The 288,358-nt window shown below is 44.0% G+C and overlaps 5 protein-coding genes and 1 long non-coding RNA gene across 11 annotated transcripts; 2 read left to right on the forward strand and 4 right to left on the reverse strand.

Moving 5' to 3' along the window:
- Window positions 1-2,220: 2,220 nt before the first annotated feature.
- Window positions 2,221-12,563, reverse strand: LOC115458315 (dnaJ homolog subfamily C member 18-like). The gene is made up of 2 exons (XM_030188197.1): window positions 12,363-12,563; window positions 2,221-6,210 (listed from the first exon to the last, which is right to left on the reverse strand). The coding sequence occupies exon 2, from the start codon at window positions 6,032-6,034 to the stop codon at window positions 4,934-4,936; it is 1,101 nt and encodes a 366-aa protein (XP_030044057.1). The 5' UTR covers window positions 6,035-6,210; window positions 12,363-12,563; the 3' UTR covers window positions 2,221-4,933.
- Window positions 12,564-21,279: 8,716 nt separating this feature from the next.
- Window positions 21,280-72,149, reverse strand: GLTPD2 (glycolipid transfer protein domain containing 2). 6 transcript variants are annotated; one of them, XM_030187928.1, is made up of 6 exons: window positions 71,941-72,149; window positions 67,119-67,348; window positions 64,314-64,614; window positions 61,590-61,684; window positions 59,376-59,548; window positions 21,280-22,761 (listed from the first exon to the last, which is right to left on the reverse strand). In XM_030187928.1, exons 3-6 carry the CDS (start codon window positions 64,408-64,410, stop codon window positions 22,236-22,238), a joined length of 891 nt encoding a protein of 296 aa, XP_030043788.1. In that variant the 5' UTR covers window positions 64,411-64,614; window positions 67,119-67,348; window positions 71,941-72,149; the 3' UTR covers window positions 21,280-22,235. The 6 variants fall into 6 exon arrangements, with proteins under 6 accessions (XP_030043788.1, XP_030043790.1, XP_030043787.1 ...); XM_030187930.1 differs by lacking the exon at window positions 67,119-67,348 and having other exon boundaries at window positions 61,590-61,681; XM_030187927.1 differs by lacking the exon at window positions 67,119-67,348.
- Window positions 69,990-179,000, forward strand: LOC115458148 (transmembrane protease serine 9-like). The gene is made up of 5 exons (XM_030188001.1): window positions 69,990-70,068; window positions 71,035-71,245; window positions 110,686-110,945; window positions 132,618-132,757; window positions 177,915-179,000. The coding sequence occupies exons 1-5, from the start codon at window positions 69,996-69,998 to the stop codon at window positions 178,998-179,000; spliced, it is 1,770 nt and encodes a 589-aa protein (XP_030043861.1). The 5' UTR covers window positions 69,990-69,995.
- Window positions 179,001-215,052: 36,052 nt separating this feature from the next.
- Window positions 215,053-232,809, forward strand: LOC115458226. Its single transcript, XR_003940032.1, has 3 exons — window positions 215,053-215,511; window positions 219,995-219,999; window positions 232,799-232,809. It is a non-coding gene; the product is annotated as an uncharacterized LOC115458226 (long non-coding RNA).
- On the reverse strand, window positions 219,099-262,807 carry TM4SF5 (transmembrane 4 L six family member 5). The gene is made up of 5 exons (XM_030188085.1): window positions 262,210-262,807; window positions 253,516-253,596; window positions 252,786-252,925; window positions 233,855-234,047; window positions 219,099-219,829 (listed from the first exon to the last, which is right to left on the reverse strand). Exons 1-5 carry the CDS (start codon window positions 262,378-262,380, stop codon window positions 219,815-219,817), a joined length of 600 nt encoding a protein of 199 aa, XP_030043945.1. The 5' UTR covers window positions 262,381-262,807; the 3' UTR covers window positions 219,099-219,814.
- A 19,492-nt stretch (window positions 262,808-282,299) lies between these two features.
- LOC115458149 (olfactory receptor 1019-like) lies at window positions 282,300-283,301 on the reverse strand. Its single transcript, XM_030188002.1, has one exon. The coding sequence runs from the start codon at window positions 283,299-283,301 to the stop codon at window positions 282,300-282,302; it is 1,002 nt and encodes a 333-aa protein (XP_030043862.1).
- Between the last annotated feature and the right edge of the window lie 5,057 nt (window positions 283,302-288,358).

Consider the following 288,358-nt stretch of genomic DNA (forward strand, 5'->3'; position numbering starts at 1 on the left):
CTCCGAGCTGTAACGAACTGGTGTCCCAGTGAGTAGCTGCAATGAACGTTTAAAGAAACGTCGAATTAAACGCCTTTAAAGACGTTTAAAAATATTTTTTTTTTTTTTTTTAAACGGAGCCAGCGGGAGGGGGGAGAAAAAAAGGGACCTGGCACCACCAGGTTTGCACTTGCTCAAAAGAGCCCTCAACCCCAGGCCTCAACAAAACCTAAGGATTAGGCTTGGAGGCCTAGCCAGAGCTGCTGCTGTGTGTGACCACCACCTGCTGAGATAGAGAACATACTGGGGGGTTTCCGGCAGCACATGACCACATATAGGGAGGCAAAAGTTTGCTCTCTATCTCCACCTGCTGGTAGATGGACACAACCCACCAGTCTATGGATTGATCAGCTTGATGATATGGAACTAAAGTTAAAACTCTATACTGGAGTTTCCTGTGACTAATCAGTTCTGCTCTACACTGATGCTATGGTAAACTTTTAAACTACTAGCCTATAAAACTGTAATAGAGACTAAATGCTAAACAAAGAAAACTCTAAATTCCTTAAACTGCCTTTGCTAAATAAGTAGAGTAACTTAAAAATAGACACTGAGATAACCTATTACCTTTCCCAAGTTTAAAAGCAATTTCCCATTCCCCTGATTTAATATCTCCAATAAATCGTATATATTACATTCCAAAAAAGACTAATACAGAATTGGATTTGGAGCCACAATTACATAAAAAGGATGGACAAAATTTAAATTTGACAGATATTCTAGAGACATCAATAACGGAGGACTCCGAAAGGTTGACTTTGTTTCCTTTATTTTTGAGCAAGACCTAGAAGCGGTCAAACGCTTATTCTTCAGAAATTCACAATCTTTGTTTTATGGGGCAAAGATCTGGATGTATTTAGATGTTACCAGACAAACACAGGATAGAAGAGCTTTTCTAGCCATTAGAAAAGAGGCCCTAGTAATAGGAGCTTCCTTTTACCTCAATTATCCCTGTAAATGTGTAATAAAATACTTATACCCTCATGATCAAAAGCAAACGCCGGCGCTAGAGGCTGTTAGAACCCATACTAGCACCGGCGTTTGCTACTGCCCCATGATTAGAGCCCTCAAGCACGTGAAACAATGCGCTTGAGGGCTCTTACCGCAAGTAGCATGCAAATGCATGCTAAACGGGGCTTAACGCATTCATCCCCAATGATCAGCGACCAGCGCACCAAAGATTAGGTCGCTGGCCGCGACAAACCCTACGCCAGCTGGAGCTGGTGTTAGGGTTTGCAGATCATTGGGGAGGAATGCTGAGGGCAGGCCCCCATTCCCCCCAATGACGCAAAGCACTCCCCCAACGACAGGGGACTGGAGGTCCGGCAGACCTCCGGTCCCCCCCCCCCCGATGATCCCCCCCCCCCAGGTTCAGGGAGGGCTGGAGATCCGGTGGGTCTCCAGCCCCCCCAAACCCCCAGAAAAAGACTCCCTGGTGGTCCAGTGGCCGCCGGTCAACCCCCTCCCTCCCAGCGAGCGACAGGGGTGGGCAGACCTCCAGCCCACCCCAACTCCCCGAGTTGTCTGCCGCCGAATCCCTGATAAAAATAACCCTGAACCCCCTCCCGGACCCCCCCTACCTTAGTTAGAGGAGGGATGCAGCCTGCCTCCCTCCTTTTCCTTCGACGCCGCAAAATGGCGGTGCCCAGCCCCGCCCAGTGCATCCTGGGATGCGCTGGGCGGGGCTACACACCATACATGAGATGCACTGGATGGGGCTGGGCGCCGCCATTTTGCGTCATCGAAGGAAAAGGAGGGAGGCAGGCTGCGTCCCTCCTCCAACTAAGGTAGGGGAGCCGGGAGGGGGTTCGGGGTTATTTTTACCAGGAATTTGGCAGCAGACAACTCTGGGAGTTGGGGTGGGCTGGAGGTCCGCCCACCCCTGTTGCTCGCTGGGAGGGAGGGGGGGGTTTACTGGCGGCCACCGGACCACCAGGGGGTCTTTTTCTGGGGGTTTGGGGGGGGGCACCAGAGGTCCGCCGGACCTCCAGCCCCCGTTGCTCGGGGCAGGGGTAGTCAGAGCCTGGTGGTCCCATGGACCTCCAAGCCCCTGTGTTTGACAGGTTTGGGATTTTGACAGCCCAGACCTGTTAAAGAAGTGCGAGATAATTGCGCTGCTTAAATTTGCATCATCTCTGATCATCGGTGCGGTAAAGCCCTGCGCTGTTCCAGCGCTAGTTTAAAGCGCTGTATGGAACAGCGCGGGGCTTTTGATCATCTGCCTATCAGGGCTGAAATATATCTTCTTCAAACTAGAACAATTAAGAGTTTTTGTTAATTTAAAAAAGTTGGGAATAGCTTGATATCTGAGACTGAGTTTTTGATTTGTAAGAAGGTCTGTTGTTAAGCATGTTAAACTATATTTACTTTATTTTTTTTTCTTAATGTTTTCTCCTGAACAACTGTAAACTCCTCCTAAAGATTTTGTGGTCTAAGAAGACATGAAAAAGTATTTTCTTGTATAATTTGATTTGCCTTTTTGAAATATGCCTAGTCTGTTTTTCCTGTCAAGTATTTCACTTGTAAAATGTAAACTGTAAATTTATAAATAAAGAATTAAAAAAAAAAAAAAAAAAGCAATTTCCCAGCAAATAACTTACCAATGAAGATTTGTCCTTTTCTGGAAGTCCTCACTTCTGGACAACTTTATTGCCTGCCTCTGCTGAAGAAATACCTGTTTGACTTGAAGTATAGCAGTAAAACAAAAACAAGTGGTTCTGAATACATCTAGCATGTGGTTTCAGTTAATCAAGAAGAGTAACAGCCTTTTCTGGCCTGCTGGAGAAGTTTTCAGTCCCGGCTCACGCTCTAGAAAACAATTATGTACCTGGCCCTCTCTCATGCTCTGAAGAGGGCACTAGGTGGCCCCATAGAGTGACCCTAAAAGGCCAGAGCTTATATTAATTTTCTGGCTGTCTCAAAATTAAAAGGAGATTAACCAAGTGCACTCTGAAAAATAATTTTAGAGAAAAGAATGAACTTAAACACTTTAAACAGCTACAAAGACTGACTCTGGGTACAGTGCAAACTTTTCACTTGCATTTACAACTTTTCATAACATTATTTGAGAATCACTAGAATAAGATAAAATAGTCCTTAAAACTGTAGTTTAAATAACTAAAACATGGATTTCCCATTCAATTATTTAAGTTTCCATTGAAGACAGATATATTCAGAAGAGTCGCAACAGACATACCCTGAACTGGTCAGAGGTAAGTGCTGGGAAGTATGATGTCCGTTCCAAATACGGTTCCTCACAGATTACACTGTATAGTTCACTGAAGCATTTCTGACACAAACTTGAAAACAGTATTTTGAACCTTGTTGTACAGCAAGTGCTTGCTAAGCTAGACTACAGAATTTCTGTGTAGGATATATACACCCTCATTCAAAAAGTGCCTCTACAGATACCAAAATGCACTAGGAAAGAATTATAAATACAGGACTACTCTAAAATGTCTGTTTACAGAAACCAGGGCCTATGGCAATGCCAACTGGACTATAAGCACTTTTCACAGATTCAGTCTGATAGAAATTGTTTTCATGCATTAGTAGGTTTTCTCAGAAGAAATTACACACATTCAGGAGAGTTTCACTGCAAAATAACCCAGAAACCTGAAAGGCTAGCCCAACAGCTGTGTGGCAGAGCAACCAAGTAAAAATAAAATCTGGATTCAATTTCAGGCTCTGTTTATGCTTTCCAAGCGAGCTAGGAGTGCTGCATAATCAGTGCTCACAGGATTCAATGATAGAGGAAACCCAGCAATTGTACAATGATAACTACCGAGTGGCCATATTCCAAGTGTATATGCACCGGGTTCTGGAGGTAGCTGCAGGCCATGGATGTTGGCTGAAAGATTCCCATTGCAGTGGCTGTGTTGGGTGGGATCAGAAAGAGGCCACAAACAACAACAAAAAACACATGAGCCCTTTTCTGCATCTCAGGGACCTTGTGAATGAAGGCTCATAGACTATTGTAGCCTGGGTGTAAAAGCTGGTTATGAGTGATTTAGAAGACCAAACAAAAGAGAAGAAAAATGGCAGCCCTCTGTAGGTTAAAGAAATTATTACTGTCTCATCTGCTGTACAGCACTGAGACTGTGCCCAAGAGAGCATTAAAACCCCATATGACAGCAAATCTGTTCACGCTAAAATCTGGTAGTGATGTACCACAACATTTCTCAAGGGGGGGTTCATAAAATATTATTCCATCTGGATAACAGTTTGAGGTTTCTGCAAGCTTTTATCCTTGTGGGTGAGGGGAACACTTTCTCTAGATTTTTCCTGAAATTTGATTTTTCTTAAATATATTTTAAATGCAGTAATACAGATCTGAGGACTATCTGAGCTGCTATACTTAGTGAGAAGATTACATTAAGTGGCACGAGATGATCAAGCTACTTTGTCAACAGTGCATCTTGCCTGATGCTGTGTGTGCATGTATGAAGGCTTCATAATAATCAAAAAGGAGGAAACCAGCCCACATGACAAAGACCTTCATCAGCGCCGTTGTAAGAAGTTGGATGTGCCTTCCTCAATATATGTGAGAAGAACATTGAAAGCTCAGCTTTATAAGTACCTGCCTCCTCTAGTACCCCATTACAGATGACAATCAAAACATATGGCCTGTTCTTAAAGCAGCTCAAGGCATGGAAATTCTTTCAGCTTGCTTCCTTTTCCTTCTCTTTGCATTGAATAAAACATTATCTTCAACATATCCCAAAGAATAACAGAAAGATCTGTCAAAGCCCAGATGGATAAGATATGGTTTCAATATTTGATCAAATATATTAACTTTTTAGCTTCCCAAGACCTCCAGATACCAAGAAGGGGGAGGCAGGAGGCGTTATTTATAAACACATTATATACAAGCGAACAGAGTGGGGGGCGGGAGTCATATACCCTCTTGAAGACCAATGAGCTTTGAGAGCTGACGACAGCTGTCCAGCTGGAGAGATTCTGCCTTTTGCTTCAGCCAGTCATCCCGGTACAGCTGGGCAAGATTGGTGAGCTCTGACTTCTGCTGTTTCTCCTTCCAGCAGTTTGCTTGGATAAAATGCATAAAGTCCCTTTCAACTAATTTTTCCAGGTCCTGAAGAGATGCACCCTGGTAGGCCTTCTCAAAGTTCTTGCTCACAAAATAGGGTACTTTCAGATTCTGGGTCTCCTGCCTGACCACATGACCCAAAGAGGGCTTATGGAGAAGACTGTAAGGTGGGCTGAGGGTCATTATCTGAACCAGCACAGACACCACTACCAGCAGAAGCACTGGCAGCAGCTGAAGAACAGCTGAATAAGTATTCCGAGACGTGGTCTCCTCTTCCTTCTCTGATTTCCGTGGTCGTTCATTCTGGTGCCGTTGGCGGTACGGAGGTGCGTGGGAAAAGCCATCGGAGAACATATGTACATTTCCCGTGGGGAACCGGCCACTAAAAAGCATGTCAAAGAGCTCCTCTGGCATCACATCAGCCTCAAAATTCTTGTGGCAGCAGCTGTGCCATGCATGGGTGTTTGGCGGCTGTGGCACCTCCACCCCACACTCATCATACCGTTGCCGGTTCTCAGGGTCACTCAACACTGCAAAAGCATTGGCAATGGCTTTGAAGACCTCTGTAGCACCAGGGGTGCTATTTTTGTCTGGATGGTACCTCAGCGCCAATCTTCGGTATGCTCGTTTGAGATCATTTTCATCACAATCCCTAGAGATTCCTAGGATCTGATAATAATCACGGCATTCCTGAATGCGTGCCATCTCATCTGATCGCTGTTCAGCATGGCTGGGTATCTCCTCATTACCACAGCCATTACCACTGTAGCTGAATGGACTTTTAAATAGATAGTAGACCCTGTGGATTGCCTCAATCAAGGCCTCAGCACTCTCAGTGGGGTGGACTGTCTGAGCCTGGTACAAACAATTCAGGGCCTCTTCTGGCCTCCTGAACTGCAGGTGAACCCTGGCTGCTCTCAATAGCTTCTCAGCTCGCCGTTTCTCCATCTGAAGGTTCTAGCAGTTCAATTCACGCAGTACACAAAGAACCATGGAAGGGTGCCTGGATGCTAGAAATACCCAAAAGGTACAGCCTCTCTATGTCTGGCATGTCTGTATAAATCTGTAGAGCATAATCAAATTTTGTTTGCAGAGCCTTCTAAGTTTAGTGTGCCGGTTCAATCCTGAAAGAAAAAAAAAAAAAAAAAAAAGACACAAAATTACCAAAAAGCATTCCTACATACAATAAGGTACATAGAAAGCAGACTGACTGGTTGGGAAAGTAAGCATTACTACACAAGAAGCATTCTGTGTTCTAATTCCCAGACATTTCCTATCATGTTTTTTAACAAGCATCTATCTAGCTTGCAAATTTTATTTACTAGATATAATAACTGTTTTTGAGTGGGGGAAAAACACCGGCTGCTATTGCCTCATGAATATTTAAAGCTTTTCCTAACACTTTCAAGTCCACAAGCAACATTGACGGTAGCAGCCACGGTGAAATTTAAACTTACTTGTTAATTTAATTTCCTTTAGTCCTGCCAGACCAACCCAGACATGTGGAACAGACGGATAGAAAAAAAAAAAGGCTTAGAGCTGACTTCACTCCCCTTAAAAGGGGCTGGTACTGCCTTCAGCTTCTCATTGTCCTATGACAAAGCTAAAACAATGGAAGGCAATTGTTATGTTCTGTGTTTCCAATTCATTACCAAAGCCAACCCTGATGCAGCCAAAATCTTCACTTCATGGTCATGGACTATGTCAACTATCTTCAGAATAGACAACAATGTACTAACTGTTTTAAAAAATCTGTCAGATTTAGAGTACTATCACCATGGCTTCCCTGGGTGGATTCTGGCCTGGCCACACTAAAAGAAGGAAAATTAACAGGTAAGTTTAAATTTTATCTGCCTTATTATCCATACCAAATAAGAATATTCAGTATGTAGCTTTTTGTTTAATTTTCTTTTTATTTGCAATTCATATGTGCCCCATCTGAAAAAAGTCTTGTTACAGAAAAACAGTGGGAAAAGAAAAGAAAAAAAGAATCCATAGAAATCATTTAGCAATTTTAAGGAAAAGCAAAATCTCCACAGCCTCAGTCTACAAGCATAAAGGGGAGGAAGAATTCAATTCAAGGCAAAATTGTAAAATATCCTATTACAACAAAATCATATTAAAATAGGACTGTTACTAAGCTATAAGAACAATAACGTTTAAGAGGTGGATGTTCCAGTAACAGTAGGAAATGGGAAAGGTTGTAACCACTGGCCAAGAAGTTGAATGGACCAGCTCATAAAGGGGCCCTTTTTCTAAGCTGCAATAGGAACTAGTGCATGCCTACCGTGTGGCAAAAAGAATTTCCATGGGATGTGCCCATCAGTGCTCGCTAATCCCATGATGAAAAATATTTTTAATACGATTCATAACAGACCTCACAACGCACCTGAACTACATGTTACAACACGGACTCTTCCCAAAAGATAAAGGAAACATTCTACTTACCCCAATACCTAAGGATTCAAAGAAAAAAACAAGTGACATAACCAACTACCGCCCGGTAGCATCTATCCCTCTGGCAAACAAACTAATGGGAAGTATGATAACCAAGCAGCTTACCGACTACTTAAATAAATTCTCAATACTACAGGATTTCGATCCAACCACAGTACCGAAACAGTACTTATCACTCTTCTAACCAAATTCAAACAAGCAATTGCAACTGGCAACAGTGTACTTCTCCTACAATTTGACATGTCCAGTGCGTTCGACATGGTAACAGCGACAAAGAGAGTCCAAATCGCCCGTAAAAAACACAACAAAAACGGAAGATGTACAGAAAGACCAAACTAAAATCACAAATGTAAAAAAGCCAATATCATTTATTAAGACCCTACACGGTCCGTGTTTCGGCATGGTAAGCCATAAAATACTATTAAACATCCTAGAATACTTCGGGATTGGAGGAAACGTACTTAGTTGGTTCAAAGGCTTCCTAACCGCAAGAACATACCAAGTGATATCAAATTCAAATATATCAGCGCCATGGAAACCAGAATGGGGAGCACCCCAAGGATCACTGCTTTCACCGACCTTTTTCAACCTAATGATGACACCTCTGGCCAAATCGCTATCCAACCAAGGCCTTAATCCCTACATCTACACTGATGATGTCACGATCTACACCCCGTTCAAACATGATCCAACGGAAATCACAACTGAAATAAAACACAGCCTCCAAATCATGAATTCATGGGCGGATGCTTTTCAATTAAAACTCAACGCAGAAAAACACAATGTCTCATCCTCTCATCACAACACAACACGAGTAAACCCGCCACTATAAACACCCCAAACTATACCCTTCCTGTTTCAGATAGCCTGAAAATACTCGGATTTACAATTGACCGAAATCTCACACTAGAAAGCCATGCAAAAAATACAATAAAGAAAATGTTCCATTCAATGTGGAAACTCAAAAGAGTAAAACCTTTCTTCCCAAGGGAAATATTTCGCAGCCTGGTACAATCAATGGTGCTAAGTCACCTAGATTACTGCAATGCAATCTATGCCAAATCATTAAGAAACTCCAAACTGCCCAAAACACAGCAGCCAGACTCATATGTGGAAAAACGAAATACGAAAGCGCCAAACCCCTAAGAGAAAAACTACACTGGCTCCCACTTAAAGAATGTATTACATTCAAAATCTGCAGTCTGGTTCATAAAATCATTTACGGTGAGGCCCCGGTCTATATGTCAGACCTCATAGACTTACCACCCAGGAACACTAAAAGATCAGCACGCACATTCCTGAACCTTCACTATCCCAGCTGCAAAGGACTAAAATATAAATTAACATATGCATCCAGCTTCTCCTACATAAGCACGCAGCTATGGAATGCATTACCACTCGCCGTGAAAACAATGTGTGACCTAACTAACTTTCGGAGATCACTGAAGACCAACCTGTTCAATAAGGCATACCACAATGATCCATCCTAAATACCAGACAACGAAACTCAAACCAGAACTGGATAAAACCTAACTCTCTATACTCGACTACCAAGGTTACTCTACCACGAATGAACTTTAACGCAATACCACTATCTCTCATTCTGAATATGAACTCTTTATACTTGTCTGCTTAATCTACTCTGTCAATCATGAACTTTACTGCAATATCACTTTGTATCTCTCATTCCGGAAATGGCGATCGCCATTACGGAACAATATAAGCCACATTGAGCCTGCAAATAGGTGGGAAAATGTGGGATACAAATGCAATACATAAATAGGCGTGACTATGGGTGGAGAGTAGGCATTCCCTGCGCTAATCAGGTAACGTGGACACACTGGCCCATGCTACCAGATTACCGCGAAAGCCCTTAGCGCCAACAAAGCAGGGAGGATATTGCATACCCTGGTGGGCAGATCCTGGCTACAGGATTACTTCCCTACTTCACCAGGGTGAGGCTCTCCTTTTAGGAGACCTCCTTCCTCCAAAGAAGCACAGGATCTGCTAGGTTGTAAGTAGGACTTCTCTACAACATCCCTGTAAGTCTCCTTTATGTACAGTACCTCTCTGTCTTCCACTCTAGCCTTATGAGAACAGACTCGTTCTCTGAGAGATAGAAGCTGTTTGCATCAAGCACACACATTTAACCTCTCACCAAATGGGAGATAACAAGCTAATACAAACAGGTCTAGTATCGTGAAGCCTAGGACCATTCTTGAGATGGACATGGAAATGTGAGATTTGGACACCAACAGAGATCTTGAACCCATGAGGTGCTGTAGTCACTGGTGTTGTCCTCCCTGGTTTTCTCAACACATTTTATTAGGGCTCACCACCTTACATTTTATTTATTTGGATTTATGTATCACCTTTTTGAAGAAATTCACCCAAGGCAGTGACCTTTCTCCAGTCCTCCCTAACACACCCACCCACCCACCCATTATCCACATTTCTCCAGTCTCCCCATGGCACGCGTGCACACACACACCCACCATCCACCTTTCTCCAGTCCCCCTTGGCACACAAACACCCATCATCCACCATTTTCCAGTCCCCCCATGGCACAAACACCCAACAGCCACCTTTCTAGAGTCCCACAAGGCACACATACCCACCTACCCACCCATCAAGCCACTTTCTCCAATCTCCCCAAAGGAACATCCACCCTCCCACCCATCTTTTTCCAATCTCCCTATAACACACATACCCAACCATCATCCACCTTTTCCAGTTCCCCCCATGTAACACATATCTACCCATCATCCCCATTCTCCAGTCCCCCCCAAGTCACACACTCCCACCCATCATCCACCATTCTCCAGTCCCCCAAGCCACATCTACCCACCCATTAGCCACCTTTCTCGCGTCCCCCCACGGCACACCCATCCACCCATGAATCAACCACTTTTCTCAAGTCGCCCATGGCACACCCACCCATCATCTAACTTTCTCCAGTCCACCTATGGCACACTCACCCACCCATTATCCACCTTTCTCCAGGATCCGAATGGCACACACATCCAGCAACACCTCATCCACTTTTCTCCATTCCTGCCATAGCACACCCATCTACCCAATCACTCATCTACCTTTCTCCAGTCCCCCCCCCCCCCCACTGGAACCCCCCCCCCCCCCCATCACCCACCTTCTCCAGTCCCCCATAAAGCACACACAATCTACCTTTCTCCAGTCACCTATGGTACACCCACCCACCCATCTTCCACCTTTCTCCCATCCCCCCAAGGCACAAACACCCTCATCAGCCACCTTTCTCTAGTCTACCATGGCATACACTGACACCCATCAACAACCTTTCTCCCTCCCCATAGGGCTCACACACACCCCCATCCACCTTTCTCCCTCCCCATAGGGCTCACACACACACCCCCATCCACCTTTCTCCCTCCCCATAGGGCTCACACACACACCCTCATCCACCTTTCTCCCTCCCCATAGGGCTCACATACACACCCCCATCCACCTTTCTCCCTCCCCATAAGGCTCACACCCACCCATCCACCTTTCTCCCTCCCACCCATCCACCTTTCTCCCTCCCCATAGGGCTCACACACTACTCCTAATAGCATTTATATAGCACACACCCCTATCCACCTTTCTCCCTCCCCATAGGGCTCACACACACCCCCATCCACCTTTCTCCCTCCCCATAGGGCTCACACACACACCCATCCACCTTTCTTCCTCCCCATAGGGCTCACACACACACCCATCCACCTTTCTCCCTCCCCATAGGGCTCACACACACACCCATCCACCTTTCTCCCTCTCTTCAGTGCACACACACCTCCCATCCACCTTTCTCCCTCTCTTCAGTGCACACACACCTCCCATCCACTTTTCTCCCTTCCTATTGTGTGCGCACACATCTCCCATCCCACCTTTCTCTCTTCCCTTGGCACGCACACATCCCTCATGGCATACACACACACCGTCCCCCTTTCTCCAGCCCCCTCCCCTCAGCGTGCACATCCCTCTTTCTCCAGCCCCCTCCCCTCGGCGTGCACATCCCACACACACAACCCTGTACCTTTCTCCAGCTCCCCATGGCACACCCCACCTCATTTACCTGCCCTCCACTTCCCTCCCATGGCACATACCTCATCCAACTTTTTTCAATCAATCTCCCCTTTTCCCATGGTGCAGCAAGAGAAGTTGGGCCTAACTCTTCCCATTAGTCATGGGAGCCTCCATAGAACTGAACAGCTTAAAGAAACAGTCAGTCAGGATTAAGGTGGCAGGAGGAAGCAGCCCAATGTGCAGCCGTGCTTCACCTTCTCTTGCGTACTGCAAGGAGGAAAGCAGCAAGGGCCTCTGAGCCATACTGAATTGCTGAGGGTTAACAGCTGCCTAAACAGGATTCTGCATGGGCAATACAGAATTTAGCACAATTTTGCATTGTGCAGTTGTACAAAGTTCCCCAGGAGTAACTATGTGTATTTTTATTACACACAAAAATGAGGGCAATTTCTAAAAGCTTTTTACCTAGGCAGATGGGCTATTTGAGTTTGTGTGGGTGTCAGGATGCACTTTTTTGCTTTGTACTTCTTATTCTCCCCTCCCCCACCTCCGAAGCTGCTGCCCTAGGCGCCTGCCTAGTCTTGCCTAATGGCGGGGCTAGTTTTGCTTACAGCCTGTGGAGCCACAAAATCCCAGGCACGCATCATGTGCTGCTTCCTGGCTACTAAAAAAAGCAAAGAGCTGAAACTTTCATCTCTCTCAAGCTTCCCTTTCCCGACAGAATTTCTTTCTTTCACCGGCTGGTGTGATCTTTTGCAGAAGGAGCTGCCTTCCTTACTTTTCTTGAGACAGCCGGAGCCAGGAACCTGTTTTCTTTGCCGAAAAGACACAGCTTATTCTGACTCCTTTTTCTCTGGTTTCCAATCTCCACCTCCACGATACAGTGTCGCTTTATAAAGACATCTATCAACATAAAATACGCTGATACCAGTCCAGAATAAGACTTCGAACACTTAGAGGCTATTGGGGCACTGTCTAGAATGAGTGTTGGAACACAGAGAGGCTATTAGAGCATCAGAGTGAGGCTTGAATCACACAGAAGAAGCTATTGGAGTACCAGAGTGAAACTTGGAACACACAGAAGCGATTGGAGCATCAGAGTGAGGCTTGAAACACACAGAGGCGATTGGAGCACTAGAGTGAAGCTTGGAACACACAGAGGCTATTGCAGCACCAGAGGGAGGCTTGGAACACCGGCGATTGGTGCACCAGAGTGAAGCTAGGAACACACAGAGGCGATTGGAGCATCAGAGTGAAGCTAGGAACACACAGAGGCTATTGGAGCACCAGAGGAAGGCTTAGCATGATCATTGGCTGAATAGTGAATATATACTGCCCCAAACAAGTACACACTGCAAGAAAGTAGGCCAAAACCTCCAAAGCACAACACAAAAAAAAAAAAGGTTATTCTATAACTAGGCATCTGTGCTTTATTTATTTACTATTTTAAAATTAAGATTTAAATGCCACTTAAAAAAAATCATCCAAGCCAGCGTACAGCAAGAATACTTTGAACCAAAGAGGTTTAATAGACAGGAGTGGAAGTGAGCCAATCTAGTCTACTGTAAGCAAGGAAGCCAATTAGGTTAATATCTGTTTTCACTCCCCCGCACAGCCGTCATCTCTAGTACACTCAAAAAGCTAGCAAACCTTTGAGCTGCTGCATTCACGTTGTTGTTGTTGTTTATTGTTGGTCCATCTGTAACAACTCTAAAGCTGTTTCAGTTGGAAAGGCAGTGCCCTAAAAGGTGGAGGGCAAAAGATTTTTTTTAAACTTATTGGACAGCTTTTTAATTTATTTGAAAGCTTCCCATATGTAGATATAAATATCATGAAATAACAATTGAATATCACTAAAACAGCTTTAAAAATTATTATAGATGGTAGAGGAGTGTGGTAGCCGTGCTAGTCCCCACCAGTACTGGCCTTCCGACAGCCACCCAATTTAAAACACAAGCTAATCAGAAGTAAACTTCCTTCACAGACTGAAAAGGAACAGAAGGGCACACTTCCCTGTAATTTATCCAGTTGCAAACTATGCCAAAATATTTCACAGGACCCCAAAGTCATCCACAAAGGAAAGATATTCAACATAAAGGGATCTTTCACTTGCTCATCTTCCAATGTGGTATATATCATTCAGTGTAAAAAATGTAACGAAGGATGCTATATTGGAGAAACAGGCCAGATTCTTAAGACAAGATTCAATTTACATAGACATCATATGAACAATACTGGTGCCAGCAGGGTTCCCACGCCTGTTGGTCAATATTTTACAGGACCAGGACACTGTACCAGTGATTTCACAGTGAGAATCCTCAAAGGTAACTTTAAAACCATACAAGAACGTAAGACCTTTGAAGTCAGAATGATTGAATATTTTAACACCCAACAGAAAGGACTTAACAGGGATCTGGGGTTCCTAGCCCATTATAAACCATAAAGCTGTATGTCTCTGTTGATCACCCTCCCCTCACCTATCCACACCCACCCTGTTAGAATATCAATGATATGCTTTGATGTCCCCATGCATACTTCCTACCCACCCCCCTCCTCCCACCCTGTCAGACTGTCATAGTAATGCTTGAATGTTTTCACTTATAAACACTTAACAGCTAGCACATTTGCTTATTTCCGATCTGAGGAAGAAGGGCAACCTTCGAAAGCTAATCAAGAAATGTATTAAGTTATATCCAATAAAAAAGGTATCATCTTATTTTCTTTTCCATGTTTTATTTTGTTTGATTTCTATTGATAACCTTATAGATGGTAGAAACAACAATTTTAAACGCTGTATTTTGTGCTTATTTTTCTATACTAAAATCTAAGGGGGTCCTTTTACCAAGCTGCAGGAAAAAGGGTGCTGCGCTAGCAGCGGGGGCCGTTTTTCCTGCGCGCCAGAGGCTTTTTTACCGCAACAGGTAGAAAGACCATAGACATACATGGCCATGCAGTAAGAGAACTCTTACTGCATGGCCTTGCAGCAGGGAGCCCTAGGGCTCATGTACTAACCTGGCGGTAACTGGGCATTGCACACCGCTGCCCGATTACCACTGGGTTACCACCATGCAAGCCATTTCTGGGATTTTTCTTTTTTCCCCCGGAAATGGCTCGCGCTCGGGGCAGGACTACTATCGGTGGCTGCGTTGGGCTGGCGGAAGTCCTGGAAGAATGAGCAGTAAGCTTACCACCACTGTATAAAAGGACCTCTAAATAAATAAATACACTGTATACAATACAGATGGCCAAATTTCAGTGAGGATATCCTGTTTTCTGATGGGTTCATCTAAACTGTTGTAATCTGCCTTGGGAAGCCTCGTATTATAAAGATGATGAAATGTATTGAAATTAAATGGAAATAAAATTAAACTCTCCTTTCATTGAGGCACATGGATTCACATCTTCATCTGTTTGTAGAAGTTTACCATTTAGATACACAAATGGATTATTCTGTTTTGAACATGTTTCAGGGGCAAGTGGTTTTATAAACCAAAATAATAATAAATATTTTCTTTCATGCAGATCTCTTTTGTTTAAACATAACTATGGGTCCTGTTTACTAAACAGCGTTATAGGTGCATTAACATTTTTAACGCGTGCTAACCATGTATGTGCGTTAAGCATGTATGTGCCTACAATATCCCTATAGGCGCTGACCTCATTCAGACTTCATAGAGGAAGGTCCCCCTAAGGGAGACCAGGAATGGCTCTTTAAGCTGGCTGGCTTTGTGACCATTTCGCCTTGGGTACCACTGTGAGGAATGGAGGAAGAGCCAATTCTTCATCCTGTTAGAATGAGAAGTCAGGGTGCCTCTCAGAAGGGAGCAGCCATGGCTTTCAGTCCAACCTCCTGGAACCACAACCTGGCCATGGGGAGTAAATCTGACCTCATTTGGACCACCATTGGGAAGATCAACCTCAGGGAGCATAGGGATGACTATCCAAAAGCAGGCAGGCTTTTGGAACCTTTTCCCCCAGGACCACCCTGAGATGAGGAGGAAGCGATGCCTCTCCACACTGTGAAAAATAGAACTCAGCGTGCCCCCTCCTGGAACCTGCAGGGATTGAATCTGACCTCATTCTGACTTCCATAAGGAAGGTCCCCCTCAGGGAGCCAAGGGATGGCTCACTGAGCAGTCAGGCTTTCAGGACTTCTCACCCATAGTAATGTGAGTGATTAACAGGCAGGGCTCAAATCCGATCTCATTCAGACTTCCAGAGCGGTCACCCTCTGGTGGCCATCGGAGGTATCTCACCTAGCAAAAACTATCAAATGTTAAGAGCCTTCTGAAGCAGGATGCGAGCCTTTTCCCCAGGGACCGCTGTGAGATGTGGATAAAGAGCAGCCTTTCCATCCCATGAAAATGAAAAGTCAGTCCAGCCTCCTGGAGCTGCAGCCCAGCTGCATTTTTTGAATCTGACCTCATTCTGGTTTCCTTAGGAAGGTCCCCCTCAGAGAGCCCAGGGATGACTTGTTTTTCAATACGACCTCCTGGAACCACTGCCCTTCCACAAGGAGCAAATCTGACCTCTTTCAGACTTCCTTACTACTACTACTTAACATTTCTAGAGTGCTACTAGGGTTACGCAGCGCTGTACAGTTTAACAAAGAAGGACAGTCCCTGCTCGAAGGAGCTTACAATCTAAAGGACGAAATGTCAAGTTGGGGCAGTCAAGATTTCCTGAATAGAGGTGTAGTGGTTAGGTGCCGAAGGCGACATTGAAGAGGTGGGCTTTGAGCAAGGATTTGAAGATGGTCAGGGAGGGGGCCTGGCGTATGGGCTCAGGGAGTTTATTCCAAGCATGGGGTGAGGCGAGGCAGAAAGGGCGGAGCCTGGAGTTGGCGGTGGTGGAGAAGGGTACTGAGAGGAGGGATTTGTCTTGAGAGTGGAGGTTACGGGTAGGAACGTAAGGGGAGATGAAAATAGAGAGGTAAGGAGGGGCTGCAGATCGAGTGCATTTGTAGGTTCTTCCTTGGGGAAGAACTCCCTCAGGGAGCCCAGGGATAGCTCTTCAACAGCGGGCAGTGTTTGGGACCGTTTCCCCATGGGTACCGCCATGTACACCTTACGCTTCCATGAGATGTGATGAGTGAGTGATCTCCACAGCCCTGATTATTAAGCTCTCACTGACAGGCCTGCACCATTCTGAGTATTAAGCCCCCTCCCCACACCACCTCTTCAAACTGCCAACTATTAAGCACCGCACCGTGCATCTCACAACACCCTCTGACTTCAGCCAGCTCAGCCCTGCGAGGTGTTCAGCCATCTGGTCGCCCTAACCTCAGAAGGGCAATCTGGTGCTCTTTTTGCCACAGGCAGGAAGAGGGCCATCTGGTGCCTTGAGATGAGGGGCAAGAAGCACCTCTCCACCTCACTGAAAGGTTGGGGTGCCCTCAGGAAGGAGTACAGGGCTTTCGCTACAACCTGAGGGAACCGTCCAATCCATGGGAACCGAATTCAACCTCATTCAGACTTCCATGGGGCAGGTCCCCCTCAAGGCACATGGGGATGGCTCTCGAACCCCTGCCCAGCCAGAGGGAGCAAATCTGAACTCATTAGGACTTCAAGAGCGGGCACCCTCTGGTGGCCATCGGCGGTATCACACCTGTCTAAAACTAGCTGAAACATTAAGAGCCTTCTGAAGCAGGGTCGGGACCTTTTTCTCCAGGACCGCCCTGAGATGTGAATGAAGAGCAGCCTTTCCACCCCATCAAAATGAAAAGTCAGTCCGACCTCCTGGAACCGCAGCCCAGCTGCAGGGATTGAAGCTGATCTCATTCTGACTTCCATAGGGAAGGTCCCCCTCAGGGAGCCCAGGGATGGCTCTCTAGGAGCAGTCAGGTTTTCAAGACCTCTCTCCTCCAGTAACCCAAGCAATTAACAGGCAGGGCTGTTCTCTCTCCCACCCCAGAGCACCCTCAGGTGGCCAGCTTGTGGTGTGTGAAGAGCAGCCTCTCTGGCTTGTTGAAATTAAAAGAGTGCACTCCTCTGAAGGGGAAAAACTAATTTTTCAGTCCAACCTCCTGGAACCACTGCCCAGACACAGGGAGCAAATCTGACCTCATTCAGACTTCTTAGGGGAAGGTCCCCCTCAGGGGGAGAGGGATGACTCTCCAAAACTGGTCAGGCTTTTGGGACCTTTTCCCCAGGACCACTGTGAGATGAGGAGGAAGCGATGCCTCACCACCCTGTGAAAAAGAGAAGTCAGGGTGCCCCCTCAAAAGGGAGCAGCCGTGGCTTTCAGTTATAAGTACATAAATATTGCCACACTGGGACAGACCAAAGGTCCATCAAGCCCAGCATCCTGTTTCCAACAGTGGCCAATCCAGGTCACAAATACCTGGAAACACCCGAAAAAGTTTAATACATTTTATGCTGCTTATCCCAGAAATAAGCAGTGGATTTTCCCCAAGTCAATTTACTAATGGTCTATGGACTTTTCCTTTAGGAAGCTGCCCATACCTTTTTTAAACCCTGCTGCTAACCACCTTTACTACATTCTCTGGCAACGAATTCCTGAGTTTAATTACATGTTGAGTGAAGAAAACGTTTCTCCGATTCGTATTAAATTTATTGCTTTGTAGATTCATCGCATGCCCCCTAGTCCTAGTATTTTTGGAAAGAGTAAACAAATGGTCCGACCTCCTCGAACCACTGCCCAGCCTCCGGGAGCAATTCTGACCTCATTCAGACTTCCTTAGGGAAGGTCTCTCTCAGGGAGCACAGGGATGGCTCTCTGAGAGCAGGCATGCTTTCGGGACCTTTTCCCCAGGGATTGCTGTGAGATGTGGTTGAACAAAAAGCCAGGGTCCCCACTCAGAATGGGGCATGCAGGGCTTCCGGCCCTACCTCCAGGAACCTAGGCCCAGCTGCAGGGAGCAAGTCCGACCTCATTCGCACTTCCTTGGTGAGGAAAGGGTAAAGAGGTTAGGGCTTTTCAGCTTGGGAAAGAGACGGCTGAGGGGGATATGATCGAGGTCTACAAAATCCTGAGTGGTGTGGAACGGGTGGTGGTGAATTGATTTTTCACTCATTGAAAAAGAGCAAGGAGCAGGGAACAATCAATGAAATTGCATGGAAATACTTAAAAAAAAATAGTAGTAAATATTTTTTTCATTCAAAGAATATTTAAGCTCTGGAACCTGTTGCCATAGGAGGTGGTTATGGTGATTAGCAATCTGGGTTTAAAAAAGGTTTGGAAAAGTTCCTGGAGGAAAAGTCCATAGTCTGTTATTGAGATGGACATGAGAGTAGCCACTGATGGTAGCATGGAATGTTGCTACTAATTGGGTTTCTGCCAGGTACTTGTGACCTGAATTGGCCACTGCTGAAAACAGGATACTAGCCTAGATGAACTATTGGTCTTACCCAGTATGGCTATTCTTATGTTCTTATCCAAACCTGTAGCACCCAAAACAATGGGAAATATTTGTATCTTTCTGCCACACTGTCTTAGTTTCAGACTGCATTTCTTGGTACTTGAGGATCTTCCCTCTCTCCGTGTGATTTGAGAAAGGTCCACAAAATTCTATGTCGCTTCCTGTGGAGAAATAAAAAAACCTAGGGCTACTCTCCAGCAATTGGCTATGCCAATGGGGAAAGGAGGCTTGGCCCGTCCTGATCTTAGACATTATAATGTGGCATGCAAAATGAGACATTTGGCGGATTGGATCAAGGGAACACAATATTTTACCCCCTTGGCCCTTCAACAACGGTTAGTGCCACCAATCCATCTTTTTGTCTTATTTACATTTGTCTAAACTACATACAGTGATAGTCACGAAGCAGCACCCCATCTTAAGTTCTATATGGCAGGGCTGGCAATGGATCTGCAAACAGTTGCATATGTCATCCTGTGTTACAGTTTTGCTACCATTATGGGGCAAAAGGGAATTTGTTAAAGATGCTTTTACATTGTATCTTAAGTGATGGGCAGGGATGGGGTTAATTTATGTAAAGGATTTGGTAATGGCTGAGGGCAAGATGAAATCCTTTGAAATATTATGAGATGAGGTCTTATTAAGGTCAGGAGAATGGTTGGCTTATCAACAGGTCAGTTGCTATGTACATGCATTGGATTCAGTTGCTTTGAATGAGGATTCAGCTGACTTTATTTCAGAGACATTAATTTTAGCCCAGATGGGAAAACAAAAGAAAAGCAGTCTTCATTAACTCTTTAAAACTCCCAGGTATCAAACAGCGTTGCACAACATGGCCATGTTTCTTTTCCCTATCAAGCACCTAAGTCCTGGTGTTCTTTACTCACCTCTCTCATCAAACTTCCAGAAATGTTATGCTTAATTTTATTTAGTTTTTTATATTTTTTTTGTAGCCTGCTGTGAACCAAATTGTTGGGAGTTGACGGATTTCAGGAACCATATCACATCACATCACAAATGGCTGCCTCAGGAGCAAGAAATGCTAAACCAATACAAAACAATTATTAATAAGACATAACATAAAAGTCTTTGACATTCAGGAGGGGAGTTAACTCCTTTTTACATAAAGCACTGCTGTTGGCGAAAAAATGAATCTTGGTTTGTTGGAGAAATGCTACAGGTCCTTCCGTGACTGCTTGGAAAAATGAACTCTATCAGCTTTTGAAAATGGAAAGCCTGAATGTCTGGAGGGGCTGGCCCTATCAGTGGAGACTGTTTCTACAGACTGGTTCCCTGTTTGGGATAGGCTTTCTCTCAAAGCTCGTAGTTATTTTATGAACATGATCAAAGTGCCTGGGGTTAACCGGAAAGGTGTGTGTGTGTGTGGGGGTGTTGAACCTTTTCATTTTAGTCTGGAATTGCTGCGAATATCAACACTGGTATCTCAGATGTTTTATTCATACCTGATATGGGCGGAGTGGGCGGGTAGGTTGGATGTGATTTGTTCTGGGGATGGGAGAGGGGAGGAGAAAAACTTGTATATGTATCCAATTGGCTACTTTGATTATTATGTTTTATTGTATTGTACTATCTTGTGGTTCAGTTTTTTAAAATGGTTTAAAAATTTAACACACGAGCCTATAATGCCACCCATTTTTTAGGTCATATGGACTCACACAGTATCCGTGTGCTAACCATTTTATTTATTTATTTAGAATTTCTATTCCACATAATCCTGCATTAGTGCACTGCAGTGTAGATGCCAGGGGCATAGCTACGTGGGGCCAAGGGGGCCTGGGCCCCTGTAGATTTGGTCCTGGTCCCCCCTGTCAATGACCCTCTCGACCCCCCTCCCGCCGCCAACCCTCCCCTGCCATTGCCGTGGGCTACCTTTGCTGGCAGGGGACCCCAACCTCCGCCAGCCGAGGTTCTCTTGCTTCCTGCGCAAGGCTTCATTCTGTTTCTGATGTCCTGCACGTTGTACTTGCAGGACTTCAGACTCACAGAAACAGGACATCAGAAACAGAACGAAGCCTTGCATGGGAAGCAAGAGGACCTCGGCTGGCGGGGGTTGGGGTCCCTGGCCAGCAAAGGTAGGCGACGGCGGCGGCACTGGGGGAGGGTTGGCGGCGGGAGGGGGGTTGAGAGGGTTGTCGGCAGAGGGAGGGGCAAAGTTGGAAGTGGTGGCGGCGGTGGGGGTCGGCAATGGCAGGGGGGCTGGCGGTGCTGGGGGGGGGGGCTAAAATGTGCCCCCTCACCTGGGCTCTGGACCCCCCTCCTGCCGAAGTCTGGCTACACCTCTGGTAGATGCACTAATTGGTTAGCAAAGGAATTCCCATTCTCTGCCCATGACACCTCCCTAAAAAAAATTAGAAAAATTATGTAGCACACACAGATTTCAATGTTACTGCAGGATGCCTAAGCAAGTTCCATGAATCCTTTGAGAGTTATGCTCATAAATTGGCCTCTTTGAAAATTTACTAGGGCTGAGTACATACATTTTACTCTTAAATTTGGGTGCATAAAAAAGTGGGTGGCAACAGGGGTGGATTTAGGGCAGGAAAAGAAGCTAGGAAATTAGCACTGATTTTCAAGACTAGGCTTGTAGGAGTGTTTCCTGGATTACCTTTGTGGGCCTGAGGCCTATCTTATGCTCCAAACCATGTATATATATATGGGAATTGCACTTGGGAATTGCACTAGCGATTCCCAGCGCGGCAAATGAGAAGAAGCTCATAGGAACTGAATGGGCTTCCTCTCATTTGCCATGCTGGGAATTGCTAACATGGTTTAGTACAAGAGGCCCTAAGTACAATATTCAACACTTAACTGGCTCTGGCAAACTGCATAAAGATAGGACTGACTTTTGTACAGTCCTATTTATGCAGTTACCTTGACCAGTTAAGTGTTAAATATCGGCACTTAATTAGCCAAATGCTGACTCTGCTCCAGAACGCATCCAAAATAGCTGGTTTCATATTGGATGCTAACTGGTCATATTCAGTGGCACTATCCGGTTAAGTGCTGTTGACTGCTAGCCCCAAACAACCAATTAACTGTCTAGCTAAATCTCTTTGAATATTGACCCCTAGATATCAAAATATTTTGAAATTTGTAAAAGATTTTTCTTTATTGGTTTTCTCCTTGTCTGTTGCCTCTGTTAATTCTAGGTACTGGGTTATGTGGGCTGTTCCATGGCAATTCTCCAGCCACTATTATATGCAAGTCCTGACCCTCCTCCCCACTGTCATCAATACACCTTATTGCTCATCAGGGTAGCTCCAACATTCCATGGGCCTCATACACCCTCTGTGTGAGGTCATACACTCTGATAATAGACTTGGCTGTGGTGCTCAGTACAAACTGTGCTTCCTCTTCTTTGTGTACACACAGAATCTGGAGGAGCTCTCTCCGTGGTGGCATGGCCAGGAAAGCCAGTGCTGCTGCTTGCCTCACAAACCAGCTGTGGTGATGGGCCAAGGTCTCTTCATATGCCAATGCACACAGCTTTCCAGTGTTGTCCTGGCTTGTGCTGATGCTTAGCTTATAGAGGAACATCTCCAACCACTTCAAGGCTCGATGGAGGCGCAGGAGAGTGCGGCAGCCGGAGGGTACCTGGTCTCGTGGCAGCTCCTTGAAGTTCACCAGGCCATGGTCAAGCTCATGCTTGATCATGGACTGCAGCGTATGATACTCAGCACCACTGCTACCTGCCAAGTACACATTCATGATGTTAATCTTGGTTGTGGTCTCCTGCGAGATGAAGCCAAATACCATGCCAAGTGAATCCATGAATCTGTTGAGGGATGGGACAGGAGGGGAAGACAAGAAGAAGGGATAAAGAAATTACAATAAAATAATAATAATACACCAGTTGATATTCGAAGCGATTTGAGCAGCCAGGAGAGGCTCCTGGTTACTTAGATCGCTTTTGCGCGGCTGTGTGTTGATATTCAGAGTCCTCTAACTGGTTAGTGCCACTGAATATCAGCACTGATGGCTAAACTGAAAGCCAGCTATTTTGTGGATGGTCTGGGAGTGGAGCAGCCCTTATGCAGTTATGTGCCTATATTCAGTACTTAACTACCTAAGTTAAGCGGAATAAAACACAGTCCTGTTTTTATGTAGTGTTGCTTTGGCAGTTAAGTGCTGAATATCACATTTAAATGCATAACAGATAGTTGGCCACATAAACCTAGATATTCAATGCCAGTACCCAGATATGGCCCAGCACTGAGTATCTGAGGATAATGCTGTCGGCAGGCTAAATAAATGATCAACGCCAGTTGAATATGTATCCCATGGTTATTTAGAGGGGAAGCTATTAGCATGGGCTAACATTTAGATGCAGCAGTAAAACTACTGTTAACCTGAATTATTAGTAAATTGGGGTCCTGTTTACTAAGCAGCTCTAAGGGCGCATTACCATTTTTAGTGCACGCTAAACTCTAAGTCGCTCATAGGAACATGTGGAGGGGCATAATCGAACAAAAATGTCTATCCCTATGGGCGTTTATCTCTGAGAACGGGTCCGTGAAGGGGCGGACCGAACCGTATTTTCGCAAAAAATAGATGTCCATGTTTTATTCGACAATTTGTGAGCTGGGCGTTTTTGTTTTTCAGCGATAATGGAAAATGAAAGCGCCTAGCTCAAAAATGAATAAATCCAAGGCATTTGTTCGTGGGAGGGGCCACGATTCGTAGTGCACTGGTCCCCCTCACATGCCAGGACACCAACCGGGCACCCTAGGGGGCACTTTAAAAAAAAAAAAAAGTTAAAGATCTCCCAGGTGCATAGCACCCTTCCCTTGTGTATTGAGCCCCCCAAATCCCCCTCAAAACCCACTGCCCACAAGTCTACACCATTACTATAGCCCTAAGGGGTGAAGGGGGGCACCTACATGTTGGTACAGTGGGTTTGGGGGGTTGGACAACTAAGCATTAAGCAGCACAATTGTAACAGGTAGGGGGGGGATGGGCCTGGGTCCACCTGCCTGAAGTCCACTGCACCCCCTAACAACTGCTCCAGGGACCTGCATACTGCTGCCAGGGAGGTGGGTATGACATTTGAGGGTGAAAATAAAAAGTTGTGAAACATCATTTTTTGTGGTGGGAGGGAGTTAGTGACCACCGGGGGAGTCAGGGGAGGTCATCCCCGATTCCCTCCAGTGGTAATCTGGTCATTTAGGGCACTTTTGGGGGCCTTATTCGTGAAAAAACAGGGTCCAGGAAAAGTGCCCTAAATTCTAGCTACAAACGCACACTTTTTTTCCATTATCGTCGAAAGGCGCCCATCTCTGTTCGGTTGATAACCATGCCCCAGTCCCGCCTTCACCACGCCTCCGATACGCCCCCGTCAACTTTGTACGCTTCCGCGATGGAGTGCAGTTGAAAACGTCCAAGTTCGGCTTTCGATTATACCGCGTTATTCGTTTTTGTGAGATAAACGTCCATCTCCCGATTTAGGTCGGAACTTGGGTGTTTTTCTCGTTCGATTATAAGCAGGATTGGCGACTCTAGTGTTTAGCACGCTCTAAAAATGCTAGTGTGGCTTAGTAAACAGGGCCCTAGGTCTCATTGCATTAAAGGGACCTGTACTAAAATAGCTCAAGTTGTGGTACAATAACGGTAGCCCAAATTGATAACTTTCCCTCTTAATGTTAAAATAAAGAAAACTTGTAAAACGTAGTTGTCTAACTTAAGGGCATGTAGGAGCAAAGCTACTGACGCACTACTGTAGCACTATGCCTAGCCATCAATGGGACTATATGGACCTACATGACATACATGGTCCTATATATCTAGCATTAAGAACCTGATTATGATGTTACAAACTCAGACAGTCTCTAAGACATTGTGGAGACATCCTGTTTCACAGAAGAATAACAACCTTTGTTTACTGTACTTGGCAACTGCTGATAAGGTCATGATGTTCCAGGACAAGTAAGCAGTTATCAGCATTGGTGCAGGTTATTATCAGAATGGATGTCAATGAAGCTAGCTGTTACCAGAATTGACATCAATGCAGGACACTTGGAGCTACTTGTTTATTCTTCAAGGAGAACATATGTAAGTGAGAGCAATAAGGCTCCCAATTTCTCCATAAAAGGCAGCTCTTGCCAAGATTAGCTGCCTTGTGCCAACATCACATCCAAGGGGCAAGACTCTGCATTGGACCAGACCGACATCTGAAGAATCTGCTGTCCTCTGAAGGACTATATCAGGTTGTATATGTGGCAAGCATCTCCTGGGGTTACAGTGACTCTTAAGAGTCTAGCTAGGGATTTAAATACCTTTTACTCTAAGCTGTCGCTGCAGTAGGATTGTCTTTGTATTTATTCCTGTTTATGCCGTGTCATTTGCTGCTACTGTAAATAAATAAGACCCCATTTTTAAATCTAGGTGTGGAGTTAGTTTCTTTTATTATTTTGACGCAGTGGGCTTGGATCTAAGGATAAGGGGTGATACCTTTACTTTTGACACTTCCCTAACCAATGCTAGTCTGGTTGGGACCCATTTTTGTTATAACTTACACTGTCAGGTATACCCACAACACCCCAATAAGAGTGTTATCTGTTTTGTGTCCACAGGGGCGTAGATACGGGTGGGCCTGGGTTGAAATCTCGGCTCAGGCCCACCCAGTTTCTCCTGATCCTCCAATCAACACAGTCTTAGGATGCAGTGGGAGTGTACAGCCTTTCAGGAAATTGCCACAGCTCCATCTTCATTGGCTCAGCTCATAGCCACACATGCAGTAGGCAGTTGACAGCAAAAAAAAAAAAACAGGAGATCTCCTCTCCAGTTCTCCTACCTGTGGCCGGTAACCAGCTTAAGTTTTAGTTCGGGTTGGGAAGTCAGCCCCTCGAGTGCTGCACCACCACTGCTGCCACTGAGTGCTCTGGTTCTCTCAACCCAACGCCGACCATCAGTCAGGATGCCTGCCTTGCCTTACCCCCCCCCCCCCCCCCGTGCTCTGCAAGCTGGCGCCACAAGTAAATGAGGAGGAGACCCAGCCGTGCTGCAGCACTGGTGGCAGAAAGTTTCTTATGGCGCCGGCCTACGGGGTGTGGTGTGGGAGGTAAGGCAAGGCAGGCATCCTGAGATGAGAGAGAGAGAGACTTAGCTCACAGCAAACAACCAATAGAAACAAGAACACAAGTAGCCAATCACAGGACACTGCAGCTGTATACAGGGGGAGGGGATGCTGACCCTTGATTTGCTGTCTTGACTTCCAATTTGCAGACTTTCTCGTCCTTGAAACTTGGAAAGGTTCTAGTGATACACTCCAAAGGCAGGAGTGTATCACTGTTGCGCTGTGATTGGCTATCTTTAAGTAATACATTGTCACCCACTTGTAAATTAGGCTGATTATCCTGCCACTTACTTAGGTATTGCAGAATAGGAAGGTATTCCTTCTTCCAACGTTCCCAAAAGGCGTTGGAAAGGTATTAAACCTGTTTCCATTGATGTTTGTAGGTGTTACTACCATTGAAATCGCCAGGTGGAGTGGGAATAGTATCATTTTTTTGTGTTAGAAGCATAGCTGGAGTTAAAATCATCGGCAACTCTGGATCTGAGGATACTGGTACCAATGGTCTGGCATTCATGATAGCAGTAACTTCTGCAAAAAAGGTGGTCAGCACTTCATGTGTTAACCGAAGGTGATCAATTTCCATGAGCATGGAATCAAGGATACGATGAGCTACCCCAATCATTCGCTCCCATGCTCTTCCCAAATTCGAAGGGGGGGGGGGGGATTGAAGATCCCAGTACACTTCTGGTCACATAGGTACCTTTCAATGGCAGGATGAGCCAGTCTATTTGATGTAATGTGCAGTTCTCCGCAAGCACCCACAAAGTTGTTTACACAATCGGAACGGACCTGCTTAACTGGATTCCTGATGGATAAGAATCTTCGTAAAGCATTAATGAAACTGGAAGTGTCCATTGATTTGATGACTTCATTGTAGACTGCTCAGATGATCATGCATGTGAAAAGTATGGCCCAACATTTACTTGTGGATGCTCCACCTCATGTGTGTCATGTCACAATTTACCAGGGTCCAAAGACGTCTAGAACCACATAGGTGAATGGTGGTTAGGTACTCAGCCAGGCTGCCGGTAAATCTGCCATTCTTTGTTCTTGATGTTTGCTCTGTAGTTTACGACATTTGACACATTGATGTAATACCTAGAGGTAATGCTACATTTCGCTCTCACAATCCATAATCCTGCAGCTCTGATAGCCCCTTCTGTGAAATGTCGTCCTTGATATTTAATGTGCTCATGATAATGACATACAAGCAAGGTTGATATATGGTGCCAACCTGGGATAATCAAGGGATTCTTCTCACCCTTCTTTAGTTCTGTTTCGGTGACATGGCCACCGACTCTCAGAAGTTCATCCTTGTCAATGAAGGGGTTCTATTTTAGAAGTGGGCTAGCTCTTTGAAGGTTCATGCATTTATTGATGCATCTTTGTTGTATGCTTCTCATTATATGCAATGCAGGATGGCATTCTCTGCTCAGATAATTTCATTTACTCAGAGAGGCTTTGTACAGATGTGCTAGCAGTGACAGGTGCTGAGTTCTTTCTCAGATGACTGAAGAAATGATGCCATATGAACAAGATGTGCAATAGCTCTTCTGAGCATTGTTCATGTCGAGAAAACAAGAGAAATGCCAAGCTCCTACGTTGCTTTCAGGCACAATGTTAGTAGCAAGAATAGTCATCTCTGGGTGGATCTCCATGTCAGAGTCAGGATCTATAAATTCAAAGGGTTTCACCACTTTGGGAGATGTGTGGTCAGGTTTTAGAACAAAGTCTGGTCCTAACAACCATGTAGTTTCTGCTAGATGAGATGCTGGCACAGCTCTGGTGGTGCAATCTGCTGGGTTTTGATCAGTGGGCACATAATGCCACTGTTCTGGTCATGTTATGGGCGTCCTAAATGGCAACGGAGCCACTCAGCTGCTGGACCCACCCCACCCATAACTCTCAAGAACTCTCTGTCCTCCATTGGCAGAGTTGGATTATCATCATCCTTAGTGACTTGGAACACCGAGTTCCCCAGATGTTCTCCTAAATCTGGCAGAGAGGTGTCCTGACAACTGGTTCTGCTGGGGTTTGATTCTTCCCAGTTGTAAACCTCTTTCACATACTGATGGTTGTGACAAGGTTTAAACAAGGTGGTGTGCTCATTTTCTAAGATGCATGTTTTGCAGACATCTACACTTGGTCTCCTCAGTCTGTTGAGGCAGACATCACCTACCATCACCCACCTCAGGGTGAGTTGGTAGGCATATGGTGTGTCAGGTGGTTTTTCACGTATGTCACATACTCTGATTAGTGGTAGTATGTCTCTTCCCAACCAGAGTAAGATCTTGGCATTTGAGTCCAAAGGTTGCAGATACTCCACTATAGGCTGGAGATGACAATGGTGTCGCACAACCTCTGGTGTGGGAATTTTCTCCCTATTATCAGGTATTTGATTACATTCAATTGATGCTACCATCTATTGCCTCTCTCATGTATCCACTTGCTCTTCCCCCCACTCTCTTACTCATCCCTGTGCAGGTCTTGAGGTGGTAGGGATAGTGAGCTCTCTGGATATCAAATAGGTCAAAGAACTCTGTCCTTGCCAGGGACTGGTTAGTTTGAACATCTACGATAATGTACATCTTCACTGCATTGTCTGGTTGCTCTTTTGAGTATACTTTATGATAGTCCATAAAGGCCTCCTCGCCGTGCCTTGACTATACAAAGCTGGGGTTCCTATAGTAGTAGGCTTATTCTTCTCAGGGTGCAAGGTGCTGACATGCAGGACATGTTTTCCCAGTTGTCTACTCTTCAATCCCAACGGCAAGTTCCTGCTGCACCGTCCAGATCAGTTTTACCCACTCCTGGATGCCTCTTCGCTGGGGGCAGGGGCCATTCTGTCTCAAACCTCAGACTCTGGCAAGTGTCATCCCTGTTTTTGTCACGTCCCTCACCTGTTCTGGGATGCACCCGCTGGCGTGGAGTCGACCGCTGGGGTAGCGGTCGGGTGTTGCGGTCCGTGCGCCGTGGAAGGGCATCTGGTGGTGCTGATGAGATTTGCTGTCTGTCGGCTCTGACGTGGCTGGGGTCGCACGAAATGCGCAGGGTCGGGCTCTACGCGGCCTTGTTCTTCCGGCTTCACCTGGAGGTTTCCGCCTCCTTGTTCTGTAGGGATTGGCTGGCTTTGGGGAGACTCCTCCTGTCTTGGGACCTGTGGTCTATCAAGAGCTCTGCCTTCCAGCTGTTGCGAATCTGCCTCTGAGGACCAGACTATTTCTTGAGAGTTTTCCAGCAGTCTCTTGCTTCGGCTTCAAGTAGCGTGACGGCTCTGTTCGTGTTGTGCTTTTGCTTGCCGCCTGCCTTTGAACCTTTGCCTGGACCTGGACTATGCTTTTGCTTGCCGCCTGCCTTCAGACCTCGCCTGGACCCGACTACTGCTTGGTTTTCTACTGGTTCTGTGAGTGTTCCTGGTCCTGTCTTCTGTGCCAGGTTGCTGACTGCTGTCACCCAGGAGGGGAGTTCTGTTTCCAGGCCCGGATTTTACCTCAGGTAAGATCAGGGTTGTCTGGCCACTAAACTTGCTTGGCCCAGGACTCACTTTCTTACGAGGGAGTAGGACAGAAAGCCGAAGCCATGAGTTTGCCGGACAAACCTGACATGTCGGACTTAGCACAGGTCCTTCAGCAACAGCAGACTCAGCTTAATAGACTGTCTGGTGTCCTTCAGGATATGTGTTCTCAGATGTCATCCCTTCAGACCCAGCGGTCTCCTGCCGTCAGGGGTCCCACAGCCACTCCCACTGCCTCGGCTCTACGTCTCCCTGAGCTTCCTCGGTTTGATGGCATTCCCTCAGCCTGCCGGGGCTTCCTGAACCAATGTCAGTTGCTCTTTGAAATGCAACCTGCTTCATTCCCATCTGACAGCGTAAAGATGACATATTATATATTACTCTCCAGACCAGCCTTAGCGTGGGCCTCACCTCTGTGGGAGCAACGGGATCCACTGCTATCTGATCTGGGTGAATTCCTTCGTCGGTTCCAGATGGTCTTTGATGTTCCCGGGCGTCCCTCTTCTGCTGCAGGAGAACTGCATATCCAACAGGGCAACAATACAGTAGGAGCCTATGCGGTATGGTTTCGTACCCTAGCCACAGAACTGAGATGGAATCAAGAGGCTCTTACGGCCATTTTGAGTGGGCGAATTAAGGATGAGTTGGCTGGTCGAGAGATTCCTACCACCTTGGATGCCCTCATAACCCTTTGTATTCGAATTGATGTTCGGTTCCAGGAGAGAGCTCAAGAACAATCTACTTCATGACCTCCCCGGAGATCTTCTGCACGGAGATCACAGAGCGATCCTCCACAAGGAGCAGCAAGTTCAGCTTCTGAGGGGCCTGAGGAACCTATGGTAATAGGATGACATCATCTCTCGGCTGTGGAAAGGGCTCATCGGCGGAGCAATAGACTTTGTCTATATTGTGGGAAACCTGGACACTTTGTGAAGGGATGTCCTAACAAGCCGGGAAACGCCTAGACCCGAACCTTGTGGAAGGGGTGGTTCTGGGTCAATCATCTCCCCTTCCGGACAATTTAATGTCGGTACCTGTAATTTTGCAATGGCGCAAATTCAGGGTGGATACTTTAGTCCTGCTGGACTCTGGAGCGGGAGGAATTTTTATTGATGCTGCTCTTCTTAAAAGACTAGGAGGTCCCACGGTGCCCTGTGAGCCTGCTCTACAGGTGACTTTGATTCATGGTTCAGCTCTTTCTCAGCCTATTACTCAGTTCACTCCACCCTTACAAATGCAAGCAGGTCTCCTACATCATGAACACATTCAATTTCTGATTCTTTCGCAAGCCATTCACCCTGTTATTTTGGGGCTGCTCTGGTTAAGTCTCCACACGCCCAGTATCGACTGGCCTACTGGTGAGATCAGCCAGTGGGGTGCCCGCTGTTTCCACACCTGCCTTACCTCAGTGAAACCACCTCAGAGGAGCATTTCAGCATCACCCGGAACCCTCCATCCCTACGAGGCCTGTCTTCCAGTTGAGTACCACGATTTCCAAGATGTTTTTGATGCCTGGGAGGCCGATTCCCTCCCTCCCCATTGCCCTTTTGATCATCCAATTGACCTGCTTCCAGAGACGATACCCCCCAGAGGTCCACTGTACACTCTGTCCTGAGACAAATCTCACGCAATGCGTACTTATATTCAAGAGAATCTGCAGAAGGGATTTATTCGACCTTCCTCTTCTCCTGCTAGAGCTGGGTTTTTTTTTTGTTTTTAAGAAAGACGGGTCCTTACGTCCCTGCATTGATTATCGAGGGCTGAATAACATCACTATCAAGAACCGATACCCTTTATCCCTAATTTCTGAATTGTTTGACCACCTTCAGGGGGCCGTTATTTTCACCAAATTAGATCTGCGGGACGCTTACAATTTAATTCGGATCCGGGAGGGGAACGAGTGGAAGACTGCTTTTAACACTCATGAGGGACTTTGAGTACCATGTCATGCCCTTTGGACTTTCCAATGCTCCTGCGGTCTTTCAGAATTTCATTAATTTCATTTTTCAGGATCTTTTATATTCATCTGTCATTGTCTACCTGGATGATATTCTAGTCCTCTCTTCCTCTGTTCAGGATCACCCCGAGTATGTGCACACTGTTCTCCAGCGGCTTCGGGACAATCGCCTTTTGCCAAGTTGGAGAAGTGTGCCTTCCATCAGACAGTGATTCCTTTTCTGGGACATATCTCTGCTGTTGGCCTCCAGATGGATCCAGCTAAGCTCCAGGCTATCAAGGATTGGCCCGTTCCTCATGGACTCTGAGCTCTGCAGCGCTTCTTGGGTTTTGCCAATTACTACCGGCAGTTTATACCGAACTATTTCTTGATAACTGCTCCACTCACTGTTCCGACTAAGAAAGGGGCGGATGTCCAGCACTGGTCCTCGGCTGCTCTCAACGCCTTCTCCTCATTGAAGAACGCCTTTTTGTCGGCACCAGTGCTCTGTAGCCTGAACATTGCCAAACCTTTTTTTGTGGAGGTGGATGCTTCTTCTCTGGGGGCTGGGGTGGTGTTGTCTCAGACCGCTTCCTCTGGTAAGCAGCATCCCTGTTTTTTTTTCTCTAAGCGGTTTTCCCCTGCGGAGCGCAATTATACTATTGGGGACAGAGAATTATTGGCACTGAAGCTGGCGTTCCAGGAATAGCGCTGTCTTCTGGAGGGGGCCGTCCACCCGATTACAGTGATTATGGACCATAAGAATCTCCTCTACTTGCAAAATGCTAAATGGCTGAATCCACGACAGGCCTGGTGGTCTCTCTTTTTTGCTCGTTTTGATTTTCATCTAGTTTTTCAGCCTGCGGAGCGGAATGTCCAAGCTGATGCTCTTTCCCGAGCCTTCGATGTGCCGGAGGATTCTGATGAAGTCTGTCCTATGCTTAATCCGGCTTATCTTCCCTCTACCGTGGTGGCCTCTACTTCCCTGAAGACCTCCATTCCAGCCTGGTCTTGTAAGAAGGTCCTTCACTGGGGACATTCATCTGCCTTTGCTGGCCATGGTGGGTTCCACAAGACATATCATCTTATTTTCCATTATTTCTGGTGGCCCCACATAGCACGGGATATTCTCCATTTTGTGTCTACTTGTCCCACCTATGCCCGGAATAAATCTCCTCCAGGTAAACCTTGGGGCAGCCTCCAACCCTTGCCTGTTCCGCACCACCCCTGGCAGGAGGTCTCTATGGACTTTATTATGGATCTCCCTCCCTCCCTCCCTCCCATGGCAACACGGTTATATGGGTGGTTGTGGACCGTTTTTCTCGTATGGCGCATTTTATTCCTATGAGAGCTCTACTTTCTGCTGCTACGCTTGCTTCTAGTTTCATCCAACACATTTTTCGTCTGCATGGGCTTCCTCAATGCTTCATCAGCGACCGGGGATCTCAGTTCACTTCCCGGTTTTGGAGGTCTTTGTGTTCCGTGTTTGGTGTCACCGCGCATTTCTCTTCTGCCTACCATCCCCAGACTAACGGGATGGCAGAAAGGACTAATCAGACTCTCAAGACCTTTCTCCGGGCCTTCACTAACCATCGCCAGGATGATTGGGCTACATTGCTTCCATGGGCCAAGTTCACCTATAATAACAAGTCTCCATTCTGCATCTCACACTTCCCCTTTTTTCACTATGGACGCCACCCTGGTCTTCCGCCTCCGCTCCCTCTGGATCCCACTCCTCCCCAGCTTCGCTCTACCCTCACGACTATTTGGGAGACGTAGAGTACGTTCCAGCAGCATCTGCACCATGCCGCAGCTCAGTATAAACATTTTGCTGACCAACATAGACATCCCGCTCCAGACTTCCAGCCCGGTCAACGAGTGTGGCTGAGCACCAAGTAGCTGAGACTCCGTCTTCCCTTTCTGAAGTTTGCTCCTTGCTTCATTGGCCTGTTTCCTATACAAGAGCGTGTAGGGATGGTTTCCTATTGTCTCCGACTTCTTCCTACCCTCAGAATTCATAATGCTTTCCATGTCTCACTGCTCAAACCTTTCCTGACATCCAGATGGCATCCACAACCTCAGAGAATTGTTGTTCCAGACTCTGATCCTGATCCTGAGTTCGAGGTGGAGGAAATCTTGGATTCTAAATACCACAGAGGACTTTTTTTACTTACTTTCTTGGAAACATTTTGGTCCTGAGGACAATTCTTGGGAACCGGCGGTAACATTCATGCACCGTAACTGGTTCAGGAATTCCATACTTCTAACCCATCCAAGCCCCGCCCGAGATGGAGGGGGGGGGGCTTTCCGGGGGGGTACTGTCACATCCCTCACCTGTTCTGGGATGCACCCGCCGGCGCGGAGTCGACCGCTGGGGTAGCGGTCGGGTGTTGCGGTCTGCGCGCTGTAGAAGGGCGTCTGGTGGCGCTGATTAGATTCGCCATCCGTCGGCTCTGACATGGCTGGGGTCGCATGACATGCGCGCAGGGTTGGGCTCTACGCGGCCTCGTTCTTCCGGGTTCACCTGGGGGTTCCTGCCTCCTTGTTCTGCAGGGATTGGCTGGCTTCGGGGAGACTCCTCCTGTCTCGGGACCTGTGGCCTATCGAGAGCTCTGCCTTCCAGCTGTTGCAAATCTGCCTCTGAGGACCGGACTATTTCTTGAGAGTTTTCCAGCAGTCTCTTGCTTCGGCTTCAAGTAGCGTGACGGCTCTGTTCGTGTTGTGCTTTTGCTTGCCGCCTGCCTTTGAACCTTTGCCTGGACCGTGCTTTTGCTTGCCGCCTGCCTTTGAACCTTTGCCTGGACCTAGACTGTGCTTTTGCTTACCGCCTGCCTTTGAACCTTTGCCTGGACCTGGACTGTGCTTTTGCTTACCGCCTGCCTTTGAACCTTTGCCTGGACCTGGACTGTGCTTTTGCTTGCCGCCTGCCTTCAGACCTCGCCTGGACCTGACTACTGCTTGGTTTTCCGCTGGTTCTGTGAGTGTTCCTGATCCTGTCTTCTGTACCAGGTTGCTGACTGCTGTCACCCAGGAGGGGAGTTCCGTTTCCAGCTCCGGACAATAACTCAGGTAAGATCAGGGCTGTCCGGCTGCTAAACTTGCTTGGCCCAGGACTCACTTTCTTACGAGGGAGTAGGACAGTTTCTTTTTTCCCCAAAACTTTTCTCCTGCAGAGCATAACTACACCATTGGGGACCGGGAATTGTTGGCCCTTAAATTGGCTCTCCAGGAATGGCGATATCTCCTGGAGGGGGCCTTGCACCCCATCACAGTAATCACCGACCACAAGAATCTCCTATACCTTCAGGATGCTAAGAGACTAAACTCGTGACAGGCACGCTGGTCTCTTTTCTTTGCCCATTTTAACTTCCGCCTGGTATTTCGACCTGCTGAAAAGAATATTCAGGCTGATGCGCTTTCCAGGGCCTTCAACCCTCTCAAAGAACCCAAGGCATCCTACCCCATGCTTAATCCTGCCTGTGTTGCCTCCACAACTGTAGTTTCTTCCGTCAGCACAAAGACCTCTGTTCCACCCCAGTCCAGGAAGAAGGTTCTCAAATGGGGACACTCCTCCATGTTTGCTGGTCACTCCAGATTCCGCAAGACTTTTCATTTAATCTCTCAGTACTATTGGTGGCCACGCATGGCTCAGGATCTTACATTTTGTTTCCACCTGTCTACTACTACTACTACTACTTAGCATTTCTATAGCGCTGCCAGGGTTACGCAGCGCTGTACAAGTTTAAACATGGGGAGGACAGTCCCTGCTCAAGAGAGCTTACAATCTAAAGGTAACAAACTAAGTAGTCAGTGTAGGTATCATGAATGGGGAAGGTGGTTATGCGCCAAAAGCAAGGGAGAAGAGATGGGCTTTGAGTAAGGACTTGAAAATGGGCAGGGAGGGCGCATGGAGTATAGGCTCGGGAAGTCTGTTCCAGGCATAAGGTGATGCGAGGCAGAAGGGGCGGAGTCTGGAGTTAGCGGTGGTGGAGAAGGGTACAGATAGGAGTGATTTGTCCTGAGAGCGGAGGTTACGGGTGGGAACATACGGGGAGAGGAGGGTAGAGAGGTAATGGGGGGCTGCAGATTGAGTGCACTTGAAGGTCAATAGGAGAAGCTTGAATTGTATACGGTAGCGGATCGGGAGCCAGTGAAGCGACTTGAGGAGAGGGGTGATATGAGAGTATCGGTTCACGCGGTAGATAAGACGTGCGGCGGAATTTTGGATAGATTAAAGGGGGGATAGGTGGCTAAGCGGGAGACCAGCGAGGAGAAGGTTGCAATAGTCGAGAGGTAACGAGCGAGTGGACGAGGGTTCGGGTGGTCTGTTCAGAGAGGAATGGGCGAATTTTGCTAATATTATAGAGGAAGAAGCGACAGGTCTTGGCTGTCTGTTGGATATGGGCAGAGAAGGAGAGGGAGGAGTCGAAAATGACTCCGAGATTGCGGGCTGAAGAGACGGGGAGGATGAGGGCATTGTCAACAGAGACGGAGAGTGGGGGAAGAGGAGAGGAGGGTTTGGGTGGAAAGACAAGGAGCTCAGTCTTTGCCATGTTCAATTTCAGATGCCGGTTGGACATCCAGGCAGCGATGTCTGAGAGGCAGGCCGAAACTTTAGCCTGGGTTTCGACTGTGATGTCGGGAGTGGAGAGGTAAAGCTGGGTGTCATCGGCATAGAGATGGTACTGGAAACCATGTGATGAGATCAGCGAACCCAGGGAAGAGGTGTATATCGAGAAAAGAAGCGGTCCAAGGACAGATCCTTGAGGAACCCCAACAGAGAGCGGGACGGGGGTGGAAGAAGAGCCATTAGAAAATACTCTGAAGGTGCGTTGGGAAAGATACGAGGAGAACCAGGAGAGGACGGAGCCCTGGAACCGTCTGTGCCCAAAACAAATCCTCTCCTGGCAAGCCGTGGGAATTCTTACAACCACTGCCAGTTCCACAGCTCCCTTGGCAGGAAGTATCCATGGACTTTGTTACTGATTTACCACCGTCCCAATGTCATATGGTCATTTGGGTAGTGGTGGATCGATTCTCCCGTATGGCCCATTTCATTCCCATGAAATCTCTTCCCTTGGCCGCTACTCTTGCCAAGAATTTCATCCAGCATATTTTTCATTTACATGGTCTACCTCTCCGGATCATAAGTGGAGGAGTGGCCTAGTGGTTAGGGTGGTGGACTTTGGTCCTGGGAAACTAAGGAACTGAGTTTGATTCCCACTTCAGGCACAGGCAGCTCCTTGTGACTCTGGGCAAGTCACTTAACCCTCCATTGCCCCATGTAAGCCGCATTAAGCCTGCCATGAGTGGGAAAGTGCGGGGTACAAATGTAAAAAAAAAAAAATTCACTTCTAGGTTCTGGAGAGCACTGTGTTCTGCTTTTGGCATCACCACCCATAGGCCAATGGAATGGTGGAACAGGTCAATCAAACTCTCAAGACCTTCCTGCGAATGTATACTAATAACCGACAGGATGATTGGTCCACATTACTCCCCTGGGCTGAATTCGCCTATAACAACGGTCTCCACACTGCCTCTCGTACATCACCATTTTTTTACAGTATACGCGGGAAGATTGTGAGAAATTACAAGCGGACCTTACGAGACTGGGAGACTGGGCATCTAAATGGCAGATGATGTTTAATGTGAACAAGTGCAAAGTGATGCGTGTGGGAAAGAGGAACCCAAACTATGTCATGCAGGGTTCAGCATTAGGAGTCACGGTCCGAGAAAGGGATCTAGGTGTCATCGTTGATGATACGTTGAAACCTTCTGTTCAATGTGCTGCTGCGGCTAGAAAAGCAAATAGAATGTTGGGTATTATTAGGAAAGGGATGCAAAACAAAAAGGAGGATATTATTCTGCTGTTGTATCGTTCCATGGTGCGACCGCACCTCAAGTATTGTGTTCAATTCTGGTTGCCACACCTTAAAAAAGATATAGTGGAATTAGAAAAGGTGCAGAGAAGGGCGACAAAGATGATACAGGGGATGGGATGACTTCCCTATGAGGAAAGGCTGAAGAGGCTGGGGCTCTTCAGCTTGGAGAAAAGGTGGCTGAGGGGAGATATGATAGGGGTCTATAGGATAATGAGTGGAATGGAATGGGTCGATGTGGAGCATCTATTTATGCTTTCCAAAAATACTAGGACAAGGGGGCATGCGATGAAACTGCAGTGTAGTAAATTTAAAACAAATCAGTGGAAATTTTTCTTCACTCAACACATAGTTAGACTCTGGAATTCGTTGCCGGAAATGGTTAAGGTGGTTGACTTAGAGGCATATTTTCAAAGCACTTTGGGAGGCTAAGTTCCATAGGTTTCTATGGAACTTTGGGAGGCTAAGTGCTTTGAAAATATGCCTCTTAGCGGACTTTAAAAAAGGTTTGGATGGCTTCCTGGAGGAAAAGGCCATAGAATGTTATTGAATGGATGTGGGAATAATCCACTATTTCTTTGATGGGCGGGACAAATTGTTTGTTCTTTTGGCCGCTGTCGGAGACAGGGTGCTGGGCTCGATGGACCCTTGGTCTGTCCCCGGCATGGCGATGCTTATGTATTTATGTACCCACGACTACCACTTCAGATCCTTCAGACCCAAGCCTCGCCTCAGCTCCCTCACTGATATCCGGGATATTTGGAGTAGGGTCCAACAACATCTTCAGCGAGCCGCTGCTGGATACAAGCTTTTCGTAGATCGTAAGAGGCGGTCTGCTCCGACCTTTGAACCTGGACAAAAGGTTTGGCTTAGTACCAAATACTTGAGACTCCGGATACCCTCCTTCAAGTTTGCTCCCCGGTACATTGGACCCTTTTCAGTATGATCTCGGGTGGGAGCCGTCACTTATCGTCTCCAGTTACCAGGTAATCTCAAGGTCCACAACACTTTCCACGTGTCCCTGCTAAAGCCATTCTTGACCTCGAAATGGCACCCAGAGCCATAGAAGATCATTGTTCCTGATTCTGAGCCAGATCCTGAATTCGAGGTAGATGAGGTTCTGGACTCCAAACGTCAAAGGGAACGGCTGTTCTATTTGCTATCCTGGAAGCACTTTGGTCCTGAGGATAATTCCTGGGAGCCCGCTGCCAATGTCCATGCACCTGAATTGATCCGGGAGTTCCATACCCGCTACCCATCTAAACCCGGACCTAGGCAGAGGGGGGTCCTTAAGGAGAGGGTACTGTCATGTCCCCTACCTCAACGCAAGCGGCATCCTCGGTCTGTGCAGGGTCCCGTCGACACGCACACTTGACTGGCACAGCCCTGAGCTATGTGTGTGTAGTTCTTCTCTGGCTGCAGGCTCCTTGATTGCTTTGCTTCCACCCACTTGGGTCTGCTTTTCCTCTGTCTGGCTTCCCTTGCTTCTCTCCTATTGGTTTTCCGGTTCCTCCTTCCCCTGTTCTTGTCCTATGGCTGTGCCCCTTCTCCCTGCTGATATCAGATGCCAGCACTTTATCAGCTGAGCTCTCTCTAGACTCCATGGTTCGTCTTCTACTTTGGTAGGTGTTACTTGCTCAGTAGTGTGCTTCTTCTCTACTTTGTTCTTCGTTGCTGTCTTAGCCTGTACCTGGATTACTCTTGTGTCTGCTGCCTGCCTACTGACCTTGCCTGTACCTGGATTACTCTCGTGTCTGTTGCCTGCCTACTGACCTTGCCTGTACCTGGATTACTCTCATGTCTGCTGCCTGCCTACTGACCTTGCCTGTACCTGGATCACTCTCTTGCCTGCTGCCTGTCTGGCCGTCACATTCATCACGCCGCTTACTGCTCCAACTCGTAAGCCCTGCAGGCCACCCACACCTAGGGGTTCAACCTCTGGGGAACGGTGGTCAGTGCAGTTGAAACCCGGGGTTGTCTGGCCGCCAAGCAGAACCTGGTCTGAGTACTGGGCTCGGCAGTGCTCTACTTGGTACAAACTCACAGGTGTGACATCAGGTGACAGCGTTGGCGTGTCATAGAGGCAAGATACCGAATGCCTCACTTGCTGCTCACCCTAATATAGTGCGATTCCTCAAGGGAGTCACTCATCTGCGTCCCCGTCACCACAATATTTGTCCTCAGTGGAGTCTTCAAGTGGTTCTTAAGATTCTTCATTCAGCCCCCTTTGAGCCCCTTCGTTCAGCAACTATCAAAGATCTTACTTTAAAGGCAGTATTTGTAGTTGCCATTTCATCGGCATGGAGAGCTTTAGAGTTTCAAACTCTCTCTTGCAGGGTTCCCTTTCGCCACTTTTCTGACTCGAGAGTTTCCATATGTGCATTTCCATCCTTTTTGCTGAAGATTGTATCTCCTTTTCATGTCAATCAGACTGTGTTTCTACCTTCTTTTTCCAGGGAGGTCGTCTGCAGAATATGCTTCTCTGTTGGATGTGAAGTGCATCCTTATGAACTACCTAACCACTACCAATGATTTTAGGTAGTCTGATCATCTTTTTGTCCTCTTTGCAGGACCCCAGAAGGATTTGCCAGCCTCCAAAGCAACAGTGGCTTGATGGCTTAAGGAGACTATGAGGCATATTTTCAAAGCACTTAGCCTCCCAAAGTTCCATAGAAACCTATGGAACTTAGCCTCCCAAAGTGCTTTGAAAATATGCCTCAAAGGCTTACATTCTGAGGGGTAGATCTGCTCCCATGCATGTCAAGGCTCATTCTACCAGGTCTTTGGTGACTTCTTTGGCAGAGTCTAGGGCAATTTCATTGGCAGAGATCTGTTGGTCAGTAACGTGGTCTTCTTATTCTTTTTCAAGCATTACTGTTTGGATGTGTCTGCTTGAGCAGATGCTTCCTTCAGGGCCACGGTTCTCACTGTAGGGATATCACAGTCCTTCCCCTCTTAAAGATTGCTTTTCTATATCCCATTTTTCTGGACTGATCCTTGGGATGTAATGAAAGGAAAAATTAGTTAATTATCTGATCATTTTCTTTCCTTTAGTCCCAAAGGATTAGTCCAAAGCCCATCCTTCTGTGATGGTTTCGATTTTTCCGTGTTCTATGTAATTTCAGGTATTTGTATTGTTTGGGTTCCATTATTTCTAAGGCATGAGTTTTGCCCTTTATTTCATGATTCTTTTTCTATCTAAAGGCTGGAGTTTTTTTTCTCTGGAAGTCACTCTCTTTCACTGCTTTGTTATTGAATACTGGCTTGGTTGCTAAGCGCAGGAGCTTATGAGGCACAACTCATTAGAGTTCTCTATCTCCACCTGTAGGTGGATGGTCACAACCCATTTATCTGGACTGATCCTTTGAGACTAAAGGAAAGAAAATTATCAGGTAATTAACTAATTTTTTCCTTAACCTCCTTGATTCATAAGGTATATAAGGTACATAAATATTGCCACACTGGGACAGACCAAAGCTCCATCAAGCCCAGTATCTTGTTTCCAACAGTGGCCAATCCAGATCAAAAATACCTGGCAAGATCCCAGAAAACACAATACATTTTATGATGCTTATCCCAGAAATAAGCAGTGGATTTTCCCAAGTCAATTTAATAATGGTCTATGTACTTTTCCTTTAGGAAGCCGTCCAGACCGTTTTAAAACCCTGCTAACTGCCTTTACCACATTCTCTGGCAATGAATTCCGGAGTTTAATTACACGTTGAGTGAAGAAAAATCTCTCAGATTCGTATTAAATTTACTACTTTATAGTCCTAGTATTTTTGGAAAGAGTAAACAAACGATTCATGTCTACCCGTTCCACTCCAGTCATTATTTTATAGACCTCTATTATATCTCCCCTCAGCCGTCTCTTCTCCAAGCTGAAGAGCCCTAGATGCTTCAGCCTTTCTTCATAGGGAAGTCATCCCATCCCCTTTATCATTTTCATCGCCCTTCTCTGCACCTTTTTAAATTCCACTATATCTTTTTTGAGATGCGGCGACCAGAATTGAACACAATATTCAAGGTGCAGTCGCACCATGGACCGATACAAAGGCATTATAAACATCCTCACTTTTGTTTTCTATTCCTTTCCTAATAATACCTAACATTCTATTTGCTTCTTAGCTGCTGCAGCACACTGAGCAGAGCATTTCAATGTATCATCAACAATGACACAGAGATCCCTTTCTTGGTCGGTGAGTCCTAACATGGAACCTTGCATTACGTAGTTATAGTTCGGGTTCCTCTTTCCCACATGCATCATTTTACACTTGCTCACATTAAATGTCATCTGCCATTTAGATGCCCAGTCTCCCAGTCTCGTAAAGTCCTCTTGTAATTTTTCACAATCTTCTCGCGATTTAACAACTTTGAATAACTTTGTCTCGTCAGCAAATTTAATTACCTCACTAGTTACTCCCATCTCTAGATCATTTATAAATATGTTAAAAAGCAGCAGTCCCAGCACAGACCCCTGAGGAACCCCACTATCTACCCTTCTCCATTGAGAATACTGACCATTTAACCCTACTCTCTGTTTTCTATCACCAGTTTTTAATCCACAATAGAACCCTACCTCCTATCCCATGACTCTCCAATTTCCTCTGGAGTCTTTCATGAGGTACTTTGTCAAACGCCTTCTGAAAATCCAGATACACAATATCAACCGGCTCGCCTTTATCCACATGTTTGTTCACCCCTTCATTAAATCCATGCTGACTTTGTCTCATTAATCCATGTTTTTGAATATGCTCTGTAATTTTGTTCTTTATAATATTCTCTACCATTTTGCCCGGCACTGACATCAGGCTCACCGGTCCATACTTTCTCAGATCCTTCTGGTACCTTTTTAAAATATCGGCATTACATGGGCTACCCTCCAATCTTCCGGTACCATGCTCAATTTTAAAGATAATTTACATATTACTAACGATAGTTCCACCAGTTCATTTTTCAATTCTATCAGTACTCTGGGATGAATACTATCCGGTCCAGGAGATTTGCTACTCTTCAATTTGTCAAATTGTCCCATTACATCCTCTGGGTTTATAGAGATTTCATTCAGATTCTCTGACTCGTCAGCTTTGAATACCATTTCTGGCACTGGTATCACTCCCAAATCTTCCTTGGTGAATTCATTTAATCTCTCCACTATGACTTTGTATTCCCTGATCGCCCCTTTTACCCCTTGGTCATCTAGTGGTCCAACCGATTCTTTTGCTGGCTTCTTGCTTTTAATACACCTAAAAAAAAACGTTTTACTATGTGTTTTTCCCTTCTCCTGAGACTGTAATGTCCTGCAAATATCCCAGAGCAAACTTTCACCAGGGCTGAAACCGAAGCGTCAACAGACACCATTACATTACACAATGATTTCAAGGTGATTTGGGAAGGTTTCTAACAGGGGGGTACTTACTAATTTTAGCCAGTTCTTCAACAGCTGATGATAAAATAGCAAGTCTTACCCCCTCCTGTGAAGTAGTTGAGTTCATCTCAGCTCCTATTCCACATGCCCCTGCTTCCTTCAAGGGCAAAACTTTTCTGGAGCTTTCTTCCATCTGTCCGATGTCCTGTAGAGAGGCCTCAAGAATATCACCAAGCACTGCCTCTTAACAGACCTCAGCCACACTCTGCAGAGAAGTTGAGGTTCTGAGGTCTCCAGCAACCAATTCCGCTGAAGTATGGCGAACTCTCACCCTCTCCTCCAGGGACAACATAACTTCAAGCTCGGGGTGGGAGAGGTTCCCTTCCCCCACAACGCCAACAAGCTCACCTCCAGAAGATCCAGCCACGCTGGCAAAGTGTTCCGCTATCGTAGTCTGTCATGGGGTACTCGCAGAAGGGCCAGGAGGTAAGCCCTTTATTTCCCCCTTCCTTTTCGGCATTATGAAGTGCAGAAAATCCAGCAAAACAACTCAAAAGGAAAAGCCAAAATTCAGGCACCTAGCAGAGCTCCTGCACACTCCTTCCTATACAGCAGCCATCTTGCCCCCTCTGACACAGTTAATATAACATTGTTGTTGGCTAAATTGTTCCATTTGGGAACGATAGTCATGCGAGCAGGATACTTCAGACCAAAACATGCACCAAGAGACTTAAGCTTCAGATGTATTTCTAAAAGGGCCTTCCTTTTCCTTGCAGTCGTTTTAGCAAGATCCGGTACAATAAGAACAGTCTTACCATCAATAAGCAGAGAAGTATGTGATCGAGCAGCAGTTAAAATTTGGAGAGCTTGCTGAAAATGCAGTAGTTTTGCTACTATAGGTCTTGGATGTGGCTAGTTAAGCTTTTTGTGGGACGGCAAGTGTTATGAGCGCTCAAATTCTAATGTTGGATCAAAAGCCGTCACGGTCTTAGCTCTCGGACACTGGAGCGATGTGAGCCCTTGGACTACTGCTGACAAGCGGCAGCAGTAGGCAAGACCCCAACCAGAACTGGGTAACAAGCAAGGCAGGAGAAGCTGTAGACTGGCAAAAGCTGGAACAACCGAACTGGAACCACAGGACTGGAACTACAGCAGTAGGCAAGCAGGGAATAAGCAGGACAAAGAAGCTGGTCTTCGCCTGCGCTTGACCACTGTTCCCCAGGGGTTGAGCCCCCAGGTGCAGGCGGCCGGCAGGACTTACTGGACTGAACCTGAAGACAGACTGGACCAACACAGACAGAGAACAGAGCAATGGCTGAAGCTCCAGTAGCTGACAGACACAGACACAGACCAAAGCAATGGCTGAAGCTCCAGTAGCTGACAGACACAGACACAGACCAAGAACAGAACAGAGCTCTAAACAAGAGCAAACAGAAGTGCCACAGGCACACCAATTAGAAGCAAGGCAGAAATGCAAACTGCATACAAATTAACCTCGACCTTTGGAGATGCAAAGGCCACGAATAGAAGAACATCAGTTCCTTATCAAGGCCCTGACTGATGATGTCACAACTCCAGGACCCAGGCAAAAAGCATACTGAAGCACAGAGAGGCTTAACACACACAGGTGCAGTATAGTGGAGTAATTAGAGCCATGCTGGAAGCAGCCAGCACACAGAGACAGAGCTAACTCAGGAAGAACAGACAGAAACCAGCTCAGAAGCTGACCACTGGAAATAAGGCGAGTCTGAGAGGGGTCACGACCACAATTGTGACAAAAGCAATATGGAGGACCGATGGCAACCATTTGCTGAGGAATTCTAACATATTTGAGCCTTCTAGTCCCTCCTTAAGGCCTAATATTCAGATGCTATTGTGTTTGGATTTATTAGCTAGGTCTTCAAGTTCTAGTTCCATCTTTTTGAACCGTGCAGCCGTAGAATCTTGTAGTCGGGTTTATTGCACAGCCGCTTGGTTGGAACGGCGTTCCAGTTCCTTAACTTGAAGTTGAAAAGCAGAGAGCGAGGAATTAAGATTAGCGATTTCAAATTTCAGTTCATAGGCGGTTTCATGGTGGCGAGATGAGAGATCATGCAGTGCATGAAGTTCTTCTGGCTTCTGATCAGGAGGCTTTTGATTGTGAGAGTTTGAGATGTGTTTCAGGGATTGGGACAGTTTCTGATTGGGGGCTATGATAAGGGGCTTCTTATCAGGATATCGAGATGTGGATGATTGGGGGCTATGATAAGGGGCTTCTGATCGGGATATCGAGATGTGGATCATGGGGGGAATTCTGATGGGGTACTGAGATATGGATGGGGGTTGGGAGGGTTTCTGATTGGGAGGCTGAGATGTGGATGGGGATTCTGATTGGGGTGATGACTGTAGGGAGGAACAGCACCACAGCCCCTTTAAGATACGGCTCAAGTTGGTCTGTATCTTTGAGGCCTGATGCTCCTGGATGGTAAAATAACCCTAGCTTTTAGCAAGCTGTAGTATAACATTTATACAGTAATGTGCTGTTTTACATGTATTTGCATGTTTTGGATCTCATTACTATTTATCCCATGGTGACTTAACTAACAGTGCATTGCGGCAAGACAACTTACGTTAGTGTATTTAAAGTCGAGTTATAAAGCATATAATGTGGGTTATTGCTATCACACAGCTTGATTCTAAAACCACTGGAATCCCAGATCCTGAGGACCATTGTACTGAACCCTGATGCCAACCATCAGAGACCTCACTCCTGAACCATATACGGTCAGTGACTGAGCTATTTGGGGAGGCTAAAGTGGGTGGGGCTAAGTTGAGGCTATGGGGTAGAGCTAGGGTGAGGTTATAGGGCAGGGCTAGAATGCAATGGAACAGAGCAAGTTAAAATCTTTGGACAAGGGGGCAATGCATATGTCAGCAGTAAAAACAGTGGGACACTTTTGAACATAGTAAGCAAGGAGTCCTTCACTTTGTGGCTCTAGAGCAGCTGTATCAGCTGTCTCCCCAGTACCTCTGTTACTGATGGTAATATGCACACTGAATACACTCCAGGAATTATGTGCCAAAAAAATCAAAACAATGCACCAAAATAATATAACACATTGAAACAGAACAATATTTGCAGTATTCTAGAAATATATGCAAGTACTTTTAACACTTGGCTTCCAGTCAGCCCTAGCTCTCTAGTTCAACATCTTCCTGTTGGCTATGTGAACAAATATGTTCAGCAAAACTAACAGAAATCATGTGGTTAATGGCACCTATAAAATGATTTGCTTCTCAGGGTTTTTTTTTTGGTAGGTTGTTAAATGGCCACCAAGTTTAGTATATTTCACTGCAAACTAGACATATTACTACTACTACTACTTAGCATTTCTATAGCGCTGCCAGGGTTACGCAGCGCTGTACAAGTTTAAACATGGGGAAGGACAGTCCCTGCTCAAGAGAGCTTACAATCTAAAGGTAACAAACTATGTAGTCAGTGTAGGTAACATGAATGGGGAGGTGGTCAACCATATCAACATATGCCCAAACAACCTAACAGTTAGCCCCTCAACAATTCATAAAAGATCTCACAGAGCACCTGAACTACATGCTACAAAACGGACTCTTCCCAAAAGACCAAGGAAATATCTTACCCCTATACCCAAAGATGCAAAAAAAAGCACAAGTGACTTAACCAATTACCGCCCAGTAGCATCTATCCCACTGATAACCAAATTAACGGAAGGACTGGTGACCGACTAACTAACTAAATTCTCCATACTACACAACTCCCAATCAGGATACCGATCTAACCACAGGACAGAAACAGTGCTAGTCACTCTTATGGCTAAATTTAAACAATTGATCGCAACTGGCTATAACATACTCCTACTACAATTCGATATGTCCAGTGCTTTCGATATGGTTGACCACGGAATATTACTACACATCTTTGAATACTTTGAAACTGGAGACAACGTCCTCAACTGGTTCAAAGACTTCCTAACCACACGATCTTACCAAGTGATATCAAACTCTACCACCTCAGACACATGGACACCTGAATGTGGAGTCCCACAAGGATCCCCCCTCTCGCCGACTCTCTTCAACCTAATGATGACACCCTTGGCCAAACTACTATCCAATTGAAACCTCAATCCATACATATACGCAGATGATGTAACGATCTACATACCGTTTAAACAAGACTTATTGGAAATTACAAATGACATCAACCAAGGTTTCCATATCATGCACTCATGGGCGGATGCATTTCAGCTGAAACTAAATGCAGAAAAAACACAATGTCTCATACTCACCTCACAACATAATAAGAACAAATTCACCACCATAAACATGCCAAAACTATCCCTTCCCGTATCGGATACATTGAAAATTCTTGGAGTGACCCTCGATCGACATCTTACACTTGATAATCATGTGAAAAATACAACTAAAAAGATGTTCTATTCCATGTGGAAACTAAAAAGGATAAGACCATTCTTCCCAAGGACCATTTTTTGCAACCTAGTACAATCACTAGTGCTTAGTCACTTAGACTACTGCAATGCACTCTACGCAGGCTGTAAAGAGCAAATCATCAAGAAACTGCAAAACGCCCAGAATACCGCAGCGAGACTAATATACGGAAAAACAAAATATGAAAGTGCTAGGCCCCTAAGGGAGAAGCTACACTGGCTCCCACTTAAAGAACACATCACGTTCAAGATATGTTCTCTAGTTCATAAAATCATTCACGGAAATGCCCCAGTCTACATGTCAGATCTAGTAGACCTGCCACCCAGGAACGCTAGAAGGTCATCTCGAACATTCCTTAATCTGCACTTCCCCAGTTGTAAATGCCTAAAATACAAACTAACTCATGCGTCAAATTTCTCCTACCTGAGTACACAGTTGTGGAACACACTACCGCGCAGCTTAAAAGCTACTTACGAACTAGTTAACTTTCGCAAATCTCTGAAGACTCACCTATTCAACAAGGCATACCAACAAGATCAACAACTAGAAATGTAACACAAAGCAACCATGCCTATCATCAACAATGCCCCTGCTCATTCCTACTTGCTTGAATTTCGATCTCGACTTATTAACAGAATGTTTTCTACTTATTCTCACTTGCTTAATCTTCGATGATACTACTTTCCATTTAACACTAACAGGTATCTCCTATTCTACTATCTACTAACAATGACACATTGTAAGCCACATTGAGCCTGCAAAGAGGTGGGAAAATGTGGGATACAAATGCAATAAAATAAATAAATAAAATATTTAAATTTAAAATCTGCTCCCTAACGCACAAGATAATTTATGGAGAAGCCCCCGAATATATGCTCAACCTCACTGATCTACCTTCTAGGAATGCGCTAATATCTGCAAGGACCTACCTCAATCTATATTATCCCAACTGTAGAAATGTTAAGTACAAGACCCTTTTTGCTTCGTCCTTCCCTTACGTCAGTCCAAAATTCTGGAATATGCTGCAGAGACAGCTAGAGGAACTAGTCAACCATCAGCTGTTAAAAACATTCTTATTCGCCAGAGCTTATTCCACTGGCAACTCCTATGTTTAACCTCTCTCCCTTGCTGACTGTACATGGCTATTTGCTGGTTGCTTGCCCCTATCTTTCACCCCGTGTTGTCCCCTGTTCCTTTCCCAGCTTGTCACAGTCTGTAACTGAGTCATCTTTGCATTGTATTGTTACCTCTTGACTTCATGTAAGCCACATTGTGCCTGCTCTTGTGGGAAAAAGTGGGGTAAAAATGCACCAAATAAATAAAATAAATAAATAAATATTGTTGAGTTACCAAACATGTTTAGAATGTTTTATATGTATTAGCTGTATCTAATACTTAGAGTAGAAGTCTAAGAACCAGAGGAGCTAGGGTTCAAATCCCACTAACGCTCCTTGAGATCTTAGATAAATCACTTCCATTGCCCTATGTACAAACAGATTGTAAGCCCTTTAGCGATAGGAAAATGCCTACTGTACCTGAATATAACTCACACTGAGTTACAACTGAAAGAGACATGGGCTAAATCCAAAATCCTGTACTTTGCTTACTCTGCAGTAATACAACATCGTACAAAATCACTCCGGACATATAAAGTAAATTCTACCATACCATACCATACTATAACAGTATTAACTTCCATAGTCATACAACAAGGGCCTTCCTCAGAAAAGGCAGCACCTTCAACATTACAGTGGGCAGTAGAACATTAATCTGCCTATTGGAAAACTAAACAAGCTGGATTATCTGAGAAGTTCTGAAAGAAGAGGACATTTCTCTGGTAAGTGAACATTATTTTGCTTTGTGCTTTGGGAACTTAAAGATTAGGGGTTAAAAGAGGAATTGTAGGTTAGTGATAGGCAGAATAAAAATACAAAAAAAAGCAACTAATCTCCATACTGTTTTCCCTCTATTTTAAAACTTGAACTTTGTACCACAGCATTAATAGATAGGCACTGCAGGACCACGTTTAGTCTTGGGGGGGGGGGGGGGGAAGAGAGAAAAGCAAGCATTATTAACTAGTTTCCATAGTGTACAACCCTTTCCCCATAGTTTTAAACTGAAATTTTCCGTAGAAGTAGACATTTTCCCCATAGTTTTAAACTGAAACGTTTTCTAGAGGTAGAAACTTAACAGCCAAAGAACTTTAAAAGGATTGTAGGAAGGCACAAATCTTGTTCTAAAAGACAGTTATTTTCTGGTTGCTGGAGAGGTAGAACTGCTATTGACTGAATTAGGTGTTAATTAAGGTGTGAGGAAGTAGAATATTTGCAGAGGTTATTAAGGGCAATCTGATTATTGAGTTAACTTGAAAGGGTCTGTTTGAAGCAGTCCCTAGATTCAAAACTATATAAAGAGGAAATGTGCCACTTAACTTTCTTTCAACTAATCTCCATACTCTTTCCCCCCTAGTTTTAAAACTTGAACTTTGTACCACAGCATTAACAGATAGCCTACAGCAGGCTCTGCAGGACCTAGTTTACTGCAGGACCTAGTTTAGTCTTCATCCTGCCCACCCTCCCCAACACTCACCCACACCTAGCACAACTCTTCATTTATAGTCAGTTATTGTAATTAGGATAACAAGTGAGGAGTGCTCTTACACAGTTTTAATTACAGGCTACTGGAACTTAATTTTAAAAGGAGATACAGCAGCTTTTAAACTAGAATGTGTATGGGGGGGGGGGGGGGGGGGGAAGCCAACAGTCACCCAAGAGTGCATGGTTCGGTGTGGAAAAAACACAATTTGAAGTGCCTGTATACAAATGCTAGAAGCCTTAAAATAAGATGGGAGCGTTAGAATATATAGCACTAAATGATGAGGTAGATATAATGGGCATCTCATTGATTTTCTTCTTTTCACCAAGTGAGACACTGTGTTAACAGGGTACAAATTATATCACAATGATAGAGAGGATCAAATTGGAGGAGGGTTGCGCTATATGTTAAAAAGGGAACTAAGTCCAATAAAATAAACATTCCACATGACACAGATAGCAACGAGGAATCATAATGGATAGAAATTCCATGTGTGAAGGGAAGGAGTATTCTTGTAGGGCTGTAAAACCGTCCATTGGGACGGAACGAACATATGGATGAAGAAATGTTTACAGAGATTAGGAGAGCTGGCAAATTGCGCAACACTATAATAATGGGTGATTTCAATTACTCCGATATTGACTGGATAAATATTACATCAGGGAGTGCCAGGGAGATAAAATTTCTAGATGTAATAAACGACTGCTTCTTGGAGCAGTTGGTCCAGGAACAGACAAGACAGGGAGCCATTTTGGATCTGGTCCTTGGTGGCGTGCAGGGCATAGTTCGAGAGGTGGCGGTGTTGGGTATCCCCTGGGAAACAGTGAACATAACATGATCAAGTTGAGCTGGGATGAACCCGCAAAGAAAATCTACTGTAGCTGCATTTAATTTTCGAAAGGGTGACTATAATAAAATGAGGAAAATGGTTAAAAAGAAACTAAAAGGATTGTCTGCAAAGATTAGGGCACTAAATCAGGCATGGATGTTGTTCAAAAATACCATCTTGGAAGCCCAGTCCAGATGCATTCCACATATTTGCAAAGGTGGAAAGAGAAAACATCCGCCAGCATCGTTAAAAAGTGAAGTAAAAGAGGCCATTACAGCCAAAAGATTGTCCTTCAAAGAATGAAAAAAGGACCTAAATGAAGAAAATAAGAAGCAACATAAGCACTGGCAAGTCAGATGCAAAGCATTAATAAAGACAGCTAAAAGAGAATATTAAGAGAGACATGCTGCAGAGGCTAAAACTCACAGTAACAAACTTTGTCAGGTACATCAGAAGCAGAAAGCCTGTGAGGGAATCCGTGGGACCGTTAGATCACGAAGGAGCAAAAGGGGTGCTCAGGGAGAGAAACTAAATGAATTCTTTGCTTCTATCTTTTTGGAAGATGATGTAAGAGATCTGCCTGTACCGGAAGTGGTTCAAGGGTGATGATGCTGAGGAACTGAAAGAAATCTCGGTGAACCTGGAAGATGTGCTGAGCCAAATTGAGTAGTAAATCACCTAGACCGGATGGCATACATCCAAGGGTACTCAAAGAACTCAAGCATGAAATTGCTTTACAGTGGTGGAAATAAGTATTTGATCCCTTGCTGATTTTGTAAGTTTGCCCACTGACAAAAACACATGAGCAACCCATAATTGAAGGGTAGGTTATTGGTAACAGTGAGAGATAGCACATCACAAATTAAATCCGGAAAATCACATTGTGGAAAGTATATGAATTTATTTGCATTCTGCAGAGGGAAATAAGTATTTAATCCCTCTGGCAAACAAGACCTAATACTTGGTGGCAAAACCCTTGTTGGCAAGCACAGCGGTCAGACGTCTTCTGTAGTTGATGATGAGGTTTGCACACATGTCAGGAGGAATTTTGGTCCACTCCTCTTTGCAGATCATCTCTAAATCATTAAGAGTTCTGGGCTGTCGCTTGGCAACTCGCAGCTTCAGCTCCCTCCATAAGTTTTCAATGGGATTAAGGTCTGGTGACTGGCTAGGCCACTCCATGACCCTAATGTGCTTCTTCCTGAGCCACTCCTTTGTTGCCTTGGCTGTATGTTTTGGGTCATTGTCGTGCTGGAAGACCCAGCCACGACCCATTTTTAAGGCCCTGGCGGAGGGAAGGAGGTTGTCACTCAGAATTGTACAGTACATGCCCCATCCATTCTCCCATTGATGCGGTGAAGTAGTCCTGTGCCCTTAGCAGAGAAACACCCCCAAAACATAACATTTCCACCTCCATGCTTGACAGTGGGGACGGTGTTCTTTGGGTCATAGGCAGCATTTCTCTTCCTCCAAACACGGCGAGTTGAGTTCATGCCAAAGAGCTCAATTTTTGTCTCATCTGACCACAGCACCTTCTCCCAATCACTCTCGGCATCATCCAGGTGTTCACTGGCAAACTTCAGACGGGCCGTCACATGTGCCTTCCGGAGCAGGGGGACCTTGCGGGCACTGCAGGATTGCAATCCGTTATGTCGTAATGTGTTACCAATGGTTTTCGTGGTGACAGTGGTCCCAGCTGCCTTGAGATCATTGACAAGTTCCCCCCTTGTAGTTGTAGGCTGATTTCTAACCTTCCTCATGATCAAGGATACCCCACGAGGTGAGATTTTGCGTGGAGCCCCAGATCTTTGTCGATTGACAGTCATTTTGTACTTCTTCCATTTTCTTACTATGGCACCAACAGTTGTCTCCTTCTCGCCCAGCGTCTTACTGATGGTTTTGTAGCCCATTCCAGCCTTGTGCAGGTGTATGATCTTGTCCCTGACATCCTTAGACAGCTCCTTGCTCTTGGCCATTTTGTAGAGGTTAGAGTCTGACTGATTCACTGAGTCTGTGGACAGGTGTCTTTCATATAGGTGACCATTGCCGACAGCTGTCTGTCATGCAGGTAACGAGTTGATTTGGAGCATCTACCTGGTCTGTAGGGGCCAGATCTCTTACTGGTTGGTGGGGGATCAAATACTTATTTCCCTCTGCAGAATGCAAATAAATTCATATACTTTCCACAATGTGATTTTCCGGATTTAATTTGTGATGTGCTATCTCTCACTGTTACCAATAACCTACCCTTCAATTATGGGCTGCTCATGTCTTTGTCAGTGGGCAAACTTACAAAATCAGCAAGGGATCAAATACTTATTTCCACCACTGTATCTGCTGTTAGTAATATGTAACCTGTCATTAAAATCATCTGCAGTATCTGAAGATTGGAGGGTGGCCAATGTAACGCCGATTTTTAAAAAGGGTTCTAGGGGTGATACGGGAAATTATAGACTGGTAAGCCTGATGTGAGTGCTGGGCAAAATAGTGGAAACTATTGAAGAATAAAATTACAGAACATGTAGACAAACAGCTTGATTTTTTGGACATCAAAATCATTAGATCTGTTGATGGAGTGTTTACTACCACCAGTTTTGCAAGCCCACAGACAGGAACACCCTGCTGCATTATCAGAGCTTCCATCATGGAGCTCTTAAGCGGGGTGTTCCTGTCAGCCAATTCTTATGGCTACAGTGCCTATGTTCCTCTACTATGAAATTTAAAAAAGCAAGCAAGGACTATGATTGATAGATTCGTAGCACTTGGGTACCCTATGAAGGTCCTCAAAAGCGCTTTTAAAAGGGCCCTTTATTCTCATCGTCTGTGGTTGTGGTTTTTATCCCGCCAAAATTCTCCTCGGAATACTATGGCGTGTGTCATTCCATTTTCTCAGAAAGCAGCAGGGGTTTGTTCAATTATACACAAGTACTGGCATGTTCTTTCTGTGCATCCCGAATTCAGCAAGCACCCAAAAGTGGCATATAAACGTCAAGCTAATATTGGGGAATTATTGAAAGGACACCGGTAATGGCAGGCACTCCCCATGTGGCAGATGCGTGTACTGCTGGTATTCGTGTGACACCACGATGGTTACCGTTCCTCATACTAACAAACAGTTCCTATTGAAACAAAATACCTCATGTACCAGTGAACGAGTGATATACTGCATCATATGTCCATGTAAATTGTATTACATAGGACACACAAAAAGGCAATTAAAAAATAGGTCGGCTGAGCACATCAGTAACTTATGCTGCCAGAACCCTTATCCACACCCTTATCGCCTCTCGCTTGGACTATTGCAATTTACTTCTCACTGGTCTTCCGATCAGCCATCTCTCTCCTCTCCAATCTGTCCAAAATTCTGCGGCACGACTTGTTTTCCGCCAGAATTGTTATACCCACACTAGCCCGCTCCTCAAGTCACATCACTGGCTTCCTGTCCACTTCCGCGTTCAGTTTAAACTTCTCGTACTGACCTTTAAATGCATCCACTCTGCAGTCCCCCATTACCTCTCTGTTCTCATCTCTCCCTACATTCCTCCCCGTGAACTCCGCTCACTGGACAAGTCTCTCTTGTCATCCTCCTTCTCCTCCACTGCTAACTCCAGGCTTCGCTCCTTTTCTCTCGCGGCACCTTATGCCTGGAATAGACTTCCTGGACCTATATGTCTAGCTCCATCTCTACCTGTTTTCAAATCTATGCTGAAAACCCACCTTTTCACTGCTGCTTTTTAGCTCCTAGCCACTACTCAATTGCCCTCCCCTTGTCCCTTCCTTCCTTCTCATCCATTACTTCCCTCACCCGTAACTGTCTTGTCTGTCTGTATTATTTAGATTGTAAGCTCTTTTGAGCAGGGACTGTCTCTTTGTATCAGGTGTTCAGCGCTATACAAATGCTAATAATAATAATAAACAAGAGAATCCTTTGGTACTTCATTGGCAGGAATGCAGTCATTCCATCGAACAGCTTCGGCGTGTGGTGTTGACGCAGAGGGGGCGATATCAGTGCTCATTTGCTGGTCTTGGAACAGCGATTTATCTTTACATGGGGAACGGTAGCGCCCAGAGGCCTCAATTTAGAGGTTGAATGGGTATGATGGTGTGTGTCTTTAAATTGCCTGAGGCGTGGCTAGGGACGTCTGTTATTTAAATGGGGTTACTCTTGCCAAGCTAGTAAACTTTAGTGGAGTGGCTTCTGGTCCACGCCTGTGGGAACGCCAATCCGGCAGGCAGCCGTGCATAACAGCGACAGTAAGTGATTTATGATGCGACTTATAATAAGCATTGATATTGAATATAAAGGGTTTATTACAACAGTGATAATTTTGTTAATGTTGTAGATCAATGGGTGGTTCCTCCTGAGGGAGTGTAACAAAATGCGGTCCAGCATTGGGGAACCGTGTTACACATGAGAATTATTTCTGCCTGAACGGTGGTTTTTGTGCCTTCTCACTCATGAATTGCAAGGTGTCTAAGATTTATGCTACCCAATAATGTAGAGTTGGGGTAAACAGCAGCATTCAGCTGGAGCACATTCAGTGCCGTATCGTCAATGAAGTTTGCAACGGCGTTAACAACGAGAGATAAGTGCTTGGACATTTTTTGACTTCCCCTTGCAACGAATGAGATCAGCTTAAAGAGACATTATTTGATAATAAGCAGCATGTCAAAAGTTTTTTGTCTTGGATTTGACGATTTAAAATTATAATAGCACATGCACTTTATTGTATATGATATAGGCAAGCTTGTATATGCTGTATTATGCTTGTGAGTTAGCAATAATGGGTGAGTGGTGTATGAATGGTGAAGAATGAGTAGATTAACTGTTTGTATGTGTCATATGTTCAATATAGACACATTGATGTAATAAAAGTAACATGTTTTGATACAATTGGCACACTGGAGTCTTTGTAAATGTGGTTATGCAGTACAGACTCTGGTAGTTCAGTATTATCACCTTGCTGTTGGATTATTAAAAAAAATCACCCCATTCCTAAATTCACTACCTTCACATGAAAATACATAGAGGGGCATAATCGAACGCGGCGCCCAAGTTTTCCTGAGGACGTCCTCTCAGGACGTTCTGGCGAAGGGGCAGGGAAACCCATATTATCGAAACAAGATGAGTGGCCATCTTTTGTTTCGATAATACGGTAGGGGACGCCCAAATCTCAACATTTAGGTCGACCTTAGAGATGGTCGACCTTAGAGATGGTTGTCCCTGGTTTTCGGCGATAATGGAAACCGAGGACGCCCATCTCAGAAAAGACCAAATCCAAGCCCTTTGGTCGTGGGAGGAGCCAGCATTCATAGTGCACTGGTCCCCCTGACATGCCAGGACACCAACTGGGCACCCTAGGGGGCACTGCAGTGGACTTCACAAATTGCTCCCAGGTGCATAGCTCCCTTACCTTGGGTGCTGAGCCCCACAAAACCCACTCCCCACAACTGTACAACACTACCATAGCCCTAAGGAGTGAAGGGGGGCACCTACATGTGGGTACAGTGGGTTTCGAAGGGCTCACATTTACCACCACAAGTGTAACAGGTAGGGGGGGGATGGGCCTGGGTCTGCCTGCCTGAAGTGCACTGCACCCACTAAAACTGCTCCAGGGACCTGTATTTGAGGCTGGCAAAAAATATTTTTAAAGTTTTTTTTTAGGGTGGGAGGGGGTTAGTGACCTCCGGTGGTCATCTGGTCAGTTTGGGCACCTTTTTGAGGCTTGGTCTGAAGAAAAAATGGACCAAGTAAAGTCGTCCAAGTGCTCGTCAGGGACTCCCTTCTTTTTTCCATTATCGGCCGAGGACGCCCATGTGTTAAGCACGCCCCAGTCCCACTTTCGCTGAGAGAAGGACACCCATCTCCCGATTTGTGTCAAAAGATGGGCGCCCTTCTCTTTCGAAAATGAGCCCAATACTGTACAAAAATGTACTTGAGGGACCCTACAAATTAGTGAGGTTCTCTGGCATGCTTCTTCATTAGCAGCCTCCATTGTTGTCAGTGATGCCAGTACAGGTGCCTCTAGTGTCTATCTGGTAGACTGATTCCAACAAGAGCAGGTGCAGCAAAGACAAGTGAGGAAGATGGTTCCTATCATACATAAACTATGAATTTCTGCTTGTGTGCACATATCATCACCACACTCTCATACCCCAGACCATAAAACATTACTTTCCATTCTCATTTCCTAACATGTTATCACTTCTCACTTGCATGTCCCGTTGCAGGTTAAGTTCTTTAGAGCAACAACCATCAACGCTTTTTGGCAAAATGCATAGAAGACTGAAGACCACCGAGAACTGACACTCAGAAACCAATATTCAAAGTATTTTTGCCTGTCTAGCTTCAGAAATTACACAAAAAGGAGAAAACCATATGATCCCATATAACACAAAAGGTGGCAGAAAAACACTAGCTGGGTGAGTACAATAAAAAAAGCCATCTAGGGAAACCCAAAAACGACGTAAATTATTTCTAGCTCTCCGCCCAAGGGTTATTGCCCTAGGTGCAAATTTTCTTTTGAAGTTTCCTTGTGTTTGTAGGATTCTACTTCACACAAAATATTATCAATTTTTTTGAACCCAATCAGTTGGATGTTTTTCTAAAAAGTAAGGAGAGTATTATTGTGAAAATTTAGAACCGAATGTAACACTGTATAGCATTTTGGAGTGAGTCTACAGGGTACAGCGCAGTCTTTGATTTAATATATATTTAAGAGCTTGATTATAGCTTGATAGTTGTATTTCTAGATTCTTGGTTCATTTCCCATTTAATTGTGGATGATGAAAGTGTATAGTTTTTCTTTTTATTTAATTCTATTGTGATTATTTTCTATATTTCTTGTTATTATTCTTTATTGAATATAATGTATCTTAAAATGCAAAAAAAACAACAACAATAAAAAAGCCAAATAAAGTACAGACTTAAACTATAAAGAACAAAGGCTAAATTTTAAAAATGAGAGAAATATATGTGAATCAAGCCCTACGAATATGAGTGCTCATTGTGTTATTAAGCGACTAATCACTAGATTAAAAAGGACCATGAATAAAAATTGACCCGATGAAGGTGATAAAGCCAAAAAGGATGACTATGAAAGCAATTTCCTATTATTTGACAATCTAATCAAACACGCAGCCACTTCTGTTATTTACTTATCTGTGGGAATTTGTTTCTCTTCCATCCATAAGGAATACCTCAAATACTGTGTGCATCTCAAAAAAGATGTGGTGGAATTGGAAAAGGTACAGAGAGGGGCGACGGAAATGATAGAGGGAGTGGGGCAGCTGGGGCTCTTCAGCTTGGAGAGGAGACAGTTGGGGGGAAATGTGATGGAGGTCTGTAAAATAATGAGTGGAATGGAAAGGGTGGACATGAATCACTTGTTTACTCTTTCCAAAAATACTAAGACTAGGGGGCACGCAATGAAGCTATTAAGTAGTAAATTTAAAACAAATTGGAGAAGATATATCTTCACTTAACATGTAATTAGACTCTGGAATTCATTGCCAGAGAATGTGGCAAAAGCAGTTAGCTTAGCAGGGTTTAAAAAAAAAAAAAGGTTTGGCTAACTTCCTAAAAGAAAAGTCCATAAGCCATTATTAAGATGGACTTGGGGAAAATCCACTGTTTATTTCTAGGATAAGCAACATAAAATCTATTTTATTGTTTTGGGATCTTGCCAGGTACTTGTGACCTGGATTGGCCAATGTTAGAAACAGGATACTGGGCTTGATGGATCTTTGGTTTGTCCTAGTATGGCAGCACTTGTGTTCACCGATACCTGGCATATCCCCTAGTGTTTACTGATACCTGGCATATCCCCTTGAATGGTAAGTTCTTTAGAGCAACAATCATCAACCCTTTTTGACAAAATGTATAGAAGACTGAAGACAGCCAAGAACTGGTTGTCTTCTTAGTTGATGACTGGACTCCTGATGAAGGCAATTATGCTGAAATACAGCCCGTGTTGAGTCCATACTTTTCAACCACATACATCATAAGGCGTTTAACAATAAAAGTTTTTATCTTGGAAAATCTTGGATCATTAGTTTTTTACATTTGGTCGTTCCCGCTGAGTTTTTCTGCCACTTAGCTTCAGGAATTACCCAGACAAAATTTTGACCTCATAATTCCTGCCTCCCAGACTGAATAACCCCCCACCCCCCCCTGTTTACAAACCCATGGTAGCAGCTGCCACGCAGTAATAGCAACACAGTGCATTCAAAGTGAATGGGCTGTGTCTGCATTACCACGCAGCTTTGTAAAAGGGGGAGGGGGCGTAAATTTGTCTGGCCAACTTGTTGCCTGGGCAAAATTATCCAAGTATCTTGAGGCAGTGTTTGGGGCATTTCAGGTACATAGTACTATCCAGCTAAATTTAACCACACAATTCAGGCCACCTAGATAGCTGTCCCACAGCTATCGAGATATTTAGTATGGCAAAGTTATCTGATTAAGTCCACTGAATATCTGGTTAAAGTTGTCTGAATAACTTATCTGGATCATTTTACCTCAATAGAAGATAAATCCAAATCTTGCTGAATATCGACCCTTCACTGAGTAATCAAAGATGATGCTGGAGAGTAACATTGACACCTCTCAGTGGCATTGCTGGAGGGAGGAAGATATAGTGACATGTTCAATGTCACACACAAAATGAAAAAGCTAACATGTGACCTCCCTCTTATCTGGTTGGCTCTGCTTTGTGGGATATGTTGAGATAACCTACTTGATGAATTCCTTCCACCCTGAGAGGTATTCCTTGAGCAGGATCTGTCCATCTTCAGATATACAGGATCTGAAAGCTGCCAGGACTCGAGTGATTTGAAACTCCATTCCCTCACATTGCCTGGTGTACTCTACATTCTGTACCAGAGCCACAACTTTCGCAGTCATCATCTCCTGCAGAAAAGCGAGGAACAGATCGAGCATCTCCAATCTAATTGCAGGAAGAAACTAGAGAACAAAGCTCATATGGGGTAATTCTATAAAGTGTGTCAAAAGTTAGACACCAAAATGCTGGGTGTTAAGAGCAGATTCTGTAACGACATCTGGGTACCCAATTATAAAAATACTAGAATAAGTCAGCATTTAAGTGCCACAATTTAGGTCTGCTCACTTACACCATGTTTGTGGCAGGCATAATTCTGTGACTCAATTCTATAAATAGCACCCAAATTTGGGCACTGATAAAAATTAGTGCTAAGCTAATTTTTGTATTCTATACAAGACGCTCAGAGTTGGTCACCATTTATAGAATAGCATTTGGTGCCGGGATTCACACCCAATTTGGAGTGTGAGGATTTACACCACCTAAAACCTGGTGTAAATTCTCATGCCTAAATTAGACATGGATCTCCCTTATTCAATAAAACTGTGCACAAATTCCAGGAATGCCCCTGATCCGTCCATGCCCCTCCCATGATCGCAGCCCCTTTTTGGAACCATGCATAAACTTTATGTGCGGATCCCAGCGCCTAAAGAAGTGCGTGCAAATTTAAATTAATGCCAATTTGCACTGATAATTGATTAGTGCCCAATTATCAGCGCTAATTGGCTGGTTTATCAAATTGCATGTGCAAATTGGGTACACACCCATATTTACACGCACAGTTTTGAGCACCATTTATAAAATTAGGCTGTTGTGTGTAAGACACTATTTTATAACGTGTGTGTAATTGTGGGAGACACACATGACCAGCTTATGTCCTGCCCATGTCAATGTCCTCCTTACTATGCTATGCAAGTTGCACACTAGGATTATAGAATACCGCTTAGGGGAGATTCTATATACGGTACCTAAAAAATGTGCACCTAGATTTAGGTGCTGATTATAGAATATGCTTGGTTGATATTTCAGCGCCTAAATCTACATGCATCCATTTACACCGACGAAAATGTGGCATAAATCCTGGTGCGTAGATTTAAGCACACTGGGCCATACTCTATAACATAGTAACATAGTAGATGAAAGCAGAAAAAGACCTGCACGGTCCATCCAGTCTGCCCAACAATATAAACTCACATGTGCCACTTTTTGTGTATACCTTACCTTGATTTGTACCTGTCTTTTTCAGGGCACAGACCGTATAAGTCTGCCCAGCACTATCCCTGCCCCCAACCACCAGCCCCGCCTCCCACCACCGGTTCTGGCACAGACTGTATAAGTCTGCCCAGTACTATCCTTGCCTCCCAACCACCAGCCCCGCCTCCCACCACCGGCTCTACCACCCAATCTCGGCTATAAGTAGATATGTAAATTTTGGAATGCTCAAGAAACACCCATTTCCCCATCCATAACCATGCCCCGTTTTGCCATGCCATTAGAAGTTTAGCGCATATCATTACAGAATATGCTTAGCGAGTTGTGCGCCTAAATTCTAATCAGTGCCAATTTGTGCTCATTATTGCTTGTGAAGTGCTGTTACCAGCGCTTATTAGCTTAAGCCAATTGAGTTGTGCGCACTGTTATAGAATCTGTGCTGATTTGGGTGTGGATCTCCAGGCATGCTATATAGAATTCGGGGGTTACTCCACACATTTCTTCATCCCATTTCCTCCATAATCCCAGTAAAAAAACATTACTCTGCCTTGTTTTATCATTCCTATCCCCACCACACCTCCTGTCTCCTCTATTCTCTATATTCAAAGTAATATGATCTTGCCTACTCTGCTCCTATCATCATTTTTCTCATCTCCTTTACACCCATAGTAGTAACCTTCACCAAGTCCTTCTTATCGCTCTGTCATTCTTTATCTCATCTCCTTTACACCCATGGTAGTAACCATCACCAGGCCCTCCTTATAACAGCTTGCCCTGTGTTCTCTATACCTTCAGGCCCCTCACATCGCTTCTCACCCAATTCCTTTTCTTTACTGTCTTTACATGTATCCTTAGCCATGCAGGGCATACTGGGTAAATTGATGAATTCTCCCTGCTCACCTTATCCTTGCCTTCCTCAGGGTCCCTCTCTTTCTTGCTCCACATCTCGTTACATGGCCTTCCATTTTCCGTACAGGCTGAGAGATGCACCTCTGCTGTATGAGAAGGAAAATGAGAAGTTTTAAGGGAACAGAACCATACAGGAGAGAAATCATTCACTAACTCTGACTAATATTAACTCTGTCTCTCTGGGCAATAATTGAGGTAGGGAACGGAGATACAAATGTCCCACAGTTATTGAGATATTCAGTATGGCAAAGTTATCTGATTAAGTCCACTGAATATCTGGTTAAAGTTGGCTGAATAACTTATCTGGATCATTTTACTTCAATAGAAGATAGATCCAAATCTTGCTGAGTATCGACCCTTCACGAGGGCGTCTTTTACTAAGGCGTGCTCATGTTTTTAGCACACGCTAACATTGTGGGCACGCTATATGTTAGAGACGCCCATAGAAATGCATTGGTGCCTACAATTTTTGCGTGCGCCAAAAACATAAGTTCGCCTTAGTAAAAGACTCTTCACAGTAATCAATGATGATGCTGGACAGTGACAATGACACCTCTCAGTGGCACTGCTGGAGGGAGGAAGATATAGTGACATGCTCAATGTCACACACAAAATATAAAAGCTAACATGTGACATTTTAAAAAGGTTTGGACAAGTTCCTGGAGGAAAAGTCCATAGTCTGACCTAGTGACTATGGCGGAGCGGTGGGGGCGGTTCTCCACTCCGCTCTCGCTGCTCTTCTCCTGCCACCACCCTCCCTTTAAAGAAAAATCGGTGAAGCAGAATCGCAGGCAGCGCCTCGCATCTGCCCTGCTTGTAAAAGAAGTATATCTCCTTCTCCATCTCCTCGTCTTTGTCGGGCCTCCCCTCACTATGTCCCGCCCTCGCAGAAATAGGAAGTTACCTCAGAGGAGGGTGGGACATAGTGAGGGAAGGCCCGACAAAGACGAGAAGGAGATTTGCTTCTTTTACAAGCAGGGCAGACGCGAGGCGCTGCCTGCGACGCTACTTCACCAATTTTTTTTAAAGGCAGGGTGGTGGCAGGAGAAGAGGGCTGTCGTCTCTCGACGGAGCTGATGGTCGGGTTGGGGGTTCAGATGGGAGAAGGGGACTGAGGTGAGGCGGGGGGGGGGGGGGGGCTCAGAGGGGAGAAGGGGGCTGGAACTGAAAAGAGGGTCCCTAATGCAAGGCATGTGGATGAAGGGGGCTGGAACTGGGGGCTGAAAAGGGTACAGGGAGAAGTGGCTGAGGCTGAAGCTCGGGACTGGTGAGAGAAAAGGGCTGGGTCTGAAACTGCGGACTGGTGGGATAGTGGAGCTGAAACTGGGGGCTGGAACTGGGGGCTGAAAAAAGGGGCAGAGAGAGAGAGGGGACGGATCCTGGATGGAAGGGGGAGTGAGAGGGAGGGCAGACCCTGGATGGATGGGAGAGGGAGGGCAAATGGTGGATTGAAGGGGCAGAGAGAAAGGGCAGACAGTGGAAGGAAGGGATAGAAAGGGCAGAGTGAATGGAAGGGGGGGAGGGCAGACAGGGGCAGAGATAGAGGGCAGATGTGCATGGAAGGGGCAGGGAGAGAGGGCAGACACTGGATGGCAGAGAAAGAACAAAGACAGATGCTGGATGGAAGGAAGACGGTGAAAAGAAGATGAGGAAAGCAGAAACCAGAGACAAACTGTAAATAAAATATATATATATATATATTTTTTTTTTGCTTTAAAATAAAGTAGTATTGTAGCTGTGTTAATAAATGTTTATAATGGAACATGTAAATAAGGTAATCTTTTTATTGGACTAATTTTAATACATTTTGACTAACTTTCAGAGAACAAAACCCCCTTCCTCAGCTCAGGATAGGATACTGTAACAACACTATACTGTATTGACCTGAGGAAGAAGGTTTTGGCCTCTGACAGCTAAATGTATTAGTCCAATACAATGGTATTTTATTTTCTATATTTGTTTTATTTCTATTTGTTAATTTGTAAAGTGGTGATTGGTATTTGTTAGGTTTTTCAAATTTACATCTGCTGTCTTTATATTTTGCACAGTACTAGGGGACATTTTCTGTTTCTGTGGTATTGCATGGTATGCAGAGTCTAGCATCAGGGGTTCAGTTTAATTTTTGTCTAAATAGAAAGTTTATGATTACTTATTCTATAGTGGATTAGGGTTTATCTGTGTTTGTGAAAAAGACATGGCTTTCAGTTGGCATTGACTGTGCAGGATAAACGATCTGTACTATTCTGTCTGGTTTCGTTTTACAATAGGTGAATTGATGTTCTAGTGCTCACTGTAGTGTTTAAGATGCTTTCCTTTTCCTTGTGTGACTCGTAGAAATTACTGCTTATGGTATGGTAGAATCGCTCTATAGGTCCTGAGTGTTTTGTATTCTTGGTATGCCTAGTGCTGGATTTTGGAGGGGGGTGTTAAAAAATGACCAGCCCTGGGTGTCAACTACCCTAGGTACGCCACTGGTCTGACCCAGTATGGCTACTCTTATGTTCTAACAGCTGTGCATAGCTATGTTTCCTCTGCCCAGTAATTAAGATGTAGGATTTACATACGAGTGTACCTGAGAGTTGTATCTGCAGACTCTGTAACTGAGATACAGGGGTCACATATCCATCTCCTCAGATCTAACACAGGAAATCTTTGCTTTGAAGCTGTTGACAGAATGCAGATGAGAACTTTTTATAGAAAAAAATGTGTACTTACGAAGCCGGACACATGTGACATAGATTAGCACCAGGAGAGTGGCCAGCGGCACAAAGATCTTGTAATACCGTAGATAGCTAAGTCCCACACCTGCCATGGTTATCTCCAATTTCTGTTACCTTTGCCAGATGACCCCAAGGAGCGACCAAGCCATGGAGGCTAGTGGCAATAAAGATTCCTGTCTATTGGGAGCTGCAGGCAGTGTTTTCCTAGCTCGGTGTCTCTCTTTCACAACACTCTCTGCTGAATCAGCCACAGGTAGGAGATAAAGCGGGGTCCTCCCAGATCAAGTATGCTTGGCCTGTGAGATAACAGTGCAAAGTCTGTGCAGTTAGTGTGATAGGGACACTGGCCCTTTTACACAGTACATTGTTCAATAGATTGATTGTTCCAGTTTCATCTTTTAGGTATCTTGGTATTATTATTGATTCTGCACTGTCATTTTCTGCTCAGGTTCCACAAGTGATCAAGACAGGTTTTTTTTCTTTCTTCAAAAATTAGACAATTAGATCTCTACTTAATTTTGACTCACTTTGTACTCTGACATTAGCTTTGTACACTCTATATATGATTATTGTAACATCAGTTATGCTGGTATTTCAAAATTTAATTTAAAAAGGCTTCAAACGTTACAGAACATAGTAGTGCGTCTTATCTGAAAGGCAGATAGTTTTGAACATGCTACACTTCTCTTGTGCCGTTTATATTTGCTTCCTATTGAGTTTCGTGTCAAATTTAAGATTCTTACTATGACCTATAAAATACTGTATACCAATACCCCAGCTTATCTGTAATCACTCATATTCCTACATGTACTTTGCGTTTTCTTAATGGGAGTGGGAGTGCACAAGGGCACATGATTTTTTCTTTCGTGCACCTACATTATGGAATTCGTTTCCACAGTATCTCTGGCTGGACACTACTTATCTTTTATTTCGTAAAGTGCTGAAAACATATTTTTTAAACTTGCTTTTGAGATTTGAGGTTGGTCTGTTCCTGTTTTTTTTAAACTAGGATGGTTTACTATTATATTTTGTATGAGTGGTGCAAGGTTTACAACACTATAGAAGGGGATAAATGCTCTGTGTGATTGGTCTTTTCTATTTTAATAATAGTGTTCCCTTCTGTTTCTTGGATTTTGTGTATGTAAACCGCCTCGATTTGCTTGCAAGGCAGGAATATGAACTTAATAAGTGATAAATGATAGCAGGATGTGTGACATGGAGGGGCATAATCGAACGTCGCCGGCGATCTATTTTGGCGGCGGCGCAACAGCTGGCCGGAACCGTATTATCGAAAAAGATGGCCGGCCATCTTTTTTTTCAATAATACGGTTTAACCTGGCCAAATGCCAGAGTTCGCTGGGTTTGAGATGGCCGGTTTTGTTTTTCAGCAATAATGGAAAAAAATGCCGGCGATCTCAAACCCGGTGAAATCCAAGGCATTTGGTTGTGGGAGGAGCCAGCATTTGTAGTGCACTGGACCCCCTGACATGCCAGGACAGCAACCGGGCACCCTAGGGGGCACTTCTACAAATTTTAAAAAAATATACAAATACCTCCCAGGTGCATAGCTCCCTTACCTTGGGTGCTGAGCCCCCCAAAACCCACTCCCCACAACTTTACACCACTACCATAGTTTTTATGGGTGAAGCAGGGCACCTACATGTGGGTACAGTGGGTTTTGGGGGGGGTTTGGAGGGCTCACCACTTACCACCACAAGTGTAAGAGGTAGGGGGGATGGGCCTGGGTCTGCCTGCCTGAAGTGGACTGCACCCATTAAAAACTGCTCCAGGGACTTGCATACTGCTGTCAGGGAGCTGGGTATGACATTTGAGGCTGGCATACAGGATGGCAAAAAAGGTTTTAATTTTTATTGTTTTTTAGTGTGGGAGGGGGTTGGTGACCACTGGGGGAGTATGGGGAGGTCATTCCCCATTTCCTCCGGTGGTCATCTGGTGAGTTGGGGCACCTTTTTGAGGCTTGGTCGTGAAAATAAAAGGACCAAGTAAACCCGGCGGAATACTGCTTAACGCCGCCTTTTTTTCCATTATCCACGAAAGCCGGCCATCTGGTAGCCACGGCCATGCCCGCCCATGTCCCGCTTTCGCCACGCCACCGACATGCCCCCTTGAACTTTTGCTGGCTCGGCGACGGGAAAGCGGCGATGCTGTCAAAAAAAGCAGCTTTCGATTATACGGATTTTGCCGCTTTTGAGAGATCGCTGGCCATCTCCCGATATCACTTTCGAAAATAAGCCTGTTAGGCATTCAGTCCTTCACAATCCCTACTGTCTACTTACTAATCATTTAATAATAATAATAATAATAATAAACCTCTCTTTCAGAAAATTGTATGGCATATCCTTCCTGTCATCTATTATTGGTCTTCTGTGTGGAAATAACAACAAATACTGGGAAACTTTTAAACAAAGTACAAACTCTTTAACCAAACCCCCACATACTCCCTGTTGTTCAATCAATACAATTTTACCTAAGTATTTCAATTTCTTTAATATATAAATATAAACATAGACAATACAAAACATACCACCCCAAACTACCCTCAGTACTCCTAAAGATCTCCCCCAACCAATTCCGGTCACTCACACACATACATAATCCATATCCCAGCTGTTATTATATACACACAACCAAATACAAGTAAATACAGATTACATAGTCACTTTCTTCTCTACTGCATATTGCAAAATCCAAAGCCAACAGGCTCAAATGACTGTCCTTTTAAATATTCAGCCAAAAAGCCATAACAATGTCCAGTATGGTGCTGCGTTAGTCAAAAGACCTGCTCAGTCAAACTTCAAGTGCTGGCAACACTCCATGCTGTTAAGGAGCTTCATATTTTAAACATCCATATATATAATCCACTGTGTGATGAGCACGTCAGTGATTAAAGGATCCGGCTACTGAGGGCACCTTCAGCGCGTCCTTAATCAGAACATATTCTCACTCTCGGTTCTCAATGCGAGACCGCATTTCACTCTTGGCTTCCTCAGGAGAACCACAACCGACAACCTAAAAAGACACACATAACATTCCTATATAAAATAACCCCAACAAACTTTCATACAACTCCTTATAAACTCATTTAACCCACTTTTTATCTCCACTAATAATAATTACTCATTTGGCAGCTTACCCAGCAGGCTGTTTCCCAAATCTACGTGGTCAGGAAATGACGACGCTCACTTTCCAACCCATACTGGCGTTCTTAAAATATCCAACCAAGCCACACCTACTGAAAACGTCAGAACCTTATATCCACTCTACCTCAAGATTTAACCCTAGAGGCACCACAGCTCTCCGTTGGAAAATGAAGCGCTGTTCAATATTGAACAGATAGTCACTCACATTGCCTCCACGATCCGACAAAGGAACCTGCACCAGCACTAAACATTTAATGTCTTCAATTGTGTGCTTATATTCAACCCAGTGGGCAACTAAGGGGGCATCGCTCCAGCACCATACTGGACATTCAGTTATGGCTTTTTGGCTGAATATTTAAAAGGACAGTCATCAAGGACAGTCAGTTGAGCCTGTTGGCTTTGGATTTTGCAATATGCAGTAGAGAAGTAAGTGACTATAATGCCTTTTTATCACTCCATGGTGTGTCTGCACCTTGAGTATTGCGTTCAGTTCTGGTCACCATATCTCAAAAAAGATATAGCAAAATTAGAAAAGGTTCAAAGAAGAGCAACTAAAATGATAAAGGGGATGGAACTCCTTCCGTATGAGGAAAGACTAAAGAGATTAGGGCTCTTCAGTTTGGAAAAGAGATGGATGAGGGGAGATATGATTGAGGTCTACAAAATCCTGAGTGGTGTAGAAAGAGTAGAAGTAAATCGAATTTTCACTCGTTCCAAAACTACAAAGACTAGGGGACACGCAAGGAAGTTACATGGAAGTACTTTTAAAACAAATAGAAGGAATTATTTTTCACTCAATGTGAAGACAGAGGCCCTCATGATCAAAAGCAAACACTGGCGCTAGAGGCTGTAAACGCCATACTAGCGCCAGAGTTTGCAGCCGACCCATGATCAGAGCCCTCGAGCGCCTGAAACAGCGCACTCGAGGGCTCTCAGTGCAAGTAGCATGCAAATACATGCTAAACAGGGCTTCTAGTGCATTTAGCTTGCAAATGCATGCTAATTGGCGCTTAACGCATTCACCCCCAATGATCAGCGACCAGCGCGCCAAAGATTGGGTCACTGGCCGCAGCAAAATCAACGCCAGCTCCGAGCTGGCGTTAGATTTTGCGGATCATTGGGGAGGAATGGTGAGCCCTGTCCAGCATGCAGTTGCATGCTGGCAGGCCCCCCTTCCCCCCCAAGGCAAACGCGAACAGGGGGCTGGAGGTCCAGTGGGTCTCCAGCCCCCGAAACTCCCAGAAATCGTCGATCCATCGACGGGGGTGGGGTGGGGAATCGCTCCCTTACATGGTCTGTAGCCCCGCCCAGTGCATCCCAGGATGCAGTGGGCGGTGCTGGGCGCCGCCATTTTGGGCGTCGACTGACTGGAAGAGGAGGGAGGCAGGCAGGCTGCATCCCTCCTCCAACACAAGGTAGGGGGGCCGGGACGGGGCCAGGGGGGTGTCACAACACCACTGACCACCAGGGAATCTAGGGACAACGCTGGGGGGAGGATTTGGGGTGGGCTGGAGGTCCACCGGACCTCCAGCCCCCCCCCCCCGTCGATGGAGCAACGATTTCTGGGGGTTTCGGGGGCTGGAGACCCACCGATCCTCCAGCCCCCACCCCCCCCCCCCCCGTCGTCAGGTGGGAGAGGGTTTGGCCAGCGGCGGCCACGACGTTTTCTGGGGGTTTGGGGCGGGCCTCGTTGTTCGGGCCTCGGGGCAGGCTGTTTGACATGTTTGGGCTTTTGACAGCCCAGACCTGTCAAACAAGTGCGGGAGGATTGTGCTGAGCGCATGCTCGGCCCAATTCTCCCGCACTTTAAACATGATGATCAAAGATAATAGCGCTGCTTAGATTTGCATGCATTATCTTTGATCATCGATGCAGAAAAGCCCTGCGCTGTCCTGGCGCTATTTTTAGGGCGCTGTTTGGAACAGCGCAGGGCTTTTGATCATCTGGGCCAGAGACTATCTTGTGAAAAGGATGGCTCTATTTCTCCCAATCTAAATGCTATCCCATGGCCAGTTACCTCACTGGAATTTAGGATGGCAAGTTTCCTGTTGGTTGTTTCTGAGGACAGGTTTGATCATAGTGATCTTTGCTTTTTATATGTCTGTTTTGGGCTTGTTCTGTTTTATGTTTATTTTATGTCTGCACCTTATACTGTATATTTTTGCTATGATACACTGCGTTGGGTGGACTATTTCTGGGGCCACAAATGTGGCTTATAAATATTTCAAAAAATAACATACCACATAATTTCATTTTCTCTGTAAAAAAAATTATATATATGTATGCATATATTCTCAGGTCTACAGGTTCTAGCATGTATTGCGTTGAGATTTTATCATCAAGGCTGGCTGAGCTAAGCCATCAGAATGTTAGAGTATATACATCATCATGATATCATAAGCCTTTGTGATTGTTACAGCAGATGCCTTCCCTCACCAGTCAGTCTCTGGGTTTGTGCTCTTCTGCCACTCATGGACAGTGTCTGGGGTTAATTGACCTTTCCAGTGTTCCTAGGGATGTATACTGTGAGATATATAATGAAAGCATGGCTGTGCCTCCTGCCCTGGATCAAAAGGACCTACCAGAACGGTGCGTAAAAGATATAACATTTTCAGGCTCATATATGCTCTTTGATCCTTTCAGGCTCAGTACAGTAACTACTGGTATTGTCCCTGATATAATTATGTGAGCTGTAATGGAGCACTGGCACACATCTGCTGACACTATCAGAACAAGTATACAAATGCCTGCCTGGTGATGTCATTACAATACTATCTCACTGTAGCTGCATGGCTTGAATACATTACTTTCAGCTGCCTGTAGAGGGAAGAAAGGAGAGGGAGAGAGGTGGGGAGAAAGAGACTAAGGGCTAAGACAGGATCAGTGTGAAAGATATGAGGAGAAAAGGGCTGGACCGGACAACAGATGCAGTGGGGATAAAACGACCTGACACCAGCTCATAACCTTAACTGTACAGGTAGCGCATACAGTTCAAGCTTCTCCTACTACCCTACAAATGCACTCGATCTGCAGCCCCTCCTTACCTCTCCACCTCATCTCCCCTTACGTTCCTACCCGTAACCTCCGCTCCCAAGACAAATCCCTCCTCTCAGTACCCTTCTCCACCACCGCCAACTCCAGGCTCTGCCCTTTCTGCCTCGCCTCACCCCATGCTTGGAATAAACTCCCTGAGCCCATACGCCAGGCCCCCTCCCTGCCCATCTTCAAATCCTTGCTCAAAGCCCACCTCTTCAATGTCGCCTTCGGCACCTAACCACTACACCTCTATTCAGGAAATCTTGACTGCCCCAACTTGACATTTCGTCCTTTAGATTGTAAGCTCCTTCGAGCAGGGACGGTCCTTCTTTGTTAAACTGTACAGCGCTGCGTAACCCTAGTAGCGCTCTAGAAATGTTAAGTAATAGTAGTACATAGAGAAAGAATAAAACATACTCTGACTGGGTAAGATAGAGATGAAGGGAGTATGTGAGGGAAAGGTGAATAAATTCAGAATTATGGGGGGGAACAATGAACTGCAAAAATCCTCCCTTTCAGGCTGTGGATTTCGTGCTGATTATGATGGATATCCTTCCTTGAGCAGCAATCACAGGTTCCAGCAGTCTCGGATTATTGGTGGCAGAGATGCTCTCCCTGGAGAGTGGCCCTGGACTGTCAGCCTCCAGCTACAAAACCAACATTTCTGTGGAGGATCCATTCTGAGTTCCTGGTGGATCCTTACGGCAGCACACTGTTTCCAGGATATAGTGTGAGTATTTCATTGCCCACCATCCAAATCTTCCCCTAGAAGGAGAGGATGTGCTGAGAAAAGTTAGGTTAAGGATGAGAAAGAGAAAAGATTGTACTGGGGAGGAGACAGACAGATTTAAGATGAGAAGAGCAGAGCCAGGACTGAGAGAGGAGCAAACAAGCCATCTGTTTAGGGCAGTGATTTTCAACTTAGTCTTTGGGGCACATCTGAACAACCCACCTGACTAGGTATGCCCCGAGGACTGGGTTGAAAACTTCTGGTCGAGGGCATCATGTGGCAAAGGGTAACTTTTCTTCCTGTAAGCAGCACCGACTGCTCCCTCATAGCCCTCCTCAGTTGGCAACAGGAAAATAATTTATGGGCTTGATTAACAACATGGGCTATTTTATCACAAGTCTCATTTAAAGCAATGAGACCTAATTACTAATAACTGTGATTAACAGTAAAATAATACATCTAATGGTAACCCAGGCTGATAACTATACCCCTTAATTGGATGCCATCCCCTCTAACAAACATTCTGCAGCTTTACTTTAAACAAATGGTTTATTTCGAACAAGGAGCTTCACAAACAACTAACCTTTTTTTTTTTTTTATCCCTCCTGGGTCAGACTCCTCCTTTCCCCTTTAAACCAGTGGCATAGCCATGAGGGGGCCCTTTGCCGCCCCCCAGAACTGCAGTACCCCGTTACCTTTGCTAGTGGGGATGCATGTTTGAGAAGTTCTGGCATCAGTGGCTGAAGGCATGACGTGGACTTCTGCAGGAAGGAAGCAGCGGCACTGTATTTATTTGGCTGGCAGGTGCCGCTCCCTCTGCTTGCCTGGAATAAACCAAAGGGGCCAGCTCAAAGCCCTATGGCTTCTCCCCTTCTCTGCTTGGGATCTGTCCTTTCCTGAAGTTAAAGCCCATCCTTTGAAGTTCTTTTCTGCCCTACTAGAAAGGCTGTGCTAATTAGTTCCAGCTGGGGCTTGCTGAGTCAGCTTTCTCTGCTTCTCTCATTACAGCCCTCTTGGCTTCAGAGCACACGGGCTAATGGGAATTGTAGTCCCAACTCCTTTTACAGGGACCCAAAGCATGCCTGAACTTGTGCCAAGAATGTTCCCTGCTTTTTTCATTTTTCCTTTTACCTGCATAGCCACTGCCAGGCTGCATATCACAATAAATATAAACCAAAATGTTACATTTTGTCTGTCATTAATAGTGTGCACTATTTTGGGATTCTGGCCAATCCTGTATGGAATCTAGACTATTTTTACAACAATGAGCACTATTTGCAATCTTCTGCTGCTGTGAGGTGAAATCTTGCCGCTCTTACTACAATATTCGGCCCCTGAGGCAGCAGGGGATGATATCCAATTAAGGGGTGTAGTTATCATCATGGATTACCATTAAGACCTGTTATTTTATTCATGAAGTTAATTGCCAGAAGCCATTTACTTTGATTAATGGGTTATTTAATAATTTGCTGCACACCCTCCCTGTGGGTGAAAGTATAGCTGATTATAGAGTTTGTGTAACTGTCAGGGCATATTGTTTTGCTTTGCCATAGGGGGTCGGTGCCTCAGCTATTTGGGGTAGGTGGGGCTAATGTGAGCCTATGTGGCAGAGCTAGGATGGGGTATGTGGTGGAGTGCAATGGAACAGAGCAAGTACCTCCTCTGTTACTGATGATAATATACACACTAAAACACTCTAGGAACTATGTGTTAAAAAAATCAGAATAATGTACCAAAATAATACAACACATTGAAACAGAACGATATTTGCAGAATTCTAGTAGTATATGCAAGTACTTGGCTTCCAGTCAGCCCTAGCTCTCTAGTACAGAATCTTTTTGTTGGCCATGTGAGCAAATATGTTCAGCAACACTAACAGAAATCTTGTGGTTAGTGGCAACTGTAAAATGATTTGTCTCTTAGGGTTTGGGTTTTTTTTTTGGTAGGTTACTAAATTGCCACTAGGCTTCAGATCTGCAGGCCTTTAGTATATTGTTGAGTTACCAAACATGTATTAGAATGTTTTATATATATTAACTGTATCTAATATGTAGAGTAGCAGTCTGAGAACCAGGGAAGCTAGGGTTGAAATCCCAATACTACTCCTTGAAATCTTGGATACGTCACTTAAACTTCCATTGCCTCATGTACAAACAGAATGCAAGCCCTTTAGAGTTATACCTGAATATAACTCACATAGAGCTACAACTGAAAAAAGAGGCATGAGCTAAATCCCAATCCAAAGTCTTGTACCTGCCATATTGTGCAGTAATACAAAACCTTACAAAATCACTCAGGACCTATAAAGGAAATTCTGCCATACCATACCATACCCAGTGGCGTTCCTAGGGGGGCTGACACCCGGGGCGGATCGCCGATGCGCCTCGCCCCCCCGGAACAGCGCGACGCCGCCCCCCCGGCGAAAGAACCCCTGATCCCCCAGCGAAAGAACCCCCCCCGGGTGCACGCCACTGGAGGGGGGGGGGGGGGGCCGTGCGCCTGCTGGCTCTTTGTTTTCATGCTCCCTCTGCCCCGGAACAGGAAGTAACCTGTTCCGGGGCAAAGGGAGCATGAAAACGAAGAGCCGACAGGCGCGCGGCACCCCCCCCAGCGGCGTGCACCCGGGGCGGACCGCCCCCACTGCCCCCCCCTTGGTACGCCACTGACCATACCATACCATACCATAACAGTATTAACTTTCACAGTCACACAAGGACCTTCTTCAGAAAAGGTAGCACCATCAACATTGCAGTGGGCACTAGAACATCAATATGCCTACTGGAAAACTAAACAAGCTGGATTAGTATAGATCAATCCTTTCCATTCAGTGCTAACAGAAAACCCAGTCTTTTTCACATATGAACACAGATAGACCCAAATCAAGTGTAGAATAAATAACAACAAACTAAAAATAGAAACATGGAGACAAAAATTAAACTGAACCCCCTAGAAGCCAGTCTCTGTATACAGTGCAACACCAGAGAAATAGAAACAGTGACACATATCCCTCTGTACAGTGATAGCAGATATAAATTTCAAAAACTGACAGATTCCAATTGTTAAATGGAAAATAAGTTACCGTTTTATTGGACTAGCTTATTACATATTTTGACTAGTTTTGAAGGCCGAAACTTCCTTCCTTAACTTAGAACAAACATACTACATCAGCAGTATACTGTCCTGACCTGAAGAAGGTAGTTTTGGCCTCCAAAACCTAGTTGAAAAAGATATTTGGTCCAATAAACAGGCGTTACCTTAGTCTTTGGTGAAGACGTGTGGGACCCACTACTCTTCCTGCACTGCTAATGCTTCCTCTGACGTAAACTTCTGGGATAGGCAGGGGAAGCCATACTGTTGCAGAGAGAGTTGTGGTCCCATGTGTCTTCACTCCTTGTTTATTTGTGTGGACCCAGCATAGGTGAAAATGGGAGGAAAGGAGCCAAAAGGTGATATAAGGCAGGATAAAGAAGTGATAGATTGCAATGCAGTACAGGAAGGCAGTGGACCAGTGGGCAGGAAAGGGTACAGTTTGGGCTGGGGAGGCTTATACGGGGTGCCTATGGTTTTGACTAAGGGTGAGATGGAGTAAAGATAGTCTGGAATGAGGGAGTGAGAAGGGGGGGGGGGAGAATACCCCCACCTCACCCCCACTCCCATTTAGTTTTATTTGAACTTGGTTTAGTTTGGAAGGGGGGTTTCCTAGAGCAGTGATGCAAGCTTTCCTTAGGACCTGCCAGAAACAGATGATCTTCATAAGAACATAAGTGTTGCAGTACTGGGACAGACTGAAGGTCCATCAAGCCCAGCATCCTGCTTCCAACAGTGTCCAATCCATGTTAGAAGTACCTGGCAAGATCCCAAAACAGGCACAGGCAGCTCCTTGTGACTCTGGGCAAGTCACTTAACCCTCCATTGCCCCATGTAAGCTGCATTGAGCCTGCCATGAGTGGGAAAGTGCGGGGTACAAATGTAACAAAAAATAAAATATCATATGTCAAAGAATAAAGTGGTTGCTCAAAGCATATACTAACCACAATCGCTCAACTGCAAAACACTATGCACAAATTTGTGCAAAAACACATTCAGAACCTTACTGTACTATAAATATTACACTGGGCAGACCCTAATACACCAATATACCACCCATACGGAAAATGCAGACCGTCAACAATATGAAACAAGAGATCATAATATCCAGTGCATTTTTTCTAGCAAAAAAAGGTGCCGGTACTCAAATGCTAGGCCACCCTTCAGGGGACCTTCAGGGGAGGGGGGTGATCACTGAGGGACCCACCCCATAACAGCCAGGTTCCCTGTATTCAGTCACAGAATCTATGACAAGGTACAATATTCGAGGTGCAGTCACACTATGGACTAATACAAAGGCATTATAATGTTCTCATTTTTATTCCTTTCATAATAATACCTAACGTTCTATGTGCTTACTTAGCTGCCGCAGCACACTGAGCAGAAGGTTTCAATGTATCATCAACGATGACGCTGAGATCCCTTTCTTGGTCGGTGACTTCTAATGTGGAACCTTGCATTACATAGCTATAATTCATGTTCCTCTTTCCCACATGCATCACTCTGCACTTGCTCATGCTAACGTCATCTGCCATTTAGACGCATACAGGCTCATTTTCGAAAGAGAAGGACGCCCATCTTTCGACACAAATCGGAAGATGGGTGTCCTTCTCCCAGGGTCGTCCAAATCGGTATAATCGAAAGCCAATTTTAGACGTCCCCAACTGCTTTCCGTCGCAGGGATGGCCAAAGTTCAAGGGGGCGTATTGGAGGCGGGACTCGGGCGTGCCTAACACATGGACATCCTAGACCCATAATGGAAAAAAAAGGGTGTCCCTCATGAGCACTTGGATGACTTTACCTGGTCCTGTTTTTCTTACGACCAAGCCACAAAAAGGCCAGATGACCACCGGAAAGAATCGGGGATCACCTCCTCTTACTGTCCCAGTGGTCACTAATCCCCTTCCACCCTCAAAAAACATCTTTAAAAATATTTTTTGCCAGCCTCTATGCCAGCCTCAGATGTCATACTCAGGTCTATCACAGCAGTATGCAGGTCCCTGGAGCAGTTTTAGTGAGTGCAGTGCACTTCAGGCAGGCGGGCCCGGGCCCATCCCCCTCCCTACCTGTCACGATTGTGGACGAAACAGCGAGCCCTCCAAAACCCACTGTACCCACATCTAGGTGCCCCCCTTCACCCATAAGGGCTATGGTAGTGGTGTACAGTTGTGGGTAGTGGATTTTAGAGGGGGTTGGGGGCTCAGCAGACAAGGTAAAGGAGCTATACTCCTGGGAGCATTTTATGAAGTCCACTGCAGTGCCCCCTAGGGTGCCCGGGTTTTGTCCTGGCATGTAAGGGGGAACAGTGCACTACAAATACTGGCTCCTCCCACGACCAAAGTGCTTGCATTTGGTTGTTTTTGAGATGGGCGTCCTTGGTTTCCATTATCACCGAAATCAGAAACGACCAAGTCTAGGGATGACCAAAATTTCAGGATTTGGGCGTCCCCGACCGTATTATCGAAACGAAAGATGGACGTCCATCTTGTTTCGATAATACAGGTTTCCCCAACTCTCCATCGTGACATTTTGCGAGGACGTCCTCCACAAAACTTGGGTGTCGTTTTTTATTATACCCCTCCTAGTCTCCCAGTCTTGTAAGGTCCTCTTGTAATTTTTCACAATCCTCTTGCGATTTAACAGCTTTGAATAACTTTGTGTCATCAGCAAATTTAATTACCTTACTAGTTACTCCCATCTCTAGATCATTTATAAATATGTTAAAAAGCAGCGGACCCAGCACAGACCACTGGGGAACCCCACTATCTACCCTTCTCTATTGAGAATACTGACCATTTAACCCTACTCTCTGTTTTCTATCCTTTAACCAGTTTTAAATCCACAATAGGACACCACCTATTCCATGACTCTCCAGTTTCTTCTGGAGTCTTTCATGTGGTACTTTGTCAAACGCATTTTGAAAATCCAGATACACAATATCAACCGGCTCACTTTTATTCACATATTTGTTCACCCCTTCAAAGAAATGTAATAGATTGGTGAGGCAAGATTTCCCTTCACTAAATCCATGTTGGCTTTGTTTCATTATTCATTAAGGAGTAGCCTAGTGGTTAGTGCAACGGACTTTGATTCTGGGGAACTGGGTACAATTCCCACTGCAGCTCCTTGTGATTGTGGGCAAGTCACTTAACCCTCCATTGCCCCAGGTACAAAATAAGTACCTGTATATATGTAAACCGCTTTGAATGTAGTTGCAAAATACCACAGAAAGGCGGTATATCAAGTCCCATTTCCATTTTGAATATGCTCTGCAATTTTGTTTTTTATAATAGTCTCTACCATTTTGCCCAGCACCAACTTCAGGCTCACTGGTCTATAATTTCCCAGATCCCCTCTGGAAACTTTTTTAAATATAGGTGTTACATTGGTCACCCTCCAATCTTCTGGTACCATGCTCAATTTTAAGGATACATTACATATTACTAAGAATAGCTCCGCAAGTTTATTTTTCAATTCTATCAGTACTCTAGGATGAGTGCCATCTGGTCCAGGAGATTTATTTGTTGCATTTGTATCCCACCTTATCCCACCTCTTTGCTACTCTTCTATTTGTCAAATTGCTACTTGACATCCTCCAGGTTTATAGAGATTTCATTTAGTTCCTCTGACTCGTTAGCTTTGAATACCCTTTCTGGTACTAGTATCTTTCCCAAATCTTATTCGGTGAAGACCAATGCAAAGAATTCATGTAATCTCTCCAGTATGGCTTTGTCTTCCCTGACTGCCCCTTTTACCCCTTGGTCGTCTAGCGGTCCAACTGCTTCCTTTGCCGGCTTCTTGCTTTTAATATAAGTAAAAAAATTTTTACTATGTGTTTTTGCCTCCAACGCAATCTTTGCCTTCCTTATCAGTGCTTTGCATTTGACTTGACATTCCTTACACTGTTTCTTATTATTTTCAGTCGGTTCCTTCTTCCATTATCTGAAGGATTTTCTTTTAGCTCTAATAGCTTCCTTCACCTCACTTTTTAACCATGCCGGATATCGTTTCTTCCTCCCTCCTTTTTTAATACACAGAATATATTTGGCCTGGGCTTCCAGGATGATATTTTTGATTAGCATCCATGCCTGATGTAAATTTTTGATCCTCGCAGTTGCTCCTCTAAGGTTTTTTTTCACTGTTCTTCTCATTTTATCATAGTCTCCTTTTTGAAAGTTAAAAGCTAACTTATTGGATTTCCTGTGTATACTTATTCCAAAGCTAATATCAAATCTGATCATATAATGATCACTGTTATCAAGCAGCCCCATCACCATTACTTCCAGCACCAGATCATCGCTCCACTAAGGACTAGGTCTAGAGATTTTCCTTCTCTTGTCTGCTCCTTTACCAGCTGCTCCAAAAGCAGTCCTTGATTTCGTCAAGGAATTTTACCTCACTAGCATGCCCTGATGTTACATTTACCTAGTCAATATTTGAATAATTGAAGTCACCTATTATTATTGTGTTGCCCAGTTTGTTAGCCTCCTTAATGTCCGAAACAATTTCTACATCTGTCTGTTCATCGTTGCCAGGTGGACTGTAGTACAGTCCTATCACTATCCTTTCCCTTTTACAAATGGAATTTAAATTCATAGGGATTCTGTTTCCTGCAGAATTTTCAATCTATTTGATTTAAGGCCCTCCTTAAAATACAATGCTACTCCTCCACCAATTTGATCCACCCTATCACTACAATATAATTTGTACCCCGGTATGACAGTGTCCCACTGGTTATTCTCCTTCCACTAGGTCTCAGAGATGCCTATTACATCTAATTTTTCATTTAGTGCAATATATTCTAACTCTCCCATCTTATTTCTTAGGCTTCTGACATTCGCATATAGACATTTCAAACTATGTTTGTTGCTCCTATTTACATCATATTCAGTACTTGACAGTATTAATTTGCAATCTTTTGTCTGATTTTTATTTTAATTTAAGGACATCTGATTTACTATGGTCTCTTTTGCAACCTCATGATCGGGATACCCTATCTTCCCTGTTTTGGTGATATCTTTGAAAGATACCTTATTCCGAACCATGCGCTTTTGAGCGACTGTCAGCCTTCCCCCAGTTTCTAATTTAAAAGCTGCTCTATCTCCTTTTTAAATGCCAATGCCAGCAGCCTGGTCCCACCCTGGGTAAGGTGGAGCCCATCCTTTTGGAATAGGCTCCCTCTTCCCCAGAATGTTCTCTACAACGTCCCTGTAGGCCTCCTCTATGTACCTCTCTGTCTCCCTTAGCATTGAGACTCCGGATCTCTGCATGTCTCTTGGGCCCTGCGCGTGGAACGGGTAACAGTTCGGAAAATGCTACCCTAGAGGTTCTGGATTTGAGCTTTCTACCTAAGAGCCTAAATTTGGCTACCAGAACCTCTCTTCCACATTTTCCTATGTCATTGGTACTCACATGTACCAAGACAGCCGACTCCTTCCCAGCACTATCTAAAATCCTATCTAGGTGACACGTGAGGTCCGCCACCTTCGTACCAGGCAGTCATGTGACCAGGTGATCCTCACATCCACCAGTCACTGAGATATCTACATGCCTAATAATCAAATCACCAACTACAACAGCCGTCCTAACCCTTTCCACCTGGGCAGTAGTTCCTGGAAACACATCCTTGGAGTGAGAGGATATTGCATTCCCTGGTGTGCTGGTCCTGTCTACAGGATTACTTCCAGCTGCACCAAGGTGATGCTCTTAGAAGGCCTCCCTCCTCCAAGGCAGCATAGGGGCTGCCAGATTGGAGGTGGGACTTCTCTACAACGTCCATGTAGGCCTTCTCTATGTACCTCTCTGTCTCCCTTAGCTTCTCCAAGTCTGCTATTCTAGCCTCAAGAGAACAGGCTCGTTCTCTGAGAGCTAGGACCTCTTTGCATCAAGTACACACATATAACATCTCACCAAATGGGAGATAATCATACATGCAGGGCTTTTTTTGAGGGGGTACTTGGGGGTACTGAGTACTGGCAGCTTTTCCATTATCTGCAAAAATTGACCCATGGTCCCCAAGTTTTAATGAAAGAGCTCAAGCTCTACACACCAATTCTGCCTTGTCATGGATTCTGTGACTGGTTGCAGGGGGCCTGGCTATTGTGGGCTGGGTCCCTTAGTGATCACCCCACCCCCTGAAAGGTGGCCTGGTATTTGAGTACCGGCACCTTTTTTGATAGAAAATATGCACTGCATACATGTGACACTCAGTAGTTCTTTCCTCTCATTTTTCTTTTCTGCCTCTCTGTCCACTCAAATTTCAATTTCTTTGTCAACCTTCTCCTTCTTTTAGCTTTTCATTTGCCTATTAACTTTCCATACTCTGCTTTTCATTTGCTAGCTTTCCCATTTGTCATCTCACTCCTTCCACAGCCTACTATTCCCTTCCATCTTTCATCTAGCCTCCATTACTACCTCTTTATTCACTCACGATCTTATTACCCCTTCTTGGCCTCTCCCTCATGGTTCTGCCATTTTCACTATTTCCCCTTCCTCTTCCTTTCTCCACTTTTGTAGCCCAGTATCTTCTCCCCCCTCCTCCATGGCCTTAAATTTCCCTGTTCTTTTTCCTCCACTTCCATCATCTTCTTGTCCCATCTCTCTTCCCTCCTGCCGCACCCTCCCCATGGTCCATCATCTCTCCTCCTATCTATCCCCTCCACAGTCCATCATTGCTCCCTCTCTCTTTCCTGCTGTTGTTCTCTTTCCCACTCCATTCCATATGAGCCATCATCTCTCCTTTTCTCTTCCCTCCCTCTCATTCATTGTTCATCACCTGCCTCTCTTTCCCACCCTTCCTTTCCTGGGTCCAACAGCGTTCTCTTTCTTCCCAATTGCCTTCCCATCTATCATCTCTCACTCTCTCCCCACCCCCCCCAGGTCCATCTCTTCCTCTCTCTTTCTTCTGTCCACTTCATTGTCCACCATCTCTCTCTCTCTCTTCCTCCCCTCTGTTCCTGGGCCTATCATTTCTTCCTCCATCCCCATCCCCCACTCCCAGTATGGCATGTCCCCCTATCTCTAAACCCCCCTCATTCTACTTTGAAACAGCTCCAGGGGGCCCCTTTGGTTTGCTATCTTTTCCCCTTCTTGCCACCCCATCTAAGGTCTCCTTCTCTTCCCCTCACCTTCCCTAACTTAAATCGCATTTTTGTTCACAGGAGGTCACCAGCACAGCAGCAGTTCTGATACACTGCCTGCGTCTGCCCCGGTGCCTCCTTGGAACAAAAACACAATTTAAGTTAGACAAGGAAAGAGAGGAAGATCTTGGATTGGGGTGGCAAGAATAGGAAGAAATGATGGACTGCGGGAGCCCCCTTGAACTGTGGGGCCAGGGCAGCTGCCTTGTTTGCCCCCCCTCCAACTCCAGCCCTGCCTAGAGGGGATTCCAGCAGGATCCACATGGACTCCATGTGCAGCTCTGGGCCATGGCAAACTGGTTGAAAAACACTGATCTAGACTTTGCTCCTGTATAGAAGAATTAATTAAATAAAGCTTCTTATATTTTATTTATGTATTTTATTTTATTTAATTTCTTATATACTGCCTTATATTCTGAAGTGGTGTACATTCAGGTAGAGTAGGTATTTCTCTGTCCCTGGAGGGCTCACAATTTACCTGAGGCAGGGTTGGACTAGCGGTGATCTGGACCCTCGGGGAGCAAAGGTCATAGGCCCCTAACTACCTATCAAAAATGATCAAACTAGATGGAGGCTAGAGGAAGTGGGCCTCTTACTGCTGAAGGCCCTCAGACACTGCTCTAATGGTCAGTCCATCCCTGACCTGAGGAAAAGAAGAGTGTAACATAATGAAATTCTCCCAGGTTAAATAGTCTCAACAAATGACTGTTATTCAATATAGCAACTCCTTGCGAAATCATAGAGACAGCTAGAATGAGCAGTCACATCTTTCTCTCTCTTTAATATTTTTCTATATTTTTCTTATGACATGGCCAAAAACATGTCCTGGATGATCTGCAGCAATTCCATGGCTGGCTGTGGACCAGGTTTTGGAGACTATGAAACTTCTGGGTAACTTGTGCTCCTGATTGGAGTATTATTTTGTGACATGTTAGAGTTATGTGGTACTTCTTTGGTAGTAACCAAAGATACTGTGATATCAGTAGGACAATCCAGATGTTTCATTGCAATTGGGGACTCACAATACAGTCACATATGCCTGGACATTTGTCTCCGATCTGACCCATCTTCCATCTTGAGCAAGAATGAGCAATGTGGGAGTTGTTTCGTAACCTCTGCCTTCCTCCAGTGATTGTTCTCATCAATTTTGACCTGGACAGTCTGGCCTTCTTTTGGGATAGACTTTTCTCTAGATTCTTACTCACTGAGCTTTGTGCAGGCTGCTCCCAGGCTGGGATCCCCAGCTTCCCACCTGGAGCACTCCTCCACTTTACTGTTAATGCTGTTACTGGCAGAAACCTCCACTTAGTTCAGCCTTAGTTTCTTGAACCCATCCAGGACAACCCCTCCCCACAAGGGTCTGGTGGGGGTAGAGACAACCAAAGGCCTTGTGCTATCCCCAACAACAATATTAACTTTAAACTCCACCCCTACTGTCATTCAACAAACAGGGACATTTCCCTCAGCACTTTCCCACAATCACTACCCTTGAGGGTGGGCTTCTCATATCTCCATTACTAACCAACTTCCCTCTCCCCAGTGACTCTAGGGAGGGGCTACACCAATCAAGCAATCCACATTTTTATGAGGGATTACACTAATTTATTTCTGACACCTTATAACATATTGAAACACTTCCAGGATAGTTAAAAGATCAACAACTGACTTTATTATTCGACACAGCACCAACAGGATGTGAGGTATTTTACCCAGGCACACCCTCAATTTCCTTGAGAGATCATAGAAACTTATACAGCAGCTAGCAAGACCTGTCACAGAGGTTAAGTGACTTGCTCAAGATCACAAGGAGCTGAAGTAGAATTTGAATGAGGCTCCCTTGTTCTCAGCCTGCTGCTCTAACCAGGGGGAGGGCTATAGTGGAGTGATGGGCAGGATGTGTAGAAATGGTTACTTTGGCTCCCCATGCCTCCCCCCCATTGCCATTCTAGGCACTAACTCAAGACACCAACACCACTGGCCAGTCGGCTTCCACATCTCCACACTGACTAACAGATCATAAAGCCCAGGGGGATCCTAAAGAAAACCGCATAACCTTTCACTCACAAATAAAACAAGCTTAAATTGAAGTGCAAATAGGATGTATTTCTGGTATCTGCCTGGCTGGGCACAGAAAAAGCTGGTCCTGGCCATGGAGATGAGTAAAAGGTTGAATTGAGGAAATGGAAAAGGAAGAGAGAAGACAACTTTGGGGATGAGGGCTAAAGATAAAGAAAGAGAAGTTGATTTGGAGGAAAGGAAGAGAGGCTAACAAGGAACCAGATGTTGTGTGAGATATGAGGAGACACAGGATAGGAGTGAGAGGACAGACAAGTATATTAAGGAGAGCTGTAAAGATTAGGGAGAGGGGAAACAATTGGACTGGACTCAGGGACAGAGAAATATTTGATGAGGTTTGGTATTTAGCCAGTGTGTTTTTACTAGCAAAAAAGGTGCCGGTACTCAAATGATAGGCCACCCTTCAGGGGTGAGGTGATCACTGATAGGCCCACCCCACAATAGCCAGGCCCCCTGCAACCAGTCACAGAATCCATGACAAATCAGAATTGTTGTGTAGAGCCTGAGATCTTTCATTAAAACTTGGGGTCCATGGGTCAATTTTAGCAGACAATGGAAAAGGTGCCAGTACTCAGTACCCCCAAGTACCCCCTCTAAAAAAGCCCTGTATTTAGCTCATATCTTTTTCAGTAGTGGGTAAAGGTGACTTACATTCTAGTACAGTAGGTATTTTCCTGTCTCCAATGGGCTTACAACCTAAGCTTGTATCCAAAGAAATGAAGGGTTAAATGATTTACCCAAGATCACAAGGAGAAGGAGTGAGATTTGCTGTTCTCAGTCTGCTGTCCTAACCATTAGGCTACTTCTCCTACTATAGAGTTGAGCAGAAAGGTATGGATGGTCAGATTGGCTGAGCTATATGACCTTTATCTGCCGTTATGTTTCTAAGTTTCCATGTAGGTAGTGTTGATTGATTTAATGGAATAGGCAAAATTGAATGCTCTTGTATGTAAGGATTAACATGAAGACTGGTGGCATTGGAGTCTGGAGTTGGTGTTTAGAATTCATTGCAGCATAAAAAAAGTTATTTTTTTTTCTCCAGTGTCCCAAATGTAATTTATAAAAGGACACTAGTCCTTATTGATATTATTTTGCACTTCCTCCTTCTAGTGCAAAACATTTCCATATTGGGCTTAGCAGCAGTCTCTCTTTTCCTCTCCACCCCTGAAATGTGCATTCTCTTTTTAGCAGAATACCCATTTCTACAAGCAGTCAACCTCCAGCCACAAAAGATTCATCCTGCTTGCACTGAACCAGAATCAGTGCAACATTCTTATTTCAGCTCCTTACAATAACTTGCAATAAACAGTTCAAATTCAAGAAAGCGAGTCTCCTCTTTGGATGTTGAACTGGTTTAGCTCACAGTTGAATAATCTCTGTGCACAAACTGCCAGTGCTTGCAAGAGCAGGCCACTTACGTCACTCCACTGCTCCAGCCAGGTCCAGGGTAAGGAGATCAGAAAAAATCATGCTTGTCCAATGCAATTCATTTCAGACTTCCAAATCATTTGGGGAGCACCTGTTCACTGTCGTGCAAAGGGCACCATTAAAAATGTTCAAACACAAACCTGATGATGAACAATTTTGAATTCTTAGAAATAAAAAATGTGTAGCCTTCATGAAGGAGTGGTTGACTGATCATTCAGTTGAGATGGATATGCCAGACCTGACTGTACGTCTTTAGAATGTGCAACAAAAACATTTCTGAAACATGTGATGTTTCCTGTGAAGCACACAAGAAATCAAGAGTTAATATGGAGTGGAGTTTCTGCAGTTAAGCAGTTTTATTGAGATAATTATTTTGTTATGAAGAGAACAGTGATCTCTCTATATAAAACACCCCTCAAACGTTCTATGAGGCAAAGTTACCCAGCATTCCAAGTAACGTTGGTCATGGTGTAGAACACTTTTCCACCATGAGTGCCTGCCCCGCCATCACGTCACAACGTGATGACGTAGAGGGCGGAGCACATACACTCGACCAAACAAAAAGCACACCCGTGAGAGAGAAGGAAGGGAGGGAAGCAGGCAGGCAAGCAAGCAGGTGGCTGGTGCGACCTCGGGGGGCGGTGGGTGGACGGGGGCAGCGGTGGGAACATGTGGGGGGGAGGGTGGTAGTGGTGGCAACTTGGGGGGGTGTAGGGATCAGGGGCGACAACTTTTGGGGGCACAGAGGGTGGAGGGTCCACAGTTCAGAGAGGGGGAGGGAAAGGAAGAGGGAGGAGGAGGAGGGGGGAGGGGTACTGAGACCAAAGGGGGAAAAGGGGGGTCCTGAGACCTGAGAAGAGGGGGAGAGGGGGACCAGAAGGGGGGAGGGGTCCTGCAGCCACACAGAGGGAGGGGGGGAGCTCCCCCACACACTCTATGTCTCACACTGTGTGACATTCACACACTCGCACACACTCATTCTCACACACACACACACACACACACACACACACACACACACACACACACACACACACACTCTCACAGAAACACTCGCACCCACACTCACTCTCTGTCACACACACACATTCACTCTCTTACTGACACACACTCTCTCAAACATACACACACCGAGGAAAACCTTGCTAGCGCCCGTTTCATTTTTGTCCGAAACGGGCCTTTTTTACTAGTGTTTACATAAGATGGTGCATCACTGATGCTTGGAAGGTACTATGGTGTGGCAACAATTTTGCATCAATCCATTCCTCATTTGTTAAAATAACATGGATTTAGGCATTGATGATGCCTGAAAATAGATTCCATTTATGAGGGCTACAATTGTTTGCAGATCTAGTGTGAGAAAGGTGACGTTTACTGAGATTGGTAAGGCGGCAGAATGAGAAGCTATTTAAACCTCTTCATAAGATCAGATGGTTGTCCATGCGTTTTGCCGTTAGTGCTTTAGTCAAAAACTATAACATAGTAGAATACTGCAGAGACCAAGTTGATGAAGACAATGAACTAGTGCATAAATGCTGCCTTCTCAAATTAACTAAGGCAGAAAATTGTATAACTCTGCAAATCTCTTCAAAGAAGTTCCTTGACAAAAGTGGAATTATTTCAGATTGCAAAAGTAAAAATCAGGAAGTTATGACTGTAGCATCTTGGTAAGAAAGTTCATTTCAGTGAAGCTGTACTAGAATTGCTGTCATCCTTTAGTACTCCTGTTAACACAGCTTATTAAGTAGAAGTGCAATTTATTATTTATATCATTTATACCCCACAATTTCCCACCACTGGCAGGCTCAATGTGGCTTACAACATTTAGTTAACAAACAGGAAATTACAATAAATGGAAAGTGATATGAGGGGCGGAAAGGTACAGGGTTAAGAGAAAGTAGTTAAGTCCATAAGATCTTTAGAGGAGTTGAAGTCCAGGAATCACAGAGCAGGACGGGATCTTTAGGGTAAGCTTGCCCAAATAAGTAGGTCTTGAGAGACTTCCTGAAAGTCAGATGATCTTCAACCATTTTTACAGATTTAGGTAATGTATTCCACAAATGAGTGCTGATACAGGAAAAGGTGGAAGCATATGTGGTTTTATACTTGAGACCAGAACACGCAGGGTAATGGAGGTTTAAGTATGAACGAGAAGATCGAAGTGAATTCCTTGGTGGTAAGTTGACAAGGGCATCCATATATGCTGGAGCTGCTCCGTAGAGGATCTCATGGACTAGGGTGCAAATTTTAAAAGTTATTTGCTCCTGTACAGGAAGCCAGTGTAATTTCTCACAAAGAGGTCTGGAACTGTTGAACTTTGATGCTCCGAAGATAAATCGAGCTGCTGTGTTTCATATGGATATAAAATTTCTAGACCATGAATTGCAAGAATGGTCCATGTTAAAGACTGCTTTGCTACTTCATCCAATATGGATATTTTTTTCTTTGGTCTTCAACAACTTACAAGGTTTACTAGCTCATATCGCAAGTTGTTAAATAAAAATAAAACTTCTTGTGGAAAGGAACTCTGCCAACAATATTCAGAATTTAAGATAATTATGTAAAACTTAAGAAAATGAAAAGTGGACTACTAAAAACATTTGAGGAAATACTACGTTTCATACAGCAGCAGGAACAGTTTACAGAACTATATTATTCTTTTGGATATTTGTGGAACGTTCCAAGCTTCCAGTGCTGACTGCAGAAGGGAGACCAACTTAATGAATGCCATAAAACTAAGATAAAAGACCAGCTTGAAGTTGAACATCTTGACAATTTAATGAGTATTAAAATATATCTAAACTCAGGCAACAGTGTTAATATGGGCAGTCTTTAATTTGTAGAAAACTGAGAGAGCAAGAAGGAAAACAGTTTTCACGCTGTAATTTGTAAGTACCCTATTTTTTTCTGTACCTTGTCAGCAATGCAAAGTCATTGATATGACTTTACAGCTTATTTTCGAAAGAGAAAGACGCCCATATTTTGAACCAAATCAGGAGATAGGCGTCTTTCTCCCATGGGTGCCCAAATCGGTATAACAGAAAGCCGATTTTGGGCGGCTTCAACTGCAATCTGTTGCGGAAACGACCAAAGTTGACGGGGGCATGTTGGAGGCATGGTGAAGGCGGGACTGGGGCGTGGTTATCGGCTGAGGAGAGATGGGCGTCCTCGGCCAATAATTGAAAAAAGAAAGGCATTTTTAGCGCAAATTTGGGTCACTTTTTTGGACCCTGTTTTTTCACGAACAAGTCCCCAAAAAGTGGCCCAACTGCCCAGATGACCACCGGAGGGAATCGGGGATGACCTCCCCGTACTTCCCCAATGGTCACTAACCCCTCCCACCAAAAAGAACCCACTTGAAAAAACGTTTTTGCCAGCCTCTATGCCAGCCTCAAATGCCATACCCACCTCCATGACAGCAGAATGTGTTGTATCCTGTGACAGCCTTTCCCTGGTTCTGATGTGGCTCTCGGGTGAGTGTGACACCTTTTCTGTTATGTGCACTGCAGAGTCACATCAGCAATGCATTGTGGGTGTAGGGTAATGGGCTCCGTGATTCCACTAGCTTGTATTAAATGCTCACGATGTTGGTAGGTGGTAGGCTTTACTCCCATGGTGCTTTCCCCCCTGCCAACTGGGTCAGAGTGTGCCCTGTTTTGTTTCCGGTAGTCCATGAGGTAGTGGCCATTTTTGTAAGCCAGTTTTAGATCCCTTTCATGTGTTAGCCATGTTACAGAACCTAGTTCTTACCTTGAATGTTGCTGAAAGAGGGCATTGTACAGCATTCTGCCAGCTCTGACCTACTGCTAATCTCAGTACCAGGGAGACTCGTTGCCAGTGGGGCACAACCTCTGATCTGCAGTTAACTGTGAGTAAATGTGCATATTCCAATAAAGGACGTTTTCGGAGCAATTAGTCTTCAGGTGTCAACTGGTGTGCCAAGGTTATACAGCAGCAACAAGTCCTAGAAGCCTGCATGTATGCAGGTCCCTGGAGCACTTTTAGTGGGTACCGCAGTGCACTTCAGGCAGGCGGACCCAGGCCCATCCCCCTCCCACCTGTAACACTTGTGCCGGTAAATGGGAGGCCTCCAAAACCCACTGTACCCACATGTAGGTGCCCCCTTCACCCCTAAGAGCTATGGTAGTGTTGTACATTTGTGGGTAGTGGGTTTTGGGGGGGGGTTGGGGGGCTCAGCACCCAAAGTAAGGGAGCTATGCATGTGGGAGCTTTTTCTGAAGTCCACTGCACTGATCCCTAGGGTGCCAGGTTGGTGTCCTGGCATGTCAGGGGGACCAGTGTACTACGAATCCTGGCCCCTCCCACGACCAAATGGCTTGGATTAGGATGTTTGTGAGCTGGGCGTTTTTAGTTTCCTGTATCGCTAAAAAAAACAAACGCCCAGCTCACAAACGACTAAATCCATGGCACATTTGGTCCGTACAAACCGTATTTTCGAACCGAAAGATGGTCGCCCATTTTTTTCAAAAATACGGTCTGGTCCGCCCCTTCACGTACCCGTTTTCAGAAATAGTCGCCCATGGAGATAGGTGTTCGCGTTCAATTATGCCCCTCTTTGTTTTCTCAGCAACTGATTCGCTCTCTCTCTCTCTTTCTCCGAACAGTAATCCAGTTCCTCATTGCACTGGTGATTACATCCAGTCTGAATACCCACAGAGAGCTGAACATAATGCAAAGCAGTGATGATCCAAAAGTGTGTGCTGCATGTATCTCTGCTTGTTTATTGAAGTGGCACATGACATCTATGAATGAAAATAATTTTATTTTGTACTATTGTGGATTCTAAAGAGCTTAAATAAACATGCCATTTCAAAATACATACATTTTCAAATATGTTCTGTAATGAGTAGTGCTTGCAGGGAAAACTGAAAATTGTTGCATTCGAAAAAAGTTTGCTCCTGGCAGAACTATGGGAACTATGGTTATGAGAACAGTACAGTAAAGCATTTAGATTGCATTATCAGATCTGCATGTGCTATTTTCAATTGAAAAAGTACTTGAGGAAAAAGCAGGTGTAAATGTTCACAGGTACCCATGGTAGTTTTCAAAATTAAACTACAGACTTACTTCCTCTTTGAAAAATAGTTGCAATAGCTGTGTATAAAAAGTACTCATGGACTTTGTAGCATTATAGGCAGTTTGCTCTCTTAACTTTGTAATATGAAATTGTTCATCAGATATAACTAATTTAGCAGCCAAAGGGCGAAAGTGCTGAAATCTGAATTAGAGTTTGTTTCTGGAATCTGAATCAGAGTTTGACCTGGTTCTCTTACATAGTAACATAGTAGATGACGGCAGAAAAAGACCTGCATGGTCCATCCAGTCTGCCCAACAAGATAAACTCATTTGTGCTACTTTTTGTGTATACCTTACCTTGATTTGTACCTGTCCTTTTCAGGGCACTGACCGTGTAAGTCTGCCCAGCACTATCCCCGCCTCCCAACCACCAGCCCCACCTCCCACCACTGGCTCTGGCACAGACCGTATAAGTCTGCCCAGCACTATCCCCGCCTCCCAACCACCAACCCCGCGTCCCACCACCGGTTCTGGCACAGACCGTATAAGTCTGCCCAGCACTATCCCCGCCTCCCAAACACCAGTCCCGCCTCCCACCACCGGCTCTGGCACAGACCGTATGAGTCTGCCCAGCACCATCCCCACCTCCCAACCACCAGCCCCACCTCCCACCACCGTCTCTGGCACAGACCGTATAAGTCTGCCCAGCACTATCTCTGCCTCCCGCCACCGGCTAAGCTACTTAGGATCCATTCCTTCTGAACAGGATTCCTTTATGTTTATCCCACACATGTTTGAATTCCGTTACCGTTTTCATTTCCACCACCTCCCGTGGGAGGGCATTCCAAGCATCTACTACTCTCTCTGTGAAAAAATACTTCCTGACATTTTTCTTGAGTGTGCCCCCCTTCAATCTCATTTCATGTCCTCTCGTTCTACCGCCTTTGCATCTCCGGAAAAGGTTCGTTTGCGGATTAATACCTTTCAAATATTTGAATGTCTGTATCATATCACCCCTGTTTCTCCTTTCCTCCATAGTATACATGTTCAGGTCAGCAAGTCTCTCCTCATACTTCTTGTAACGCAAATCCCATACCATTCTCGTAAGTTTTCTTTGCACCGCTTCAATTCTTTTTACATTCTTAGCAAGATACGGCCTCCAAAACTGTACACAATACTCTAGGTGGGGTCTCACCAACGATTTATACAGGGGCATCAACACCCCCTTTCTTCTGCTGGTCACACCTCTCTCTATACAGCCTAACAACCTTCTAGCTACGGCCACCGCCTTGTCACACTGTTTCGTCGCCTTCAAATCCTCAGATACTATCACCCCAAGATCCCTCTCCCCGTCCGTACTTATCAGACTTTTCCCGCCTAACACATACGTCTCTCGTGGATTTCTAGTCCCTAAGTGCATCACTTTGCATTTCTTCGCATTGAATTTTAATTGCCAAACCTTAGACCATTCTTCTAGCTTCAGTAGGTCCTTTTTCATGTTTTCCACTCCCTCCCGGGTGTCCACTCTGTTACAGATCTTAGTATCATCCACAAATAGGCAAACTTTACCTTCTAACCCTTCGGCAATGTCTCTCACAAATATATTGAACAGAATCGGCCCCAGCACCGATCCTTGAGGCACTCGACTACTCACCTTTCCCTCCTCTGAGCGAATTCCATTCACCACCACCCTCTGGCGTCTGTTCGTCAACCAGTTCCTAATCCAGTTCACCACTTCGGGTCCTACCTTCAGCCCATCCAGGGTAGGTTCCAGTTCGGCCTTGCGGCCCGTATGAGTGTCCATCCTTTGTTCCTGATTCCTGCTTTTGTTAAGTTCCGTTCCTGGTTTTTGCTTTATCCAGGCTCTGGTTTCACCTTGTCCTGAGTGTGCTTTGTCTATTTGCCATGTCTGGTATCTTGCTTGTATTCAGTTCTTGGTTCGCCTCTGCTCTGCGCCTCCCCAGAGGACTTGTCTGCTGCAGCCTGGCTGCATCACAAGGGCTCACCATCCCAGGTTCCGTGACAGGCAGAAAGCTGAAGTACAGATCCTCCAGTGTCGCATTTTCAGAAATGCTCCCCATTTCACGTGGACCCAAAAGGCAGGCAGAGCTCCAAATTATCAATTCATGGTTGAGACGATGGTGCAAGGATGAGGGATTTAGATTTGTTAGGAACTGGGTGCTATTCTGGAAAAGGAGAAGACTGTTCCGAAAGGATGGGCTCCACATTAACCGGGATGGAACCAGGCTGCAGGCGCTAACTTTTAAAATGGAGAAAGAGCAGCTTTTAAACTAGAATGGGAGGAAAAGTCGACAGTCGCACAGGAGCGCATGGTTCGGTGTGGAGTATCTTTGAAGGATACTATTTAAACAGGATAGTTAGGGAATCCCAGTAGAGAGTTTCAACAATGCTTAAAGTAAGCCAGGAGGGCTTAATGAGAGAGCAGGATAAAGGATGCGAATTATTCCCTTCAACTTCTAAGCAGCTTGTAGATCAAAGTAATAAAACACAATTTGAAGTGCAAGTGCCAGAATACAAATGCTAGAAGTTTCTCTGCAAGTGATTTGTAGAATATAAGGTGGAACAAGAAAATATTGGGCTTATAAATAAATAAATAAAGGGGTCCTTCACTTCTGTTCTGGGGTTGTAACCGGAAGTCCAGTTCAGGGCACAGGGTTCCGGTGCAGCACCACCCTTTAATCCAGACTCAGCTCAAACAAAAAGTTTTAATTCAGATGCAGTTCCACAAAACACCATCAAACCCCCAAAACCCCCATTCAGTTCAAAGGTTCAATTAAAGTTCAACTCAAAAACTTAAGTAAAGTTCAGTTCAAAAGCTCAAGTTAAAAAAAACCAATGAGCACATCACCTTTCCTCCTGCTGGCACTCCAGCAGCCCTGCAGCAAGCAGGCTGGCAGTTCACCTCCCACTTCACAGTAACAAACTCCTGTGGCCTCCCACAACTGCCTTTAAGTGCTGGAAAGGTTGGCTTTTGTATCTTCCCAGTCCATGCTGGCTTGCTCCTAAGCAAGGAAGTTCTGGAGGTAGGTCCTTTCTCTCCTCCACATACTCCATAGATTCAGTTAGCTCTCCACAGACTTTCTCCTCTCCCAGACTTCTGAGAACTTTCAGGAGACCTGCCCTCTCCTCCTCACAGCTGGGAGGAATTAACATAGTAACATAGTAGATGACGGCAGAAAAAGACCTGCATGGTACATCCAGTCTGCATAACAAGATAAATTCATATGTGTATACCTTACCTTGATTTGTACCTGTCTTTTTCAGGACACAGACTGTATAAGTCTGCCCAGCAGGATTCCCCGCCTCCCAACCACCAGTCCCGCCTCCCATCACCGGCTCTGGCACAGACCATATAAGTCTGCCCTCCACTATCCTCGCCTCCCAACCACCAACCCCTCTTCCCCCCACCTGCTCCGCCACCCAATTTTGGCTAAGCTTCTGAGGATCCATTCCTTCTGCACAGGATTCCTTTATGTATATCCCACGCATGTTTGAATTCCGTTACCGTTTTCATCTCCACCACCTCCCGCGGGAGGGCATTCCAAGCATCCACCACCCTCTCTGTGAAAAAATACTTCCTGACATCTTTCCTGAGTCTGCCCCCTCTTCAATCTCATTTATATATTGATTCAACAACCACGGAAATTGGGCTTCTTGACTGTTACTCCCTCTGCGGGTAGCTGGAGTAGCTGCCCCCATTTCCTGGAGTTACTTCCATTCCTGCTAACATTCCAGCATAACAATAGAAAAATAGTAAAAATAGTAAAACAGCATAACAATAGTAAAATAGTAAACTAAACACAATAACTACTACTACTACTACTACTTATCATAAATGAGGTAAGCTTGAAAACAGTAAATTGAAACCTAATAATAGAACTACCGTGAAACAGAATAAAAAATATACACATTTAACAGCACTAGAATTCAAATACCAGAGATATAATACAATGTTAGCATAATACTAATGATACACCTAATAAGCATGCATTAGAAGATTCAATTAACATAGATATGATGCTAAAGATTTTCTACAATATGGCTTACCATATAGCTGAGGGACCAGGAGCAGATGTATGATGGGAACAAGATGCGTTGTACAGAGTCAGTTGGGATGATTTGATGGTTAGCTAAACTCAAGGCAAGTTCTTTGTATAGTTAAACAAGAGATAAGGAACTGATTTAAGTTACAGTGTGTGTAACAAGCTAGTCCAGGTACAGAATGAGTGTAGTCAGTCACCTTAAGGTGACTATCTATATACTCATTCTGACTATACACTCATATCACCCCTCTCCTCAAGTCACTTCACTGGCTTCCAATCAGATACCGCATACAATTCAAGCTTCTCCTCCTTACCTACAAATGCACCCGGTCTGCGGCTCCTCACTACCTCTCTACCCTCATCTCCCCCTATGTTCCCGCCCGTAACCTCCGCTCACAGGACAAATCCCTCCTTTCAGTACTCTTCTCCACCACTGCCAACTCCAGGCTCCGCTCATTCTGCCTTGCCTCACCCTATGCCTGGAACAATCTTCCTCAACCCCTACGCCAAGCCCCTTCCCTACCCATCTTCAAATCTCTGCTTAAAACTCACCTCTTCAATGCTGCTTTCGGCACCTAACCTTTCGAGAAATATAGTATGCCCTATCAGATTGACTCTACACTTGTCTTTTAGATTGTACACTTGTCTTTAGATTGTAAGCTCCTTGAGCAGGGACTGTCCTTCCATGTTAAATTGTACAGCGCTGCGTAACCCTAGTAGCGCTTTAGAAATGTTAAGTAGTAGTAGTAGTAAGGTACAGATCACAGCATATTAACATATATAAAATCTTTAAACACCAAAATAACATCAGATCAAAAATCATATCAAAGAAAAAAGAACAAAAGATGAAACCAAAAAGAAGTACTAAGTGCAGTAATAAGAAAAGAATAAAGGAGTAGCAGAAAAGCGTCCAAAAAACAGCGCAAAAACATCCAAATCGTTATTTTCGAAACTCATTTTAATACGTTTCTCTGTGCAGCTTATCTAAATCTTAAGGGGGCATGCTGGAGATGTGTTTTGGTCTGAACTAGGTCGGGCTTATGATGTGGACATTTTTCTGTGATAATGGAACATTGTGAAAACATCCAGGGCAAAAAATTGGATACTATTGGCTAGACCTATTTCAATAATGGCTAAGTGCCAAAATGGTACTTAAACTGACCAGATGACCACTGGAGAGATAAAGGCACGATCCCCGTTAATCCCCCAGTGGTCACTGACTCCCCTCCCACCCCCCTGAGGTGAAAGTGACAGTACATGTCAGGCTCCATGACATCTAAAGATATACCCCTCGATAGGTGGCAGTGGTCAGCATTTCTTTAAACAATGATCGTCGCTGGCTAAAGTATCCCTTAATATTTAATGCCGGGCCATATCCGGGCACCAGCACTGAATATCAGGGGATAATTTTGGGCTGGCTGGCGCCTGGCACTTATCCGGACCTGGACGATATTCAGCTGAGGCCGCATAAAATTTATGTGGCCCCTATTGAATGTCAGGCCAGCTGGCCCATATAACTTTTTTTTCTTTTTAGAAATGTTTTTAAACCCCCTCAATCCCCCTCAAACACCCTCCTGCCACTGCCACCATCCCACCACTGCCAATGCCCCCTCTACCCCTCCCCCTACCAGCCTGCGTCAAGACCCCCTGCCCCCAGAGGAACCCCCTGCCTTTCAGCCTTGTAAGCAGGCACTCCCCCAGGCCTATCTATATCCCTGGTGGTCCAACAGGTCATTGAGAGCAGGACTGCAGCCCCCTTGCTCCTGCCTCTTGCGGCGCTTCCCTAAAATGACTTCTGCGACCTCTTGCAGCAGCCATTTTAGGGAAGCACTGCAAGGGACAGGAGTGAGAGGGCTGTGCTCCTGCCCCCAACGACCCTGCTGGACCACCAGGGATACAGGTAGGCCCGAGGAGAGGACCTGCCTGCACGGCTAGGGAGTGGGTGGACTTGATGTGGGCTGGGAGGGTGAGGAAAGAGGGGACATTGGCGATGGGAGGGCTTGAGGGGGATCGGGGGGGGGGGGACATTTTTAAAAAGAAAAAAAAGCTATGTGGGTGCTGGCCTGATATTCAGCTGCCCTAAATGCGGGTGCTGGTTGATATTCAGCTTAGCTATGCGGGTTCCGGCACCGAATACTGCCAGCACCTACATAACCTGGGGCTCCTTCCCAGTACCATCATTAGCCCGCCCCTGACCTACCCACTTTTTGTTTGGGTGGTCTCAGGGGATATTCAGCGGCATTGTTCGGTTAGGTGCCACTGAATATCCCTGGTTAGGTGTCAGGAAGCTATTTAAGTGGAAAGGAGAGGCTTCTGCCCGCTTAAATTGCTTTGAATATCGGCCTCATAACAGCCATTCCTCTTAGAGCAGCAAGCAGCTCCCTGGAACGTCCAAACTCTGATGTGGATGTCATATTGAAAATGCACCTCTAAATATCTTTAATCCTGCAAATAATTTGAATTATAATTTGGTAGGTGCTACTCCTATTTTTCCTAGTTTGTTTCTTCATGTTACAACATCTCAACTTCAGTTAATTGTTCACCCCTCCCTTCTTGTGGACTATGGGCCTGGATTAAAATTTATCCTTTTGCTTGTTTCTTTTATTCTCCAGGCATAATTTCTGTACAGAGTTTATCTTTGTGATATATACTGTAAATTTCTATAAAGAAAAAAGAAAAATATGAAGCTAAAAACCACCACATGATGAAAAAATATTTTACCCTAATACAAACCACTAAGGGCCAGGTTCAGTTACTGGCTAAGATCCAAGCATACAGCACCTGGTGACGGTATAGGTTTTCCTCTTGGTGAACAGAGACAGAATGCTGCTGGGGTGGTACGAGTGCCAGTTGGTGACCAGAAGGTCTATGCTGAAAGAAAAGCACTCCTTTGGCTGGGATATCCCTGGAACGCACAGGGAAACAACTCTGGACCTCTGCCTGGTATAGGTGCTAATATGGACATCATGCTGAAACAGCTCAAAGTGTCATATATTAAAGACATACAGTGCATTCCATTTAAGTGCACATCGGATAAGAGCATGCTCTGATTAATTGCATGCCGTACTTCGGTCCCGTTTTTGGCACCATCAATTTCTATGGGGACAAACTTCGTTTTAGCGCACCACTGATAAGTGCAAGATTCGCTTATATGCATGGTTCAAAACTGCTCCTCCGCAGGAAAGACTCCGCATAAGCGCGCGCATGGAATATGGAAGCCGATTGGCGCGTGACAACCGAGATGTCAAATTTGCCGCCTCTTTAACTGCCCCAGGCAGATTAGGGGAAAGAATGTTGTTGGAGCATGCACCGGGGTCGTCGTTTTCGCGGCGATGGAACTGTAAGACTTTAACACTGGCTGAACGAATAGAAGTTCTTAAAAAATTAGAAAACAAAGAAAGTCAAGCATCTATTGCTAAAGAATATGGTGTCAATCCCAGTCAAATTTCACGTGTCTTGAAGCAGAAAGACCAGCTTCTGGAAGACTGGCAAAACAATACAAATCCACAACGGAAACGAAAACGTGCGGGAAAAGCTGAGGAGGTAGAAGATGCTCTTCTTCGGTGGTTTTCTCGAGTCAGGAGCAGACAGTTTCCTGTCAGTGTTCCACTGCTTATGGAGAAAGCTAACCAGCTAGCTGAAAGTCTTGGACTAACTGAATTCAAAGCCACTGTTGGATGGTTGGAAAGATGGAAGGAGAGGAACAGCATAAAATTTAAGAAACAGCATGGTGAGAAACAAGACGCTGATAACTTTGGTGCTGAAAATTGGGTTGTTTCAGTTCTTCTTACCATCTTTAACGAGTTTGCACCTCGTGACATTTTCAATGCTGACGAAAATGGTCTCTACTGGCGAGCAATTCCTGATGGAACACTTGCATTCAAACATGCTGAAACTACTGGAGGTAAAACATCAAAGGACCGACTGACGATCCTCTTTTGCTGCAATATGGATGGGAGTGAGAAGTTGGAACCCCTCGTCATTGGAAAGAGCAAGCAGCCCCGTTGCTTGAAGAAAGTTAAGCGACTTCCTGTGTCATACGAAGCTAATGCAAATTCGTGGATGACTGGAGAAATTTGGAAGCAGTGGCTAAAGAAGTTAGACACTAGAATGCGGGCACAAAAGCGTCAGATTTTGCTGCTTTGTGATAATTGTGCTGCACATAGGGATGATGTCAGACTGTCTAACGTCAAGGTGGTCTTCCTGCCACCAAACACTACCTCTCTGATCCAACCTCTGGATCAGGGCATAATAGCCAACTTCAAACAACATTATCAGGCTCTTGTGCTACGTCGTCTGCTTCCCTGCTTTATTCTTTGGTGCTGTTTGGAGCACTTCTGCCTTGCTTTGGTTCGTGCCTGTATGCCTTGTCTTGGTCCCTCTAGGGTTTGTCTGCCTTGTCTGTCTTGTGTTGTTTCTCTAGTCCCCTCTGCCTTTACCTTCAGTCCCTGTTTAATCAAGCTTGTTGCTGTATCCTGTTACCTGAGGGAGTACCCTCAGTCCTGAGTCCTGATTCTTGGTCCCTGTTTAGTCAAGCTTGCTTTAGAGTCCTAGACCCTGTGTGAGTTCCTGTATCCTATAAGTCCTGCTGGCTGCCCGCACCTAGGGGCTCAACCCCTAGGGAACGGCGGCCAAGCACAGGTGCTTTCCTATGAAGCCTCAACACTGTCTGAGGGGATGAGGTGTTCTGTGTATAGGACACTGTTCCTTGGGTTCCTCTGTACTCTCTGTGAGGGAAGAGGGGTCAGATGGTGCAGACATTGCAGATGACACTTCCTTCTTACGAACGGATATAGGTTTCTTGAACGGTTTAACTGGTTTCCGTTTCAAGAACTGGCTTGATTCAGGAGATTCCACCATGAACCAGGGGTCATTTCTTCTTTTAGCTATATCGCTTATGAATTTCGTGAAGACACTGAAAGGAGGATATTTCCCTTGATTCTCTATCTTGTATTGAGTGCCAATTACTGACCACTTTCCCCTTAGGTCATATGGTAGCTTTCCTAAGATGTTCTTGGTGCCCCGAAGTGCGTCTAGCTGGCTGAGGTTAGGAAAGCTGTTCTCAGCTTTGACTGCTTCTAGCTCGTGAAGGAGGTTTCCCAACTCTTGCAGCTTGTGGTTGTCTTTCCCAGATATTGTCGGAAATCTATCCAACCTATTGAACAGTGAATTCTCTATAGCTTTTGGGCTGCCATAGTATTCTTCAAGCCTTTCCCACATCTCTTGTAACCCTTTTGACGGGTTATTCAAGTATGAATGCTTCAACTCTTCCACACGTATGGCTGTTTCCTTTCCCAGCCAGTGTAACATCATGTTCATCTCCTGCTTGGGAGTAAGCCTCATGCCCTCTAAGGCGTCCTTGAAGTCTGATTTCCATGCCCTGTAACGTTCTGGCCGACCATTGAACTGGGTAAGACCTGAGCCTCCCAGGTCCTTACGTGCTAGATACCTTACTAACTCGTCTCTTGTTGAGGTTTCAGGTTGAGCAACTGAAGCCACTGCAAAATGACCAACCTTATCTTCTGTGGGACTTGAAGTAGAATGTGAACACCTTACAGGTTCTTGCTTGCTTGAAGACTGCATATCTGGTGTTCCTGTGGGTAATGATGGCTCAACTTCTCTTTGCCTTTGGCTCTCACGTAACCCTGAAGCTCGTGGCTGAAGTGAAGAGTTTACTTCATTGGTCGCTCTCAGGATGTGAGCTGTTGGTAGTGCTTCAGAGCGTTCATGAACATGTAAGTTGGTTTGGTGAAAGTTGGCTTCCAAGGCATGTTGGCTTCCTTTCCTTGGGTGGCATTCCCACAGATGAAACTAGCCGAAGGACTCCTCTGAGTCAGATTGTTCCAATTTCCTGGTAAATGATGGAGTGTGTGTCATCATGTAAGCTTTGATTCTTAAGGCAGGTTCCTCCGAGGCAAAGAAGCTAAGTCATTTGTTTCCATCAATTTTCACCGCAGCTTCTTCGGGGACATTAGCCTTCGCCTGTAGTCCAGCAATTTCTTTGTCTTGCTGGAGCACTTCTATCATGATGGCCAACTCAGCCTTTCGACGTGCTGCCTCAGCTTCTCTACACGCTGCCTCAGCTTCCATCTCTGCCCTTTGTAACTTCAGGGTGGTTTCTTTGTCACTGTGGCGACGGCGAGCCTTGGCCATTTCCACCATAGCCTGCGCCTGCAGTGCTGCCGAGCTAGCTGTCGATTGGCTGGAGTGGTTTGTAGCCCTTGACCAGGAGGATCTTAAACTCTTGGATGTATACTTAGATGAGTTAGAGCACTGGGAGACACTATCTTGCGGATCTACAATTACAGACTCTAATTCCTTAATAGCCTTGACCACTTCTGCTTTGCACCTTTGATCTATGGCTTCTTGAAGTTCCTTTTCCATAAGACTCTGTTCAGTATTTGTCTCATCTAAGAGCTGGCAATACTCTGTTGCCTTTTGCTGATAGCGTGCATAGCTGATCTTTATTGATGATAGACGGGCTTCCTTGTCTGCCCCTGCCTTTGAAGCATTAGACATGTTCTCCTCCACTTCTGCCCTTAGCTTGTTCAATTTCTTGCTCTACCCTTCCTGTTTGACTTGATACATTTCCAGGGCTTTCTGAGTTAACTTGCGAGTTCTTCTCTCTCTGATCCCTTGCTGGGCCTGAAGAGAAAGGGTGTTCCCCTTATCTGCACTGCTTTCTGGCTGCTCTTGCATCTCTGGAGCAGGGGGCACTATATCTGGTGCGGTCTGTTCAGCCTTGAAATGTGCCATCCTGTGATTGCTTATTTAACTGGATTAGGTGAAGAAGCAGCTCTTATATGACAGGAAGGTAGAGGGACAGAGATTACTTTGAAGAAACTGTGCTGAGCCCTACTTGCTTGCAGCTGCTTCTATCTGTCTACACAGACTTAAGGATAGAGACTGCCTCTCAGCTGCTAAATTCAGTAGTGAATCAAGTTTCAATGGCAAGTGATGATCAGAGGAGAAGGGAGGGGAAGGAGTAGCTCTTAGTTAAAACACCTCCCTTATTCTATCTCTTAACCCTACCCACACCCAGTGAACTAACATTTTTTAGTGCGCCTGTAATAAAGACTTTTTTTTTTGCCGAAAATGGACATACAGCAAAATCAAAATTGACACGCATCCATTTTGGGTCTGAGACCTTACCGCCAGCCATTGACCTAGCGGTAAAGAATCTGGGTGGTAATGACCTACGTGTGTCAAATGCCACTTGGCGCTTGTCCATTACATGTGCCCGAAAATAAAAATATTTTTCAGACGTGCATATTGGACGCACGCCAAAAATGAAATTACCGCAAGTGCCACATGGTAGTTGGGCAGTAACTCCATTTTGACGCGCGTTGGGCGCATGTAGACGCTTACGCGGCTTAGAAAAAGGGCCCCTTAGCGATAAAACATACAGAATTCCACCAGTAGGTATATTCCAATTTAAAGGAGTTTTTCCAATGTTGTAGTATCAATTTTATTTCTGTGTGCAACAATTTAAGCAACAATTTAGAGCTATGTACATCTGTTGTGTGAGACTGAGCTTGTGCTCCTATCACAATGATAGCATACATCAGTGGTTCATCTAATTGTATATTATTTTACATATTATTGTCCGTGTGGAAGATCAAAATTGTTTTAGATGAATACAATCAAAAATGGTGTGTCTTGAAGTTCCAAGTTCTACATGACATAATCAGCATTTATTATTGCCATTTTTACTAAATTTTGCTATTTTTGAAGAATTAAATGGGCTCTATGTAAAAAAAAAAAAAAGTAAATGGATTGTGTCATAGAAGCAGATCGAGAAAACTTGAATAACAAAGGCCATAATAGCTTCCAATTATCAATATCTAAGTTTATGTTCAATTCTTTATTCCAATTATCTTCAGATTTAGTGAATGTAGTGTATTTCCAAGATTGGAACATTTTGTACCAATTAGATGCAGATTTACAGTTTTTAGAAATTGTACGACATAACTCCCAAGAACTTGGATGTTCATTACATAATGTTTTAATATTCAGTTTGGTAGCTATACAATGTTTGAGTTGTATCCATTTAAAGTATTGGTTATTAGGTAAATTATAACTTTTAACTATATCATCAAAAGTGTGCTAGGCAGATTTATTTATTAATTGGTCAACCGAGATTATGCCAGAGTGCCTCCATGTTTTCCAATCTGTCATTTTTCCAATTGATTTGGAACAAAGAGTTATTCCATATTGGTACATGATAGGTTCCCAGCCATGGTATTTGCATATATTGTTCAATTTCTGCGAAAACACTTTGAGTAGATTGTATGATAATATTAGGTTTCCCTTTATTTCTATTTGTTATAGGTAGGTATTTCAATGGGGCGTCCTCACACCAAGTAGATTCTATTTTCCACCCTAATGGAGTATCCATTTCTGAATGAGCTGTAATCCATAATGCAGATTATCTCATTATAAATGCATGATGGTAGTCCTAGAAGCTGGGAAAATTCACTCCTCCATAATTCCTAGGAGTTTTAAGTTTTTTTAAGGCTATTCGAGGAGTCTTGTTAGCCCAGAAGAATTGTGCTAGAATTTGCTCTATTTTTTAATATACATTAATAGGAAACATTACTGGTAGCATGATTAATATGTAGATAACTTTAGGAACTATCATCATTTTTATTGTATCTAATCTCCCCACCAAGATAATCTTAATGGGAATCATTTTGTTGTTAATTCAGTGGTTTTCTTAATAAGATAATCAGTATTGAATTTTAGTTGTCTTCTCATGTGATGCCAAAGATTATTCACAAATATTTTATAGACTTAGGATTCCATATAAAGCCATGTGTGTTTGCTATTTCTTTTTCCTCTGGGCAATTAAGGGGTAAAATTTCTGTCTTGGATTTGTTAAATTTATACTAGATATTACAGAATATTCATTGATAATTGTCAAAATCTCAGGGATGGAGGAAGGTGTGGTATACAGGAGTATATCGTCAGCATATGCCGATACTTTAGCTATTATCTTACCTATCTTAATTCCATCTATCTTTGGGGATGTCTTTATGGTCTATAGTTTTGTATGAATAAAGGATCCTTGTCTGGTTTTTGGGAGTATTATTATATTAGCTTCTGTGAATGTACCTCTAATATTACTGGATTCAATAAGATATGAAAAAAAAAAGAATTCAAAATAGGTGCAAGCTTTTGTATAAAAGCTTTGCAAAATTCAACTGTTAGTCCATCAGGCCCAGGGGATTTTTTTTGGTGCCATTTTTTAAAATGTAATTTTAATTTCTTTTACAGTTATCTGCTTCGTTAGTAGAGAATTATCTTCTTCTTCCAAAATGGGATGGTCTAGGTTTTCGAGAAATGATGAATTACTAAGATTGTCAGATATTTCAGACTTATATAGGGATGTGTAAAAATGTCTACAACATTCAACAATTATTTCTGATTTAGATTGTACCATATTATTACTATCTAAAATAGCCGATATATTTTTCTTTTTGGCTTTGGATTTTAGATATTGTGCTAGTAAATGTCCACATTTATTATTATCAGAATAATATGTAGCTGACTCCAAAAAATGGATTCACTAGCTTTTTTTTACTAAGTATTGAATTATATTGGAATCTGGTTTTGTTCAGTTGATTTAAGATATGCATATCTGTTGAGTTGGATTGATGAAGTAATTCCAAAGATTTAATAGAATTTCATGTTTTTATTTCTTTAACAATTTTCTTACGTTGAGAAGCAGAGTAGGATATTATGAGGGGCATAATCGAACGCGAACACCCATCTCCATGGCCGTCTATCTCCGTGGACGGGACCGCGAAGGGGCGGGACAGACCATATTTTCGAAAAAGATGGGTGTCTATCTTTTGTTTCGATAATACGGTTTGTGCCGGGCAAATGCATCGCATTTGGGCAGATTTGAGCTGGGCGGTATCGGTTTTCAGCAATAATGGAAACCGAAGGCGCCCAGCTCAAAAACAAACAAATCCAAGGCATTTGGTCGTGGGAGGGGCCAGGATTCGTAGTGCACTGGTCCCCCTCACATGCCAGGACACCAACCGGGCACCCTAGGGAGCACTTGTAACAATGAAAATTTTTTTTAAATACCTCCCACGTCCATAGCTCCCTTCCCTTGGGTGCTGAGCCCCCCAAATCCCTCCCAAAACTCACTGCCCACAACTCTACACCATTACCATACCACTTATGGCTGAAGGGGGGCACCTAGATGTGGGTACAGTGGGTTTTGGGGGCGGTTTGGAGCGCTCCCATTTACCAGCACAAGTGTAACAGGTGGGGGGGGGGGGGATAGGCCTGGGTCCACCTGCCTGAAGTCCACTGCACCCACTTACAACTGCTCCAGAGACCTGCATATTGCTGTGATGGAGCTGGGTATGATATTTGAGGCTCGCATACAGGCTGGCAAAAAAAGTTTTTAAAGTTCTTTTTTTTTGGTGGGAGGGGGTTAGTGACCACTGGGGGAGTCAGGGGAGGTCATCCCCAATTCCCTCCGGTGGTCATCTGGGCAGTTGGGGCACATTTTGGGGACTTGTTCATGAAAAAAAGGGTCCAGAAAAAGTGACCCAAATTCTTGCTTCTGGCGCCCTTCTTTTTTCCATTATTGGCCGAGCGCACCCATCTCTCCTCGGCTGATAAACACGCCCCAGTCCCGCCTTCACCATGCCTCTGACATGCCCCCGTCAACTTTGTCCATTCCCGCGACAGCTGCAGTTGGAGACGCCCAAAATCGGCTTTCGATTATACCGATTTGGGCGCCCATGAGAGAAAGGCGCCCATCTCCCGATTTGGGTCAAAATATGGGCGTCTTTCTCTTTCGAAAATAAACCTGTATGACACCTCTGGTGTATGCTTTGAAGGAATCCCATAATGTGATCCAATTTGTGTTGTCTGGCTTATTGAATTGAAAAAACTCATCAATTGCCTTTTCAATGGTGGGTTTAAAGTCAGAGTTATCTACTAATGATGCATTAAATCTCCATATTTTGTTAACTGTTATGTTTGTAGTTATGTTGAGAGTTATAGATATGGGTGCATGATCTGATAAACATATTGTACCAATATTTGAGTTTGATACTGAACTAAGTAAAGATTTATTAATTAAAAAGAAATCCAATTGTGAATATTAGTTGTGTGGATTAGAGTAAAAGGTATATTCATGTTCTAGTTTATGTTGATACCTCCATATATCAATCAATGAAAGCTGTTTAATGATGTCATGAAGAGTGTTCCATGATTTTATACATTTCTATGATATAGCCGACTTCCTATCTATAGCTGGATACAGCACTAGATTAAAGTCCCCTCCAATTATACATTTGCTTGAACTTACTTGAATACATAGATCAGCAATTATTTTAAAGAAGCCTGGATTATCTATTTTGGAGCATATATGTTAATAAGCGATAAATATATGTAATTGATTTTTATATTAACTTTAACCCATCTTCCACGGGAGTCTGCCAAATGTGAAAGGATACTGATATCAGATCTTTTTCTTATAAGTGTTGCTACTCCATTTCTTCTCCCATCTGCTGGAGAGAAAATGGGAGGGTGAGACCAAACGGTTTTAAGTTTAGCAGACTCACTTGTGGATAGGTGGGTTTCCTGTAGAAAAAGAATGTTAGGTAAATCTGTATTTAAGCTGGTACTCACCTCGCAATACAATAAGAATAAATTTACCACCATCAACACACCTAAACTAAATCTACCAGTTTCGGACACCCTGAAAATCCTCGGAGTCACCATTGATCGACATCTAACACTTGAGAACCATGCAAATAACATAACCAAAAAGATGTTTCATTCAATGTGGAAACTAAAAAGAGTTAGACCATTTTTTCCAAGGATTGTCTTCCGCAATCTGGTACAATCACTGGTACTCAGTCATCTGGACTATTGTAACTCACTCTACGCTGGCTGTAAAGAGCAAATACTCAAAAAACTCCAGACAGCTCAGAATATGGCAGCCAGACTAATATTTCGCACACCAAAATACGAAAGCGTGAAACCCTTACGAGAAAAACTACACTGGCTCCCACTACAAGAACGCATCACGTTCAAACTTTGCACTTTAGTCCATAAAATCATCCATGGTAACGCCCCAGCCTACATGTCAGATCTAATAGAACTACCACCCAGGAACGCAAAAAAATCTTCTCGTATACCCCTCATTCTTCATCCTCCCAAATGTAAGGGTTTGAAATACAAATCTATGCATGCATCTACCTTTTCCTTTACGAGCACGCAGCTCTGGAATGCGCTGCCACGCAACTTGAAAACGGTTTATGAACTGACCAATTTCCGCAAACTATTAAAAACATATCTCTTCGACAAGATATATAACAAAGATCAACATGTGTAACTGTATAATCTTTTGAACTTCTAGCACTGTCTTATAATGTCTTTGCTTTCTAGCACTGTCTTATAATGTCTTTTGCTTTAACACCATTATATAATTCATCACCATGTAACACAAACTTTCTGTAAACCTAATGTATATGCACTCTTATTTCCAGTACCCATGATGCATTGTAAGCCACATTGAGCCTGCAAAGAGGTGGGATAATGTGGGATACAAAAGCAATAAATAAATAAATAAATAAATAAATAAATAAGCTGGTTAATATTTTCCTCCTCTTGATTGGATTGTTAAAACCTTTAACATTTAGAGAAATAATCTTTAAGCTCATCTTTCCATGTAGTAATGATATGATCAGTTGGCTGTAGTGATGTTGATATTGCATTTATAAATACCCTGAGCAGAATGGTAATATGTACAGTACACCAGATGAAAACGCCTCTAGACACAAATGTGTTAACATAACTTACCATCATGCTGATCTTTGACAATTGCATGACAGTAAAGAAAAAATATGGGAACACCCACTCCGCCCTGGCACCTCTGAATATTGGCAGATAAAGCAGTTCTCTGAATAATGGCAACCACTATACCGATACGTGCTTTTGAATATCCAGCCCAAAATGTTATTCCCCCCCCCCCTGCAGATGTAGAATCTGTTTAGGCCCTTAAACTTGTTGGAATATGACATAATACAAAACTAGCTTACATGTCGGATCACAAATGAGTTCTGGATCCCGACACCTCCACTACCCCAGTTGCAAAGGACTTAAATATAAATCAATGTATGCATCTAGCTTCTCCTACATCAGCTCGCAACTGTGGAATGCACTACCAAAGGCCTTAAAAACAATGCATGACTTAACAGCCTTCCGGAAGTTACTAAAGACCAACCTATTTGAGAAGACGTATCATATTGTGCCATCATAAATGACCTAACATCAAAACTCTATTAGAACCAGATAAAACCGTATTCTGTATACCTGATTGCATCAATCAATGTCACTAATGAACATTAATGCATTACCCCCTATCTCTTATGCCTGTAATGAACTGTTTATCCAACCTACTTTATAATTTACTTTAACATTTATGAACTTTAATGTAACACTACTTTGTATTTCTCATTCCGGAAATGGCGATCGCCATTACGGCATAATGTAAGCCACATTGAACCTGCAAAAAGGTGGGATACAAATGCAGCAAATAAATAAATAAATGGAATATATTCCAAGAACCAGTGGTGTTCTGGTTTCAAGTAGTTGCTTGTCTTCTAGTTACACTTCAGTAAAGAAGGGCTTCCCCTGATTCTCTACTCCTTACTACCCTCCCCAGCTATTCTTTTTGTTGCTGCCACTGCTGGACTATATCCAAGAGATGTTTTGATTCCATCCCTTCCGTTGTCATCACTGGCCAACCTGAAAAGACCACAGTAGAGCCAACAGCACCTCCAAAGGGGTTTCCCACTTGGAGAACAATCAGATATGGGTAATGTTTGTTATATCAGGTGCCAAGAGGTAACTGAACACAAACAGGTCCCATGGGATAGAAGGAACAGACCAAGAAGCAGGAATAAAGTTTGACCGCGCTTTCCCACTCATGGCAGGCTCAATGCGGCTTACATGGGGCAATGGAGGGTTAAGTGACTTGCCCAGAGTCACAAGGAGCTGCCTGGGCCTGAAGTGGGAATCAAACTCAGTTCCTCAGGACCGAAATCCACCACCTTAAACACTAGGCTAAAGTGAGACTCCACTGGGTTGAGTTGTATGAGTGTGCCTGTGAGGTGACATTGGCGCACATGTGCGCACGCCTGGAAATGCCGGCTTGTGCCAGGAGAAGGAGAGGCCTTGTTTGGGGCTGTTTCGGCTTCAAGAAAAGCCACAGATAGAGAGAACATGAGAGAAAAGTCTGGGGAAGGCTCCTGGTTGTTGGGAAGTGCCATTTTTCAGAGTGGGCAAGACTGAAATACGGGCCATGTGTTGGAGACCACTGACATAGTTCTTTAGCAGGACTTCTCAGTTCATTTGCAAAACTTCTTTTGACCATTTTTCTGACTGCTTGAGGGCTGCAATGGACAACTATGTGGGCCGCATGTTGGAGACCACTGCACTAGAGGGAAGGATGAAAAGAAATATCTATAAGGACTAGGGTCTCTGAAAATGACCAGTAAGGTCAAAAGTTGTACCTTGGGCTGAGACACTATACCAAGCAGGTCTTAAGAAGACTGGAGGGAATGAGTCACATTCAACATTTAGCCTTTAAGAACAGAGATTATATGCACTAGCAGGGAAGTTGCTGCTTGTGTCAGTTTATAGGTTGTTAGTACATTACAAAACAAAATGTAAACATGCACACGGGGCAGAATAATTAGTTTCCTCCCTTGATCTAAATACCTCTGGGAAAGCCTCCTCCTAATTTGCATTGTTAGTTGAATATTTTTACTGCTGTAATTGCCTATTGTTCATGTCTGATCTATTCTTACTGTACACCGCCTTGAGTGAATTCCTTCAGAAAGGTGGTAAATAAATCCTAATAAAATAAATAAATAAATAAATAAATAAATAATGCATCTAAAAAGCTCAGGTATTGTAGAACCCCTAACTTACTTTTATCTGGGTTAAGGGTGGGCAATTTGTAGACAGTCCTTTTACCTGTATGTATTACTACTTGCCTGGGGTAAAGGGTTGTTAAAATTGTCTTTCCCCAGCTTGCAAGTCAAAAACAGGGCAGATTAGCAGATTATAAAGGGAGATTAACAGGCAGAACAGATTTAAAGATTGAATCTTCAAATTTTTAATCAAAAATTAGAAATTTAGGCATACCAGTTGCATACCTCTGTGGATCACAGAAGATCAATTAACAGTAATGAATCTTGTAGTTTGCTTATTTTAGTCACCTGTAGTCTATGATGCCAGCTGCTAGACTTTATATGTTGTGAACTCAGATAGCAGTGTTAGTGACCTTGGAACACAAAGACTACATACATGGGGGTAATGTTGTATCAAGAGTGCCTACACAAGGAAGTCACATTGGTGCATATGTTGCCTTTGTAAAATAGCTGACCTAAAAGCTCCTACAAAATATTTCACCTGCTCTGAGGTAGGTGTAAGTTTGCATGCTTTTTAAATAATATATCTGAATAAATATCTACACACCAACCATTCTCCTTTCCTGTATATTGCAGAAAAGTAAGTGTTACCCTATTTTTCGGACTATAAGGCACACTTTTTTCCCCCAAAATTTGGGAGGAACATGTGGGTGCGTCTTATAGTCCTAATGTAGCGAACCTGCTCGCTGTGTGTGTGTGTGGGGGGGCAGGGTCAGTCTTAGGCCGAGGCGAGCGTTGTGACCGCATAGGGCCCTGTGCTCAAAGGGGCCCCGTGCGGCGCTCCTCAACTCCACCCAGTGCTTTTTTTGTGAGGTCCGGCTCACCTGCCCGCTCCCTTCCGTTCGTGCACTCATGCTCCCTGTTTTGAAATCTTTAATTTACCCGAAGTCGCGGTGAACCAGCAGTAAAAGCAGCAGGCAGGCTCGCCTTCTCATTGCTTCCCTTTCTGCTCAGCGTGTCCCACCTTCCTCTAATGTAACTTCCTTTCCACGAGGGCGGGACGCGCTGAGAGGGAAGGGAAGCAACGAGGAGGCAAGCCTGCCTGCCTGCTGCTTTTACTTGCTGCTGGTTCGCCGGGACTTCAGGTATGTAAATTAAAGATTCCAAGGCAGGGAGCACGGTTGCACGAACGGAAAGTCGGTGAGCTGAAGGCGGACAGGCAGGTGGGCGGGGGTTTGAACGAATTGCTGGACATGGGGAGGGGAGGAGAATTGCTGGACATGGAGGGGAGGGGAGGACAGGGGAGAGAGGAGAATTGTTGGACATGGATGGCAGGGGAGGACAAATTCCACTGCAGAGCCACACAGGTTGTGCAAAACTGTTATCCCCATTCAAGAGTGTTGCACAACCTGTGGTCCTCCAGCAGATCTCCGCCACACTTTTTGCTTCAAAATTGTTTTTCCTATTTTCCGCCTCTAAAACCTAGGTGCGTCTTATAGTCCGAAAAATACGGTATGTTTTCTGAGTGCCCACTTTATGTGTATATAGGCAGGGAAAATTTTATGAATCATTCTTTATTCTCAAGTCACTTATAAAATTACCCTTGAAACAGTCAGAAATTATATCACTGTTGAAGGCTGGTTGCTGGACAGATAGATCTTTGGTCTGACCCAGTATTCCAGTTCTTCTTTTCTCAGTTTCAAATTTAAGGACTTGAGAGTTGAGGCAGGAGTGACAACCCTCCGGAAGATAAAGACTATGTCAAAGGTGAGAAAGGTCATCACTCACAAGCGGTACAACAAGAAGAACCTCGACAATGACATTGCTCTGCTGCTGCTCTCCACCCCGATGCTCCTCAACACCTTGAAGATGCCCATCTGCCTCCCACCTCCAAGAGAATTCAACAATGGAGACTGGAGGACATGCTACGTGACTGGGTGGAGCACGACTGTTGCTGGTGAGTGCATCATATGCTAGTAATAATATGTAATGAGACTATGGCTCAACTTAGGGAAACGTAAAGAGGAAGCTTAACATATCCTATGAGGCTTTTAACAAGGAGTCAGCTGAGAGGCTAAAACTTGCAGTGAAAGAAATAGTGTCTTGTTTGGTCTTATGTGTTGTTTTGATGTTACTGTCTTTGTTTTTCTATTGTGTGTTAGGTATTTTATGTTAAGCTTTATTTTGTTTTTGTAAACCACCATGATACTCCATTAGTGGCGGTAGACCAACTTTTTAAAATAAATAAATAAAGAGATAAATAAATATTGGAAGACAGTTGGATTCTCTGCAGATTGTGATCATTAATTATCCAAACGGGCTGGTTGGTGGCTCAGTGGCAATGCAGTACAATACCATAATGATAGTATCCAGTTCAGTTTTTAAACCATATCTTCCACTATCCAGGTTGGAATAGGATGCAGCAGAAGGAGCATTCATAACCCCTTGCAAGGAAGGAAGTCATGGTCACTGCTCAAGGGTGACAAGTGGAGGCTTGCTGGTGGCATAAATCCTTAAAAAAATTTGATGCCATTTATTTGCATAATTGTTTTGCATGTATGACATATGGGGTAATTTTATAAAGCTTTTCCTCAGGTAAAGCCTGTTGTTCACGCAGAAAATGTTTTTTCTAAAATCATAAATAGTATAGGCATGGAAAGTTTGTGCCAACTTTTACATGATATGAGGGGGGGCATTATCTTGTTAAGCTTGTTAAATTATGTGCATTGTTATAGAATCTGCTCTGCTTTTGGTGCACTATATAGAATCTGGGGGACTATGCCTAAAAATGCCCACCCTCATATCATGTAAAAGTTGGCACAAACCTTTCCATGCAGTGACTTGCTCAGGGTCACAAGGAGCTGCAGTGGAAATCAAACCTAGTTCCCCAGGTTCTCAATCCAAATGACTGCCGAGAATGCAGTGGAAGGTCCCGACAGCCATTTTCTGGTTGGAACCAGCACGGGCAGAGGACTTGCTCCTGCCCGTGTTTGTTCCAATTGCAAAATGGCTGCTGAGACTTCCCATGGCAGTTTCACAAGACTTATGGATTGGATTGTAGCAGCGCATGAGGCAGGAATGAGAGGGGTCCATTCCTGCTCCTGAAAAGACAATTAGACCACCAGAGTCACTTCAAGGGAGCAGCAGCAAGGGGCCGGAATGAGTGTGGTTTGTTCTTGCCCCTGAAAAGACTACTAGACTACCAGGGCTTCACTTCACTAAGGTAGGCCAGAGGAGGGTCTATGGGTGGTTGGATGGGAAGGGGGGGGGCACAGTAGAGCAATTGTGGGGGTGGGAGCAGAGGTTCGGTTTCGGCTGAAAATTCACAGACATTTTTGTCTGAAACCCGAACCTGGATTTCGGGTTGGTTTTGGTGCCAAATCTGAAACCTAAACTGAAATTCAGTCAGCTTCTATTTAAAACTGTATATGCTGTTGCATCCTCTAATCTAATCCTGCCCAGGAAACACCATTATACAATGCAAATAAGATCATGTGCATTATAGAACAATATCAGGCTTATTTTCGAAAGAGAAGGGCGCCCATCTCGCGACACAAATCGGGAGATGGGCATCCTTCTCCCAGGGTCGCCCAAATCGGTATAATTGAAAGCCGATTTTGGGCACCTGCAACTGCTTTCCATTGCGGGGATGACCAAAGTTCAGGAGGGCGTGTCGGAGGCGTAGCGAAGGCGGGACTTGGGCATGCCTAACACATGGGCGTCCTTGGCCGATAATGGAAAAAAGAAGGGTATTCCTGACGAACACTTGGCCGACTTTACTTGATCCATTTTTTCTTGCGACCAAGCCTCAAAAAGGTGCCTGAACTGACCAGATGACCACCGGAGGGAATGGGGAATGACCACTGGAGGGAATGGGGAATGACCTCCCCTTATTCCCCCAGTGGTTACTAACCCCCTCCCACCCTAAAAAAAACTTTACAAATATTTTTTGCCAGCCTCAAATGTCATACCTAGCTCCCTGACAGCAGTATGCAGGTCTCTGGAGCAGTTTTAGTGGGTGCTGCGCACTTCAGGCAGGTGGGCCCAGGCCCATCCCCCCTACCTGTTACACTTGTGGTGGTAAATGTGAGCCCTTCAAAACCCACCAGAAGCCCACTGTACCCACATGTAGGTGCTCCCCTTCACCCCTTAGGGCTATGGTAGTGTTGTACAGTTGTGGGGAGTGGGTTTTGGGGAGCTCAGCACCCAAGGTGTTACCGGATATGATTTAAATGTTCTTAATATCCATTAAAAATGTTACAAAATTGTCACAGTCCTAATATGATATTTAAGAACAAAGAGCAGGGAAATATTTTAAGAGCACTCGCTAAAATTTCTCCACCAGTTGCTGACTAAAGCAACAATAATTACAATTGCAATGAATTAAATATTATCTCTGTTGAAATGCAGTGTCCTGCATTTCCAGATTTAAAGGTATGCACTCAGGACACAAAGAGACTATATTTTTAGCTTCAAGAGGGTTTATTTAATATATTGCAAACGAGAGATAGCTTTTAAAAGGATCTTAGAACAGAAGAATTTGTGCTTAGGAAACAACACAACAGACTTAAATCACAAGTTACTTACAAGTCCATGTTATGGCAGCTGAGAGAGAAAAAGTCTTTTGGAAAAGTTCTATTATTCAGCTGAGTGATGAGCCAGGTGGCAGAGGTGGTAGCAGGAGGCTGGACATCCTCCCAGCTTCTGCAGAGATAGGTCTGGAGGATTGCAGCTGAAGAGAGAATCTCTGTTGTGTGGAACACTTCTTCCTTTTATATTCTTAGTTTGCAGGGAGAAATGAGTGCATGCCCTGGATCATTTGCTTCCTGGTTTGTACTGGACTCTGGGTATTTGCAAAGCATTATGGTCCTGGTTTCATTGGCTGGTGTGTAGTTGTAACATGATAAGTCTGCATATGTGTGTGCTGGGTCCTTTGCGGAGTTGCCAGGGTTGCGGTCTTCCCGCAACACTGGGCGGCTTCTCTTGCAGCAGTTGTGGCAAAATTTTGGTGGCTGCGGGGTGCGGGTTTGGGCTCTTCTCTGTGGCCGCTGTGTGCTTTTTTTTCCGGGGCTTCTATTGGTCCAATTTGGTCCAATAGAAGCTTTCCCTGGGCTTCTATTGGTCCAATTTGGTCCAATAGAAGCTTTTCAGGGGCGTGTCGACGTCAGGGACGGGGTTGACGTCAGGGGTGACACGAGAGGCGGGGTTTGTGACGTGGAAGGCGGGGTTTGTGACGCGGGAGGCGGGGGTTTGTGGCGCTGGAGGCGGGGTTTCTGATGTGAGAGGCGGGGTTTGTGACGTGGGGGGGCAGGGTTTGATTTTGGGCGTTTTTGGGCGGGTTTTAGGCTGATTTTGGGCTGGGAAAATTTTTCACATCTGACAACCTTGGTCCTTTGTAGCCAGCAAGCAGGCAAAATGTTTTTATGGCTTCCTGTTGGTTTATTGCAAGCACCCTAGCAGAGTTTCCTAGTAACTCTTGGGTCTGCTTTTCTGCTCTTTGATCCTTTGCTGTGTTGATATTTACACCTACAATGGTTTTGATCAGTAGTCTTTTGTTGAGGGGAGGAAGGGGGGAGATGAAAGCCAGACCATAAAGCCAGACCAGTTTCTTTGCTGCAGTCCTTTTAAAAGCTGCATTTTTATATTGGTATATTTGATTCAGTATAACCTGCTCAATAATTCTGACACCATGTTACAAAGGTAAGGGAGCTATGCACCTGGGAGCAATTTGTGAAGTCCACTGCAGTGCCCCCTAGGGTGCCCAGTTTTTGTCCTGGCATGTCAGGGGTACCAGTGCACTACGAATGCTGGCTCATCCCACAACCAAAGGGCTTGCATTTGGTCATTTCTGAGATGGGCATCCTCGGTTTCCATTATCGCCGAAAACCGGGGACGACCATCTCTAAGGTCAACCTAAATGTTGAGATTTGGGTGTTCCCGACCATATTATCGAAACGAAAGGTGGACGCCCATCTTGTTTCGATAATACGGGTTTCCCCGCCCCTTCACCGGGACGTCCTGCGAGGACGTCCTCAGGAAAACTTGGGTGCCCCGTTCGATTATGCCCCTCCACGTGTAGTTTACCCACACTGAGGGTCGATTTTTAACAGGAGGATTAAAAATGTAAAAAGTGCCTATTTTATAAAGGCAACTTAGGTACCTGTACACCTTTATAAAATAATGTCCTTAGGAGTGCACAAATTCCCCCACACAAATTTACACCTCCTTGAAAGAAGGTGTAAAGTTTTGCATCTGCTTATGCATGATTTTGCACATTTTAATAAAATATGCATCTCTTTCCCTACATGACCCAAACAATGCTCCTGGGAACACCAAAGAAGGTGCATTCTTTTTGGTGCCAATTTTTTTTTTACTTGCTTTTCTACCTGTAAAATAGGCTTTACACCTGGGAATAACTTTATAAAATTATCTGCACTTTGTGTCAGTGATTTTTGAAACACCAAGTTTCAAATTTACTTAGATAAATAGGCATCTAGCAGATGAATTGCTTTTCAAAATTATTCTCTGTGGGGGTAAGTTTATAACTGCATGCACGTTTGAAAAGTATGCACCTAGTTTTCTCTAGTATGCACCTAGTTTTCAGCTTTTCAAAGTTAAAATATACATTTACTTCTGTTTTGAAAATAGCCCAGAAAAAATATCCACTCAATATTCAGAAATGTAATGAGAGCCACGATAACCGCTTAAAAATAATCAACTCTTTATAAAGGCAGTTAATAACGCCAAATAAATAAATAAATAACACCAACTATATCTAGGATCACATTTTAAGATCCAGAACTTGTTTGGTTATTTCTCTCAATACTTCCGATTAGTTGTCCGAAAATATAGCTGCATAAATAAACCTAACCTCGAAATCAAATATCAAACAGTAATGAACTATGTAAGAGATGACATGACCAAACTTTTCGTTAACGCACAGCCAACATGCCAAAACTGGGACAAGTACCGAAGTAGCCAAGGAGTTCCGTACCCCTGTACATGGGCGCAGATGGCTTGGTGCCCGGGTATGATTCTCCATGTCTCTGGGTACTATCTGGAGTATGGTAGCATGCATAAAACCGGGTATAGGAGTTCTTATAAGAGGTTACATGCAGGATACAGTAGAACCTGCTTGCTTTCCTGCTATTGCTGGGTACCTGGTCAAAATAGCCCCGACAAAATAGACCTGACAAAAAAGCTCCAAACTAAAAAAGCTCCTGACATAATAGCCCCTGACATAACAGCCACTGTCAAAACGGCCTGCCCACAATATAACCCTTGACAAGTTAGCCCCCCCCGACAGTGGCGTTCCTAGGGGGGCTGGCACCCGGGGCAGATCGCCGATGCGCCCCGCCCCCCCGGGTGCAGCGCTCCCCCGATGCCACATGGACCCCCCCCGGCGAAAGGACACCCCCGCGAAAGAACCCCCTCCCCCCCGCCGGGTGCACGCCGCCGGGGGGGGGGGGGGGGTGCCGCGCGCGCCTTTCCTCTGTTGTTCGATGCTTCTTCTCTGCCCCGGAACAGGAAGTAACCTGTTCCGGGGCAGAGAAGAAACATCAAACAACGGAGGGCAGGCGTGCGCGGCACCCCCCCGGCGGCGTGCACCCGGGGCGGACCGCCCCCACCGCCCCCCCCCTAGGAACGCCACTGCCCCCCGACAAAAGGGCCCGATCAGGCTGCCCAGAATATGAGACTGCATTTTTTTTCCTAATAATCTTACCTTGCCAAACAGGATAAGGATGGTAAGACTATGAAAATGATGACAATATTGTTTTATTTTTAATTAGCATGTTGATGAAAGAATAGTTTCTTTAAATAGCAGAACAGAGCATGAATACCAGTTTGTAGCTATAAAATTTTGTTTATTTATATATGCTTTATGCAATTGAATGCTGGTAGGAGGCTTTTTCAGTGAACATTTCATTTGTAGTTTATTATATTTTTTGTGATGTGTTATTTTTTCTTAGGGGGCTGTTTTGTTAAGGGGGCTATTTTGTGTAGTGGCTATTTTGTCAAGGGTTGTTTTGTGGGAGGGGCCATTTTGTCAAGGGCTATTTTGTTAGGGTGTGAAATGTCAAGGGTTATTTTGTTACAAGGCTGTTTTGTCAGGGCTTTTTTGTCGGGGATATTTTGTCAGGGCTGTTATGACTGGGTGCCATTATCATGACAGCACATAAAGAAAAAATGGCACGTCCTATGCAAAGCTACAAAGAAAAGACAGGCTGACAATATGAAGGTCCCACTCTGAGAATAGCAGCCACTAAGTTTCTTTGAACTGAGGATCCTGGAAACTGTGGAGCAGGTTGCCATAGAGGAAGTGGTAGGACAAGATAGTTCTCAGCCACCAGAGCCTGGTAAGTAATGTCCCCTTTTGTTTCTCAATGTAATCCTTTTCACACTCAATGGATATTGTGCATACGCTATCTGATGGCCAGTTAATGATCTCCACAAGCTTACATATCAGGGTAGAATCTGAGCTTGTGGTTAACTTATGGCAGTGGCGTAGGAAGGAGGGGGGGCGGTGGGGCGGTCCGCCCCAGGTGCACGTTGCTGGGGAGGGGGGGGTGGTGTCGGCTCCGCTGGTTCCCTGCTCCCTCTGCCCTGGAACAGGTTACTTCCTGTTCCGAGGCAGAGAGAGCAAGGAACCAGCAGAGCCGACGCAGCTCCCAGCGACGTGCACTCGGGGGCGGATCGGCCCTCTCGCCCGCCCCTCGCTTCCTAATTGAAGTAAGAATGTGCTCCGGGGGGGGAGGGTGTGCTCTGGAGCGGGGAGGGTGCGTGCCGAGGGGGGGGGGGGCGCCGTGCTGCACCCGGGGGGGGGGGGGGGGGGGTGCGCAGCGGAGACCCGCCCCGGGTGTCAGCCGCCCTCGCTACAGCACTGACTTATGGTGTGGGTGTGATATGTGCCATGTGCTATGCGGTCCTGGTACAGCATAGCACATGGCACATATCACATGCACACCATAGGTGACTGGGCTGACTGGATGGACTGTTCAGGTCTTTATCTACCGTCACTTACTATGGATGTCATAGCGATGCTAAACTTATCTACCTGTGTGGCTAATTTGCCATTACCAATTAGAAGGTAACCCCTTAATTATTTGCCCAGATTGTGTTTTTATCCACAGAGTATACTTGGAAAAAAATATGTAAGTGGGAACATATGTCTCAGGGTTGGCCAGGTATCGACATGCGTTGTCCATCTTTGGCCAAACTACAGCTCATTAGTGACATATAATTCATTCTGAGTGTGGCCCATGTAGAGCTAGAAGAACCAGAGAGAACTTATTTGATGGATTAGTATGCAGAGGTGGGTCACAGATATCACAAAGAGCCTTCAAGTAGGGGACGTCTCAACTTTATTGATCAGACCTGACACGGTCCATGTTTCGGCATGAAACGCCTGCATCAGAGATCTAGGTAAATTGACATGAATAGAAAACATAATCAAAATTACAAAGGTGAATATAATCGTGAACCATTAAAATGAAAAATAAAAACATCCGTAAAATGGCATAAGCATTCATTAAAAGGCAGAACTAACAAACATAAAAAAATAAATAATAATTAGATAATTAAACCACATTACTGTGCACATATAAAATATGGTCAAAAGACTTAAAATTACCACATTTGAAAGCACAGCATACTGTACCAGTATGTTTCTTCTAAATAAATTTTAAAGCATAAGTACATAAGTACATAAGTAGTGCCATACTGGGAAAGACCAAAGGTCCATCTAGCCGAGCATCCTGTCACCGACAGTGGCCAATCCAGGTCAAGGGCACCTGGCACGCTCCCTAAACGTAAAAACATTCCAGACAAGTTATACCTAAAAATGCGGAATTTTTCCAAGTCCATTTAATAGCGGTCTATGGACTTGTCCTTTAGGAATCTATCTAACCCCTTTTTAAACTCCGTCAAGCTAACCGCCCGTACCACGTTCTCCGGCAACGAATTCCAGAGTCTAATTACACGTTGGGTGAAGAAAAATTTTCTCCGATTCGTTTTAAATTTACCACACTGTAGCTTCAACTCATGCCCTCTAGTCCTAGTATTTTTGGATAGCGTGAACAGTCGCTTCACATCCACCCGATCCATTCCACTCATTATTTTATACACTTCTATCATATCTCCCCTCAGCCGTCTCTTCTCCAAGCTGAAAAGCCCTAGCCTTCTCAGCCTCTCTTCATAGGAAAGTCGTCCCATCCCCACTATCATTTTCGTCGCCCTTCGCTGTACCTTTTCCAATTCTACTATATCTTTTTTGAGATACGGAGACCAGTACTGAACACAATACTCCAGGTGCGGTCGCAAACATTTATGCACTTTTTTTGCACACTACACATCACGTCAGCACTATATTACGTTCGTTCAGCACACTTGCAGCAGCATGTTTTTACTGCGATTTTCATTTATCCATTAAAGTTTTTTTCTGCCATTTTTGCCCTTACTACCTTTTTCAAGACTAAAGTGCATAGTGAAAACGGATTATTGATACCCTTGGCGACAGCTACCTACATTAGGTTTGAAGTAGATGCAGCTTACATTTCATTCTCATATGTTGATGATGTTTCCTTATTAATTGATATGGTAATTTTTAATGTTTTGACCATGTTTATAATGATTCTGTTATTTATATGTGCACAGTAATGTGGTTTAATTGTTGATTATTTATGTTTGTTAGTTCTGCCTTTTAATGAATGCTAACACCATTTTCATCTTTTTATGGATGTTTTTATTTCTCATTTTAATGGTTCACAATTAATATATGGAGTGGAGGAGTGGCCTAGTGGTTAGATCTCCAATCTTGACATCCAGCCATGCCCATACAAGTCCCAGAAGGCATTGCAGGCAAGGAGCCAGGGGGTGAGATGAAGAACCCGGACTGGACTCCTAGCTGCAATAGGGGAAGATATGGGTGGAAGCTGGCAGGACGTGTAGATGGGCTGCCACTAGGGGGAAAGAGAGTTAGGAAACCCTGTGTGCAGGAGCTCATCATTAGTCTAATGCTCAACTCAGCTGGTATGGGTGTGGGGGAAGCTAATGGAAGGAGAATGATTGGTTGTGGTAGCAGAAGCCAGGGATTGATTAGGCAGGTGGGAAGGAGTCCCAGGGAAGAGAGAAGCAGTTGCAGGCTGAAAACCCTTGGGTAAGAGAGGTCCCTAAAGTACTGAAGCAGGCTGAAATCCCTTGGGTGTGAGGAAGTCCCAAAAGTATTTGCAGGTTGAAAATCCTTGGGTAAGGGAGGTCCCTAAAGTATTGAATTTACCAGTGAAGCTGATGTAGGGTGAAATCCCTTGGGTATGAGGAGTCCCTAAAGTATTGAACTCTCCTGAAGGTAAAGAGAGTAGAAGGTAGAAACTGTTGCTTTGTGACTGAACTGTGATGATGAACTGAAAGAACTGCTTCTATTTGGAATTGAACTACTGTTTATTGTGCACTGGATAAAGACCCCAGACTGGAGCTGACTGTGAGCCTGTATTGAATCCTGGTATATGCTGATAGCCTACTGCTTAAAGGGGACTATATGTCACACACGTTCAGGTGGCTTATATGTGCTTAAGATTGAAGGTGAATGCTGCTGTTGGAACTGTGTATCAGGTCTACTAGAAACCTGCATGGAATAAAGTCTTTAAGATTGAAGTTGCGGGTGGACATTTATTTCTTGATTGTACCAGGAGGCCTGTGGCTGGAGGAGATTGTTCTATCCTTGGCTGCACTTAGAGGTACCTGGTTACAGCGTCCATCTTTCGTTTCGAGAATACAGTTGGGGGCGCCCAAATCTGAACATTTAGGTCAACATTAGAGATGGGTGCCATCGGTTTTCGGCCATAATGGAAACCGATGGCACCCATCTCAAAAATGAACCAATCCAAGGCATTTGGTCATGGGAGGGGCCAGAATTCATACTGCACTGGTCCTCCTCACATGCCAAGGCACCAACCTTGCACCCTAGGGGGCACTACAGTGGACTTTGCAAATTGCTCCCGGTGGTCATCTGGTCAGTTGGGGCACTTTTTTGGGACTTGGACTTGAAAAAAAAGGGACCAAATAAAGTGGACCAAATTCTTGCCAGGGACACCCTTCTTTTTTCCATTATCGGCCGAGGGTGCCCATCTCTTAACCAAGCACTGGCACGCCTTCGCTACCCTTCCAACACGCCACCGGGAATTTCAGCCATCCCAGCAACGGAAAGCAGTTGGGGACGCCCAAAATCGGCTTTCGATTATGCCGATTTGGGCGCCCTTGAGAGAAGGACGCCCATTTCCCGATTTGTGTCGGAAGATGGGCGCCCTTCTCTTTTGAAAATGAGCTGGTTGGTATCATAATAGGGTTCAGATTGCTAACTCTAATCTCACACATTACCCTATGCTACTGTAACAGCAGCAACAGTGTACCATATATGCATTCCAGTTACTGTGCCCAAATCTGCTTGACCTCTCCACACATTCCCAACTACCTGTGATAATGCATATTGATGTACTGTGCCTTCCATCGAATAGCACCTGCTGTAAACGTGTGTAGGGGTATGTGGGACATAGCTGCTAGGTTCTCACAAGTGAATCTTTTTATCATCGAACCTCCCCTAAGACCAAATAGCTGTCAATGTGTATGCTAAGTTAAACATAAATATGCATTGCAATGGCACCTGATATATTTGTTCTCTCTTACAGTTGTCTTGCAATGCTGGCTGCCCTGACACACTTTAGCATTCCAAGTACACTATCTATGCAGATTTCATCCATCAACTGGGTGTGGTACATAAGTATTGCCATACTGGGAAACACCAAAGGTCCATCAAGCCCAGCATTCTGTTTCCAACAGTGGCCAATCCAGGTCACAAATACCTGGCAAGTTCCCAAAAAAGTACAAAACATTCTATACTGCTAATCCCAGAAATAGTGGATTCTCCCCCAAATCCATTTATTTATTTATTACATTTGTATCCCGTGCTTTCCTGCTCATCGCAGGCTTAATGCAGCTTACATAGTAACAAGAGAATACAATTTGTAGTATCAGAATCAACAAAGGAGGTATGTGGTAGGACAAATGAACAAGGGGTAAATGGGATAAAAGAGGTATGAGAGAAAGGATAGGGATAGGTAAGGACGTAGAGTGATAAAGAAGAGATAGGGGAAGAGTATGGAGGGTAAGAAGATTGATAGGAGGTAATTTCTAAGTCATTGTTGTTAATGATAAGATGAACCGGAAATGGATGGGTTGCTTATGTTTGCTTATGGTAGGTCAAGTCGTTCGGGTAAATCTGTTTGAATAGATGGGTTTTCAATAGTTTCCTAAAGGGAAGGTACTCACTAGTTGATCGAATGTATCTGGGTACAGCGTTCCAGAGTTGGGATCCCAGGTAGGGGAAGTTAGATGCATGATATGTTTTATACTTTAATAATGGTCTATGGACTTTTTCTTTAGGAAGCCGTCCAAACCTTTTTAAAACTCCGCTAAGCTAACCGCCTTTACCACATTCTCTGGCAACGAATTCCAGAGTTTAATTACCCGTTGAGTGAAGAAATATTTTCTCTGATTCGTTTTAAATTTACTACATTGTAGCTTCATCGCATGCCCCTTAGTCCTAGTATTTTTGGAAAGCGTAAACAGATGCTTCTCATCTACCCGTTCCACTCCACTCATTATTTTGTAGGCCTCTATCATATCTCCCCTCAGCTGCCATAACTGCCTCATCACTGGTATATGCCTCTGATGAGGCAATTATGGGCCACAGCTGGACCATGCATGTCTGTACACTGTGCAAAGATGAGGCATATATCCCCTGGTACCCATATTAGTACACAGCAAGAAATGTGCAGTAGAGCTATAGCATTATGGTTAGAGCAGCTGTTTTTGCACCAATCCAATACCTGAAAGGTTGTGCTATAGCCAAATGGTTAGAGCTGGCTACGAACCAACCCCGTATGTGAAAGAGTGCTGATTCAGGACCCAGTGTATCATTTTTGCTTTTTAAATTTCGGGGGGAGGGGGACCCTGCATTGACAGTAATACAAACTACTGTCCCCAAATGTGCAAGACCTCTGCTGATATCAAAAACATTTGGGTATGGTGGGTTGTATCACATCCTGTGCAGGGCTTACCTCACAACAAGAGAGAAAAAAAAATTCTGAGCTAACAAGCTAGAGAAAAAGTGGGACTTGAACCCACCACCTGAAGTTCCTAGGTTGGATTTTTTAGGCAGCTGCTTTAACTACTTAGTCCATAGTTCTAGTGTAACATCTTTTGAGCACCTCCACAGTCTCTTTCTTCCAGCCATCTTTGTACTCTGAAGCTGCAACCCACAGACAGTTCTAGCAAAAAGGCAAATTGGTTCTGCAGTACATACCTGGTTATATAGCTGAAGGAGAAGTGGCCTAGTGGTTAGGGTGGCGGACTTTGATCCTGAGGAACTGAGTTCAAGTCCCACTTCAGGCACCAGCAGCTCCTTGTGACTCTGGGCAAGTCACTTAACCCTTCATTGCCCCATGTAAGCTGCATTGAGCCTGCCATGAGTGGGAAAGCGCGGGGTACAAATGTAATAAAAATATAGGTAGCCAGTTACCATACCCTTACACATAGCCAGCTGCCATGCACTATGTACCTGAGTGTGATGGTGATGGCACCCAGAGACATGAGGATGGAAATCTGGGCAGCACACTATCTGCTCCCACATATGGGGGGTGCCAATCCTTGCCTATCTAGGTACTTGCCCTAGTTTGGCCATGGTATCTCTTGCCTAGTTCATTGTTATTCCATGCAATATTCAGAGCTGACCAGTCAACATATTGCTGTTCAGTCAGACATTTTCATGGTTTGGTTAATCTGGCCATCTATTTGGAAAATTAATCGCCGATATTCAGAAACATAACCAGCTAACCTTTGGTGCCAGGATGTTAGGCACCCGGAAATCCAATTTCTCCTCCTAGCTTGGCGCTAACAGCATTGCTGAATATCGCTGGAATATCTCTGCACCATTTGACACTGTCAATCTTGATTAATTGTGGGAGTGTACTGTCTTTGTTTCAGTGTTTTTTTAACAAACCGTCACTTTCAAGTGAGACAAGCATCATACAAGTCCAGTTTGTTTAAGATTTACTCAGGTGTGCCTTAAGAATTGGCATAATCAGCTATGCTTTTTAACATTTACATGACTCTGCTACTGACATGTGGAGGAGTGGCCTAGTGGTTAGGGTAGTGGACTTGGGTCCTGAGGAACTGAGTTCGATTCCCACTTCAGGCACAGGCAGCTCCTTGTGACTCTGGGCAAGTCACTTAACCCTCCATTGCCCCATGTAAGCCACATTGAGCCTGCCATGAGTGGGAAAGCACAGCGTACATCCTATAGACTTTATGCTGATGTTCTTCAGTTTGTCTTTCTTGTAGAAAGATATATTATTTCTGTGATAGAGTATCTGACTCACTGCATTAATTTCATCAAACAGTGGAAGTCAGAGCTAACTGCTTTTAATTACCATACATATTTGAACAAACCTATCTGAATATAAAGCGAAATAACATCCCCTCCCTCGTCTTTTTTTAGGGAAAAAAGTTAACTCAAATATAAATTGAGGATTTATATTCCAGCATTCCTCCCCTTCCCTCCTTTCCCCATGGTGTCCACCATTCTTCTCTTTAACTCCCTTACCCGGGTCAGCGGACACTGACACATCAAGATCATGGTTGGCTGGCGCAGGTCTTTGGGGCATCTGTGCACGCGCAGATGCTCAAGGCCCCACATTGAGTGACTGTGATCCTTTTTGGGCAGTGGTGTATTTATACTAGGTGCGTGTGTTACATACGCACTATCTGTCAGACCCGGCCCCCTGCCCCCAGTCCCCCCGCCATAGCTTAAAATCATCTCTGCTGCAGTCTTTGCCCGGGCAGCAGCAGTGGCACTCATAGGTTGCCCTGTGACTTCCTCTCCGAACCATCCCGCCCCTTCAAATACAACTTTCTGTTTTATGAACAGTGGGATGGTTCAAAGAGGACATTTTAGTGCAGGCTGCAGGCAGCATATGAGTTCCACTGCCCAGGTGAAGACTGCAGCAGAGATGATTTTAAGGTACTGGGGGGGGGGGGGCATGGAGGAGATAGGCAGGGGTCTGCTGGTAAATTTTTAACAACGGGCTCTCTATCCGGGCATAGCCGGCCCTGAAATTTTTTTTTGGGGGGGCGGAATAAATGCCTCTCTCTCCCCTCCCTTGTCCAGGCACGCTAGGCATACCTTTGCCGAGCCCTACCAGCCAATAAATTGACTGCCACCATTCTCTGCTGCTTGTTTCTGGCTCTGAGCAGCATGATGGAACCTTCTTGTGCTTGCAAGAAAAGTCCCAGCCTGATGCTCAGAGTCAGAAACAAGGAGCAGGGGGCAGCAGCAGTCTACTTACTTGGCTAGTGGGGCCAGCATCACTGCCAGCAAAGTAAAAGAGAAATCAGGAGGGGGCCCAAGCCCACATTTTGGAAGTCAGTTGTTAAAGTAGCCATGGGGAGGCTTACTTTAACAACCGGCTCCCAAAATTCTTAAAAACTTAACAAACGGCTCTCGCGAGCCCGTGAGAGCCCACTCCAGCACACCACTGGAGATAGGGCAAGATTGAGATGCACCCCCTGTAAAAACTTCCTGACTATGCTACTGTTTTTAGGTTAGCATTGGCTGGCCATGGAAAGTGAGGTAAAGAGAAGAATATTCCAACACCACGGGGTAGGGAGGTAAAGGGTAGTACGGCCAGATGCCATGGGGGAAGGAGGAAGACTCCGATGTAAACCAAGAAACAATTTATAATGGTTTTTTTTTGTTACAAAATCTTGGTTTATATTCAAGTATATGCAGTAAATGTGAATAAAACTCACTGTAACTCTCATTAACTTGCCCTGAGAATCTTCATTTAGATCAATGTACAGTTCCTATGTTGAAAGAAGTACATTATTTGGTTCTGCTTTTGAATTCCACATTATATTATTATGTCTCTAATTTAAGTCAGTGATTAAAACTATTTTCTTTAAGCTGCAGCTGGTTAGATGATTATGGGCCAGATTTAGTAAATGGCGCTCAAATTTAGGCACCGGTAGAAATCTATGCTAAGTGCTATTCTATTAAAGGTGCTCTCTGGGCTGAGTGCCCTCAATAGACTAGTGCTTAGTGTGAATTCCTATGCCCAACTTTAGGTGCAAGGACTTACACATGCTGAAACCTGGTGTAAATCCTGGTGTGCAAGTTGGGCATGTATTCTATAACACTGTGCTAAAATTTTTGTAACACCCTTGACCTACCATGCTGCTCTCATGACCACACCCCCTTTTGAGTTGCATGTGAGACACTATCTGGCTCATATTCAAAAGAGAAGGATGCCCATCTTTCGACACAAATCAGAAGATGGGCGTCCTCACAGCCGATTTTGGGCATCCCCAACTGCTTTCCATCACGGGGACGACCAAAGTTCACGAGGGCGTGTCGGAGGCGCAGCGAAGGCGGGACTTGGGCATGCCTAACACATGGGCGTCCTCGACCCATAATGGAAGAAAAGGGTGTCCCTGATGAGCACTTGGATGACATTACCTGGTCCTGCTTTTCTTACGACCAAGGCACAAAAAGGTGCCCGAACTGACCAGATGACCACCGGAATCGGGGATGACCTCCCCTTACTCCCCCAGTGGTCACCAACCCCCTCCCACCCTAAAAAAACATCTTTAAAAATATTTTGTGCCAGCCTCAAATGTCATACTCAGGTCCATCACAGCAGTATGCAGGTCCCTGGAGCAGTTTTAGTGGGTGCAGTATACTTCAGGCAGGCGGACCCAGGCCCACCCCCCCCCCCCCACCTGTTACACTTGTGGTGGTAAATGTGAGCCCTCCAAAACCCACTACAAACCCACTGTACCCACATGTAGGTGCCCACGCACTAAACCACCAGTATTATACCAGTGGTTTCTGAGGGCTTTTCTCCATCTCACCCAATGAGCACCGCGACCAACAGTCAAATTTGGCTGGAGCTGTTTTCTTGGTATTAGGTTACGTATTTTGCCCTAGCCACGCTGCATTTGCCCTGTGTAGTTATCTATAAGGGAGCTATGTACCTGGGAGCAATTTAGGAAGTCCTCTGCAGTGCCCCCTAGGGTGTCCGGTTGGTGTCCTAGCATGTCAGGGGGACCAGTGCACTACGAATGCTGGCTCCTCCCACGACCAAAGGGCTTGCATTTGGTCGTTTCTGAGATGGGCGTCCTTGGTTTCCATTATCGCCGAAAATCAGAAACAACCAAGTCTAGGGATGACCATCTCTAAGGACGACCGAAATGTCAAGATTTGGGTGTCCCCGACCGTATTATCGAAATGAAAGTTGGACATCCATCTTGTTTTGATAATATGGGTTTCCCCGCCCCTCCACCGGGATGTTTTGCGAGGACGTCCTCAGCAAAACTTGGGCGTCCCTTTCGATTATGTCCCTCTTTGGGTGTCCAGCATTATAGAATAGTGTGTAAGCAATTCCATTCATAAATCCAAATTAGTGCCAATTAACAGCTCATTAATTAGTTTGTGTGCAGATCTGAGCTCTGTACCCAAATTTGGGTAACTTTTACAGAATCTGGAGGTATGTGTCTATCTTACCTTGAAGAATTTTAGGCTTATGATCCAGAGTGTAATTATGCCACACTTAAATTATTGCAATTCCTTGTATCTGAGGTCACTTGCCTATGCCCTAAATACATTACAGATGGAACACAATGCTGCAGCAAGATTAGTTTTAGGTTGTTCTAGGTATGAACATATTACATATCCTGTATGAATTCCATTGGCTTCAGTGGCCAGGAGGATTCAATTTAAGGTTTTTCTATTAATTTATAAGGTCTTACACAACAAATCCCCTTTAATTATAGCACCAACATTGAAGTTCTATTGTTCTTCAAGTACATTTTTTTCCATTGATCACAGTATTCTGGATGCACCATCTCTTAGCACAATGAGCCTATATGAATTTAGAACCAGTACTTTCCAGGTGGATGGTCCATGATCATGGAATTCATAACCTAATGAACTATGCAAACTGGAGCATGTGTTATCATTTCAGAGGCAGCTAAAGACATACAGGTCAATATTCAGGCTGAGGCAGTAAACACTTTTTTAAAATGCTGAATGCTGTGGTCAGAATTAGCCCTGGATATTCCATGCCGGATCATATCTGGGCACTAGAATTGAATATCCAGTGTTATGTCAAACTGCACAGTCTGCTAGAACTTAAGTAGGCCCTGGCTGAATATCGGCTGGGAGCCATATATGTACAAAATACTTCCCTTATCCTCCTCTCCCTATTTCCATCCTCCTTCACTCTTCCCCTGAAGGAAGTATACTCCTGACCAGGACCTTCCAACTTACCTCATTATAGATCCCCCCCCCCCCCCAGGGTGGTGTAGAGGGGTCCTATGGGCAGGAGCAATTACCACTTGCTCCTGTCTGTTGTGGCTTCTTGCACAAAATAGCTGCCGTGACCTTTAGTGGAAATCTCATGGTACTTCAAGTATGTTGCTTGAGGTCATGCCAGCCATTTTAAGGAGGCAGCCACACTGGAGAGGAGTGAGTGGGCATCGCTACTGCCCATTTTACTGGATCACTAGGAAATGGGCAGCTAAACCCACCATTATCCGAGGGGAGGGGGGGCTTCCTGTTCTTGGAGTGGGGGAGGGGGATCTTGATGTGCTTTATTTGGAGAGGAAAGGAAGGAAGGAAGGGGCTCTTGATGTGCTTCAGGGGTAGGAAGGGAAAGGGATCAGAAGGGGGATTGGCACACAGGCCAGAACTGGGAGGTTATGTGGGTGACAGCTGATATTCAGTGCTAGCACCTGCATAGCTAAGCAGGCAAATTTAGGACTGCTTTTAAGATTAGCTAAGTGTATGCCAGCACTCACTATTATTAGCACCTTTATAACTGTCTGTTCCTCCCTTACTCTGCCCCTGTAAAGACCCTGTGCGGCCTGACTCTAAAATGGTTGTTTTGTGCTGATATTCAGTTGCACTGCCTGGTTAAGTGTCACCAAATAGCGGTTGGGCTGCACTGCGTGATCTAAGCAGTGTTTTTAATCTACCCCTCTCTAGACCCCTGTGGGATCCTTCCACACGGAGGTGTACAGAGGGTTTGTTCTTCTACGATCTTGTGGACTGCCTCCCTGAATTCCAACGACACCCCTTCCCATGGGTATCGCCGCTGGGGAGGCATCAGAAGGCGCAGTTCAAATCTAATTCCCATGACCACAGCTTTCTGTCTATTTGGATCTAAATGAATCTTTGGCTATTTATGTTCCCACATAAATTCTATGAACAGTCTATAAAACTGTTTCAGTGAGAAATCTTACTTGTGTGTGTGTGTGTGTGTTAGTTTGCAAAACAGATAGAAGATAGAGAATAAATTGAAGCAAGGACAGAAACAGTGTAGTTAAAGAAATAGTCTTTTTAATCTTACCCAAATCAGGCTTTAATCAGGTACATTCAGCAGACAGATTCTGGGTTCAACCGGCCAGAGCCCTGCCCTCTAGGACGCGTTGGGGAAAATCGTTCCAACGAGGGCTTGCATGCACCCTGCTTTTATACCATTTGGTCACCATACAAGTCTATGGAGAGGGACTTTTTTTTCTAATGTTGCTTAATCAGTGAATCATACTCTACCACCGGTCAGGTGCCCACCTCTCCTTTCCGTTTTGCTATTGCAAATTATTGTGCAATTTCCCTTTTTGTCAACAACTCCTTAGATACGGATATCCAAACATGGACAAATCTGTCTCATATCATCTTGTGATCTGGGTGCCATCTTATAAAGACAGACTCCGTGTTATGAACCAAACTTCTTATCATTTCTGTCTTTAATTTCTGCATCATGTGTGTTACACTCAATTTGGAAGTTGCACCAGGTTTCATTAGAACTCACCAAGCAGTCCTGCTCTTGCAGGCTCTCTGCTATAAGGCCCTCAGCTGGTTATCAGGCCTAGTCAGTGCTTTTCAGCTGGTTAAAGCTATGTAGCTTGGCCCACCACTATTCCAGTGGATAGGTCTTAAGCTAGAACACATATTAACTTGCAGGAAAAGCAAGTCCTTGCTCAGCCAGTCATAGATTTTTAAACCTAGCTGGTATTTTTACAGCCTGAGTCCTAAAATCTGGCCTTCCACCCTTCCGGTGGGCATCCAGTGAGGGCCTCTTGCTGTACTATAATTATACAGCAGGCAGGAGCCTCTTCTGCTACTTAAATCACTTCAAATATCAGGCAGGAGCCTCTCATGCCTACTGAAATCACTTTGAATATCAGGCGAATATTTATTTAGGCAAGCTTTTCCATCAATGAACCAGCTTTTTGGATAATAGTTTTGAACTAGACGGATTAAAGGTACAGATTACAGCAGGGGAAAAGCTCTAATATGTTAAAATTTCTCAATTTATCCTATGTTAGTTTGGTGTTATGTCTGAAATAGATGGCTTAAAGGTGTAAGTTACAGCAATGAAAAAGCTCTAGTATGTCTCAATTATCTTAGACAGTGTTGGGTATAATTTGAAATCAAGTAAATTGAAATAATTATTAAAAATAATTTGATATGATTTTTTATTTTTATTTAAAATCACTCTTTTACCTTGATTTTGATTTTAGATTTGAAATTACCTAGTCAAAAGATTTTGTATCTCTTTCAGTTATAAAATCAAAAAGCATTTGCCGATGGATGTTGATTTAATCTTAGGATTCTTGTATTTGTTACTGTGATGGTCAATTACACTGGCGTGGTCTAAACTCAAGCCTAAACTACCAAAGTCCATAAACCCTATTTATATATTAATTCTTGTTATATATGGACTTGCAATTCACACATCCATGATTATCAACATGGAGTGATTAGTCTATAATCCTATCCCGTGACAACTATATTTAATAGTAGTGCCTTGCTCTGCTGATTTTCGATTTGAAATCATTTGTTGACTGATCTTGATTTGAAATCACACTGGCTTACTGATTTTGATTTCAAATTCATTTTGTACTTAGTGATTTTGATTTGAAATCTTTGTCAAAATGATTTTACCCAACACTGATCCTATGTTACTCCGGTACTATGTCTTTTAACTTGCATCATTTATTTTCTTTTAATATAATTTTGTGTTAGGATTATGTATGTGCATTTTGTAATCTGCCAAGAATTTTTAGATTGAATGGAATAGAAATTTGTCAAATAAATAAATAAATAAATAAACAAATAAATAATTGTGTAATCTATAAAGGGCACTACAAATTAGGCACCCAAAATCTGTATGATAAGATAGTATTCTTTAACAACATCTGGGTGCTCAGATTCTGTTATAGCATAGAGACCAACACGTACACCATGTAAAAGGTAGGTAGGTGTAGATGTTAGCTACTAAATGTTGGCATCTAGGCACACAATTTACAATATTCTTTAAGTTTGGTGCCTAACAGGCTTATTTTCGAAAGAGAAGGGCGCCCATCTTCCGACACAAATTGGGAGATGGGCGTCCTTCTCCTAAGGTCACCCAAATCGGCATAATCAAAAGCCGATTTTGGGCGCCCTCAACTGCTTTCCGTTGCGGGGATGACCAAAGTTCACAGGGGCGTGATGGCACCGTAGCGAAGGTGGGACTGGGGCATGATTAAGAGATGGGCGTCCTCGGCCGATAATGGAAAAAAGAAGGGCATCTCTGACAAGCACATGACCGACTTTACTTGCTCCATTTTTTCTTGCGACCAAGCCTCAAAAAGGTGCCAAAACTGACCAGATGACCACCAGAGGGAATCAGGGATGACCTCCCCTTACTCTCCCAGTGGTCATCAACCCCCTCCCACTCTAAAAAACACTTAAAAATGTTTTTTTGCCAGTCTCAAATGTCATACATGACAGCAGTATGGAGGTCCCTGGAGCAGTTTTAGTGGGTGCAGTGGACTTCAGACAGGTGGACCCAGGCCTATCCCCCCCACCTGCTACACTTGTGGTGGTAAATGTGAGCCCTCCAAAACTCACCCGAAACCCACTGTACCCACATCTAGGTGTCCCCCTTCATCCCTTAGGGCTATGGTAGTGGTGTACAGTTGTGGGGAGTGGGTTTTGGGGGCTCAGCACACAAGGTAAGGGAGCTATGCACCTAGGAGCAATTTCTGAAGTCCACTGCAGTGTCCCCTAGGGTGCCCGGTTGGTGCCAGGGGGACCAGTGCACTACGAATGCTGGCTCCTCCAACGACCAAAAGGCTTGGATTTGGTCGTTTTTGAGATGGGCGTCCTCAGTTTCCATTATGTCCGAAAACCGGGGATGACCATCTCTAAGGTCTAAGGTCGACCATCTCAACATTTAGGTCGACCATCTTGTTTCGATAATACGGGTGTCTAAAGTTAGGTTCCTAATTGGTGCCTATTTAGAGGGATGATACTCAAGTACACATGTAGAGTACATGTTTACCTTCTTTAGGCCAAATGTAACTTTGTGCATTAGAATTTGTGCACTATTGGGGCTAGTTCTGGGTGCTTATTTTATAAAAGCACATAAGCCTCTTGCTGCATTTATAAAATCTGCATAAAATAAGCACATTTTTGTTACTTTGACATACAGCACCCTCTTATAAAATTATTTCATGCGTTTATTTTCAGGAAGACCAATAAGTGCTCCGGTATTACAGATGGTAGAGATGGTCCTGATGAATTGGAAACTGTGTAAAATGTGGCTATGGACGATAACGAAGAACATGATATGTGCAAGTTATAAAGAAGGAATCCGTGATGCCTGCCAGGTTGTTTATAGCAATAACATGTGTGTGCGTGCATGCTTGCGTACATGCACATATAAAGCCCCATTATACATAAAAACTGAGATAGCAAGGTTGAGTTTGGAATTGACATATCAAGGTTGGTATTCAGTTCTGGTGGTATTTTAGAAAAGGACCTGCTGACATAGAGCTGTTTCCAAAATACCTGCAGAGGAGCACATGAATGTGCTGGCACAGGCAGCAGGTGCAGCCATTTAAAAATATACATGTTGAGAAAACAAATGGTATGAACCCAGCTGCTTCCACATTGTGGTGTTGCCACTTACATGTGGAACTGGCAATTTTGCAAATCACATGTGTAAGTGCTGACACGTCCACATTTAGCCCCCCCCCCCCCCCTTTTTCAAATCTACATATCTAAGGGCCACAAATTAATTATTGAGGGAACAATTTAACATGGTTTTATTTATTTGTTACATTTGTATCCCACATTTTCCCACCTATTTGCAGGCTCAATGTGGCTTACATAGTACCGTAGAGGGGTTCGCCAAGTCCGGTAAAGAAACAAATACAGGTGGTATTGTGGTTGAATAAGGAACATATGTTTCAGTTACAATGGGGATCAAGGAGAGGAAGGATTATGTAGTGTCCATTACAAGCTTTGGTTATGTTATGTTGCAGAGTGCAGGCATTTATGTTGGGTCGGCGGGGTATGCCTTTTTGAACAGGTAGATTTTTAATGATTTCCTGAAGTTTAGGTGGTTGCAGGTTGTCTTCACAACTTTTGGCAGTGCGTTCCATAATTGTGTGCTTATATAGGAGAAGCTGGATGCATAGGTTGCTTTGTATTTAAATCCTTTGCAGTTTGAGTAGTGGAGGTTTAGGCATGTTCGAGATGATCTGGTTGTGTTTCTGAGTGGTAGGTCTATAAGTTCTGTCATATATCCTGGTACTTGGTCATAGATAAGTTTGTGGACCAGGGTTCAGATTTTGATAGTAATACGTTCTTTGATTGAAAAACAGCAAATCGTATAAAAAGATAAATATAGTTTATTTCAAACAATATACTGGTATTTGTATAAATATAGACAGCCCGACACAGGCCGTGTTTCGCCCAACTGGGCTGCTTCAGGGGCTATAAAAAACATATAAATTAACAGTTATAGTATCAAACTCTACATATAAAAAAATACATATATAATATAATTATATATACATATATATGTACATACATGTATATGCACATACAACAAATATAATGTCTTTATCACTGTACATATATAGATCTAAACTGATACATACCAAAACATGCTCTATATAAAAACCATATAAAAAGATTATATCGAATATTAATAACAAATTAATAAACAAGAATATCAAAAAAAGAAAATAATTATGTCCTATATTTATAGTGATATGTTCCATTTGTACATATAGTGACAAGTAAACCGAAATTATTAAACAAACCAAACACAGACAAACCAAAATGTAAAGGAGAAATTAAGACACCCACCTATATAAGAATTTATATTCATTGAACTTATGACCAAGGGCCAGTGAATGCTCTACTAGTGGTTTTTCTAAAGATTTATTCTTTAGAGTGCTCTTATGTTCTATAATTCTAGTATTAAGTTTCCTCTTGGTTTTGCCTACATAGGCCTGTTTGCAAGGACATATAGCAATATATATCACCTTGCTAGTCTGACAATTAGAAAAATGTTGCAGATTTATTTCTTTATTAGCTGATTGTATGAATAGATTTTTAGTCCTGCTATTCACATTGCAAACAGAACATTTACCGCACTGAAAATGACCTTTAGGGAGATTACTTAGTGGTGTCTCTATATTTGGTAATGTGGATGGGACGAGAAGATCTCTCAGATTCTTCTCTCGTTTGTATGCAACAATGAGTTTTCTTTGATTGAATATTTCTAAATTTTCAAGTAGGTGCCAATGTTTTTTAACTATACTAACAATAGAATAAGACATGTTATTGAAGGGTAAAGTGCATACAATCTTATCCTTATTTGTTTTTTGGGTTGATCTAAGTAATGCTTTCCTTGTGAACTTTGAGGCTTTCTGAAAGGATAACATTGAACAACGCTATTGATCTTATGCAAACAATAGTCCTGGTTTAAGTTTTTTTTCTAAATAGCAAGCATCATATGATGTTTGAGGTTTACTCAATGCATACATATCATCACCTTCTCATTTTCCCTTTCATTAGATTAGCAAGTTATGCTTTTGGCATCTCTGATTCAGCTGTTTTTTTCAAACCAGATCAATTCTTCATACACGTGAGTCTTTATTCAACAGTATTTTTCCAACAGCACTAATTCAGTCTTCCCTATTTGCACTAGTAGATAACAATATCTTCTAATTGCAAAAACTTTCTTTTTGTTTTGTAGTGGTTAATAGGACATTTTACATGTGCCTTATATCTGGTAGCAAAGCGCACCTTATATTTGGTAGTAAAGAATTCTTATATAGGTGGGTGTCTTAATTTCTCCTTTACATTTTGGTTTGTCTGTGTTTGGTTTGTTTAATAATTTCGGTTTACTTGTCACTATATGTACAAATGGAACATATCACTATAAATATAGGACATAATTATTTTCTTTTTTTGATATTCTTGATATTATTAATTTGTTATTAATATTCAATATAATCTTTTTATATGGTTTTTATATAGAGCATGTTTTGGTATGTATCAGTTTAGATCTATATATGTACAGTGATATAGACATTATATTTGTTGTATGTGCATATACATGTATGTACATATATATGTATATATAATTATATTATATATGTATTTTTTATATGTAGAGTTTGATACTATAACTGTTAATTTATATGTTTTTTATAGCCCCTGAAGCAGCCCAGTTGGGCGAAACACGGCCTGTGTCGGGCTGTCTATATTTATACAAATACCAGTATATTGTTTGAAATAAACTATATTTATCTTTTTATACGATCTGCTGTTTTTTTATCTTCCACCTTGGAGTTTGCAGACCGTCTGCCTTTGTGCTTTCTTGGATACGTTCTTTGATTGGCAGCCAATGCAGTTTTTCTTGGAGGGGCTTGGCACTGTCGAATCGTGATTTGCCAAATATTTGCCTGGCTGCTGTGTTCTGAGCGGTCTGGAGTTTCTTTGTGAGTTGTTCTTTGCATCCAGCGTAAATGCCGTTGCAATAGTCTGCGTGACTTAGTACCATTGATTGTATTAGGTTACAAAATATTTCCCTCGGGAAGAAAGGTTTTATGCGTTTAAGTTTCCACATTGAGTGGAACATTTTCTTTGTTGTGGAGTTCACTTGGCTCTCGAGAGTGAGGTTGCGGTCGATTGTCACGTAGAGTATTTTCAGGCTGTTTGAAATAGGGAGGGTGTGTTCTGGGGTGATTAAGGTTGTGGGTTTGTATGTATTGTGTTGAGATGAGAGGATGAGGCAATGTGTTTTTTCAGTATTCAGTTTCAATTGAAAGGAGTTTGCCCATGAATCCATGGTATTCAAGCCGAGTTTGATTTTGTTGTTGATTTCTGTTAGATCATGTCTGAAGGGAATGTAAATTGTGACATCATCTGCGTAGATGAATGTGTTGAGGCATTTCTTTGATAATGACTTGGCCAGTGGGATCATCATTATGTTGAAAAGTATTGGTGATAGTGATGATCCTTGAGGTATTTTTTCTAAAATTTTTTTCTATGGTTTCCCCATATTTTTTACAAATATTATTATACTTTTTATATGTAAGCATATACATATAATATTATTACTATTAATTCAAAGTTTAAATAGTTGTTTGTTCTTATTGTTAGCTTAATATGTATGTGCAACTCTTATTATTTTACTTTTATTGTTCAATTTTTATGTGCATACACATCATGAATTGTTTAATAATTTTATTTGTATTGCATTATTATTTCATGAACTCATATACAGTATGTTTACAATACGTTTTATTATATGTGTTTCATTTTTTATTATCATCTCTATATAAGTTTATGAGTTAATACAATTTATTATATTTATTGTTTTTACTTCTTTTGTTATAAATATTTTTGGTTGTTTTTATTACATATATCATATATAAATGTACTTTTTATAGACTCCTGATGCAGGCCTGACGGCCGAAACACGACGTGTCGAGTCTTCAAATTTTTAATAAAGTCTTTTATTTAAGAACATCTTCCACTTTCTGGTTTCCTTGGTCGTACTCCCACTTTTTACACATTCTTGTTTTTACCGTGGGGTTCTTGAGTTTTCCACCCTCCGGTGGATCTTTCCTCGATCCTTGAGGTACTCCACAGTCTGCTTTCCAAGGTGGTGATATGTTTGAGTTTGATTTCACTTGGTATGTTCTGGTGGTTAGGAAACCTTTGATCCAGTTGAGTATGTTTCCACCGATTCCGAAATAGTCTAAAAGTCTCAGTAGTATATTGTGGTTTACCATGTCGAATGCGCTCAACATGTCAAATTGTAGAAGGAGTATACTTTTACCTATGGCTATTTCCTGCTTGAATTTGGACAGGAGAGTGACTGGCACAGATTTGGTACTATGGAGGGGGCGGAAACCCGATTGTGATTCGTGGAGTATTGAGAACTTGTCCAAGTAGTCGGTAACCTGTTTGGTCACCATGCTATCCATCTATTTAATTGCTAGTGGTGTAGATGCAACTGGACGGTAGTTGGCAATTTCGGTTGCTTTTTTCTTGGTATCTTTTGGGATTGAGGTGAGTAGGATGTTGCTGTATTCCTCAGGGAAAAGACCTTGTTGGAGCATGTAGTTTAGGTGGGATGTGTGGTCTGTTGTGAAGCGGTCAGGGGCGGATTTTAGTAGGTAGCTGGGGCAGGTATCCAGTTTGCAATGGGTGCTGGAGAACCTTTTTTTATTTATTTATTTATTTATTATTATTTCATTAAATCACAAGCAATTATTACTTGAGAGAGAAAGCTTCTAAAGATTATTAGTTTACAATAATATTCCAAAAACTAAAAAGAAGGAAAGAAAAAAGTCTCCTTTTTAGAAGCTTAAAGTCCACAATTAATGAGTTCAAGTACTCAAACAGCTGGAGATATAGGAAAAGAAATTAAACATTTCAAATAAATTGTAGCTAAATTAAAGATTTCAGCGTTCAAAACATGGTATATATTCATTTACAGAGCTTTCTTAGATGTTAAAAATGAACATAATTGGGAAGGGTCAAAATACACATATTTGACATTCTGATAATTAACCAAACATTTACATGGGTATTTTAAATAGAACGTTGCTCCTAATTGGAGCGTCTCAGATTTCAACTGCAAGAACTTTTGCCTACGCTTCTGCGTGTCTCTTGACAAATCAGGAAAAATCCGAGTTTGTAATCCTCTAAAGGTTTTTTCTTTTTTTAGGAAAAATTTCTTTAATATCCATGATTTGTCTGAGATCAACGCAACCGTGGCAAGTAAAGTTGAAGCAGTGATTGTATTACTATCTGAATTTTCTAACAATGCAGAGACATCTATTGCCTGATTACTTAGTAATTGTTCATCTTTTTTACCAGGGATGTAATAAACCTGTGAAATAGGAGGGAGCTGTTCTTCACCAATTTCCAAGACCTCTCTGAAATAATTTCTTAACATTTCCCGTGGAGAAATCAAGGACTGCATAGGAAAATTTATAAAACGCAAATTATTATTTTTAAGATTATTTTCCAGAAACTCCGATTTTCTCCTAAGGTTTACCAAGTCTTTAACAGTTGTTGTTTGCACAGATTTTATATGTTGTATTTCTTTTTCAAAATTTTCAGTCTGTGAGGCCACTGAATTAAGTTTAATTTCCACTTCTTTCAGCTTCCCATCCAATAAGGCAATGTCTTCTGTCATTTTTTTTGTTTGAGGGCATAAAGCCCTTCCAAGTTCCACAATTAGATGCCAAAGATTGTCTAATGTTACTTCAGTAGGTTTTTTAAAAGGAAATAATTCTTCTGTCTCAGTGTGTAACAGACTCACGTTCCCATTTGTTCCTATGATCTCCTCAGTAGATCTCCTCTGTGTGGGAGCAGTTAAGATGGGAGTTAACAAACTTCCCAAACCTTCCGTCGAGGATAGAATAGCCTCCCGTTCTCCTCCACTTCCTGACTCTCCGGTCGTCGCAGCTGAGTACGCAATCTTCGGAGAACTGCTGCCAATTGGCTGAGGAGGAGGTTCTCTGCCGTCGGGGCTCAACGAGACTTCCAGCCCTGTGTTCACTTCACTTTCTCCAGTTTGTGTGTGAACAAGCGGGCCGCCCAACGACGAAGTAGCCATGCCTGCGGCTCTCTGTAAAAACGGTTCAATTGAGCCGAGAGAGGGAATATTCCTTGGCTGCTGGGAGGCTGCCGCCGCAGCCCGTCCCCAGGTGCTGGAGAACCTTTTGATTGCCTGGGTTACTGTTTCAACGGTGAGGAGCGTGAAGTTTGACCAGGTTTGATCGGCTGAGTATTCTCCAGGGTTTGGGTCCAGATTATTGATGAAGTTTTTGGTATTAGTATTGTTCTGAGGTAGCGTTTTTCATAGGTTTGTAATTTTTTCATTGAAGTATTTAGCGAGTTTGTCAGCAGGTGGGATATCTGTGTTGGTTGCAGTGACTGCTGTAGTGTCTAGTAGTTTGTTCACAAGTTGGTATAATTTCTTCATATCTTTGTAGTCCGGCCCTATTTTAGTTTTGTAGTATGTCCTTTTGGTTTGTCTTATAGCGTATTAGTATTTTCTGTGTAACTGTTTCCATGCATTGAGTGTGTATTCATCTTTTATTTTTTTCCATGCTCGTTCGAGTTTCCTTGTTTGTGTTTTTAATTTTTTAGATCATCATTAAACCATGGTATGGTGTTATGCCTGCATGACGTTCTTGTTTGTAAGGGCGCTATTTCGTCTAGTATGTTTCTGCATCTTTCATCCCATTCTGTGAGATAATGTGCAGAATCCGTTTGTGCAGTCCATCTGTCATTGTAAATCTGTAGCCAGAATATTTCCGGATCTATTTGGCCTCTGGTGCTGTAGGTTGTAGGTTGTTGTGTGTGGTAAGAGCCCTTCTTCTGCCATTTTAGTGATAGGTTTAGTTTGTGGTGGTCGGATCATGGTGTTTCAGACCATTTAATATCTGCTATTATAAGGTTCTGGTCTGATGGTAGTTTGTATGAGATGAGGTCCAAATCATGCCCTTTGGCATAGGTTGGTTGCATTTGTGGCCATGTGAGGTCCCATGAATGGAGGAAATCCTTACATTCTCGTGCGTTAGTGGAGTTTGGGTCTTCTAGGTGAAGGTTGATGTCTCCTAGTATTAGTATGTTGGAGTTGGTCACACATGTGTTTGAAATGAAGTCAGTGAAGGTAGTCTGGCACTCATTCCAATTTCCTGGTGGTCTGTCAAACAGGATGCAGTTGAGATGGTTGGGGATGGTTTTGTTGCGGATTCTAAGTGAGGCAATTTCAAGTTGGGGTGTTATGGACTCGTACAAAACAACTGAACAACAGCCAAATTCAATCCCAAAAGGTCATAAAAAGGCATACAATACTTGAAAGCATGAAGATTACCCTCAGAAACCAAGGTATTGACCAAGGTCTGACCAACAAGACCCGTTAGCTATATAAGATTTTGGTGTCCGTGGTCTGATCTCTTTCATTGGGTAAGGAAATTAATCTTACATGCTTACAATCAAAACTTTCTCATAGTGCAAACATTATCACTGAGAATCAAATATTTCCAAAAGCACAGCTAAAGCATAAAATAACTTAGCTTTTCTCAGCTGGCTTAGTCACCCCTCATTCCAACTGCTTAATTGTGTTCAATGGGGTCCTTATCGTTTCACCCGCTTCTGGGCTTCATCAGGAACAACCCAGTTTAAAAAAACTTATGCAGGGGCATTCATCTCGCTGACAGGAATCCACTAGGAAACGCCAGGTGGGCTGCAACTACCACCTAATACCAGGAGGAGGAGTGGCCTAGTGGTTAGGGAGGTGGACTTTGATCCTGGGGAGCTGAGGAACTGAGTTTGATTCCCACTTCAGGCACAGGCAGCTCCTTGTGACTCTGGGCAAGTCACTTAACCCTCCATTGCCCCAGGTACAAATAAGTACCTGTATACAATATGTAAGCCGCATTGAGCCTGCCATGAGTGGGAAAGCGTGGGGTACAAATGTAACAAAAAAAAAAAACACAACAGAAGGCTGAAACCCAGGCAGCCACCAACACACAGGGAAATAAAACAGAAGGCCTACAAACAGACAGAACACTAAAGCCAAAGGCAAAAGCCCACAAACAGAACACAGAAGCAGAAGTGCAGAAGCACACCAACTGACCTATAGCGATGCAAAGGCAAACTTAGGAAGTTCCCATATGGTAATAAAGGCACGACAGGTGAGGCCACCAGCAGGATGGAGCTTAGCAACAGAACAGCAGAACGGCTTGGCTGGAACAGGATCCCAGAATGGACTAGACTGGAATGGATTTCAGGATTTTCACACAGGCTTCAGGATTTACAAGCAGACTTGGCTTGGCTGAAGGAACCCCAAGGCAAGTCCAACAGGGAATATAGTCACAATCGTGACACTTCATCATCTGTGGGGCTATGTATATGAATGCTGCAAAACAAAACTGGGTTATTTTAACCAACACACTTCCATCCCTTTTGCTATGCAGGTGATGACACCAGTCAGACACAGAAGCTGGTCTTAGTGGGCACCAGCCCCAGCATACTGAAGGGCAGATAGAGCAGCAAATCAGGGACACAGACGTGGAGAGGCATAATCGAACGGGGCGCCCAAGATTTCCTGAGGGCGTCCTCACAGGACGTCCTCGTGAAGGGGCGGGGAAACTCGTATTATCGAAACAAGATGGGCGTCCATCTTTCGTTTTGATAATACAGTCGGGGACGCCCAAATCTCAACATTTAGGTCGACCTTAGAGATGGTCGTCCCCGGTTTTTAGCGATTTTTAGCGATAATGGAAACCGAGGACGCCCATCTCAGAAACGACCAAATCCAAGCCTTTTGGTCGGGGGAGGAGCCAGCATTCGTAGTGCACTGGTCCTGCTCACATGCCAGGACATCAACCGGGCACCTTAGGGGGCACTGCAGTGGACTTCAGAAATTGCTCCCAGGTGCATAGCTCCCTTACCTTGGGTGCTGAGCCCCCCAAAACCTACTCTCCACAACTGTACAACACTACCATAGCCCTAAGTGGTGAAGGGGGGCACCTACATATGGGTACAGTGGGTTTCTGGTGGGTTTTTTTTTTTTTACATTTGTACCCCGCACTTTCCCACTCATGGCAGGCTCAATGCGGCGGGCAATGGAGGGTTAAGTGACTTGCCCAGAGTCACAAGGAGCTGCCTGTGACAGGAATCGAACTCAGTTCCTCAGGACCAAAGTCCACCACCCTAACCACTAGGCCACTCCTCCACTCACATTTGAAGGGCTCACATTTACCACCATAAGTGTAACAGGTAGGGAGGGATGGGCCTGGGTCCGCCTGCCTGAAGTGTACTGCACCCACTAAAACTGCTCCAGGGACTTGCATACTGCATACTGCTGTCAGGGAGCCGGGTATGACATTTGAGGCTGGCATAGAGGCTGGAAAAAAAAATATTTTTAAAGGTTTTTTTTTAGGGTGGGAGGGGGTTAGTGACCACTGGGGGAGTAAGGGGAGGTCATCCTCGATTCCCTCCGGTCGTCATCTGGTCAGTTTGGGCACCTTTCTGAGGCTTGGTCGCAAGAAAAAATGGACCAAGTAAAGTCAGCCAAGTGCTCTTCAGGGACGCCCTTCTTTTTTCCATTATTGGCCGAGGACGCCCATGTGTTAAGCACGCCCCATCCAGCCTTCGCTATGCTTCCGACACGCCCACATGAGCTTTGGTCGTCCCCGTGACGGAAAGCAGTTGAGGACACCCAAAATCGGCTTTCGTTTATGCCGATTTGGGCAACCCTGGGAGGAGGACGCTCATCTTCCGATTTGTGTCGAAAGATGGACGCCCTTCTCTTTTGAAAATAAGTCTGAAAGGTAACTCAATAAAGACTTCCCAAAAATTAAAAAAAAAAAAGGTAACAGGGCACTGAACAACTCTCAACTTTCTCTCCCATCAACGATCTCGCCACTCTCCAACTCCACAAAATCGCTAATGGGTCTAAAGACGACTTCCCCCTTACCCTGGTTGCTTTTATTTCAGGTCTAAGTAAGGACGCCCATGTTCCCGCCCATTTCGGTATCCGTTATATGTTGGAGGCGCCCATCTCGTAACGCTGCCCAGAACACACCTGTACCACGCCACCTGTGGGGATGACCATAGATGGGCGTCCTCGCGCTGAGGATGTCTTTAAGGCCCTGTTTCGATTATTGGATTTGGACGACCTTCTTTCACAGGGACGCCCATGTGACTTTTGTGTCGCTTTTTCAACGCCCTTCTCTTTCGAAAATGAGCCTGATAGACATCATATGAAAAATGCCAGTGCCAACCTGTGTGGGGCAGCACTTTACAAAACCAGAAAACTATATCAATGATTTTATGGTGAGAACACTAAAGGAAACTTTAAGACAATCCAGGAACATAAGACCTTTGCAGTTAGAATGATTAAATATTTGACACCCACCAGACAGGACTTAACAAAGATCTGGGTTTTCTAGTCAATTATAAACCATAAAATTCTACTGTTTTGTCACCCTCTTATCACCATGCTTATCTCCCTGTCCCTCATCCACCTGTCTCTCATCTAACCCACCCCATAAGAACATAAGCACCGCCATACTGGGAAAAGACCAAGAGTCCATCAAGCCCAGCATCCTGTCTCCGACAGTGGCCGATCCAGGCCTCAAGAACCCGGCAAAACCCCAAAAACAAAACAAAAATTTAAATTAATAATGGTCAATGGACTTTTCCTTCAGGAATCTGTCCAAATCCCCTTTAAACTCTGCAAGGCCAACTGCTGTCACCACATTCTCCGGCAACAAGTTCCAGAGTCTAACTACCACTAACCACCCTCATCCTGTGAGACTGCCACTGGAATGCTTTGATGTTTCACTTATATATACTGTTATTTATCAACATTTGCTTATTTCCAATCTGATGAAGGATTACCTTCAAAAGCTAATCAAAAATATATATCATGTTAATCCAATAAAAAAGGTATCATCTTATTTTTTTTCTCTGTTTTCTTTTCTTTTACTTCTATTGATTACCTTTAAAAGTGGACTAACACAGCTACCGCATCTCTCTACTCATTTTGGAAGTTGAAATCAACTATATAGGATTATAAAGAATGACTCCATCAATACCTTATGTAAAACGTGATAAATATGTGTTAAGTACTATTCCCAGTAGAAATTGTATGTAAGGTTTCAAATTATCCACCAGTACATCACAGATGGTGGTGGGGATGGGGCAGGCTCATCGATACAGAACTTTTAATTATAGTAATGTGAGGAACAACTGCAAGCTGGTTCATACCAGAATGAGTAGTCCATCTGAACTTGGCTGACTGCAGTAGGGCCTGTGCTTATGGTCATGGTTCATGCTAGCTGTTGAATAAGTCTCTATGATCTTTCAAGGAAATGGAAGGTGTACCTGGGTAGGATATGTCACTTCCTGATATTGCTGTACTGATAAATAAAGCCAATTGTTGAGACTATTTAAGTGGCCTGGAACAGTTTCAGGGGCCCTTTTACAAAGGCGAGTAGGCGCTTTCGCTTGTCCAACATGCATCAAATTGGCACTACAGCCCAGCTACCGCATGCTCCGGGCAGTAATTTCATTTTTGGCACATGCCCAGGACCAAATAGACCTAACCTATACTGTATACTGTTCCAGACCTTTACTGCTAAGTATTGAAAAGAATTACTCAAATTTCCCATGTTTTCTATGTTAACAAAAAAGAAAAACTTACATATACAGTGCACTCCATTTAAGTGCACATCGGATAAGCACATGCTCTGTTTAACTACATGCCGTGCTTCGGTTCCATTTTTGGCGCCATCAATTTCTATGGGGACAAACTTCGGTTTAGCGCACCACTGATAAGTGCAAGATTCGCTTATATGCATGGTTTAAGACCGCTCCTCTGCAGGAAAGACTCCGCATAAGCGCGCGCATGGAATATGGAAGCCGATTGGCGCGTGACAACCAACAAGATTTCAAATTTACCGCCCCTTTAACTGCAGAATAAGCGAAAGAATGTTGTTAGAGTGTACACTGGGGTCGTCGTCGTCGCGCAACTGTAAGACTTTAACACTGGCTGAACGAATAGAAGTTCTTAAAAAATTAGAAAATAAAGTCAAGCATCTATTGCTAAAGAATATGGTGTCAATCCCAAATTTCATGTATCTTGAAGCAGAAAGACCAGCTTCTGGAAGACTGACAAAACAATACAAATCCACACCAGAAACGAAAACGTGCGGGAAAAGCTGAGGAGGTAGAAGATGCTCTTCTTTGGTGGTTTTCTCGAGTCAGGAGCAGACAGTTTCCTGTCAGTGGTCTACTGCTTATGGAGAAAGCTAATCAGCTAGCTGAAAGTCTTGGACTAACTGAATTCAAAGCCACTGTTGGATGGTTGGAAAGATGGAAGGAGAGGAACAACATAAAATTCAAGAAACAGCATGGTGAAAAACAAGATGCTGATGACTTTGGGTTGTTTCAGTTCATCCTACCATCTTGAACGAGTTTGCACCTCGTGACATTTTCAATGCTGATGAAAACGGTCTCTACTGGTGAGCAGTTCCTGATTGAACACTTGCATTCAAACAAGCTGAAACTACAGGAAGTAAAACGTCGAAGGACCGACTGACGATCCTCCTTTGTTGCAATATGGATGGGAGTGAGAGGTTGGAACCACTCATCATTGGAAAGAGCAAACAGCCCCGTTGCTTCAAGAATGTTAAGCGACTTCCTGTGTCATATGAGGCTAATGCAAATTCATGGATGACTGGGGAAATTTGGAAGCAGTGGCTAAAGAAGTTAGACACTAGAATGCGGGCACAAAAGTGTCAGATTTTGTTGCTTTATGATAATTGTGCTGCACATAGTGATGATGTCAGTCTGTCTAATGTCAAGGTGGTCTTCCTGCCACCAAACACTATCTCTCTGATCCAACCTATGGATCAGGGCATAATAGCCAACTTCAAACAACATTATCAGGCTCTTGTGCTACGTCGTCTGATAAGCATTATGGATGACCAGACTGGCAAGGATAAATGTGCTGTTGAACTGGCTCGTAATCTATCACTGTTGGATTCCCTACATATGCAGAAAGAAGCCTGGAATCATGTTACACAGGCAACCATTGTGAACTGCTACAGGTGGGCAAGCTTTGTTAGGGATGTGGAGAGGGATGAAGCAGATGCAGCTGTTGCAAATGCGTCAGATGAACAGGCTATTGACATCCCAGCCGGCGTTACTGAAGAGGAGTTTCATCGCTATGTAGCTGTTGATTATGATCTACAAACAGCTGACGACAGCACTGATGTCCAGATATGCACCTACACGCAGGCAATGGCTGATGATGAAACAAATGATAAAATGTGCAGCGAGGCACATGCTGACGAAATTCAACAACATCCTGTCACTTTTGCAAGAGCGCTGGAGAGTCTCAACACCATGCGGGCCTATCTAGAGGCCACTGGATGTCAGTGCTATGACAGTTTTTACCATCTGGCAGACGTAGTCTTTGGAACTCACAGACACAAGAGTGTACAGAGGACTATAACTGATTACTTCAAGTAAGCCTAACGTCAGTTAACGGAGACTGTAGAGACTGTATACTGTACGTATAATAAACAGCACTGTACATATGTTTATCATTCCCCGTTCTGTAAAACATACCAAACCCCAGCCTTGGCTGACCTCTAGAATCCACTACCTACATTCCTGTGCCTGCTCTGCTGAATGCCTTTGGCTGAAATCCCGTGCCCATGCTGACTTCATACATTTCAAATTCTTGCTGACCTCTTTCCAGTCTGCTCTTTTACTTGCCAAACAGGACTATTACATCCAGTTGACAAATTCTCTTGGCTCAAACCCTCGACGTCTCTTTGCCACACTGAACTCTCTCCTCAAAGTGCCTTCACCTCCAACCCCCACTTCACTTTCTCCCCAGACTCTGGCTGAGTTCTTTCATGATAAGGTTCACAAGATTAAACTTGAATTCTCAACCAGGTCACCTCCACCTCTCCTTCCCTTAGTCCATTATCTCAACCCTCCAACCCCTGCCTCCTTTTCTTCCTATTCTGAAATCACTGAAGTGGAAACTACACATCTTATTTCTTCCTCGAAACTAACTACCTGTTCCTCTGATCCTATTCCCACCCATCTACTTAACACTATCTCTCCTACTGTCATCCCTTTTATCTGTCATATCCTCAATCTTTCACTGTCCATTGCGACTGTTCCTGATGCCTTCAAACATGCCGTAGTCACAGCACTCCTTAAAAAACCTTCATTGGACCCTACCTGTCCTTCCAACTATTGCCCCATCTCCCTCCTCCCTTTCCTATCCAAGATACTTGAACATGCTGCTCACCAACATTGTCTTGACTTTCTTTCTTCTCAAGCAATTCTTGATCTACTTCAATCTGGCTTTCTCCCCCTTCATTCAACTGAAACAGTGCTTGCTAAAGTCTCCAATGATCTTTTCCTGGCCAGATCCAAAGGTCTCTATTCTATCCTCATCCTTCTTGATCTATCTGCTGCTTTTGACACTGTTGATCACAGCCTACTTCTTGATACGCTGTCCTCACTTGGATTTCAGGGCTCTATTCTTTCCTGGTTTTCTTCTTATCTCTCCCAGCGTACCTTTAGTGTATACTCTAGTGGATCCTCCTCTACTTCTATTCCACTGTCAGTTGGTGTACCTCAGGGATCTGTCCTGGGACCTCTTATTTTCTCCATCTATACTTCTTCCCTTGGTATTCTGATCTCATCCCATGGTTTTCAGTATCATCTTTACGCTGATGACTCCCAGATCTACCTCTCCACACCAGAAGTCTCAGCCGAAATCCAGGCCAAAGTATCAGCCTGACTGTCTGACATTGCTGCCTGGATGTCTCAGCGCCATCTGAAACTAAACATGACCAAGACTGAGCTTCTTATCTTTCCCCCTAAATCAACCTCTCTTCCTCCCCCATTCTCTATTTCTGTGGATAACACTCTCATCCTTCCTGTCTCATCAGCTTGTAACTTTGGGGTCATCTTCGACTCCTCCCTCTCCTTCTCTGCACATATTCAGCAGACTGCTAAAACCTGCCGTTTCTTTCTCTATAGCATCACCAAAATTTGCCCTTTCCTTTCTGAGCACACTACCAGAACCCTCATCCACACTCTTATCACCTCTCGCTTAGACTATTGCAACTTGCTTCTCACAGTTCTCCCACTTAGCCATCTCTCTCCTCTTCAATCTGTTCAAAATTCTGCTGCACGGCTAATATTCCGCCAGTGTTGTTAGGCTCATATTAGCCCTCTCCTCAAGTCACTTCACTGGCTTCCTCTCCGTTTCCACATACAGTTCAAACTCCTCTTATTGACCTATAAGTGCATTCACTCTGCAGCTCCTCAGTACCTCTCCACTCTCATCTCTCCCTAAATTCCTCCCCGGGAACTCCGTTCACTGGGTAAATCTCTCTTATCTGCACCCTTCTCCTCCACCGCTAACTCCAGACTCCGTTCCTTCTATCTTGCTGCACCATATACCTGGAATAGACTTCCTGAGCTGGTACGTCAAGCTCCATCTCTGGCCGTCTTCAAATCTAAGCTAAAAGCCCACCTTTTTGACGCTGCTTTTAACTCCTAACCCTTATTCACTTGTTCAGAACTCTTATTTTATTATCCTCACTTTAATATTCCTTTATCTCTTGTTTGTCCTGTTTGTCTGTCCTAATTAGATTGTAAGCTCTGTCTCTTCATGTTCAAGTGTACAGTGCTGCATACGTCTAGTAGCGCTTTAGAAATGATCACTCCCTTCCTTCTTCTTTCTTCCCTTACTTAATCTCTGCACAATACTAACTGTATCTGATATCCTGGAATGACAATGTTAACAAAACTATGTAAGCCACATTGAGCCTGCAAATAGGTGGGAAAATGTGGGATACAAATGCAATAAATAAATAAATAATGTCAAGCTTCTTTGGGTCACAACGGTTAAGTGCACGCTCCGGTTAACTGCATGTATTTCTTTGGTCCCAGACCCTTGCACTTAAGCAGATTGCACTGTATGTCCATAGCACACATCAAGTTCCTGGATATACACCCCCATAAGACCCTCCCTCCTCCATCTGAACAGATCCCCCCCCCCCCCACACACACACATAAATATCTGACCTATTTCGGAGCCGATTTCCCCATTCCATCCTCCTGACCACCCTCACCCCCAATGCCAAGCCCCCCCCCCATATACCCTCACTCCCCTTGACCCTACAAACCCCCTACCCATATTCAGTATTTACTCAGAGGTCATCCCTGGTGGCCTAGTGGCGAGGTGTGGGCAAGGCTAACTAAAGGGATAGGGGCACCCTGAGCCAACTTGCTTTGGCAGTGCCTACCCCCATGGATTTGGCATCTCCCTCCATCTAGTCTCTCTTTTCCCCTATTCCAGGGTCACCAAGAGACAAAGCTGGGCCTGGGGCAAACACCCCCTCCAGGCCTGCTCCTGTCACTGTGTGTGGCAAAATTCCCCAGAGCCCGGTGCTAGCATGGCTCTCCTGTTCCTGTGCCACAGAGCAGAGTCCTTCCTTCTTTCCTGCCGCGTCCAAAGTGGTTGTTTGGATGCGGCAAAAGAAAGTACTCTGCTCTGCGGTGCTGCCGTGTACAGAAACAGGAGAGCAGTGCTAGCGCTGGGTGGTCCCCCCTTGGATGACAGGCCTTGGGGAATTTTGCCCCCATGCTCCCCCTCTCAGCGGCCCTGCCCTACTCTCTCCCCCTCCCCATGGATCTGACACTACTCCCTTGCCTCTTTCACTCCCCTGTGGTACTGTAAAGTTTAGGTTGGTCACCAGCAGCAGCAGCATGACTTCCTTCAATTGGCCCCTGGGTCTTCCCTCTGCCACATCTTGCCTCCTCTGATGCAATTGCCTGTAGGTAGGACATATGCAGAGGAAAGACTCAGGGACTGACTGAAGGCTGGCTGCTGGCGACCAATGTAAACTTTACAGGACTGTGGAAGAGTGAGAGAGGTAAGGGAGAGGAGAAAGAGGAGAGACTGGATTTGGCAGGGGGGGGGGGGGGGAGTAAAGGCTTAACCTGTAGACCAGGTGAGCTCAGAGGCTGGTTATTTTGGCACCCTTAATTGCCGACACCCTGAGATAGAACCTCACCTGATCCAATGGTTAAGCTGGCCCTGGGTGTGGGAGTGGTTCATCCATGCTTCTGCTCTGTCTAGCTCTGGGTTCCCAAAATGTAGTGATGACCCCTAGCAGTAGTATCACAGTACTACTACTAGGGATCATCCCTCCGATGCTCTCATATGCAAGGTGGTGATTTGGAGATGAATTCAAGCAGAGCTGCTTTTTAATATATTTATAAATGATTTAGAGATGGGAGTAACTAGCGAGGTAATTAAATTTGCTGATGACACAAAGTTATTCAAAGTCGTTAAATCACGACAGGATTGTGAAAAATTACAAGAGGACCTTACGAGACTGGGAGACTGGGCGGCTAAATGGCATATGACGTTTAATGTGAGCAAGTGCAAGGTGATGCATGTGGGAAAAAAGAACCCGAATTATAGCTACGTCATGCAAGGTTCCACGTTAGGAGTTACGGACCAAGAAAGGGATCTGGGTGTCGTTGTCGATAACACACTGAAACCTTCTGCTCAGTGTGCTGCTGCGGCTAAGAAAGCGAATAGAATGTTGGGTATTATTAGGAAAGGTATGGAAAACAGGTGTGAGGATGTTATAATGCCGTTGTATCGCTCCATGGTGCGACCGCACCTTGAGTATTGTGTTCAATTCTGGTCGCCGCATCTCAAGAAAGATATAGTAGAATTGGAAAAGGTGCAGCGAAGGGCGACTAAAATGATAGCGGGGATGGGACGACTTCCCTATGAAGAAAGACTAAGGAGGCTAGGGCTATACAGCTTGGAGAAGAGACGGCTGAGGGGAGACATGATAGAGGTATATACAATAATGAGTGGAGTGGAACAGGTGGATGTGAAGCTTCTGTTCACGCTTTCCAAAAATACTAGGACTAGGGGGCATGCAATGAAACTACAGTGTAGTAAATTTAAAACAAATCGGAGAAAATTTTTCTTCACCCAACGTGTAATTAAACTCTGGAATTCGTTGCCAGAGAAAGTGGTGAAGGTGGTTAGCTTAGCAGAGTTTAAAAAGGGGTTGGACGGTTTCCTAAAGGACAAGTCCATAAACCGCTACTAAACGGACTTGGAAAAATCCAAAATTCCAGGAATAACATGTATAGAATGTTTGTACGTTTGGGAGGCTTGCCAGGTGCCCTTGGCCTGGATTGGCCGCTGTCGTGGACAGGATGCTGGGCTCGATGGACCCTTGGTCTTTTCCCAGTGTGGCATTACTTATGTACTTATGTAGGGATAATTGCACAGGGGAGATAGACAATTGGATGCTTGCAAGTAGGGGGCTGATTGGGATTGGATGCCCATTTCTCTCCTGTAGGTTTGTGCAAGGTGTTCACTTGAGCGGAAGGTAAGTGCAACTGCACAGCTGTACTGTCCAAACAAGCACCTTGTACAAACATATATGAGCGAATGAGCAGGTATAATAAGTTCCTATATCGAGGTGTCAAGACATCACGAGTCTTCCCCTTCTGAGATGTAAAATAAATATGTGAATTTTATTTCCACCAATTCATTGTCACGGACTGCCCAATCTAGATGAATGAACTTATGCTATATATGTGTAAATATTGGGCTTTCTAAAATTGAGTTTTACACATATATGCCCTATGCATGTGTAAATGCCCGTGTTCACGTGTATATTGTAAATACGCCTTCTAAAATGAAGGCCTATAAGTAAAATGTATCTCTTACTTATACTGTAAACCAATATAAAATGCATTGTTAAAACAATTTTGAACAGCTTTAATATATAGTGCCACTTGAGCTGATAAATATCTGATGTAATATTACTTTCAATAATCTTTATATCAACCAAAATTAAATGTACTGGTCAAATGTATCATCCAACTTACATGGGTCTAACCTACATGGTAGGTAGGCCCTGCCCTGTGCATCCCAAGATGCACTGCACTGTGCAAGGCACTGCTGTTTTGTACATGGCAACCCAGACAAGCAGGAGCAAGTGGGCCTCACTCCTGCTTCCAACATATGAGGTACAGGGTATGGAGGAGGAGGTAGTGGTGGGCCACTGCTAGACCACCAGTGATAATTTGTGACTTGGAGGGGGGGTCCAAGCTGGGGATCCCACTGGACCACCAGGGAATTTTTTTTAAAGTTTGGAAGGGGTGGGGAGTTGGATGGGCACCATGGGGGTGGGGTCGGGGAGAGGGGGGCCCATTTGGGGAAGGGTGGTTGAGTTGGCGGGAGAGAAGGAGTGGTGCTAGTCACCTCTTCTCTCAACCAACCCTCCTAATGCTGCCCTGAACCTGGTGGAAAGTTTCTTATGCTAAAGGTGCTTGTGAAACTTTGTTTTTTTCAGGTATTACTGTGGAGTATTTAAATGCGATCTATGCTAATGGTTTCAGTGCCTGTGCTGAAACCATTGGAGCTTTCAGCGCACAATAACGAGTGTGCTAACCTGGTGCAAATCCAGTTTTTAGTACCGGCGTTAGTTTTGAGTATCAGCCCGCTCAGACTCTGAAAGCCTCAATTGCTCAAAATATAGCCAGCAGCAGAAATGCTAATACATTGCAGTCATCTTTAAAAGGGCTTATTTCCTGTGTTTTGCCTGATTGATAGTTGCCATTGATTACTAGACACAGTCCTTAAAAGGTACCTTTTCACCACTCAGTGAATAAAGGGTTCACATTTATTTCATTATAAATATAACTTCAAAATCTTACTTTTACCTGGAAAGGTATGCAATTCTCAGCTCTAAAATATAGATTAACTCTGTACTAGATAGACATAAACTAAATATACAGACGGGTGTTTGTCAGTAATACAACATTCTCAGGTTGCTAAAAAATATACATAAGTGTTGCCATACTGGGACAGATCGAAGGTACATCAAGCCCAGCTTCCTGTTTCCAACAGTGGCCAATCCAGGTTACAAGTACCTGGCAAAATCCCTCAACAGTAGGATATATTTTATTCTGCTTATCCTAGAAATAAGCAGTGGATTTTCCCCAAGTCCATCTTAAAAATAGCTTATTGACTTTTTTTTAAAAAGCTGTCCAAATCATTTTTAAACTCCGCTAAGCTAACTGCTTTTTCTACATTCTTAGGCAATGAATTTCAGAGATTAATTACACGTTGAGTGAAGAAATATTTTGTATGGTTTGTTTTAAATTTACTACTTTGTAGCTTCATTGCGTGCCCCCTAGGCCTACTATTTTTGGAACGAGTAAACAAGCGATTCACGTCTACCTGTTCCACTCCAATCATTATTTTATACACCTGTATCATATCTTTCCTCAGCAGCCTTTTCTCCAAGCTGAAGTGCCCAAGACGCTTTAGCCTTTCCTCATAGGGATGTCGACCTATCCCCTTTATCATTTTCGTCACCCTTCTGTGTACCTTTTCAAATTTGACTATATCTGTCTATATCTTTTTTGAGATGCAGTCATAGGCGCCCCGTATAAGAGGCTTGGGGAGGCTAAGCCTCCCCAGCCCAGCTGTGACCTTTCCCGCCCATGCTGCATTGCCTCCCCCCCAAACGTAGCCACTTTCCCTCCAGGCCCGAGGCCCGCTCATCCAGACCTGCCAAGTCCGGAGTCTCCCCGCACTCCCGAGTCTGGGCCGGCAAAGTGGGAAGAAAGTCTCCTCTTCAGCGCGAGTCGCGCGATAAAACAAAAAAAAGAAGCAAGAGCGGGCCGTGGCAGCCTTCAAGCATGGGCTGTCTGCGCTGCAGCCGCTCCTCTCTCTGCCCCTGGAGGAGCAGGAAGGAAGTTGACATCGACTTCCTGCTCTGCTCCGGGGACAGAGAGGAGCAGCTGCAGTGCCGATAGCCCATGCTGAAAGCTGCTACGGTACAGCCCCGCGCTTGTTCCAGCAGCCAAGTGTTGCTCCTGGGGGCTCCAAAGCGGTTGAAGCTGCGTGTGGTGTCGGTCCTCCCAGCTGATTCCTGCACTTTGGGTGCGTGTAACGCGTGCTACCTTTTTTTTTTTTGTCTGGACTCGGGGCGCTGCTGCTGCTGAAGAGGAGAAGCAGCAGCAGTGGCCAACAAATTAATACCGGGTGGAAGGGGGAGCGAGAGGCACTAGGCAGGTATGATGGAGAGAGTGGGAAGATGGGGAGAGAAGGAGGGGACATGGAGAAGGGCTGGAGTCCTTGAGAAAGGGAGAAGCTGCTTAAAATGAGGAGAAAATGGGAGGGGGGGGGGGTGAAAGAGGGAAGACACTGGAAGGGAGAGAGAAACTAACAGGAGGAGAAACATTGAAGGATGGGGAGAGAGAGGGGGGCATGATGAATGGAAAAGGGTAGAGAGAGAGACACTGGATGGAAAAGGGGAGAGAGAGAGAGACACTGGATGGAAGGATTGGGAGAGAGGGGGGTAGATGTTGGATGGCAGGATCGGGAGAGGGGGTAGACGAATGGAAGGACATGGAGAGAAAGAGGGAAGAGGAAGACAGAAGGATGGGGAGATAAAGAGGGAAAACGGATGGAAGGATGAGGAGAGGGGGGATAGACGGGACGGGAGAGAAGAGAAATCACTGGACTGGACATGTAGGGGAGGGCAGGGGAGAGAGGAGAATTGCTAGATATGGAAGGATGGAGGGGTCAGGGGAGAGAGGAGATTTGCTAGATGGATGGATGGAAGAACCGGGGAGAAAGGAGATTTGCTAGATATGGATGGAGGACAGGGAGGGAGGAGAGTTGCTGGACATGGATGGATGGATGAATGGAGGGGAGGGGAGTGAGGAGAAATGCTGAATATGGATGGAGGGGAAACTGCTGAATTTAAGGACTGGATTGAAACGCTTTGAGGGCAGATGCTGCAACTGGAGGAAGGATAGGGACAGGGTGCCACAGATGGTAGACAGAACGCATAAGGACACAGGAGGATGGTGGACATGGTGAGTGAAAGAATATCAAATGGAAAGAAGACACCATAAAACAGACGACACTGGGACCAAAGCGAATAGAAAAACTAAATGCTCAGAAAACAAAGGTAGAAAAAAGTATTTTATTCAGAATGTATTAATTGGAATATGTCAGCTTTTGGAAATGTGCATCTGTGATATTTTGCACGTAAGTTTCAATTTCTCTAGTATTGCTGCATGCCAAGTCTGACTTCTTGAGGTAATTTTCCAATTCATAATTTTGCCTTCATATCTTTTGATTTCTAGTTCCTTTTGTCATATCTGTTGTCATGTGTTTTTCATGTGTGATCAAGGTGCAGTATTCTGCTAGCGTGTACTATTTGCAGCCCTTTTGGTTTTGGTTTTTTCACTAGGTAGTGTATTGGTGTTTTAGAGCCTGGTGTAATTACAGTGCTGCTTTTCCACGCATAAGATTGTAGCTCGTCCTGTCCTTGGAATTAGTGCTGTTATGATTTGGTAAGTTTCTGAGTGTGTTTTTGCACAAGTTTGTGTATAGTGTTTTGCAGTGGAAAGATTGTGTGTTGGCCGTACTAAGGTGACATCAACACTTTAAATTCATTTTAGTTTGTCATAACATCAGACATAGTTTTATAATATTTTGGAGGATCTGATGTTGAATTGTTAAAGGTATTAATTGTGACTATTTTTTTTTTTTTATTTTTTTATTAGTATTTTCAATGATACACAATACAATGTGACCATGCAATTCACATTTAGATCCATAAACGGAAAAACATTTCAATTAACACATAAGGAAACAATGAAAACATTTTTTTGTCCACATAAAAGAAAGAAATTGGTTCCAAGATAGGAAATTTTTTTTAAACAAAAGTATTAAATTAATAACGTAGTTGCTACCTCTCTGTTCATACTCCAGCCTGTTGTGTGGGAGGGCATATAACATTCACTTCACCTCTAGCATCTAGGAAATCTTTAAGCTGTTTAGGGTCCACAAATTGAAACTGTTTACCTTCAAACATTACATTGCAAATACAAGGAAAACGTAATACAAAGTTTGCTTTAATGGTCTCAACTCTGGGTCGCAGTTCCAAAAAGGCCCTGCGTCTCATTTGTGTTGGCCTAGATAAGTCTGGATAAATCCTAACCTTGGAACCCATAAACAAGCTATCTAAATGTCTCAGGGAAAGCCTTAATACTGCATTCCGGTCTGGTTCCAACACAAAAGTGACCAGCATAGTCGTCCTGTGAGTGATTACTTCCAAAGAGCTTTCCAGGAAGGAAGTGAGATTCATTTCTGCCTCCGTCCCTCGTATAGGGAGTTCTCCTATTGTTTCCTTAGTGTTCCAAATATAATAAGCCCGAGTTATAGGAGGCAATGAGTCTTTATCCATTCCCAGTAAATCCGTCATATATTTTTTCACCATGTCCATTGGAGAAATTAAAGGAGATTTGGGGAAATTAAGGAACCGAAGGTTAAATCTGCGAGCTTGATTTTCTAGGTATTCTAACCGTTTATGTAGAAAATTACTATCTTTAACCATAACGGATTCCACAGTCCCCATTTCTTGAATTTTAGTGTCCAAACTTTCAATCTTACAGGACTGCTGTGCAGTCACTTGTGCCTGTATCAGAACGGCTTCAGAGAGAATTCTAATGTCATTAGTATTTTCTTGTAACATTTTTTGCATGGAGGAGTGAGTGTCATAGACCATATCCCAAAGTGACTCTAGCGTCACATTTAAGGGTTTAATTATTCCACCTGCTGGTACCGAGGTGTGGGACGGGGGCTCAGTACGTGATAACTTATTCACAATATGCTGTGGTAGTACCTTTAAGGCCAAATCGGCCGAAAACGCCTGGTCCTGTGTCCCAGTCCGATTGACAACAGTCCTCCCCTCTAGCAGTTGCGGATTCAACACTCCGGTGTCCGTTTCTGCTCGGGCTGCTGAAAATAACTCACTCCCCGGCTGTGGTGGAGCCCTGCGTTCCACGGGGCTCAGAGAAGCCCCGTCTCTGCTTCCCATCGACGTCAATACGTCGACGTTCACAGAGGGAGTCAATGTGCAGAGAGGACCCGGTAGCGCCGTGGGAAATTGCAGAGTAGATTGTTTCAAACCCGACGATGGTCCAGGAGTCGAGGGGACCTCCTTTACCTTCCCCCTTCGCTTCCCCATTAAAAACGAGGATTCGTGGGTCTCAGAAGAAACAGCAGTCTGCAACAAACACTCGGAGCCACTTCAGGTGCGTGCGTTCAGAGCGCCATCTTGGATCCCCATGTCAATTGTGACTATTTTACTTTTATTTATTTTTCCTGTGTGTTGTCGGACAATTATGGATGTAAGCCCCGCCCCCTGGTACCACCCATAACCCCGCCCCCTTTAGCCTCCCCAAACAGTTGGGCCACCGACCGCCTATGGATGCAGTGACCAGTACTGCACATGGTATTCAAGGTTCGGTCGCACCATGGAGCGATACAAAGGCATTATAACATCCTCATTCTTGTTTTCCATTCCTTTCCTAACATTCTATTTGCTTTCTCAGTCACTGCCGCACACTGAGCAGAGGGTTTCAATGTATCATCAACGATGATGCCTAGATACTTTTCCTGATCGGTGACTCCTAATATGGAACCTTTCATCACTTAACTATAGTTCAGGTTCCTCTTGCATCACTTTTCACTTGCTCACATTAAATGTCATCTGCCATTTGGATGCCCAGTCTTCCAGTCCTCTTATAATTTTTCACAATCCTCTTGTGATTTAACAACTTTGAATATAAATGGTAAAACCACTTTTGTGTGTCAAATCTCTGGCACTGATTAAACTCAAATCCATTTAACACAATTAACAATAATTAGATGGTCTTTTACTAAGTTGTATTAAGCAGCTAGCATGGGTTTTACCATGTGGTAGACATTAGCATGGAATCAAGCTGACATATACCACACTTTAAAATAGACAGTGGGGTAAAAATCCCACACTAGCTGCTTAAAACCTGAAGGAGTAGGATCCAAGAATGACGGCTGGGTCAGAGGCATTGTTGGCTGTGACAGTTAGTGCGTGGGTCAGTACTACATGTTAGCTATCAAGAAATTGCTGCTGTACTTAATACCACCTCAAAAGGAGGCTTTAAGTACTGGCAGCCTGGTAGTGCAGTCACAGACCTGACAGCAAGGACTCCTGATACCGCTTCAACACCTGAGTACCTGAATGTAACTCACCTTGAGCTACTACTGAAAAAGGCGTGAGCAAAATCTAAATAAATAAATAAACAAACATGGATTTCCCCATGGTTGTTCCTTGATCTAATCTCCACTATTCTGATCCTTCCTTCAAGATTGTATTCCCCAAGATTGCTCTTCCATCTGATCTGATTACCTCCTCAAAGATTCATCCTCCGTAAGATTGCTTCCCCAATCTAATCTGATCCCCCCAAAGACCCCTCCCACCCAATCTGATCCTATGAAGCCCCTCATCGCGAACAGCACATATAAAATACCCCCACTCCCTTCTCAGACTACCTTCCCTAACAGCAACCAGATCCCCTTGGGTCATCCCTTGTGGGCTAGTGGGATAGGACAGGAGTGCTTGTGCTCCAGCAACAAAATGGCCACCATGACCAATTGCAGTATGAACTTGTGACAGAACAGTGTGTTTTAAGCCTGTAAAAGAATTAAATACAAATTAACCTATGCATCCAGCTTCTCCTTTATAAGCACGCAACTATGGAACGCACTACCAAACACCTTGAAAACAACGCACGACCTATCAAACTTTCGGAAATCACTAAAAAACACGAACCTTCTACATTGTCACTCTGTATCTGCTATACCGGAACTGGCGATTGCCATCACGGTTATTATGTAAGCCACATTGAGCTTGCAAATAGGTGGGAAAATGTGGGATACAAATGCAATAAATAAATAAATAAATAAATAAATAAAACTGCCTTAATTATTTCCTGAAGTATATTTCTCTAGTTTGGCCAGAAGGTGATGCATGTTTATGTTTTGAAGCTGCTGCAGAACCAAGGCTGTTTTCTTGCCTTTCGGAAAGGCAGTCTGCAGCATACTTTCAAAGACTATTGTTCTGGGCTCTGATTGGCCCAGAGAGCTGAATTTCATTTGGAATGTACTGGCTTTTGCCCCAGTCTTAGCCAAGAAGAAAAGAGAGTAGGATCTCTTTGCTGAGGCTCAGTGAGCAGTTATATGTCCTGATCTTCCCAGGTACTAATTAGTTAGTACACAAATGTTTAGTTAGTGTTATAATTGATCCATATTTCAGTTACCTGTTATTGTTTTGCTGCTTGCACTTTTTCTGTTTCACTGTTAAAGTTCTGACAATAAAGCTGATTAGTTTGTTGACTCTGCCTGGTGGTTTGTCTGTTGGGTCTGTGAGTGCTTTCTGTGAACTGTGGGATCACTGGGAGTGTGGCTTCACTGGGATAAGTTGAGAGCAGGAGACATGCCCAGAGGCGATTGAGACCCAGTCAGTGGGAGGAAGGTGCTAGTATAGAGCACAAGCAGCAGTTGCAGGCAGACCTGAGCTGTGCTGGGGATAGACCCTCTGTCATTGGGTAACTCCAAGTGGGTGTCTAGGTGTTTCATGACAGAACTCTAGGGGGCATCCTTCCATATAAGGAAACACACACCCCTAGCAGTAGTACCATGAGAATGCTAGGGGCCATTTTGTAGTTGGAGCTTTAATATTCCAAGTTTCTTGTCCTACATAAGTACATAAGTATTGCCACACTGGGACAGACCAAAGATCCATCAAGCCCAGCATCCTGTTTCCAATCCAGGTCACAAATACCTGGCAAGATTCCGAAAAAGTTCAATACATTTTAAGCTGCTTATCCCAGAAATAGCAGTGGATTTTCCCCAAGTCAATTTAATAATGGTCTGTGGACTTTTCCTTTAGGATGTCATCCAGACCTTTTTTAAACCCTGCTAAGCTAACTACATTTACCACATTCTCTGGCAATGAATTCCAGAGTTTAATTTCACATTGAGTGAAGAAATATTTTCTATGATTCGTATTAAATTTACTACTTTCTAGCTTCATCACATGCACCCTAGTCCTAGTATTTTTGGAAAGAGTAAACAAATGATTCACGTCTACCTATTCCACTCCACTCATTATTTTATAGACCTTTATCATATCTCCCCTCAGCCATCTTTTCTCCAAGCTGAAGAGCCTTAGATGCTTCTGCCTTTCCTCATAGGCAAGTCGTCCCATCCCCTTTATCATTCTCATCGCCCTTCTCTGAACCTTTTCTAATTCCACTATATCTTTTTTGAGATGTGGCTACCAGAATAGAACACAAAGGCATTATAATGTCCTCACTTTTGTTTTCCATTCCTTTTCTAATAATATCTAACATTCTATTTGCTTTCTTAGCCGCTGCAGCACACTGAGCAGAGGGTTTCAACGTATCATCAGCAACTTCATCGAGATCCCTTTCTTGGTCGGTGATTCCTAACATGGAACCTTGCATTACGTAGCAATAGTTCGGGTTCCTCTTGCCCACATGCATCACTTTGCACTTGTTCACATTAAACATCAACTGCCATTTAGACGACCAGTCTCCCAGTCTTGTAAGGTCCTCTTGCAATTTTTCACAATCGCCTTGCGATTTAACAACTTTGAATAATTTTGTGTCATCAGCAAATTTAATTACCTCACTAGTTATTCCCATCTCTAGATCATTTATAAATATGTTAAAAAGCAGCGGTCCCAGCACAGACCCCTGGGGAACCCCACTAACTACCCTTCTCCATTGAGAATACTGACCATTTAACCCTACTCTCTGTTTTCTATCTTTTAACCAGTTTTTAATCCACAATAGGACACTACCTCCTATGCCATGACTCTCGTAATTTCTTCTGGCATCTTTCATGAGGTACTTTGTCAAACGCCTTCTGAAAATCCAGATACACAATATCAACCAGCTCGACTTTACCCACATGTTTGTTCACCCTTGAATTTGTTCACTCCTGAATTTTCTTTTCATTTTTCCTATACATATTACTCTACGAGGACAAATGGCTAAATGCACAACATTCATAGAGACATTTATTACATGTCGTCATTTCTTGCACTTATTGTGCATTAATTGCAAAAACTAGTTCATGGTAAGTGCAAAGCATTTAACACATAGGGCAGACATTTACTGGTTCCCACACTTGCACTGCAGATAACATGGTGCAGTCCCAAGAATAAATAAATAAATCTGCCATGGGGCACTCCCCACCCCACACATCCTTATCTCCCTTTCAACCCCCCCTCTTATGATCCTGTCATCATTCTATTCCCTCTGACATCCTTATCCTCCAGACAAATCCTTCCCTTGAACCAAAGAAACCCACCCCCATGTCCCCATCAGTTCTCTGTCAACCCAAGGACTTAACTAAAAATGATACCTGGTTATCTAGTGGGTTGGGATGGAAGTGTTCCCCTTCCACTCCTGCCTCATCTAGCTCTGGGAAACAAAACTATTACTAATCACTTCTATAGTTCTACTAGACATACACAATGCTGTACACATTAAGTGCAGCTACTTTCTCTGTCCCTAGAGGGCTCACAATCTAAGTTTTTGTACTTGGGGCAATGGAGGGTTAAGTGACTTGCCCAAGGTCACAAGGAGCTGCAATGGGAATCAAACCCAAGTTAGCAGGATCAAAGTCTGCTGCACTAACCATAACAGTAGCCTTGTGGTACTACCATTAGGGGACATCTTTTGTCTCCTTATATGGAAGGATACCCACTAGCAGTAGTGCCCCCTTTATCAGCAGGTTTTATTAGGATCTCCTTTCTGTTTTCAAGAGTATTCAGTGCTAAATTTTCATTCTTAGATAAATTGTACATTTTTAAAATTGTTTTTCTCTGTCCACTCATTCTATTTGTCTTGAAACAATTTGTTTTTGGGTCTGAATAATAGGGGTGGGGGGTGGGGGGTGGGGCTGGTGGTATCCATTTGGACTCCCTTCTTACATATCAATACAGACACCAGACCATGTTTTTAAAAAACCTGAGTGATTTTCATTTTTCTAAAAAATTGGCTACCTTTTGCCCAAATAAGTATAAAATATGGTCTTAAAAGTTCTCAATACTACAAATGGGTTCAACTCAAACACTGTGTAACTAACTCCGTAGATATAAAAAAAATTAACTACTGATTACCCTTCTTGTTGGCAACTTTGCAAGTCTTTTATGACTTCCAAAAAAGTCGCATCTAAATGGTACAAAATACTACAGTTAGCTAAATTCAAAGAACCTACTAATACCATGCAATCATGGGAATGCGATCTAAATGCCCAACTAGATGAAAAAACTTGGGAAAAATTTTGGTTTAAAATTACTCATACCACCAAATCAGCATCCATTTCACAATCTGTGTTCTACTTAGCACACAGAGCCCTATGGACTCCTGCTAAACTCGCCAAATTGAACACAATAAAACCAAAAAACAGTGCGAATAAATGCTGGACCTGTGAAAAAGATGTTGGAAATCTTAAACATATCATCTATTCTTGCCCATATATTCAAGAATATTGGAATTCTGTATGGGACACAATATCTTCCACCTTGAATATTCAAGATGTTTTAGCATATAATATAGTTATATGTGGATCACTAATGTTACAATCATCAATAGACAAATATCAAGCACAATTACTGGATTTAATGTTACATCAAGCCCTTAGAACACTTTTCTTTTGTTGGAAAGATCTTGACAAAGTAACTTATTTATCATGGTGGAATTCTGTGTGTATTTTAGCTAAATATGAATATGCTGCGGCTGAAAAACATAACTCACTTGTTAAGTACAACAAAATATGGTCTCCTTTACTAAACCCACTACGTAATAACCTTTGTCAGAATTGAAATTATGTATTACTCCTGTGACTTATGATTATGATCTGTTATCGAAATAATCCCGGACTTGCCCTAACTTGAACATGTATGCTGATGCTTGTTACTGTTAACTTGTTAAGCTGGCTAATTGCTTTATTTTAGCCATTTGTTATCATTTATAAAACACAATAAAAATATTGGAGCTAAAATCAACTCCAGTCTTCATGGCATTATAAGGAACATACGAGAGACCCTTCTCAAAAACATTGAGAAGAGACAATAAAACTAATGTGTTGGTATGCACAGAACTTTGAGAATACTACAGGGTCAAGAGACTCCCAGAGGCATAGGCATTTTAAAGGAACAAAAATGTTTAATGAAGATGCGGACTTTATGAATAAGTGGAACTGTAAATTGAACAAATTTTCTTTAGATTGTACTGTTCGTATGATCAATGCATCCAAACGAAAAGCAAATACTATTTTTAAAAAGTTAGACTTTTTAGGACTGTGGCATGCTAGTATTTCTGCTGCTGTTACACTTTCAGAACCAGATACTGTTACCATTTAGATAAGTATACATTCCTGTGTCTTTATATTTTCTAATCTCAATATATTTTGAATGGAAAGTGTTAAAAATATTATACAAGCTCTGAGTGTAAGGAATTTTCAGTTACTCAATGTTGCTCTCTTTTTAACAATTCAGAAACAAGTTGAAGTTCATATATCAAATTGATTTTTAAATCTCCTTTTTTTCTAAGTTTTACATTTAATTTGGCTGATATAAAGATTATTGATGGTTTTAATATATGAGATATTTACCGGCTCAAGTGGCCCATATACCAGAGATCTTCATTGTGTGCATCCCTAGTCCTACCCAAAAGTTTTTGGAAAGAGTAAACAAGCAATTCACGTCTACCTGTTCCACTCCACTCAGTGACACTTAAGCTTTTAAAATGAACAGGAGAAAATATTTTTTTCACTCAATGAATAGTTAAGCTCTGGAAGTCCTGGTCAGAGGATGTGGTAAAAGTGATTAGTGTATTTGGGTTTATAAGAGGTTGTACAAGTTCCTGGAGGAAATGCCCGTAGACTGCTACTGAGATAGACATGGGGAAAGTCACTGCTTATCCTGGGATCAGCAGCAATAATTTTGCTACTATTTGGGATTCTGTCAGTTACTTGTGACCTGAAATGGCCACTGCTGGAAGCAGGATACTGGGCTAGAGGGCCCATTGGTCTGACCCAGTATGGCTATTCTTATCAAACATATAAACGGCAAGTGACCGTACTCACTTGCAAATGCGCAGTACAGACTTCCCTCTCTGTCCTGCCCTCGCATCAAGACGTCATGACGTCAGAGGGCGGAATAGAGAGGGAAATGGAGTCAAATTGTCGGCCGCCGCCACTGCCGCCTGAAAAGGAACATTGCGCGAAACAACCTCCACCCTCCCCTCATCCCTGCCACCGCTCCCGCCCCTCTCCGTATTGGGCCCCCTGCACTGACCTGACAGCGCCTCTCACCTCCATGTGGAAGCGTTGCAGGCAGCAGCAGAGCGATCTGCTGCTGCCTGTAGCGCTTTCACACGGAGATGAGAGGCGTTGTCAGGTCAGTGCAGGGGGCCCGGCACGAAGGGGGGAGGGAGCGGCGGCGATGAGGGTAGCTGGACATGGGGGGAGGGCAGGGGGGAGAGGCCAAGGTTGCTGGACATGGGGGGAGGGGGGAGGCCAAGGGAAAGAGGAGGGTCGCTGGATATGGGGGGGAGGATCGGTGGACAGGGTGAGGCCAGGGGAGAGAGGAGGGCTGCAATACTCGCCCGTTTTTACGGGCTTAACGGCTAGTGTTCTTATATTAAGTCCATAGGTCCATATATTCCAAATTGACAGGCTTCTCTAGCAAAGTCTCTCAATGCATCATTGGCAGAACTGACAGTAACTTTCCACTTCTTATTTCATATGAGACCAGTAGAATCTGTTCGTCACTAGACCCAGGATCTTGTCAAATCCAACATGCCCTTGTTCTTCATGAAGAAACTTCAGGACTACTCTTTTCTTTAGTTTTGAGGAAGGAACAACTGACACTGTACTCTCTTCTGGCTTAGCAGCCTTTTCTACAAATCAGTCCTCTGTTTATTTATTTATTTATTTATTCATTCATTCATTCAGAGTGTTTGTTATATCACCCTTCACAGACCATATCAGAGTAGTTTACAATATATTTTAAAAAACTGTCTCAAACTCCATAAAACAATACAAAAACAAAAATTAAGAGACAATAGGAAGGGATGGATAGCACAGCAAAGTTCCACTAGTACTTAACAATGGACAATCTGTGACACGTGGAGGGGCATTTTCGACCAAGGACGCCCATCTCTAAGGGTGCTCATCTTCGAGGATGGCGCCATGAAGGGGCGGGGCCAACCATATTTTCAAAACGAGATGGGCGTCCATCTTTCATTTCAAGAATACGGTTGGGGGCACCCAAATCTGAACATTTTGGTCAACGTTAGAGATGGGCGCCATCGGTTTTCGGCGATAATGGAAACCCATGGCATCCATCTCAAAAACGAACCAATCCAAGGCATTTGGTCGTGGGAGGGGCCAGGATTCGTAGTGCACTGGTCCCCCTCTCATGCCAGGGCACCAACCGGGCACCCTTGGGGGCACTACAGTGGACTTTGCAAATTGCTCCCAGGTACATAGCTCCCTTACCTTGGGTGCTGAGCCCCCCAAAGCCCCCACTTAGCAATATGAAGTGAGTTATTTAACATTCAGACAGAAAAAATGTATACAGTATAGTAGGTTTCTTTGCTACTTTGTATTGAATGACACTCTAAGAAACCATCCTTATATAAATCCCCAGATTACTTGTTTACATTTTTTTCATGACCAAGCCTCGAAAAGGTGCCTGAACTGATCAGATGACCACCGGAGGGAATTGGGAATGACCCCCCTTACTCCCCCAGTGGTCACCAACCCCCTCCCACCCAAAAAAAACCAAAACATTTTTTTGCCAGCCTCAAATGTCATACCCAGCTCCATGACAGCAGTAAGCAGGTCCCTGGAGCAGTTTTTAGTGGGTGCAGTGCACTTCAGGCAGACGGACCCAGGCCCATCCCCCCACCTGTTACACTTGTGGTGGTAAATGTGAGCCCTCCAAAACCCACCGAAACCCACTGTACCCACATGTAGGTGCCCCCCTTCACTATTGTAGTAGTGTACAGTTGTGGGGAGTGGGTTTTGGTTTTTTTTTTTTGGGGAGGGGGGCTCAGCACCGAAGGTAAGGAAGCTATGCACCTGCGAGCAATTTGTGAAGTCTACTGAAGTGCCCCCTAGGGTGCCCGGTTGGTGTCCTGGCATGTGAGGGGGACCAGTGCACTATGAATGCTGGCTCCTCCCATGACCAAATGCCTTGGATTTGGTCGTTTTTGAGATGGGCATCCTCGGTATCCATTATTGGCGAAAACCGAGGTCGCCCATCTCTAAGGTCGACCATCTCAACATTTAGGTCGACCATCTCTAAGGTCAATCTAAATGTTGAGATTTGGGCGTCCCTGACCGTATTATCGAAACGAAAGATGGGCGCCCATCTTGTTTCGATAATATGGGATGCACCACCCATTCGCAGGGACATCTTCAGAGATGGGCATCCTTAGAGATGGTCGTCCCCGTTTGATTATGCCCTTCTGTGTCTTATGTTTGTATACCGATAAAGGCTGTCAGTAATCAAAAACTGCTGGATAATTCACTTTCTGGCACTGCAGGCAGCATACATAACAATGAAACAGAAAAGGTTTTCTTTTCATTTATGATCACCTCCGCTGTGCTTTTCCCCCCAGCAATCATACATTAAAAGCTTGACTTAAAACCACATATTTAATCCAGCTTTGAACTTCTTATAGGACCCTTTCTTCCTTAAATCAATAGAAAGTGAATTCCAAAGTACTGGAGCTACACAGCTAAATGCAGTATTTTGGTATGAATCTAACCAAATTCTCTTATGAGAAGGAATAACCAAATTACAGTAAATGCAAACAGGGTCAGCCCAAGGCAAGATGCCGCCTGAGGCGGAGCTTGCATGCTGCCCCTCCCCCCCCGGTCGACATGCCGTCCCCCCTGGGTGTTTTACCTGGTCACGGTGACTTTCCAAACCTGGCAGAAGCAGCGATTCTCATATGCTGCCCTCTGATGCTGGCACCCGCCTCTTCCGTTTACTGCGGCTGCCTGAGCAAAACAGGAAGTTACTTCAGGCGGCTGCAGTAAAGGGAAGAGGCAGGTGCTAGTGGCGGCAGGGCAGCATCTGGGAATTGCTGCCGTTGCCGGCTTTGGAAAATCACCATGACCAGGTAAATGCTGCAAAGCTGCCTTCCTGAGATCCAACCCTAAAGATTGCCGCCTGAGGCGCCTGCCGCAGGTGGCCTAATGGTCTGGTCGCCCCTGAATGTAAATACTCTGGAATCCATGTATAGTAAATCCTGTGAGAAAGCAATACAATTTTAAATTTGATTCTCTAACAGGAAGCCAATGTTGCTCTTGTAACAAAGGTGTCACATAATCTCGATATGTGCCATTATAGAGTAACTTAATTGCAGTGGAGTGCTGCGTACATCTAGTAGCAGTATAAAAATGATAAGTAGTAATTTTGAATTAGCTGATACTACGTTAGCTAATACTGTGGACATCCAATTAAAAGAGAATTACAGTAATCCGTGAATCACCAACATATGCAAAAGTGTCTTAGTTGATTGAAAATCTAAGAAATGCTTCATCGCATGAATGTTTCTTAAATAATAAAATTTAATGAAGTCATCTGTTTTCAAGATGTTTTTAGAAAATTGTAATTCAGGATCCCAAATCACTTGTAAAGGTATTATTGTTTCTTTCATCTGCATAGAAATAGTAACAATTTTCAGAATGAATGACAGAGGAAGTGAAATGGAAGATACCAATAAAACTTCACATAGGACTGGATTCAAAAACATAGGATGGAAGTGGTCCCCACAACATAGTGTAGGAAAATCTCTAGGACTGACACCACTTATCTCAATTATACTTCCCATGGTTGCCCTTTCAATTAGGGTCTAAAATGTGGACCTTCACTTCTGGGCCATAGACTTTCATCCTTCGTCAGGACGTTATTCTATCTGATGAAGCCTGATAAAGGCGAACAGCATCCACATTGTTCTTCCCTAATGCTAATGCAGATTATATTGATAGTTGGATCTAGTAGTAAGTCATTCGTGTCCTGCAGCCTCCAGCTGAGCTGAAATGAGTACATAGGTCAGAGGGCTTTTGACATCCTAACCTTATTTATTTATTTAAAAGTATTTATAACCTGCACAATCCATAATTTTCAGGTTATAAACATTCATATTAAATCAACAACCAAAAACAAACAGAAATGCAAATCTTTTCAAACGTCATCTTATAAACAACAATAATGTTGTCTCCTTCTTTAAAGAGATATTCATCACTGGATGTTCTAATATAATCAATTTCACTACCATGAGCAATGGCTTTAGTCACCATATGCTTCCCAAAACAATAAAGTTTTTAATTCTCGCTTAAACTGATCAACAGTTGTTATAGATCTTATATTCACGGATAGCTTGTTCCATAATTTTGGTCTCCAAAGCATATAAATTGACAAACGATATTCATCTACCCTTAATAACCTTAAACAATGGCACATCCAAAAGGTTTAAGTTGGAGGTCCTCGAAGCTTTTGATACATATGCAATGTTGATGCAATCAATAGAAAAACCAGGTTATTCCATACCTTAAGTACTAACAATAACATTTTAAACACAATTCTCGGTGTAATGGGAAGCTAATGAAGAGTTTTCATATATTGAGGTCCAGAATTTGCTTGCATCAACCATTCCATGGAATTAGTATGGTGTAGGTTTTGGTGGTATCTTGGTACCATGTTTTTTTTTTCCAGTAAAGGGTCATGTTCAGTTTGAAGTGGTCTGACCAAGGAATTTCTGTCCAGATTTGGGTTTGTAGTTTAAAGTCATTGCTGTGAATCTATATGCTGCTAGGTTTAGTGCATGGCTTCTGTTGTGGGTTTTGGTTGGCGGTGATCATTTCAGGTCTCAGAGTTGGAGGAATTCGGTGCATTCTCTGGTGCTATCTATGGTTTGGTCTTCTAGATGTAGATTGATGTCTCCTATTATCAGCACATTAGAATTGGCTACACATGCATTAGAGGTGAAATCCATGAGGTTTGATTGGGCCATTTTCCAGTTTCCATGCTCGATTTTAAGGATAAATTGCATATCACTAACAGTAGCTCCGCAAGTTCATTTTTCAGTTCTATCAGTACTCTAGGATGAATACCATCCGGTCCAGGTGATTTGCTACTCTTCAGTTTGCTGACCTGCCCCATTACGTCCTCCAGGTTTACTGTGAATTCAGTAAGTTTCTCCGACTCGTCTGCTTGAAATATCATTTCCGACACTGGTATCCCACCCAAATCTTCCTCGGTGAAGACCGAAGCAAAGAATTCATTTAATCTCTCCGCTACATCTTTGTCTTCCTTGATCGTCCCTTTTACCCCTCGGTCATCCAGCGGCCCAACTGATTCTTTTGCTGGCTTCCTGCTTTTAATATACTGAAAAAAATTTTTACTATGTTTTTTTGCCTCTACTGCTATCTTTTTTTCGTAATCCCTCTTGGTCTTCTTTATCTGCGCCTTGCATTTGCTTTGACACTCCTTATGCTGGTTCCTTCTTCCATTTTCTGAAGATGTTTCTTTTAGCCCTAATAGCTTTCTTCACCTCACTTTTTAACCACGCTGGCTGTCTTTTGGACTTCCGTCTTTCTTTTCTAATTCGCGGAATATGTTTGGCCTGGGCCTCCAGGATGGTATTTTTGAATAGCATCCATGCCTGTTGTACAGTTTTTACCCTCTCAGTTGCCCCTCTAAGTTTTTTCTTAACCGTTCTTCTCATTTTAGCATAGTCTTCTTTTTTAAAGTTAAATGCTAACGTATTTGACTTCCTATGTATAGTTACTTCAAGGTTGATATCAAAACTGATCATATTATGATCACTGTTATCGTGGCCCCAGTACCATACTGTTCCCCACCAGATCATGCGCTCCACTAAGGACCAAGTCTAGAATTTTTCCTTCTCTTGTTGGCTCCTGCACCAGCTGCTCCATAAAGCTGTCCTTGATTTCATCAAGGAATTGTATCTCTCTAGCGTGTCCCGATGTCACATTTGCCCAGTCTATATTTGGGTAATTGAAGTCACCCATTATTATCGCATTCCCATTTTGTTTGCGTCTCTGATTCCTTTTATCATTTCTGCGTCCTCCTGCTCATCCTGGCGAGGCGGACGGTAGTACACTCCTATCACCGTCCTTTTCCCTTTTCTACATGGAATTTCAACCCACAATGATTCAAAGGTGTGATTTGTGCCCTGCTGAATTTGTAATCTATCTGAATCAAGGCTCTCATTAATATACAATGCACCCCTCCACCAGTCCGGTCCACCCTATCATTACGATATACTTTGTACCCCAGTATGACAGTGTCCCACTGGTTATCTTCCTTCCACCAGGTCTCAGTAATGCCTAATATATCCAATTTTTCATTTAGTGCAATATATTCCAACTCTCCCATCTTATTTCTTAGACTCTTAGCATTTGCATATAGAGATTTCAGAGTATGTTTGTTGTTTCTATTTGCATGAGGCTTAGTGCTTGACACTATTGATTTCCCATTTTTTGTCTAATCTTTAGTTGTATTTAAAGGCATCTGGCCTACCACGGTCTCTTGTGCAACCTCACTATCCAGAAACCCTATCTTCCCTGTTTGTGAGGTATCCTTGCAAGATACCTTATCCCGAACCATGCGCTGTTGTGCAACTGTCGGCCTTTCCCTCATATCTAGTTTAAAAGCTGCTCTATCTCTTTTTTAAATGCTGATGCCAGCAGCCTGGTCCCACCGTGGTTAAGATGGAGCCCATCGTTTTGGAATAGGCTCCCCCTTCCCCAGAATGTTGCCCAGCTCCTAACAAATCTAAAACCCTCCTCCCTGCACCATCGTCTCATCCACGCATTGAGACTCTGGAGCTCTGCCTGCCTCTTGGGCCCTGCGCGTGGAACGGGTAGTATTTCAGAAAATGCCACCCTAGAGGATCTGGATTTGAGCTTTCTTCCTAAAAGCCTAAATTTGGCTTCCAGAACCTCTCTCCCACATTTTCCTACGTCATTGGTACCCACATGTACCAAGACAGCTGGCTGCTCCCCAGCACTATCTAAAATCCTATCTAGGTGCTGCGTGAGGTCCGCCACCTTCGCACCAGGCAGGCAAGTCACCAGGCAATCCTCCCGTCCACCAGCTACCCAGCTATCTACATTCCGAATGACTGAATCACCAAGTATGACAGCTGTTCTAACCTTTTCCTCCTGGTCAGCCATTGGAGATTTATCCTCGGTGCGAGAGGATAGTACATCTTCTGGTGGGTAGGTCCTGGCTACAGGAGTACTTCCTACTTCACCTTCTGGGAGACCTCCCTCCTCCAAGGTAGCACAGAGGCTACCTGACTGGAGGTGGGACCTCTCTACAACATCCCTGTAGGTCTCCTCTATGTAATTCTCTACCTCCCTCATCTCTACCAAATCTGCTACTCTAGCCTCAAGAGAACGAACACGCTCTCTGAGGTCTAGTTTGTTTTCTTTTAAACAAATCAATGGCTTCCTGCCACTGTAAGTAGGGACTATAATCCATCATGTCTTGTTTTATAATTGTCTGTAACAAACAAAAAAACAAAAAGGAGGAAGGCCCTCACACACAACGAAAGCAATGGACAAAAAGAGTGAGTACATTTCGAAGAGGATATTAGGAAGTATTTAATATCAACAGCTAAAAAAAGGACCCAACACGGCCGTGTTTCGTCACCAAAGCCTGCATCAGGTGTCTAATAAATCTACATGAAGAACAAAAACACAATAAATATACATGAACCAACAAAAATAGATAACCAAATTAGTAAACAAATTGAATAAACACATAAGGATAATTTGTACAGCAAACACATACATGGATACAAAAATATATATAACAAAGTATATATAAAAGAATTATATTATATAAAAGGTCATAGGCTGTTAAAAAAGAAATAATGAACAAACTGGTTAATTTTAAAATTATGTAGTAGAATATATATAAAGGATGAATGATAATTATAAACATTATATTAATGGTATTATTAAGAATGATTGCATGAACAAGCACATGAGACAGTATTGTGAATTGAATATGCTTTGATGAAATGATTAAAGATGAATCTATTATCAGTTAATATATGTACGAGTTGTGTGTGAAAGTTTTACCTCTTATGTTGTTGCTGGTTGGTTAACCAAGAGAAATACAGCTGCTTGGCTTCTAAAGTAAAAAATAAAGAATAAAAAATGGAAAATACAAATAATGATGGTAAAACCTAAAGAATGTTTTGTGTCAAAACTAAGTGCATCCTTCTTGAACACAGAGTAAGATCAGTGAAAATTGTGATAATGATGTGGTAAATACAGTTATAGGATAAATCAAAGTAGAAAACAATGGAACTGATAACAAGAAAATATATAAAAATGTGTCGCTATGGTTTACACCGAAAAAATAAAAATAACTTAAACAAGTGTGTATAAGTGGTGGAAAAAAGAGGTGAGTAGTGAGAAAAAATTGAGTTAAGTAGTAACTGTGAAAATAAGCAGTGACTGCCCACGTTAACTTCAGTGGTAAGACACGGGCATCGTGCAACGAGATTAGGAAATAAATACATATCTAAGTGTAAACAAAGGAATGAAAGTGACTGTCCACGTTAAATTCAGTGATAGAATGCCGGCAGCATGTAGCGGACTATATATATATATCTAAGTGTGAGTGCATAAGACATTATCCGCCGTGTACCTCAGTGATTAGAGCCAAAAGGAAAGTTACTGTCAGCGTCTAAAACTTTGGCGACAAAATATAAATGCCGAAAACCATGACACAAAGTGAATAGAAAGATAAATAAGGCAACCACAGCGACTTAAAAGGATGCAATAAACTGATTATTTCTACTTTAAAGGACTTACCCGTAAAATATAGAATTGTTGCGCTACAGTCTGGTGTGGTGACAAAACAATGTCATTGATGTCAAAACAGAAAGATACTGGTTTTGAAAGACACTAGTTTAAAAAGCTAATTGTCAGGAAATGACGTCAGAATAAACATATAACTTTCAAGCACGTTCAATTTAAATAAAAAGAGGCGAGGTTCTTTCTTTTGTAGCCAAATAAAAAGTATATGTACTGTCAAAACTGTGATCAACTTGCTGTTTGTAGAAAGTTGTAGTGACGTGATGACGTAATGTAATTGTTAAAAAATACATAACATCTCTAATGTCATTATCTCTAATGAATATGTGTGAAAAGATTTTAAACAGTATCGTTCTCTGAAGTGTCAATATAAAACATTTGCCGGATGGAATATAAATGGTGTAAATTGTGTGCGTTATGATGAAAATGTATTCTGAGGAGTATGGTAAACCGATACCTTGAAAACAGAATATCTGCTTGAACTTAAGAATGTAAAGATGAATGTATATGAGACTGGTGCGAATATAACTGACAGGATTTAAAACACTAAATGACGAACGTAAACTATATGGATTATGTTGCACTTTGTCACTTGTCTTTATAAAATCAAAAAGTGAATGTCTGACTGAGTGAACAATATTCTAATTGAAGTAAAACAAAATATTGAATTCTGACTACACACCAAACACCCACTCAGAGGAATTCCTAACAGAATGGGACACAAGATGCACCACCATATTAGACTAAATAGCCCCCATCAAGACAAAAGGCAAAGATATAAAACAGTCCCCTGGTACAACATAGAGCTACAAAAACAATCATGGATGAAAAACATGGATACATCTATAATGTCTATCATATATCCATGAAAATCATGGATACATGAAAGACCTTATAGATCTACCAATAAGAAACAGAGTCTGATCGTCAAGATCATATCTAAACCTACATTACCCAAATTGCAAAGGACTGAAATACAAAACAACTTACGCATCCCGCTTCTCCTACATAAGCGCACAACTATGGAATGGCCTCCCAAAAGCTGTGAAAACAATCCATGACCACCTGAACTTCAGGAAATCACTAAAAACCAACCTCTTCAAAAAGGCCTACCCCAACGACCCTACTTAAACCTCTTCAACCAGAAACACAGCATGACTAATGATCGCACTGGACAACACACAATCTTCATCCCTTCCGACCCTCCACATATACCTCATTCGATCAACCGACTGGGCAAACGCCTTGACGGTACTATGTAAGCCACATTGAGCCTGCAAATAGGTGGAAAAATGTGGAATACAAATGCAACAAATAAATAAATAAAATGGAGAGAACAGAATAAAATAGAGGGAAACACAAAACAAATACAAAATCAAAATAAGACAAGACAAAAGGAAATTCTACATAGAACGAGTAGGATCAGACTTCAAAGACTCAAAGAAACTCTACAAACTAGTAAACAACCTACTAAACACAAAACCACTGACAACAGCAAATGAGGACCCCCCTCCAACAGCAAACTAGCAAGATGTTTTGAAGAAAAGATCCTCAAACTAAGAAAAAGCCTCTACCACAATGACACCGACTTAGAAGTCCTAATAGATGAACTCGACTACCCCTAGAGGAAGCACCAGAAGATAGAACATGAATGATCTTCACAAAACTCACACAAGAGACAGTAGCACAAGTGGTAAAAAAAATTCACCTCTGCTTACTGCTGGCTGGACACATGCCTCAACCATAGCAGCCCCAAACCGATTCATTAACAAACTCACCTCACACCTGAAATTTATGCTACGAGAAGGCCTTTTCCCAGTGCAAAAACGTAACATAATACTCACACCCATCCCAAAAGACATTAAGAAAAACACAAAAGACACTTCAAATTACAGACCAGTAGCATCCATATCACTAATAACAAAAGTAATGGAAGTAATAGTAGCCAATCAACTGGCTGAATACATCAACAAATTCTCCATACTCCACGAATCCCAATCTGGTTTCTGCCCTCAACACAGCACAGAAACAGTTTTGATCACACTACTGGCTAACTTAAAAAAAGAAATTTCAAACAGAAACAACATACTACTACTTCAGTTTGACATTATCAACCACCAAATACTATGAAGATTTCTTGACAAAATTGACATTGGAGGGAAGGCGCTTGAATGATTAACCGAGTTTCTATCATCCAGAACATACCAAGTAAAGGTGAACTCCACAACCTCCCCTCCATGGAAAGCAGAATGAGGGGTCCCCCAAGTCTCCACTCTCTCCAATCCTGTTTAATTTAATGATGCCCGATCACTATCCAAACAGGGCTTCAACCCGTTTGTATATGCCGATGACGTGCCCATCTTCATCCCTTTCAAAAAGAACCTGTCTGAAATTATGACCAAAATCAAGAATGGCTTCAACACCATGAAACTGTAGGCATCAGCAGTCAAGCTAAAACTGAACAGGGGGAAAAAACACACTGCCTAATAATAACATCACTAAACAACACTGAACAATTCACTAAGATCAAAATCACAGGAACAGACCTACCAATATCAAATGAACTAAAAATCCTTGGAATCACCATAGACCGCAGCCTAACACTCAATACTTAGATTTCCAACACCAGAAGAACATGTTCTACACAATGTTGAAACTGAAACTAATCAAAAACTACTTCCCAACAAAAATATTCAGCACAATAGTCCAATCCACGGTCCTCGCCCATGCAGACTACTGCAATGGAATATACGCCGGCTGCAGAGAACAAGCACCAAAGAGGCTTCAAACTACATAAAACGCAGCAGCCAGACATATTCAGAAAACATCGATTTGAGAATGCAAGACCACTACTACAATACCACCACTAACTACCAATCAAATCACGTATTTCTTTCAAAATATGTTCACTGACCTACTGGACAATCTTCGGCCTCGCACCGGAATAAGTGACAAACCTAATAGAGCTTCCACTACGCAATGCAATCATGAACGCAAGAAACTACTTCACCCTACACTTTCCTAGACGTCTAGGACTAAAATACAAATCAACGTATCAATCCAGCGACTCATACGTTTGCACCAAACTATGGAACACACTACCAAAAGAAATCAAACCCTTGAACCATTACCTCACATTTCGAAAGCACATTTCTTGAAACAATCATATCCCACCAAACCCTCAAAGTCAGCCAACCACCAGCCAACACAGCACAATACCTGAACACCTCAACATTATTCAAGGACAGCACTGACCATGTCACGAGTCATAACATACTGTAAGCTAATTAGACACATTGAACTGACTAAGAGTTTGGAAAATGTGGGGTACAAATGCTGAAAATAAGTAAGTAAGTAAGTAAATAAATAAATAAATAAGAAAGAAAGATAGGGTATTGGGAAATGGGAGAGTGAGTAGCTACTGATCAAAGGTGGATTGAGCATGCTTGTTAAAAAAATGTTACATTAGGGATGAGTGGTAGAAATGATGTGTTATCTGTGATAGTTTTATATGTTCTATTAATTGTGTTGACTGTTTTATATTTTATTTTGTTGTTGTTTTAAGTATATTTATTTATTTTATTTATATTTCATGCTCATTAGAATATGAACTCTATAATTTGGCTAAACTAAATTACAGGTCTCTTCACTCACTAGGGGGGGCCATTTTACAAAGCTATGGTAAGCACTAATGCATGCTTACCAGAGCAAAAATGGCATATGTAGGGTGCGCTGAGGCATCCCATGATAATTTTGGGATGTGTGCATACTACCCACGTGCTAAAAATAAATGTATTTTTTGGCACAGGGGGAATGTCGGGGGGGGGGGGGGGCAGGAGTAGACATGTTCTGTGCTAATTGGTTAGCGCAGCTACATTGCTGTGTGCTAAATGATTAATGGGTGCTTAGCACGTGAATCCTTATCGCCTACATGGTAGTAAGGGCTCACGCGCTAATCTGTTTTAATGGCCACATGCTAATGGAAAAATTAGCATGTGGTCATTAATACAAAAAATAGGAAATTCAGCCATTTTTCTCCAGTGGGAAAAATGGCCTTAGCACGCGGGAAAGACCTGTGTAAGGGCATGCTAAGGCCACTTTTTACTGCTGTATGGTAAAAGGGCTCCTAGATGTACTATGATATGAGTTGATTTTTTATATATTGTATATATGAAGATGGTAAAGAGTCTGAGGATGGGGGGGGGTTGGGGGGGGGGGAGACTTGAAATACAACCATGAACACTTACATGTTTACCTTTGTACAGAGCTGTTTGTTTTTTCAGATTAGTCAGCTTTGTATAACATTCCCATTTCATAATCTAGTAGGGCAATTAGCTAATTTGTGTCTTGGTTTTCTTACTGACCAAAGACAGACTTGCTTAGCCCTAGTAATGGGCCATAAACTTTAACAAGTGTCTGTTTGTATTGCTTCAAACAGGCTCTGAATTAACACAGAGCCATTTTCAGTGAAGGACCAGAATGAGTGATAGGTATTCAAGGGAAAGAGGTTACAAAGGACAAATGATGAATATTTGAGAAAAATACCAAAGAAACAGAATTATGTGAAGGTGACCTTAGAAGTCAGAGTTGAAGAATACCAGATAAGAGAGAAAATATAAGGCATTAAGTGATTGGACAAAATTAGGCTTCAGTAATCTGACAAGCACAACTTGTGGCAGTCAGGTTTTGTTAAGCTTCTGAAGGAAAAACACACAGAGAGAGTGAGAGAAAGATTTTATTGAGAATTTTATTGTAACCATTTATTTACTCTAATAATTTTAGCATTATTATAAAAGAGAAAAACTGAACTCTAAAGTGTTTTTCCTTTGCCAGAAGGGCTTGCTTTTTTTAGTCTCTTCTGTTCAGCTCCCTTTTAGAGACAAGAAGGGAGTGCCCTATATACACCTTTTAGTATGTCATTGCCTGCAGTATTCCTATGGTTCTTTTACCAAATGATTCTAGAATTGATATTCTTACATAATATGATCAATAAGCACATATTCCACCTGTTCACGGGAATAAAATGAATAGGTGATATCTGTTGTCCAGGAAGGTGACAGTTCCTTTCCTTCTTGCAGGTTGATAGGGGCGGACCCTTAGTGTGCAGGAGCTGGAAGAATGATATGTGGTACCAAGTGGGGATAGTGAGCTGGGGCCAGGGATGTGGCCAGAAGAAGAACCCCAGTGTCTGTACTCAGATATCCAAATACCTGAACTGGATAGAAGCAGTGACTGATGATGCTGGGAAGCCATTTGTGCAGGAAGAGCTATCTGAGGAGAAGCCAACTGCCCTTGATGACACTGAACCTGCAAGCACTGCTGTCATCCATACTCCAACTGATACTATATATACCCACACTGCTACTCCATATACCCTCAAAAGTAACACAGATAAACCTGCAGCCACTGATGTAGCTACACCCACCGATACCACCATATGCACCTTTGCTGTTGTCACCACAACCATCACCAGTGGTCCTAATGATTCCAGTGTTGCCAGACCTGATGAAACCAATGCCAACAACCCTACAACTATTTTTTCCAGTCCTACTGAAACAACTATCAGCAGTCAGAAAGACTTTGCAAATTCCAGACCTATCACCATGTGGACCAGTAAAATCAACCTTCCCAACACTGCAAACTCCATTGAAACCATTGCCAAAAATGTGACTTGCCCCATTAGTAGTACTGTTCCAAACTCAATCACCATAGAGACCACCAGGTCCAAAGCTACTCTGATTCTCATTACGACCATAGAATCCAGCAGTTCCCGTACTACTGCATTTTCCAGCCCTTTCAACATGAAGATCATCAACCCCAATATCTCCATATCTTCTAGACCCAACAATGAGTCCAATAATTCTCATGCTACCAAAGATTCCATTCACATCATGGAGACTGCCAATCTCAAGGCCACAGCTGTTCCCAGACTCACCATGGAGGCCATTCAATCCCAATTTTCTGATGGTACCAGCCCCATTGAAATTGCTGCCATCAACCATACTGACATTGCTCCTCCCAGCTTCACCATTAAGAAGGCCCCTAACACCGATGCCACTGTTGATTCCAAACCCATAATGGAGGCCACAGAATCTCACCACTTTGATAGTGCCATCAACCTGACTGATACTGCTACTCTCAGTCCAATCACCATAAGGCCTTAAACCTCACTGCCACTGCTGCTCTTAACCTTACCACCATAGAAAACACCAACTCAAATGTCAGTGCTGCTCCCAGCCCAACTATCATGGAAGCCACCAACTTCAGTGCCATGACTGCTCTTAGTTCCATGATGGAAACCACTGAGCCACATTTTTCTGATAGTATTAGCCCCACTGAATTTGTGGCTTTCAGCCACACTGACACTGCTGCTTCCAGTCCCACTACCATGGAGGCCACCAATTCCAGTGACACTGCTGCTCCTAGTCTAACCACCATAGAGTTGTCCAACTTCAGTGACATGACTACTTCTCTAGCCCCCACCATCATGGAGGCCACTGATTCCAGTCCCACTGCTTTTTCCAGCTCTACCACCAGGCAGACCTTCATTCCTAGTGACACTGCTGCCTCTAGCCCTACAATTATGGAGGTTTTCAACCCCAGTGATGCTGCTACTCCCAGCCCTAACATCATGGAGGCCATTGAACCCCAATCCTCTGTTAGCATCAGGCCAACTGAAGTTGATGTCATCAGTCACCCTGACATTGCTGCTTCCAGCCCCACCAAAATAGAGGCTTCCAACCACATTGAAACTGCTAATCTCAGCCTTACCACAATGGAGGGCACTGAACACAGGTCCCCTGATACTACCAGGCCCACTGAAATTGATGTCATTAGTTACATGGAGGTCTTCAATGACAGTGACACTGCTGATCTCAGCCCTCCTACCAAGGAGGCCATTGAACCCAAGTCCTCTGTTAGTACCAGACTCTCTAAAATTGATATCATCAGTTCCACTGACACTGCTGCTTCCATCCCCAATATCATAGAGACTAATGATTCCAACCCCCCTGCTGTTCCTAGCCCTACCAACATGGAGGCCTTAAACTCTAGTGTCACTGCTACCTCAAACCCCATGATCGTGGAGCTATCCAACCACAGGGACATTGATAGTTCCAGCTTTACCACTATAGAGGGCACCAGAAACCCATCCTCTGATAGTAGCAGGCCCACTGAAATTGATGTCATCAGTTACAATGATATTGCTGCTCCCAGCCCCACTAGCATGGAGGCTACTGATTCCAGGACCATTGCTATTTCCAACCATAACAACATGGAGGTCTTCAGCCCTAGTAACACTGCTGCTTCAAGCCCTACCACCATGTCGGCTATTGAACCTAAATTCTCTTTTAGTACCAGGCCCACCAAAATTGATGCCATCAGTTACACTGACAATGCTGGTCTTGGACCCACTACCATGGAGGCTATTGATTCTATAACTATGGAGGTCTTCAACCCTAGTGACACTGTTCCTAGCCTTGCCACTATGAAGAACAACAAAAAAACATCCTATGATAGTACCAGGCCCACTGAAATTGATTTTATCAGTTACAATGACACTACTGCTCCCAGCCTCACCACCATAAAGGCTACAGATTCCAGAATCACTGCTGATCCTACCTTCAGCACTTCATCCATGGAGGTCTTCAACCCCACTGACACTGCTGCTCCCAGATCTATCACCATGGAGGCCATTGAACCCACGTTCTCTGTTAGTACCAGGCCCACTGAATTTAAGGTCACCAATAACACTGATGCTGCTCCCAGCCTCAGCACCATGAAGACTACTGATTCCAAAACCACTGATATTCCCAGCACTATCAACATGGAGGTCTTCAACCCTAATGGCACTGCTGCCTCTAGTCCTACCACCATGGAGACATACAACAGCAGTGACACTGCTGGTTCCATCCTTACCACTACGGAGAGCACCAAAAAACCATCCTCTGATAGTCATGGGATTACTGAAATTAATGTAATCAGTTATACTGACACTGCTGCGCCCAGCCCCACCACTATGGAGGCTACTGGTGCCAGAACTACTGCTATTTCCCACCCCAGAACCATGAAGGCCTTCAACCATGGTGCCACTGCTTCCTTTAGACCCACCAACAAGGAGGTCTTCAACACCAGTGACAATGCTGCTCCAAGCCCTACCACCATGGAGGCCATTGAACCCAAGTCCTCAATTAGTACCAGGCCCACTGAAATTGATTTCATTAGTTACAATGCCACTGCTGCTTCCAGCTCCAGCACCACAGAGGTCACAGATTCCAAAACCACTGGTATTCTCAGCCCTGCCAATATTGAGGCCTTCAACCCTAGTGACACTGCTGCCTCTAACTCTACAACCATGAAGGCTTTCAACCTCAGTGATGTTGCTACTCCCAGCCCTAACATCATAGAGGCCATTGAATCCCAATCCTTTATTAGGCCAACTGAAATTAATGTCATCAGTCACAATGACACTGCTGCTCCCAGGCCCACCAACAAAGAGGTATACAATCACATTGACACTGCTAATCTCAGCCTTACCACAATGGAGGCCACTGAACCCAAGTCCCCTGATAGTACCAGGTCCACTGAATTTGCTGTCATTGGTCCCACTGACACTGCTTCTCAAAGACTCACCATCATGGAGGCCACTGATTTCAGTACCAGTGCTGTTCCTAGATCCTCCACCATGGAGGCCTCCAATGATATTGACATTAATGCCTCCAGCCCTATCACAATGAAGGTATCCAACTCCAATGACACTGCTCTTCCTGGCCTTAACACCGAGGAGCATAATGAAATCCCATCCTCTTATAATATCAGGCGCACTGAAAATGCTGCTATCAGTGACATGGACACTGCTGCTCCTACTACCACTGAAGCCACTGATTTAAATACCACTGCTGTTTCCAGTCATACCACTATGGAGGCCTTAAATGCTAGTGACATTGCTGCCTCCAGCCCTACCAATATGAAAGTCTCCAATGCCAGTGACACTGATTCCACTGCTGTTTCCAGCCTTCCCACCACAGAGGCTGCCAATCCTAATGATACTACTGTTTCCAGCATAAAGGTTACTGAAACCCAATCTTCTGATAGTGCCAGCCCCACTGAAATTGCTTCCATCAAAACTAAAATTGCCAATCCTAGCCACATCACCACGGTGGCTTCCAACCCCAGTGACACTGTTGCTCCCAGCCTTACTACCATGAAGGTCATTAAAACTGCATTCTTTAATAGTGGCAGACCCACTGATAATACTGTAATTGGTCACACTGACACTGTTGCTCCAAGCCCTACCACCATAGAGGCTGCTGATTCCATAACCATTTCTATTCCTAGCCCTAGCACCATGGAGGCTTTCAACCGCAGTGACACTGTTGCTCCCAGCCCCACCATAATGGAAGCTACTGATTCCAGAGCTACTGCTATTCCCAGCCCTAGCATCATTGAGGCATTGAACCATAGTGACACTGCTGCCTCAAGCCCCATCAACATGAAGGTATCTTACCTCACTGACACTGCTCTTTCCAGCTTTACCTCCATGAATGACAATGAAACTCCATCCTCTGATAGTTCCAGCCACACTCCTGCTGCTCCTAGGCCAAACACTATGGAGTCCTTTGATTTCAGAATTACTGCTGTTCCCAGTCATACCACCATGGAGGCCTTCAAGCCTAGTTACACTGCTGCCTCCAGCTCTACCACCATGGAAGCATCTAAGCACAGTGACACTACTGTTCCCAACCTTACCTCCATGGATGATACCAAAATCCCATCCCCTGATAGTGTTAACCCCACTGAAATTTCTGGCATCAGTCACATTGATACTGTTCCTCCAAGCCCCACCACTATGGGAGCCACTGATTTCATGGAGGCCTCCAATCTCAGTGATACTGCTGTTCCCAGCCTTACTACCATGGAAGATAATGAAACCCTGCCCTCTGATAGCGTCAGCTCCACTGAAATTACTCCCCTCAGTCATACAGACACTGCTACTCAAAGCCCTACTACAATGAAGGCTATTGCTCTTCCTATCTCTACTACCAAGGAGGCCTCCAATTCTATTTACACTGCTGCTCTTAGCCCGACCATCAGGGAGGCCAATGAATCTCAAACCTCTAATAATGCCAGGCTCACTGAAATTGCGGCAATCAATTATATTTACACTGCTGATCTCAGCCCCATCACTGCGGAAGCTATTGATTCCAGTGCCACTGGTGCTCCCAGCTCCAAAACCATGGAGGCTTCTAACCTTAGCATCACTGCTGTTCCCACTCTTACCACTATGGAAGGCACTGAATCCCCATCCTCTGATAGTGTCAGCCCCACTGAAATTACTCCCCTCAGTCATACTGACACTGCTACTCAAAGATCTACCACTATGAAGGCCATTGCTCTTCCTATCTCTGCTACCAAGGAGGCTTCCGATTCTATTTACACTGCTGCTCCCAGCCCTACCATCAGGGAGGCCGCTGAATCCCAATCCTCTAATAATACCAGGCTCAATGAAATTGCTGCCACCAGTTATATTGACACTGCTGATCTCAGCCCCATTACTACAGAAGCCACTGATTCCAGTGCCACTGGTGCTCCCAGCTCCAAAACCATGGAGGCTTCTAACTCCATTAACATTGCCGTTCCCACTCTTACCACTATGGAAGACATTGAATCCCCATCCTCTTATAGTGTCAGCCCCACTGAAATTACTGCCCTCAGTTATACTGACACTGCTACTCAAAGACCTACCATTATGAAGGCCATTGCTCTTCCTATCTCTACTACCAAGGAGGCCTCCAATTCTATTTACACTGCTGCTCCCAGCTCTAACACCATGGAGGTCACTGAATCCCAATCCTCTAATACTGAAAGGCTAGCTGAAATTGCTGCTAGTTACATTGCCATGGCTGCTCTCAACCCCACCACCATGGTGGCCACTGATTCCATTACCATTGTTATTCCTAGCACTACCACTACAGAGGCCTCCAATTCTAGTGACAATACTGTTTCCAGCTCTACTTCTATGGAGGCCACTGAGCCCCAGTCCTTTGTTATCCCAACTGAAATAGCTGCTATTAGTGATTCTGAATCTGCTTCTCTCAACCTTACCACCATGGAGAACTTTGATTCCAGTAACTCTGCTACTTCCAGTACCACCAATATGGAAGTTATCAATCCTAGTGCTACTGGTGCTCCCAGCTCCAAATCCATGGAGGCTTCTAACCCCAGCAACACTGCTGTTTCCACTCTTAACACTATGGAAGACACTGAATTCCCATTCTCTGATAGTGTCAGCCCCACTGAAATTACTGCCCTCAGTCATACTGACACTGCTACTCAAAGACCTACCACTATGAAGGCCATTGCTCTTCCTATCTCTACTACCAAGGAGGCCTCCAATTCTATTTACACTGCTGCTCCCAGCTCTAACACCATGGAGGTCACTGAATCCCAATCCTCTAATACTGAAAGGCTAGCTGAAATTGCTGCTAGTCACATTGCCATTGCTGCTCTCAACCCCACCACCATGGTGGCCACTGATTCCATTACCATTGTTATTCCTAGCACTACCACTACAGAGGCCTCCAGTTTTAGTGACAATACTGTTTCCAGCTCTACTTCCATGGAGGCCACTGAGCCCCAGTCCTTTGTTATCCCAACTGAAATAGCGGCTATTAGTGATTCTGAATCTGCTTCTCTCAGCCTTACCACCATGGAGACCTTTGATTCCAGTAACTCTGCTACTTCCAGTACCACCAATATGGAAGTTATCAATCCTAGTGCTACTGCTGCTCCTAGCTCTACCACCATAGAGGTTATCAATTTCAGTGTCACTTCTGTTTCAAGCCCCACAACCATGGAAGCCTCCAGCCTCAGTGTCTCAACTTCTTCAAGTCCTACTAGCCCCATTGAAATTACTTCCATTATCTTTACTGGAACTCCTTCCATCCCCATCATCAAAGAAACCATTGATAGCTCCAGCCCAAGTGAAACTGTTGCCACCAGCCCTTCTGATAATACTTCCTCTAGCCACAATATGGTGGATACTTCAAGCTTCATGGTCATAGATGGCCACCACAATACCATGACTGTCACTGTGTCTACTTTTACTCTTACCACTTTTGCTACTAAAACTTACACCTACATTCCAGTTTCACTAATACCTCTATCACCAGTTACTACTCCCACCACCACCACTGTTTACTATAACTGGTACAGCTAACTGCCACCACTTTTGTAAATCCCACCCCAATGCCACTTTTGCAACCACCCCTACTGACATTACCAGACTAGCCCCACCCTACTCTTTCTGCACCGTATCCAATTCTACTCCATCCTCTCTACCATACCCTCCTACTTGCTGCCTTCTTGAGTTTCTGATGCCAATCATAAATTTAGTAAAGTCTTAGTTGACTCCATTATTACAACTTCAGTGTACTTTTATGTGAACAGCTATGTATTGTAACATTATTTGCCATTTCCTGCCAATAATTTTGAATTTATAATATTAATTTTTCAAAAGCAGAACTTGAAAATGATTTCTGTTCTTGATAAGTACACCAACGTTGCAATCCAATTACCTGCAGCTCTCTATAATGCAGAACGGGAAAAGAATCTTCCAGAACACAGACTTGTTCATATAGTAGGACCAGGAAGAAAAGGTGGAGAAGTAGCCTAATGGTTAGAGCTGAAGGCTGAGAAACAGGGAAGCTAGTCTGAAATCCCACTGCTGCTCTTTATGATCGTGAATAAATTACTTCAACCCTCAATTACCTCAGATGCAAATTTAGATTTAATCCCCAAAAGGGAAACACACTCAAAAGTTGAATGTAATTCATCTTGAGCTACTACTGAAAAGGCATGAGATAAATCCAAAAATATTTTTTATCCAGGGTCAATGGAGACAGGTGATAGAAACCCTCAGGTGAAATAAGATAGAAAATTGAAGGTACCTGATAGAATAAATAAAACACATTTAATAAAGGATGTTCAGTGTATGAAAGGAGTTTCAGCATATCAGTATTAGAAAGAGTGCCTTCTCTGGGGTCGCTCCATTGCTTTGGAATGTGCTCCCAATGAAATCAATTCCTGAGGCTACCAGGAAATTCATAAACAATTAAAAATCTTTATGTGAGCTGAGGATTGAAGTAAGCTTGAAGTCTTTGGTTGCATTGATATTAATGAGTTATGGTGGTGGTTAATTAAATTGATTCCAGTGGGAGTTAGGGGCAGGAAAGTGTTGGTTGGTGGTTGGTTTATTTATTTATAAGACATATATATATATATATATATATATATATATATATATATATATATATATATATATACCCTGTTTCCCTGAAAATAAGACATCCCCTGAAAATAAGACCTAGTAGAGGTTTTGCTGAATTGCTAAATATAAGGCCTTCCCCGAAAGTAAGACCTAGCTCCAAATTGTATCTTCCGCTTCCTGCCCCCCGGCTGAGCCCGCCCTCAACTCCCCGACATATTACCTTCAATTCCGTTCCAGACACGCCACCCTGTGTTTAAAGCTCAGCTACTATTTTAAGTCGCTGCGGCAGCTCGAGCCCAGTCTCTCCCGTCAGTGTCCCGCCTTCCTCTGATGAGGTATTTCCTGTTTCCGTGAGGGCAGGACATTGAAGGGAAAGGCTGAAGTCAAGCCGCCGTTGCCCTTCCCCACAGACGTTCGGCAGCCTGAGCTGTGCTAAAAGTTGCAGTGGCCATTTTCTCTAAGAAGCTGCAATTTTACTGTAGTACGGTATTTTGAACAGCTTGTAGCCTCTGTAGCTGATATTGAGGTAAGCCTTGGAGTAAAGAACTGCAACAATCCAATCATGTTACCGTGTTTCCCCGAAAATAAGACATCCTCTGAAAATAAGACCTAGCGCATCTTTGGGAGTAAAAATTAATATAAGACACTGTCTTATTTTCGGGGAAACAGGGTATATATATATATATATATATATATATATATATATATATATATATATATATATATATAGCCTTCCTGATAGGTTACTCAAATTGGTTAAGAATTCAAAGTACAACAGCAAACAATAAAAACATTCACTTTTCTTTTCATCAGCAGAAAAATACACCAGCAGAACCTATTCCAAAAATTCCAAGAGGCTCGGTTAATTTGTATGTTTCTATTGAACTGTTTTTTTCACGTGGAGGGGCATAATCGAATGGGGCGCCCAAGTTTTCCTGAGGGCGTCCTCACAGGACGTCCCCGCGAAGGGGCGGAGAAACCTGTATTATCGAAACAAGATGGGTGGCCATCTTTCGTTTCGATAATACAGTCGGGGAAGCCCAAATCTCAACATTTAGGTCGACCTTAGAGATGGGTGGTCGACCTTAGAGATGGTCGTCCCCGGTTTTCAGCTATAATGGAAACCGAGGACGCCCATCTCAAAAATGAACAAATCCAACTCATTTGGTCATGGGAGGAGCCAGCATTCGTAGTAAACTGGTCCCCCTGACATGCCAGGACACCAACTGAGCACCCTAGGGGGCACTGCAGTGGACTAACTGATGCACTAACTGAATGGAAAAAGCTCTTCCCTTACCGATCCCTTAGCGATTCGGAAAGGAACGGGCATGCATGAAGGAAATCCCATGCAAATAAGCTGCTCGCTGATAGCTCATTTGCACACAATTTCCTTCTTAAGGAGGGGAAGCCAGTGCAGAGCAGCCAAGCATTATGCGTGGCTGCTCTGCGCATGCCAAAGACAGCTTCATACACGCAGACAAGCTGTGTGTATAATAGCCATCTACAACCTTAAATAAATTGCCGTCTACAACCTTATAAAAACCACAAGTCCAGGTGCTCATCAGGGACGTCTTTTTTTTTTTTTGAGTATGGGTGAATGGGATCATAAGTAGCAGCAGTGGGATTTGAACTGGCCACCTCTGGCTTGCAAAACCAGTGCTCTAACCACTCCACTCTCTTGAAATTTGGCTGTCCCTGTGTGTGTGTGTGTGTGTGTGTGTGTGTGGGGGGGGGGGGTAGTTCAGGACATCCAAAATGTTTGAAAGAAGGACGTCCACGCCTTCGCTGACACACACACACCTCTCCCACCAGGGACCTGCATAGTGCTGCGATGGACCTGAGTATGATATTTGAGGCTGGCAAAAAAAATTTTTTAAAGTTGTTTTTTTCAGGGTGGGAGGGGGTTAGTCATCACTGGGGGAGTCAGGGGAGGTCATCAGTTCGGACATCATTTTGAGGCTTGGTTGTAAGAAAAAATGGACCATGTAAAGTCGGCCAAGTGCTCATCAGGGACGTCCATATTTTTTCCATTATTGCTCGAGGACACACATCTGTTAGGCATGCCCCAGTCCCGCCTTCGCTACGCCTCTGACACGCCCCTGGGAACTGGTCATCCCCGCGATGGGAAGCAGTTGGGAACGCCCAAAATTGGCTTTCAATTACGCCGATTTGGGTGACCCTGAGAGAAGGATGCCCATCTCCCAATTTGTGTCGAAAGATGGGCACCCTTCTCTTTCGAAAATAAGCCTGATAGTAACATAGTAGATGACGGCAGAAAAAGACCTGTACCATCCATCCAGTCTGCTCATCAAGATAATATCATAGCATAAGGTTTAATGTGAAACATATGTATACTTACTTATAAAATCAAGTATGGTACCGGAAGATTGGAGGGTGGCCAATATTGTGTTCTGGGAAATTATAGACCAATAAGCCTGACGTCGGTGCCAGGCAAAATGGTAGAGACTATTATAAAGAACAAAATTACAGAGCATATTCAAAAGCATGGATTAATGAGACAAAGCTTACATGGATTTAGTGAAGGGAAATCTTGCCTCTTCAATCTACTATATTTCTTTGAAAGGGTAAACAAACATGTGTATACAGGTGATCCAGTTGATATTATGTATCTGGATTTTCAACAGGCATTTGACAAAGTACCCGTACCTCATGAAAAAGATAGAAAACAGAGAGTAGGGTTAAATGGTCAGTCTTGGGACCTCTGCTTTTCAACATATTTATAAATGATCTACAGATGGGGGCAACTAGTGAGTTAATTAAATTTGCTGATGACACAAATTTATTCAAAGTTGTTAAATCACAAGAGGATTGTAAAATATTAGAAAAGGACCTTACGAGACTGGGCATCCAAATGGCAGATGACATTTAATGTGAGCAAGTGCAAAGTGATGCATGTGGGAAAGAGGAGCCTGAACTATAGGTACGTGATGCAAGGTTCCAAATTAGGAGTCACCGACCAGGAAAGGAATTTAGGTGTCATCATTGATGATATATTGAAAGCTCAATGTGTGGAGGAGTCCAAGAGAGCAAACAGAATGTTAGGTATTATTAGGAAAGGAATGAAAAACAGGACCTTATAAAACTTTTGTATGACTCCATGGTGTGACTGCACCTCAAATACTGTGTGCAGTTCTGGCCATCGCATCTCAAAAAAGATATAATGTAATTGACAAGATACAGTGAAGGACAACCAAAATGGTAAGGGGATGGGATGATTTTCCTATGAGGAAAGGCTAAAGTAACTAGGGCTCTTCAGCTTGGTGAAAAGACGGCTGAGGGGAGATATGATAGTGGTATATAAAATACTGAGTGGAGTGGAACAGGTAGACATGAATCACTTGTTTACGCTTTTCAAAAATACTAGGACTAGGGAGCAGGCAATGAAGCTACAAAGTAGCAAATTTAAAACAAATCAGAGAAAATATTTCTTCATTCAATGTGTAATTAAACTCTGGAATTCGTAGAGAATGTGTTAAAAGCAGTTAGCTTAACTGTATGAATTCTCTGCCGGTGTCATTTAATGATGACCTGTTGTTTCCGCCCCATAAAGCAAATCGTCGATGATTTTATGGAGACCAGTTATAAAACTTTAAGCATTATATATATCTTCCAAAAAATTTTTTTGTCAAGGCAAAACAAGCTGCACCATCACCTTAAAAACAAAATATATGGTGCTGTTTAAGAGTCTGAGAGATAAACAATAGATAGCTGTTCTTGCCAGATGAACATATCTGGGCAAGACACGTTTCTTTCTCAAGGCTTTCAAAGATGCTACCTGTTAGAATATCAATGATATTCTTTGATGTCCCCATGCATACCTCCTACCCACCCCCATCCTCCCACCCTGTCAGACTGTCATAGTAATGCTTGAATGTTTTCTTATATACACTGTCAGCTAACACATTTGCTTATTTCCGATCTGACGAAGAAGGGCAACCTTCGAAAGCTAATCAAGAAATGTATTAAGTTATGTCCAATAAAAAAGGTATCATCTTATTTTCTTACATAAGTACATAAGTAGTGCCATACTGGGAAAGACCAAAGGTCCATCTAGCCCAGCATCCTGTCACCGACAGTGGCCAATCCAGGTCAAGGGCACCTGGCACGCTCCCTAAACGTAAAAACATTCCAGACAAGTTATACCTAAAAATGCGGAATTTTTCCAAGTCCATTTAATAGCGGTCTATGGACTTGTCCTTTAGGAATCTATCTAACCCCTTTTTAAACTCCGTCAAGCTAACCGCCCGTACCACGTTCTCCGGCAACGAATTCCAGAGTCTAATTACACGTTGGGTGAAGAAAAATTTTCTCCGATTCGTTTTAAATTTACCACACTGTAGCTTCAACTCATGCCCTCTAGTCCTAGTATTTTTGGATAGCGTGAACAGTCGCTTCACATCCACCCGATCCATTCCACTCATATTTTATACACTTCTATCATATCTCCCCTCAGCCGTCTCTTCTCCAAGCTGAAAAGCCCTAGCCTTCTCAGCCTCTCTTCATAGGAAAGTCGTCCCATCCCCACTATCATTTTCGTCGCCCTTCGCTGTACCTTTTCCAATTCTACTATATCTTTTTGAGATACGGAGACCAGTACTGAACACAATACTCCAGGTGCGGTCGCACCACGGAGCGATACAACGGCATTATAACATCCGCACACCTGGACTCCATACCCTTCCTAATAACACCCAACATTCTATTCGCTTTCCTAGCCGCAGCAGCACACTGGAGCAGAAGGTTTCAGCGTATCATCGACGACGACACCCAGATCCCTTTCTTGATCCGTAACTCCTAACGTGGAACCTTGCAAGACGTAGCTATAATTCGGGTTCCTCTTACCCACATGCATCACTTTGCACTTGTCAACATTGAACTTCATCTGCCACTTGCACGCCCATTCTCCCAGTCTCGCAAGGTCCTCCTGTAATCGTTCACATTCCTCCTCCGACTTGACGACCCTGAATAATTTTGTGTCATCGGCGAATTTAATTACCTCACTAGTTATTCCCATCTCTAGGTCATTTATAAATACATTAAAAAGCAACGGACCCAGCACAGACCCCTGCGGGACCCCACTAACTACCCTCCTCCACTAAGAATACTGGCCACGCAATCCTACTCTCTGCTTCCTATCTTTCAACCAGTTCTTAATCCATAATAGTACCCTACCTCCGATTCCATGACTCTGCAATTTCTTCAGGAGTCTTTCGTGCGGCACTTTGTCAAACGCCTTCTGAAAATCCAGATATACAATATCAACCGGCTCCCCATTGTCCACATGTTTGCTTACCCCCTCAAAAAAATGCATTAGATTGGTGAGGCAAGACTTCCCTTCACTAAATCCGTGCTGACTTTGTCTCATCAGTCCATGTTTTTGTATATGCTCTGCAATTTTATTCTTAATAATAGCCTCCACCATCTTGCCCGGCACCGACGTCAGACTCACCGGTCTATAATTTCCCGGATCTCCTCTGGAACCCTTCTTAAAAATCGGAGTAACATTGGCTACCCTCCAGTCTTCCGGTATTACACTCGATTTTAGGGACAGATTGCATATTTCTAACAGTAGCTCCGCAAGTTCATTTTTTAGTTCTATTAATACTCTGGGATGAATACCATCAGGTCCCGGTGATTTACTACTCTTCAGCTTGCTGAACTGACCCATTACATCCTCCAAGGTTACAGAGAATTTGTTTAGTTTCTCCGACTCCCCCGCTTCAAATATTCTTTCCGGCACCGGTGTCCCCCCCAAATCCTCCTCGGTGAAGACCGAAGCAAAGAATTCATTTAATTTCTCCGCTACGGCTTTGTCCTCCTTGATCGCCCTTTAACACCATTTTCGTCCAGCGGCCCAACCGACTCTTTGGCCGGTTTCCTGCTTTTAATGTATCTAAAAAAATTTTTACTATGTATTTTTGCTTCCAACGCTAATTTCTTCTCAAAGTCCTTTTTTGCCCTCCTTATCTCCGCTTTGCATTTGGCTTGGCATTCCTTATGATCTATCCTGTTACTTTCAGTTGGTTCTTTTCTCCACTTTCTGAAGGATTGTTTTTTGGCTCTAATGATTTCCTTTATCTTACTGTTTAGCCACGCCGGCTGACGTTTAGTCTTTTTTTCCCTTTTTCTAATACGTGGAATATATTTGTCCTGAACCTCCAGGATGGTGTTTTTAAACAGCATCCACGCCTGATGCAAGTTTTTTACTCTGCGAGCTGCTCCTTTCAGTCTTTTTTTCACCATTTTTCTCATTTTGTCGTAATCACCTTTTCTATAGTTAAACGCTAGCGTACTTGATTTCCTAGTTTCACTTCCTTCAATGCCAATATCAAAACCGATCATATTATGATCACTGTTATCAAGCGGCCCTCGTATCGTTACCCCCTGCACTAGATCATGAGCACCACTAAGGACTAAGTCTAGTATTTTTCCTTCTCTTGTCGGCTCCTGAACTAGCTGTTCCATGAAGCTGTCCTTGATTTCATCAAGAAATCTTATGTCCCTTGCGTGTACAGATGTTACATTAACCCAGTCTATATGCGGGTAATTGAAATCCCCCATTATTATTGTGTTGCCCAGTTTGTTTGCGTCCCTGATTTCCTTTAACATTTCCGCATCCGTCTGTTCGTCCTGGCCAGGCGGACGGTAGTACACTCCTATCACTATTCTTTTCCCCTTTGCACATGGAATTTCAATCCACAGTGATTCCAAGGAGTGTTTTGTTTCCTGCAGAATTTTCAATCTATTTGATTCAAGGCTCTCGTTAATATACAATGCTACCCCTCCACCAATCCGATTCACCCTATCACTACGATATAATTTGTACCCCGGTATGACAGTGTCCCACTGGTTATCCTCCTTCCACCAGGTCTCAGAGATGCCTATTATATCTAATTTTTCATTTAGTGCAATATATTCTAACTCCCCCATCTTATTTCTTAGGCTCCTGGCATTCGCATATAGACATTTCAAACTATGTTTGTTGTTCCTAAGTACATCATGCTTAGTACTTGACAGTATTAATTGGCAATCTTTTGTCTGATTTTTATTGTTATTTAAAGATACCCGATCTACTACAATCTCTTTTGCAACCTCACTATCAGGATACTCTATCTTCCCTGTTATGGTGATATCTTTGAAAGATACCTTATCCCGAACCATGCTCTTTTGAGCGACTGTCGGCCTTCCCCCCATTTCTAGTTTAAAAAGCTGCTCTATCTCCTTCTTAAACGCCGATGCCAGCAGCCTGGTCCCACTCTGGTTAAGATGGAGCCCATCCTTTCGGAATAGGCTCCCCCTTCCCCAGAATGTTGCCCAGTTCCTAACAAATCTAAAGCCCTCCTCCCTGCACCATCGTCTCATCCACGCATTGAGACTCTGGAGCTCTGCCTGTCTCTTGGGCCCTGCGCGTGGCACAGGTAGCATTTCAGAAAATGCTACCCTGGAGGATCTGGATTTCAGCTTTCTACCTAAGAGCCTAAATTTTGCTTCCAGAACCTCTCTCCCACATTTTCCTATGTCATTAGTACCCACATGTACCAAGACAGCCGTCTCCTCCCCAGCACTATATAAAATCCTATCTAGGTGACGCGTGAGGTCCGCCACCTTCGCACCAGGCAGGCAAGTCACCAGGCGATCCTCACGTCCACCAGCCACCCAGCTATCTATATGCCTAATGATTGAATCACCAAGTACAACAGCTGTCCTAACCTTTCCCTCCCGGGCAACATTTGGAGATATATCCTCGGTGCGAAAGGATAATACATCCCCTGGTGGGCAGGTCCTGGCTACAGGAGTACTTCTTACTTCACCAGGGTGATGCTCTCCTTCTAGGAGACCTCCCTCCTCCAAGGTAGCACAGGGGCTACCTGACTGGAGGTGGGACTTCTCTACAACATCCCTGTAGGTCTCCTCTATGTACCTCTCTGTCTCCCTCAGCTCCATCAAGTCTGCTACTCTAGCCTCAAGATTTCTATTGATAACTTTAAGAGTGGACTAACACGGCTACCACACTCCTCTACTAAAGATGCTACCAGAAAACTGTGTTGCTATCTCATCGTGGATTTGAACGGGTTGACGCCTGAGGGTTACTGATTGAAGACAGGCATCTTCTCCCATCTCCCCCTCCCTTTGATTGTCATCCACGGTAGAAAACAGCGAGCACCCATAAAAAGAAATGATGAGCTGCTGTTTTTTCCACAAACTGTAATTGCGCTCTGTATCTGGGCATGAAACATTTCTTTCTAGAGGCTTTCAAACATGCTACCAGAAAACCGTATGACTATCTCATTGTGGATTTGAACGGGTTGACGCCTGAAGTTTACTGATTGAGGACAGACATCTTCTCCCCCTCCCTATATGGTGAGAAAACAGTGGGCGCCTATAAAAATGAAGTGACAAGCCGCTGCTTTTTCCACACTCTGTAATTGCATTCTCACAGGCAACAGGATGTCTACCCATCTGAAGAGGAACCTGGAGCTTTTAACACTTTTAGTTCAGGCTTTGCCCCGTCAGAGAAAGGCCACCCTCGGTATCACTTAACATAAGAATATAACAGTAGCCATACTGGGTCAGACCAATGGTCCATCTAGCCTAGTATCCTGTTTTCCAAATAGTGGCCAAGCCAGGTCATAAGTACCTGGCAGAAACCCAAATTGTGGCAGCACTCCATACTACAAATTCCAGGGCAAGCAGTTGCTTCCCATGTCTGTCTCAATAGCAGACTATGGACTTTTCCTCCAGGAATATGTCCAAACCTTTTTTTTAACCCAGATACACTAACCGCTGCTACCACATCCTCTAGCAAAGAGTTCCAGAGCTTAATTATTCATTGAGTGAAAAAATATTTCCTCTATTTGTTTTAAAAGTATTTCTATGTGACTTCCCCTAGTCTTTGTACTTTTGGAACAAGTAAAAATCAATTTACTTCTACTTTTACATCACTCAGGATTTTATAGACCTCAATCATATCTCCCCTCATCCGTCTCTTTTCCAAGCCGAAGAGCCCTAACCTCTTTAGCCTTTCCTCATACGAAAGGAGTTCCATCCCCTTTATCATTTTGATTGCTCTTCTTTGTACCTTTTCTAATTCTGCTATATCTTTTTTGAGATACAGCAACCAGAACTGAATGCAATACTCAATGTGTGGACACACCTTGGAGCGATACAAAGCATTATAGTATTTTTGGTCTTATTCACCATCCCTTTGCTAATAATTTCTAGCATCCTGTTTGCTGTTTTGGCCACCACCGCTCACTGAGCAGAAGATTTCAGCGTACTATTTACAACAACACCCAAAGCTTTTTCTTGAGTGCTGATCCCCAAGGAGGAGCCTAGCATCAGTTAACTATGATTCGGATTACTCTCTCCAATGTGCATCACTTTGCATTTATCCACATTAAATTTCTTCTGTCATTTGGATGCCCAGTCTTCTAATTTCCTAAGGTCTCCTGCAATATTTCACAGTCTGCATGTGTTTTAACAACCTTGAATAGTTTTGTATCATCTGCAAATTTGATCACCTCACTCGTCTTTCTGATTTCCATATCATTTATAAATATTTTAAATACAGATCCCTGTGGCACTCCACTGTTCACCCTCCTTCATTAAGAGAAATGACCATTTAACCCTACCCTCTGTTTTCTGTCCAATAACCAATTTCTAATCCACACCAGAACCTTGCCTCTTATCCCATGACCCTTTAATTTTATCAGGAGTCTCTCATGAGGAAATTTATCAACAGCTTTCTGAAAATCTAGATACACTACATCAACCAGCTCACCTTTATCCACATGTTTATTTATGCCTTCAAAGAAATGAAGCAAATTGGTGAGGCAAGACTTCCCTCGGCTGAATCCATATTGACTCTGTCCCATTAAACCATGTTTGTGTACGTGTTCTATAATTTTATTCTTTATAATAATTTCCATTATTTTGCCCGGCACTAATTTCAGGCTTACCGGTCTATAATTTTCAGGATCACCCCTAGAACCCTTTAAAAAAATTGCCTTCACATTGGCTAGCCTCCAATCTTCAGAAATTTCATGCTTGAGTTCTTTGAGTACCTTTGGATGTATGCCATCCAGTCCCAGTTATTTACTACTCTTTAATTTGTCGATTTGGCTCACTACATTTTCCAGGTTCACCGAGATTTTTTTCAGTTCCTCCACATCATCACCCTTGAAAACTATTTCCAGTACAGGCAGATCTTGTACATCTTCTTCCATAAATACAAAAGCAAAGAATTAATTCAATTTCTCCACTATGGCCTTGTCCTCCCGGAACGCCCCTTTTGCTCCTTCATGATCCCCCTGACATGCCAGGACACCAACCGGGCACCCTAAGGGGCACTGCGGAGGACTTTCTAAATTGCTCCCAGGTACATAGCTCCCTTACTTTGTATGCTGAGCCACCCAACCCCCCCAAAACCCACTACCCACAACTGTACACCACTACCATAGCCCTTACAGGAGAAGGGGGACACCTACGTGGGTACAGTGGGTTTGTGGTGGGTTTTGGAGGGCTAGTACATATGTACATAAGTATTGCCATACTGGGAAAGATCAAAGGTCCTTCAAGTCCAGCATCCTGTTTCCAACAGTGGCCAATCCTGATCACAAATATCTGGCAAGATCCTAAAACAGTAGAAAACATTTTATACTGCTTATCCCAGAAATAGTGGATTTTTTAAAACTCCACTAAGCTAACCACCTTTACCACATTCTCTGGCAACAAATTCCAGAGTTTCATTACACGTTGAGTGAAGAAAAATTTTCTCTGATTTGTTTTAAATTTACTACATTGTAGCTTCATTGCATGCCCCCTAGTCCTAGTATTTTTGGAAAGCGTAAACAGACGCTTCACATCTACCTGTTCAACTCCACTCATTATTTTATAGACCTCTGTCATATCTTCCCTCAGCTGCCTTTTCTCCAAGCTGAAGAGCCCTAGCAACTTTAGCCTTTCCTCATAGGAAAGTCGTCCCATTCCCTTTATCATTTTCGTTGCCCTTCTCTGCACCTTTTCTAATTCCACTATATCTTTTTTGAGATGTGGTGACCAGAATTTAACATAATATTCGAGGTGCGGTGGCACCATGGAGCGATACAAAGGCATTATAACATCCTCATTTTTGTTTTCCATTCCTTTCCTAATAATACCTAACATTCTATTTGCTTTCTTAGCCTCAGCAGCACACTGAGCAGAAGGTTTCAACATATCATCAACGACGACACCTAGATCCCTTTCTTGGTCTGTGACTCCTAACGTGGAACCTTGCATGACGTAGCTATAATTCGGGTTCCTCTTTCCCACATGCATCACTTTGCACTTGCTCACATTAAACGTCATCTGCCATTTAGATGCCCAGTCTCCCAGTCTCGTAAGGTCCTCTTGTAATTTTTCACAATCCTCCCGTGATTTAACGACTTTGAATAACTTTGTATCATCAGCAAATTTAATTATCTCACTAGTTACTACCCTTCTCCATTGAGAATACTTATACAGAAATGCAATATAACAAAAAGGAAACAGCGAAGAATCAGAAGATTTCTGGCTAATGAGGATTGGAGTTTTCTTACATAGACATACAGCCTAGTATACTAGGGTTACCAAAATTTCATGGGTCAATATTCATCTGGTGGCAGTCAGTGTTTTTTTTCAAACGCTGACCATCACTGGATAAATTAGCTCTGGTATTCAGTGCTGAGCCATGTTCAGTGCTAATTTAAACAGAAATGGCCAATGGTACTTATTTGGTCACAGCTGATATTTAGCCAGGACCCATATAATACTTAATGTAGATCCTGGTTGAATATCAGATGGAACCTGCACACGTGCTTCTGTCATTCAATTTTACCCCTCCTCACTAATTTCAACACCTCCCTTCTGATTCCCCCTCCTGAAAATTGTGACCTGCCTCCCGAACCCTCCCAAGATGGCCTCCCATGGGACCTGCCACAAGAAAGGCTCCTAAGAAGCATTGGTAAAGCCTATTCTGAAAAAAAACTTCCCTAGATACATCTCTTCCTGGGAATTATCGTCCGATTTCCAATCTTCCATTTCTATCTAAAGTATCGGAAACAGTTGTATTTAATCAACTTCAATCCTATATAGAATCTAAAAACATATTACACCCTAGACAATCGGGGTTTCAGAAAGGACACAGTACTGAAACAGTTATAACCTCTTTCTTAAGTGAGATACATGCTAGGCTAGAGCAGGGTTACGTTGCTTTAATTATTTCACTGGACCTATCAGCTGCCTTTGATCTCATAGATCATGATCTATTATTAAATCGGCTAAAAGAAATCGGTATTACAGGTACTATTTATGACTGGTTTGCCTCTTTTCTTGCTAATCGGTCATTTAAAGTAGTACAAAACTGTTCCTCCTCAAAAATGTATCCTATTTCTTGTGGGGTTCCGCAAGGATCGGTTCTATCACCATTGTTGTTTAACATATACGTCAGCCCTCTTGCTCTACTTATTCAATCATTGGTTATTAGTTTTTATTCATATGCAGATGATTTTATCCTGATTCATTATGTAAAACCGCTAGATCCTGACCTTACACTAATTCAGAATGGCGTTAAAGAAGTAGCTAGCTGGCTTAAAAGACATCTTTTAGTCTTGAATCCAGACAAGACCGTTACATCGTGGATTACAGGACGTGATACTGTTCCTGCTGTCATACCTATTCCATTTGATACCAACAATGCAATCTTTTAAATATCTTGGAGTCATTATTGACTCTGCGCTATCTTTTAATGAACAAATATCTATGGCAGTCAGAAATTCGTTTTATCATCTTCGAAGACTACGTTCAATTAGAAATTCAATTGATAAAGCTTCACTATCCTGCTTATAATCGAAAGAGAAAAACGCCTATATTGCGACCCAAATCGGGAGATGGGCTTCTTTCTCCCGTGGGCACCCAAATCGGTATAATCGAAAGCCGATTTTGGGCGTTTCCAACTGCAATCCGTCGCTGAAGCGGGTAAAATTGACGGGGGCGTGTCGGCGGCGTGGTGAAGGCGGAACTGGGCGTGGTTATCGGCCGAGGAGAGATGGGCGTCTTTAGCTGATAATCGAAAAAAAAAGGCGTTTTTAACCGTGATTTTGGGTCACTTTTTGTGGACCCTTTTTTTCACAAACAGGTCCCAAAAAAGTGCCCCAACTGACCAGATGACCACTGGAGGGAATCAGGGATGACCTCCCCGGACTCCCCCAGTAGTCACTAACCCCCTCCCACCAAAAAAACCCCACTTAAAAAACATTTGTTGCCAGCCTGTATGCCAGCCTCAAATGCCGTACCCACCTCCATGACAGCAGAATGTGTTCTATCCTGTGACAGCCTTTCCCTGGTTCTGATGTGGCTCTCGGGTGAGTGTGACACCTTTTCTGTTATGTGGATGTGGGCTCCGTGATTCCAGTAGCTTGTGTTAAATGCTCACGATGTTGGTAGTTGGTAGGCTCTACTCCCATGGTGCTTTTCCCCCTGCTTACTGGGTCAGAGTGTGCCCTGTTTTGTTTCCGGTAGTCCCTGGAGGAAAGGAGGAACAGGGGTGATAAGATACAGACGTTCAAATATTTGAAAGGTATTAATCCGCAAACAAACCTTTTCCGGAGATGGGAAGGCGGTAGAACGAGAGGGCATGAAATGAGATTGAAGAGGGGCAGACTAAAGAAGAATGTCAGGAAGTATTTTTTCACGGAGAGGGTGGTGGATGCTTGGAATGCCCTCCCGCGGGAGGTGGTGGAGATGAAAACGGTAACGGAATTCAAACATGCATGGGATAAACATAAAGGAATCCTGTGCAGAAGGAAGGGATCCTCAGGAGCAGCCTAGAATGGGTGGCAGAGCTGGTGGTTGGGAGGCGGGGCTAGTGCTGGGCAGACTTATATGGTCTGTGCCGGGGCTGGTGGTTGGGAGGCGGGACTAGTACTGGGCAGACTTATACGGTCTGTGCCGGGGCTGGTGATTGGGCGGCGGGGATAGTGCTGGGCAGACTTATACGGTCTGTGCCAGAGCCGGTGGTGGGAGGCAGGGATAGTGCTGGGCAGACTTATACGGTCTGTGCCAGAGCTGGTGGTGGGAGGTGGGACTGGTAGTTGTGCGGGGCGATGTTATTCGTCCGTGTGTTGCAAGTCGTTGATGGCGCTCCGTCAAAATGGGCATGGAGAGGGGGAGATGAGATCGTGTTTCGTCGAGTCGCTCCGTGGAAATGGCCGTCGAGAGGGGGAGATGATATCCGGTTTGCCCAACAGTGTCTGCTCCGCCCTCAACGTCATCACGTTGTGACGCGAGGGCGGGGTAGACACTGCTGGGCAAACCGGATATCTAGACCGCCTCAAAGTTCCGGCTTGAGGCTTTATTAGAACATTGGTGGTGCCTTTTATATATAGAGATCTTTTGGCCTGTCTTATTGCGTATTTGTATTTTCTTTGTATTTGTTTCCATGTGTTGAGTGTATGTTCATCTTTTGTTTTATTCAATGCTCGTTCGAGTTTCCTGGTTTGTGTTTTTAACTTTTTCAGTTCATCGTTGAACCATGGTGTCGAGTTACGTTTGCATGGGGTTCTTGTTCATAAGGACACAATTTCATCTAGTATGCTTTTGAATCTTTTGTCCTATTCTATGAGATAGTATATGGAGTCTGTTTGTGTTGCCCATTCGTTATTGTATATTAGTTGCCAGAATGTTTTCATGTCTACTTGACCTCTTGTGCTATAGGATGTGTGTTCTAGTATTCGTTGTATACCCTTCTTCCACCAATGTAGGGATAAGTTTAGTTTATAGTGGTCGGTCCAGGGTGTCTCTGTCCATTTCGTATTTGTTATTGTTAGGTTCTGGTCTGTTGAGAGTTTGTGTGAGATGAGATCAAGTGTGTGTTCTTTGACATGGGTTGCTTGCATTTGTGGCCATTTGAGATCGAATAAATGGAGAAATTCCTTACATTCTTGTGCGTTGATAGAGTTTGGGTCTTCTAAGTGAAGGTTGATATCTGCTAGTACTAGTGTATTGGAGTTGGTTACACATGTGTTTGAAATGAAGTCCATGAAGTTGGTCTGGCCTTTATTCCAATTACCTGGAGGTCTGTAAAACAAGACACAATTCACATGATCGTGTAGGGTTTTGTTGTGGATTCTGATTGAGGCAATTTCAAGTTGAGATGTTATGGATTCGGCAGTGGTTTCGGTGGTAAAGTGGTTTTCTGGTCCAGTGTGTGATTTTGTATCCTGGAGGGCACAGGTCTAGGATTATAGGGTCCTTTTGGTCATGGATCCAAGTTTCAGTGAAGAAGAGTAGGTTGAGGTTTTCTGACATGATCCAGTCTATTAGTATTGCTGTTTTAATTACAGCGGATCTGGCGTTGACGTAGCCCACTTGGATTGTTTGGAATGCATCTTCTGTATTTGGTGTTAAGTGGACTTTTATTAGTTGTCGTTTCTTTGTTGAGGTGAGTTTGTTTGGGCCCTTCTTTCCCTTCTGTTGTGGTTGTTCGCATGTAAGTTATGGTTGTTCGCATGTAAGTGTTCTTCCTTTGTTTAGGTTGTTAACAGTTTGGTGAGGTGTAGTGTATTTGATCAATCTATGATGATTGTGTAGTATGGGTATGATGTTGTTTTCTGCAAGTGGGGTGGTTAGTGTTAAGTGGATCAGTGTTAGGGAGTAGATTATTAGGAGTAGTTTCAGGGTATTCATTATGGTATATATTTCCTGTGGTTACTATTAAGACCGTGTTGCCCCAATCTGCTCTCCTCACAAGCCTGCCTTCTCCGGTTGATCAAATGCAATGCAAAAGGCTCCTTCTCAGGCACGCCCGTCCTGCTGAAGGTGTCTTCAGTTCATTAGCAATTATTCAGTTTTTACTTTGGTTTTTACTGTCAGGCCTTTCAAGCCTTGTCAATTGTAAAGTCTCAATATCTTGAAATATAATAGGCACTTTACTCACGGTCTGGTGATTGGATGCATTGCCCAGGGCACAGAGACTCCGCAACCCTGGGAGCTGTGTCTATGTTGGAGGTAGACACCAGAGGGGGGGCAGCAGCCTCAGGCTGTCGCTACTGCTTTGCTCTGAGCCCCTCGGAGCCTGTCTCCGGAGCTTCCGCCGCGTTGCCCCTTCTCCTCTTGTCGCTGTTGCCGCGCTCTGGTCTCGATGCTGTCGACTGAGCTCTCGGTGGCCTCAGTGGTTCCCTACGAGAGCATCCTCACACCTCCATAACTTCCATGCTCCTGGGGCAGCTCCACCGGACTGTGATCCCCTTTCCCGCTGCCGTCTGAGGAACCGGCAGGTGAGGAGGCAGAGCTAGGCGCACGACCGCTTCCACACAGCCTATGCGGTCCCCCGTGGGAGAGGCTCGATCGTCTCTCCCTGCTGTGGTGGGCGGGTGGGTGAGGAGGCAGAGTCGGGCGCATGGTTGCTGTCCCGCGAGCCTGGTGCGGTCCCCAGTGGAGAGCGGTTCGGATGCCTCTCCCTGCTCCGAGGGTGACAGCGGTGTCATTCACCGGACCTGCACGGGCTTCCCGAGCACCGTCTGCTGCCTTGCGCGGTCCCCCGTGGGGGGCAATTCAGACTGGTGCCCAATTAACTCAGCACAAGTTAGGGCAGCTGTTTTGCTTAACTTTATGCAATTGCTTAGATGGTAAGTGCAGGCTTGGAATTACTGCAGGCAGTGGAGAGGAGAAGAGGAGATTATCTGAGAGATTCAGGAATTGTAAGACAAGAGGCTTGTAATTTGGTTTTTAAAGTCCAGTATCTAGTATTTAACAGGCACTTCTGTTCATCAAAGACATGCAGTAGATGGATGTGTTTCACTCCTGTGAAATTTTTAGGAAGTTTTAATGCTGAGGAAGCTTCAGCAGGATAACAAAGCTTTAGAGGTAGTGTTAGTTATAGATATGAACATCAGTGGCGTAGCTACGTGGGGCCTGAGGGGGCCTGGGCCCCTGCAGATTCCAGCCTGGACCCCCCTCCCGGCGAACCTGTCCCCGCTGCCGCCTACCTTCACTTTTGCTAGCGGGGGACCCCACTCCCCGCCAGCCGACGTCCTCCCCATCCTGCTCCTGCTGTTGCATGTATTGCTGACGTCCTGCACGTTGTATGTGCAACGTCAGACTCAGAGAACAGAACTCTGTTCTCTGAGTCTGACGTCCTGCACGTACAACGTGCAGGACATTAGCAATGCATGCAACAAGAGCAAGAGCAGGACGGAGAGGACGTCGGCTGGTGGGGAGTGGGGTCCCCTGCCAGCAAAAGTGAAGGTAAGCGGCAGCGGGGGAGGGTTCGCGGCGGGAGGGGGGTCGGAAAAGACGTGGAGGGGGGGGGGCGGCAATGGTGGCAGGGGGGCGGCACCGGGAGGAGGGCTAAAATGTGCCCCCTCCCCTCGGGCTTTGGACCCCCTCCCACGGAAGTCTGGCTACGCCCCTGATGAACATTATCTCAAAAGTTGTAGTGGGGGTTTAGTTATCAGTTTCTGATTCTGGTGTCCTTCGTTCCAATTGATGCAGATCTCTGGAGGTTATTCAGTTGTAAATCCAGCTTATTTCACAAGCAAAGAGAGTCAAAGATCAAAGGCTTCCAGCAACAGAAAACAAATGGCTGTACTTAACACTTCTATGTGAATTTCTTCGGAAACTTAATGCAGGGGCTGATGGTTGACTTTAGTTTTAAGAAATCTAACAAATTCAGGGGCAGATGCACTAAGGTCCTTGGAAGAGCCCTTCCCTTACCCATTCCATAGTGAACTGCCATGTATCAAGGAAAGGGAATGCAAATGAGCTGCTCGTTGTAGCTTACTTGCATTCTCTATTCCCTCGGAAGCTAGTTGGTTGGTCGAGCGTGCGCAGAGCAGCCAAGCGTTATGCTGGCTGCTCTGCGCATGCCAAGGATGTCCTTTATGGACATCCTTCACTCAAAAAACAACAAAAAAAGGATGTCCCTGATGAGCAGCCTGAAACCTCAGAAGAGAAACAGTGCTGAAAAGAGCCCCAGTTAATTTAAGTGCTACTGCTCTTGGTTGTGTAATATGTCCATTGTTTACTGCTTTGCATGTTAAAGGCAGGCTTACATAAGGCAATTAGGAAGGACTTTTCTGAAGAAAAACAAATCCAAGTGCTCCTCAGGGACCTCTAACAAGAGCTGGAGGTCTTCCTGCAGCTTTTGCGATGGGCGTCCTTCTTGGACGTGTTTTTCTTACCTGCAATTAGGAAGGACTTCTGTGAAGAAAAAAAAAAAGGACGTCCCTGTTTTTCTTACTTGCCTGAGCTGACCACAACCACAGTTCTCTCAACAGTCCCCTCCAAGGTTGTTTTCATCTTGCGCCCCCACCCCCCCCAGGATCAGGACTTGCGAGGACGTCCAAATCAAAACTTTTTGGACATCCCTCCCTCCAGGTCTCTCTCAGCCAATCCCAGCGCATTTAGCTGATACTGATTTTTTTTTGTTACATTTATAGAAGTTTTTAGAGGCTGCGCAGCCCTAGGGTTACCATATGGCTCCAGAAAAAGGAGGACAGATTGAGCCAGCCGGGTTTTACTTCCATTGCTTTCAATGGAAAGCAATTGCTTTCAATGGAAGTAATTGAGCCAGCCGGGTTTTACTTCCATTGCTTTCAAAGCAATGGAAGTAAAACCCGGCTGGCTCAATCCGTCCTCCTTTTTCTGGAGCCATATGGTAACCCTACACAGCCCCAACGAGAGGTATAGACCTCCCGTTAGATTTTCCACGGTTAGGCAATCGGAAAATGGTAGTGCATCTCATTACAATACAATTTATACACATTGGGGTACTAATTTGCTCATCTGCATTCCGTTTTCGTTAGCTGCTACTGTGATCAGAAAATGGCTTGGAGAAGCATTTAGTGCATGCCATGGTTTACTACTTGCTCGTTAATGGCTCGTTAAGTTTAGTGCATCTGGGGTTCAGAGTTTTAGAAATAGTTTTATGGTTAAAATAAAACTTTAACTCATGGATTGCAGGTATGAACTTTATAGTTTCTGGTTCTGATATCCTTAGATGGTCCAATTGAAGCAGGTTGCTGTAGGCTATTTCTTTGTTGTCCAGGAGGAGGGTTAGATGTAAATATAGATCCAGTACCAGTGACAGTTTGTCCTTCAGTTGGAGCTCAAAGACTGGAGGTTAGGCAATGAATCTCTGAATCTGATATAGTGAGAGAAAAGGAACCCTAATTCTTTATTTTTATTGCTAAAGACTGCAACAGTGACCCTGGAAATTTGGAAGGAAGATTAACAGAGAGAAGTAGCTATTATTTCCTAGATGGAGCCTCAATAACATTCTTTCTTCAGGATATAGAGTGTAACCTACTAAATTACAAATGGGCTAATATTCAAAACAAGTCAGATATTCACCGGTGAACAGTAAATGTATAACTTAACTATCAACTTATGATATTATCAGGACAGTGTAATAAAAAGGATTTTAGAGATTGCTTTTCAACTCTATCTGCCTTGACCAACAAGTGCACTCAGGGTCTGTATTGTTGATTAGAAGTAATTCTGTTTAAAAATGATTGTTTAACTTTGATTGTGTGAAAATAAGTTGTAATGCAGAAGATAAGACATAGCTCTAATTAATTTGGTATGTGAAGAGGAGGATGGCGCTTGTTTTTGAAGTTCAGACTGGCCACCTGGACTTGGAAACATCTGACCACATTCCCACAGTATGGCTTGTTTACCTATTCTCAAGCATTCTGCAATTTTCCTTGGCTCTGAAAATAAGCTTTAGCTTAATAAAAAAGGGGGGCTTGATGCAGCAGAGATTTGAGGCTCATCTGTGGGTGGACGCATCATGCAGAAAAGACTTATTCCTGGTCATAAGGAGACTATGGGCTTTCGCTGCAATGGGCCTCCCGCATCATGAGATAAGGACCTGAAATTCCTGACCAGTGATGTTGTATATATAGTGTATTATTGCTTCTTTTCCTGGTCTAAGAACTTTTAGCATTGCTTAGATGTAGAGACCAGTGATGAAATGATTGTTCAGAGATAAGTATTGTTTCTTTTTAGTTATATAGCTAATCATTGTGTGTATATAGCTTAATCATTGAATATATCTTAATCATTGTAGATTTTAGCACCTCTAAAAAAGGTCTCATTTACCTAATACGAATCCAAAAGAATCCACAGTAATTATTGAGTAGTCTGTGTCAGTGAGACAGGCTGTAAATCCATAGCAGTACAGACATTTAGGGGGGAATTCATCAAGCAGCATTAGGGCATTAAGTCATGTAATTTGGCCCTTAACGCAGCTTAAACGACCATTACACAGCCTGATTAAAATACCATGGTGATATTTAAGTCACCCCAGCTTTTTTCTAAGGTTATACATAGTAACATACTAACATAGTAGATGACGGCAGAAAAAGACCTGCACGGTCCATCCAGTCTGCCCAACAAGATAAACTCATATGTGCTACTTTTTGTGTATACCCTACCTTGATTTGTACCTGTCCTCTTCAGGGCACAGACCGTATAAGTCTGCCCAGCACTATCCCTGCCTCCCAACCACCAGCCCCGCCTCCCACCACCGGCTCTGGCACAGACCGTATAAGTCTGCCCAGCACTATCCCCGCCTCCCAACCACCAGCCCCACCTCCCACCACCGGCCTTGCCACCCAATCTCGGCTAAGCTTCTGAGGATTCATTCCTTCTGAACAGGATTCCTTTATGTTTATCCCACGCATGTTTGAATTCCGTTACCATTTTCTTTTCCACCACCTCCTGCGGGAGGGCATTCCAAGCATCCACTACTCTCTCCGTGAAAAAATACTTCCTGACATCTTTCTTGAGTCTGCCCCCCTTCAATCTCATTTCATGTCCTCTCGTTCTACTGCCTTCACATCTCCAGAAAAGGTTCGTTTGCAGATTAATACCTTTCAAATATTTGAATGTCTGTAACATATCACCCCTGTTTCTCCTTTCCTTCAGAGTATACATGTTTAGGTCAGCAAGTCTCACCTCATACATCTTGTAACGCAAATCCCATACCATTCTCGTAGCTTTTCTTTGCAATTCTTTTTACATCCTTAGCAAAATGCGGTCTCCAGAACTGAACACAATACTCCAGGTGGGGCCTCACCAACGACAGGGGCATCAACACCCCCTTTCTTCTGCTGGTCACTCCTCTTTCTGTACAGCCTAACAACTTTCTAGCTACGGCCACTGCCTTGTCACACTGTTTCATCGCCTTCAAATCCTCAGATACTATCACCCCAAGATCCCTCTCCCCGTCAGTAGCTATCAGACTCTCACTGTCTAACACATATGTCTCCTGTGGATTTCTATTCCCTAAGTCTCCCTGTCTCCTTAGCTCGAAACCTTGGGGTCATCTTTGACTCCTTCTCTGCTCATATCCAGCAGATCGCCAAGACCTGTTGTTTCTTTCTTTACAGCATCCGTAAAATCCGCCCCTTTCTTTCCGAGCACTCTACCAAAACGCTCATCCACACCCTTGTCACCTCTCGTTTAGACTACTGCAATCTGCTTCTTGCTGGCCTCCCACTTAGTCACCTCTCCCTTCTCCAATCGGTTCAAAACTCTGCTGCTCGTCTTGTCTTCCGCCAGGGTCGCTTTACTCATACTACCCCTCTCCTCAAGTCGCTTCACTGGCTCCCTATCCATTTTTGCATCCTGTTCAAACTTCTTCTACTAACCTATAAATGTACTCACTCTGCTGCTCTCCAGTATCTCTCCACACTCGTCCTTCCCTACACCCCTTCCCATGCACTCCGCTCCATGGATAAATCCTTCTTATCTGTTCCCTTCTCCACTACTGCAACTCCAGACTTCGCGCCTTCTGTCTCGCTGCACCCTACGCCTGGAATAAACTTCATGAGCCCCTACGTCTTGCCCCATCCTTGGCCACCTTTAAATCTAGACTGAAAGCCACCTCTTTAACATTGCTTTTGACTCGTAACCACTTGTAACCACTCGCCTCCACCTACCCTCCTCTCCTCCTTCCTGTACACATTAATTGATTTGATTTGCTTACTTTATTTTTTGTCTATTAGATTGTAAGCTCTTTGAGCAGGGACTGTCTTTCTTCTATGTTTGTGCAGCGCTGCGTAAGCCTTGTAGCTCTATAGAAATGCTAAATAATAGTAGTAGTAGTAAGTGCATCACTTTGCATTTCTTCGCATTGAATTTTAATTGCCAAACCTTAGACCATTCTTCTAGCTTTCTCAGATCCTTTTTCATGTTTTCCACTCCTTCCCGGGTGTCCACTCTGTTACAGATCTTAGTATCATCCGCAAATAGGCAAACTTTACCTTCTAACCCTTTGGCAATGTCACTCACAAATATATTGAACAGAATTGGCCCCAGCACCGATCCTTGAGGCACTTCACTACTCACCTTTCCCTCTTCCGAGCGAATTCCATTAACCACCACCCTCTGGCGTCTGTCCGTCAACCAGTTCCTAATCCAGTTCACCACTTCGGGTCCTATCTTCAGCCCATCCAGTTTATTTAAGAGCCTCCTGCGGGGAACCGTGTCAAAAGCTTTGCTGAAATCTAAGTAGATTACGTCTATAGCTCGTCCCTGATTCAATTCTCCTGTCACCCAATCAAAGAATTCAATGAGATTCGTTTGGCACGATTTCCCTTTGGTAAAACCATGTTGTCTCGGATCTTGCAACTTGTTGGTTTCCAGGAAATTCACTATCCTTTCCTTCAGCATCGCTTCCATTACTTTTCCAATAACCGAAGTGAGGCTTACCGTCCTGTAGTTTCCAGCTTCTTCCCTATCACCACTTTTGTTATTTCACCCCCTGGAGCATCGGCCTGCAAAGGTGCAGCCCAGTGCCCCCACAAAAGTAGCTCAAAATGTATTACATTCAAGTACAGTAGGCATTTTCTTGTCCCTGAAGGGCTTACAGTCTGTTTTACCTGGGGCAATGGAGAGTTAAATAACTTGTCCAAGATCACAAGGTATGGCAGTGGGATTTGAACCCTGGCTTGTATGGTTGTTGACCTGCTGCTGTAGCCATTAGGTACAACTAATACAGGTAATACCTATTCCAAACATGTTTGGTAACTCAACAGTAAAATAAAGGCCAGCAGATCTGAAGCCTGGTGACCATTTGGCAACCTACCAAAAAACCTGATAGACAAATCACTCTATGGTTGCCAGTAACCAGAAGATTTTTTTTACAGTGCTACTACTACTACTATTTAGCATTTCTATAGCGCTACAAGGCATACGCAGCGCTGCACAAACATAGAAGAAAGACAGTCCCTGCTCAAAGAGCTTACAATCTAATAGACAAAAAATAATCAATTAATGTGAACGGGAAGGAGAAGAGGAGGGTAGGTGGAGGTGAGTGGTTACAAGTGGTTAAGAGTCAAAAGCAATGTTAAAGAGGTGGGCTTTCAGTCTAGATTTAAAGGTGGCCAAGGATGGGGCAAGACGTAGGGGCTCAGGAAGTTTATTCCAGGCGTAGGGTGCAGCGAGACAGAAGGCACGAAGTCTGGAGTTGGCAGTAGTGGAGTAGTAGAGCAGTGCTGCTGATCACCACTGTTCACATGGCCAACAGGTATTCCTGGACTGGACTGGAGAGCTAGTGCTGACCAGGAACCGTGTTAAAATTCCTGCACATAATACTGCAAATACTATTCTTTTTAATACGTTGTATTATTTTGAATTTTTTGTTTGCATTCATGTATTCAGTGTGCATGATAGCATCAGTAACAATAGGATAAGGATGGGGACAGCTGGTAAGGGTCCTTTGCTGCTGTGTTCAAAAGTGCCCCTACTGTCCCTTTACTGCTAGCATAGATGCCACTCCACCCCACCTTAGCCTCCCCAAACAGTTGAGTCATCGACCAGCTATGACAGCAATATTCAGCAACTAGTTGTATAGTTAAACAGTTTAACTTAGGCCAACAAAAAGGCTTCCTTATATTAAACTACTCAGCTATTCACATATGGCAGCAGTTACCAGATTTTTGGCTTGCAAATCTGGGATTGGGTGAGGCCAAGTGAGGCAGGCTGGGGTCAGATGGGCAGGGCAGGGTGGGATCAGGTGTGGCCGGGCCTCCCCATGATAATTTTCTACCATAAAAATTGTAATCTTCACCTCTCTCTCTCTCTCTCCTCTGCCCTTCCAGTTCAGTCATCTCCACCCTGTTTCTCTTCTCCCCCTTCCAGTCCAGCCATCTTCATGTCTCTCTCTCTCCTCCCCCTGCCAGTAAGGCCAGCCATCTCCACCACTCTCTCTCATCTCCTCTTCCAGTGCAGCTGTCTTTATCTCTTTCTCCTCCTCCTCCTGCTAGTAAGCCCACCCTTCTCTCTCTCATCTGCCCTTGCAGTCCAGCCATCTGTTTCTTTCTCCCCACTTCCTGACCCAGTCCAGCATTTTCACCTCTCTCTCTTCTCTCTGTATCCTTCCAACCCAGCATCTAATTCTCTCCAACCCAATCCCTCAATTCTCCCTTTGTGACTCCCAGCTCCTTCTCTCTGGTGTCAGGCATTATAAAGTACAGTGGCACAGTGCAAACTGCTCAAGATCACTGTGCTTCTCTGCTGGATCCCATGTTCTCTGATGTACACTTCCTTGTGCCTGTAGCCAAGGCCGGCGAGGGGGGGGGGCAGGGGGGACAAAATTCCCCGGGCTTCCAAGGGGGGCCCAGCGCTGGGGTCTCTCTCCTTCTTCTGCTCCCAGGCTGCCGGCGCTGCAGTCCCCGGTCTCATCTGCCTGCCCTCGACTCCGTCGATAGCCCCCCTCCGTCCACCACCGTGACTGGGCCCCCTGCATTCAAATCGGCAGCGCCTCACCTCCGTGTGAAAGCGGCAGATCGCCTTCGAGCCCTTCGAGCCCTCCCTCACTGTGCCCCACCCTTCCAGTTGGACAGAGTTTGACGACACAGCACGTTGTACGGACGCCAACGTGCTGCGACGTCAAACTCCGTCCAACTGGAAGGATGCATCATGCAGCTTTAACAGCACGAGGATGAAGAAGTTAATGAAGACCTCGGCTGGACTGGCGGGGGTTGGGGTCCCCCGCCAGCTGAAGTAATAGTTTAAAAAACCGGCAGGAGCGGACCTCGGGAGTAGGTGACGGCGGTAGGCGGGGAAAGGGTTGGTGGTAGGCGGGGGAGGGTTAATGGTGGTAGGGGGGGAGGGTTGACGACAACGACGACGACGGCGGCAGCGGGGGGGGGGGGTTTATAATGTGCCCCCTCACTCTAGCCCCTGCCCCCCTACCGCCGAACCTCAGATACGCCCCTGTTTTTACGGTCTGTGCCAGAGCCGGTGGTTGGGAGGCGGGGCTGGTGGTTGGGAGGCGGGGATAGTGCTGGGCAGACTTATACGGTCTGTGCCCTGAAGAGCACAGGTACAAATCAAAGTAGGGTATACACAAAGAGTAGCAAATATGAGTTATCTTGTTGGGCAGACTGGATGAACCGTGCAGGTCTTTTTCTGCCATCATCTACTATGTTACTATATGACATAATAAACAATCAGGTAAAAAAGAGAAAACATTCAATTGGTATTACATATAAAACATGGATGGCATAATAAAATTAAACAATCCGGTATAGGGAGAAAATATTCTGAATAATAAGTAAGTGATGATGCATTCCAGTTCCTATTATGAGTCATTATGGTATGTCTTGTTAAAGAGGTGAGTCTTTAGTGCTCTTCAGTTTTCTTCAATGTTCTTAAGATTTCGTTTATAATATGACCCAGTATGATTCAAAACAGAGGAGACAAATTTTGTTGGGAGGAAATCAATGGGAAAGCATATGCTCTCTTCATACAAAACATCACTGGTTGCCAATTAGGGAACAATGGCTGCTTATAGTAATGACTTTGTTGTTTAAAGTACTTCTTACCCCAAAACTGGTATATTTGTTAGGCAGATGACATTATTATGTCCCTGCCTATGCCTTGGATCTTCTTGTAGTAATTTATTGGCGATACCCTCCATGGTTTATTCTCCAAGAAGTAGATGGAGAAAAAAAGGTTTTTAGCATTATTAGTCCAGAATATTGGAATTATCTACCCAGACTATTACAAGAAAAGGATATTTTGCAGTCTTTTAGAAGTGGGCTGAACTTTTCCTTAGTTCTTAAATGACAGCATTAAGTTGGGAGGTTTGGGATTTGTATGAGTGATTTTTATTTTGTCTTCTCAGTTTTTTCCTCTTTTTTTTTTTGCTCTTGTATTTTTTTGTGTTATTGTAAACCATTTTGAATGAAACCTAGTTCACTAAATGGCAGTGGCTTAGGAAGGGGGGGCGGTGGGGCGGTCCGCCTCGGGTGCACGCTGCTGGGGGGGTGCCGGCTCCGCTGGTTCACTGCTCTCTCTGCCCCAGAACAGGTTACTTCCTGTTCCGGGGCAGAGAGAGCAGGGAACCAGTGGAGCCGACGCCACTCTCCTCTGTAAGTATGCGCTCCGGGGGGGGGGGGGGGGGGGGGGGATGTGCGCGCTCCAGAGGGGGTGCCTTGCTGCACCCGGGGGGGGGGGGGGTGCGCAGCGATGACCCACCCCGGGTGTCAGCTGCCCTAGCTACGGCACTGCTAAATGGTAACATTTGCTTGCTATGGTCATTGATTCCCTAGTCTTAAGCCAGTGATTTTCAACATTTTTCATCTTGCGGAACACTGACAAGAAACAAAAATTGTCAAGGCACACAATCAGATTTTTATAGGATATATATTTTGTCGTTTAACAAACGAGTATTAATATTGTGTTTAAAGTTTAATAATTGCATTTTTAATCATTGTGTTATCTTTATAGTTGAATATTTTTATTTTAGACTCAAATTGGCAAAAGAGCAACAATACACTTCAAAGGTAATGAAATTAGCCACAATAAAATGCATTCAAAACCAACAATTTTAAAGCGAATCCCCCCACCCCACCCACCACAGTGCTGGTGGTGATCACATCCCTTCACTGCACACAATCTGTAGGTCTAAATTCTTTTATAATAGGAATTTAGGCATACATTTACAATGACAAAAGTAATGAGGTCATACCAAATGGGCACAATCTGAATATTGCACAATTTTCACTATGTAATAATCTGGTTAACATTTGTGATGAGAATTAGAAAACTGCCACAGGAACACAAAAATCAAAATCAAGGACTCACTATAATTGAGCCAGTTAACAATATATGGCCAAGTTAAAATAGATCTAGTATGAAGATTCCATGAACTCCCTGATGGTATCTGGGTCCACAAACTGGAGAATTTAGCCCATCTGCTTTTCCCTCACTATTTTTCCTGTAGTGTTCAGTGGCAGCAGCTACAGCAAGTAGTGATTCAGACAGCCTGCTCATGCCAACCCGAGCCCTCTCTCTTCCCACCTATGCGAAAGTGGGACATTACGGCAAAGAGAAGACTTGAGGGTTGGTGCTAGCAGGCTGTCTGAATCGCTGCCTGCTGCCGCCGAACGCTACAGAAGAAAATCTTATAATGCTGGATCGATGGCTGGGGATGGGACAGGAGTGACAGAAAACTCCCATGACACACCTGGGAAGCAGCCGTGGCACACTGGTTGAAAAACACTGTCTTAAGCAGTAGTTTTTGACATGCCATTTTTTAAAAGTAGATTGAGAGTATTAAATTGTTTGGCACAGGTATCATTTGTCTCAGTATCCCCTCTCATTCTATAACTTTAGCGCCTAAATGTAAGTGCCATTTGCAAACTAAAAATATAGAAAACTAACAGTTATATGGGTGAATGTACATTTGTGCACATAACTGTTGGTTGAGTGCTCATTGCTATTCTATAATTTAGGTACACAATTTCCTTAGGGCCCTGCTTACAAAGGGTGTCTACACAGTTAATGCGCACTACAAATACCAGTGCACCTTTGTAAACAGGGCCCTTAATGCATAAATGCAAGGAAGCATAAACGTAGTTGTTTATTTTTATTTATTTTATTGCATTTGTATCCCACATTATCCTACCTCTTTGCAGGCTCAATGTGGCTTACAATACATCATGGATAGTGGACATGAGAAGAGGTTAGGCATTTGGAGTTACAGCAGGGTTTGTGTTGGATGGTAATGGAAAGCATAAAAGTAAGAGATAGGAGGCCTTGATTTACATTCATGGTATAAGTGTGAGTTTCACATGACTTGGTCTTTGTGATAGTTGTTGTATAAGCAGGGCTCCTACTTGCATTTGTAACTTATAAAATACTGTACATTACATACAAAAGTACTACATTCAGGCATGCACATTTATCCTGCTATTGACATGGTGTAAGTGGACATGCCTAATTGTAGGTGCATAGGTGTCAATTTACACTAGTAAATTATATGAAGGAATCTTTTCACCCAGATATTATAAAATTAGCACGGAACACACCTCATCTAGGCACCTAATTTTGGAACCTAGTTATAGAATTGTCCCCTAACCCCCTCATTTTATAATCTTATCCCCTGATAGTCAGCTGCCGACGGGCAGAGCTTTTGCTGTCTACCGCTGGCATTAAACCTGATATTCAATGCCAGGCCATTTCTGGCAATCAGCATTGAAAGTGAAGATACTTAATTGTAGCAGGTGCCCAGCCCAGAGCTTATAACAAACTTGAAAGAGCTTTGGGGAGCAAGAGCCACGCTCCACTGTGCATGCGCAAGTGCCTTCCTAACTGCTGTGAGAGTCCGGTTCCTGCAGTACAATACTAAAGCAGAAGAAATAAAAACAGGAGATAACTCCATGGGGAGGTGGGAGGGTTTGTGAAAATATAAGGCCTGCTGTCCTTGGAGAATACCTGCTATAGGTAAAGTATCTTTGCTTTCTCTGAGGATAAGCAAGTCATAATTCTCACAAGTGGGGAATCCCTAGCAATCAGGCTCACCAAAAACAACATTCTTTGGTCAATTGGACCTCGCAATGACAAGCACATAAGACTGATTAACCTGAAACTATATACAAACTGAGTGAGAGTGCAGCCTGGAACAGAATAAAATGGGCCTAGGAGAATGGAGTTGGATTATAGACCTCAAACAGATTCTGCAGTACCGCCTGTCCAAACCGACTTTCGTGTCGAGTGTCCTGCTCAAGGCAATAGTGTGATGTGAATGTGTGGACCGAAGACCACGTTGCAGCCTTGCAAATTTCTTCAATGGAGGCTGATCACAAGTGGGCTACTACATTGTGAGCCTTGACATAACCCTCTAGGGTCAGCCCAGTATGGGCATAAGTGGAGTAAATTCAATCTGCCAGCCAATTAGAGATTGTGAGTTTCCTGATGGGATCAAAAGAAACAAAAAGTTGGGTGGATTGTTTGTGGGAGCTTAGTCTGCTCCAAGTAATAGGCCAATGTTGCTTGCAGACCAAGGTGTGCAAGACGTTCTCGCCAGGATGGGCATGAGATCGGGGAAAGAATGTGAAGATAATTGACTGGTCGATGTCGTGTGGGTGTAGGACAGACCTCGAGTCGCTACCTTTTGTGACTTATCCGTTATGCTGTTTTTTTTAACAACCCTTTGAAGATATATGCTTCCACAATTTCTGGACATTTTATACAGTGATACTAATATTTCCTTGACTGTAAAGGAATATTATATAGCCCCTGACGCAGCCCTGCTGGGCGAAACACAGCCAGTGTCAGGCTGATTCTGAATATTTTTGTCATTGATATTTTTCTCTCTTATTGATCTGCTCTTTTGTTTTTCCATTTTGGAGTCTGCAGACCAGTTGCCCTGTTGTTTTCTTGCACAGAGACCTCTGCACCAGCACCTCTATTATGGAGGGGTAGTAGACCTCCCATTGCTGATGCTTCTTGGGTGCCGAATCCCTCGGCACCCCAGAGCTCCTGGCTTCATGTGTCAAAGGGGATTGATGATGATGCTTCTTGGCCTTTGCCCAAAGCCAGTCATCGAGGCTCCTCAGTGCTGACGAGGACGACATTGAATCTTCATGCTGCCTTGGGGTCGAGTCCAATGAAAGTCGGTTGCGAGGGCACTGCACAGCAATTGGCATCAAGGCAGGGGGAGACCAACTTGATGCACAATTGCTCCCACTGTCAAAAGGTCTAGCAGCTATACGTACCGATGCTGATGCAAAAGCTGACATTGATGGCAACAACATTGATGCCGATGCTGACGTTGAGGATTTGGACAGGGCTCCAAAAATATTCTCACGCTGAGCCTCTCTAGACAACTGGGTCCTTTTCTTCATGTGAAGACAGAGGACACAGTTGGAAAGGCTATGGTCAGGCCCTAGATAATGAAGACATCAAGAATGGGTGTCTGTACCAGAGATGATCCGATTACACCGGGTACAGCACTTAAAGCCATTGGGAACTTTCATGGACATGGAAGGAAAAACTTCTGTGGCCAAATCAAATGACTCGATGGTGTTGAAAAAGGGGTCTAGCACCAGAGAAAAAATGAAAGGAGAACCTGACCGAAGTCAAGGCCTAAAAGTAGCCTGATAATATGGAAAAAGAAAATAAACTTAAAATTGGGTAAAACTCACTTAAGACAATTAGGGGATGGGAAGAAGAGACCGGAAACATGGGGAAAACAAAGAAGCAACTAGCTGAAAGGCACTCAAAAAGCTCTACCTGTTCGAGCTGTGAAGAGCAGGAAGAAATCACGTCCTGCACTGGTTCACTCACTGACAACTGACTGACGCCAGAATGGTGCTTCCCTCTGCTGCGACCCGCCCTTGAGGAAAAAGGAAAGGAAGTTACCTCAGAAGGGGGGCAGGCCACAGGAGAGAGAAGTTATGGCATCAGCATGGCATTGGCCAATGGCACAAATCATGTAGCTGCAAGCTGTTGCTGGTACTGCCTTTCCTTTACATGGATGTGGAAACAGGGAGGGGAAGGGAGGGGAGAGGAGAGGGAGGGGGGTTCAGTCAGGTGGGTCAAACTCACAGTGCATCGAGAGCAGAGTGCAAGGGAGAGAGACAGAGAGTGAGAGGGAGCCGAGGCTACATTGCGGTTGGTGGGCATGAGTGGGAACTTATGACTGGGCCCTTCACTGCCCTCGGCCCTCGGGCACTACCCGGTTGTCCGAATGGTCAGTCCATCCCTGTCCTGACCTCATTATGGTAAAAGATGAACTGCGGAAACCGCGTTCTTACTGTATAAGGGAAGGCACTCGAGAATGTGCAGTGGAGTGTGGCTCACATTCTACAAAGCTCTTTCAAACTTGTTATAAGCTCAGGGCTGGGCAACACAGGTGACGTTACCTCACTTGTGAGAATTATGGCCTGTTTATCCTTGGAGAATATCTGGTTTCATTTTTGACCATGGCAACTTAACCAGTTAAGCCGATATTCAGTGGTAACCGGTTAAGGGGGTCTTTTACTAAGGCGCGCTCGCGTTTTTTGCACACGCTAAAATTGAGCGTGTGATAAACGTTAGAGATGCCCATAGGAATGCATTGAAATTTTAATTCCAATGTCCCAAACACTTACTTTAATCCTTCCTCCTCCAGCACATGTCATGAATAGTTACAACACTATCATCCACATTTAAATAGTGCAACTGATTTCTAGTATTCCTTTAAACATACAGACAATTTTTTTAGGGATCTTCAGAATATCCTGCAACACACACCATTTGAAATCTTCATTTCTTTGTATTCATGTGTTTGGGACATTGGAATTAAAATTTCATATATTAAGTCCCCACACAAATTATTAGGTGTGGTCTTCATAATTTGACCATAGGAATGCATTGGCATCTCTAACGTTTAGCGCACGCCTGTTTTTAGCGTGCACTGAAAACGTGAGCATGCATTAGTAAAAGACCCCCTAAGTGCTTAGCGGTTACAGATAGGCCTCCTATTTATGTGGCATATTTTAACTGCTAAACATAGCTGATTTGGTGCTGAATATCTGAGCCTAACCGACTATGTTGCGCAATATAGCTGGTTATCAGCTAGCCATTAACCAATTACCTCCTGCTGAATAAACGCAGTTAGGTGTTAAAATGCGATTTAACCAGCCAGGAGCCATTCCTGGCCAGTTAAAGAGTTTTGAATATTGAGCTTTTAGTGCCTAAATGTATGCACCATTTGTATGCTAACATTACAGAATACTAGCTCTTATATACTTGAATGCATATTTGCAAGGGATGTGGGTAGGTCTTTAATTCGGCTTTTTTCCATATTTGACTTCAATGCAGTGGCTGTTAAATTTTATTCATCTCCCAGTAAATTATGAGGACAATATCCAGCATGGTTGAAAGAAGCAGTATAGGCCCTGCCCGTTTAAACTATGCTGAGTAGGTCAGCTGTCGATATTCAGCAGCACTTAAACAGGCAGTGCCATTGAATATCGGCTCTCAATAGCGGCAATTTTCTGTTAGCGCCTGGGATCTCTGGGGGCGGAGCTTGGGCAGAGCTGGCCCTTAACCAGTTGGTGGTGATGTTTAGTCCACTAACCAGTTAAGCAAGCTTATAGAGGTTGGACAGCCAAAAGGTTGTCCTAACTTTATCTGCTGAGCTAGCCAGGCACTAGTCTAAATATTGGCCAGTGTCCGATTAACTTCTAGGTGACAGCCCTGACCTATATATACAGTGCCAGTGCCTGGACATGATCTGGCATTGAATAGCTGGGATTAATACAGTCCCCAGTAACAATTTTAGAAACAGCACTATTTATACATATATGCTGTCAGTGGTGTACCAAGGTGGGGCGGTCCGCCCAGGGTGCACACCGCTGGGGGAGGGGTGCTGCGCGCCTGTTGGCTCTTCGTTTTCATGCTCCCTCTGCCCTGGAACAGGTTACTTCCTGTTCCGGGGCAGAGGGAGCATGGAAACGAAGAGCCGACAGGCATGCGGCACCCCCCCCCCAGCGGCATGCACCCGGGGGGGGGTTCTTTCGCTGGGGGGTCGCGCTGCACCCGGGGGTTATTTCGCCAGGGGGGGGGGTCGCGCTGTTCCGTGGGGGCGGGCGCTGCACCTGGGGGGTGGGGGCGCACATCGGCGATCCGCCCCGGGTGTCAGCGCCCCTAGGAACGCCACTGTATGCTGTGGCAGCAGAAATTTTAAGGAGGCATATTCTAGGTATTATTTGGACAGTTTTTCAAAGTATATGCGTCTTCTGAATTTTAGATCAGCAATACGTGTATATCCAGGAAAATTTCCCCCTGAGTCTTTGCACCTGCTTCAAGTCACACGGAATTATTGGCTAATTTCTCCTTTGGTATCGGAGGAGAGCCTGATGAGAGAATTGTGCTTACCTCTCAGATGATTAAAACCACCTCAAAATGCCAAGATTGTGTTTCAAAGTTCATCTCAGTTCCCCAAAGATGTACAATTTTACAAAATCAGACATGCCTAGGTAGCAAAATTGCTACTTATATGTGTAAGTTAACATTTGCAAAGCCCCAGATACTGCTCTGTTTTTGGATGGTTCCTTTTGTAAAACGACTTTTTCTGAGTTGCATCCCACCAAATACACAGGCTTCTTTGGCTGTGCTGGTTTGTATTTTAGAAAAAAAACTCTACGTTTGTCAAGCCTTTTTAACATTTTTTAGTTTTTGTTCTTTTTTTTTTTAATTCAAGGACCTAATCATCTGTTTTACCTCTTAGATGCTAGGGGAATATTTACTACTAGAAGAAGAAACTGATGAAAATTCACATAAGAAAGGTAGTGAATCAAACAAATATAGATGGAGAGATGCCAGAGAATCACGGTGAGCTGATAATCTACCCTTTAGGTGATGAATGTGGAATGTGCAGCATCCTTACAAGCCTTCATCCTATAAAAACACAAGAAAGAAATTATAGAAGCTATGCAGAGAAGAGTTACCAAAATTGTACAAGGCTTAACACATTCAACATTTACTTTCTGGAGGAAAGAAGGAAAAGGGAGATATGAAAAAAAACTTTCTAACATCTAGCTAGCTTCAATAAAGTACAGGAAGGTGCAGTTTTCTATAGAGGTCTATAGAGGTCATGATATGACGTGGAAGGGAAGGAAGCTTAGAGGGTGGGGATTGCCTGGAATAACTTACCAATACAAAACCGGGGTACTAGTTCCAAAAATTATTATATATCATGAGGGCATGTATTTAAAAATATCTATTGTGAAATTTTAAAAAAATTTATTTATTGATTTGATTTCATAGCTGATATAAAAATCAAACTACATCTATGGAACATATTTTTATTTATGTATTTATTTTACTAGTAAAAAAGGCCCGTTTCTGTAGGCAAGGAAACGGGCCTTAGGCAGGCAATTCTCTCCCCCCCCCCCGTGCTACGGGCCCCTCGAACCCCCCCTTCCGCGAACCTGTCGTTCCCTCCCGTGCCAGCGAAAACTGCCGCCACCGCCGCCGCCGTTGTTGTGCTACCTGTGCTTACAGCTGAAGTGTTGTTCTTCCCTTCCCGTAGGTTCTTCAATCATCTTGTCTGGAAGTTCCTCTGCGTGCGTCTGACGTCAGACGCACGGAGTTAAACTTTCTGAGAAGATGATTGAGGAACCCACCTGAAGGTAGTGCACAACAGCGGCGGGAGGGGGGGGGTGGTTTTCGGCGTTCCGGGGGGGGGGTCGACAGGTTCGCGGGAGGGGGTGGGTTTCGAGGGTTGCCGTAGCACAGGGGGGGGGGGGTGACAGCTGATTCCGAGGCAGTAGGAGGAGTGCTTTGGAATCAGGTGTGTTGATGTCAGTGACGTCCGTGCGTGTCTGCCTCGCAGACCACTTGCAGCCAGGGAGCCACGGTCCCAAGCATAGAACGTTGGAGGTGAGAATTATTATATAGGATTTGTAGCATTTGTATCCCACATTTTCCCACCAATTTGCAGGCTCAATGTGGCTTACATTTGCCGTAATGGCGGTTGCCATTACCGGATAGCAGAATGACAAAAGGCGTTGCATTACATACATGGTAAAGAATAATATGTTATGGTATTGCATATTGGTTCCTAAATGATAGATTGGATTGTAGAATACATTAGGTCATCGACTATAGGGAGATCGTATTTGGCACAAGATTAAAGAAGTATTGGTGTACCGATCGTTTGTATTAGGATTTTTTTTATTAATATTTGGAGTAACTTACCAGCAGTTGTTATTGCAGTAATGTCCTACAGGACTAGCAATATGTTGAACATCAGTAAATGATAACACTGACTGACATACTTCCTTTAAATTCCATCCCTGTTTGAAAGCTATTCTCAAGTCTTTATCACAGAATACCGGATGAACTTAGAGAATATGCCAGTTCACTTGATAATTTTCTTCAGAAAGGCAGAGCCCATCATCTAATTCAGAATACAAATTGCTTTTAGTGTCAACGGTAGTTGTCATAGTATTGGGATTTAAAAACAATGCTCTATCGTTAAATTTAGCCCTTTAAAAAGCTTGTCTTTACAATAGTTTGGGGATAATCTCTTGATAATAATTGGGTATTCAATTCCCTTGCTTTTACTTTACAAATCTCTGATATTAGAATAGATCCGTCGATAACATAAAAATTGTGAAAACTGTAAACTGTCCTTTAGAGCCAAAGGGCGACAACTATTGTAATAAAGGAAGGCATTACAATCTTTTTCTTATGAAACATTGTAGTATGGAAGCCCTCAGGAATTTTAGATATCAAGACATCCAAAAACAAAATCTCTTCCTTATAAAAGAAGAATGAAACTGTAAATTAACATGCATTGAATTAATCTAAGAACGAAATTGCACAAGATAACCCTCAGAACCCTTCCACAGGAAAATACATCAGCTATAAAATACACCCAAAATAATGTGTTAAAAAAAGGTGACGAGTATAACGTGCTGCTCAAAAAATGTAACAGTCAAATTGGCTATGGCCATAGTAGCCCCCATGTGCACTCCAGATGTCTGTTGAAAAAAATTGTCATTCAGACTGAAAATAGCTCCTTATCATAACCAACTCAGCAAGCTTCAGAAGATGTTCAATGTATTGCTGGTCCTGTGGGACATTATCCTTATTTTGAGAATTCAGTTTATTTATTCCATTATTTAGCCTGTCCTCCTGACAGTGCCTAGAACGGGTTACAGAATTACATTCATAATATGCTAAAACCATGCAACATATAACAAAATAAATAAAATTAAACAATGATTCCAGCCTGACAATTTCTATGTCAACTCATCAAAATGCTAGATTAAAACAAGTAAGTTTTAACAGCCTTAAAAAATCCCAAAAGATCATTAATGGATTTCACAGAGGGAGGAACCTTATTCCACAACCAGGTCATAAAATAAGAGTAAACTAGAGAATGAGCACACTCTAACTAAAACGTAATGAGCACTTTGGACTATAAATTGGCAGCAGTCAAACAGCTGCATTTTGAACACGCTGGAGTCTTTTAAAACTCTTATCAGGTAATCCCTGATAAGGAAGGCTAAGAGGGACTTCGAAAAAAGATTGCGTTGGAGGATTGCGTTGGAGGCAAAAACACATAATAAATTTTTTTAGGTATATTAAAAGCAGGAAGCCGGCAAAAGAATTGGTTGGACCGCTACATGACCGAGGAGTAAAAGGGGCGATCAGGGAAGACAAACCAATAGCGGAGAGATTAAATGAATTCTTTGCTTCGGTCTTCACCGAGGAAGATTTCAGTGGGATACCAGTGCCAGAAATGGTATCTGAAGCTGACGAGTCAGAGAAACTTAATGAATTCTCTGTAAACCTGGAGGATGTAATAGGGCAGTTCTACAAACTGAAGAGTAGCAAATTTCCTGGACCAGATGGTATTCATCCCAGAGTACTGATAGAACTGAAAAATGAACTTGCGGAGCTATTGTTAGTAATATGTAATTTATCCTTAAAATTGAGCATGGTACCGGAAGATTGGAGGGTGGCCAATGTAACATCGATTTTTAAAAAAGGTTCCAGAGGAGATCCGGGAAATTATAGACCAGTGAGTCTGACGTCGGTGCTGGGTAAAATGGTAGAGACTATTATTAAATTACAGAGCATATTCAAAAGCATGGATTAATGAGACAAAGTCAACATGGATTTAGTGAAGGGAAATATTGCCTCACCAATCTACTACATTTCTTTGAAGGGGTGAACAAACATGTGGATAAAGGAGAGCCACTTGCAGTGCTTTTTTTGTGCCGGTACGCACCAGTACAGCGTACTAGCACCTTTTTTTGAGGTCCGGCTCACCTGCCCGCTCCCTTCCGTTTGTGCACCCGTGCTCCCTGCTTTGAAATTGTTCGTTTACCCGAAGTTGCCGCGAACCGGCAGTAAAAGCAGCAAGCAGGCAGGCACTGGCAGGCAAGCTTGCCTCCTCATCGCTTCTTTTCCCTCTCAGTGCGTCCCGCCTTCCTCTGATGTAATTTCCTTTCAGCGAGGGTGGGATGTGCTGAGAGGGAAGGGAAGCGACGAGGAGGCAAGCCTGTGTTCCAGTGCCTGCCTGCTGCTTTTACTGCTGGTTCGCTGCGACTTCGGGTAAACAAACGATTTCAAAGCAGGGAGCATGGGTGCACAAATGAAAAGTCGGGGGGGGGGCTGGGGTTTGAACGAATCGCTGGACATGAATTTGAGGGGAAGGCAGGGAAGAGATAATTGCTGGACATGGATAGGAGGGGAAGGCAGGGGAGAGAGGAGAATCGCTGGACATGGATGGGAGAGGAGGGCAGGGAAGAGAGAATTGCTTGACATGGATAGGAGGGGAGGGCAGGGGAGAGAGAATTGCTGGACATGGATAGGAGGGGAGGGCAAGGGAGAGAGGGGAATCACTGGACATGGATGGCAGGGGAGGACAGGGGGCAGAGGAGAATCACTGGACATGGATGGCAGGGGAGGACAGGGTACAGAGGAAAAACACTGGACATGGATAGGAGGGGAGGGCAGGGGAGAGAGGAAAATCGCTGGACATGGATGGGAGGGGAGGGCAGTGGAGACATGCTGGACAGGGAGGGGATGGCAGGGAAGAGAGAATTGCTTGACATGGATGGGAGGGGAGGGCAGGGGAGAGAGGAGAATCGCTGGACATGGATGGGAGGGGAGGGCAAAGGGGAGAGGAGAATCACTGGACATGGATGAGAGGGGAGGGCAGGGGAGAGAGGAGACATGCTGGACATGGATGGGTGGGGAGGGCAGGGAAGAGAGAATTGCTGGACATGGATGTGAGGGGAGGGCAGGGTAGAGAGGAGAATCGCTGGACATGGATGGGAGGGGAGGATCGCTGGACATAGATGGAAGGGAGGACAGGGAGCAGAGGAGAATTGCTGCACATGGATGGGAGGGGAGGGCAAAGGGGAAAGGAGGATCACTGGACATGGATGGCAGAGGAGAATCACTGGACATGGATGAGAGGGGAGGGCAGGGGAGAGAGGAGACATGCTGGACATGGATAGGTGGGGAGGGCAGGGAAGAGAAGAGAGAATCGCTGGACATGGATGGGAAAGGAGGACAGGGAGCAGAGGAGAATTGCTGCACATGGATGAGGGAGGGCAGGGGATGAGAGGGGAGGGCAGGGGAGAGAGGAGACATACTGGACATGGGTGGGAGGGGAGGTCAGCGAAGAGAGATTTGCTGGACATGCATGGAAGGGGAAGGCAGGGGAGAGAGGAGAATCATTGGACATGGATCACAGGGGAAGACAGGGGATAGAGGAGAATCACTGGACATGGGAGGGGAGGGCAGGGGAGAGAGGAGACATGCTGGACATGGATGGAGGGAAGACCAGAAGGAGATGCACATGGATGAGAGAGGAGGGCAGGGGAGAGAGAAGAAATGCTGGAAATGGATGGAGAGGAGAGCAGGAGATAGAGGAGAATTGCTGGACATGGATGGATGGAGGAGTTGGCAGGGAGAGAGGAGAAATGCTGGACTTAGATTGAGGAGAGGGGAGAGAGAATTATTGCTTTATATGGATACAGGGGAGAGAAGAGAGAGGAGAAATGCTGGACATGGATGGAGGGGAGGAGAAAGGAGAAGTGCTGGACATGGATGGAGGGAAGGAAAGAAAAAAGAAGAAGATGCACATGGATGGAGATGAGGGAAAGGGAAGAGAGGAGAAAAACTGCACATGGATGGAGAAAATGGGCAAAAGCTGATCCACGTTATACCTCCTCCAGTCAATTCCACGGAGGAGGACCTAGCTTTTACTTATGGATGTAGGGCAACAAAATGAAGAAGAAAGGAGGAAAGTAAAGAAATAAATGGAAAGGAAGCCCTGGAAACGGAGTTAAGAGAACAGATAGAGAGCAGCAGAATCAGAGACGGGGACCAATATAGATAGAAAAACAAAGTCACCAGACAACAAAGGTAGAAAAAAATCATTCTATTTTCATTTTAGTGTTTGGAATATGTCCAATTTGAGAATTTACATCTGCTGTCTTATTTTGCACTGGGTATACTGCAGCTGTAACAGCTTACAGAAATTATTTATAATGAAAAAAATCACGTTATTTTTTTCTCCTATTGTTCTGTCCTCTGACAGCTGTTATAGTAGGTTCCTGAAATGTGTTTAATGCATTACTGCAGATCTGTCTGTAAGTTAGAGGAGCAATGCATTATATGTAATATAGTTCACAGCTAGTGCAGACACACTTGTCTGTTTGTTTAAAAACTGTTATCATTGACGTAATGTTGCCTGAACCTCTTCTCCTTCTCAGCCTAGCTTGACTGCCTTGCTACCTGATGGCTCTGTCTCATTGGTCTTCATGCTCTTGTTCTTTGGGCTTAGGAGCCCCCCTGTTTTTCCCCGTGTTCTAGCTTTGAAACTTTCTCCATCTTGTTTTCTGTCAGTACTTGGCCTGATAAACTCCCTGAAGAGAACTTGATTTTTACCTTGTAAAATATATCTTGTCAATAAGATATAGCACGTTCCAGGCATCCATTTCTGAGCTGTCTCTGCCTGTTCATCTGTTTTCCACCTCAGCAGCAGAATTGTTTTTCCTCAGACTTCTACCTCCAAGCACTGTTCAGCCCATAATAACGAAGTCCCTGTGCTATGAAGCACCCCTTCTGACTGTGACCGGGGTTTACGTGGATTTAAATGTAGCTGGAAGGAGTTACTGTGGTTCCCTACGGAAGCCCTCGCCAAGCCAGGACGCAACACTTAGCAAGCTGGCTGCCCCGCTGTGTAAATCGGGTTCACAGGATCCGATGGACAGTGTGAGGTTGTACTGCTGCCGGTGGATCAAGAGAGTGGTTTGAAATCTTTTGAAACATTTACACGCCTGTGATGAATACGTGCTAAAAAGTCTTATGTGAGACTCTGTTGGTTCCTATTGAAGTTCAAAGGATATAATTTTTTCAAATGTACAGCACTGATATATTCACATAGGTATATGGAAGGAATATAGTGTTGCAATGTAATAGGGATGTAAAAACTATAAGAATAAGGACGCATGGCTTGTGTGAGTGAGTCCTTAGGGTCCTCAGAGTTTTATGGGTTTATGGGTGTATTTAAATAAAGGACAAAATTATTACGTAAGTAATAACAGGGTACTGTGTTTATTGGTATTAAATTTTAACTGCCAGACCATCGACCATTCTTCTAATGTTCGGAGATCCCTTCTCATTGTTTCTACTCCCTCCAGGGTATCCACTCTATTGGCTATTTTCGTGTCATCCGCAAAAAGGCAAACCTTTCCTTCAAACCCTTCAGCAATATCTTCCACAAAATATATTATACACTTCCTTAAACAACCGTTATACTTTTATACATGAATCTTTATTGAAAATTCAACTCAATTATTATCATCGTCATCATCCATATATTTAAAAACTTTACACACATACCATCAGACACACCTCAATCTTACCTTCAGTCACACAAAACAAACCACAATTATTAACTTCAACTTCTAAAATTTCTAATACGATCCATACTTTCCTACCCAGAGATAGTATTACTAATTATATTTGTTTGGCAAGATTTACCTTTGGTAAAACCATGTTGCCTTAGATCTTATAACTCATTGGATTCCAAGAAATTCACTATCCTTTCCTTCAGCAACACTTCCATTACTTTTCCAATAACCGAAGTGAGGCTTACTGGCCTTAGTTTCTCATTTCTTCTTGTCACTACTTTTGTGAAGAGGGACCACATCTGCTCTTCTCCAATCTTGTGGAATAAATCTTTAAGAGGACCCGCCAGAACCCAAGCTTCCTCATTATCGTGAGATAGATCTCGTCTGGTCCCATGGCCTTGTCCACCTTCAGTTTTTCAAGTTGTTCATTAAACACATTCATCCTTGAATGGTGCGATATCCACTCCATTCTCATATGTACCTTTGCCAGTCTATCATGGTCCCTCTCCATTATTTTCTTCCGTGAACACAGAACAGAAGTATTTATTTAACACATTCACTTTTTCCTCATCACTCTCCATAAAACTGTCCACAGCACCTTTCAATCTCACAATTCCTCCTTTCACTAATATACCTGAAAAAATTCTTGTATCCCCTCCTTACATTTCTAGTCATTTGTTCTTCCACCTGTGCTTTTGCCTTGGCTTCTTTCAGTTTCATCTGGTATTCTTTTCTGTGTTTCTCTTTTTGAGATTTTTTGTATTCCATGAACAACCACTCTTTTGCCTTTATTTTCTCAGTCTCTTGTTTCCTTTCTTTCTTGCTTTTATTTACTCTCCATACGTAAAGGTCAGTAACCATTTTAATAGCTCCTTTCAGCCTGGACCACTTTCTTTTCACATACGCTATCCTCGATTGGATTCCAGGGCCCTGTTCTTTCCTGGTTCTCCTCTTACCTCTCACTTCGCACTTTCAGCGTTTACTCTGGCGGTTCCTCTTCAACTTCCATCCCGCTTTCAGTTGGTGTCCCCCAGGGTTCTGTCCTTGGACCCCTCCTTTTCTCCATCTATATCTCTTCCCTTGGTACCCTGATTTCATCTCATGACTTTCAATACCATCTTTATGCAGATGACTCTCAGATCTACATCTCCACCCCAGAAATCTCAACCGTAATCCAGGACAAAATTTCATCCCGCTTGTCTGACATTGCTGCTTGGATGTCTCAACTCCATCTGAAGCTTAACATGACTAAAACTGAACTTCTCATTTTCCCCCCTAAATCCACCTCCCCTCTTCCCCCATTCTCTATCTCTGTTAATGGCTCTCATATCCTCCCTGTCTCCTCGGCTCGTAACCTTGGAGTCATCTTTGATTCCTCTCTCTTCTTCTCTGCGCATATTCAACAAATCGCCAAAACCTGTCATTTCTTTATCTACAACATTAGCAAGATCCGCCCCTTTCTTTCTGAATACGCTACCAGAACCCTTATCCAAACCCTTGTCACCTCTCGTTTGGATTATTGCAATTTACTTCTCACTGGTCTTCCTCTCAGCCATCTCTCTCTTCTCCAGTCTGTCCAAAATTCTGCAGCACAACTTATTTTTCGCCAAAATTGTTATACCCACACTAGCCCACTCCTCAAGTCACTTCACTGGCTTCCCGTCCGCTTCCACATACAATTCAAACTTCTCTTACTGACCTTTAAGTGCATCCATTCTGCAGCTCCCCATTACCTCTCCACTCTCATCTCTCCCAACATTCCTCTCCGTGATCTCTGCTCACTGGACAAATCTCTCTTGTCGTCCCCTTCTCCTCCACTGCTAACTCCAGGCTTCGTTCCTTTTCCCTCGCGGTTCCTTATGCCTGGAATAAAATTCCTGAGCCTGTACGTCTAGTTCCATCTCTACCTGTTTTCAAATCTATGCTGAAAACCCACCTTTTCACCACTGCTTTTGGCTCCTAGCTACTACTCAATTGCCTCCCCTTGTTCCTTCTCACCTAGTACTCCCTCGCCCTTAATTGTCTTGTCTGTCTGTATTATTTTTAGATTGTAAGCTCTATTGAGCAGGGACTGTCTCTCTATGTCAGGTGTTCAGCGCTGCGTGCATCTGGTAGCGCTATACAAATGTTAATAATAATAATAATAATAATGATTAATACTGCTCAGGTGGACATCCATTCTGACATTAGACACACTTTCCCCATTTGTGAGCACCAGATCCACTGCCGTTCCTTCCCTCATGGGTTCCGTCATCATTTGTCTGAGAAAAGCATTTTGAAAGGCATCCACAATCTCCCTACTTCTTTCCAATTCCGCTTTTGGTTTTTCACTTGTTTCTACTTAAGGAAAGGAATAAGTTATTTAAATAAGAATTGCTGATGAGGTTTTTCTGCCTATGATAGAAATAAGCTATATGGTGTTTTTCACACTGATATGCTCTGAGGCTTCTCCTCCTTGATTTTAAATGGTTTTGAATGGAATATTGTTGGCATTTGTTGGATTATGAGTGCCATTTGCATTGTTTGTATTTTTTATTGGTTGATACAAATATACATTACATAGATGAGACACAAACACCTGGATTCTATATAGTGCGACTTGAGTTGTGCGTGTAAATCTGTCTGGATTTACATGTGCAAGTTAATTAGCTTAACAATACCTCTGTAGCATTATTGTACAGGAGGTGAGTCTCTTTCAAATGAAGGAAATCTCTGGAATGAGAGGGCAAAGGATGAAATTAAGAGGTTATAGACTCAGGAGTAATCTAAGGAAATACTTTTTCACGGAAAGAGTGGTGGACGTGTGGAATCACCTCCTGGTAGAGGTGGTGGAGACGAGGATTGTATCTGAATTTAAGAAAGCATGGGAAAGGAGGAGATAGAGGTTGTTGTGAATGGGCAGATTGGATGGGCCATCAAAATTCTATGTTTCTAACAAGCCAACCATCAAAATTTACCACACAAGTACAAAGAAATCGCAAAACAAACCCAAAATCCAGCTTCTGAGCTCTTGCACGCAAAGCGAGGAACTCTTGCCACAGTTTTTGAGTTGCTCTTGACAAGTCAGGAAAAATTCTAATTTTAGATCCCAAAAACAACTGATCCATTGAGAGAAAATAAAGTCGTAGAACAGCATTCTGGTCATTCTCCAGAGCAAATGTTACAACAAGAGTAGATCTGGGTGTAATGACATTTAATGATGACTCCAAAAACTCAGTTAAATTCATACTGGATACATCAGGTGTTCCAGATGGAGGATGCCCAGATATAGTCAAATGGCACAAACCATGGGAGGAATGGCCTCTGGTGGCAACTTCAATATTTCCCTCATGTATTTCTGGACCATGTCCAGAGGTGGCACTAAAGGTGATTTAGGGAAATTTATAAAATGAAGGGTATTCCTCCTAACCTGGTTCTCTAAGTTTTCCAGTTTCCTATAAAGAACAAGTTTATCTTTGGTCAAAGAGCCATACAAATCTTGCAAATCACTAACATGTTACCACATATTGTGACAGTGGTGGGATAGGAGCTTAACCTGCCAGAAGAAGCCAGAATCCTTAGCCTCCAGGGCTCTGGGCATTGTAGGACTATCATGATGGAATAATGGGCAAAGTGTCTAGTCCTGCCCTAGGTAGGAATTATGAGGGGGGGGGGGGGGGGGAAGTATAGTGTGCTGGATAGGCAGGTTTTTATTTTGTTTTTATTCTTACGCAGAAAACATGAAGAAACTGATCCAGGCCCTAGTAGAGGGCCAACAGCAGTTCATGCAAGCTCAATGTGAGTAACAATGACAACAGCAGCAATAGCAGCAATTTATACAAGCTTACTTTGAACAGCAGAAGATGCAGCAACAAATATTACAGAAATTGGTATAGGTACACCAGAGCTCTCTGGCCCACATGTCCCCAACACTACAAGGACCAGCATCCCATGCAAGTGTACCTGTCCTAGTGTTGCCTAATTCGACCCTGGAAGACCATCCAGATCATTTTCTGGTGAAATTTTAGAGGACAGCTTACATGGCTGACTGGGCAGAGTCCATGTGGACTATATATTTGGGAAACCTAATAACTGACAGCAGCCAACCTGCATTCCAAATCTCCAACTCCAATGGCCGAGCCAACTATAAGGACATTAAGACAGTCATCCTGGAGTGGGCAGGGTGTACACTGGAAGCCTTTAGGCAACAGTTTAGGAAAAGCACATGAAAGAAAGTCCCCACAGTTTTTTTCCGTAGGTTAGAGGAGGCATGGATGTGGCTGTAACCTAAGGGAAAATCCAATGTAGACATAGCAAGCATGGTTCTCCTTGAGCATTTCCTGGACAGTTTGCCCTATACTATGAGGCAAAGGGTGTGCCAACACCCCAAGTTGGCATTGGAGACTGCCTTGGAAATGGCGGAAGTATTCCAGCAAGCACAACTGATCTCTGAGCCTTACAAAAAGACAAGAAGCGAGCTAGGAGTCCTGGGAAGTGACGAAAGAAGGCATCAACCGAGAATACTAAGATCCAGAAACTGCCTTCTAGTCCAATGTCTCCAAGAAAAGGGTTACAGCAATGAAGAACCTTGTCCCAGAAACCTAGAGCACTCTGCTGACCTCTCCCACCTGTTGTAAGCTCTGTCAAGCAGGGACTGTCTCTTCATGTTCAAGTGTACAGCGCTGCATATGTCTAGTAGCGCTATAGAAATGATAAGGGACTGTCTTTCTTCTATGTTTGTGCAGCGCTGCGTACGCCTTGTAGCGCTATAGAAATGCTAAATAGTAGTAGAAGTAGTAGTAGTAGTAGTAGATATGCGGAGAGAGGCCACATAGCCAGGGACTGCCAAGATCTAGCTGAAAAAATCATGCATATAAATGTAGTATCCCAAAGGGGCTTCATCTGAGCAGGAACCAAAGGTGCAGACACAGAGCAGCCTATTCCAAAGAGGCTTCGGCTGAGTAGGAAAAAAGGGTGCAGACACAGAGCAGACTATCCCAAAGGAGGTTTGGCTGAGTAGGAACCAAGGGTGCAGACAAGGAGCAGCCTATTTCAAAGGGGTTTGGGCTGAGCAGGAACCAAGGGTGCAGAAATGGAGCGGCCTAATCCCAAAGGGGCTTAGTCTGGGCAGGAACCAAGGGTGCAGACACGGAGCAGACTATCCCAAAGGGGCTTCATCTGGGCAGGAATCAAGAAGCAAGGCACAGAGCAGCTCCAAAAGCAACTCAAGACAACAGATGCCAGAGCAGTGAAGCAGGAACTCGACGCACTAAAGAGGACACTGCATGGATGATGTCCCCCGACCACACCTAAGCCACTCCTCAGAAAGGCGCATGTTGGGCATGCGCTCATGCCTAAGGACTCTGTCCAACTCTGGATGGATGCTGCCAACATATGCCCTGATTAGCCAGCAGCAGTGGCACAGCTCCTTTCCTGGCCCGACGCCACGGGTGTCCCTGGGTCAGAGCCCCAGCCCAGAGGTAAGTGTGCTGTCGCCGAGTGTGACACTCCTAGAGGGCTCATAGAGACTTACAAATGGCTAGCATGACTCATCTCCTCCTGCATGTTTTGTTGTAAACTGCTTAATATTTTGTTGTAAAATGCTTAGGAAATTGGATGGCTGACCAACCAAATGGCAGATGAAATTTAATGTGGACAAATGCAAGGTGATACACATTGGAAAGAATAATCCTAATCATAGTTACCTGATGCTAGGGTCCACCTTGGGAGTCAGCACACAAGAAAAAGATCTGGGTGTCATTATAGATAATACGCTGAAATTTTCTGCTCAATGTGCAGCGATGGCCAAAAAAGCAAACAGGATGCTAGGAATTATTAGGAAAGGGAAGGTGAATAAGACTGAAAATATTATAATGCCTCTGCATCACTCCATGGTGTGATCGCACCTTGAGCATTGTGTTCAGTTCTGGTCGCTGTATCTCAAAAATGATTTAGCGAAATTAGAAAAGGTTCAAAAAAGAGCAATCAAAATGATAAAGAGGATGGAACTCCTCTCGTATGAGGATAGGCTGAAGAGGTTAAGGCTTTTCAACTTGGAAAAGAGACTGATGAGGGGAGATATGATTGAGGTCTACAAAATCCTGAGTGGTGTAGAATGAGTAGAAGTAATTCGATTTTTTACTCGTTCCCAAAAGTACAAAGACTAGGGGACACTCGAGGAAGTTACATTGAAATACTTTTAAAACAAACAAAAGGAAATATTTTTTCACTCAATGAATAATTAAGCTCTGGAACTCTTTGCCGGAGGATGTGGTAACAGCAGTTAGCATATCTGGGTTTAAAAAAGGTTTGGCCATGTTCCTGGAGGAAAAGTCCATAGTTTGCTATTGAGACAGACATGTGAAGGTAACTGCTTGCCCCAGGATTGGTAGCATGGAATGTTGCTAATAATTGGGTTTCTGCCAGGTACTTGTGACCTGGCTTGGCCACTGTTTGGAAATGGAATACTGGGCTAGATGGACCATTGGTCTGACCCAGTATGGCTACTCTTATGTTCCTTTATGACATAATTGGAATGCAATGGAAAATGCCCCCCCCCCCCCACACACTGTATCAAATATAGGGGCTGATAGCTCCTGCCCTCCCTCTTGGGTGAAAACAATCCTATAAGAGGCATAGGTTACCATCCTCCTGCCCACACCTTTGATATTATTTTAAACTTTTTGCCACAGTTCCCCTCCCTCCGATCCAGTATTGCAAACAGATACTCGAGTGCCTCCAGGCCACTATCTGTCCCATTCTCACCTTGCCAACCTATCTCAAATCGCTTGAAAATCCACAAAAAACTCCAAAGATAAGCTTGGAGGTGGTGTAGGTTTACCATATTCTCAGCATTCAGAGTTGATCTGATACAGTGCAGGTAAGAACAAGAAGGATGATATGCATAGCTCAATGGGTATAAATACGTTTGAGTGAAATCTCCTTAGCTAGACAAACATAGGTAGAGGGGAAAAATGGGAGGGGGGGGGGGGGGGCAAATGGCCCTTACCTGCCAACATCTATTATCTAACAGCACCGAGTTATTCTAGTCATTCACCTCATTACGGCCTTTCTTCCGGCAGTCTCCACAGAAGACCCCTAGGCATCCATTCACTACTTGGATGGCACAGAGGAAGAGCTCTATACAGCTGAGCCCCAGCAGGATAGAGAAGAGGCCGATGTTCCACGGGACAATGTTTTTAGGATTCTTGCATATGTCCCAGATGTTCTTGTTGGTTAGATAACTCTCACTGTGTAAAAAAAAAAAAGGAATGTGGGATTGACAGACTCATAAATCACATTAATTGGTAAATGTGCATTATTTGTCCTCCATGCACAGTTTTAAGAGCAATATTTGTTACCTAATAATGGGATATAAAGAGCAGCTCATTATTGTGCAAAATGAATAAAGCAGCTTATGTTTAACCTCATAAGCTCTGTTAGTCATGGAAAAATAATTGAGTGGAGGAGTGGCCTAGTGGTTAAGGTGGTGGACTCTGGAACTGAGGAACTGAGTTCGATTCCCACTTCAGGCACAGGCAGCTCCTTGTGACTCTGGGCAAGTCACTTAACCCTCCATTGCCCCAGGTACAAATAAGTACCATTCAGAACGCTGCCGCATGTCTTATATTCCGCCAGAACCGATATACTCACATCACTCCTCTCCTCAAGTCACTTCACTGGCTTCCGATCAGATACCGCATACAATTCAAGCTTCTCCTCCTTACCTACAAATGCACCCGGTCTGCGGCTCCTCACTACCTCTCTACCCTCATCTCCTCCTATGTCCCCGCCCGTAATATCCGCTCACAGGACAAATCCCTCCTGTCAGTTCCCTTCTCCACCACTGCCAACTCCAGGCTCCGCTCATTCTGCCTTGCCTCACCCTTTGCCTGGAACAATCTTCCTCAACCCCTACGCCAAGCTCTCTCCCTACCCATTTTCAAATCTCTGCTTAAAACTCACCTCTTCAATGCCGCGTTTGGCACCTAACCTCTCGTGAAATATAGTATTACCTACCAGATGGACTCTACACTTGTCTTTAGATTGTACACCTGTCTTTTAGATTGTAAGCTCCTTGAGCAGGGACTGTCCTTCCATGTTAAATTGTACAGCGCTGCGTAACCCTAGTAGCGCTTTAGAAATGTTAAGTAGTAGTATATGTAAGCCACATTGAGCCTGCCATGAGTGGGAAAGCGTGGGGTACAAATGTAACTAAAATAAACAAAAAGAATGCTACCTTTGAGGTGGTGTTACCTTCCTACTGCATTGGGCCACTAATGCACAGCTAGACAATTCCTCTGAGATAGCCTCTTAAATGGGCCAGGGCATTAACCAAGAACTTCCCATTACTGATCCCCTTTTCAAGGCAACAACTACCACCACCACTTCCCACTCTCCTTCTAATCAACAAGAACTCCCACTCCTTGGCCTTCCCATCAATAAGTAACCCCACTCCCCAATCCCTTCAGCTCTCTTATTTGGCTGCCTGCCTCCTAGCAATAGTACTGAGAGACCACTGCTAGGGGGCTGTTTTGAAGCTGGGAGCTGTTGGGGCAGGAGCGAGAAGGAAGACAAAGAGCATCTCCAACAGCAACTGAAGACAACAGCTAGGTAAATGCCAGAGAGGTAAATGCCAATATTCCAGCTATGCATTATTTTATAAAATGGTGCCTAAATGCGATGGCACATAGTTTGAAGGTGGGTGTACACATGGGCAGAGTCTGGGTGGGGTGCATATTTATGCACATAAATTATAGAATACTATAATTATAGAATACTATAATTTACATGTATTTTTTTTAGCAATCTAGGCACTAGCATTTACATCAGTTCTATAGCTGATGTAAGTAGTCACACCATGTAAATTATACGTGCAAATTTGTAAGCACCTAGGCAGGGGCCTCAGGTGGCACTATTGTGAAGCAGCATCACCTCCTGCCCTTCTCTCCCCAACCCTCTTCCCTGAAATGTCCTTTTCCTATTTTGTTTTCTTGGTTTTCAAAGGAAGGCGGTGGAAGAGACTCTCATAGGCTGCCCTGTTGCCAGTCCTGGCTCCTTCTCTCTACTGTGGGTGGTCCACCTCTGAGGAAACAGGAAATTACGTCTGCAGTAGAGAGAAGGAGCTGGGACCAGTGGCAGGGCAGCCTTTGGGAATCACTGCCGGGGCGGCAGCTCATTTTCTGCCTCAGTCAGCAGATTGTCATGGGCTGATAGCCGGTTAAGCGCTATTTAACCGGTCAGCAGCCGTTCTGACCAGTTAAACTGCGCTGAATATCAGGGTGTTTGTCCTCTGGACACTTTTCCTTCCCTTGTAGTCCATGTTTATCATATAAGACTCCTGGTCTTTGAAGACCACCACTGGGTCAGGTTTTCAAGATATCATTAAAAAGTATGAGATAGATTTGCATATTTTAACTGTCCTTACACTGTGTTCTACAGCACAGTATTCAACATTAAGTTAAATCACTTCAGCATTCACCAGGAGAAGGCTCAAACTCCTAGGCTGTCTTGGAAATGTTATTCATGATCATGATGTGAATGTCCCCATGGGCCGTCCACTTGCTGTTTACAATAAAGACACTTTGATATCCTCTCTGGATTTACCTCACTTTTTTATTCTTTGCTCATATTCACGTGAGGTTTTTTTCCTCCTCTTTTTTTAGGAATGCCCCCATGGGCCCCGATGGACAGCCATATCCAGATGAACAGCAAAAATATTCAAACCACTATTTTAGATATGGGTAAACATGAACATCTATACATTAGGGATGTTGATGAATGGTAGGGATACACGTTGGTGGCTAAAAATAGGAGTGATGGTGGTGGGAGCACAGGATTGGTGTCGGTGGCACATATGTGTCAATGGTGGCTAGAGGATACAGTCATGGATAAAGTGACCGAGTGGGTGGTGCAGGCTCTGTTGCGAGTTCCTTAGGAAGGAGAGGAGGGCTAGAAGGAGCCAGTCCTAAGAAAGGATATACAGGTCCAGGACCTAGTTTCTAGATCTCACTACTGAACAATGCCTCACTAGGTTCAGATTTGATAAGGCAGCCATGATCACTCATCTCTGCCAGAAGCTAGATCCTCTCCTACAACCTCAAACTTGCAAGGGCCATCTAGTGCCAGTTCATTTGAAATTAACAGCATCCCTAACCTTTTTGGCTACAGGCAGCTTTTAATCTATATTCTCAGTGACTGCTGGGCTCAGCCAGCCTACAGTTTCCAAAACATCAACCAGTTTCTATCATTCTTTCTCGACCACACCACACGGTACATAGTATTCTCTAGTACAGACCAACAGCAGTAGCAAACCATGACACAGTTCTACAATACAGCCCACTTCCCTACTGTCATGAGCTTCAATGACTGCACTCACCTGTCTCTCAGGCCACCAAGATGAAGGGAACCAAACTAGAGGAATCGCAAAGAGCTTTATTCTCTAAGCTTGCATGTTGAATGCAATGCAATGAGCAAGATCACTGATGTATTTGCTAGTTCCCATGATTATATCCCAATGCACACATTCTTTAATACTTAAGCATATATCAACAGTGCGAGAGTGGACAACATAAGTGGAGGATGGCAACTTGGTGAGGGTAAATCCTATTCAAATGCATCTTATCCATGAAACCATGAAAGAAATCTATGTGACCAGCACTATTTTGCATCTTGCTGACACTTGCATTTTGTAACCTTCCTGACACTTGCACTCCGTACTCACTCCAGCTCACACTCAATATCAGAGTAGTCTGATGTTCCTTTTCTTCCATCTCACATAGGTGACAGGGGATACCCACAAAGGAGGTGGCTAATGATGTTCATATTGGCACTAGATAATCATGCTGAGTAGCAGTACAACAGGGCTCACAGTAATTCCAGATCAGTCATTAAAAGGATATTTGGCAACCCACAAAAACATTTTCACTGACTGGAAAGATCAGGTGAAGAAATGCTGTGTAGCCCACAGAAGATGTGTCAAATATTTACGGCCTGCTGTATGCTGCATAACTTTGCTCTATGTCAGCATAGAATGAGAACAAATGGAAAGCCAGGACACAGAGGAGGAAGCTGGACCATCTACTATTGAGGAGGGTTCACCAAAACCAGCAGGATGGGCTTACTGCCAGAAATCAGATCATACACGGACATTTTCAGTAAAGGTATGTGCATTTATTGACATATACAATGGATAACATGCACAGTATGACTCACTTTACCTTCTCACCTCCTCACACACAAGACCTTCTCTCACTTCCTTACACACTGGAACCCCTCCTCTCTCAAGCCATCTAGTTTACCTGCCTCCTACCTTTCCACTTCCCTTTCTCCTTCCACAACCCCTGCCCCTACTATCCCTTCCACCCCAAGCACTTGGCACAGAACGGCTAGCTGGAATTAGTCTCCGGCCAATATTCAGCCCATGGTGGTCAGTGTTTTTTTTAAACACTGACTGCCATGGGCAGATTTAGCCCCAGCTATTCAATGCCATACCATGTCTGGGCACCAGCATTGAATATCTGGGGCTACATAAATTTTAGGAAGCCCAGCTGAATATCGGCTAGGACCCCCATAAGGTGTTCTCTGCTCCTTCACTGAACCATCCCTCCCCCATGACACTGATCTCTCTCTCTCCCACCTCATACATATTTTAAAGTGGTCCAAGGCCCCTCTGCCCACTCCCAACCCCCATAGGCCTAATACAGTAGCATAGCCAGGAATTTTTGAGATGGGGTGAGATCTTCCAACTGTGAGCCCTCTGGCTGCCTCTTTGTATATTCTAATTCTCATTCAGGTACTCCAATAGCATTCTCAGGGAACTTCAGGCCTCATTCTGGTTGTCTAATAGCCCTAGTTACCTATTAAAATCTGCTCCCCACCGCTTCATAGCAGACCTCACATCCCACTTAAATTACATGCTTCAACATGGGCTTTTCCCCAAGAAAAAGGCAACATCCTACTCACCCCAATACCAAAAGATACCAAGAAAAAAACAGAGGGTGGCCAATGTAATGCCGATTTTTAAAAAAGGTTCCAGAGGAGATCCGGGAAATTATAGACCGGTGAGTCTGACGTTGGTGCCGGGCAAAATGGTAGAGACTATTATTAAGAACAAAATTACAGAGCATATTCAAAAGCATGGATTAATGTGACAAAGTCAACATGGATTTAGTGAAGGGAAATCTTGCCTCACCAATCTATTACATTTCTTTGAAGGGGTGAACAAACATGTGGATAAAGGTGAGCCAGTTGATATTGTGTATCTGGATTTTCAAAAGGCGCTTGACAAAGTACCTCATGAAAGACTCCAGAGGAAATTGGAGAGTCATGGGATAGGAGGTAGTGTTCTATTGTGGATTAAAAACTGGTTAAAAGATAGAAAACAGAGAGTAGGGTTAAATGGTCAGGATTCTTAATGGAGAAGGATAGTTAGTGGGGTTCCCCAGGGCTCTGTGCTGGGACCGCTGCTTTTTAACATATTTATAAATGACTTAGAGATGGGATTAACTAGTGAGGTAATTAAATTTGCTGATGACACAAAGTTATTCATCCTTTCTCAGCGAGTTTGACGCGTGGCTTTCCTTCTTTCAGGATCCTTCCTTCCTTTCCCTCATCCTTGGCGACTTTAACATTCATGCCAATGATCCCTCCAACTCTTACATCTCCCAGTTCCTCACCTTAACATCCTCCTTCAATCTTAAACTATGCTCCACTTCCCCTACCCACCAAAATGGTCACTGTCTTGATCTGTTCTTCTCCTATAACTGCTCTCCCTCCAATTCCCTTACTTCAATTCTTCCCCTCTCTGACCACCATCTAATAACCTTCACTCTTAAACTTCCTCCCGCCCAATCGCGTCCTATCTTATCCAACTTATCTAGGAATCTCCAGGCCATCGACCCTACTACCCTATCCTCCAATGTCTTGAACCTCTTCTCTACCACTACACCATCCAAATCTGTCAATGACATCATCTCTTCCTACAATATTATTCTATCCTCTGCCCTAGACACTCTTGCACCTCTCATGCCCTGTCCTATAAGATGTACTAAACCCCAGCCCTGGCTAATCCCTAAAATCTGCTATCTACGCTCCTGTACCCATTCCGCCGAACGCCTCTGGCTGAAATCTCGTGCCCTTGCTGACATCTCACACTTCAAGTTCATGTTGACCTCCTTCCAATCTGCTCTCTTGCTTGCCAAACAAGATTACTACTTCCAACTGACTAATTCACTCGGCTCAAACCCTCGACTTCTCTTCGCCTCAAGGTGCCTCCACCCCAACTCCCCCCTCACTATCTCCCCAGACCCTAGCTGAGTTCTTCCATGACAAGGTTCAAAAGATAAACCTTGAATTCTCTACCAAACTACCCCCATCTCTCCTACCCCCTCCCCTCTGCTCCCCTATTTCCTCAACCCCTCCATCCTTTTCCTCCTTTCCTGAGGTCACTGATGAGGAAACATCACATCTTCTCTACTCCTCTAAACAAACTACCTGTTCCTCTGATCCCATTCCTACCCATCTTCTTAACACTATCTCTCCTACTCTCACCCCTTTTATCTGTCATATCCTCAATCTCTCTCTTTCCACTGCAACCTTTCCTGATGTCTTCAAACATGCTGTGGTGACATCGCTCCTGAAGAAGTCTTCGCTTGACCCTACCTGTCCTTCCAACTATTGACCCATCTCTCTCCTCCCCTTCCTTTCCAAATTACTTGAAGTTCACCGCCGCTGTCTTGACTTTCTCTCATCTCATGCTGTTCTTGACCCACTCCAGTCTGGCTTTCACCCTCTTAATTCAACTGAAACTACGCTTGCAAAAGTTTCCAACGACCTATTCCTGGCCAAATCCAAAGGTCTCTATTCTATCCTCATCCTTCTCGATCTATCCGCCGCTTTTGTCACTGTTGATCACAACGTACTTCTTGATACGCTGTCTTCATTTGGATTTCAGGGCTCTGTTCTTTCCTGGTTCTCCTCCTACCTCTCGCTCTGCACCTTTAGTGTACATTCTGGTGGATCCTCTTCTACTTGTATCCCTCTACCAATCGGTGTACCTCAGGGTTCTGTTCTCGGTCCTCTCCTGTTCTCCATCTACACTTCTTCCCTTGGCTCTCTGATAACATCTCATGGCTTTCAATACCATCTCTATGATGATGACTCCCAAATTTACCTCTCTACCCCTGAAATCTCAACCAACATCCAATCCAAGGTCTCAGCCTGCCTATCTGACATAGCTGCCTGGATGTCCCAACGCCATCTAAAACTTAACATGGCCAAAACTGAGCTTCTCATCTTTCCCCCTAAGCCTACCTCTCCTCTTCCCCCTTTCTCTATTTCTGTGGATGGCACTCTCATCCTCCCTGTTTCATCAACTCGTAACCTTGGGGTCATCTTTGACTCCTTCTCTGCTCATATTCAACAGATTGCCAAAACCTGTCATTTCTTTCTCTATAACATTAGCAAAATCCGTCCCTTCATCTCTGAGCACTCTACCAGAACCCTTATCTACACTCTTATCACCTCTCGTCTTGATTATTGTAACCTGCTTCTCACCGGCCTGCCTCTTAGCCATCTCTCTCCTCTTCAATCAGTCCAAAACTTTGCTGCACGAATCATTTTTCGCCAAAGTCGCTATGCTATCATTAGCCCTCTCCTTAAGTCACTTCACTGGCTCCCTATCCGTTTCCATATTCAGTTCAAGCTTCTCTTATTGACCTATAAGTGTATTCACTCTGCTGCTCCCCATTACCTCTCTACTCTCATCTCTCCTTACGTCCCCCCTCGAATACTCCGTTCTGTAGATAAATCTCTCTTATCCATCCCCTTCTCCTCTACTGCTAATTCAAGACTCTGTTCCTTTTGCCTTGCTGCACCCCACGCCTGGAATAAACTTCCCGAGCCTGTGCGTCTAGCCCCGCCTTTAGCCATTTTCAAGTCTAAACTTAAAGCCCACCTCTTTACCACTGCTTTTGACTCCTAACCACTACTCACTTGCCCTGTCCTTTAACCCCCTGTTTACTCCCTTACCCTTAATTGTTCTGTCTGTCTACCTGTCTTATCTAGATTGTAAGCTCTTTGAGCAGGGACTGTCTTTTTTGTGTATGGTGTACAGCGCTGCATATGCCTTGTAGCGCTATAGAAATGATAAATAGTAGTAGTAGTAGTATTCAAAGTCGTTAAATCACGGGCGGATTGTGAAAAATTACAAGAGGACCTTACGAGACTGGGAGACTGGGAGGGGCATAATCGACCAGAAACGCCTATCTCCATGGGCGTTAATCTCCGAGAACGGGTCCGTGAAGGGGCGGAGTGAACCGTATTTTTTAAAAAAAATAGACGCCCATGCTTTATTCGCCAAGGTGTGAGCTGGGCGTTTTTGCTTTTCACCGATAATGGAAAATGAAATCGCCCAGCTCAAAAACGAATAAATGCAAGGCATTTGTTCGTGGGAGGGGCCAGGATTCATAGTGCACTGGTCCCCCTCACATGCCAGGACACCAACCGGGCACCCTAGGGGGCACTTTTACAAAAACAAAAAAAAAGGTAAAAGAGCTCCCAGGTGCATAGCACCCTTCCCTTGGGTGTTGAGCCCCCCAAATCCCCCTCAAAACCCACTGCCCACAAGTCTACACCAGTACTATAGCCCTAAGCGGTGAAGGGGGGCACCTACATGTGGGTACAGGGGGTTTGGGGGGGGGTTGGACGACTAGTAGCATTAAGCAGCACAATTGTAACAGGTAGGGGGGGGATGGGCCTGGGTCCACCTGCCTGACGTCCACTGCACCCCCTAACAACTGTTCCAGGGACCTGCATACTGCTGCTTGGGAGGAGGGTATGACATTTGAGGGTGAAAGTAAAAAGTTGTGAAACATCATTTGTTGTGGTGGGAGGGGGTTAGTGACCACTGGGGGAGTCAGGGGAGGTCATCCCCGACTCCCTCTGGGGGTCATCTGGTCATTTAGGGCACTTTTTGGGGCCTTATTCGTCAAAAAACAGGGTCCAGGAAAAGTGCCCTAAATTCTAGCTACAAACGCATCCATTATCGGCGAAGGGCGCCCATCTCTGTTCGGGTGATAACCACGCCCCAGTTCCGCCTTCACCACGCCTCCGACACTCCCCCGTCAACTTTGTCCGCATCCGCGACGGAGTGCAGTTGAAAGCGTCCAAAGTTCGGCTTTCGATTATGCCGCTTTATTTGTTTTTGTGAGAAGAACGCCCATCTCCCGATTTAGGTCGGAACTTGGGCGTTATTCTCGTTCGATTATAAGCAGGTGGGTGTCTAAATTGCAGATGATGTTTAATGTGAGCAAGTGCAAAGTGATGCATGTGGGAAAGAGGAACCTGAATTATAGCTACGTCATGCAAGGTTCCATATTAGGAGTCATGGACCAAGAAAGGGATCTAGGTGTCGTCGTTGATGATATGTTGAAATCTTCTGCTCAGTGTGCTGCTGAGGCTAAGAAAGCAAATAGAATGTTAGGTATTATTAGGAAAGGAATGGAAAACAAAAATGAGGATATTATAATGCCTTTATATCGCTCCATGGTGCGACTGCACCTCGAATATTGTGTTCAATTCTGGTCGCTACATCTCAAAAAAGATATAGTGGAATTAGAAAAGGTGCAGAGAAGGGTGACGAAAATGATAAAGGGAATGGGACGACTTCCCTATGAGGAAAGGCTAAAGCGGCTAGGGCTCTTCAGCTTGGAGAAAAGGCAGCTAAGGGGAGATATGATAGAGGTCTATAAAATTATTATATGAGTGGAATTGAACGGGTAGATGTGAAGCGTCTGTTCATGCTTTCCAAAAATACTAGGACTAGGTGGCATGCGATGAAGCTACAATGTAGTAAATTTAAAACAAATCGGAGAAAATCTTTCTTCACTCAACGTGTAATTAAACTCTAGAATTTGTTGCCAGAGAATGTGGTAGTCTAGTGGCCCCCATTCCTCCTTCCGACCCGACCTAACCTCCTGTCCCCAATTTAGAAAAAAAACAAATCCCACATGGCTAGTGGCAATCTGATCCCTCCACAAGTCTCCCCCCAAACCCCCAGAATTGTACCACAAAAGAGGAAGGAGCAATGCCCACTTGCTTCTGCCTTCAGCGCCACCATCTTGAAAAAAAGCAGTGTCCTGGCCCACGCAGTGCGTCCTGGGATACACCGCACAGGTACCATATAAGAGATATCCAGATCTCCAGTGTAGCACCATTCACATTATCTCTGTCAGGTTGTCAGGTTTCTAGGATAAGCAGCATAAAATCTGTTTTACCTTTTTGGGATCTTGCCAGGTACTTGTGACCTGGATTGGCCACTGAGAAACAGGATACTGAGTTTGATGGACCTTTGGTCTGTCCCAGTATGGCAACAATTATGTGCTGATGTTCAAGTCCTGCTGACTTTGCTTTTACATCACACCTCAGCTGTCTCCACTTCTACTTGAGGTCTTCTACATCCCTGTTATTATGGTACACTGCATTTACATGGTGGCATACTCTCATCGATTCATGTTGTTTATGTAACATCATGAGAAATTCATCAGTTCAAAGCTGTCCAAATTCTCACCGCTGTTCCCTAATTCATTCCTGTGTCAGTGTTTCCACTGCTGTCCCTTTGATGTGAGCCAGCCAATAGTAAGAAACATTCTGCGTTTTCTAGCAGCAGTATCCCTGAGGGTCATCCTAACTGTGGCCTCTTGCTGAATCCTGGTATTTCTTGCACCTGTCACGGAAGGCACCTGTCAGGGAAGGCACTAGAAGTTTCCAGAAAGGAATACAGCTGTATAGAACAGTGTAAGGAGAAGCATAGGAGTGCCTATTATAATCAAGGGGTAAGATCTGGTGGCAGCAGTAGGCTTTCTCTGAGAATTTCCCAGTTTATGCTCCCTAGAATTGTGTTAGGGCCCATCTCCTGCCTCTGACCTGCAAACTTCATCTACGAAGGACACCCCAAGCCTGCAGCTTAGGAATTGAGAAACAATATTCTGCCTGCTATATCCTCATGGGTTAGCATTAGTTGGCATTTGCTCATTAAGGAAGAGGATAAAGGACCTGGGGGTCAAGAAACAGAACCTGAGAAGTTGCTGCCTTGTGTAGTGCCCTGCAGGGATATGGGGAACCTCTGCACTCCTAAACTGTCCACAGAAAATGATGAGAGTCCTCAGGATCCCAGCTTTAACAACCAGATGCCCTGCCCTTATCATCCTTCGAACAGGTTCCATCCAGGGCTGAAGGAGGAAATATAAATAGAATCCAGAACCAAGAGCCTGTGTATCATCAGGAAAACATGTGACCTGATAAAACCATGATTCAGTAAGTGTCTGTCTGTTTCTGATGTAACCTTCTGATAAGTTTGTCATCTTTTTATCTTGATGCTGATACAAGTTTGAAAAAACAGAAGAACTGTGCATATTATTCTCGCCAATCTGGTGAGAAGGTTAATTACTTTAAATGCTTTTTTGTTTGCCAATGGAGGAGAGAGGAGATGTCACGGCCTTACCGTGACTCTGGGTCCTTATCGCGCTGCCGGCGTAAAGCAGGAGTCGCCGCCCATCACAGGACCTGCTGCCTTCAGAGCTGGCACATCCATGTGATATCAGAACCGAAGAGGGGGATTTAAACTCCTCAGTCCCCAGTTCTGGCACTCTCGCCTCAAAACTGCCCTGTCTGCATTCCTGCTTTCCGGGTCTTGAGACACCTTCCCTGCAGTTGGTCCTCGTTGGGCTCTTTGCTACCTGCCTGCAAGGATTTCTACCTCCTGCTTTTCTTTGCTTGTGTGAGTGGGTTCCAGTTTTGCTTTGCCTTGTCTGTGTGTCGCTACTTGTGTGAGTTCCGCAAGTTCATTTTTCAGTTCTATCAGTAATCTGGGATGGATACCATCCGGTTCAGGAGATTTGCTCCTCTTCAATTTGTCAAATTGCCCCATTACATCTTCCAGGCTTATAGAGATTTCATTCAGTTTCTCCGACTGGGCAGCTTTGAATTCCATTTCTGGCACCGGTATCTCTCCTAAATCTTCCTTGGTGAAGAACAAAGCAAAGAATTCATTTAATCTCTCCGCTATGGCTTTGTCTTCCCTGATTGCCCCTTTTACCCCTTGGTCATCTAGCGGTCCAAACAATTCTTTTGCCGGCTTCCTGCTTTTAATATACCAAAAATTTTTTTTACTATGTGATAGGTGGCCATGAATACAAACTAGCTATGTTTGCTGATGATATACTTCTCTCCTTAACCAAACTATTAATCTCCTTGCCAAATCTAATACAGCTTTTAGCCAAATACTCTTCTGTTTTGGGGTTGAAACTCAATATGACTAAATTGGAAGCTATGGCTCTTGGAATTCCCTGACTGGTTTTAGATTCTTTAAAACAAGCCTGTCCATTTCGCTGGGTTACTCAAAGCATTAAGTACTTAGGGATTCATCTAACAAAAAATGTTTCTGATTTATTTTCGGCCAATTACCCTCCCCTGTTGCAGGAATTATATAAAGATTTGGAGGCCTGGGGTACTTTTGAAATATCATGGTTTGGCAGAATAGCGAAGTTGAAAATGAATGTGTTGCCGCGTTTGATGTATCTCTTTCAGGCCCTCCTTCTCCGTTTGTCACACAATTTTCTCTCGGGTATACAGAATCGCCTTCTCCATTTTATATGGTCTAATAAACGGTCATGACTCCCTAGATCTTTACTCTATCAGGACCAAAAAAAGGAGGCCTGGGCATCCCCAATATCTATTGGTGTTATAAGGCGACACAGCTCGCTCGGCTCTCAAATGGTTTCTTGCTAGCCCTCAAAAGTTGTGGATAGCTTTGGAACAGGCCTCGGTCAATCCATGCCCATTATGTTCACTAATGTGGCTTCCACGTCGTTATCGTGTTATGAGCAGAGACGTGTGCCCTTCGATTCCAGTGACCTTCTACTACTGGGATGGACTCTTTGCCAAGCCTGATTCAGTTTTATCTAAACTTACACCAATAATATATAACCCACTCTTTCCTCCTGGCCTAGAACCAGGGCCATTTTCTTGATGGTTTACCCTGGGTCTTGAGACTTGGGGTCAACTTTTTAATGATAAAGTCTTCAATCCTCTTGACACCTTGGCTGAAAAATATGCAATTTTTCCAACTGAATTTTTTACTTATACTCAACTGAAACATTTTCGTTCTGCTGTTAAAATAAAGGCCAAGGTGATTTGAGAAGACTCCTTTCTTGAAGACTTTTGTGAAGACTCCAAGGGGACGAGGGGGTCTCATCTCTTGTTTGTATTATTATCAACGTAGGCAAATGTAACCCCAAGTGCAGCATTGGCTGCATTGGCATCAGGAGCTAGGTATGACGTTAGGGGAGTTTGATTGGACTTTGCTTGAAAATGCTCTACAAAAGATTTCTATCTCTGTTCCTCTTAAACAAAATGCGGTAAAAGTTTTATATAGGTGGTATCTTACTCCAGCTCACCTTCATCATATGTTCCCTATGGTTTCACCGTTGTGTTGGCTGGGGTGTGGACAGATGGGAACCATGGGACACCTTTGGTGGTCATGCGTGAAGGCACATGCGTAAAGGCACAGGCTTACTGGAAGGCAATTCAATATAGATTACAGAGTTGGCTGTCTAAGCCCATAAAGTGATCACCTGAATATTTTCTTTTCTCAAAGAAACCTCCAGGCCGTACCAAATTGCAGGCCTTATTGGTTCGCCATGCTATGTCAGCTGCTAGGGTCACTCTGGCTGCTCAATGGAAATCTCCCTTGGTGCCTTCATTGGTTAAATGGTTGAATAAGTTATGGTACATATGTGAAATGGAGAGAGACTGGGCAATTCGTTGTCACACTGTGACCAAGTGGGAAGCTATTTGGGACCCTTTCTTGAAACACTGCTCCTGCTGAAAGCTCGGGATTGTGGAGGGGAGAGGAGGAGGTGTGTGTGTGTGTGTGTGTGGGGGGGGGGGAGGGTAGGTGTCTTGGGGGGGTTGGGAGGGGGGAGATAATTACAAAAACGTGTTAGAAATCTTAGAAGTATATGTGCACTTATTGTCTTAGGTTTGAGAGCTAAATGCTTAATGACCATGTTACTGGAGGTTGTTTTCCTCCTTTGTTGTATTGTACTCGTTTAAGTAGCCATTTGTGGCTTGTGGTTTTTCTGTTATGTCTCTCAATAATTAATAAAGACTTCTATAAATTAAAAAAAAATCTTTACTATGTGTTTTTGCCTCCAATGCAATCTATTTTTCAGAGTCCCTCTTTGCCTTCCTTATCAGCGCTTTGCATTTGACTTGACATTCCTTATGCTGTTTCTTATTATTTTCAGTCAGTTCCTGCTTCCATTTTCTGAAGGATTTTCTTTTAGTTCTAATAGCTTCCTTCACCTCATTTTTTAACCATGCCGGCTGTCGTTTGGTCTTCCTTCCTCCTTTTTTAATATGCAGAATATATGGTATTTTTGAACAGCATCCATGCCTGATGTAAATTTTTGACCCTCACAGCTGCTTCTCAAGGTTTTTTTTCACTGTTCTTCTCATTTTATCATAGTCTCCTTTTTGAAAGTTAAACGCTAACATATTGGATTTCCTGTCTTTTATTTCCTGTCTTTTCAGTTGTTTAAAACCAGTAGGTGAAATTGTGTGACTACACCTCTAGGGTATGTAATCATATGTTTTATGATTTAAGACAGGGGTAACTCCGTGGTGTGTGGCTGTGATACCCCAGATACACTGTGAGGTCAGGATATTGCTGGAGCTCCAGAGGGATGTGATCTGTCAGTCTTGTGCATAACATAAAGATCGGGGACATGGGATTTGGTGTACATGTTGATACTGATTGGTAGCATGGAATATTGCTACGAATTGGGTTTCTGCCAGGTACTTGTGACTTGGATTGGCCATTGCTGGAGCAGGATACTGGGCTAGATGGACCATTGGTCTGACCCAGTATGGCTGTTCTTATGATCTTATGATACCTACCTTGGGCAGCAAGCCAGTCCTTTATGGTTGGATAAGGACTGGTTGCTTCCAGGGATGTGGCAATAGTGGGCCTTGAGTGCTTCGATTTCCAACTTACATGGTATCACCTGAGAGGCAGATGTCACAGTGGACTTAGCCATCAAACTGCCCCTTCCCTTTGGATCAGCCATCCTTGGACAGGTATTTGCATGTCTTCAGAGATGTCTCTCAGATGTGTATTTACTTGCTGTACTGTGTTGTCATTTTTAAGAATTGCTCTCAGACCTGACACACATCACATGTGATGGATCTAGGACACATGGAGGGGCATAATTGAACAAAAACGTCTATCTCCATGGGCGTTTATCTCCGAGAACGGGTCCGTGAAGGGGCGGACCGAACCGTATTTTGGGAAAAAATAGACGTCCATGTTTTATTCGACAATTTGTGAGCTGGGCGTTTTTGTTTTTCAGTGATAATGGAAAATGAAAGCGCCCAGCTTAAAAATGAATAAATCCAAGGCATTTGTTCGTGGGAGGGGCCAGGAGTCATAGTGCACTGGTCCCCCTCACATGCCAGGACACCAACCGGGCACCCTAGGGGGCACTTTTACAAAAACAAAAAAAAAGGTAAAAGAGCTCCCAGGTGCATAGTACCCTTCCCTTGTGTGTTGAGCCCCCCAAATCCCCCTCAAAACCCACTGCCCACAAGTCTACACCATTACTATAGCCCTAAGGGGTGAAGGGGAGCACCTACATGTGGGTACAGTGGGTTTGGGGGGGTTGGACAACTAAGCATTAAGCAGCACAATTGTAACAGGTAGGGGGGGGATGGGCCTGGGTCCACCTGCCTGAAGTTCACTGCACCCCCTAATAATTGCTCCAGTGACCTGCATACTGCTGCCAGGGAGGTGGGTTTGACATTTGAGGGTGAAAATAAAAAGTTGTGAAACGGCATATTTTGTGGTGGGAGGGGGTTTGTGACCACTGGGGGAGTCAGGGGAGGTCATCCCCGATTCCCTCCAGTGGTCATCTGGTCATTTAGGGCACTTTTTGGGGCCTTATTCGTGGAAAAACAGGGTCCAGGAAAAGTGCCCTAAATTCTCGCTAAAAACGCATGTTTTTCTTCCATTATCGGCGAAAGGTACCCATCTCTGATCGCCCGATAACCACACCCCAGTTCCGCCTTCACCACGCCTTCGACATGCCCCCATCAACTTTGTCCGCATCCGCGACGGAGTGCAGTTGAAAACGTCCAAATTCGTCTTTCGATTATACCGCTTTATTCGTTTTTGTGAGATAAACGTCTATCTCCCGATTTGGGTCGCAATATAGGCGTTTTTCTTTGTCAATTATAAGCTGGATGGTATATTTAGAAAAGTGGGTTTCACATGTATAAAGCTTTGTTGACATGTTGCTAGTACCAACATTGCTCATTATAGCTATGATAGGTACTGGACCTTCTACCTATATAATTGATTGGTTGTTTGTATGTATTTATGTGGGTCTACTGCCACCACAGGCAACTGTGTGTATGCAAGGCAGTAGGGTAGGGATGTGTTCAACATGCATCTGGAGGGTCCGAATCCAAAATACTCCCAAATAGATTAATGGTTCAAACAGCAGCCTTGTAACCTAGGTAACCAGGTTCAAATTCCAGTGCACGTTCACGTATGATCTGAGCAAAGACACCTCACCTTCACCTCCCATTGTGAGACTTTCAGGGATCAGAATATACCCACTGTAACAGAATTGACAAGCAGTATCTAAAAAACCCTTGTTTATTTTGGATTTCTAATGTGGGCTCAGAGCATGCCCTTCTGCCGTAGTTATGTTAGTAGAGGATGGGTACTTGGAATAGTCATGACACCTTACAGGGGTCATAGGTGCAAGCCATGGTTTAGTGCATTATGACTCTTGTAGGTAATGTGCACATTAGGACAATGATAGCAGCATACCTTTTCACTGTACATCTAATTTGACTCAAAGTACCTCTGGCAACATTGTGCAGTGGGACGCTTCCATGGCATTTGAATTGCTCCCAATGGTGGATGACTGCCAGGAGGTTGCTCTTCTATGTCAAGACATTTGGCTCCCTCTTGGCAGCCATCTTCCTCCGGTAATACAGAGGATGCAATATCACATGAACCAGAAATTGTACATCCAGGATCTGTGCTAGTCATGCTGCTGCAGATCATATTTCCTCGATGAGGCACATATCCTCTTTGACTCCATGTTCCAACACTAAATTATATGTATGTCGGCTTCTTAATGTGTGGCCACATATGATCTGCAACTTGTACCCACAGCCTACAGTGTCTACAATTGTTCTTCTGATCCCTCAATGGAGGCAGGCAATTAGCTCCCATGCATGTTTTGACACATTTATGAGCAGTGAAAAGGCAATGCGATTGCAAAGAGGTGGCAAAGAATAAGAAGCAGAATGTGCTTGCAGAACTGATGCACAGACAGGGCCTATTTTCCCCCTGCAGACATACCTAGAAGGCATAGGCCAGGGTCAATGAGAAAACAGACATGACGAGGGACTAAAGCAGATCTGTGCAGGTCTCTCAGAAAGTTTACAGTTTATTTAAAATTTTGATATACCCTTATTAGACAAAGTCAGCATAGCAGTTTACATAAAGTATAATCAAATTAAGTGGAGATTAGAATAGAAAGAAGAGAAGAGGTCACATGTAAGGGGATGACCTATGGAATTCAGAAACCTTACTGGAACTACAAATATAAAACAATGTAATACGCAATGCACACGCTGTGGGGGCAGAATCCATACAATTAAAGCTCTAGGCATACAGATTTCTCCCATGCTTATTTGTTAGGGATATCCTGAAAACCTGACCTGTTGGTGCCCTTGGAGGGCTGGGGATGAATACCAATGATATAAGCACTTAGGAGGATATTCTATAAGTGGGCACCTCCTTTTATGCACCCCAAAACTATGTGGTGAAAGCTTATGCTATAATGGCATCTGGGCACCCTGATTTCAATACAGAATACTAGTGTAATCCAACATTGGTATACCTTACATTTTTTTTTAACTTTCCAATTTTTATTAATCATTTTAGGGTATGAAACATACAACCAAGAAAAGCAAAGGCACACATAAAGCAGTCAGTAAGTTGCACATATCGGTGGCAGCACTGTCCATGCCCCTACCATGCCCTGCCCATTTATTTACATGCTATGCCACTTACATGTGCCCTTACAGAATAGCGCTTAGTTGCTTTTCTGCCACTTATGAATAGGTAGACCAATTAAACAAAAAATGATCCCAAAAAAATCAGTACTCTGGTAACTATCCATAAACTCCCAGACACAAGCCAGAGTCTCCAAAAATGGATACACTTCAAAAAGGTAAAAGCTTGATCTCACGTATGATAGAAAAACTTTTTTTTATAAAAAATGATAATTGATGTTTTTGGAGGGTTCTCAAAGTAATAACTCACCCAGGATGAGACTAGGTAAATCGATGTTACTGTCTCCAAGGGTGGTTGAGCTTCTCAATCATTGAACACCTCTGTGGTTTTTTTCATTTATATATGCTAATTCTTGACTAATTAGAGCACTGTTGTGTGGTTTTAGTCAAGAATTAGCATATATAAATGAAAAAAACCACGGAGGTGTTCAATGATTGAGAAGCTCAACCACCCATAGAGATAGTAACATCAATTTACCTAGTCTCGTCCTGGGTGAGTTATTACTCTGAGAACCCTCCAAAAAAAATCAATTATCATTTTTTATAAAAAAAAGTTTTTCTATCATACGTGAGATCAAGCTTTTACCTTTTTGAAGTGTATCCATTTTTGGAGACTCTGGCTTGTGTCTGGAACTTATGCATAGGTGGCATGTTAAAGTGAGCACCCAGTTATAGAATTGCCCTTTTAATGTGGTGAATCATATCGGTCTAGTATACAAAGACACTAGAGAAAGATTTCAGCTGAACACATGCTGCCTCCCTTTCCGCCATTCATTTGTGAAACACCAATAAGATTTTTATTAATGACCCTCTGGAAATATAAGCTTCCTTACTTTGAAGTCTTGAAAGGATACTCCCAAGTGTCAGATGAAATGTCACATAATGGACCATCAGCCAGTGCCGTGGAGGAGACAATAAGGCAGTAAAAGCTTCCTAGCGCCCCAAAAAGGGAGGAGAATACAGACCGCAGCATCTATAGGAAGAAAATACTATCAAATCAACCATGAAATACAACTATACCATGTCTTAACAAGTGAGATTCCATCATAGTATGAGAATGCATTGATAGGAGGAAGGACTGAAACTCCATTGCAGTGAATGTGGGCAGTGATGAGAAGAGTGAGTGAGACTCCATTACAGTATGTGAGGGCAGCAATGACTGAGATTCATTTCATTTCTTTTTATTTGATATTTATAGCATTTCCATATAATATTTTGAGAATCATTGAAAAAGAAATAAATGTATTATCACATTGCATTTCCAAGATATTCTGCTTTTCAAAGAGAAAGAACACCACAAACAATAGGGGAGAAGGAGGGAGTGATCGGCTTGAGGAAAAGAAACGCAAAAGATCTAGAATCTTCATCTGAATAAAGGAATATATAACTGAGATTCTATTGTCGTGTGTGGAGGCAGTGATGCAAGAAATAAGGAAGACTCCATTACAATGGACGAGGACAATGACGGGAATAGTGAGACTCCATTGAACTATGTGAGAGCTTGTAAAAGCAGTTAATTATTATCTCATTATTGATTTATGACTAGAAACAAACAGGGCCTACCCTGCATCGGTTCCCACAGCAACCAGCTCCACAGCAGCCTTTACCTCCTGCTCTGACTGCAGCACAACCTGGACACAGGACCTTGGGAAAGAAGACATCACATTATATATAATACTAGTGCAACAAAGCCTGTTTCGTCAAAAATGAAACAGGCCCTAGGAAGGCTCGTGTCTAAGTGATTTCTCCTCTCTCCCTTGCCCTCCCCTCCATGTCCAGTGATTCTTCCCTCCCCTCCATGTCCAGCGATTCTCCTCTGCTCTGCCGTCCCCTTCATGTCCCGCAATTCTCCTCTTCCCTGTCCTCCCCTCCGTATCCCAGGATTCTGGCCTCCCCTCCATTTCCAGCGATTCTCCTCGGCCCTCCCCTCTGTGTCCCGCGATTCTGGCCTCCCCTCCAAGTCCAGCGATTCTCCTCGGCCCTCCCATCTGTGTCCCGTGATTCTCCCCTCGCCTCCCATTCTCTCCATGTCAGCGATTCTCCTCTGCCCTGTCCTCCCATCTGTGTCCCGTGATTCTCTCCTCTCCTCCCATCCCATCCATGTCCATCAATTCTCCTCTGCCCTCCCCTCCATGTCCCGCAATTCTGACCTCCCCTTCATGCCCAGCGATTGTCCTGTGCCCTGCCCTCCCCTCCCATGTCCATCGATTCTCCTCTGCCCTGCTCTCCCATCCATGTCCCATGATTCTCCCCTCGCCTCCCATCCCCTCCATGTCCAGCGATTGTCCTGTGCCCTGCCCTCCCCTCCCATGTCCATCGATTCTCCTCTGCCCTGCTCTCCCATCCATGTCCCATGATTCTCCCCTCGCCTCCCATCCCCTCCATGTCCAGCGATTGTCCTGTGCCCTGCCCTCCCCTCCATGTTCCGCGATTCTGTCCTCCCCTCCATGTCCAGCAATTGTCCTGTGCCCTGCCCTGCCCTCCCATCCATGTCCTGTGATTCTCCCCTCCCCTCTGTGTCCCACGATTTTGGCTTCCCCTCCATGTCCAGTGATTCTCCTATGCCCTGCCCTCCCATCCGTGTCCTGTGATTGTCCCCTCGCCTCCCATCCCATCGAAATCCAGCAAAATCCAGGTTGAAGCGGCAGCAGGCAGGCTAGGCTCACGTCACCTCCAGCGTTCCCGTGCCTTCCCTCTCAGTGTCCCGCCCTCCTCTGACGTCATTTCATCTCTACGCAAGGGCGGGACAGTGAGAGGGAAGGGAACGCTGGAGGCGAACTGACGTCAGCAAGATGTTACGAACCCAGACAACCAGCCAGCCAGAGAACCCTGAAGTACAAATTATTATATAGATAACATACTGTGATCTGTCATTCTGTTCTGTAACAAACATTCATCAGTCATTACATATAATAGTATGTAGCCATCTGTTAGTATATATCTAGAATAGGTGTTTATTCACCTTGATTTGTGGAATGTATCTCTTTAATCTCTTTCTAGGTCCTCTAGATCCTTCACATCAGGGCTCACTTTTTAATCAGAAAAATATCCAAAACAACGGCACAAACGGGCAGATGGACATTGTTCTTGCAAAAACATCCAAATTGCTATTTTTGAAACACATTTTAAAGATGTTTTTCTTTGCAGTTCACAAGGGGGAGAGTTGGGGGCAGCATTTTTCTGCCATAATGGAGCAAAGCAAAAATATCCAGGGCTAAAGGTTGGATGTTTTGGTCTGGACCTGTATCAATAAGTCATAAAAATGTGCCCTAAATGAGCAGAGGAACACTGGAGGGATTAAGGCATGACCACCATTACTCCCCCCAGTGGTCACTAATCCCCTCCCCCCCCCCCACAGATATGAAAGAAACAGTATATAACAACCTCTATGACAGCTTCAGATGTTTTGGCCAGTCCTATTAGAGCAGCAAGCAGGTCTCTGGATTAGCCTAGTGGTCGGTGCAGTGCACTATAGAGAAGGGGACCCAGGTCCATATCCCATTCAAACACACTTGTGGTGGAAAGTGTGAGCCGTCCAAACCCTACCAAAAACCTACTGTACTCACATATAGGTGACACCTGCAGACATAAGGACTATTGTAGTAGTGTACGGTTGGGTACAGTAGGTCTTTTGGTGGGTTATGGAGGGCTCACCATAATATAAGGGAGTAGAGGTGAGATGTTTACCTGATACCTTTTATGTGAAGTCAACTGCAGCTATTTTAGAAATAAAAGGCAGATTAGTCACTGGATGGTAATTTGTAACAATAGTTACTTGCTGAAGAATCCTTGACCCTTGGACATATGATTATATTTTTCCATATTGATGGGATTTTCCCAAGATGGAAACTGGAGTAAATCACTTGAGGAATGACAGTACTCTTACTCCCATTCACGTGCTCCTTACTCTAGAGCAGGGGTTCTCAACCCAGTCCTTGGAGCACACTGAGCTAATCAGGTTTTCAGGATATTCACAATGAATATACATGAAATAAATTTGTATGCACTACCTTCATACTATGCTAATCTAAGTCGTTGGTGAGGCCCCACCTGGAGTATTGTGTTCAGTTTTGGAGGCCGCATCTTGCTAAGGATGTAAAAAGAATTGAAGCAGTGCAAAGAAAAGCTACGAGAATGGTATGGGATTTGCGTTACAAGACATATGAGGAGAGACTTGCTATACCCTGGAGGAAAGGAGAAATAAGGGTGATATGATACAGACGTTCAAATATTTGAAAGGTATAAATACGCAAACAAATCTTTTCCGTAGATGGGAAGGCAGTAGAACTAGAGGACATGAAATGAGATTGAAGGGGGACAGACTCAAGAAAAATGTCAGGAAGTATTTTTTCATGGAGAGAGTGGTGGATACTTGGAATGTCCTCCCGCGGGAGATGGTGGAGTTGGAAACGGTAACGGAATTCAAAAATGCGTGGGATAAACATAAAGGAATCCTGTTCAGAAGGAATGGATTCTCGGAAGCTTAGTGGAGATTGGGTGGCAGAGCCAGTGGGGGAGGCGGGACTAGTGGTTGGGAGGCGGGGCTAGTGCTGGGCAGACTTTTACGGTCTGTGCCCTGAAAATGGCAGATACAAATATGGTATTATTGTCAGAACTGTCCTGTTCTGCAACAATATCATGCCTAGGAGCACCTTGTTCCCGGGATCCTCCACTGAATTTATTGAAGCCAACACGGTTACCACCACCCATGCCGCCGCCGCCGCTGCTGCCGCCTCTCCCACCACGGCCCCTGCTACTGCCTCTCCTGCCACGATCAAAGCCGCTGCCATGGCCCCCGAAGCTGCCTCGGCCCCGGCTTCTGTTGTCTTGTTGCCCTCCATAACCACCCTGGTCTTGGCCACCATATCCACCAGGGCCTCCGCTATTACTGCCGCCACCACCACTGCTGCTGCTCATAGAAGACTGGTCTTGACCATATACTCCAGCTCCTCCATAGGACTGTTGCTGATTACCATAGCTAGGCTGTTGCCCATAAGACTGCTGCTGCTGTTGGCTGCTGTAGCCCCCACTCTGAGGCTGTCCATAGCTAGAGGACTGGGAGCTGCTCCCGTAACTTCCAGTGGTGGTGCTACCTGTTGGCTGCTGACTGTAGCTATGGTAAGAAGACTGCTGTCCATAGGAGGCCTGAGATGTCTAGGTATTTCCGTAACTGGAAGTTCCATTTATTTATTTGTAGCATTTATACCCCGCTCTTTCCCACTCAATAGCAGGTTCAATGCGGCTTACAATGTATGGGTACAGAGTTATAGCAAAGATTACATAGTTGTATAGAGTAGAAAAGAGGAAGGGGTGTGGGGGAGGGGTTGAAGTATGGGTAGTGTTAATGGTGTGTATTAGGTGCTTAAAATTAAGTTGGGCCGTTTGGATAGGCTTGTTGTGTGGATGAAGTGTTGTATCCAGTATTTTGTGACTGTCCATAGGAAGAATTGTAACTGCTCTGTCCATATGATGATGTGTCTGCTGATTGCCCATAGCTGCTGGAGCTCTGCTGCCCATAGTGCTGGTTGGTTTGCTGGGAATAACCTTGCCCAGGCTAAGCAGAATAGGCCCCATAGCTCTGAGAAGACTGCTGAGAATAATCGTTAGAAGCCATGATAAAACAGCTTCTGCTCCCTACCGCGTACTGAATGACCGCAACTCCGGCTGAGTTGTCTTTCAATCCCTGCTTTGCTGTGCATTTCTTAGTTCGCTAAGACGGGACCATTGTCTTTCAATCCCTATCGGCGAAACATGGCCACTTCAGGTTTCTCTTAATAAATCATTTGATATGGGACCTATATCTTTTTTTTTTAAATTACATTTGTACCCCGTGCTTTCCCACTCATGGCAGGCTCAAAGCGGCTTATATACATGGGGCAATGGAGGGTTAAGTGACTTGCCCAGAGTCACAAGGAGCTGTCTTGGGATCTGTTCTGTTTTTTGGCTTACATTTGTGGGAGCCATGAGCCTCCCTTGCCTCCCAGCTAAGCAGCTGATATAATTGATTTCTCCACTGCCAAAATGCAGGACGCTGCTCTGAAGTCCAGGACTGTAATATGCTTTTTGCACCAAAAGGCACATTTTGCGAAATAGTAAGGTTCCCTCTGTATTCTTTCCACTAAAAGTTGGTAGACACTTTTAATAAGTATATGTGTGTCCAGATAGACAATCAGCTGTCATTTTAAAAAGTTTCAGCTGAAGTTAAAACATGTTCTTGATTGGCCAGTTTTTACTTTTGTTGTGTTTGATTTTAATTTTAATTGATATTAATTTACTGTGTTCACTGCTGTGATACAACTTCCAGTAGTGGTATATCAAATTTAATAAACACACAAACATAAATATTTGTAGTTGCAGTACTTTTTACTCAAAAAGTATTATATTAGGCACTTACTTTTTTACTTTTGAGTACATTTTAAATATGTTTTTCATTGTACTTTTTACTTAAGTATAGTAATATGTATTTATTTTACTTTTACTTAAGTACTTTGACCTAGTACTTTAAACAACACTGTGCATAATGCCATCAGTAACAGAACTGGGGAAGGTAGCTGGTAGACAGAGAATGGGCCTGCCCCTACTGTTTCCTTTGTTTTTAAAGAGTGGTGCTAATAGCATTCCCTACGCTAAATATCCAGTAGCTGAGTAAAATTCAGAGTAGCTATAAACATGCAGATAAACTACAGATGAACAAGTAGGGAAAACATAGAGTGTTTATGTTTATGTGTGTGCATGCCTGTGTTTGCATATCTCTAAGACATGCTCAAAGGGAAAACGTTTGCTCAGCTCAACTCAGTCCATACAGGGAACATTGGTTTGGGTATTGCTCCATTCCAACCGCCTGTCCCCTCTCTTCTTCCAGTCAGAGACATTCAAAGAAACAGCACAGATGCACATGCACATAGACATAGAAAATGATGGCAGATAAAGACCATGTGGCCTATCCATTTTGCCCATCTATGAATTTTTACTATCCCATCCTCTCCCCTAGAGATCATTGCCCAATGCATTTTTGTTTGTTACATTTGTACCCTGCGCTTTCCCACTCATGGCAGGCTCAGTGCGGCTTACATGGGGCAATGGAGGGTTAAGTGACTTGCCCAGAGTCACAAGGAGCTGCCTGTGCCTGAAGTGGGAATCAAACTCAGTTCCTCAGTTCCCCAGGACCAAAGTCCACCACCCTAACCACTAGGCCACTCCTTGAATTCAGATATAGTTCTCATCTCTGCCATCTGCACTGGGAGGCTCCTCCAAGCATCAAGACAGACCCCCTCGGCACTATCCAGGTACTGCCAAAGCAGAGCCCAGGTGGAGTTCCCAGTTACCCATTTATCAACTATATTTAGTCCACTGAGGGGCAATTCTATAACGTAGATGCTATCATTTACATTCCCAATATGCAGATAAATGTTTAGAATTATTACTTTTTTTTTTTTAATTAGGCTTTATATTAACCACCTTTATGAAGAGATTCACCCAAGGTGGCATACAGTAGGTATAGCATGATGTAAAATTTCCATTTTTGTTAACTGCATAACAATAGTAAAATAAACAAATAAGCATAAATACAATCACAGAGATAAAATTGGAGACAGGGCAATTGAATTCCAATAATAGGAATAACATGATACAGTGTAAGAAATATACACATTAAAATAGCAGAATAGAATGATCATAAAACAGAAATATTATAAATGTCTACAAGGTACAAATGATACATCACAACAGGCAGCTTAGAGGCGCATTCATATAACACTGATATGATAAACGCAATGGTCCCGATATTCAGACCATGGGAGATAGCTGGACTGTCTCCCTCAGTCCACGCTGAACCCGGATACTCAATGCCAGGCCATTTCTGGTGACAGGCATTGAATATCTGGGTTTTTATCTGCCAATCTGAAGATAACCGCCTCTGTTGATATTCAGACATAGCTAGTTATCTTTAAACCAGCCAAAGATATACCAGGGTTTGATGCACCAAACCCAGTTTAAAAATCGGCAGATAGTTGGTTATATCACGTGATATCACCAGTTATCTGCCAGCTGCAAACCACAGATATTCAGTAGAGATTAGCTGGTTATCCCTCACTCAATATCAGCGGATAGCCAGTTAAATGCTATTTAACTGGTCAGCATCCGTTCTGACTGATTAAATAGCACTAAATATTGAACGGAATGTAAGCAAAATGCAAACAACATACTTTAATAGGTATACATTAAAGCATTCAAATAACATAGATAAGATGTTGATGATGTCAGTACAACACAATGACACATCTTAATACGCAACCGAGAGGGCAAAAGCAGTTGAGACATTTAGGTGCTCATTTTCAAAGCGCATAGACTTACAAAGACACATAGAAAGAGCCTCATAGACACATAGAAAGACGAGTGGAATAAAGTAGTTGGAATAAACAGATTGGATAAATTGAAGGCAAATTATGTGGTCAGTTGAAGAAGGTATTTAGAGCTGATCTTAGTTACAAGATGTGTGGAAAGTTAGTTGATGCCAAGTATGTACAATACATACACATGTAAATGCCAAAAGTCCGTGCAAGTGCTGCAGGATAGGAGGATGACAGATAAGCTCTGGATAAAAGCAGAATATAAATTACAATAAATGAAAATGAAATGAAAGGGAGCAGAATGTGGTAAGATAGGAAAATAGAATGGGTGTTTTGTGGAAGGAGAGTTGAATTGGTGCTAAAGGCAAGAGGGTAGAATGGGGTGTTTTATGGCCCAAGAGAAAAACAAATGCTGTGGCTGGAAGGAAGATTTCCAGGTCATGTCTTTCTTTCTATTATTTTAAAGGCTACCCAGAGACCAGATTTGGCTAAACAGGAAAAGGATGTTTTAGAGTTGAAATCACAGCAAACAACAATGCTTAGACTTGGTTAATTTAAGGAGAAAATCAGAAATGCTGGAAAATACTTCAAAATCTAATAATCTGCGTTTTATAAATTTTCCGCGACAACCACTTATCTCCCCACGGGAGATGCTAAAAAATTACCTCAGAGAAATTCTAGAGATAGAAGATAAAGATATGCCACCCTTTTCACAGGTTTTTTATATACCTGTGAAGGGTTTGGATCCTTTACAATGGAATAATATTCAGAATGCGCAGCCATTGGATGTTTCTGCCCTTCTTGAAATGTCGGATTCACAACAGATAACACCAACTACTATGTTGGCCACAGTAGCGTTACCTTCGGACAAGATCTGGATTTTAAAGAAGTTTTTTCAGAATAAAGAAAAAACCTTTCGTGGTTTGCAAACTCGTGTTTTTCCAGATCTAGCGAGGGAAACGCAAAGGCGACGACAAAAGTTTTTACAGATGAGACAGGAGACACGTCAACTTGGCGCAACTTTTTACCTTAAATATCCTTACAAATGTTTACTCTCCTATCAAGCGTGAAATATGTTTATTTTGATCCAGACCAATTGTCATCTTTTTTAACATCTAAGAGAGCTCCTAGTTAAGTAAAGTTGAATAGAAACTCGTCTGTATCTCAAAATTTGATTTATAAAGTTTATTACCTGTTTTCTCCTATTTAGGAATCTTGGACTCCTGTTGTGGACTTTAAATGAAGCTATAATATCTAATTTGTGTTATGAATAATATCTTTAGATTTAATTGAAATAGTGGATTTTTCTTTACAAGTTTATACTTGTTTACTATGTATAAAAACGATAAATAAAATATTAAAAAAAAGCAGAATATAAATTACAATAAATGAAAATGAAATGAAAGGGAGCAGAATGTGGTAAGATAGGAAAATAGAATGGGTGTTTTGTGGAAGGAGAGTTCAATTGGTGCTAAAGGCAAGAGGGTAGAATGGGGTGTTTTATGGCCCAAGAGAAAAACAAATGCTGTGGCTGGAAGGAAGATTTCCAGGTCATGTCTTTCCTTCTATTATTTTAAAGGCTACCCAGAGACCAATGCCTGGCTCCAGTTCAGAACCAAAATTTGCAGCTACAAGTAAGACTGAAAAACCATGAGAATATCAGTATAGGCATATCCACTTATCTCAGCATAAAGCCGAGTGGCTCTGAACAGTGGGCAGCTAACACTTAAGTAATAGTAAAGGGTCTTGAAAAACTTCAGGGTAACAATAAGAGGTCTTATGCTATGAATGAAAACACCCAGCCTGCTATATCCAGTGGAAGGGTTCTACTTTGTAAGCCACAGAATTATTCCTGAAACTGTATTAGATAGGTAGTCAATGAATCTGATTTATAAATATATTTACTTACGAAGAGGCCTCCACCTATGATCCCTCCCATCAGCCAGACCTGGATGGTGATGTGTTCTGTCTTCTGCGACTCCACATTTGGAAACATGAGCAGAATGTTGGCAGCGATGCAGATGAGGGCCATGGGAATCAACATCAGCCCAATCAGCCGAGAACACTTACCAGTGCACATCTTGTCTGCGAGAAAATGATCCCTCCACTATAACCTCCAAAAAAACACTGAGGCAACTGTAGGGAGGACACACAAGTTCCTACAAAACACTAGGCGACAACAGTGGAGAGGCTAAGAGCTCAGATGAGTCAATGAGAAACAGAGAAACAGAAACCACTGAGAGATGACAGCAAGTAACTGAGATAAGTCACTAAGGCTCAAGGACTGTTGAGGGAAGACTGTAAGGAGCCCAGATAAGTCCCTGTGAAACATAGACAATTGCAGGAAACCCAGCTTAGATCCCAGGAAACAGGGATCACTGAGAGACAATCACAGAGAGGTTAAGAGCCCAGGTAAGACCACTTAGAAACAAAGGTGCAGAGGCTAAGATCCCAGTACCACTCCTTACATTATCCTAGGTCTTTTCTGACACCTTTGGATAGCTCGACAGCTGTGGCCAGACATTGTTTGCTCACAGCTAACCAAAAGGATCAAAGTGCAGAGAAGTGGCTGCTTCATTTATCCTATTGAACAGAGATTGTAATTATTAATGGAGAAAGATAACATTATTATCAAAGCAAGATGTGCAGCATTAAACTTAACAGTTTAGCTATTTCTTTTCCTTATGTTCATAACTCTTCTCCAAGGCTGAAGGCTGTGAAGGGTAGGAGAGGAGAGGAAGGACAAGGAAGATATACAGATGTTTAAATATTGAAAGGTATTAATAAAGAAAAAAAAATTCCAGAGAAGGGAAAATGCTAAAACTCGAGGACATTAATTGAGGCTGTGGGGTGGTAGATTTAGGAGTGATGTCAGAAAATTATTTTTCATGGAGAGGGTAGTTGATGCCTAGAATGCTCTCCCAAGGCAGGTGTTGGAGAAAAAAATGGTGGCACAATTCAAAAAGGCGTAGGATGAACACAGATGATCTCTAATTAGAAAATGATTGGTATGTCAAGTGGTGCTTAGATGGCAACTCTGGCTGTAAAAACCAAGGCCAGTGCTGGGCTAGCTTGTACAGTTTATGTCCCGCATATAGCAATCCAGTTTAGGTTGGGCTGGAGAGGGCTTCAATGAAGACCAGTAATTTGGAATGTGAGGACAATGTCAGGCAGACCTGGAGTCCAGGTGTGCGGATGTTATAATGCCGTTGTATCGCTCCATGGTGCGACCGCACCTGGAGTATTGTGTTCAGTACTGGTCTCCGTATCTCAAAAAAGATATAGTAGAATTGGAAAAGGTACAGCGAAGGGCGACGAAAATGATAGTGGGGATGGGACGACTTTCCTATGAAGAGAGGCTGAGAAGGCTAGGGCTTTTCAGCTTGGAGAAGAGACGGCTGAGGGGAGATATGATAGAAGTGTATAAAATAATGAGTGGAATGGATCGGGTGGATGTGAAGCGACTGTTCACGCTATCCAAAAATACTAGGACTAGAGGGCATGAGTTGAAGCTACAGTGTGGTAAATTTAAAACGAATCGGAGAAAATTTTTCTTCACCCAACGTGTAATTAGACTCTGGAATTCGTTGCCGGAGAACGTGGTACGGGCGGTTAGCTTGACGGAGTTTAAAAAGGGGTTAGATAGATTCCTAAAGGACAAGTCCATAGACCGCTATTAAATGGACTTGGAAAAATTCCGCATTTTTAGGTATAACTTGTCTGGAATGTTTTTACGTTTAGGGAGCGTGCCAGGTGCCCTTGACCTGGATTGGCCACTGTCGGTGACAGGATGCTGGGCTAGATGGACCTTTGGTCTTTCCCAGTATGGCACTACTTATGTACTTATGTACTTATGTACTTTTACGGTCTGTGTCCAGCAAATGACATGACAGATTCAGATAGGATGGAGTGGGCTTTGACGGCAACTCCAGTAGTTGGAACATAAGGACAGAACCGGGTGGACTTCTACGGTCTATGTCCCAGAAATACCAAAGAAAGACCGTGATCAAGTATATAATCTCACATTCATTGTTGATTTTAATCTTGAATTGATAATGAATGTGACTGTTGGGCATACTGGATGAACCGTTAAGGTCTTTAACTACCGTCATTCACTATGTTACTATGTTACGAAGGGGTAAGGCAGTCCCCGAGGTCTTAAACAAAAGAAGAAAAAGGACACTGATCACCCCCCCCCCCCAATATTCAGTGCTATTTAATTGGCCAGAAACAGCTGCAGACCAGTTAAATAGCGTTTTGGCACCTAACCGCTAACATTCAGTGTGAGATAACCAGTTATCACTACTGAATATTGCCAGTTAGTGCCAAAAAGATAACTGGCTATATCACACGATAATCAGCAATATTCAGCGCTGACCAGCTAAGTTTAGTGGCCAAATCAGACCGCCTAAATAGCAGTTCTATCTTTGGCCTCTGTAAACTTAACTGACTAGCGCTGAATATTGACATTGTCAGTTAAGCTTGTATGTATATTCAATGCCAGTCACCAGAAGTGACCCAGTATTGAATATCCGCGGTCAGTGCCGATTGTGGCACTTAGACGGACTGCCCCCAGCGGGCTGAATATCGGTTTCTGATACTTTAAGATAATGGGGAAAATAGTGAAAATGGTATTAGTACACAAAATAAAATAAAATAGTCCTGGTAAATAGGAGGAGACAGAGCCCAAGACCTAAGCTGAAGTGAACTAATACCTAAAAGGCAAAAAGAGACAAAGGGCACTGGTGATCCCTACAAACAAGGTACTTACAGTCCAGAAAATAAAATCAATCAAATAAATAAATAAATAAAAAAGGCATATCCATAGGTAGTTGTGAGACAGTGAGTGATAGAGGAAGGAAAAACTCCCTCACTGGTGTGGTTCAGCCTCCTTTCAGCAGATGGTGCTAGTCTGCCGAGACAGAGGCTGAGGTTGACTTAGTTCAGTCACATGGCAGCAGGTGGCGCTAGGCTGCAGAGGCTTAGCCCGAGCCAGAGGGGCAGGGCTCAGACCAAGAGGGAGCCAAAAGCCCTCAAGCAGTTTGGCAAAGGGAGGCCCTGATACAGAGGCTTCAGGAGTGAGAAGAAAGCCCAGAGAACAGGAAGGAAGGAGGAAGAGTCCCTCAAAAGAATTATAGTGTGTCCAAGGTAGGAGGGTCACAGTTTACAGTGTTTACTTAACTGTGATGATACTGTTTAGAGTAGAATCTACATGGAAGATATACAGAATACAAGTAGAGTATTGAAGTGAGCCTGCTAGAAGCAGTCCCTAGGGGTACTAGCAAGTGTGAGCTAATGGAACTGGACTTCAGGATACCTAAGACCAGGAAGTTTCTTGTGTGAGATGAATAATGCCACTTGCATATGTGATAGTAACAGACTTTTGGTAAATTTCGTTCACAATAAAGACTTGTTTTTTGGTTTATCTTGTCTGCTGCCTGTGTCTGTGAAGGGTCCATGCCTGGTTGCTAGTCCACACTATCACCTATGGTGATAATGTGGACTAGGATTTTTTTGTGTCTCTGCCAGAAGAGACAGCCCACGTATCTCCAGGGCTGGGGGCCTCACTACAGTTTGGGGGGTTTGTACAAAAGGCTAAGGAGAGTAGCTCCACCTTATAGAGAAAGGAAAAATAAAAGGGTTATTTAAAAGCTGGACAAGCAGGTTTTATTTCTGGGATTTAAACAATGTGCAGTGCTTTAATGCAGCAAGAAAACTCTGGTGTGGCGTGCACAGGAAGACTGGTCAAGAGGTTACCATATGGCTCCAGAAAAAAAGAGGACAGATTGAGCCAGTCTCGGTTTCACTTCCATTGCTTTCAATGGAAGCAAAACCCAGACTGGATCAATGTGTCCTCCTTTTTCTGGAGCCAAATGGTAACCCTGGTCAGGAGGGGCCAGAAAACTGCAGCAATATGTGTTTGGGACATGTTTACACCTAGCCAGGAGAGTTGGCAAAGTAGAAGAAGGAAAAACAAAAGTGTTAAGCACAGTGAGAGAAAGTGTGTTGTGGCTTCAGATTGAGCTACAAACAGCAGAGTGCTCAAAGCTGGAAGCTTGATTGAGCTGCTGAATACACCTGGTGAAAAGGAAGCACAGTGTGCGAGCAGTACCTGTGAGAGAAAGTACTTGGGGTGGAAGGCTTCCCTAATTCAGCACATTGATTACAACAGAGTATAACTGTCAGAAAGCTGCTCTGAAGCAGAGAAAGCTTCAGTGTAAAAGTGAAACTAAGAGGTGCTGGAGCAACTAGGAAAGGCTGGTCCAGATTCCAGGAGGGGAGCTGGGACTAGACTTGCTATTGAGAAGTTGGCTCTGGGAGACTGCAGAGAGCAAAGAAGCATAAAAGAAAAAAGTTGTGCACAGAGAAAGTAGTAAAGGTTCATGATTTTGACTGAGTCTGAGTGGAAGTTATAGCCAGAGGTGGAGCTAGGTGTCCTGATACAAGACCAGCTCCTGAATACACAGCAGACCAGGGGGAGTAAGAGACTCCACCTGTGGGCTGAGGATAGAAGCTGCTGCACTGTAAGCTGCAACAGGAGTAGTTGGAAATCATGGAGTGGAGTAGCTGTTTCAAGTCTGTACTGCATAAACTGGTGGGGGGGAACAGCGAATGTGCATTAAGGATTAAAGAATTAAAACTCCAGGATGGGCATTTGGGACCAGGAGTAGCAGGAAACCTGGTTAGCCCTGCAGCAATGTCTTGTAAACCCAGAGAATTACTGGCTCTGGGAATGGGGCACGGCTGAAGAACAGAGAAAGGCCAAGAAGAGGGCCGTGGAACAGTCACAACGGGTGACCGACAGAGAGCCTACTGGGGTAGCTGAGAAATCCCCAGGAGGAATGAAGGTAATGAAGCCTCCGAGAGGAAGCAAGTTAAGGGACCTGCCAGAAGTCAAAGGGCTTCAGGAGGTTAAGTGTAGGGTTACCATATGGCTCCAGAAAAATGAGGACGGATTGAGCCAGCCGGGTTTTACTACTACTACTACTATTTAGCATTTCTATAGCGCTACAAGGCATACGCAGCGCTGCACAAACATAGAAGAAAGACAGTCCCTGCTCAAAGAGCTTACAATCTAATAGACAAAAAAAAAAATAAAGTAAGCAAATCAAATCAATTAAAGCAATGGAAGTAAAACCCGGCTGGCTCAATCCGTCCTCCTTTTTCTGGAGCCATATGGTAACCCTAAAATTGCCCTGACAAAAGCAGGAAGCCAGGCCAGTGGCTGGGCAGCAGAGGAGAGTGATACTTGAGTGAGGGGGGTGAGTTATAACCCAAGCCCAAAAGTCCCAAGAAGGAACAACAGGTAGAGGTTAAGTGAAAGAAGTCCACTTCTGTGGTTTACAAAGAAGACCCTCCAACAGCAAGCTACAGGACATGGCAAAACAGAAACAGGAGCTGAGGAGAGCTCTTGCTCAGAACACTGTGTGGAGAAGCTACAATCTATCTGCACTGCTGCAGAAGCAGAACAGAAAGGTTTACATGAAACTATTGAACAGCAGGCGAAAGAGATAAGGCAACTGAGGGCTAAGTCCCAAGTTCAGGTTGAAGGAAGTTCAGGTGCAAGGAAGCCCAGCTCAAAGGAGAGTATCGTATACTGGCAGATGAGAAAGCTAGTTGTGCAAGAGCAAAGGAGGAAGTAACCTGCAGATTGTAGGAGCTACAAATTCAGTTGAAGAGGAGTGTCCCAGCTGACCAGTTTACAGACATGCGGAAGGTGCTGACCAAGGAGGTAGCAAAGAAAGCTATTGGAACCCAAGGATGGAGAGCTGATACAGCAGCAACAAGTAGTCCAGGAGCTGAAGGACCAAGTTTACCTTTTGATAGCCCTGGACTATCGGGCCAAAGCAGAGGCTGCAGAAGCTGAAGCAGGGGCAACTAACAGAAATCTTGAAAAATTGTGTAAAGCTGGAAGCAAAGACATAGGTTCTGGAGGACCTGAACGCTAGGCTCCAGAGTGAAGTGCAAGAGTTGAAAATCCGGGAGGAGGGGTCCTGTGAGCCAGAGAAAACAGCCCAGCTAGAGTGTACAAGGCTGATAGAGGTGAATGAGTTGTTGAGTTGGCAGCTGACATATGCAGAAGAAGGTGTGCATGGAGTATGTCAGTTCACGGGAGCACAAAGAAAAGATGGTGGTGCTGGAAAGTAAAGTGCAGACACTGCAAGGGCAGCTGACTCAGATGAAATTCTCCAGGAGGGAGACTCTGAGAAAGTTAAGGTACATGGATATCCAGATTTAGAAACTTCTCAGACAAGGGTTCGATTAGAGAACCAACTCCAGGAAGCCAGAAGAAGAATGGCCAAGAGGCGGCTCTTGCAAAGTGTACATGTCCTGACTCAAACCAGGGAGATGTCTATGCAAGTGGAAGCCTTAAGGAGACAGTTGACAGATTCAGACATTACAAAGGCATGACAGAAGTCCTGCAGATGGCCATCCAAGAGCTTGAGAGGGCTTGTGTGCTGAAAACAAGAAGGGAACGCCAAGGGGCGCTAGTCCGAGTAGTCACTTAAATGGCGAACCAAGAGTATGCTGAGTGGACAACAGAGATCAGAAAGGACACACTGGATAGAGAGTAGCCTGACCCATATTGAGATGGATGGCCAGTTCAGTGTCCCTGAGTTCTGGAGCACAGTTATCATGAATGCAGGTGTCCTAAGTGAGTTACTGTGGGCCTATGAAAGAGCCACTGGGAAGCAGCTAAAAGACATTATGGTGAAGTTCTTGGAGAGTGGGAAACCCATGGGGTTCAGATTGGAGTTCCACCCAGAACCAGTAGAAGAGATGGAGAGCTTGAGGGCCTGGCTCAAAAAGGAGCTTTGAACAAAGACCATTTTGCTGACAGAGGTCCAGAGGAAGAAGGAAGTGCAATTGGAAGAGGTCCAAATTGCTCACCCTGAGTTTGCGCTGTCTTAGCACTGGGGATTGGAACCCCGAGAGCTGAAGATGATATGGAGACTTGGCATTGTACTGCCAGAGCACAGCTCAAGCATACATTCACTTGTGAGGTTTACACACCACTTCTGCGATGGGTGAAGCGTACCCAAATGATTCTCACACAACCGGTCGTCTCTTTATTTTTCTTCACTCCAAACATCAGTCAAGAAGCATAAGTGAAAGCAGAATGCAAGCAGCTACTAATACATAGAAAAGAGAAAAACAGATTAGAATTGGGAAGAGCTAACAGTCACTATCTATCCCCTCCTCAGCTGCCTATCTATTCCTTTTCACCTATTATCTCTCAACCAGTTTTCATCCCTCCCATGTTTCAGAATAATCTTTCCCGTTTTTCATCCTGGTTCTTTGTCTTGTCCAGCTAATGCTTTTTTTTCCCCTCTGTATTCCTAATATTCCAGAGTCAGTTAGCTCCTGGTACTTTCCCTTATCTCCTTAAAATACAGTCTAAAGATGCTCTAGCAATATGGAGCTGATGTTAAAACACATCCTCATGCAGGCTTCTTTTAAGGCAATTCATATGTATAAGTCCCTTGCCTGAAGAGCTTATAATGTCACCATTCCTGCCATGCTCAAAGTGCAATGAACTCCCATATATTCCCATCAGCACTGCCACACAGTTTGCACACTGTGATCCAAGATCCTTGTCCTAAATCACGTCTTTAATATTTAAACTATGTGATAGGTCTGCACAATCCCATTATTCGGTTCTTATTTGTCTGTCTAGGTCATTGGTCTGTTCTGACCTCTCTTGCTGACAGTAACAGCGTATAACCAGACTGATACTGAAGAGGTTGGGGCAAAAGTTAAGACTGCTGATTCATGCAGTGCTGGAGAGAGAAGGACAGACTTCATTGCGGGAAGTGACTGTCCCCAGAGCCGAGCGCCAGAGGACGCGGCTGCAGATTGGAAGATGGATGGCCGAATCCAGATGATGCAAGGTCATTGGTGTGATGGGGCCCAATGGTTGCTGTGCTTACTGTGCCCTGTCCACATGATTGTGAAGGGCACAGTGCCTGTCTGGGATGGGTGTCTGGGTTTAGCCTGAAAACAGGTTGGTGCCCTAGTGAGCACTACCTTCCAACCCCTAGGTAGTGTGCCCCAGGTAGTGGCAAGTGCTCAACCCAGTAGGGTTGAGCTGAGGGAGAGGGTATGTGAGGGAATGAGTGATGTAGGGGCAGGAAGCACACCCTCACTGGTGTGGTTCGGCCTCCTTTCAGCAGATGGCCGAGATGGAGGCTGAGGTCGATTCTGTTCAACCACGTGGCAGCAGGTGGTGCTAGGCTGCAGAGGCTGAGCCCTGAGCCAGAGGGGTGGGGCTGAGGCCAGGAAGGAGCTCAAAATGCTCAGGCAGTTCAGAGAGGGGAGGCCCCAGTACAGAGGCTGACGTCGATGCCGGGCAAGATGGTACAGACTATTATAAAGAAGAAAATTACAGAGCATATTCAAAAGCATGGGTTAATGAGTCAAAGCCAGCATGGATTTAGCGAAGGGAAATCGTGCCTCACCAATCTATTACATTTCTTTAAAGGGGCGAACAAACATGTGGATAAAGGTGATCCAGTTGATATTGTGTATCTGGATTTTCAGAAGGCGTTTGACTAAGTACCTCATGAAAGACTCCAGAGGAAATTGGAGAGTCATGGGATAGGAGGTAGAGTCCTATTATGGATTAAAAAGTGGTTAAAAGATAGGAAACAGAGAGTAGGGTTAAATGGTCAGTATTCTCAATGGAGAAGGGTAGATAGTGGGGTTCCCCAGGGGTCTGTGCTGGGGCCGCTGCTTTTTAACATATTTATAAATGATCTAGAGATGGGAGTAGCTATTGAGGTAATTAAATTTGCTGACACAAAGTTATTCAAAGTTGTTAAATCGCGAGAGGATTGTGAAAAATTACCTTACAAGACTGGGAGACTGGGCGTCTAAATGGGAGATGACATTTAATTTGAGCAAGTGCAAAGTGATGCATGTGGGAAAGAGGAACCCTAATTATAGCTATGTCATGCAAGGTTCCACGTTACGAGTTAGGTATTATTAGGAAAGGAATTGAAAACAAAAACAAGGGCGTTATAATGCCTTTTGTAAGGAATATGAAGGGGGTAGGAGGGAAGACAGGGCTAGAGAAAGGAGCAGATCCTATTGCCCAGAGAAGTGGAGAAAGGAAAAAGACTACAACTCCCACCAGTCCTCAAGAGGAGCGCAACCTAGAATGCGGGACTACGTTTTCCAGCAGTCCTGGAGGGAGGCATACCATCGCAGCAGGGACTTCCATTCCCATCAGCCCCCAGAGGAGGTTGAGAGAAGGACAAGGGTGGGGAATTGGAAAACCCTGACACAGAGAACTAGGCTATGGGAGGAGGTCCCGAATCTGCCTAATCAAGGAAAGGAGGAGCAGCTGGGAGAGGGGTGTGGGGAGGAACCCATGGACTGGCAAGAGGCAGAAAAGGGAGAGGAAAGAGAACAGGAGGAGCTGATGGATACTTCAGCTCTAGCTAAACTAAAAGGTGAGATAAAGCAGCAGTTGGGAGCTTGGTATGGGAGCTGGGTGGAAAAAGGTGGTTTTCTCCAAAGGGGAGCTGAGAAGCTGTTTTCCCGGAGGGTCCAATGGGGAGGGGTGGCAGGAGGGTAGTGCTGGCCCAGGGGGTGATGATTTTGAACCCTTTGGAAAGTGCTTTACATGAACTGTTGGGATTTTGAACCGTTCAGAAAGTGCTTTACATGAACTAGTTTAACCGAACTGCTGTGATTTTGAACCTTTGTTGAACCTTTGGGAAATGGCGTTGCCTAAACTGATATAAATATATATACAGCCCTGACTGAGTTGCGGAGTCATTATTTTGAGACAGGTTGAAAGGAACCTAAGAGAATGAGCAGTGCATGAGCTTCTGCGGGGTTTCCTGGAAAAATCCCTGGACGTCCGTGGTGGAGGGAGGCGTTCCTGAACAAACCAGAGCGCGGGTCCTTTACACTTTGTATCGCTCCATGGGTGACCGCACCTTGAATATTGTGTTCAATTTTGGTCACCGCATCTCAAAAAAGATATAGTGGAATTAGAAAAGGTGCAGAGAAGGGCGACAAAAATGATAAAGGGGATGGGACGATTTCCCTATGAGGAAAGGCTAAAGCAGCTAGGGCTCTTCAGCTTGGAGAAAAGATGGCTGAGGGGAGATATGATAGAGGCCTATAAAATAATGAGTGGAGTGGAACGGGTAGACGTGAAGCGTCTGTTCACTCTTTTCAATTATACTAGGACTAGGGGGCATTCAATGAAGCTACAAAGTAGTAAATTTAAAACAAATTGGAGAAAATATTTCTTCACTCAATGTGTAATGAAACGCTGGAATTCATTGCCAGAGAGTGTGGTAAAGGCGGTTAGCTTAGCGGGGTTTAAAAAAAGATTTGGATGGCTTCCTAAAGGAAAAGTCCATAGACCATTACTAAAATAAACTTGAGGGAAAACCCACTGCTTATTTCTGGGATAAGCAGCATATGATGTTTTGTACTTGTTTGGGATCTTGTCGGGTATTTGTGACCTGGATTGGCCGCTGTTGGAAACAGGATGCTGGGCTTGATGGACCTTTGGTCTGTCCCAGTATGGTAATACTTTTGTACTTATGTAGGTGCAGGAGCGAGAAGAAGGCCCCGGCACAGAGGCCCAGAGAAGACAGTAAGGAGGAAGAGTTCCTCAGGAGAATTACAGCATGCCCAAGGTAGGAGGGTCACATTCTACAGTGTTTACTTAACCTGTGATGATAATATTTGGAGTAGAGTCTATGTGGAAAATAATGACAACCACAAAAGAACCAAAGTCCTCCGCACAGGTACTCAGCCGCGCCGTTGTTCTACATTACTCCATTGTTTTTATATACTTGTTTGAGGACTTGTATCTTTGTGTATTGCAGAACTCTGTATGCCACAAAACTATCATTTACAGGGACTCCTGAGGCAGGCCTCTGTGGCTGAAACACGACTCATGTTGAGCCCACTTTCTCTTAAATAAAGCACCTGATGTGAACGTTTGAGTCCACTGGACGTGTCTTTTCTGCATCATCCTTCGTGTCACCCCCGCTGTGTTTACCTATACGTGGAAGATATACAGAATAAAAGTAGAGTACTGAAGTGAGCCTACTAGGAGCAGTCCCTAGGAGAATTAGCAAATGTGAGCTAATGCAGTTGGACTTCAGGATACCTAAGACAAGGAAGTTTCTTTTTGTGTGAGATAAATGCCACTTACATATAGTACATAGTAGTAGTAGATGATGGCAGAAAAAGACTAGCACGGTCCATCCAGTCTGCCCAACAAGATAAATTCATATGTGCTACTTTTTATTTTTACCTGTCCTCTTCAGGACACAGACCTTATAAGTCTGCCCAGCACTATCCCCGCCTCCCAACCACCAGCCACGTGATAGTAACAGATTTTTGGTAAGTTTTGTTCACAAAAAAAGACTTTTTTATTTTGGTTTATCTGTCTGCTGCCTGTGTCTGTGAAGGGTCCATGCTTGGCTGCCAGTCCACACTATCACAGTAGTAAAATTATTCAAAGTGCAAAATCACTTTGCTGGAATTCTTTTCCTTTCTTTTCTCCCTTTTTGGTCCCAGGCTGGATAGCTTACTCTTCTACTTTTTCTCAGTTCTGTTTGTGGAACCCCTCCCCCCCCATAAAATAAATAAATAAAAATAAAAGCATATATAGACAGATGATAATTGGAAAATAAGAAAATTTCTAGACTTTGGGTCTAATTTTTGAAACAGAAAAACATCCAAAAAGTGTCATAAAGCACCATTTGAATGGATTTCTTCTCAAAACGTCCAAATTGGTATTTTCAAAACCTGTTTTTGTCTATAGTCAGACTTATTTTCGAAAGAGATCGCCGGTGATCTCCTGAAACCAGCCAAATCGGTATAATCGAGAGCCGATTTTGGCCTGCTTCAAAAAAAGTGGAAAAAATTGAAGTGCTCATCAAGGATGGCTTTTTCAGTAGTACCAGTGGGATTTGAACCTTATAAGGCTGGTGCTCTAACCACTTGACCACAGCTCCACTTACTTGGAGGTCCCTCCCTTTTGATTATGCCCCTTCAGGTCTCTCTCAGCCAATTACAGACAGGGGTCTCTCTCAGCCAATCACAGCACATTTAGCTGTCTGTGACAGGGGTCTCTCTCAGCCACTTACAGACAGCTAAATGTGCTGTGATTGGCTGAGAGAGACCCCTGTCTGTGATTAGCTGAGAGAGACCTGAAGGGGCATAATCAAAAGGGAGGGACTTCCAAGTAAGTGGAGCTGTGGTCAAGTGGTTAGAGCACCTGGTTTATAATATGGAGGTGGCCGGTTCAAATTCCACTGGTACTACTGAAAAAGCCATCCCTGACAAGCAGTTCAATTTTTTCCACTTTTTTTGAAGCCGGCCATCTGTAAACCCGGCGATCTCAACATTTGACCTAAATGTTGAGATTTAGCCGGCCCCAACCGTATTATCGAAAGAAAAGATGGCCGGCCATCTTTTTCGATAATACGGTTGGCACCGCCCCTTTGCTGAGCCGGCCCCGAAGATGGCCGGCCATAGAGATGGCCGGTGCCGTTTGATTATGCCCCTCAGTGTGTCCAAATCACAAGGGGGCATGTTGGGGTGTTTCAAAGGTGGGATTAGGGCAGGCCTAACACTTTTCTATTTTACAGCCATAATGGAACAAAACCAAAATGTCTGTGACTATATTTGCACAATTCAAGAAATTGCTAAAAACTTGGCTATTTTCTAGGACATCTGGCTGATGGAGGTTCTGAGTTTTTACAGTTTGTGATTTGAATTTGTATTGTTTGTGGGGGTTTTTTTTAATGAATGTTTTATTGTACCTCACCTAGATGTTTGGATAGGCGGGTTATAAATATAATAAATAAATAAATGGAGAAAAACAGAGAAACACCAAAGTACAGAAACAGAATTAGATGTTAGTATTGTATGTTAGTTCCTCCTCTTCTTTCTTAGATTATACCATCTGGGTGGCATACGTTTTGTTGGATGGGCTGCCCATATGGTTTAGTCTGTTGGGTGGGATAGAAAGCCTATAATAAACTTGAAATTGCTAACCTGCTGTTAGTGAACTGCATCCTATTGTTAAAATCATCCTTAATACCTGAAGCTTTGAGGTGCAAATCTAATGACAATTTTTAAAAATGGTTCCATGGGTGATCTGAGTAATTACAGACTGGTAAGCCTGACTTTATTGTGGGGCAAACTAGTGGAAACTATTATAAAGAATTAAAGTATGGAACACATAGACAAACATAGTTTCATGGGACAGAATCAGTGTGTATTCAGCCGAGGGAAGTCGTGCCTCGCCAATTTGCTTCATTTCTTTGAAGGTGCGAATAAACAGGAGGATAAAGGTGAGCCGGTTTTTATTTATTTATTTGTAGCATTTGTATCCCACATTTTTCCACCGATTTGCAGGCTCAATGTGGCTTACATTTGCCGTAATGGCGGTTGCCATTTCCGGGTAACAGAATTACAAATGGTATTGCATTAAGGTGCATACATACATGGTAACATGCATGGAACATAACATACATGGAACAGATCATGGTATAGATACATATCATGTGCATGTATACATGGTAAGGAAGAATATATTATGGTAATGCACGAAGGTTCCTGAGTAATAGATTGGATTGTAACATACATTAGGTCATCGACTATGGAGAGATCCTATTCTACATAAAGATTAACATGGTAGTGCTTGTTCATTAATGGAAAAGAGGTTAGTCAGTTCAGTGAAAGATTTCAGTTATGTCTAGGTCGTGTAAAGTCTTATTATTTAGTATTTAAGATGGATGTAGTTGGGCTGATATTCAGACCACGGGAGTTAGACCAGCTAACTCCCATGGTTGGTGCTGAGCCTGGATATTCAGCGCCATTTTGGGTGCCCAGCACTGAATATAGTTTAATTTTGGCTAGTTTAAAGATAACCAGTTAAGTTGATATTCAGACTTTTATCTTTAAACTGGCCAAAGTTCTCACGTGGCCAAATATGGCCGCTAATCCGTTTTTAAAAATTGGCGGATAGCTGGTTCTATGGGGCGATATAAAAGGCTATCTGCTAGCCTCTACCTGGGGATACTTAGTGGGGGATAGCCGGTTATCCTCCACTGAATATCGGCAGGTAGCCAGTTAAGTGCTATTTAACTGGTCAGCAGCCATTCTGGCCGGTTAAATAGCGCTGAATATCGGGAGGAGTGAATCTAGATTTTCAGAAAGCTTTTGACAAAATTCCTTATAAGAGACTGCTGAGAACATTTAAAGAGTCATGGGATAGGAGGCAATGTTCTATTGTGGATTAGGAATTGGTGGACAGAAAGCAGATGGTAGGGTTAAATGGGCATTTTTCTCAAAGGAGTAGGGTGAATAGTGGAGTGCCACAGTGATCTGTACCGGGACCGGTGCTATTTAACATTTATAAACGAGCTGGAAATCATAATGATGAATGAGGTAATTAAAGTTGAAGATTACACAAAGCTAGTCAAAACTAGCTGGTGGTTGGGGGCGGGGATAGTGCTGGGCAGACTTATACGGTCTATGCCCTGAAAAAGACAGGTACAAATCAAGGTAAGGTATACACAAAAAGTGGCACATATGAGTTTATCTTGTTGGGCAGACTGGATGGACTGTGCAGGTCTTTTTCTGCCGTCATCTACTATATATGCGGACTGTGAAAAATTACAGGAAGACATTAGAAAATCAGAAGGCTGGGCATCGAAATGGCAGATAAAATTTAATGTGGACAAATGCAAAGTGAGCACATTGGGACAAATAATCCAAATCATAGTTGCCTGATACTAGGGTCCACCTTGGAAGTCAGCACCCAAGAAGAAGGTCTGGGTGTCATTGTAGACAATACGCTGAAATCTTCTGCCCAGTGTGCAGTGGCGACCAAAAAGCAAACAGAATGCTAGGAATTTTTAGGAAAGGGATGGTAAATTAGACCAATACTAAAATGCCTCTGTATCACTCCACAGGTCAACCTCACCTTTAGTACTGTGTTCAGTTCTTGTGCTGGCCCCATTGCATGGGACAGCCTTTGCTGTGTGGGTGTAGAGATGGATTTAATGTCTGTGCATTTGGTTTGTGTGGAGTGGACCAAGTTCTTGTGTTTCTGTGGCAGGGGCGTAGCCAGGCAGCAGATTTTGGGTGGGCCTAGGCAAGAAGTGGGTGGGCACCAAATGTTCTCTCCCCCACCCCCACCCCAAAAAAATATCTCAGCTGGTGGCAAAATGCTTCTCTCCAGTCTCCACCTTGGCAGTCTGCAGCAGGCATGCGCTGAAAACTGAGCATGCGAAGGTGCCAGTATTGTGGAGAGCAGCATTTTCATTACCAAGTGCTACTGTTGGATGGGCCTGAGCCCTAAGTGGGTGGGCCCCGGCCCACCTGTGGCTACGCCACTGTTCTGTGGTCTCAGTGTTTAGCCTTTATAATCACCTGTGCTGCTTTCAATATTGACAGCTTGTTGAGGATACTTGCTCCTGATTGCTATGAACTGTGTGGGAACTTTCGTATCAGCATAAGATTAATTTAACAGTTCAAAAGTGCGATTAAAATCTGTCAGAGTAAAGCATGAATCTGTGAGCAGCCCTCACCTTTGATACCTTGGCAACAAACATTGTATCAGTTTCAGCACACCCAAGCTACATCAGATAGGTGTGCGCTACATAGGAAATCTGTGATGAGGAGCCCCAGAGCCGTAGCGAGGGGAGCTGACACCCGGGGCGCGTCGCTGCTGCGCACCCCCCCCCGGGTGCAGCATGGTGCACCCTCCTCCCGCTGGAGCGCACCCCCCGGAGCGCATACCTCCCCCCCCGGAGTGCATACCTGCAGCGAGGGACGGGCGGGAGGGCCGATCCGCCCCGACTGCACGTTGCTGGGGTGTATCGGCTCCGCGCTGTTCACTGCTCTCTCTGTCCTGGAACAGGAAGTAACTTGTTTTGGGGCAGAGAGGGCAGTGCACCAGCGCGGAGCCGACACCCCCCAGCGGCGTGCACCCGGGGTGGACCGCCCCCTGCCCCCCTTCCTACGCCACTGAGGAGCCCTACCTGTTGATTGGCAACAAATAAGAAACAATTCCAGCACACCCAAAGCTGACATCACTGCTAGCACACAGCAGCTTAAAAGAAAAAAAGAAGTTTATTTCTGATAGTATGATAGCATATAATAGAAAGTTAAAAGGACCACTACTACTACTACTACTACTATTTAGCATTTCTATAGCGCTACAAGGCATACGCAGCGCTGCACAAACATAGAAGAAAGACAGTCCCTGCTCAAAGAGCTTACAATCTAATAGACAAAAAATAAATAAAGTAAGCAAATCAAATCAATTAATGTGGACGGGAAGGAAGAGAGGAGGGTAGGTGGAGGCGAGTGGTTACAAGTGGTTACGAGTCAAAAGCAATGTTAAAGAGGTGGGCTTTCAGTCTAGATTTAAAGGTGGCCAAGGATGGGGCAAGACGTAGGGGCTCAGGAAGTTTATTCCAGGCGTAGGGTGCAGCGAGACAGAAGGCGCGAAGTCTGGAGTTGGCAGTAGTGGAGAAGGGAACAGATAAGAAGGATTTATCCATGGAGCGGAGTGCACGGGAAGGGGTGTAGGGAAGGATGAGTGTGGGGAGATACTGGGGAGCAGCAGAGTGAATACATTTATAGGTTAGTAGAAGAAGTTTGAACAGGATGCAAAAACGGATAGGGAGCCAGTGAAGGGTCTTGAGGAGAGGGGTAGTATGAGTAAAGCGACCCTGGCGGAAGATGAGACGGGCAGCAGAGTTTTGAACCGACTGGAGAGGGGAGAGGTGACTAAGTGGGAGGCCAGCAAGAAGCAGATTGCAGTAGTCTAAACGAGAGGTGACAAGGGTGTGGATGAGGGTTTTGGTAGAGTGCTCGGAAAGAAAGGGGCGGATTTTACGGATGTTGTAAAGAAAGAAAAGACAGGTCTTGGCAATCTGCTGGATATGAGCAGAGAAGGAGAGAGAAGAGTCAAAGATGACCAGGGGCTGTTAACCGCCCCGATTGCCAAATCTATTCTCTAGCCTCCTGAATGCCACTTCCCCTCCCAAGCCCCCCACCGAGCTGTCACTGCCACTACTTTCCTCAATCTCTACCTCCAATCAACAGCACTGCGTCCAGAACCATGGTACCACCTTCCAGCCTTCCAACGTGAGTTGCCCCACCGAATTGACATCTTGAACTTTACCTCCAACCAGAAGATCAGCTCCTACCTGAACTTTACCTACAACAGGAGAACGCACTTGTTCGAAGAGACTTACAATAAGAATCCTCCTTAATGACTTGATTCATTCTATATCTAAACCAACCACTTACTGATCCCTCTGAATTGATTATATTAGTCATATTGTCATATTGGTGGAGGAGTGGCCTAGTGGTTAGGGTGGTGGACTTTGGTCCTGGGGAACTGAGTTCAATTCCCACTTCAGGCACAGGCAGCTCCTTGTGACTCTGGGCAAGTCACTTAACCCTCCATTGCCCCATGTAAGCCACATTGAGCCTACCATGAGTGGGAAAGCGCAGGGTACAAATGTAATAAAAAAAAATACATAAAAAATTATTGGTCATTATATTTTACTGTTTTTTTTTGTGTGTTATGTAAATCATTCTACAAACCTATCTACCTTTTTTCTCTTACACAGTAATATGTTAAATTAGAACAAACCTCTTACTCTGTTCATAATTATACCTTTTGCAATATAATGTAAGCCAGATTGAGCCTACAAATAGGTGGGAAAATGTGGGGGTACAAAGGTAGCAAATAAATATTATTGTGCGATAAAAACACTAGTGCACCTTAGTAACAGACTCCCTGAGTTTTGCACTTCCTGTGAGGCACATATAAACATCTCCAGTGTTCATTTTTTCTAGAGCTTGAATGGAGCACTTGAGGGAATAATTGTACTTAGTTTCTAAGCCCCCTTTTTTGTTTTGTTTTTTTAAAGCCAAGGGCCATTTTACTAAAGTTCATTGCACACTAAGGGACATTAATGTGCATTAAATGTCATGTGGCCCATAGGTAATAAGACGTATGCTATGTCAGTTAACGACAAATTAATGCAAATAGGTAGGAAAATGTGGGGTACAAATGTAACAAATAAAATAAATAAATATAATTTTAAATGAATGCACATCCCTAGTTGGCCTTTATATTGGAAGCAGCAAACATTGGTACTCTCTAGCGCTTAAACATGAAAGGTGCCAAATGAGGTCACTCTCTTTTTTTAACCCATTTAAATTTCTGAAATTGACGCTCCTGCTGCACATGCTGGCAAATGCAAAAGCATTTCATCTGTTGTCAACAGTGTACACTATTTGCAAGGAGTGCACACTACTGGGTCTCCCAAAACATTCCCACAGCACTGCCCCTTAGAAACTGTACATTGTTTGGATCTACACATGCTATTTGTGGCTTTCTAATATAGTTATTTATACATGCTAGTTATTGACTTGTGTAAATGCCTTTATTGAGATGAGCAAACACAGCAGAGGTGACACGAAGGTTGATGCAGAGCAAGCAAAGTACAATGGACTCAAGAGTTCACATCAGAAGCTTTTATTCAAAGTAAAAATGGACTGGACACGAAATTGTATTTCGGCCGTAAAGGCCTGCTTCAGGAGGCCCTATGAGTGGTAGTCACATGGCTTCAAGGGTGTAGCCAGACACCCAAGATGGGTGGGCCGAAGAATCCCGCCCCATCCCACAGGTGATTTTGTTCTCTCCTTCTCTCACCTGCATGCTATATGGTCTCTCAAAACATCCCTCGTGTCCGGCATTCCTTTTAAATAGCAGATTTTCACCGGCAGTGAGCAGCAACTACCGTGTTTCCCTGAAAATAAGACACTGTCTTATATTAATTTTTGCCCCCCAAAATGCGCTAGGTCTTATTTTCAGGGGCTGTCTTATTTTTCGGGGAAACATCGGGGTTGGCCTGCCCGCCCTCCCGGAACTAACCTTAAACGCCTTCTTTCACCTTTGCAGCAAGCAGCAGCAGGGCAGGCCACTCCTTCCTTCCGTGTCCCGCCCTCGCCTGACGTAACGTCCGCGAGGGCAGGGCACGGAAGGAAGGATAGGTCTGCCCTGCTGCTGCTTGCTGCGAAGGTGAAAGGAGGCGTTTAAGGTTAGTTCCGGGAGCGACGGAGGGTGGGTGGAGGGGGGGGGCCCGGCGACCTCGGTTGGGGGGGGGCCCGGGGGCGGCCTTGTCCGGCTCTCGGAGGCCCTGCTTTCAAACAAAAATTTGCTAGGTCTTACTTTCGGGGGAGGCCTTATATCTACCAATTCAGGAAAACCTCTACTAGGTCTTATTTTTGGGGGATGTCTTACTTTCGGGGAAACAGGGTAATACACACTGCTCATGTTGGCCCCACAGCCTTCCCACTGACACAACTTCCTGTTTCCGCATAGGCAGAAATACGTCAGAGGGAAGGCTGTGGGGCCGGCGTGAGTAGTATGTATCAGCTGCTGCTCGCTGCAGGCGAACATCTGCTATTTACAAGGTATGCAGGAGGGACAGTTGTTGGGAGTTTTCAGCTGGTGGGACTTGGGAATCCCTGCCAGCCACATCACAGGTGTGCTGCTACTGGGTGGGCCCAAGCCCAAAGCCTACCCTTGGCTACGCCACTGCATGGCTTCACAGCGTTCTTTAAATATCGAGGGCAAAAAAAAAACCTGTGAGTGGTAGTCATATAGTTACACAGCGTTCTGTAAATATCGAAGGCAAAACACCTGTGCAAAAAGTAACAATCGTAGCAGTGCTGTAAAACAAAGTCGCAGCTACTTAGCAACAAAACTAGCCTCGACTTTGGTTTACAAGGCTTCTACGATTGTCACCCCTGCTGTGTTTATTCCTCTGGCTGTCTTTGCATGGAGGACTCTTGTTCTTCTGTGGTTGTCGTAAATGCCTTTATTCACCTGTGTGTAAAAGCCACAAAGCTGTCTAACGTGACCTCCAAAATTAAATATATTGCGCTCAGTGCCAGTTACTTACATAGTAAATCTTGCTATATTCTTATGCACAATCTTGAAATCAGCCAAAGCCTTATTTGAGTAAGGTTCAAAAAGTCTTTACTTGAAAATACTTTTGACGTTCTGCTTATAGCTTTCCTCAGAGCCACATTTAACTCTTTGCTTCTCAAGCTATAAATGAGGGGGTTTAGTAGAGGGAGAATGAATATGTACATTGTGGTAGGCAGCTTGTTTGATTTCAAAGAGTCTCCTGACTGGGGCTGCATATACATCCCCAGCATACTCCCATATAACAGAATGATGACAGTAAAGTGGGAGGAGCAGGTGGAAAAAGCCTTGCTTTTCCCCTCTCTAGAACGGATTTTAAGGATAGTAGAGATGATAAAGACATAGGATGTCAGCGTTAGGAGACATGGGGTGACAGATGCAAATGCCCCTTCGGCAAAAGTAATAATTAGAATAACTGAAGTGTCTGTGCAAGAAAGTTTCTGTAGTGCTGTAAGTTCACAGAAAAAGTGATCGATTATATTGGAGTTGCAAAATGAAAAATGGGATGCAGCAATAGTGTGAGGCAACGGTGCCAACAAACCTGTTATCCATGTGACAGCTGCAAGAAGAGCACAGACCCTCTTATTCATGATAATAGGGTAATGCAGTGGATTGCATATTGCAACATAGCGATCATATGCCATAGCTGTTAGAAGAAGATATTCTAATTCAACACAAGTAAAAAAGCAATGCATCTGTAGAATACATTCGTTGAAAGAAATTGTGTTACTTTTTGTCAGGAGAATTTCCAGTAATTTTGGCACAGTAACTGTTAGGGCAGAGATATCTAGGACGGACAAGTTGGCCAAGAAGAAATACATGGGGTTGTGCAAGTGTCGATCAACACACACTATGCAGAGAACAAGGAGGTTCCCCAGAACAGCCATCAGGTAAAGAAGTGAGAAGAGAGAGAAGAGTGGGAGCTGCAACTTGGGGAATTCGGAGAACCCCAGAATCACGAATTCTGTCAAAGTGCTGTGATTTCCCATTTCCCTGGATTCCTATTTCATGGGCTGCTGAAAAGAGAAATGAGCCAGAATGAAAAAAAAAGTATTTAACAGAAACTAGACAATAGTAAAACAAACATCCCCCACCTCTTTCCCTTGGATCTTCCACGCGCCTTCTGTCTCGCTGCACCCTACGCCTGGAATAAACTTCCTGAGCCCCTACGTCTTGCCCCTTCCTTGGCCACCTTTAAATCTAGACTGAAAGCCCACTTCTTTAACATCGCTTTTGACTCATAACCACTTGTAACCACTCGCCTCCACCTACCTCCTCTTCTCCTTCCTGTTCACATTAATTGATTATTTATTTTTTGTCTATTAGATTGTAAGCTCTTTGAGCAGGGACTGTCTTTCTTCTATGTTTGTGCAGCGCTGCGTATGCCTTGTAGCGCTATAGAAATGCTAAATAGTAGTAGTAGTAGTAGTACTTTTGCACCGAGTACTCCTCAGCTATACAACTTAATAACACATGATGAGCCTCCATTCTCCACCTCTGCCTGTTGGCTCCAGTACACAGTTATTCCCAATTGGAAGCTTGGTATTAGTGGACAGAAAGCAAGAAAAAAACAAAAAAAACAAAAACAAAGGCGGAGAATGTAACAAGTACTTGCAACAGAGGTGGGGATAGTGATTTACAAGGTGGTGGATGGGTCTAGGAAGAGGGCTAAGGTTGATGCAAAAGTTGAGGGAGAACACTAGCTTGGGGGGTGGGGGTGGGGGTGGGAAGAGGGATGTTCTGGTGGATAAAAGACAGTGGTCCTAGTTAGATAGAGTTATAAAACCTAGTATATTATCTACTATAATAAAACTCACCCTCAACGTTCTGAGGACACTGACGTCAGTGAAGCCAAGCCATGACTTCCTTCAAAAAGGTTCGAAGGTTCGTGGTGGTGAAGCCACCAAAATCGCTCCGGGAGCTATGGCAGAACAACGAAGAGGTAGGGAGGGAGGCGGGGTGGGGGGGGGGTGGGAAATCGCTCTGGGCCCCGCCCTCCGTCAAACGTCATGACGTTGGGGGCGGAGCAATGGCAGAACAACGAAGGGGTTGGCCAGGGAGGGAGGGAGGGGGGGGGGGGTGTTGGCGACGAAAACATTGCTAGCGCCCGTTTCATTTGCTCAGAAACGGGCCTCTTTTACTAGTAGAATATATTATAGAAGATAAAGACCATACTGCTTGTTAGTCTGCACATCTACCACTCCTGTTCAACTTTAGAACCCCTTCTCTGAAAAAGCAACAGGGCAACCGTTTTATATTATCGATAGGTATACCCTTTATTGGCAGCCACAGCTTCTCTTTGTGAGAAAAACTATTGTGCCGAGTGAAATGAACAGCGATTGCTATATTGTGATTAACTGCAGTGTCCGAGTTCTTAGAGTGAGACGTTAGTGCTGCAATGTACCTTTGTTTACATTATTCAGAGGGGTTTTTTTTGAGAGGCACAGTGATGTCTTTCTGACGTCATTGGGAGCGATTTTTTTTCTTTTAAGTTTTTAATACAGATTTTTCAGTTTTGACGTATATTTTTAAGATTATCGTTTCAGTGTTATCTTATTCATTTTCAGCTAGTGGGTCGTTTCTTGATTTTTATATGTCGGTGCTAACTCATTTGCATAACATTTTATTAGAAACTTAAATACTGTCTAATTGCTCCAAATTACAAAGGTTTTAATGAGTCTTTGAACAATAAAATAACTTTTACTTACATGTAGCCTCATAAGCCCAGGGTACCTTTTTTCTTATTAGGACACCACTGACTGACTTTCATCATCGGCTACCCCACCTACCCGACACCGCAGAGAAAAACTCTCCTATCTACATTTAACCATGAGAGAAAAGTCTGCAGTGTCCAGGCTCATGAAGAACAAAACAATTTTATAAATTCACAGTTCAAATGCTCATCAAATGCTCAGACAGACCTATGAAACTCTACAATAGGTCTTAAAAAGAAGACCAAAATGTATTTCTAAACATACAAAAAAGATACAAAAAAGTCAGCCAGGTTGAACAGTTCTATATACTACTACTACTACTACTACTTGACATTTCTAAAGCGCTACGCAGCGCTGTACAATTTAACATAGAAGGACAGTCCCTGCTCAAAGGAGCTTACAATCTAAAGGACAAATGTACAGTCAGTCAAATAGGGGCAGTCTAGATTTCCTGAAAGGTATAAAGGTTAGGTGCCAAAAGCAACATTGAAGAGGTGGGCTTTGAGCAAGGATTTGAAGATGGGTAGAGAGGGGGCTTGGCGTAAGGGCTCAGGAATTTATTCCAAGCACAGGGTGAGGCGAGGCAGAATGAGCGGAGCCTGGAGTTGGCGGTGGTGGAGGAGGGATTTGTCCTGTGAGCGGAGGTTACGGGCGGGAACGTAAGGGGAAATGAGGGTAGAGAGGTAATGAGGTGCTGCAGACTGAGTGCATTTGTAGGTAAGAAGGAGAAGCTTGAACTGTATATGTGCACTTAGCTTTGCCATCCCAGGTTTTTCAAAAGCTCAGTCGCTACTTGTATTTTCCTTAAATCAGTCCATGGCTACAACTCATAAAGATCCACGTTGTTACTCCCAATCTTTCTTATTCCTCTGTTATTAGCAATATTTTGGATTTTACTATTTTTGCAGCTTTTGAGTTGTCTGGATGATTGAATTTTGGTCTGTAAGATAGCAGCCGATTATTTTGTTTTTTAATGTTTTTTTATATTAGATATTTTGGCTCTGTTTTTTAGTTGATGTTTAACCCCTGTGGGGATACATGTAGTGTTGGTTTTACTTGTGTCTTTATTTTCCCTTCAATACTGCTGTATGTCTGTGTGCACGCTGCCATCTCCTGGAGAGCGGTTGGTATACTTTTTATCTAGCCTTTGTTGGTTTTTGTATTAAGCATACATTGCCATCTTCTGGAGAGCTGAAGTTAGAGCAGCCCCTTTTGAAATTTTGACTTTTTAAAAATTGTCTTTTGGGTTTTCAGTTTTGACAACTTTATAGCGATTGTGGTGTGTGGGTTTTTTTTTAATCTGCTATGGTGTCTTATCCAAAAGGGTACTAAGTGAGTACTACATTGGTTTATTAGCCGTTTTTGTGTATGCAATTTGCATTTATTTCATGGTTTTAAAGTTGCCATATAAGTTTATTTAATGACTTTTCTTGTTTTGTTGTAGTTCCTTTGGTGGTGAAAATTTTCTATACACCACATAGGTATGTGTCCTATTTCTACTACAGTACGTATGCATGTTATTCTGACATGTAAGCCCTATGGTGTAAAGGTCTGAAGCCTAGGTGGTGTCTGATATTTTGGCATTATGTGTGTTTTTTTAAAGCCAGGATGTTAGTGCTTTCTGTAAATGTATATTTTACTAGTAAAAAAGGCCAGTTTCTTAACGCAATGAAACGGGCGCTAGCAATGTAATGAGTTCCTGCCATTAATGTTTCCACGGTTGTATTCTGTATGTAATTGTTGTTACTATGTTACATGTGTAAGATTTTTTTATATACAATATTTTTTTGTGTAAACTGTGTTACAATGTGGTAAAAGTTTTCCTTGTTCAGACCCTTCAATCAGTTCAACAATCACATCAGAAGAGCTCCTTACTCGTGAGAATGCAACATATAGTTGCCCATGTGAGAGACTGAGAGTGACAGTGTGTCTTACAGACAGTGTAAGAGAGAGATACACAGAGTGATTGAGTGTGTGTGTGTGACGTGTGTGTGTGTGTGTGTGTGTGTGTGATGTCTGTGAGTGACAAAGTGATTAAATGTTTGTCTTCCCTTCTGTTCTGTGCACTTGCCTCCACTGATGTTCGTACCTCCCTGTATATGATTGTTTGTTAGAGATTCAATCCACTCCACTTCCCTCCTCCAAGTTCCGTTCTGTTTGATTGGTTCTTCGTTCCTGTGATGTCGCATTTGTTTGCTTGGCAACTATGCAGCATTCCGTTTCCTCAACGTGAGGGCAGGGACAGTGAGAGCCAATGAAACGCTGAACTACAGACTTACGAACCCTACAGTGTACAGAATCAACTTCAGAATGTTGGAGGTGCTTTTTATTATATAGGATATTAATGCTTTTATGTCTTAGTTTTTAAGCATTATGTATGTTGCATTTGATTCTCTACATGTCATGGTTTTCATTCTTTACTTTTAAGTTTGCATTGTGGTTAGAAATTATTTTGTTTTTATATTTATAATTGTGGTAAGTTGTTATTTTAAGCCCCCGATGCAGCCCCTTTATGAGCAAAACATGACCTTTGTTGGGCATTGTATTGGTTTGAAGTTCTACAGTAAAGATTTGTTTGCATCTACTATTGATCTGCTTTATCTATTTCCACACTTCCTTCATCATCCTCACAATTCCTCTGTGTTATCCTAATTTTTTTAAAATGAATTCCTTTACTAAATGTGAGTTTTGTTATGGCGGTATGTTTATAATATGAAAGCATGTTTACTTGGTTCAACCAGAATGGATGCCCTCCAATTGAGCTAATGACCATAACTAGTTAGAAAATAAACATCTACGTTTAAAATGTATAAACTGTTAGAAACCAGAAGCCCTGGTCTTAGTGCATAACTGAAGAGTATATCTTCATCATAGCCCCAAACAGGCATCATATTGACACATGTAAAGGAATACAAAACAGGCAGCTGAAAGGTACTAGGTAATAGCCCTTATTTTAGAAACTCTATTTGTGTTTTAGTTGTTTCTAAACTGACATTTAGATGTCCATATTACATGTCTAAATTCCAATTTTATAAAGCTGAGATATGGATGTCTAAAAGTACAGTACATCCATATGAGAAAGAGTTTGGTCTGGGAATTTTCTGGATAGGACTAGGGAGATGCCAAAGTATGGATGTCCAATCTCTATTTCAGAAGGGGAATGTCTGTTCAAAAAGATGGATATGACCTGCTTCCCTGGATGTCTAGGTTTCAGAAACAGACAATGATGGCAGATAAAGGACATATGATGGCCTATCCAGACTGCCCTTCCATATCATCCACTATCTCTTTCTCCCCTTAAGAGATCCCATATGCCTGTCCCACACTTTCTT

This window comes from Microcaecilia unicolor, chromosome 14 (genome assembly GCF_901765095.1).
Source record: "Microcaecilia unicolor chromosome 14, aMicUni1.1, whole genome shotgun sequence".
Lineage (NCBI taxonomy): Eukaryota > Metazoa > Chordata > Amphibia > Gymnophiona > Siphonopidae > Microcaecilia > Microcaecilia unicolor.

Bases quoted from the DNA above. Each gene is read 5' to 3' on its own strand.
- LOC115458315 (XM_030188197.1), bottom strand. From the start codon at position 6,034: ATGGAGAAACGGCGAGCTGAGAAGCTATTGAGAGCAGCCAGGGTTCAC.
- GLTPD2 (XM_030187927.1), bottom strand. From the start codon at position 64,410: ATGGCAGGTGTGGGACTTAGCTATCTACGGTATTACAAGATCTTTGTG. The intron at 59,549-61,589 runs GTGAGCAGGGAG...GCTTTTCTGCAG, and splicing joins CTGAGGAAGGCAAGGATAAG to GAGATGATGACTGCGAAAGT. The intron at 22,762-59,375 runs GTAGGTTATCTC...ATCCCTCAACAG, and splicing joins GGGTGGAAGGAATTCATCAA to ATTCATGGATTCACTTGGCA.
- LOC115458148 (XM_030188001.1), top strand. From the start codon at position 69,996: ATGTATACTGTGAGATATATAATGAAAGCATGGCTGTGCCTCCTGCCC. The intron at 70,069-71,034 runs GTGCGTAAAAGA...CCTCCCTTTCAG, and splicing joins CAAAAGGACCTACCAGAACG to GCTGTGGATTTCGTGCTGAT. The intron at 132,758-177,914 runs GTTGTTTATAGC...TCCTTCTTGCAG, and splicing joins GAATCCGTGATGCCTGCCAG to GTTGATAGGGGCGGACCCTT.
- TM4SF5 (XM_030188085.1), bottom strand. From the start codon at position 262,380: ATGTGCACTGGTAAGTGTTCTCGGCTGATTGGGCTGATGTTGATTCCC. The intron at 252,926-253,515 runs GTAGGCCCTGTT...TTCTTCCTATAG, and splicing joins GCTGTGGGAACCGATGCAGG to ATGCTGCGGTCTGTATTCTC. The intron at 234,048-252,785 runs GTAAGGAAGCTT...TTTTTTACACAG, and splicing joins TATCCTTTCAAGACTTCAAA to TGAGAGTTATCTAACCAACA.
- LOC115458149 (XM_030188002.1), bottom strand. From the start codon at position 283,301: ATGGGAAATCACAGCACTTTGACAGAATTCGTGATTCTGGGGTTCTCC.